The sequence below is a fragment of the Salvelinus namaycush genome, chromosome 22 (genome assembly GCF_016432855.1).
Source record: "Salvelinus namaycush isolate Seneca chromosome 22, SaNama_1.0, whole genome shotgun sequence".
Taxonomy (NCBI): domain Eukaryota; kingdom Metazoa; phylum Chordata; class Actinopteri; order Salmoniformes; family Salmonidae; genus Salvelinus; species Salvelinus namaycush.
Genome location: NC_052328.1, coordinates 14,955,005 through 15,227,353, shown reverse-complemented (window position 1 = coordinate 15,227,353; position 272,349 = coordinate 14,955,005). Strand labels below are relative to the sequence as shown.

The following is a 272,349-nucleotide window of genomic DNA, read 5'->3' as shown; positions in this document are numbered from 1 at the left end:
TATCATATAAACACACATAAGACAAGCAAAAATGTGTAGAATTGCAGAGAATGAGCTTTAAAACAGCTAAACAAATATTCCTGCCCTGTAAAAATGTGTAGAATTGCGGGAAATTAGCTTTAAAACCCCACAATTCTCACTCCGCCAACAAGAGGGGTGTGAACAGTTTGGGGTTGCATGGGTTGCGAGGTGGGGCTTCATTACTACACGATAAATGACAATATCCATCCGGAAATGTGTGTGACAGAACCTTCTCAAATAGTAACCGTTCTCTATAGGTTAGTCACTCACTGACCTTAGTCGGTGTTAAGATTATATGACACTTCTGCTTGTGGCCAGTAAGGCTGAGAATGACTACAACAACGTCCTGCTCACTCCTTTAGTAAAAAAAAAAGCGCCCCAACTTGAGAATTTGGACAAATGTCAAAAGAAAGAACAGCTAACTTAGTGCTTGCTGACTTTTACCTCAAATGACAGTGTGTGAATACCAGTGTTTGCACATGAGAATGCCTTTGTGTGTGTATCTGTCAGAGAAAGAGACTTTTAATCTCCATGTGCAGCTCTTTCTCAGCCAGCCTTCAGACTGCAGGGCCTTGAATGAAGCACACAGTACAGTGAACAACCAGAATATAATACACCCCGGGAGGCGCAGAGGGAGGGAGGACTATGAAAATATATATATAGTTTATATCCTCCCGCTGAAACTAACCCTGTTGGGTGAGGACAGTTTACACTATACACTGCAGTCTAAAGTATGGTCACGGTTACAGCTGGAGTGGCTGTTTCCACTTCATTGGGTTTGCTGGATTTGCAGGATTTCATTCCAGCTTAGCTCTAAACCTGATTTAACGAATCAGCCATTCATGGGCTGTGCTCAGAAGGATGAAATGTTCAGAACATTCCAGATAGAAATGAGGTGACACCATTACCTTTTCTCCAAAGGGTAATCCACACAGCATATTTCTATATAACCGCTTTGTAACCTTGCATCCTCCGTCCGTCCTGAATAAGCTCAAGGTCTTGAATGTAGATCAATGTTATGTGGAACCAGGCATTTTAGATCTGAGCTGGAACACATGTCTGCATAGTGCACACAGCTGTCAGGACTGCCCTTCTCTGCTCTAGTGGGTAATATACAGGGATTTTCCTGTTTTGGCTACTCTGATGAGATATTCTGTTGTGCTAATTCTGTTAGCGACCCATAGAGTGTGTCCAGTATATTACCTCTGCTCAGAGGCAAAACCATAGTGTGCCTACACTTTTAGAAAAAAAGGTGCTATCTAAAACCTAAAACGGTTCAGAAATGTTGTGAAATAGCACCGTTACAAATAGAAATCAAACTGGATGGACATCAGAAATAGAGGAAGGACTAAAAACAAGCCAAATATAACTATTGTAAAAGAGATTGTGTCTGTAAAATGTGTATAAGATGTATAAACTGAAGGTAGAAGCCTAAGTGTTATTGATTATTAGTTTACTCCAATTGGGGGAGGGGTGGTAGGGTTTGGGGAATAATACAGGTATGTTCTAAAAAAAAAAAAGTATATGTATGTATGTATATACAGTGGGGAGAACAAGTATTTGATACACTGCTGATTTTGCAGGTTTTCCTACTTACAAAGCATGTAGAGGCTCTCACAGACCGGCTCTCACAGACCTGTTAGTTTTTCTTTAAGAAGCCCTCCTGTTCTCCACTCATTACCTGTATTAACTGCACATGTTTGAACTCATTACCTGTATAAAAGACACCTGTCCACACACTCAATCAAACAGACTCCAACCTCTCCACATTGGCCAAGACCAGAGAGCTGTGTAAGGACATCAGGGACAAAATTGTAGACATGCACAAGGCTGGGATGGGCTACAGAACAATAGGTAAGCAGCTTGGTGAGAAGGCAACAACTGTTGGCGCAATTATTCGAAAATGGAAGAAGTTCAAGATGACGGTCAATCACCCTTGGTCTGGGGCTCCATGCAAGATCTCACCTCGTGGGGCATCAATGATCATGAGGAAGGTGAGGGATCAGCCCAGAACTACACGGCAGGACCTGGTCAATGACCTGAAGAGAGCTGGGACCACGGTCTCAAAGAAAACCATTAGTAACACACTACGCCATCATGGATTAAAATCCTGCAGCGCATGCAATGTCCCCCTGCTCAAGCCAGTGCATGTCCAGGCCCGTCTGAAGTTTGCCAATGACCATCTGGATGATCCAGAGGAGGAATGGGAGAAGATCATGTGGTCTGAGCTTTTTGGTCTAAACTCCACTCGCCGTGTTTGGAGGAAGAAGAAGGATGAGTACAACCCCAAGAACACCATCCCAACCGTGAAGCATGGAGGTGGAAACATCATTCTTTGGGGATGCTTTTCTGCAAAGGGGACAGGACGACTGCACCGTATTGAGGGGAGGATGGATGGGGCCATGTATCGCGAGATCTTGGCCAACAACCTCCTTCCCTCAGTAAGCGCATTGAAGATGGGTCGTGGCTGGATCTTCCAGCATGACAACGACCCGAAACACACAGCCAGGGCAACTAAGGAGTGGCTCCGTAAGAAGCATCTCAAGGTCCTGGAGTGGCCTAGCCAGTCTCCAGACCTGAACCCAATAGAAAATCTTTGGAGGGAGCTGAAAGTCCGTATTGCCCAGCGACAGCCCCGAAACCTGAAGGATCTGGAGAAGGTCTGTATGGAGGAGTGGGCCAAAATCCCTGCTGCAGTGTGTGCAAACCTGGTCAAGAACTACAGGAAATGTATGATCTCTGTAATTGCAAACTAAGGTTTCTGTACCAAATATTAAGTTCTGCTTTTCTGATGTATCAAATACTTATGTCATGCAATAAAATGCAAATTAATTACTTAAAAATCATACAATGTGATTTTCTGGATTTTTGTTTTAGATTCCGTCTCTCACAGTTGAAGTGTACCTATGATAAGAATTACAGACCTCTACATGCTTTGTAAGTAGGAAAACCTACAAAATCGGTAGTGTATCAAATACTTGTTCTCCCCACTGTATGTATGAATGTTTATGTATGCATATGTATATATATGGGTATGTACGTGTATGTATGTATGTATGTATGTATATATGTATGTATGTTTATGTATGCATATGTATATATATGGGTATGTACGTGTATGTATGTATGTATGTATGTATGTATGTATGTATGTATGTATGTATGTATGTATGTATGTATGTATGTATGTATGTATATGGATATATATATTTACCATAAAAGATATGGGGCATTGGAAATGATGCAGACAATTACATTGATGGAAGCAACAATCTTTCCACAATATTAAGCTGATCTACCCCTAAAAAAAAACATTTAAAAAACGCTTCTTCGGCTGTCCCCATAGGAGAACCCTTTGAAGAACACTTTTTGGTTCCAGGTAGAAAGAACCCTTTTGGGTTCCATGTAAAAACCCTTTATACAGAGGGTTCTACATGGAACCCAAAAAGAGTTCTATCTGGAACCAAAAAGTGTTCTCCTATGGGACAGGCGAAGAACCCTTTTGGAACCTTTTTTTTCTAAGGGTGTAGATACAGACCAAACCACATACGGCTAATTATGGTTGTATTCTGTGATCCTCTAAGTCCGTTTTAGTGAAGGGTTGTCATCATTATGGAGCTTTATTACGAATCAAATTTGGAGGGAACGATGGAAGGGATTCCTTGAAACAGATCATGTTCTGTTTTGATGGAAGGTTTGGAGGACTTTGCCTTGAACAGTTACATTAATCATCAATGTGCCATTATGGTAAACAGGGGAATAAGGGAAACCATGCACCCATTTCAGTCAGTTCATTGTTATTTCATTGTTCATATTACACATGGGGACACAGTCATTACTTTGCATGACACACTAACGGTCTGTCAGATGTAACGAAATGAAGAATGGGAGGGTGAGAAGTGTTTAGCATGCAGAGTTAATGCAACCTGATTCCATTATTGAAGCCCAGTGGAGATGCTCTCCTTCTATAACAGGCATTAGGCAAGTCCTCTGGCCTCACTGACACGGATGCATAATATTTACAGTATGATACCATGTGATCTGACTAGGTGAAAGTCTGGGCTCTAGTTATTATAGTTATATAATAAGCATTGGCCCTGATAATGGGGGCTATTCACTTTCATTTGGAGGGCTGGGTAACACCCCATGGACACCAATGGATGCAACCTGGAGGCTTCTTAATTAGGTGTGTGTGTGTCCTTCTATACAGACTGCAGTATCCATGCCAACCTGGAGATGCTGCAATCTCTACCCGAAGACCAGATAGCCTGTGCGGTCTCAAATCCTCTGCACACAGTTTTTTCAAAACTTTTCTGAGCGGAAATCGTAAAATTGGTTATTCCAAAACTTTGAATGTGATAATTCGTATTAGGTTTCAGATTTGGTCATCCGATATGACTTGTAAAGACCATTTTATAATTGAGATAACATTACAGAAATGCAAAAGCCCAGAATAAGACTGAGCAGGAAAGCCATGGCATGAAGGAATCTCCTGAAATCAACTCCCCTTCAGGGCCAAGTTTTTAAAAAGGTTTAATCTGGATAAGAATGATCCACATTCTGTAATCCCCTGTTTTGCCATAGGTTATGTTAAATTGACTGCTGTTTAGGTACAATATGTAGTCAATTGTTATATTGAGAAGTGTCAAATAAATAAATAAATCTACTTTCTTACAAGTGATAAGCAGGTTCTATTATTTTATTTTAGTTACCTTCATTCATGTAGTTTACTCATCTCTGTTTCATTGACAGTGTAGAATTAGTAACTTGACCAGTCCAGTAGATGGCAAGGATAGGCCTATTCAAAGCATTGAAAATACGGATTCTGTGATCTTGATATTGTGGTATCTGGATCAGTATGATCCTATACGATCCTTTTCTGAAAAACTGCAGTCAATCTAACGTAATGAACCTCCCCATCGTAGTAACACAGAAATGTAATCCCAACCTTTGAGTTTTGAAAACTACTTCATGAATAATAGGCTACCTTCAATAAATTGAAATGACTTTGTCAGAAAATAACATTGAACAGAACATTTCCAGGGCAGAATATTTATGTATCAAATGTATCTTTTGTAAATGATGTCTGAGTGTTGGAGTGTGCCCCTGGCTACATTTAAAAAAACAAGAAAATGGTGCAGTCTGCTTTGCCTAATATAAGGAATTTGAAATGATTTATACTTTTACTTTTGATACTTAAGTATATTTACAACCAAATACTTTTAGACTTTTACTCAAGTAGTATTTTACTGGGTGACTTACTTTTACTTGAGTAACTTTCTAGTAAGGTATCTATACTTTTACTCAAGTATGACAATTGGGTACTTTTTCCACCACCAAGGTGTGTGACTCTGAGAATCTGCTGGGAATTACCTTTTTTTCTATTGTCCTTTAAGAAAGAAAGAAAGAAAGACTTTAAGAAAATAAATTGTAGAAATGGGTGGGGTTTAGCCATAATTTGGACTTTGTGACACATGGGTTGTCAGAGGTTTGCTAAAGGTCATGACCTCTGTCATTATTCTAACTGTGAAAGCAGAATGACCTGAGTTGACTCCAAATGGGCATCTCTCCAATTTGAACTGAACTGACTTTGATTGTGCATGCCATGAAGGCTTTTATTTACTTTATTTATTTAATTGGGCTCCCGAGTGGCGCAGCAGTCTAAGGCACTGTATCTCAGAGCTAGAGGTGTCACTACAATCCCTGGTTCAAATCCAGGCTGTATCACATCCGGTTGTGATTGGGAGTCCCATAGGGCGGCGCACAATTGGCCCAGCTTCGCGGGGGTAGGCCGTCATTGTAAATAAGAATTTGTTCGGACTTGCCTATTTAAATAAAGGTTAAATTAAATTCTATGGCAGGGTTTATTCCATGACTGCATGCCAATATTCATTGGCTTCCGTTTCCTGCACTGATCTGAAAGAACTGGGTCATGCAAGTACTGTCTTATCTGTTTTAGGTGGGGGATATGGTTTGATATACATTGGGCAAACATTTTCTAATTCATATCTGTGCTTCACTTTATATTATAACGACATAATAATATCATAATAAAGTTGGATTTAACCAATTGAACCCTCATTGACACTTAATGACACATAAAACATTTATAAAAGGAAGTGATGATGATGGTTGGACCAGACAATAAATAAAGAAAACTGATTAGGTAGAGGAATAGCAGGGAAGACAATGCCAGGGTCGTCTGTAGGAGCACACTGAGACTCCATTGCCGACTAGTGATTTTGGCCCTACTGTGTGTTACATATTGTTACGGGAGCGATGCAGGAGATGAGAAGCAGGTACAGTGAGTGAAGGTTTATTAGCTGACGGACATGAAACGGAACAGGAACCGCGTCTGGACAGGAACACGTAACAAACACAATATGGAACAATGCAGACACAGGGAACACAAGGAACAGACAGATATACAGGGGGTAATCAACAAAGTGAAGGAGTCCAGGTGAGTCCAATGAGCACAGCTGCGCGTAATGTTGGTAACAGGTGTGTATGATGACGGGTAGCGTGTTGCTCCCGATCGCCAGGGAGGAGGAGCGGGAGTAGGCGTGACAGAGTGAATAAACTCCATCCAAGTTATTTATTTCCTCTAAATGTAACAGCCAGGCTCCTATTGCGAAACAGCAAAGGCTTCAATTGCAAAACAGAAATATATAAGAGCCTACTGCATGTGACAAATCTAGGTCACCGCCTTGTTCACAACAAGCTTATACCAGTTTTGCAAAGAAACATCAACACTGATCATCTCACATGATCTAACTTGGCACACACTCATTTATAAACCACCTTTTCTTCTCTTCAGCAGGTTTAGTCCTTTGCACGTATTTGTTGAGGCCACTGAAGTATATCATTCAAGTTGAGGCCCCTGGGCTATTCTTTGGGGAAGTGGGTGTCTTACAAGTTTTGGGGAGTGATCAACATGTTCTTTCATAATCTGTATTTAGTATAAATAGTTTCTCTGCAAGTGTTTCTCTCAGAGTGGATGCATCTGGAGTGAGCTGGTATAAAATACACACATTCAGCATAATGTAAGTAGAAATGATAGGTCTCATTGCTTTGATAAGGTTTGTTTGATTTGTGATGTGTTAAGTATTTAAAAGAAGAGAGATTTTTATAGAAATAGACATGTGTAATAACATCGTTTACAAACTGTCTTTTAAAGTATTACAATTTATTGCAAGAGTGATGTGTTCTTTAGGTTTTTAATGTGATGACACTGACTATTTGTGTGTACTTCAGGTTTTAATGTGATGACACTGACTATTTGTGTGTACTTCAGGGTTTATCTTGCTGTTTTGGTTGGCTTGCTGCTCATCTTGACTGCTGAAGCTAGAGTTGGGTAAGGAAGGTACACTTCTGCTATTTCCTCTCACATCAAAACCACACAACTCAGAAATCATACGCTGTTTATATATTGAACCAACGCTGGCCATGCGAAATCAAATGCTATTGTTCCTTATTGATTTGTTTTCCACTGACCCCTGTATAGGAACTCCTCTGAGTCTAGCTTCTGTACCGAAACAAAGGAATGTCTGCTCTACGATCTGGTTTGCAAGAATGATGATTATGAGGGGAGTCAATTGTAAGGCACAAATGAACGGCACATAGCAGCTAAAACTAAGTCAGGAGTTTGTTTCTCCACCTTTTGTTTTACACGTTTAGTTTTAGGTCAGGGTTGCAGATACAATACAATAGCATTTTCATCACAATAAAGTTGATCATAATGTTCCATACAATTGTGAAAACAAAAAATATACGTACCTGCATGCGTAAAAACAGGAGCTTCCCCCTACCCAGCTACCAAGCTTCCATCCACCCGACAACCCCAGCCCCAGAAACCAGGATTCCCACCCCTTCCCACCCACCGTGTCTAGAAACCAAAGTTGCTTGTCCACCGCCCCCCTTTACCCACCCTCACCCACTTGGCAGCTCCCGAACCCCCACACCCTCCACCCATGGACTGCCCCTTCCCCCGCACCCACAATGTCAATTGTGTCACCACATTGGGGAAAGAACAGCGAAACAGCACAGCAAGTAAGTGAAAGAAATTGGTTTTGGTTATGTTTTACTGGTAATGGGGACATACGTAAATGTCAACAAAATACATTTTTGGTCAGTGTGTGTGTGTGTGTGTGTGTGTGTGTGTGTGTGTGTGTGTGTGTGTGTGTGTGTGTGTGTGTGTGTGTGTGTGTGTGTGTGTGTGTGTGTGTGTGTGTGTGTTTCAACTATTTAACTGTAATAGAATGCTTAAAAGGTCGCTAAAATTGTAAATTACGGTTATCGGTATCGTTTATTTTGGACAAGGAAAATATTGGATATCGGTATCGGCCAAAAATAATTTAATAATAATAATAATAATAAATAAATAATACATAATTTAATAATTTTAAACTGGAAGAACTTGTCCCGATTGGTGTTTTTAAATCACTGATGAAGGATTTTGAGGCTGATTCCCTGACCTGTCAATGTTTTTAATTTGCTGTTTTTGATATTGTTATACTCTTGTGAATTCAATGGTTTTTACTAGATTACTTGTAGTTTTTCATGTTGTCTGTCTGTAATTTTTGTAATGACTTGGTGCTGCCTATCTTGGCCAGGATGCTCTTGAAAAAGAGATGTTAAATCTCAATGAGCCCTTCCTGGTTAAAAAAAATATAAAAATAAAAAATATTTTAAAAAAATAAAATAAAAAAAAATAAAATAAAAATACAAATAAATACAAATAAAAATAACATTAAAAATATAAAAAATGAACAAAAATGTGATATCGGTGCATCCCTAATCTCAACACATGTCATGTATTTTTTTAAAGACGGCTGGCTAACGATCTGGATGCCATTGTGATCTCCCTGTGCAGGTGTACTTTACAGACATGTCAGATATGAAAGTGTACGTGAGGAGCTACGGCGGATGGATGATGTCTTTGACAGCCAGCATTAAAACCTCGTAAGGATCCACCGCTTTTTTCAATTTCTGCCTAAAATGACATACCCAAATCTAACTGCTTGTAACTTAGGCCCTGAAGCAAGGATATGCATATTCTTGGTACCATTTGAAAGACTTTGAAGTTTGTGGAAATGTGAAAGGAACGTAGCGGAATATAACACAACAGATCTGGTAAAAGACAATACAAAGAAAAAAATCTACCGGTTTTTTGTATTTCTTTTGTACCATCATCTTTGAAATGCAAGAAAAAGGCCATAATGTATTATTCCAGCCCGGGTGGCAGCTGTGTATGTGCAAAGTTTTAGACCGATCCAATGAACCATTGAATTTCTATTTAAAAAAAATATCATTACCGCCCAAATGTGCCTAATTTGTTTATTGTTTATTATCAGCATCAGCCACATGTTCTACACATACTGAGACAGAGGGGCGCTGTTTCGCTCGCTCGGATGCTTTAAGTGAGATTGATGCCCGTCTTTCGGTTGGCGGGCTTCTCTGTCAAATATTTCAATATTTTATTTGGATGGGCAAGGAGGTACAGTAAGGCGGGCCAGGCCCCCAAGGCCCGAGCCATAACCCCGGCCCTGGGGTAGCCTACAGGAGCGCCTTTGAATGTTTGACAATCAGATGAAAACAGCATGACTGTTTGTGTTTATGCCACATTAAAAGGCATAAGCGGCGTGTCCATGAGCCTAGGACGAAGCTTTTGAATTGAATTAAATTGCCAAAATTATATAGCCTGATTAGTTTACTCCTGTCTATATAAAAATAAATAAAATAATTGAAGTAGGCTACTACACCAGAAAGTAGGATTTGGTCACGAAGGATCATAAGCTTTTTTAAAAAAAGCTGTGGATTGATTGTTTTAAATCGCATAGCCTACAGTCGGAATGGCCCGCAATTTGGGCAGCGCGTGCTGCAAATACCAAATAGAGAGTGTGAATATCCACTGTCTTTGTCATTGGGTTAGTGCCACTTCTGTTTGTTTTTGGACAATCATTTTTAGATGGAAGTCATATTTGATTTGTGTCTCCCCTTTTTGTACGCCAATTATATGGATCATACAAAATCGTTTTTATTGATCTGTTTGTCAGTGTCAGCAGAGTAGGCTACCCTGTAATTGTTTGTAGTATTATTAAAAAAATGCGCACGGGCACTTGGGTGTCCAGCAGTGGTAAGAAATTAAATCTACTTTCAGCCCAGATCACGTGACGCACCCAGCGTCACAGGTACTGTAAAAGATTGAAGGTAGCCTTTTCTCATTAAACTTAGCATTGTTTTTGAAACTGAAAATGTTCTAATAAATAAAACATTGCCTCTTCTCACAGGTAGGCTGCAGTAGATACTTCCCATTCACAAAATGCAATGACGCACGTAATGTATGTCTGCAGGCAATAATTGTGTATGCAAAGATGCATTAACAGTGATATGGCAAGATTGATATAATCCTGATTGAACAGAACTCAATGGGTCTTATTTTAGCTGTAAAAAAGCTTTGTGAATGTACAGTGCATTCGAAAAGTATTCAGACCCCTTGACTTTTTCCAGATTTTGTTACGTTACAGCCTTGTTCTACATTTATGAAATCGTTTTTTCCCCTCATCAATCTACACACAATACCCCATAATGACAAAGCAAAAACAGGTATTTAGACATCTTTGCACATTTACAAAAAAACACAGAAAAATTACATTTACATAGTAAATCAAATCAAATCAAATCAAATGTTATTCGTCACATACACATGGTTAGCAGATGTTAATGCGAGTGTAGCGAAATGCTTGTGCTTCTAGTTCCGACAATGCAGTAATAACCAACAAGTAATCTAACCTAACAATTCCACAACTACTACCTTATACACACAAGTGTAAAGGGATAAAGAATATGTACATAAAGATATATGAATGAGTGATGGCATAGGCAAGATGCAGTAGATGGTATAGAGTACAGTATATACATGTGAGATGAGTAATGTAGGGTATATAAACATAAAGTGGCATAGTTTAAAGTGGCTAGTGATACATGTATTACATAAAGATGGCAAGATGCAGTAGATGATATAGGGTACAGTATATACATATGAGATGAGTAATGTAGGGTATGTAAACATTATATTAAGTGGCATTGTTTAAAGTGGCTAGTGATACATTTTTACATAATTTCCATCAATTCCCATTATTAAAGTGGCTGGAGTTGAGTCAGTATGTTGGCAGCGGCCACTAAATGTTAGTGGTGGCTGTTTAACAGTTTGATGGCCTTGAGATAGAGGCTGTTTTTCAGTCTCTCGGTCCCTGCTTTGATGCACCTGTACTGACCTCGCCTTCTGGATGATAGCGGGGTGAACAGGCAGTGGCTCGGGTGGTTGTTGTCCTTGATGATCTTTTTGGTCTTCCTGTGACATCGGGTGGTGTAGGTGTCCTGGAGGGCAGGTAGTTTGCCCCCGGTGATGCGTTGTGCAGACCTCACTACCCTCTGGAGAGCCTTACGGTTGTGGGCAGAGCAGTTGCCGTACCAGGCGGTGATACAGCCCAACAGGATGCTCTCGATTGTGCATCTGTAGAAGTTTGTGAGTGCTTTTGGTGACAAGCCGAATTTCTTCAGCCTCCTGAGGTTGAAAAGGCGCTGCTGCGCCTTCTTCACAACGCTGTCTGTGTGGGTGGACCAATTCAGTTTGTCCATGATGTGTACACCGAGGAACTTAAAACTTTCCACCTTCTCCACTACTGTCCCGTCGATGTGGATAGAGGGGTGCTCCCTCTGCTGTTTCCTGAAGTCCACAATCATCTCCTTTGTTTTGTTGACGTTGAGTGTGAGGTTATTTTCCTGACACCACACTAGTATTCAGACCCTTTACTCAGTACTTTGTTGAAGCACCTTTGGCAGTGATTACAGCCCCAAGTATTCTTGGGTATGACGCTATAAGCTTGGCACACCTGTATTTGAGGAGTTTCTCCCATTCTTCTCTGCTCTGTCAGGTTGGATGGGGAGCATCGCTGCACAGCTATTTTCAGGTCTCTCCAGAGATGTTCAATTGGGTTCAAGTCCGGGCTTTGGTTGGGCCACTCAAGGACATTCAGAGACTTGTCCCGAAGCCACTCTTGCGTTGTCTTGACTGTGTGCTTAGGGTCGATGTTCTGTTGGAAGGTGAACCTTCACCCCAGACTGAGGTCCAGAGTATTGTGTGTAGATTGATGAGGGATTTAAAAAATAATAATACTGTTACATAACAAAAATGTGAAAAACGTCAAGGGGTCTGAATACTTTCCGAATGCACTGTTGCTCCATTCTACTGTATTTTATTTTTTCCCTCTTGTTTTATTTGTATTAATATTTTTAATTGCTGCATCATTGGGAAGGCCTCGTAAGCAAGCATTTCACGGTAACACCAATTCTATTTGGCTCATGTGACAAATAAAATTTGATTTGATTCATGTAGAACTGTGAGTGAGTACTTCATGGCTAAAAATGATACATGACCCTAAAGAAATCCTTTAGGGTCAGCTGGATGATAGAGAGGGCTGGGTTCCCAGGCAGAACTGCAATCTTCTTAAGAGAAGTTCTCCACAGCTGATCAGCCACTGTCTAAGTTGAGGCAAGGTGATAGTTGAGGCAAGGTGATAGTTGAGGCAAGGTGATAGTTGAGGCAAGGTGATAGTTGACGCAAGGTGATAGTTGAGGCAAGGTGATAGTTGAGGCAAGGTGATAGTTGAGGCAAGGTGATAGTTGAGGCAAGGTGATAGTTGAGGCAAGGTGATAGATGAGGCAGGGTGTTAGATGAAAAAAGTAGAACCGCACTCATGGTCCATCATTTTTATTTTCATTGTATTTTTCTGTAAATAGCCCTATAAATACAGGTAAAAGGGGAAAAATATATCGCCCATTGGCTTTTAAAAATGTGGAAAAGCAGGTTACTCTAGGGATACAGTATGTTCCCCTCTTCCAGTGAGGCTTTGGGCCAATAGAGATGTGGACCAACAGTTCTGGGGCTGGTGGGTCAGGACACAGTCAGCACCCCAGGTGGTGTTTGCATCAGGTGCCAGTCATGCTGAAGTCCACTGGGGTGGAGGGGGTCCCATTGAGAGGGAGGATCAGTACCACCTGATGATGCTGTTATTATATCATGATGCATGATGATGATGCTGTAAATAGTGCATGATGTGCAGCACTTGTTCTTTGATGTGGTATGACATGAGCTGACAATAGTTGTGGCTACACCTCTTTCTGACATCATAGCCTATAACAGAATACCCTATTACACCATATAATTAAATATATAATGGTAAGCACATCCTGTCTGTGACCACAACAACCAATAGCGTTGAAGCGTGAGGATCAACTTCTCCACTGTTTTGGTGCCCTGGCTACCACACTGTGAACAGTGTGAAGCGAACCCGTGCACATGCGCCGACACTGTGTGTGACCGTGTGAGAGAAAAGTGTTGCATCTCGCTCATCTCAATATCTGCAGTGCTGTTCGTGGCAACGTCATTTAGCTGAGTCCACCTTTTTAAAACATGTCTTAAGACCTCTCAAGACGTGATGGCTGGGTATGTTATACTTTTTTTCTTCTTCACTGTTTCTGTTTAATCGCCAACTCTTTATGGAATTGTTATGCCAAACTGTAGTGAATTCCCAATCCCAGTGGTGCTGTCCCTCTGTTATCACAATCCAGACCTCACGCAACCCATTCCCGACAGTGCCAGAGTGACAACAAAATAAAAAAAAAACAGTGACCTCTGTGACCAGGCCACTGATAGGTTGCTAAGGGGGCGGACACCTGACAGCACTTCTGCCTGCTCAGATCCGAGACTCCTCAGTCTCTCTCCAGGTGGACATGTGTGATGGTGTGCGTGGACAGAAGTGGGTGTGACTATTGTAACTTGTTGTGTACTTAAACTTGTTATTGGTTGTTGTTATTATGGCTAGTTGTCATGATGGTTTTGTTGTAAACATGCTCAGGAAGCATTCTCATATTCATACAGTCCTTGGATATAAGAGCAACGTCAACTTACCAACATTACGACCAGGAATACGACTTTCCCGAAGCGGATCCTCTGTTTGGACCACCACCCAGGACAATGGATCGGATCCCAGTAGGCGACCCAAAACAACGGCGCCGCAGAAGGGGCAGACGGAGCGGTCTTCTGGTCAGGCTCCGTAGACGGGCTCACCGCTCCCGAGTATACTACTCACCAATGTTCAGTCTCTTGACAACAAGGTCGACAAAATTCGAGCAAGGGTTACATGCCAGAGAGACATCAGAGATGTAACATTCTCTGTTTCACGGAAACATGGCTCACTCGGGATACGTTAGAGTCGGTACAGCCATCCGGTTTGTTCACGCATTGCGCCGACAGAAACAAACATCTCTCTGGTAAGAAGAAGGGCGGGGGTGTATGCCTTATGATTAACGAGTCGTGGTGTGATCATAACAACATACAGGAACTCAAGTCCTTTTGTTCACCTGACCTACAATTCCTTACAATCAAATGCCGACCACATTATCTACCAAGAGAATTCTCTTCGATTATAATCACAGCCGTGTATATCCCCCCCAAGCAGACACCTCAACGGCCCTGAAAGAACTTAATTGGACTTTGTGTAAACTGGAAACCACATATCCTGAGGCTGCATTTATTGTAGCTGGGGATTTTAACAAAGCTAATCTGAAAACAAGGCTCCCTAAATTTTATCAGCATGATTCGGTGATCGAGTTTATTAGCAAGTGCATCGGTTATGTTGTACCCACAGTGACTATTAAAACCTTCCCCAACCAGAAACCGTGGATTGATGGCAGCATTGGCGCAAAACTGAAAGCGCGAACCACTGCTTTTAATCATGGCAAGGCGACCGGAAACATGACCGAATACAAACAGTGTAGCTATTCTCTCCGCAAGGCAATCAAACAAGCTAAGTGTCAGTATAGAGACAAAGTAGACTCGCAATTCAACGGCTGAGACACGAGACGTATGTGGCATGGTCTACAGTCAATCATGGATTACAAAAAGAAAACCAGCCCCGTCACGGACAACGACGTCTTGCTCCCAGACAGACTAAACATCTTCTTTGCTCACTTTGAGGACAATACAGTGCCACTGACACGGCCCGCTACCAAAACCTGCGGGCTCTCCTTCACTGCAGCCAACGTGAGTAAAACATTTAAACGTGTTAACCCTCGCAAGGCTGCCGGTCCAGACGGCATCCCTAGCCGCGTCCTCAGAGCATGCGCAAACCAGCTGGCTGGTGTGTTTACGGACATATTCAATCAATCCCTGTCCCAGTCTGCTGTTCCCACATGCTTCAAGAGGGCCACCATTGTTCCTGATCCCAAGAAAGCTGAGGAACTGAGCTAAATGACTATCGCCCCGTAGCACTCACTTCTGTCATCATGAAGTGCTTTGAGAGACTAGTCAAGGATCATATCACCTCCACCCGACCTGACACCCTAGATCCACTCCAATTTGCTTACCGCCCCAATAGGTCCACAGACGATGCAATCGCAATCACACTGCACACTGCCCTAACCCATCTGGACAAGAGGAATACCTATAAAAGAATGCTGTTCATCGATTACAGCTCAGCATTTAACACCATAGTACCCTCCAAACTCGTCATTAAGCTCGAGACCCCGGGTCTCGACCCCGCCCTGTGCAACTGGGTCCTGGACTTTCTGACGGGTCGCCCCCAGATGGTGAGGGAATGAAACAACATCTCCACCCTGCTGACCCTCAACACTGGGGCCCTACAAGGGTGCGTTCTCAGCCCTCTCCTGTACTCCTTGTTCACCCATGACTGTGTGGCCATGCACGCATACAACTCAATCATCAAGTTTGCAGACGACACTACAGTGGTAGGCTTGATTACCAACAACGACAAGACGGCCAACAGGGAGGAGGTGAGGGCCCTCGGAGTGTGGTGTCAGGAAAATAACCTCACACTCAACGTCAACAAAACAAAGGAGATGATCGTGGACTTCAGAAAACAGCAGAGGGAGCAGCCCCCTATCCACATCGACGGGACAGTAGTGAAGAAGGTGGAAAGTTTTAAGTTCCTCGGTGTACACATCACGGACAAACTGAAATGGTCCACCCACAGAGACAGCGTGGTGAAGAAGGCGCAACAGCACCTCTTCAACCTCAGGAGGCTGAAGAAATTCAGCTTGTCACCAAAAACACTCAAACTTTTACAGATGCACAATTGAGAGCATCCTGTTGGGCTGTATCACCGCATGGTACGGCAACTGCTCCGCCCACAACTGTAAGACTCTCCAGAGGATAGTGAGGTCTGCACAACGCATCACCGGGGGCAAACTACTTGCTCTCCAGGACACCTACACCACCCGATGTCACAGGAAGGCCAAAAAGATCATCAAGGACAACAACCACCCGAGCCACTGCCTGTTCACTATCATCCAGAAGGCGAGGTCAGTACAGGCGCCTCAAAGCTGGGACCGAGAGACTGAAAAACAGCGTATATCTCAAGGCCATCAGACTGTTAAACAGCCATTGAGTGGCTGCTGCCAACATACTGACTCAAATCTCTAGCCACTTTAATAATTAAAAATTGGATGTAATAAATGTATCACTAGTCACTTTAAACAATGCCACTTTATATAATGTTTACATACCCTACATTACTCATCTCATATGTATATACTGTACTCTATACCATCTACTGCATCTTTCCTATGCAGCACGGCCATCGCTCATCCATACATTTATATGGACATATTCTTATTCATTACTTTAAACTTGTGTGTGTATAAGGTAGTTGTTGTGATCATTTGAATATTGTGAATATTTACACAGTGTTTGTGCATCTTTCAACTAGAAACTGACAGACCTCAGATTTAGTCCGCAGATTGTCTAACACTGTGTGTGTGTGTGTGTGTGTGTGTGTGTGTGTGTGTGTGTGTGTGTGTGTGTGTGTGTGTGTGTGTGTGTGTGTGTGTGTGTGTGTGTGTGTGTGTGTGTGTGTGTGTGTGTGTGTGTGTGTGTGTGTGTGAGAGAGAGAGAGACTGTGTATGACTGTGTGTGTTTTCAGTGCACTCTGCACCTTTCTGTCTAGATTTGACGCACTTTGTGTTTTTTGGAGCAGTGGACCAGGGGTAAGGACTCGGGCCTGTAGAATTATGAATCTGGCTTTTCCACCACAATGGCTGTGAGATGCATTAAACTTATGGAGTTGCTTATTTCTGTCTCGTGGTTTGCCTCCCTGCTCCACTCTGCTGATCCTATTCTAGAGACCAATAAGAGGTTCACACTTTGATTAAGATCCATGCTATTATGCAACCGGCAAAAACTGTAATGCACCTTGGAATATTGCTTAAATTTTAAAAACTGCTTTTGTTGGTGGACCCACGCTTTGATATGCAAGTATGTAATACATTAACAGAATAAAGGATTTGTATTGAGCTCTAAATTCAGACTCAATATCTGTGGCTTCCTGCACTCACACGCACACACACATACAAAGAAACAGACTTGGAGTGGTATAGCTGTCTCATCTGGGCCGCTGGCCATTTTTCTCATAATTAATTACATTACAGGGCTGCATATTTTACGACACGGCTTGTCAGCTGAAGCTGAAAATTAGGCAAGTGACTTCCCTATCATTATACTGTATTGTAAGATATATTTGTTTGTTTGTTATGGATTCAACAGGTATGTGTGTGTTTTAGTGCGATAACATAGACACAATCCTGTGTGTGAACAATACATGGGATGGAAAAACATGTTGCGCTAGCTGTTGCAGTGTAAAAGGTGACAGTTGTTGACATGGGATGTGTGTGTGAGTGTCTCTGGCCAGGTTCCTGGTCTGCAGCTATCAAGGAGGACAAACTTTCTCCCCAGGCAGGAGAAGAACTCACACTCAGTCCCTCTTCTTTCCTTCTCTCTTCTTTTGTGGGTTTTCTCTGCACTCCGTGGGGTCTGTTAATATTACAGAATTATTCATGCTGTAACCCTTGTCATCATCAAAGAGAGACTGCAAAAATTAAGAATGCAGGTGTGAATACTCTCCGTACTCTCCCATGTGTATTAACTCTCCCATCTGGTCTGGGACCCAAGGAATACCAAGCACACAATGCTTTGACCTCAGGGTCAAAGAGTTGTTATAATAAAATCACTTGGGAGCATGAACAGCAGGGTGCAGCGTTTTCCTTTTTGTTTTCCATGAATTCACCTACAACTCCAGCACCTACAAAACGTACCTGGATGTGCATATGTTCAGCTTTTAAACAGAAATAAAAGATCCCCGAAAATGTCCATACGCACAAAAAGCTGATTTCTCTCCATTTTTGTGCACAGAGTTGTTGACATCCCTGTTAGTGAGCATTTCTCCTTTGTCAAGATAACCCATCCACCTGACAGGTGTGGCATATCAAGAAGCTGATTAAACAGCATGATCATTACACAGGTACCACTTGTGCTAGGGACAATAAATGGCCACTCTAAAATGTGCTGTTTTGTCACACAACACAATGCCACAGATGTCTCATGTTTTAAGGGAGTTTGCTATTGGCATGCTGACTGCAGGAATATCCACCAGAGCTGTTGCCAGAAAATGTTGTGTTCATTTCTCTACCATAAGCCACCTCCAACGTCGTTTCAGAGAATTTGGCAGTACATCCAACAGGCCTCACAACCCAGACCCTGTGTAACCACATCACCCCAGGACCTCCACATCTGGCTTCTTCACATGCAGGATTGCCTGAGACCAGCCACCCGGACAGGTGATGAAACTGTGAGTTTGTTTGCATAACCAAAGAAGTTCTGCACAAACTGTCAGAAACCGTCTCAGGGACGCTCATCTACGTGTTCGTCGTCCTCATCAGGGTCTTGACCTGACAGCAGTTCGGCGTCGTAACTGACTTCAGTGAGCAAAGGCTCACCTTCAATGGCCACTTGCACGCTGGAGAAGTGTGCTCTTCATGGATGGTAGACAGCGTGTTTGGGATCATGTGGACAAGCAGTTTGCTGATGTCAACATTGTGAACAGAGTGCCCCATGATGGTGGTGGGGTTATGGTATGGACGGGCATAAGATACGGACAACGAACACAATTGCATTTTATTGATGGCAATTTTCATGCGCAGAGATTTTTATATATTTTTTTGATTTAACCTCTATTACTAGGCAAGTCAGTTTAGAACAAATTCTTATTTACAATACCCTGGCGAGATCTGGAGGCCCGTGTGCCATTCATCCGCCTGTAACGGTCCTGACCTGTTTTATGTTGTTTTTGTATGTGTTTAGGTCAGGGCATGTGTTTTGGGTGGGCAGTCTATGTTATCTGTTTCTATGTTGGTTTTGGTTGCCTGGTATGGCTCTTAATTAGAGGCAGGTGTTTTGCGTTCTCCTCTAATTAAGAGTCATATTTAGGTAGGGTGTTCTCACTGTTTGTTTGTGGGTGATTGTCTCCTGTGTCGTCGAATGTATGTACCATACGGGACTGTTTGGCTGTTCGTTTATTTTGATGTCGTCTGTTTCCTGTCCGTGAGTTTACGTTTAGTTATGTAAGTTTATGTTCAGGTTTCGTCAACGTCGTTTTCTTGTTTTGTAGATTTGAAAGTGTTTGTTTCGTGTTGCCGTCGTTTATAATAAAAAGATGGCTTATTTCCCGAATGCTGCATTTTGGTCTGATGATCCTTCTCTCCTCTCCTCGTCCGAGGATGAGGAGATCGACAGCCCTTACAGAATCACCCACCACGCTAAGACCAAGCGGCAAGGGAATGCTCAACAGAGCAACAAGGACTCCTGGACTTGGGAGGAGATCCTGGACGGTAGAGGACCTTGGGCTCAGCCAGGGGAATATCGCCGTCCCAAGGAGGAGTTGGAAGCAGCGAAGGCTGAGAGGCGCTGGTATGAGGAGGCAGCGCGACGACGCGGTTGGGAGCCCGTGAGTCAGACCCAAAAATTTCTTGGGGGGGGGCACACGAGGAGTGTGGCAAAGCCGGGTAGGATACCCGAGCCAACTCCCCGTGCTTACCGTGGAGGTAGAAGGCGTCGTACTGGTAAGACACCGTGTTATGCGGTAAAACGCACGGTGTCCCCAGTACGCGTGCTTAGCCCAGTGCGGGCTATTCCACCTTGCCGCACTGGGAGGGCTAGGTTGGGCATCGAGCCGGATGCCATGAAGCCGGCCCAACGTATCTGGCCTCCAGTACGTCTCCTCGGGCCGGCGTACATGGCACCAGCCTTACAGGTGGTGTCCCCGGTTCGCCTGCATAGCCCAGTGCGGGCTATTCCACCTCGCCGCACTGGCAGGGCTACGGGGACCATTCAACCTGGTAGGGTTGGGGAGGCTCGGTGCTCAAGAGCACGTGTCCTCCTTCACGGTCCGGTAGACCCGGTGCCACCTCCATGTACCGGTCCTCCGGTGGCAGCCCCCCGTACCAGGCTGTCTCTCCGGGTTCTCTCTCCAGCTGTTTCCTCCTCTCCAGCGCAGCCAGTGCCTAGACCACGCACCAGGCTGTCTCTCCTTCTCCTTCCTACAGAGCCGTCCTGCCATGACCAGCCAGAGCCGTCCTGCCATGACCAGCCAGAGCCGTCCTGCCATGACCAGCCAGAGCCGTCCTGCCATGACCAGCCAGAGCCGTCCTGCCATGACCAGCCAGAGCCGTCCTGCCATGACCAGCCAGAGCCGTCCAGCCAGGACCTGCCAGAGCCGTCCAGCCAGGACCTGCCAGAGCCGTCCAGCCAGGACCTGCCAGAGCCGTCCAGCCAGGACCTGCCAGAGCCGTCCAGCCGGGACCTGCCAGAGCCGTCCAGCCGGGACCTGCCAGAGCCGTCCAGCCGGGACCTGCCAGAGCCGTCCAGCCGGGACCTGCCAGAGCCGTCCAGCCGGGACCTGCCAGAGCCGTCCAGCCGGGACCTGCCAGAGCCGTCCAGCCGGGACCTGCCAGAGCCGTCCAGCCGGGACCTGCCAGAGTCCCTCAGCCGGGACCTGCCAGAGTCCCTCAGCCGGGACCTGCCAGAGTCCCTCAGCCGGGACCTGCCAGAGTCCCTCAGCCGGGACCTGCCAGAGTCCCTCAGCCGGGACCTGCCAGAGTCCCTCAGCCGGGACCTGCCAGAGTCCCTCAGCCGGGACCTGCCAGAGTCCCTCAGCCGGGACCTGCCAGAGTTCCTCAGCCGGGACCTGCCAGAGTCCCTCAGCCGGGATCTGCCCTTTGTCCCGGTGCTGCCCCTTGTCCCGGTGCTGCCCCTTGTCCCGGTGCTGCCCCTTATCCCGGTGCTGCCCCTTGTCCCGGTGCTGCCCCTTGTCCCGGTGCTGCCCCTTGTCCCGGTGCTGCCCCTTGTCCCGGTGCTGCCCCTTGTCCCGGTGCTGCCCCTTGTCCCGGTGCTACCCCTTGTCCCGGTGCTACCCCTTGTCCCGGTGCTGCCCCTTGTCCCGGTGCTGCCCCTTGTCCCGGTGCTGCCCCTTGTCCCGGTGCTGCCCCTTGTCCCGGTGCTGCCCCTTGTCCCGGTGCTGCCCCTTGTCCCGGTGCTGCCCCTTGTCCCGGTGCTGCCCCTTGTCCCGGTGCTGCCCCTTCTCCCGGTGCTGGCTGTTTATTTAGGGGATGTTAGTTTTAGGGTGGTCATTGGAAGGGGAAGACAGAAGCGGGGAGTGACTATGGTGGTGTGGGGACAGCGTCCAGAGCCGGAGCCACCACCGTGGTCAACTGCCCACCCAGACCCTCCCCTGGACTTTGTGCTGGTGCGCCCGGCGTTCGCACCTTGAGGGGGGGGTTCTGTAACGGTCCTGACCTGTTTTATGTTGTTTTTGTATGTGTTTAGGTCAGGGCATGTGTTTTGGGTGGGCAGTCTATGTTATCTGTTTCTATGTTGGTTTTGGTTGCCTGGTATGGCTCTTAATTAGAGGCAGGTGTTTTGCGTTCTCCTCTAATTAAGAGTCATATTTAGGTAGGGTGTTCTCACTGTTTGTTTGTGGGTGATTGTCTCCTGTGTCGTCGAATGTATGTACCATACGGGACTGTTTGGCTGTTCGTTTATTTTGATGTCGTCTGTTTCCTGTCCGTGAGTTTACGTTTAGTTATGTAAGTTTATGTTCAGGTTTCGTCAACGTCGTTTTCTTGTTTTGTAGATTTGAAAGTGTTTGTTTCGTGTTGCCGTCGTTTATAATAAAAAGATGGCTTATTTCCCGAATGCTGCATTTTGGTCTGATGATCCTTCTCTCCTCTCCTCGTCCGAGGATGAGGAGATCGACAGCCCTTACACCGCCACCATCACCTCATGTTTCAGCATGATAATGCATGGCCCCATGTCACAAGGATCTGTACACAATTCCTGAAAGCTAAAAATGTCCCCAGTTCTTACATGGCCTGCATAATAACCAGACATGTCACCCATTGAGCATGTTTGGGATGCTCTGGATCGATGTGTACGACAGCGTGTTCCAGTTCCAGTCAATATCCAGCAACTTCGAACAGCCATTGAAGAGGAGTGGGATAACATTCCACAGGCCACAATCAACAGCCTGATCAATTCTATACGAAGGAGATGTGTCGCACTGCATGAGGCAAATTGTGGTTACACCAGATACTGACTGTTTTTAAAAAATCCACACTCCTTTTTTAAGGTATGTGTGACCAAGAGATGCATATCTGTATTCCCAGTCATGTGAAATCCATATATTAGGGCCTAATGAATGTATTTCAATTGACCAATTTCCTTATATGAACTGTAACTCAGTACAATCTTTGAAATTGTTGCATATTGCCTTTATATTTTTGTCCAGTGTAAATTGGTCATCACTAGTTACCACATTCACAGTTATAAACAGATCAAATCTGATTTTAAACCTCACCTCACCTCAACCCTAACCTTAACCACACTGCTAACCTTATGACCAACCCTAACCTTCAATTAAGACCAAAAAAATAATTTTGGTTTTCATGAGTTTGTATGATATAACCAATTTGGACTTTGTGACTATGGTAACTATTGCCACAACCGTATTACATGTTAATATATTTGACTGTGAGTGAGACAATTACTGGACAAATGCAATGGCTTCTTTGGCACAAATGTGATAATGAAAGTGCCTTTTCAGTAATTTTGAAACCGACCCTCTGAGTACTGTGGAAAGCGTGATTCCAGAGCTGAACCCTGGCCCCCTGGTGGGGAGTGACAACTTGGAGCAAGGACATGGAGAAAAGAGCGATACATAAATATGTCAATTTAAAAATAAAAAAATGCTGTTGCGTGGCGGGCAAATGCTGTTGCGTGGCGGGCGCAAGAGCGTATGAAACGTCATCCTCTCTTGCGGTTGTCAAACTGTGTTTTATGCCGCTGTGTCTCACCGACTACACATATCAAGACCCATAACCTACGTAGACTGTAGTCAATTAACATTCATATCGATAATCGATAACTTTCCAGAACAGATTCCCACTGTGGAGCCAACAAGAGAAGTTATCATCACTTGGCCATATTGAAGTTTCATATTTGCCTCTAGTCGGACAGCTGTCGGATTTGTGTCAGGACTCCCAGCTTATTTCTCTTTCCCACTGTCCACCTACAATCCATCTTGGGTGGCCCGTCAGTCTTGTAGGGCGAAAGTGGAGCGATGAGCGACGCCATGCGCTCGGTTCCGAAGCGCATCTCGTGTCCGTTCCAGGACCCGAACTGCACGTGCATCGTGGAGACGCTCTCCTCCTGGAACGACACGGGGGTCAATGAGTCCTGGATGGTGGACCTGCCATCTGTTACCACCTCTGTAAGTGTTTGACCTGTTTATTATTCGATCCCAGGTTGAAGTAGCCTGATCATTCATGTAGGACCTGCGTTTGGTTTCATTGTGATTGTAAGAATTTGCTATGTTTGTAATGATAACTGATTGCTCTTCCTCATGTCAAAATATGTATTTCAATGACTGATGCAGCTATAATTTCTGAATGACATTGCCTTGTCTTGTTCAGAAATAATAAATAATTCAGATTGACATCCACAACAAAAGTAATAATGTGATAGGCAGATTGCAGAGAATCTGCTCAGCTAAAAAGTTCTCTCTTGACAGCTGTCCTGAAATGCATGAATAACCTTATTCTCTTGGGGCACATCTGAATGATCAAAAATGCTTATTCATTCACCCTGCAATACAGAGTGTTCTGTTCTACAGTGCAGATCTGACTTTAGAGAATAGAAAGTAAGAAAGATGTGCATTACATTTACAGTCATATAGTATGTGCATCAAACATCCACTGTACATCACAGCAACGATTCAGATGGACTCCCTTACTTCAGCCTATTGATTTGGCACCTACTTGCAAACCCTTTATTGATGGCCCATTTCAATGCTCCTGGCTTTTGCATTTACTCACTGTTTGTGGGTTAAAATGTATTTATTAAAGAATTAGGAGCAAAGGGGTACCTTTTAAAGGGTAACAAATTGGTTAACGCTCCATTCCGATTGTGCTGTTCAACTGAAGCCACTTTAAGATGCTGGTTATTGGTTATTTGCGACTGAGTGACTACCTTCATCTCTCTCTCTCTCTCTCTCTCTCTCTCTCTCTCTCTCTCTCTCTCTCTCTCTCTCTCTCTCTCTCTCTCTCTCAATTCAATTCAATTCAATTCAAGGGCTTAATTGGCATGGGAAACATATGTTAACATTGCCAAAGCAAGTGAAGTAGATAATAAACAAAAGTGAAATAAACATAAAAAATGAACAATAAACATTACACTCACAGAAGTTCAAAAAGAATAAAGACATTTCAAATGTCATATTATGTATATATACAGTGTTGTAACGATGTGCAAATAGTTAAAGTACAAAAGGAAAAATAAATACACGTAAATATGGGTTGTATTTACAATGGTGTTTGTTCTTTATTGTTTGCCCTTTTCTTGTAGCAACAGGTCACAAATCTTGCTGCTGTGATGGTACACTGTGGTATTTCACCCAGTAGATATGGGAGTTTAACAAAATTGGGTTTGTTTTTGAATTCTGTGTGGATCTGTGTAATCTGAGGGAAATATGTGTCTCTAAAATATGGTCATACATTTGGCAGGAGGTTAGGAAGTGCAGCTCAGTTTCCACCTCATTTTGTGGGCAGTGTGCACATAGCCTGTCTTCTCTTGAGAGCCAGGTCTGCCTACGGCGGCCTTTCTCAATAGCAAGGCTATGCTCACTGATTCTGTACATAGTCAAAGCTTTCCTAAAGTCTGGGCCAGTCACAGTGGTCAGGTATTCTGCCACTGTGTACTCTCTCTTTAGGGCCAAATAGCATTCTAGTTTGCTCTGTTTTTTTGTTCATTCTTTCCAATGTGTCAAGTAAATATATTTTAGTTTTCTCTTGATTTGGTTTGGTTTAATTGTGTTGCTGTCCTGGGGCTCTATGGGGTCTGTTTGTGTTTGTGAACAGAGCCAGCTTGCTTAGGGGACTCTTCTCCATGCTCATCTCTCTGTAGGTGATGGCTTTGTTATGGAAGGTTTGGGAATCGCTTCCTTTTAGGTGGTTGTAGAATTTAATGGCTCTTTTCTGGATTTTGATCATTAGCGGGTATTGGCCTAATTCTGCTCTGCATGCATTATTTGGTGTTTTACGGTGTAAAAGGAGGATCTTTTTTGCAGAATTCTGCATGCAGAGCCTCAATTTGGTGTTTGTCCCATTTTGTGAATTCTTGGTTGATGAGCTCTCTCTGTCTCTCTCTGTGTGCCTGTCCCTCTCTCTGTGTCTGTCTCTGTGTGCCTGTCCCTCTCTCTCTGTCTCTCTCTGTGTGCCTGTCCCTCTCTCTGTGTCTTTCTCGCTCTGCATGTGTGTGTTTATGTCTGTCATACTTATTTTAGTGGTATTTAAGGTAAATGTCTAGCTTACATTCTCACCTGTCTTACTAAATGGTCTTACAGAATGTTACCCACAGTGTAAATACTAATGCTGTTTTTTTTTTAACCAAAGAGACAATGAGGTGCAGAGCCCTTTCAGTGGGTAAATATCACCTGCCACCTTTGATGAAATATCAAGTACATTCTGATGGCATTTCCATGTTGTTAGTCTGTCCCAGTCCCTGAGATGACACAGCTGTGAATGATTGCAATCAGAAAAAGGTTGCCTGAGCATCACAATTAGACAGCACAACTTCCGTCAGAACCGTCCTGTCAGATGGCTGACTCATTTTAGCCGCCCCCTCCAGATTTCCCTCCGACACGCAATATTTCATTTGGGTTATTGTTATCTTAGTTCAACATACATAACTCCATAAAATCCACTCTAAATATTATAAAAATGCAGATTCCTGCATTTCCAGATTTTGTTTGTTTGTGTGTTCATTCTGGGGTTTATGGTTTTGATTTTGGGCACACACTCAAACCGCCGCCGTCCCCTTTCCAGAGATATCTCTCCTTGGCATGCACAGGCAGGTGCTGAGTTGCTCGGGCATTACTATACATGATTGGGTTTTGCATAGAAAGTGCACTTCATTGATGTTGTGGAACAATAGCAGGACTCACTCATCGAAAAACAGGCTTCTGGTAAACAGTTGTGGCAAATCTTTGGCAAATTTTCCGCAAGTTCATATTTTCACATGCAAATTTGTTTTGTGGCAAACTGTTGCAGCAAATTTGCTGCGACTTGTGAACTTCTGGCAAACAATTCTGGGAAACTTGTGGCGAACATTGTACTGTTTGCTGCAAATTATATCGGCTTGTTGGTTACTTTGTGTATTAACAACATTGAAATGTCGTATCTATGTAAACCAAATCACATATAACTTTAAATGAACTTGCTTCTCACAAAGAAAAGTAAACTAAACATATTAAAAGTACTAAATATACTAAACAACGTGTATTAAATGTCTTATAAGTAAGATAAAAATAAATCCAATTCAACTTCAAATCATCAGCATGCTAATGACGAAAAGAGCAAATCCTGAATATTTCCCAAATAAATAGTTTATTTCATATTTTTATGTAGCTTCAACATTTAACATCAAATCAAAATGTATTGGTCAAAGATTTGCAGATTTTATTGCAGGTGCAGCAATATGCTTATGTTTGTAGCTCCAACAGTGCAGTCATATATAGAAACAATACAATAACCAATTTATGACCATTTTTATTTTAAAGAAATACCAGAACAAGCAATATCAGAACCAGTAATGTCAGACTCCGGAATATATATATGGTGCCAGCGATGCACATTTGTGTGGGAACCTGAAAGCCTATCACATCTTAGCCTTAGAACGTAGTCTGTGGTAGTCATTCAGTAGGGGATACACTGAGTGTATGAAACATCATTACTCTTTCCATGACATAGACTGACCAGGTAAAAGCTGTGATCCCCCTTATTGATGTAACTTGTTAAATCCACTTCAATCAGTGTAGATTAAGGGGACGAGAAAGGTTAAATAAGGAGGTGTAAGCCTTAAGACAATTGAGACAATGGATTGTGTATATGTGCCATTCAAGAATGGTCCACCACCCAAAACACATCCAGCCAACTTGCCACAACTGTGGGAAACATTGGAGTCAACACGGGCCAGCATCCCAGTGGAATGCGTTGGAACCAAAAATCTCAAATTTGGACTCATCAGACCAAAGGACAGATTTCAACTGCTCTAATGTCCATTGCTTGTGTTTCTTGGCCCAAGCAAGTCTTTTTTTCTTATTAGTGTCCTTTAGTAGTGGTTTCTTTGCAGCAATTCGACCATGAAGGCCTGATTCATGCAGTCTCCTCTAAACAGTTCATGTTGAGATGTGTCTGTTACTTGAACTCTGTGAAGCATTTATTTGGGCTGCAATTTCTGAGGCTGGTAACTCTAATGAACTTATCCTCTGAAGCAGATGTAACTCTGGGTCTTCCTTTCCTGTGGCGGTCCTCATGAGAACCAGTCTCATCATATTGCTTGATGGTTTTTGCGACGGCACTTGAAGAAACTTTAAAAGGTCTTGAAATGTTCCGCATTGACTGACCTTCATGTCTTCAAGTAATGATGGACTGTCATTTCTCTTTGCTTATTTGAGCTGTTCTTGCCATAATATAGACTTGATATTTACCAAATAGGGCTATCTTTTGTATACCACGACTACCTTGTCACAACACAAGTGATTGGCTCAAACGCATTAAGAAGGAAAGAAATTCCACAAATTAACTTTTAACAAGGCACACCTGTTAATTGAAATGCATTCCAGGTGACGACCTCATGAAGCTGATTGAGAGAATGCCAAGAGTGTGCAAAGCTGTCATCAAGGCAAAGGGTGGCTACTTTGAAGAATCTCAAATATATAATATATTTGGATTTGTTTAACACTTTTTTGGTTACTACATGATTCCATATCAAATGAAATCAAATTGTAGTTGTCACATGAGTCGAATACAACATGTGTAGACCTTAAAGTGAAATGCTTACTTACAACCCCTTAACCAACAATGCAGTTTTAAGAAAAATAAGTGTTAAGAAAGTATTTACTAAAATAAACTGAAGTGAAAAATAAGAAAATAGAAAAATAATAAATAATTAAAGAGCAACAATAAAAAATAGTAGCGAGGCTATATACAGGGGGTACCAGTACAGTCAATGTGCAGGGGCACTGGTTAGTCGAGGTAATTGAGGTAATATGTACATGTAGGTAGAGGTAAAGTGACTATACAAAGATAATAAACAGAGAGTAGCAGCAGCGTAAAAATGGGGGTGGGGGTCAATGCAAATTGTACGGGTAGCTATTTGATTAGCTGTTCAGGAGATTTATGGCTTTGGGGTAGAAGCTGTTAAGAAGCCTTTTGGATCTAGACTTGGCGCTTCGGTACCGCTTGCTTGCTATGCGGTAGCTGAGAGAACAGTCTATGACTAGGGTGGCTGGAGTATTTGGCAATTTTTATGGCCTTCCTCTGACACCGCCTGGTATAGTGGTCCTGGATGGCAGGAAGCTTGGCCCCAGTGATGTACTGGGCCGTACGCACTACCCTCTGTAGTGTCTTGCGGTCGGAGGCCGAGCAGTTGCCATACCAGGCGGTGATGCAACCAGTCAGGATGGTGCAGCTGGATAACTTTTTGAGGATCTGAGGACCCATGCCAAATCTGTTCAGTCTCCTGAGGGGGAATAGGTATTGCCGTGCCCTCTTCATGACTATCTTGATTTGTTTGGACCATGCTAGTTCGTTGGTGATGTGGACACCAAGGAACTAGAAGCTCTCAACCTGCTCCACTACAGCCCCGTCGATGAGAATGGGGACGTGTTCGGCCCTCCTTTTCCTGTAGTCCACAATCATCTCCTTTGTCTTGATCACGTTGAGGGAGAGGTTGTTATCCTGGCACCACACTGCCAGGTCTCTGACCTCGTCCCTATAGTCTGTCTCGACGTTGTTCGTGATCAGGCCTAACACTGTTGTGTCGTCGACAAACTTAATGATGACGTTGGAGTCATGCCTGGCCATGCAGTCATGAGTGAACAGGGAGTACAGCAAGGGACTGAGCACACACCCCTGAGGGGCCCCTGTGTTGAGGATCAGCGTGGCAGATGTGTTGTTACCTACCCTTACCACCTGGGGGCGGCCTGTCAGAAAGTCCAGGATCCAGTTGAAGAGGGATGTGTTTTGTCCAAAGGTGTCACGCCCTGACCATAGTTTGCTTTGTATGTTTCTATGTTTTGTTTGGTCAGGGTGTGATCTGAGTGGGCATTCTATGTTGTATGTCTAGTTTGTCTATTTCTATGTGTTTGGCATGATATGGTCCTCAATCAGAGGCAGGTGTTAGTCGTTGTCTCTGATTGGGAACCATATTTAGGTAGCCTGTTTTGTATTGTGGGTTGTGGGTGATTGTTCCTGTTTCTGTGTCTTTTTGTATGTCACCATACGGGACTGTTGCGTTTTCGTTCGTTTGTCCATTTATTGTTTTGTTCTTTGTTTTCAAGTTTTCTAATTAAAATGGATAATCATCACGCTGCATTTTGGTCCTCCGATCCTTCTTACTACTCCTCCTCAGATGAGGAGGACGACGATCGTGACAAAAGGTCCTTAGCTTAGTGCTGATCTTTGAGGGCACTATGGTGTTGAACACTAAGCTGTAGTCAATGAATAGCATTCTCACATAGGTGTTCCTTTTCCTTTTCCAGGTGGGAAAGGGCAGTGCGGAGTGCAATAGAGATTGCGTCATCTGTGGATCTGTTGGGGCGGTATGCAAATTGGAGTGGGTCTAGGGTTTCTGGGATAATGGTGTTGATATGAGCCTTTCAAAGCACTTCATGGCTATAGACATGTCTGGTAGGCTTGTGTCACTGGGCAGCTCGTGGCTGTGCTTCCCTTTGTAGTCCGTAATAGTTAGCAAGCCCTGTCACATCCGACGAGCATCGGAGCCCGTGTAGTACGATTCAATCTTAGTCCTGTATTGACACTTTGCCTGTTTGATGGTTCGTCGGAGGGCATAGCGGGATTTCAAATCAAATCAAATTGTATTGGTCACATACACATGGTTAGCAGATGTTAATGCGAGTGTAGCGAAATGCTTGTGCTTCTAGTTCCGACCGTGCATTAATATCTAACAAGTAATCTAACAATTTCACAACAACTACCTTATACACACAAGTTTCAAGTAATGAATAAGAATATGTATGCCGAACGGCATAGGCAAGATGCAGTAGATGGTATAGAGTACAGTATATACATATAAGATGAGTAATGTAGGGTATGTAAATGTGTTCAATCTTGAATGTGTTCAATCTTGGTTTCATCAGACCAGAGAATCTTCTTTCTCATGATCAGAGTCCTTTAGGTGCCTTTTGGCAAACTCCAAGCCGACTGTCATGTGCCTTTTACTGAGGAGTGGCTTCCGTCTGGCAACTCTACCATAAAGGCCTGATTGGTGGAGTGCTGCAAAGATTGTTGTCTTTCTGGAAGCTTCTCCCATCTCCACAGAGGAACTCTGGAGCAGAGGAACTCTCTCCGTTCTCAGCCTGTCTGCTCCTCCCCCCTCTTCTCCTAGCAGAGCAGGCAGGCCTGTTGCCCTACAGACTCCAGACTCCACACAGACACAGCATGTACACAGGCTGCTTTGGCGCCAGTGCTGTTCTTCCTTCAGACAAGTGGGGCCTATGATTTCTTTATCCAGCCCTGGTTCCAGAGTAAAGCTTGGAAGATCCTCTGGTTTTAGTGTCGAAGTGGGTAATTCAATCAGCTACCTTGGGTGTGAATTGGATAGGTACTTGACTGGTGAGACTATGGCTCTGAAAGTTTTAACAAAGAAAACCCAAAAATGCAATTCCTACAGTATCTCGGACCTCAAAATATCTTGATAGTGACACCTAAAGACTCTGGCAGGTGCGCTAGTTCAATGTCACTTTGATTATGGCTGCACATCATAGTTCACCAGCAGGCCCAAACATCAAAAGAATAAGCTACATGCCAGCCAAAACAAGCTGGTGAGAATTGTACTTAAACTCCCCCCTCTTACTCATTTTAAGCAGCTAGGCTGGCTCTCTGTAGAGAAAAATGTAATATTAATTAACTCTGTCTGGTCCACAGAATATTTACTGACTCATCCCCCAGGTACATTTAAAAAAAATCCCTAATATTAGAGATGTCCACCAATGCAACACCATGGCCAGAGACTCTGATATTGCCGGTTTTAAATTTAAGAGTCTATCTGGTAAGAACACCTTTTTATACTAGCGCTGTGGAGTGGAACAGACTACCACAGCAACTCAAAGATATGCCAACCATAACTTAATTTAAAAAGAATGTCAAAAGCTGGCTAATGATCAAGGAATAGAACAAATGTTTAATCTCTGCATCTACTGTATGTAGTGTATCTGTGTATCTATGTAATTTTGTAATGTTTTTACACCATGGAATTTAGGGACCACAATATAAATGTCTCTGACTTTTTTGTGATATCCCTGTCACGTTTTAAAAATGTATGTACTGTGAGTATGTTTGTTTTTTTAAATGGCAAATAAAATCAATCCATCAAAACTTGTTTTCCATTTTCCAACAGATTTTTCTTCTCCCCTGACTGGTCTTCAACGGTTACTGGTCTTGGAACTCATATGATCACCAGAAACGGCTTCTGGTAAACTGTTTGCCACTACTGGCAATACATATTGTTGCCACAGATTCAATTAGAATCTTGAGAGAATTGTTTGCCACAAAAAAACCTATGGCGAACTGTTTGCCACTAGTGGCAATACATATTATTGTGCCTAAGGTTTGTTGCAGATTTACCACTAGTGGAAAAACCTTTGCAAACGTCGGGCAACATTTTTGTAGGACACTATTTAGTTTGCAGAAAATTTGCCACAAACTTGGGGAAGTTTGCCGTAACAAATATTTTTTTTGTAAGGGAACTGTCAGTTTGTGATAAGATGTGCTCATGGGAAATGTACCCATCCCTCTTTATTTCTGAAGGAAATCAGGCACTGAATGCAGGAGGTGATGATTTGTGCAATAAAAAGACATGACATGTATATTAATAGACTGAAATACTATCCTTACACCCCATAGGCACTTGACAGGACTGATTTTTTGTGGCACTTCTGCATCTGTAGTCAGACATAATGATATCGCCGGAGGCTGGTGAAAAATGGGTTAGTGGCACTCGAGAATCACCGTGTCTATTGTGTCTCATTCATATAAACATGAATAAAAAAATATGAATCCACTAACACTTGTTCCAGAGGGACTAGGGTTGTTGATTCATAAAACAGGCCTTCCAGAGATTAAAACTAGAATCCTTGGTAGCTACAAACATTTTTTGACTTATTAATTAATGACAGTGGCGACCCACATTTTTAGCTAAAAATGTTGCAGGGCTTCCTGTTTTCAGGTTATTTTGGCATTGATACATTTCACATATCAGTTTGCAAACAATGTAAAAAAATATATGTACCATTGAGTTAATGAAGCCACATACAAACATGGTCTCTTTTTTGTTTTCTTGAGTAAGGCAGCTCCAAAATGCAGGTGTTTCAGCCTACTGTAGCTCAGTGCTTTCTGTGGTGGTGGGGCATCCAGCGGAAAATACAGAGTGTGCGCCATGATTGGCTCAGTGTTCTTTCACTCATGGGGACACTATGTCACCGCCAAGTCTAAGGGTAGAGCAAAACAATTCCAGCCCCTTGGGTGCTGCCATAGAGTTACATTAGAAGTGCCCATCCAAGAAGGCTCAAGGTCATTGGCCACAGATAAAATTACGTCAAATCACGTTATATCAACAGTAGCTTTGATTGGACTGATCATGTCAACATCAAACTTTCAAAATCTTAGCTAGCAGCCATCATCATGAATCAAGTTGACAATCTACTGGCAAATCCTTTTTAATCCTTGTCATCCTTTTTAATCCTTGTCATATGAAGAGAAATAATAAAGAGAAATTATAGATAAAATGTATCGGTGCTCATCGGCCATTAGACATAAACATTACACAACAAGTTGGAAATCGCAATTGTATCAACGAGTGGTTTGGAAGGAATCAGTGGCTAACTGCAAGCACTGCAAAGCAATCATTAGCCTACTATTCAGTGGAGTGGCTATGTGGTCCCAAGTCTAGGATTAATGGTGTCTTTTCCAATCTTAAAATGATAAACATTCAACATTGGCCATTCTGTTAATGAAGGATGATTTGCTCAAAACAACTGTTAACTCGGAACTGCAAAATCTGACTAGTGAGATCAAGACAACTGGTAACTAGGGAAAAAAGTAGCTACGACTGGGAAAATACGTTTTGAACGGTCATCCAATTCGGAATTGTAAATCTGGAACTTGGGCCTCTTTCTAGAGCTACAATCTGAAGATCACTGATGTCATCATGAATCGACCTTGTTTTTTTCCGAGTTCCCAGTTGTCTTGAAAACACCATAAATCCAGAGAATGACAGACTTTGATGACAAAGTTTGATGACCAAATTTGCCCACTGTCACGTCCTGACCATAGTTCTTATGTGTTTTGCTTGTTTTAGTGTTGGTCAGGACGTGAGCTGGGTGGGCATTCTATGTTGTGTGTCTAGTTTGTCTGTTTCTGTGTTCGGCCTAATATGGTTCTCAATCAGAGGCAGCTGTCAATCGTTGTCCCTGATTGAGAATCATATATAGGTGGCTTGTTTTGTGTTGGGGATTTGTGGGTGGTTGTTTCCTGTCTCTGTGTTTTCTCTGCACCAGATAGGGCTGTTTCGGTTTGCCACGTTTGTTATTTTGTAGTATTTTTTAAGTGTTCACAGTATTCGTCTTGTTAATTAAACATGTTGAACACGAGCTACGCTGCGTCTTGGTCCGATCCCTGTTACACTCTCTCTTCTCGTGAAGAGAGGGAAGGCTGCCGTTACACCCACGAAGGACCTTCCTGTTCAAGTGAGCACAGCACAACAAGGTGAGTCCAAAAATGTATTGTATGCTGCTGCATAAATTATGTAATATGCCAGGGAGATATGTACTCTATACTGTAGCTAAGAAAGTAATACTAAATGCATGTTGTGTAGTAAGCTGTTAGTAGCCCATGTGCCTCACCCTAATAATACATTTTGCCTACTGTTCTGACTTGGTGGTGCACATGTAGCCTATAACCTGCTTTAGAGAAATGTAATAATCAAATATTCTAAGAGCTTTCATTGTCTGCTTATATGCCCCCTTTATTTATCATACGGTTCTGACTTGGTGTACAGGGAGAACACTGTAAGAAAGGTCCATGTTCTGAATTCTGTCGCTGTAGGCTACATTTCAAATAGTTATATTGACTATGTCCGTCCTAGCTCGCTAATTAATGTCTTAATCGAAATTACGGATTACCTCTTATCCGCTTGTCGTTCCCTTATGGCATAGTTTGTACATCTCAATTGTCAGCAGAAACCACATTTGTTTAAGCAAGTCAGCCATATCAGCTATGTTTTTTTTAAAGGCAGTAAATGAGGCTGAATGAACTGTTTCACTGCCAGACAAAGCTCCGCTGATAGCCAGGTGTAACAGTGGTAAGGTGTTGGGACTGCTGTTGGGGCTCTGCTGTTGAGACAGCTTTGTGTGGGCCCTAACAGTTTGTGGGCACCGTTTGTCACCGTTATAGTGTAATTAATCTATTGTTTAGTGTTGTGTTGTGTAGTGGCTTTGCTGGCATACATCCCCAATTCTTTTGTTTTTGCCCAACCAAGATGTACATGCTAAAATCACCACTGATTAATGATATACACTGAGTGTACAAAACATTTAGAAATTGGATTGTGTATGTGTGCCATTCAGATGGTGAATGGGCAAGACAAAAGATTTTAGTGCCTTTGAACGGGATATTGTAGTAGGTGTCAGGCGCACCAGTTTGTGCAATGTTGCTGGGTTTTTCACGCTCACACTTTCCCATGTGTATCAAGAATGGTCCACCACCCAAAGGACATCCAGCCAAATTGACACAACTGTGGAAAGCATTGGAGTCAAAATGGGTCAGCATCCCTGTGGATGTCCATGCCCCCGACAAATCGAGGCTGTTCTGAGGGCAAACATTGACTTTGTTTGTAAACAAAGTCAATGTAAACAAACACTGTATAGCCTCAAAACATGGTTAAAACTATCATTTTGATGTCATAGATGGTCAGACCTTGCATACATAGCTCTCGCTTTGAATTTGAGAGTAATTACAGACCCATCCTTCAGCTTTTTACCAAAATACAGGCGGGGTGACTGCTTTGGTATTGTTTCAATTCAATTCCAGCTTTAATTAAGCCAGTTTAATGCCAACCTCTGGGATGCCATATCCCAATCCTCTTAGTCACCTTGTGTCGAACAGTACTGCATTATAATGACACAGCTGAAGCTGCAGGGTGCGCACGGCCTCCTGAGATTGGCTGATGGTCACTGACCTCCAGATTACTGACATGTGGCCTTTCCTCAAACCTTGCTCTCTTAATACTTGATACCATCTCTATTTTAAAAGTTGACAGGTAATAACTGTACCAGAGTTGATCACTGGACTGTAAAATGGACTCATTAACGTTCATGATCACTAATGATGAGGAAATCGCTTGGCTGATTGAAGAATATCACTGTGGCTGCTTCTTTGAATCGAAAGCCCTTAATATCTTTCTATATGAGTCTCACGTGCCTTCTTCACACTCTAAATACTCAATTAGTAAATGAATTGATTTTCAAGGTCAAAGTCATGTTTGAATTGTTTTAAACTTTAACCTTTAACCTCTGTTTTAGTAATTCATTTAACCATGACGCAAAACCACACCCAGTTTTGAAAGACCATGATGACATGAGGAGCGCTCCAAATAACGGCCTTAAATCCCCATATCAACAGATCTTCCCACGGAGGAGGCATTGTGACTGGGTTCAGCACATGAGTAAGTCTGATGCTGGGGTGTTGTCTTTACACGCAGGTGATGGATGAGCGGCTCGCCTGTCTGAATCGATTCTCCCCCACTGAGCTGTAGACACACGACAGACAAACAAACACACCCAGCTAACCCAGCCAGAGGCCTTCAGCATGATCGAGAGAAAAATGAGAGAAATTCAGAAAATAATCTCCCCAAGTTTACCATCAATCGTTATATTATGCTTCGAATTTAGGCTTGGAGAGTGAGAGATAAATTCAGAAAACAGGATAGAAAGTTCACTAGAGTCATGGTTGTCTCATCCTCAGCCATGTGTACCCTGTAATACTATAAACCTGGCAAGCAAAGTCAGGCTCTCACTCACTGAGATTCTTATTTCTACCCCACCATAACCATTTCAAATGGTGGTTTTCCAATTCAAATATCCAGATTAGAAGCTTGGAGGTCCATTGAGAAAATAGATTGTGAAGAACCACAGACACACTGTTTCCACAAAGTATCCTCGTCCTATAATAGGTGATAAGCCTGTCAGTCTGTGTGCCGTACATTCTCAGCATGAAAGGTTATGTGTGTTAGCATACACAGTGCTTTTGGAAAGGATTCAGAGCCCTTCACTTTTCCACGTTTTGTTACGTTAAAGCCTTATTCTAAAATTGATGAAATATGTTTTCTTCTCATCAATCTACACTCAATACCCCATAATGACAAAGTGAAAATAGGTTTTTAGAATGTTTTACAAATTTATTAAAGATATAAACAGAAATACCTTATTTACATAAGTATTCAGACCATTTGCTATGAGACTCGAAATAGACCTCCGATGCATCCTGTTTCCATTGATCATCCTTGAGATGTTTCTACAACTTCATTGGAGTCTAGCTGTGGTAAATTAAATCGATTGGATATGATTTGGAAAGGCACATATAAGGTCCCACAGTTGACAGTATATGTCAGAGTGAAAACCAAGCCATGAGGTTGAAGGACTTGTCCGTAGTGCTCAGAGACAGGATTGTGTTGAGGCACAGATCTGGGGAAGAACACAGTGGCCTCCATCATTCTTAAATGGAAGAAGTTTGGAACCACCAAGACTCTTCCTAGAGCTGGATGCCCGGCCAAACTGAGCAATCGTGGGGAGAAGGGCCTTGGTCAGGGAGGTGACCAAGAACCCGATGGTCACTCTGACAGAGCTCCAGAGGTCCTCTGTGGCGATGGGAGGACCTTCCAGAAGGACAACCATCTCTGCAGCATTCCACCAATCAGGCCTTTATGGTAGAGTGGCCGTGCTTGGAGCACGCTCGGCACCATCCCTACGGTGAAGCATGGGGGTGGCAGCATCATGCTGTGGGGATGATTTTCAGCGGCAGGGACTGGGAGACTAGTCAGGATCGAGGGAAAGATGATCGGAGCAAAGTATAGAGAGATCCTTGATGAAAACCTTCTCCAGAGCGCTCAGGACCCCAGACTTGACAGCCAAGACAACGCAGGAGTGGCTTCAGGACAAGTCTCTGAATTTCCTTGAGTGGCCCAGCCAGAGCCTGGACTTGAACCCGATCGAACATCTCTGGAGAGTCCTGAAAATAGCTGTGCAGCGACGCTCCTCATCCAACCTGACAGAGCTTGAGAGAATCTGCAGAGAAGAATGGGAGAAACTTCCCAAATACATGAGTGCCAAGCTTGTAGCGTTATAACCAAGATGACTCGAGGCTGTAATCGCTACCAAAGTACATAATACATAAACCTGTTTTTGCTTTGTCATTATGGGATATTGTGTGTAGATTGATGAGGGGGAAAACTATTTAATCAATTTCCCTATCTCAGCAGTGTAACGGTCGTCGTATGAAGAAGGTGTGGACCAAAGCGCAGCGTGGTACGTGTTCATGTTATATTTATTTAAACTGAACACAAAACAAAATAACAAAGAGAATGAACGAAAACGAAACAGTCCTGTCAGGTGCAGAAACACAAAACAGAAAACAACTACCCACAAAGCATCGGTGGGGAAAAGATACCTAAGTATGGTTCTCAATCAGAGACAACGATAGACAGCTGCCTCTGATTGAGAACCACACCCGGCCAAACACACAGAAATAGAAATCATAGAAAAAGGAACATAGAATGCCCACCCAAATCACACCCTGACCAAACCAAAATAGAGACATAAAAAGCTCTCTACGGTCAGGGCGTGACAAGCAGACTCTGTCAATCCTCTGACGTTGGCTCTCTGCCCTCGTATCATATGTGCTCTGTAACTGAAAGCAAATCAGCTATATTAGTAATATCAAATAAAGTGTCCCTTAGCGTCTTAACAATGTGCAAACTCATTTGCCTGAAATCCTCAGTGTGTGAAGGGAATATTAGAGCAGCCTGATATGATATCGCTATTCAGTTTGTTATTCTCTCCTTTTCTAATTTGCAAGAGATTTAGCCTCAACAATAAATTCCCGGGTGCCGATGGGAGGGTATGTACTGTATGGATTGATCACTGTGTTCCTTTTCACTCGCCTCACAGAAATTGAAGCGTTGTGAAAAAATGCACCCCAGAAGGACAACAATATGCTGACAATATCAAGCACAGGCTCTTCCAAAAGGAGTAGGAATGTTTCAGATTAGTGAGTTGGATGACTAGCGTACTGTTAGCATGACTGGCCAACACGGCGGTATCTCTTAACAGAGAGTCACAGTCCCAATCTCACTGGCCAGGGAGAGGGCCAGGAAAAAGTGTCCACAGATAACTGAAATAGTGACGCTCCAGCAGTAGTCTTCTGATTGTCTTGATTTACTTATTTTTTATGTGCCTCTTATATTAAGTTGATAAAAATCCTACTAATGCTGTGCGGATTGCATCTCAGTGGGACTGCATCACGGTGGCTGTGTAATAATGGTGTGATAACTGTGTATTAACTGTGGGTTAGACTGTCTAAGGGGATAGGGCCACTGGTTGTCAGGCAAAAGTCAAAGGGAAAACAATTGCTGCCTTGGTAGATGGATAGAGTAGTGTTTGCAACAGACGATGTATTGTTCTGGAAATAGACAAGACAAACATCTTCTTAACCATCTGTAGCCTACACACAATACTGGGTAAATACGTCATACAGAGGAAATACAACATAGGTGATCTACAGTGTTGACGTTAGAAACTTCTTGACATTCTCTTGGTCATTGCAAAATCTCTCACTTTTTATTTGCATTGATAATAATTAGGCCTGCAGAAAAACAAGAAGAGAAATGGAATAGAGAATTGTCGCCATACCTCCCACATGGCGCAGTGGTCTAGGGCACTGCATCGCAGTGCTAGCTGCGCCACCAGAGTCTCTGGGTTCGCGCTCAGGCTGGGCTGGGTTCGTGCCCAGGCTCTGTCGCAGCCGGCCGCAACCGGGAGGTCCGTGGGGCGACGCACAATTGTCATAGCGTCGTCCGGGTTAGGGAGGGTTTGGCCGGTAGGGATATCCTTGTCTCAGTATGTAAAAAAATAAAAAATAAATAAAATGTATGCACTCTACTGTAAGTCGCTCTGGATAAGAGCGTCTGCTAAATGACTAATGTAAATGTACATGATTCTTAGCTGACTACTGAAGCATGACTACTGAAGCATGACTACTGTAGCATGACTACTGTAGCATGTCCTCAGACAAATAAAGATATTGCTCCTTTTGGATGTCAGCTTCATATATGGATTCATATGAGCTCATATTTGTCAAATAAAATCTAATTGTATTGGTCACATTTACGTGTTTAGCAGATGTTATTGCAGGTGTAGCGAAATGCTTCTGTTTCTAGCTCCAACAGTGCAGTAATATCTAACAAGCAACATCTAACAATTTAACAACAATTACATTTAATTTAACCTTTATTTAACAATACACACCATACACACAAATCTAAAGTAAAGGAATTAAGAATATATAAATATATGGACGAGCAATGTAAGAGTGGCATGTACTAAGATACAGTAGAATAGAATACAGTATATACATATGCGATGACTAATGCAAAATATATAAACATTATTAAAGTGACTAGTGTTCCGTTATTAAAGTGGCCACTGATTTCAAGTCTATGTATATAGTGCAGCAGCCTCTAATGTGCTAGTGTTGGCTATTTAACAGTCTGATGGCCTTGAGATAAAAGCTGTTTTTCAGTCTTTCAGTCCCGGCTTTGATGCACCTGTACTGATCTCACCTTCTGGATGTTAGCGGGGTGAACAGGCAGTGACTCAGGTGGTTGTTGTCCTTGATGATCTTTTTGGCCTTCCTGTGACATCAGGTCTGGAGTTTATTTAAATTCCTTCCATCTTCAGAAGAACATTGGAATTCACGGTTGGAGGAAGAGGAGTTGAGGGAAGATTGAACAGTTATTCAACACTCTGTTTCCTGTCTGGTGGCCTTGAAAACACAGTCTCCCACTGACTCTCACATGCCTCTCTCACTTATTACCACCCACCACGCCACTGATCGCTGGCCCTGCTCCTAATTAATGCCGAATTAAATTAATTAAGCTAATGTGCCAAGATGGCAGGACTTCAGTAGCTTTAAAGCTATCAATTAATGCAAATGGTATTCAGATATTGTTGGCAAGTTTTGGAATGTAGCATTAGAGTCAGAACTGGTTTGGTTCAATTAGATGAGTATCATTAATCCCCTCAGGGATTATTATTATGGTGAGAGATCATAAGAGCACAATTATATCCTCCACAAGCAGACAGAAAAAGACATAACGTTACCTTAGATCTGACAGTTAGACTGTAAAGGCGCGATAAAGGATGAAACAGGAATGATTAAGTCCATGATGTAATTGATGTTGCATGAGAATTGATTAAACTGTGGAGAGACAATGACCCAAATACTGTATACCCCGATGTATTTAGTATATCTCGAGGTGCAGTATGATGGTGCAATCTGTCGCTCCCAAAGAGAGGGTTGACTGCCTTTAGCACGCACACACACGCACGCACATCACAAATACACACACAAACACGCGCAGGCACACAGACGCACAGACACACACACCACAAAAAGCGAGTGAGGCAGCAGTGTAGTCTGCTCTCATGTGGGAAGCTATCACAGCTGCCTCCTCACTAATGAAAAGAGAACAAGCACTGCATCTGCCATCAGACAGCGACGACTCTCAGGGAGAGAGGCCAGGGAAAAGAGGATCTCTATGGCATTATCATTTGCTTTTTAATAAGCAAACCTATTCAGAAATTATACAACTCAACAACATGGTGTCAGGAAGGAACTCTCAGTAGTCAGTCATCCAGATCTCAGTTGGTCTTTAGTGTCACTATGTCAGAAGTCCCTCTCCTGGGCTACAGAGTGAGCTCCAAAAGTATTGGGACAATGACAAAAAAAATGTTTTTCACTGTGGATGCTACAATGATTATGAATAGTCCTGAATTAATTGTGAATAATGATGAGTGACAAAGTTAGAGATGCACAAATATCATACCAGAAGAGGACTGGCCACCCCTTAGAGTCTGGTTCCTCTCTAGGTTTCTTCCTAGGTTTCTGCCTTTCTGTGGAGTTTTTCCTAGCCACCGTGCTTCTACATCTGCATTGCTTGCTGTTTGGGGTTTTAGGCTGTGTTTCTATATAGCACTTTGTGACATCTGCTGATGTAAAAATGGCTTTATAAATAAATTTGATTGAATTGATTGATACCCCCAAGACATGTTAACATCTCACCATTACAATAACAGGGGAGGTTAGCATTTTTTTTAAATTATGGTAGCATCCACATTAATGAAGACGTGTTAAGAAACATATTCTATTTTGATTTTCAATAAAAGAGACTCCAACATGTCAGAATACATTATTTACCATTCATTTCTATTGGGCACAAAGGTATCTGAAATACAACCAAAACAAACACATTTGTAGAGTCACAAGCTTGATATAGTCATTGCCTGCTTTAAATATGGGCCCAAACACTTAACATTTTACTACTTTAATATACATAAGTGAATTTGTCCCAATACTTTCTGTCACCTAAAGTGTTTCTAAACGGTTCACCCAATATGGACGAAAATACCCTCAAATGAAAGCTGACGGTGGCACTTTAACCTCAGTCATTGTATCATTTCAAATCTAAAGTGCTGGAGTATAGAGCCAAAACAACCAAAACATTGTCACTGTCCCAATACTTAGAAACTCATGGATGTACTGTAGTAAGCAAGCCACATGTCATATCTGAAGCATGTTCATTAGCCAGAATGTAAAAAGATATTTTGCAATTTCCACTGTGATCCTTTGAACACTTCCCAATCGATATGCTCATTTGAATGCTGTACACTTTTTGTTCGGAAATGCCAGCCCTGTTTTGGGGATAATGACCAGTGCTCTGATCTCTTTGCAACCCATTAGCACCAGATTTTATTGTGCTGTGTATTGGTACCTAATGGTCTAATAGCTGACCTGCATGCATACCAAAATATGGGCAGAGAGATTTAAAAAAAAATGTATAGCAGAGAAAGCAAAGCTAGAAACAGTTGCCTTTTCAAAAACCATGTTGGGTATTATCTTCAATGTTTTTTTCAAGCTTGATGTATCTTTGCTTATTTGTTATTTGAAAGGGCAAAGCTTTTAAGAGAATTACCTTTTTGTTCATCCACTCTTGTGATCCAGCACCTTTGATAATATTCGGACTACTACCCACATTGATTTAACCTCATGGCTGGCCCAAACACATTTTTGTTGAATCAAGGTGTCTTCTATAGAAAAAGATTTCAAACAAATGTGCAGCCAGAGACAAAGTTAATATCATAAGAGTCATCTATCACATAGAATAATATGAATGATGGAAACTGTTCCAGCTAAATGAAATAAAAGGAAATAGAGAAATAAAGTAGTTGCCAGATGTGTATTGTTCCAAATATTTCCCTTTTATATTGAGATACCGCAGGTGATATGTCTGAAGTTGTGCAATTGGATTGTTATAAAGTATCTTATTGGCTACCCACGTCTCATCCAATACCATGGTCATAATGGGGAAAAAAGTCTTAATACCCCATAGTAATCGCTCCAGGTAAAATCATTCCAGTGGACTTCTCCAAGGTATCAATGGATCAAATAGATGGTGTGATAGTGACAGAATAAGATTGACTGCCATAAAAGTTGAGATCTTCAGCTTAACATTGGCCCAGAGAGTTGGACGTGGAACCCATTGTTTTCTTTGAAAGTTGTCAGTTACCTGGAGAAGCCCAAACTATCCCAGACATACAGTGCCTTTAGAAAGTATTCAGACCCTTTGACTTTTTCCACATTTTGTTACGTTACAGCCTTATTCTATAATTCATTTTTTAAATAATTCCCCTCATCAATCTGCACGCAAAACCCCATAATGATAAAGCAGAAACTGTTTTTTTAGACATTGTTCTTAATTTATAAAAAATCTAAACTGAAATATCACATTTACATAAGTATTCAGACCCTTTACTCAGTACTTTGTTGAAGCATTTGGTAGCGACTACAGCATTGAGTCTTCTTGGGTATGACGCTACGAGCCTGGTACATCTGTATCTTGGGAGTTTCTCCCCTTCTTCCTGCAGATCCCCTCGAGCTCTGTCAGGTTGGATGGGGAGTGTTGCAGCACAGCTATTTTCAGGTCTCTCCAGTGATGTTTGATCGGATTCAGGTCCGGGATCTGGCTGGGCCACTCAAGGACATGCAGAGACTTGTTCCAAAGTCACTCCTACGTTGTCTTGGCTGTGTGCTTAGGGTCGTTGTCCTGTTGGAAGGTGTACCTTCGCCCCAGTCTGAGGTGCTGAACGCTCTGGAGCAGGTTTTCATTAAGGATCTTTCTGTACTTTGCTCTGTTCATCTTTGCCTCAATTCTTACTAGCCTCCCAGTCCCTGCTGCTGAAAATCATACCCACAGCATGATGCTGCCACCCCCATGCTTCACCATAGGGATGGTGCCAGGTTTCCTCCAGACGTGACGCTAGGCATTCAGGCCAAAGAGTTCAATCTTGGTTTCATCAGACCAGAGAATCTTGTTTCTTATGGTCTGAGAGTCTTTAGGTGGCTTTTGGCAAACTCCAAGTGGGCTGTCATGTGCCTTTTACTGAGGAGTGGCTTCTGTCTGGCCACTCTACCATGAAGGCCTGATTGGTGAAGTGCTACAGAGATGGATGTCCTTCTGGAAGGTTCTCTTATTTCCTCAGAGGAACTCTAGAGCTCTGTCAGAGTGACCATGGGGTTCTTGGTCACCTCCCTGACCAAGGCCCTTCCTCCCCGATTGCTCAGTTTGGCCGGGCAGCCAGCTCTAGGAAGAGTCTTGGTGGTTCCAAACTTTTTCCATTTAAGAATGATGGAGGCCACTGTGTTCTTAGGGACCTTCAATGCTGCAGAAATGTTTTGGTACCCTTCCCCAGATCTGTGCCTCGGCACAATCCTGTCTCGGAGCTCTACGGAAAAATGGCTTGGTTATTGCTCTGACATGCACTGTCAACTGTGGGTCCTTATATAGGTGTGTGCCGTTCCAAATCATGTCCAATCAATTGAATTTATCAAAGGTGGACTCAAATTGTAGAAGTGTCTCAAGGATCATCAATGGAAACAGGATGCGCCTGAACTAAATTTCGAGTTTCATAGCAATGGGTCTGAATACTTATGTAAATAAGGTATTTCTGTTTTTGTTTTTTAATACATTTGCAAACATTTCTAAAAACCTTTATTCGCTTTGTCATTATTGGGAATTGTGTGTAGATTTCTGAGGATGTTGTTTAATTTAATCCACTTTAGAATAAGGCTGTAACGTAACAAAATGTGGAAAAAGTAATGGAGTCTGAATACTTTCCAAAGGCACTGTATATAGACTAGAACAGTCCTCACCAACATTTTCCTAGTCGAGATCACTGTCAGAGTCAAAATACAAGCTGAACGAAGGTAACTGAGGTAACTGAACTAAATGACTATTGCCCCGTAGCACTTACTTCTGTCATCATAAAGTGGTTTGAGAGGGTATTTAAGGATCATGTCACCTCCACCTTAACCAACACCCACTACAATTTGCATACCACCCCAGCAGATCCACCAATGATGCAATCGCCATCGCACTGCACACTGCCCTATCCCATCTGGACAACAGGAATACTGACACTACATGACCAAAAGTACATGGACACCTGCTCGTCGAACATCTCATTCCAAAATCATGGCATTAATATGGAGTTGGTCCCCGTTTGCTGCTAAACTGTAACAGCCTCCACTCTTCTGGGAAGGCTTTCCACTAGATGTTGGAACATTGCTGCGGCGACTTGCTTCCATTCAGCCACAAGATCATTAGTGAGGTCGGGCACTGATGTTGGGCGATTAGGCCTGGCTCGCAGTCAGCATTCCTATTCATCCCAAAGGTGTTCGAGGGGGTTGAGGTTAGGGCTCTGTGCATTCCAGTCAAATTCTTCCACACCGATCTCGAGAAACTATTTCTATATGGACCTCGCTTTGTGCACGGGGAATTGTCATGCTGGAAGGGCCTTCCCCAAACTGTTGCCACAAAGTTGGAAGCACAATCGTCTAGAATGTCATTGTATGCTGTAGCGTTAAGATTTCCCTTCACTGGAACTAAGGGGCCTAGCCCGAACCATAAAAAACAGCCTCAGACCATTATTCCTCCTCCACCAAACTTTACAGTTGGCACTATGCATTGGGGCAGGTAGCATTCTCTTGGCATCCGCCGAACCCAGATTCGTCCATCGGACTGCCAGATGGTGAAGCGTGATTCATCACTCCAGAGAACGTGTTTCCACTGCTCCAAACGCTTGGCATTGCACATGGTGATCTTAGGCTTGTGTGCAGCTGCTTCACCATGGAAACTCATTTCATGAAGCTCCCAACGAACAGTTCTTGTGCTGACGTTGCTTCCATAGGCAGTTTGGAACTCGGGTAGTGAGTGTTACAACTGAGGACAAAGATTTTTACTCGCTACACGCTTCAGCACTCGGCAGTCCTGTTCTGTGAGCTTGTGTGGCCCACCACTTCGCGGCTGAGCCGCTGTTGCTCCTAGAGGTTTCCACTTCACAATAACAACACTTACAGTTGACCGGGGAAGCTATAACAGGGCAGAAACTGAAATGAGTGGTTGGAAAGGTGACATCCTATGACAGTGCCACGTTGAAAGTCACTGAGCTCTTCAGTAAGGTCATTCTACTGCCAATGTTTGTCTACGGAGATTGCATGGCTGTGTGCTCGATTTTATACACCTCTCAGCAACGGGTGTGGCTGAAATAGCCGAATCCACAAATTTGAAGGGGTGTCAAAATACTATTGTATATACAGTACCAGTCAAAAGTTTGGACACATAACCCCTTGAAATGAGTGTTTCTTTATTTTTAAAATGTTCTACATTGTAGAATAATAGTGAATGAAATAACAAATATGGAATCATGTTGTAACCAAAAAGTGTTAAGTAAAATATATTTTAGATTCTTCAAAGTAGCCACCCTTTGCCTTGATGACACTCTTGGCATGCTCTCACCCAGCTTCACCTGGAATGCTTTTCCAACGGTCTTGAGGACATCCCACATATGCTGAGCACTTGTTGGCTGCTTTTCATTCACTCTGCGGTCCAACTCATGCCAAACCATCTCAATTGGGTTGAGGTCAGGTGATTGTGGAGGTCAGGTTATCTGATGCAGCACTCCATCACTCTCCTTCTTAGTCAAATAGCCCTTACACAGCCTGGAGGTGTGTTGGGTCATTGTCCTGTTGAAAAACAATTGATAGTCCCACTAAGCGCAAACCAGATGGGATGGCGTATCACTGCAGAATACTGAGGTAGCCATGCTGGTTAAGTGTGCCTTGAATTCTAAATAAATCACAGACCGTGTCACCAGCAAAGCACCGCCACACCATCACACCTCCTTCTCCTTCATGCTTCACGTGGGAACCACACATGCAGAGAGCATCGTTTATCTACTCTGCGTCTCACAAAGACACTGCGGTTGGAACCAAAAACCTCAAATTTGGACTCATCAGGCCAAAGGACAGATTTCCACCAGTCTAATCACGCAGTTGATGTTGAGATGTGTCTGTTACATGAACTCTGAAGCATTTATTTGGGCTTTCTGAGGCTGGTATCTCTAATGAACTTATCCTCTGTAGCAAAGGTAACTCTGGGTCTTCCTTTCCTGTGGCGATCCTCATGAGACAGTTTCATCATAGCGCTTGATAGTTTTTCCGACTGCACTTGAAGAAACTTCCAAAGTTCTTGAAATGTTTTGGATGACTGAACTTCATGTCTTAAAGTAATGATGGACTGTCGTTTCTCTTTGCTTATTTGAGCTGTTCTTGCCATAATACGGACTTGGTCTTTTACCAAATAGGGCTATCTTCTGTATACCACCCCTTCCACTACTGATTGGCTCAAACGCATTAAGAAGGAAAGAAATTCCACAAATTACCTTATAATAAGGCACACCTGTTAATTGAAATGCATTCCAGGTGACTACCTCATGAAGCTGGTTGAGAGAATGACAAGAGTATGCAGAGCTGCCATCAAGGCAACGGGTGGCTACTTTGAAGAATCTCAAATATAAAATATATTTTGATTTGTTTAACACTTTTTTGGTACCTACATGATTCCATATGTGTTATTTCATAGTTTTGATGTCTTCATTATATTCTACAATTTAGAAAATAGTAAAAAATAAAGATAAACCCTAGAATGAGTAGGTGTGTCCAAACTTTTGACTGGTACTGTATATATATTAGTGATTCGCGGGTTTACCCATAACCCGCAGTCCCCGCGGTTATATCCACCCGGCAGACGGGTCTAGGGTCATTAAATATTGTGTGGCTGAGGAGCGGGTGAAATAGTGCGTAATAGAAACAATAACTTTTAAAAAAATCCATAAATGTATAATTCTTGTCGAAATTATATAGGCTAGAATTAGGTTTTTCTTTCATTATATTAGGCTATCTGGTATTTGTACACGAGCCTAAGCTTCAGGATTTAACTGTACGGGTGCCAAATAGCCTACACAGCCAATCGACAAATAATGCTTTTGGGAATGGGCAGAAAAAGTTAATGTCAATACATGGAGGCAAAAAGGGCATTGTCAAAGTGTATTTCCATAAACAAAAGCTGTGAAAGGAGAATTGAAAATAAAGATAAGGGAGGGGCTGAAAAGTAATGTTTGGAAAAGATTTGTTGAAGTGGTAAAAGAGGATGACAGCACTGCCGGCTATGTTATGTTTGATGATAATGAGGCGCTATACAAATTCGACAGTCACAAAACGGGAATTCAAATATACCTATGGCATGTCAAGGGAACTGTAGCCTACTGTTTAGACGGGTTAAATGGAAAGTGAAATCTGGACACTGACTGTAGGTCTATAACCACTCCCATAGCCTTAATAATAACTCCTGCAGAATAAGGCATTTCTTGCAATAAAATGATACACCAGATGTAGGCATTTGGACTCCACAGGAGTGGAGAAATATTATTTATTTATTTCTGCATCTTGAGAGAATTCGATGCTCAGTCAGATACCATCTGTAGAGGTGCTGTCTTCATCGTGAAAGCTGATAGTATTTTAACCACAACATATGCGTCGAAGCCGAACTGAAATCTTATCACAAACACTTTGGGTAATTTTCACAGCTTTCTTTTTCCTTACAACAATTGTATTTTCTCCCCAGTCCCTAAACGACTGGGTACACTACCGATGTCAACTAGATTGGAGCATTAATTCTGTCGATCTTTTACATTATTCTGGTGATCAAGGGTATATTTACTCTTCTAGGGCAACACATAATGACAAAAGAGAAACTACATGTATCTAATTATAGACAAGTTGAGTAACAAATAGCCTACCAAAATGTCGAACATTGCAAGCAGAAACATATCTAAATCAGACCAAAAAAATATCCTCCAACCCCTGTCAAAAAAAATCATTCTGCAGTCTTTGACTGTGCATAGCCTATGGCGTATTTTCTATGTTTTCGGGTTAGGGTTGGGTGCAGGCGGATGGGTTATTAGCAATTGCGGGCTGGAACGGGTGAACAAACAGCTGACCGGCACACCACTAAAATACTGTACATATTTATTTATATTCTTGACTCTGACATTGCTCATTCTTTTAATTTTGGGGATTTGTGTGTATTGTTTTGTATTGTTAGGTATTATGCACTGTTGGAGCTAGAAACAATTCTCTGCTGGATGCGAGAGATCAAGTGCGTCTACAATGTATCAAATCAAATCAAATGGTATTTGTCACATGCGCCGATATACAACAGATGTAGTAGACCTTACAGTGAAATGTAAGGTAACCGCTAACCAACAATGCAGTAATTTATTTTATTTTAAATACCTTAAATAAAATAAGAATAAGAAATAAAAGCAACAAATAATTAAAGAGCAGCAGTAAAATAACAATAGTGAGTCTATATACAGGGGGTACAGTTACAGAGTCAAGGTAATTGAGGTAATATGTAGGCCTACATGAGTTAGAGTTATTAAAGTGACTATGAATAGATAATAACAGAGAGTAACAGCAGTGTAAAAGAGGGGGGTCAATGCAAATAGTCTGGGTAGCCATTTGATTAGATGTTCAGGAGTCTTATGGTTTTGGGGTAGAAGCTGTTTAGAAGCTTCTTGGACCTAGACTTGCCATGCGGTAGCAGAGAGAACAGTCTATGACTAGGGTGGCTGGAATCTATGACAATTGTTAAGGCCTTCCTCTGACACCACCTGGTATAGAGGTCCTGGATGGCAGGAAGCTTGGCCCCAGTGATGTACTGGGCTGTACGCACTACCCTCTGTAGTGCCTTGCCGTCGGAGGCCGAGCAGTTGCCATACCAGGCAGTGATGCAACCAGTCAGGATGCTCTCGATGGTGCAGCTGTAGAACCTTTTGAGGATCTGAGGACCCATGACAAATCTTTTCAGTCTCCTGAGGAGGAATAGGTTTTGTCGTGCCCTCTTCACGACTGTCTTGGTGTGCTTGGATCATGTTAGTTTGTTGGGGATGTGGACACCAAGGAACTTGACGCTCTCAACCGGCTCCCTTACTGCCCCGTCGATGAGATTGGGGGCGTGCTCGGTCCTCCTTTTTCTGTAGTCCACAATCATCTCCAATCATCGGGGGCCCCTTAGTGGCTGGGGCCCCTAAGCAACCGCTTATGTCGCTTATGCCTGGGGCCGGCCCTGGTTAGCATGCTCTACAGTCAGTAACAACTATGCTGTGGGCTCTTGGAAGCTGCTGTAGACACAGTGATCTAAGCTATCCGATTGGCCAGTGGTATGCACCTATCTGATTGGCCAGCAATATGCCTACAGGTGAACCTGATTTAGCTCTCTGGGCCTGCCGGTAGGAGAAGTTTGTATCTTTAGACAAATAAAATGGTTCAAAATGTGAACACTTCATCTACCCGGCATGCAGGGCAGCTGAATCAAGTGCACCTATCGTATTATTGGCGAATAGGCTACTAAATATAAATATTTATAAAAATAAACAGCCTGATTGGCTGAGACAATATTCAAATTCAGATGCCCTGCCAGGTCCTGCCATGGCTTCACCCCTGCCAATGTCTGTGTTTGCAACACAAGAAATTGTCAGACATAAGTTGCCAGTCTGTATCTCAAAATTCAATATTGTTGCTTTGCCCTCCCAAGTCCACTACCATGGATGCATTCACAACACTGCCAACAGACAGAAAACATTCCCCATCATTGAATAGAATAGAATGCCATTCAATGTTCTGTGAATAATGTGAAGCACTGGATTGTACACCTCTGTACACTTCAGGATTGTACATTTCTTGTCCAGTAGGGCTGTTATAAACACTGAATGTACAAAACAGGAACACTTTCCTAATATTGAGTTGCACCCCCTTTTGCCCAAAAATTAGTCGGGGCAAGGACTCTACAAGGTGTCGAAATGTTGAATCCAATGCTTCCCACAGTTGTGTCAAGTTGGCTGGATGTCCTTTGGGTGGTGGAACATTCTTGATACACATGGGAAACTGTTGAGTGTGAAAACCCAGCAGCGTTGCTCTTCTTGACGCAAACCGGTGCGTCTGGCACCTACTACATTACCCCGTTCAAAGGCACTTAAATATTTTTTTCTTGCCCATTCACCCTCTAAATGGCACACATACACAATCAATGTCTCTATTGTCTCAAGTCTTAAAAATCCTTCTTTAACCTGTCTTCATTCGACTCTATGTAAACTGGAAACCACATATCCTGAGGCTGCATTTATTGTAGCTGGGGATTTTAACAAAGCTAATCTGAAAACAAGGCTCCCTAAATTCTATCAGCATATCGATTGCGCAACCCGGGCTGGCAAAACCCTGGATCATTGTTATTCCAGCTCCCGCGACGCATATAAGGCCCTCCCCCGCCGTCCTTTCGTTAAAGCTTACCACGACTCCATTTTGTTGCTCCCAGCCTATAGACAGAAACTAAAACAGGAAGCACCCGCGCTCAGGTCTGTTCAACGCTGGCCCGACCAATCGGATTCCACGCTTCAAGATTGCTTCGATCACGTGGACTGGGATATGTTCCGCATCCTCGGAGTGTGGTGTCAGGAAAATAACATCACACTCAATGTCAACAAAACAAAGGAGATGATCGTGGACTTCAGGAAACAGCAGAGGGAGCAGCCCCCTATCCACATCGACGGGGCAGTAGTGGAGAGGGTGGAAAGTTTTAAGTTCCTCGGCGTACACATCACGAACAAACTGAAATGGTCCACCCACACAGACAGCATGGTGAAGAAGGTGCAATAGCGCCTCTTCAACCTCAGGAGGCTGAAGAAATTTGGCTTGTCACCGAAAACACTCACAAACTTTTACAGATGCACATCCTGTCGGGCTGTATCACCGCCTGGTACGGCAACTGCTCTGCCCACAACCGTAAGGCTCTCCAGATGGTAGTGATGTCTGCACAACGCATCACCGGGGGCAAACTACCTGCCCTCCAAGACACCTACACCACCCGATGTCACAGGAAGGCCAAAAAGATCATCAACGACAACAACCACCCGAGCCACTGCCTGTTCACCCCGCTATCATCCAGAAGACGAGGTCAGTACAGGTGCATCAAAGCGGGGACCGAGAGACTGAAAAACAGCTTCTATCTCAAGACCATCAGACTGTTAAACAGCCATCACTAAAATTGAGTGGCTGCTGCCAACATACTGACTCAACTCTAGCCACTTTAATAAGGGAAAAATGTATGTGATAAATGTATCACTAGCCACTTTAAACAATGCCACTTTATATAATGTTTACATACCCTACATTACTCATCTCATATGTATATACTGTACTCTATACCATCTACTGCATCTTGCCATCTTGATGTAATAAATGTATCACTAGCCACTTTAATAAGGGAAAAATATGTGATAAATGTATCACTAGCCACTTTAAACAATGCCACTTTATATAATGTTTACATAACCTACATTACTCATCTCATATGTATATACTATACTCTATACCATCTACTGCATCTTGCCTATGCCGTTCGGCCATCACTCATTCATATATTTTTATGTACATATTCTTATTCATTCCTTTACACTTGTAGTGTAAATAAGGTAGTTGTTGTGAAATTGTTCGGTTAGATTACTTAGATACTACTGCACAGTCGGAACTAGAAGCACAAGCATTTCGCTACTCTCGCATTAACATCTGCTAACCATGTGTATGTGACAAATACATTTTGATTTGATTTGATTTGTGTCCCCCCCTTCATCTACACTGATTGAATTGGACATCAATATGGGATCATAGCTTTCACCTGGATTCACCTGGTCAGTCTATGTCATGATGTGTACACTCAGTGTATACAGCGTGGTCATCTAGGTGAGAGTCATTCACGGCAGGCCTTTTTAGAACACTGGGAAAGAAGAGAACCTATTTTCAGATGTCTAGTGGAGATTGTTCCTATTGACTCTTGTTAGCTCCCAGAGATACTGCTGTACGTGATCTTGAGGTGCACAGGCAACCCAGGTTCAATGTCTGTGTTCGGTAACTATTGTGTAGGGTCTCCTACAGCTCAATAAGTCCTCGATGTGAAAAGTTCAGACTTTGAGAATCCCTAAGTCACGCCTTACAACCTTTGTCCGGTAAACTGTAGAAAAGATGTCCACGGGACCCATAATGGCCGTAGAATGATATGACAGACAAGGTGAGGTGGAACAATTAAAACAGATCTCAGATAATAGCTTCTTGACAAGGGCTTTTGGGTGATCTTAGAAGTTTGAACATGTATTTTCTCTCTGCTCTTATTGAGGAAGTTGGGATTTTACCCTATGAGAAAAATATATATAGAAAAATGTAAATCATTAACTCATTCCACAACAATCCAACGATGAAAAGGGGATGCTGAGAACTGGCGCCAAAAGCCCGTAGGACACAGTCATAAGCCACTGTTAACAACTTGATCAATTTACTGGGAGCAAAGGTACAACTGTGAAACAGATGAAACTGACATTTCTCTTCCCACCATGTTTCATTTTCATGCACATGCAAATTATATATATATAACATTCAGGAGATGATCCCATTTCATTACAATTCACAGGATGGATGCATTCATATTCACATCATAATAAAAGAGGGAGAGTTTCTTTCATTTTTTTTTTATCTAGACGATGGCCCTAGTGCAAGCTAGGTTTCCGCTCTTGCCATTTTAAATTAGCGGTTAACTTCGTTTTGGGCAGTCAGTGACATTAATTCATCAACTAGGCTTCAGGGGAAAATAAAAACCAGCAGGACTGTGACTGTAGACAACTGGATTTAGACCATATGATGCTGTTTCCAACCTTTTCCTTTCTCTAACAGGCTGGAAACAGATAGAAAGATGAAGTGATTATCCAACCTTAAAACACTAAGCACACGAACTCTGCTAATAATCATCTGGAGTCGCACATTTAAATGAACTTCTCTGAGCTTCAATATGAATGAAGACCCATTTGCAACCAAAGGCTTGAAGCCAGTTTCCCCATTAACTCACACCGGTTAAAATCAACACACAAACATCAGACTTTGTTTTTGAATCCCTCTCCATCTGTCATATTGTTCTGGAGTCTCTCCGGAATGTATTTAATGAAGAGAGCATTTGTTTGAGTTAGTAACTCAGGGCACGCAGGGCCAATTCCCTGCTCGACTGCTCTGAAGCCGCCGCAGGAGAACACAAAACAGGGATAAGCGTCCCCACCAACAAAGGCGTGATGGAATAAATAAGACCAGGCGAAATCTCCCTCTGTCATTTAAAATCTCAGTAATTTCAGACTGAGTGGAATGTACATATGGTTCTCACACTACCCCTGCTACAACTCAACTCTCCGTGAAGCAAAAGAGGTATGGACTGTAGGTGCGAGAAAGGATGACAAAAGGCAGAATTGACCGCTTACTAGGATTTATTTCCTTACACGGTAATATGGGGAAAAGGGGCTGGAGGAATCAAAGCAAAGAAAGTAAATATCAAAGCTCCCCCTCTCCTATCTAACCTGCCTACCCACTACTTACCTAACTTAACACGACCTGGTGCCCTAACCAAAATACAAGGGGGTGGTCCGCCCAGGTCTTACCTAGTGTGCCTAGACAGTGAATATACTACGGGTATATGTATGCCCGCGGGCCTCTTACCTAAGCACTCCCTAGGTGCCTTCCCCTTCCTCCCTGGGAACAAATGAAACAGAATATTAAACAATCCACTTCACCACAAAACTGAGAACTAACTCAGGCCACTAAAGAATCTCTGACAAAGCACAAACACACCAAAGCTGCTGCTACCAACAACAACAACTAACATAATACATATTTACAATCAACATGCTATACCACTCAGCCATCAACCGTCTCTCTCAGCACTGATCTAAGCCTGCCTATCTCTCTCGCTGAACAGAACACTGGCTTTTATAGCTTCAGGTGGCAATGGTAATTAGAAACAGCTGTATCTTGACGAAGGGGCGGGGTCAGCTCTCCAATTATCAATTGGGGCCGATCAATCAGCTGCCTGGGGAGAACTTCAGGAAGCCATCTCCTGAAACACACACACTCAAATACAAACTACAACACAGAAACTGGGGAACGTAACACTACCTCACTCTAACATAGTCTAACAGAGATAGCTAAAGCAGGTTTAGTGAAGGTAAGAACATGGTGAAATACAATGATGGGGAGGAAGAGGAGGAGAAGGCGGAGAAGTAGGAGAATGAGCAGATGGAGGACAATTATGAGGAGGAAATGGAGGAGGTAAAAGAAGTGGAAGAAAAAAAAAAGAAGAGGACAATTGTGAGGAGGCTGAGGAGAAAAAGGAGAGGGCAATTATGAGGACAATGATGGTGATAATGGCACCCACTCTCACTGCACCCACACAAATACACCCAGACAAATAGTCCAAGGCCAATATCTCTGTAGACAAAGACCTTGAATTCCTCTGATAACTTCAGAAAAAAAACAGACCTGTCTGTGATGCATCCCCTAGATCACATATGTCAGAGTCAAGGCCCGCGGGCCACATCCGGCCCGCGAGAAGGTTTTTTACGGCCCCTGGGATGATCTTGATTTATTATTAGAACCGGCCCGCAGACCGCAGCAAGCCGGCAGCCCGCAGATCTTTTACACGCACCAATACTACATTTCCCACAATGCAACGGTGACGCACCGAGCAGTAGGCTGCTTCATTTCAATATTTATTGGCACAGCAGTCGTCAGCATCACAGTAAAATTAACTTTCAGATACCCATCAAAAATGGCAAAACGGAAGGTGGACACTGAGAACCGGGGGTTTCAAACAAGGTGGGAGTCGGAGTATATGTTCACGGAGGTAGCTGGAAAACCTGTGTGTCTTCTGTGTGGAGAAAGTGTGGCGGTACTGAAAGAGTATAATCTGAGACGACATTATGAAACGAAACACGCGGACAAAAACAAGAATATGGACATGGAACAAAGGCTACAAAAGGCAGAGGAATTAAAACGAGGCCTCAAATCTCGACAGGCTCTGTTCAAAAAAGCCAAATCACAAGGCCAGGCTGCTGTCAAGGCCAGTTTTATTTTGGCAGAAGAGATCGCTAAATCAGCCCGGCCATTTACGGAGGGGGATTTCATCAAAAACTGCATGATTAAAGTTTGTGACGAAGTTTGCCCAGAAAAAAGGCAACTCTTTTTAAATGTGAGTCTGAGCAGAAACACCATTGCCGTAGGTTTTCAGTAGGTTCAATTAGGTTCACTAGACTATATGCGTCATTTAAAAATTTTTCAATGAACATTCGAACAGTCCGGCCCTCGGCTTGTAGCTAAATTTTTTATTTGGCCCTCCGTCCATTTGACTTTGACACCCCTGCCCTAGATGGAAGTGTTTGACAGCACTAGGAGGATGGTGTGAATGGGCTTAGACTAAAGCACACACTACAGAACAAACAGGAAGAAGAGTCAAAGGTGCTACATCATACAGACAGGGTGAATAATGGAAAAGATATGTCCTGGACAGAATAGCAGCATATCATATGTCAGGGGTGATAAGGGAGATACAGTGCCTTCGGAAAGTATTCAGACCCCTTGACTTTTTCCACATTTTGTTACGTTACAGCCTTATTCTACAATTGTTTAAATAAAAAAAAATAAGTCTAGAAAGAGACCCGAGTTCCCATTTTACAATTCCGAGTTGGATGACCATTCAAAACGTATTTTCCCAGTCGGAGCTCGTTTTTTTGCAGAGTTCCCAGTTGTCTTGAACTCACTGAAGTCAAATTTCACAGTTCCGAGTTAACAGTTGTTTTGAGCGCGGCACAAATCATGTTTCATTGACATCATGGCCAATGTTGAATGTTTATAAATTTAGGCTTGGAAAAGACACCTTTAATCTCAGACTTGGGACCACACAGCCACTCCACTGAATAGTAGGCTAGTGATTGCTTTGCAATACTTGCAGTTAGACACCGGTTCCTTCCAAACCATTCATTGTTGAATTTGCGATTTCCAACTTGTTGTGTAATGTTTATGTCCAATGGCCGATGAGCCCCGATACGTTTTTTTCTATAATTTCTCTTCGTTATTTCTCTTCATATGACAAGGATTAAAAAGGATTTGCTAGTAGATTGTCGACTTGATTCATGATGATAACTGCTAGCTAAGATTTTGAAAGTAAGATGTTGACATGATCAGTCCAATCAAAGCTACTGTCGATATAACGTGACGTAATTTTATCTGTGGCCAATGACCTTGAGCCTTCTTGGATGAGCACTTCTAATGTAACTCTATGGCAGCACCCACGGGGCTTGAATTTCCAAGCTCTACTCTTAGACATGGCGGTGACGTAGTGTCCCCATGTGTTACAAAACACTGAGCCAATCACGGAGCAACTAGAGAACAGTACCAACCCCTATGCTCTGTATTTTTCTCTGGCTACCCCACCACCACAGAGGTCACTGAGCTAGGCTGAAACACCTGCTTTTTGGAGCTGTCTTACTCAAGAAAGCGGCTTTATTAACTCAATTATATATATATTTTTTTAACATTATTTGCAAACTGATATGTGAAGTGTATTAATGCCAAATCACATGCAATTTAAAAAACAATGTTGGGCTCAAAACATGTGGGGCTCTTCCCCACCTGCCCTGAATGACGGATCGTCGCTGTGCTGTGGGGATGTTTTTCAGCGGCAGGGATTGGGAGCCTAGTCAGGATCGAGGCAAAGATGAATGGAGCAAAGTATAGAGAGGTCCTTGATAAAACCTGCTCCAGAGTGCTCAGCATCTCAGACTGGGGAAAAGGTTCACCTTCCAACAGGACAACGAATGTCCTTGAGTGGCCCAGCCAGAGCCCAGACTTGAACCCAATCGAATATCTCTGGAGAGACCTGACAATAGCTGTGCAGTGACGCTCCCCATCCAACCTGACAGAGCTTGAGAGGATCTGTAGAGAAGAATGGGAGAAACTCCCCAAATTCAGGTGTGCCAAGCTTGTAGCGTCATACCTAAGAAGACTCGAAGCTGTAACTGCTGCCAAAGTTGCTTCAACAAAGGATTGAGTAAAGGGTCTGAATACTATGTAAATATGATATTTCAGTTTTTATTTGTAAGAAATTACACAATTTTTGAAAAACCTGTTTTTCCTTTGTCATTATGGGGTATTGTGTGTAGATTGATGATGGATTTGTTTTTTAAATCAGTTTTTGAATACCGCTTTAACCTAACTACATTTGGAAAAAGTCAAGGGGTCTGAATAGTTCCCAAAAGCACTGTAGGCTACAATATGCCCTATTGTTATGTGTATTAGCATATTTTTGTAATTTATGTTTCCAATGTGATGGTGTTTAACCCTTTTCTGACTTTCATTTATCTGCATGTCCAGCACTTGTTTTTCCCCATGTTCTTTTCAGGACAACCATTTCTACAAGTTAAACATCAAACTGTTTGACATAAACAGTTGCAATCATGAGTTTTATTGACAAATGTCGATAAAAAAATAAGGTCAGCGAAAGTAAAAACCATCAACAGATTTTTGCCTACGCCACTGGTCATTGGTCCCTGTGTTTTCTCAGAGACAGTCACCAGCAGAGTATTGATTGCTTATATTGAGCCCCCCGTTTATTATGGTGTGTTGAATACCCATGCTTGTATCATAACAAACCAATGTGTACATTATGTTCATTGAAATAATAATTATAGAGAAAATATACAATTAGTTTAACAGAACAGTTGATCACTTTATGTCCAATCAACCAGCTCATGAACTTGATCATTGAATCAGCGAAACATGAACTTAATGAATTGATCCTATGAAAAAGATTGGCTTGATTCATAACTTGATATCGAATCCCAGAGCTGACAAGGTAAAAATCTGTCGTTCTGCCCCTGAACAAGGCAGTTAACGCACTGTTCCCCGGTAGGGCCGTCATTGTAAATAAGAATTTGTTCTTAAACCTCTAACGAGTCACAAACCCGGATCCGGGATCCCCCCCATCAAAAAAGCTGACTAGCATAGCCTAGCCTAAAGCCACAGGGATATCATATAATAAAATGTTCATGAAATCACAAGTCCAAGACACCAAATGAAAGATACACATCTTGTGAATCCAGCCATCATTTCTGATTTTTAAAATGTTTTACAGGGAAGACACAATATGTATTTCTATTAGCTAACCACCATAGCAAAAGACACAACTTTTTTTCCCCACCATTTTTTTCCTGCATAGGTAGCTATCACAAATTCGACCAAATAAAGATATAAATAGTCACTAACCAAGAAACAACTTCATCAGATGACAGTCTGATAACATATTTATTGTATAGCATATGTTTTGTTCGAAAAATGTGCATATTTCAGGTATAAATCATAGTTTTACATTGCAGCCACCATCACAACTCTCACCAAAGCAACTAGAATAACTACAGAGAGCAACGTGAATTACCTAAATACTCATCATAAAACATTTATGAAAAATACACAGCGTACAGCAAATGAAAGACAAAGATCTTGTGAATCCAGCCAATATTTCAGATTCTTTAAGTGTTTTACAGCGAAAACACAATTTAGCATTATATTAGCTTACTACAATAGCCAACCACACAGCAGCATTGATTCATGCACGTTAGCGATAGCGAATAAACCACCAAAAGATATAAAAATTTTCACTAACCTTCTCAAAACGTCATCAGATGACAGTCCTATAACATCATATTACACAATACATATATTGTTTGTTCGAAAATGTGCATATTTAGCGGCACAAATCGTGGTTATACAATGAGAATAGTAGCCAAGCTGCCAACAATATGTCGGGAGAAATCTTGGGAGAGGCACCTAATCTAATCAATAACTAATCATAAACTTGACTAACAAATACAGGTTGGACAGCAAATGAAAGATACATTAGTTCTTAATGCAACCGCTGTGTTAAATTTTTAAAATTAACGTTACTACGACATACAGCGTGCGTTAAAGCGAGACCGCACCGAAATTAATGGCGGAATAGTACTTTTACATTTTTCAACAGAACAACGAATTAACATCATAAATAGTTCTTACTTTTTGATGAGCTTCCATCAGAATCTTGTGCAAGTGGTCCTTTGTCCAGAATCATTGTTGCTCGGTTGTAGATTGACGTCTTCAACTTAGGAATTAGCAGCAAACATTAGCTATGTGGCCCAGACGTGTCCAACTCTTCATAACGCAGCACAAAGAAATATCAGAAAATCGCAATATACTGATATAAACTGATATAACTCGGTTTAAAATAACTACATTATGATGTCTTTAACACCTATATCGAATAAAATCAGAGCCGGATATATCTAAGGCCTATAACGAGAGCTTTTCAGAATGCCATCCTGAGGTCTGTCTTGCGCCATGACGAACGTTGAAAAGAGTGCACCCCACGTTCCAAGACCCTTTATATGGCCTCAGATCTGCCTAGCAACACCATTCCAATTATCACTGCTTACTGACATCTAGGGGAAATCGTATGCAGTGCATGTCGACTCATAGATTACATGCAAATTAATAAACTGACCCTGGAACAGAGTGCCCGATTTCAGATTTCTCACTTCCTGACAGGAAGTTAGCTGCAACTTGAGTTCTGTTTTACTCACAGATATAATTCAATTGGTTTTAGAAACTAGAGAGTGTTTTCTATCCAATAGTAATAATAATATGCATATTGTACGAGCAAGAATTGAGTACGAGGCAGTTTAATTTGGGAACAAATTTTTACAAAGTGAAAACAGCGCCCCCATATTGACGTGCCTAGTTAAATAAAGGTTAAAGAAGGTTAAGGTTAAAGAAATAACATTTTTAAAAATATCCTCCATGTGGCTTCTGATGGTCTTTCGGTAAAATTAACGTTTAAGTAGACTCATGCAAATCTCAAATGAGGATTCTGCTCTCAGTCCAGTCATGTGTTGAATGTGTACAGCTTCACCCCAGTTGTTTGGCCCTCTGGGATCACATTTCCTGGGTACATCCTATCCTAATGACTATCAAATAGGCTCATGCAAGTGTGCAGGCCAGCATTTTACAATTGCTCTATCCTGCATAAGGATTCCGGGGGCAGGTTTCAAGAACAAAAATAAGAAACTAAATCCTTGTTTTAAAATAATTCAAACCAGAGGAGAAACAAGTTTACTGGTTAGATTATTTTTGAAAAGCCAACATGAATCAAAGGATTAAGAATTAGAATGAGACAGGATGCATTGCTTGATCCTTCACAAAGGACTTGATTTAAAAACCAATTATTTGTGAAAGATACTTTTGTAACATGTAGAAGTCAGTTTGAAGAGAGATTTGTAACATATTGCACAAATTGGATTCTTAACATATCACACGAATTGCAAAATTCATATATCATACAAATTGCTAAATTCGTAACATATCACAGGAAATGGATGACTAAAAGAGGGACGGTTTTGGCTCGTGAGCACCACTTTCAAAACTACTGGCTGAAATTATACAAAAAGTTTGAGGGTGCGTCTTTGTGCTGATAAGAGTTTGTGGATTGGAATGATGACCGAAGTTGTTTCTGTAATTATTCAGGTCTAAAGAGTTGCCATATTTATGAGTAGGTTTCCCTCCTGCACATTTCCATATAGACAGCCTTTCCCCAATGGACAGTAATAACTGTATTGCAATACTGTACAGTAATTTGCAAACATTGCTGAGAAATATATGTCTGCCTATTACTTACAACCTACCAGAATTTTAGGGTATGCTATGAATTTCTCTTCCTACATTAACAAGTGGATACGGTTAATTAATCACAATTTAGTAATGCCAACTGAGGCTGTTGCACAGGTTCCTGTTTAAATGCAGTTATTTTGGTTTACCTGTAGGTGGCCATGGTGCACGAGGCCCCTCGTCACCCCTTCCCCACTGCGGATGTACCTGACCACGCCCATTACACTATAGGGGCCGTCATCCTGGCTATCGGCATCACCGGCATGGTGGGCAACTTCCTGGTTATCTATGCCTTCAGCAGGTAAGGGACAGTTGCTCCCTATGGTAGTGTAACTCTCCACCTTAGAAGAGCAGGTAATCTGATCAGTTAAAATGTGATTGGAGTTTCTTGCAGCAAGAATATGTACAGTTAATGCTGAGGTTTATCTCGTCTCACTATCCCTCCACCTGTCACACGTGGCTCTGTAGTCTCAGTTGTTTATCAGTGTGTCTCAGTTGATCAGCATCGTGAGTGGAGAGATCAGGCTATTCATCCTCCCTCCTGAGCCCAAACATGATGTACTGTAACTAGCGTCCATGCCGTGCTTCACTTTCAATGAGTGAGGTGCCATTTCTCTCCCACTATGATGACTCATTCTGAATATAGACAGGCATACACACACACACACAATCATATGCAGATATAAGTGGTACGTGTTGGACAAATTGATGGCACAAGCTCTATTCATAGCTAAATAGTTGTCGACAATAATAAATCCTTCACCATAAAAAGAGGGGAACTACTGTACCCAATTACAGAACAATAACCATTTGATTACACTGAGCTACCATTTGGGGGAATGTTACAGAATTATGGTGGTGTTTAAGTGTGTGTATCAAATTGAATCCCTGTGCTGTATGTGTTGTGTTCAACAGGAGCAGGTCACTGAGGACTCCAGCCAACATGTTCATCATTAACCTGGCCATCACTGACTTCATGATGTGCCTCACACAGGCACCCATCTTCTTCACCACCTCCATGCACAGGAGATGGATCTTCGGAGAGAAAGGTACTCAACACCCATCTCCGAACACGTCTGAGGCCAATATTTTCCACTCAGACCCCCCCCCCCCCCCCCCCCAAAAAAACAATCAATGACTTCAAACCAAAAAACATAGAAAATAGCATAGAATTGTGTGGACAAATTCAGTCTTTGAATTGCGTCCGTTTCCTATAATTGACTGGAAAGAGATGGAATGAAGGAATTGACTCAGACTGAGCTCTGAGCAGAGCTTGTGTCTTACAAGGTTAATACATTGGACAGAAAAGGCAGGGGATTATAAAGAGGGAGAAGTCTATGAAAAGAATGTGTTTATTTATTACCATAGTCATGGAATTAAAGAACATATGAATGGAAAACTCTCAATGAGATGTTGCCTAGAGATATAGAGAAAGACTACTTACTTCTGCAAACATCTCACACAACATCACTACACTCTTAGAAAAAAGGGTTCCAATAGGGTTTTTCAGCTGTCCCCATAGGAGAATCCTTTTTGGTTCCATGTAGAACCCTTTTTGGTTTCACGTAGGAACTTGCAACCCAAAACGGATCTACCTGGTACTGAAAAGGGTTCTTCAAAGGGTAATCCTATGGGGACAGCCGGAAGAACCCTTCTAGGTTTTAGATAGCACCTTTTTTCCAAAGAGTGTACAATAGCTGTGGGAGAAAGAAGAAGCCTTAACTGGCACAGCTGCTTTATTCTCATTCTGTATTATAAACAGCAAGTGCTAGAATATCTCATTTTTGTTTATGAGCATGGAAGATAGTTTTTGTCTCATTGAATTACAGACCTTTTGACATCATGAGGAATTATATTGAACCCATTCCATTTTTATAAGTCATAGCGATCTTCAGATCATGTATCCCTAACAACCCCAACCCCACCTACCCTCCTACCTTATTGTTGTCGTCCAAATTAACTGGAGAAAAAAAAGAAACTGGAAATTGTGTTCAAGTGTATTTCCTGTGTCCTGGTGGGCAGCACTCATATACAACTCAATACCTGCAATTTAGGTGATTACAGATGGCTCAAGCTTGATATCGGAAATCATTGTGCCAAATCTGCTTCTTCATTGATATATTCAAGAATATTAATATCTTTATCCATTTTTGCTCAGTTGAAATAGCCAGAACCGGAGCTGTACTGTGTATTCCCAGTTCTGCCATTGGTAAACCCAATTTACTCCAGTAAGTTAAGGTGTCAAATCTTCCCTGGCATCACCCACCATTGAGGGTGTGTAACAGCCTTAGGCTACTGCCATACCACGCTAACACAAGGTATTACCCCAGGCAAGACATCACCCCTGGAGTGTGTGGTTTGTATTAACACAGCTATGGAGTGGTCTATCAGGACATATATACAAACAGTATGTTGCACAATATCTATATTTTGCGAGACATTGAGGTTTTGATTGAGGTACAGTACCAGTCAAAAGTTTGGACACACCTACTCATTCAAGGGTTTTCCTATATTTTTTACTATTTTCTACATTGTAGAATAATAGTGAAGACATCAAAAACGATGAAATAACACACATGGAATCATGTAGTAACCAAAAAAAGTGTTAACAAATCAAAATATATTTTAGATTTTAGATTCTTCAAAGTAGCCACCCTTTGCCTTGATGACAGCTTTGCACACTCTTGGCATTCTCTCAACCAGCTTCATGAGGAATGCTTTTCCAACAGTCTTAAAGGAGTTTGCACATATGCTGAGCACTTGTTGGCTGCTTTTCCTTCACTCTGCGGTCCAACTCATCCCAAACCATCTCAATTGGGTTTAGGTCGGGTGATTTTGGAGGCCAGGTCATCTGATGGAGCACTCCATCACTCTCCTTCTTGGTCAAATAGCCCTTACACAGCCTGGAGGTGTGTTGGGTCATTGTTCTGTTGAAAAACAAATGATAGTCACACTAAGTGCAAACCAGATGGGACGGCGTATCTCTGCAGAATGCTGTGGTAGCCATGCTGGTTAAGTGTGCCTTGAATTCTAAATAAATCAGACAGAGTCACCAGCAAAGCTCCCCTACACATCACACCTCCTCCTCCGTGCTTCACGGTGGGAACCACACATGCAGAGATCAGCCATTTACCTACTCTGCATCTCACAAGGACACTGCGGTTGGAACCAAAACCCCAAAATTTGGTCTCATCAGACCAAAGGACAGATTTCCACCGGTCTAATGTCCATTGCTCGTGTTTCTTGGCCCAAGCAAGTCTCTTTTTCTTAGTGCCCTTTAGTAGGGGTTGCGTTGCAACAATTTGACCATGAAGGCCCGATTCACACGGTCTCCTCTGAACAGTTTATTTATTTGGTCTGCAATTTCTGAGGCTGATTACTTTAAGGAACTTATCCTCTGCAGCAGATGTAGCTCTGGGTCTTCCTTTCCTGTGGCGGTCCTCATGAGAGCCAGTTTCATCATAGCACTTGATGGTTTTTGCGACTGCACTTGAAGAAACTTTCAAACTTCTTGAAATGTTCCGAATTGATTGACCAAGGCAAAGGGTGGCTACTTTGAAGCATCTCAAATATAACTGTCACGTTCGTTAGAATAACTGGACCAAAGCGCAGCGTGATCTGGGTTCCACATCTTTTTATTTCTCGGTGAAAGTCAGAGCAAAACAAAAACAATACATCTCAAAATACATCTCAAAACGAAACGTGAAGCTAACAATAGTGCTAATAGGCAACTATCCATAGTCAAGATCCCACAAAGCACAAAGGGGAAATGGCTGCCTAAATATGATCCCCAATCAGAGACAACGACAAACAGCTGCCTCTGATTGGGAACCATACCTGGCCAACATAGAAACATAATCCCCTAGATGACCCACCTTAGTCACACCCGACTTAACCAACATAGAGAATAAAAAGCTCTCTATGGTCAGGGCGTGCCAATAACTTACATTTTGATTTGTTTCACACTTGTTTTGGTTACTACATGATTCCATATGTGTTATTTAAAAGTTTTGATGTCTTCACTATTATTCTACAATTTAGAAAATAATACAAATAAAGAAAAACCCTAGAATGAGTACTGTAGGTGTGTCCAAACTTTGGACTGGTACGGTATATGTTCCGGTCCCTGCAGAGTGGAGGTGGATGGGTGTCACATCAGGGTGAGTGTTGGGTGTGAATCTGAGATGGGGTCAGTCAGTATTACCCCCTGCTTGGCCCACTCTCTCTGCAGGCTGGCCCTCTGTTTGACCTGGTTCTCTGCTGATCATTATCCAGGCTATGGAGTGACTATCACCCACAGGGGGCATTACAACACACCAATCGACATATCTCTTTCTCTCTCTCTCTTTCTTGCTCACCCTTTCTGTTTCCTTCTGGAGTTTTTAATACTTTTCTCTCAGTAATTAACAGTACTCTGACTCTCTATCATTTTATGTTTCTTTCCTATTCCCACCTTTTATCTCAGTAGTTAACTGTACTCTCTCCGTCTCTGTGTCTTCTAGGCTGTGAGCTGTATGCATTCTGCGGGGCTCTATTTGGGATCTGCTCTATGATCACTCTGATGGTGATAGCAGTGGACCGCTACTTTGTGATCACGCGTCCGTTGGCCTCCATTGGGGTGCTCTCCAAGAAACGAGCACTGCTCATCCTCATGGCTGCCTGGGCCTACTCACTGGGGTGGAGCCTGCCCCCTTTCTTCAGCTGGAGTAAGTTCACACATACATGATCATCACACACGCGCGCATGCGCACATACACACATACACACATTTGGGATGAGATTTAGTATGCCAGGGCTGTATACACTGTACGGAAGAGTCGTGGTTGTGTCAGTATATGCATGTATATGCAAGAGCTCAAAAGACAGCAAGATAGAAAGACAGCGAGACGAGTGCTCCCTCTGGCTCTGTGTTCTCTCTTTGAACTCCAGTTAGCAGTAGCTTAGTTTAGGAATGAGGATTTAGGCATTGGATCAGGTGTTCTGAGCTGCCTGAGATCTTTCAGTGATAAGGAATTAAATTAAACTAGTGGGCGAACTGGTTGGAATGGGCCCCTCATAAGCCTCACATGGGACTTACAGTATACTGTCCTCAGAATTACTCACACCCCATCATTGTGTGTATCTCTGGCAAATAACAAATGTATCCAGCCCGATTCTGTCCAGCACGTTAATGGGTGATATGCTGGAAAGGACCTTGGGGTGACACTAACTCAGACAATGTGGAGGGTGGAGGGGGTTTGGGGAGAGGGATAGGAGGTCATGGACTGGCTACCCCTTGCAGCAGTCTGGGGCTGGGCTCTGCATGCAGGCGTGCCACCCCAGACATGGTTCCGCAACACGCATGTCCTATCTGACAACACAAAGGGCGTCTGTCTCCTTAAACCCATCTGACGTCCCCATCTTTGCCCCGTCTCCGCAGATTACCACATAATTTCACACCCTCTGGGGAAAAAACATTAATAACATGAAAGCAAAACAAAACTGCGCCGTTATACACTTTGAGGCTTTGATCGTCCAGAGCATTTAGTTCATCAGGAGTGCTCCCCTGATCCAAGCTTTGGTTTTCTTGTGTCTTCCTATTGATGTTCTTATTGAATGTTGATGTTCCTATTGAATGTTCTTAGCTTTCCCTGACTGCTTGTTTTACCATAGCAGGGCTTCAATGGATGATGCATGACAAACAACTTGTAGATGACTTTGAAGTGGTGTTGAAGAAAGAGCATTGTCTCTCTCCTTATATTTTCCCCTTTTCCCCCTCTCTATCCCACTCTCTCTCCTTTCTCTATCCCCTTGTCTCTCCTTCCATTTTCCTCTCCCCTCTCCCTTACCCCCTACCCCTCTCCCTCCCTCCTTTCTCTATCCCCTTGTCTCTCCTTCCCTTTTCCTCTCCCCTCTCCCTCCCTCCTTTCTCTATCCGCTTGTCTCTCCTTCCCCTTTCCTCTCCCCTCTCCCTTACCCCCCTCCCTCCTTTCTCTATCCCCTTGTCTCTCATTTCCCTTTCCTCTCCCTCCCTCCCTACCCCTCTTCCTCCCTCCCCAAGGTGCCTATGTTCCAGAGGGTCTGTTGACCTCCTGTACATGGGACTATGTGACCTTTACCCCGTCAGTGCGTGCCTACACCATGCTGCTCTTCACCTTTGTCTTCTTCATCCCCCTGATCGTCATCATGTACTGCTACTTCTTCATCTTCAGAGCCATACGTACAACGAACAAGTGAGTGGATTTGATACCAGAGAGCTGGTCTAGAGATGTCACTGGAAGTGTCAAATTAAGTTACTGCATTGGATTCTCTGAAGCATTTCTAATTTCTCGCATTGGAAAAAAAAATCTGTGTATGTGTCATAGGGCTGTAACCAAGATCAACGGCACTGGGAGTACCAGAGACTCCATTAGGAGTTTCAATCGGCTGAAGAATGAGTGGAAGATGGCTAAGATCGCTCTTATTGTCATCCTCCTCTACGTCATCTCTTGGTCCCCCTACTCCGCTGTTGCCCTGACCGCATTTGCAGGGTGAGTGGTTTTGATATACTATACTACCCTATATAGACACAATACACACCCACTTCTAAAAGCATTGCCGCAGCCACAACATTCATACCTTGACCATTCAGGTACAATATATATTGTGTAATTCTAACTTCAAGCCTAACAGCCTTCTCTCTCTGCCCTTTTCATGTGCCCTGTAGGTATACAGATTTTCTGACCCCCTACATGAACTCAGTGCCTGCTGTGATCGCCAAGGCTTCAGCCATTCACAACCCCATCATCTATGCCATCACCCACCCCAAGTACAGGTACTGTAGTCTTGCTGCCATCCCAAGTACAGGTACTGTAGTCTTGCTGCCACCCCAAGTACAGGTACTGTAGTCTTGCTGCCACCCCAAGTACAGGTACTGTAGTCTTGCTGCCACCCCAAGTACAGGTACTGTAGTCTTGCTGCCATCCCAAGTACAGGTACTGTAGTCTTGCTGCCACACCAAGTACAGGTACTGTAGTCTTGCTGCCACACCAAGTACAGGTACTGTAGTCTTGCTGCCATCCCAAGTACAGGTACTGTAGTCTTGCTGCCACCCCAAGTACAGGTACTGTAGTCTTGCTGCCACCCCAAGTACAGGTACTGTAGTCTTGCTGCCACACCAAGTACAGGTACTGTAGTCTTGCTGCCACACCAAGTACAGGTACTGTAGTCTTGCTGCCACACCAAGTACAGGTACTGTAGTCTTGCTGCCACCCCAAGTACAGGTACTGTAGTCTTGCTGCCACACCAAGTACAGGTACTGTAGTCTTGCTGCCATCCCAAGTACAGGTACTGTAGTCTTGCTGCCACACCAAGTACAGGTACTGTAGTCTTGCTGCCACACCAAGTACAGGTACTGTAGTCTTGCTGCCACACCAAGTACAGGTACTGTAGTCTTGCTGCCACACCAAGTACAGGTACTGTAGTCTTGCTGCCACCCCAAGTACAGGTAATGTAGTCTTGCTGCCATCCCAAGTACAGGTACTGTAGTCTTGCTGCCACCCCAAGTACAGGTACTGTAGTCTTGCTGCCACACCAAGTACAGGTACTGTAGTCTTGCTGCCATCCCAAGTACAGGTACTGTAGTCTTGCTGCCACCCCAAGTACAGGTACTGTAGTCTTGCTGCCATCCCAATTACAGGTACTGTAGTCTTGCTGCCACACCAAGTACAGGTACTGTAGTCTTGCTGCCATCCCAAGTACAGGTACTGTAGTCTTGCTGCCATCCCAAGTACAGGTACTGTAGTCTTGCTGCCACACCAAGTACAGGTACTGTAGTCTTGCTGCCATCCCAAGTACAGGTACTGTAGTCTTGCTGCCATCCCAAGTACAGGTACTGTAGTCTTGCTGCCATCCCAAGTACAGGTACTGTAGTCTTGCTGCCATCCCAAGTACAGGTACTGTAGTCTTGCTGCCATCCCAAGTACAGGTACTGTAGTCTTGCTGCCACACCAAGTACAGGTACTGTAGTCTTGCTGCCATCCCAAGTACAGGTACTGTAGTCTTGCTGCCATCCCAAGTACAGGTACTGTAGTCTTGCTGCCATCCCAAGTACAGGTACTGTAGTCTTGCTGCCATCCCAAGTACAGGTACTGTAGTCTTGCTGCCATCCCAAGTACAGGTACTGTAGTCTTGCTGCCATCCCAAGTACAGGTACTGTAGTCTTGCTGCCACCCCAAGTACAGGTACTGTAGTCTTGCTGCCATCCCAAGTACAGGTACTGTAGTCTTGCTGCCACCCCAAGTACAGGTACTGTAGTCTTGCTGCCATCCCAAGTACAGGTACTGTAGTCTTGCTGCCATCCCAAGTACAGGTACTGTAGTCTTGCTGCCATCCCAAGTACAGGTACTGTAGTCTTGCTGCCACCCCAAGTACAGGTACTGTAGTCTTGCTGCCACCCCAAGTACAGGTACTGTAGTCTTGCTGCCACACCAAGTACAGGTACTGTAGTCTTGCTGCCACACCAAGTACAGGTACTGTAGTCTTGCTGCCACACCAAGTACAGGTACTGTAGTCTTGCTGCCACCCCAAGTACAGGTACTGTAGTCTTGCTGCCACACCAAGTACAGGTACTGTAGTCTTGCTGCCACACCAAGTACAGGTACTGTAGTCTTGCTGCCACACCAAGTACAGGTACTGTAGTCTTGCTGCCATCCCAAGTACAGGTACTGTAGTCTTGCTGCCATCCCAAGTACAGGTACTGTAGTCTTGCTGCCACCCCAAGTACAGGTACTGTAGTCTTGCTGCCACCCCAAGTACAAGTACTGTAGTCTTGCTGCCACCCCAAGTACAGGTACTGTAGTCTTGCTGCCACCCCAAGTACAGGTACTGTAGTCTTGCTGCCACCCCAAGTACAGGTACTGTAGTCTTGCTGCCACCCCAAGTACAGGTACTGTAGTCTTGCTGCCATCCCAAGTACAGGTACTGTAGTCTTGCTGCCATCCCAAGTACAGGTACTGTAGTCTTGCTGCCACCCCAAGTACAGGTACTGTAGTCTTGCTGCCACCCCAAGTACAGGTACTGTAGTCTTGCTGCCACCCCAAGTACAGGTACTGTAGTCTTGCTGCCACACCAAGTACAGGTACTGTAGTCTTGCTGCCACCCCAAGTACAGGTACTGTAGTCTTGCTGCCACCCCAAGTACAGGTACTGTAGTCTTGCTGCCACACCAAGTACAGGTACTGTAGTCTTGCTGCCACACCAAGTACAGGTACTGTAGTCTTGCTGCCACCCCAAGTACAGGTACTGTAGTCTTGCTGCCACACCAAGTACAGGTACTGTAGTCTTGCTGCCACCCCAAGTACAGGGGGTGGCCACAAAATAAAATAATGGTTTCTATTGTTGCATTATGGGTCAAATCTGCTTACGCAACCCAACCCCATTTGGAAATTCCGCTAAGCAACAAAGTCAAAGGGCTATTCTGTTGTTGTTTTTAATTTCACTAATCTGATACTAGCCAAGTGAACCATTCCATTCCATCTCATAGGAATCGATCAAATCTGAGAGACAGGAAGGGTATAGCCCCCGTCAGCTAGCGATCAGACTAATGTTGTCACGATACCAGAATGTTTACTTTGATACCGATACCAGGTTTAGTATCACGGTACTCGATACTAAAACAATACCACAGCAAAAAAAAAAAAAAGAGGAGAGGACATATTTTATTTAATCTGTTCTTAGTTCCAAACAATTCTTACATCAGGAGATCACTTTTGAGGTCTGGGAAAAATCTAAGAAATGTTGATATTTGGGTGTAGTTACCCTTTCATTCAAAGTACTCATGCACCTAGTTAGCACTGTTGTTTGGTTAGCGGTGATTCTGTTGCGTACGAGTTGGAGTTTGCAGAAGAAATGCACACGGGATTGCAACAAATAATCATAATTCAGGGCCTCCCGGGTGGCGCAGTGGTCTAGGGCACTGCATCGCAGTGCTAACTGCGCCACCAGAGTCTCTGGGTTCGCGCCCAGGCTCTGTCGCAGCCGGCCGCGACCGGGAGGTCCGTGGGGCGACGCACAATTGGGCTAGCGTCGTCCGGGTTAGGGTGGGTTTGGCCGGTAGGGATATCCTTGTCTCATCGCGCTCCAGCGACTCCTGTGGCGGGCCGGGCGCAGTGCGCGCTAACCAAGGGGGCCAGGTGCACGGTGTTTCCTCCGACACATTGGTGCGGCTGGCTTCCGGGTTGGAGGCGCGCTGTGTTAAAGAAGCAGTGCGGCTTGGTTGGGTTGTGCTTCGGAGGACGCATGGCTTTCGACCTTCGTCTCTCCCGAGCCCGTACGGGAGTTGTAGCGATGAGACAAGATAGTAATTACTAGCGATTGGTTACCACGAAAATTGGGGAGAAAAGGGGATAAAATTTAAAAAAAAAAAAAAAAAAAAAAAAAAAAACATAATTCTGCCCAGTAGGCATACTGTACAGTAGGTTACTTTGTACTTGGCTAGAATCTGCAGTTGAAACAATAACAAAACGTTCACCCGCCTTCCCACTGGACACAGACGTCATTTAAACATCTAGTTTTGATTTACATTTGGTTGAGTTGTTGTCAACTCACGTGAAATCAATGTGAAAAACTGTCCTCATGTCATTGGATTTACTGTAGGTTAAAAGTTGGTTTGAAGAAAATGGTCAGTTCCCTTACTTTAATGACTTTTTGCAAATCCAATCAGTTTTCCACGTTGATTCAACGGCATCACATGTTTTGGTTGAAATGACGTGGAAACAACGTTGATGCAACCAGATTTTGTTTTGGTAAAAAGCTGTGGGATGGGCCTGGAGAAATGTAACTCTCAAATTCACAGACAGAGCTATGGATGCAAGGACTGAACATCCATGATATCAAAATTATAGTTGTAATCATGTTTTGTGGCTAAACAGTGTTTGCTTACATTTTGGGTATATAACACTAATTTATTAGTCCAAAAATGGATGTAGCAACCAAGGATTCTAGCTTTAACTTTTAATTGAGAATATCAGGAATCAAGGTAAGACACAGGTGCAGACTGTGTGAAGTAACACTATTTATTGTAACCACAGGGGTAGGCAAACGACAGGTCAAGGGTCGATAAGCCAGAGCAGAGGCCAAGGTACAGGACGGCAGGCTCAGGGTCAGGTCAGGCAGAGGTCGGTAATCCAGAGGTGAAGCAAAGGTACAGGACGGCAGGCAGGCTCAGGGTCAGGTCAGGCAGAGGTCGGTAATCCAGAGGTGAAGCAAAGGTACAGGACGGCAGGCAGGCTCAGGGTCAGGTCAGGCAGAGGTCGGTAATCCAGAGGTGAAGCAAAGGTACAGGACGGCAGGCAGGCTCAGGGTCAGAGACAGGCAGAGGTCGGTAATCCAGAGGTGAAGCAAAGGTACAGGACGGCAGGCAGGCTCAGGGTCAGGTCAGGCAGAGGTCGGTAATCCAGAGGTGAAGCAAAGGTACAGGACGGCAGGCAGGCTCAGGGTCAGAGACAGGCAGTGGTCAGGCGGGCACGTACAGGATAGGCAAAGGTCAAAAACCAGGATGAGAAAAAGAGAGACTAGGGTAAAACAGGAGCTGAGACAAAAAGCTGGTAGGCTTGAACTAACAAGACGGACTGGCAACAGACAGACAGAAAACACAGGTATAAATACACAGGGGATAATGGGGAAGATGGGTGACACCTGGAGGGGGGTGGAGACAAGCACAAGGACAGGTGAAACAGATCAGGGCGTGACAGAGAAGGTTTTTGAAAAAGCCTTTCCATCTACCTGAAGACTTACCTGAAGGTTATCATTAGCATCGCTAACGGCTACACAAAACGGTAGAAATATGCGCACTGCACACATACAGACTTCAGAAAGTTGCAAGGGAACACGAATCACTGATGCATTCTGGTCATGTCTTATGACCCAACTTGGTCCGCTTTATTAAATGACGTGCAGCTTTTTAAAGCTTTCATAAAGCCTGCATAAACACTACATAAATGTGTTACAAATCATCTAGAACCGTATGTCATACGTTTATAAAGGGTTCATAAATATGGCATAACTGTGTGGCAACCACCAATGTCAAATGTGACATAACCCACTATGTCAAATATGACATAAACCTGTGCTTTATAAAGGGTGGCATGAGCACCACTTAAAAAAAGCCTTATAGATCATGTTAAATTGAGGCTTCACAAAGCAGGATAGTGGGTTTGATTCCCGGGACCACCCCATATGTAAACATTTATTCACGAATCGCTGTAAGTCACTTTGTATAAAAGCGTCTGCTAAATTGTATATATTACATTACTCTTAAAACATTTCTAGGATGGCCGAAATTCTTTCCCTCTTAGGTGCATTGTCAATATTGGACATAACCTCAACTTTCCCCAAAATGCTGTGCTGCAGGATGACTCACACTCTAAAGTGCAGTCATGCACAGCAAAAAACCTTAGTGAGGCCTTTTAAAAACCATTCACATTTTTTGCTTACTTCAGTTTTTTTCCCAAATTCCATTTTCTCAGTTTTGTTTTCCAGGTTTCGATTTCCCCCATTTTTTTCAGGTTTTCCCCAATTATTTTCAAACTTTTTTAGTAGAAAAACAACAACATTTGACTCTGTGTTCACAACAATGCTTGAACCACATCGGGGATTACTTTTGAGGTCTGTGAAAAATCTACGAAACTTACAATACCAGTCAAAAGTTTGGATGTACCTACTCATTCAACAGTTTTTCTTTATTTGTATTATTTTCTACATTGTAGAATAATGGTGAAGACATCAACACTATGAAATAACAAATATGGAATCATATAGTTACCAAAAAAGTGTTAAAATAATCCAAATATATTTTTGATTCTTCCAAGTAGCCACCCTTTGCCTTGATGACAGCTTTGCACACTCTTGGCATTCTCTCGACCAGCTTCATGAGGAATGCTTTTCCAACAGTCTTGAAGGAGTTCCCACATATGCTGAGCACTTGTTGGCTGCTTTTCCTTCACTCTGCGGTCCAACTCATCCCAAACCATCTCAATTGGGTTGAGGTCGGGTGATTGTGGAGGCCAGGTCATCTGATGGAGCACTCCATCACTCTCCTTCTTGGTCAAATAGCCCTTACACAGCCTGGAGGTGTTTTGGGTCATTGTCCTGTTGAAAAACAAATGATAGTCCCACTAAGCGCAAACCAGATGGGATGGCGTATCCCTGCAGAATGCTGTGGTAGCCATGCTGGTTAAGTGTGCCTTGAATTCTAAATAAATCACTGAGTGTCACCAGCAAAGTACCCCCACACCATCATACCTCCTCCTCCATGCTTCACGGTGGGAACCACACATGCAGAGATCTTCTGTTTATCTACTCTGCGTCTCTCAAAGACACGGTGGTTGGAACCACAAATCTCAAATTTGGACTCATCAGACCAAAGGACAGATTTCCACTGGTCTAATGTCCATTGCTTGTGTTTCTTGGCCCAAGCAAGTCTCTTCTTCTTAGTGGTGTCCTTTAGTAGTGGTTTCTTTGCAGCAATTCGACCATGAAGACCTGATTCATGCAGTCTCCTCTGAACAGTTGATGTTGAGATGTGTCTGTTACTTGAACTCTGTGAAGCATGTATTTGGGCTGCAGTCTGAGGTGCAGTTAACGCTAATTAACTTATCCTCTGCAGCAGAGGTAACTCTAAGTCTTTCTTTCATCATAGCGCTTCGTGGTTTTTGTGACTGCACTTGAAGAAACGTCCAAAGTTCTTGAAATGTTCCGGATTGACTGACCTTCATATCTTAAAGTAATGATGGACTGTCGTTTCTCCTTGCTTATTTGAGCTGTCCGTGCCATAATATGGACTTGGTCTTTTACCAAATAGGGCTATCTTCTGTATACCAACCCTACCTTGTCACAACACAACTGATTGGTTCAAACACATTAAGAATAAATAAATTCCACAAATTAACTTTTAACAAGGCACATCTGTTAATTGAAATGCCTTCCAGGTGACTACCTTATGAAACTGGTTGAGAGAATGAAGGAAAAGCAGCCAACAAGTGCTCAGCATGTGTGGGAACTCCTTCAAGACTGTTGGAAAAGGATTCCAGGTGAAGCTGACAGAGAATTCAAAGAGTGTGAAAAGCTGTCATCAAGGCAACGCGTGGCTACTGTACTTTGAAGAATCTAAAATATATTTTGATTTGTTCAACACTTTTCTGCCAGCTCAGGCTACACTATTCACATTCCTGTGTAATCAAATAAAAATGCCCCGAATACAACAGGTATTCCTTACCGTGAAATGCTTACTTACAAGCCCTTAAACAACGGTGCAGTTAAAAAAATAAAGTTAAGGGGCTTGATTACAACCTGTTACAATGGTGCCAACGTCGTCCCCCAGGCTATTGCACACACAACACATAGAAGCCTGGGATATCAACTATTCAAAGTTGGCCTACAGTAGGTGGGAGTGACCATAGAATTCTAAAGGAGTGACCTTACTGAGTAAAGAATGTCATCGTCACTAGTTAACACAGCAAAAAAGTCCTAATTATGGCAAAAATGTGACTTTAAAGCTAATCCTAACTAATGAAGGCCAAGTTTGATGCATTGGTCCACCAGGCCTTCAGCACATTTGGGCGGAAGTGTCTTGGAACGAGATTAGGTGTAATGTGACTACCATGACTTCACTTTAGAGCGTATTCCAATCCTTCGACCCAACATGTCACCCTTTAAAAGCACGTTTAGATCATATTCGACATAGTGGGTGTCGTGGACATTCTTACACAGGGATACTCGAAGTCAATCTTAAATGAATCATCCTTTATTTGTCAGCACGCTGGAAAGGTTCCAACCAACTAAATGCACCAATATACACATGTCAATCAGGAGCTCTGCCAAGGCAGACCCAGCAGTTGTCTTTTATACGGCTATACACAGACAAGTTATATTTGCATGATTTACTGTAATTACTTATTAATTACCGTTTTAATCATTACCGACCAATACTGGTTCGTAACATGTCACAGACCAATACTCCACGAGGCTTCTCCTCTCTAACCTGAGACCTTGAAACTGAGATATCTTTTGTTCTCGTTCTCGAAACAAGGTCCAGGTGTACTGCCAAATTGCAGCTACTGATAGTGAGGATTCGCTCAGTCAGCCACTTGCATGAACACAGACATTGGTTTATAGAACAGCACATGAATAGAACACAGAAATTAGTTATCAGAAAAGCACAAAATGGGTTATGTCACATTTGACATTGGTGGTTATGTCACACAGTTATGCCACATTTATGAACCCTTTTTAAAGCATGACATACGGTTATAGATACTTATGTAGTGCTTATGAAGGCTTGATGAGGCCTTTATAAGCTGAACGTCATTTAAATCAGAACCATAAACTTAATACATTTTCAAATAAATTCAAACCATTAAGTTGATTTCAAAATCTGAGACACATTTGGTAGAAGATCCGAAAGTAACAAATTATAATACTGGACCGTTTTTCATGTTCTAGTATTTAAAAACTACCATTGTTTTCATTCACCGTGCAACTCTAGATCAGACTAAACTTTCCTCTACAATCACTCATTAACCTGGATGTTAATACAACTGGACATTATTTTATTCTCACCACACAGGAAGGATGCCAAGGGTTAATGAACTGTATAGGGCACCTAGATTGTTTCCTCTGACATGATACATCAGGCCAAGTCCCTGCCATGTTCTGTCCCATCAGACTGCCTATGGTGTAGCCTTGTACTGTATGGTACTTTGCCTTTCTGTCTTATGCTAGAGGAAATATATCAGTTAGCTTCTGGACCTACATCTCCTAAATTTGCCCCCTGCACTCTCGGTCTTCAGGATGGCCATAGCCAAGTACATCCCATGCCTGGGGTTTTTGCTGTGTGTACGTAGACGCGACCTGCGATCCACTAACAGCAGCTTCGTGTCCACCCGACGATCCACTGTCACCAGCCAGACCTCCGACATCGGCGACCGCTTACACCGCACCAGCACTGTCAAGTCCCACCTCTCTTCCGCCTCCGACAGCGAATCGGTATAAATAAATATGTCCTGATATAAAATCATGAGATGGGTGTGTGTGTGTGCCTGCGTGCATGTGCATGTACCTGTGTGTGTCTGTCTGACGTTTATGTAATGGTTCCATCCCCCCAGGGCTGGACAGATACGGAGGCTGACCTCTCCAGTATGGGCTCCTGGCCGGCTAGCCGCCAGGTGTCCTGTGATATCAGTAAGGACACAGCCGAGCTCCCACACTTCAAGCCCTCCAGCTCCAAGTCCAAGATGAAGAGCCACGACTCTGGCATCTTTGAGAAGGTAACTAACACATCCAGGCAAGGTCAGGTCAAGCCTGCTCCCTGTCCTCTTTCACATGTGTGACAATGTACCGAATGTGTGGAGGATATTTTGGGCTCTAGAGGCAGAACAGTGTGAATGCGTGTCTAACACAGTAAAGGTCAATAAGTAAGCCAATTTAGGGTTTAAAAAAAAATCCCGCTTGCACTTATGTGCTCATCTCCCAACATCAATACACATTAATGCCACCAATGGTACCTAACATTCAGTGCCTCTACTTGAGAAGCACCTAATCAAACAGTAACACACTTGCTGTACTGTAATGCAACAAGATTCGTAGGAGAATTAGGCAAGAACTAAGTACATATTTCCATCATAAAGGATTCTTCTGTGTAGTCCGCCACAAATCTATTAAACCAACTTTTGGCCTGGAAAGCACCCCTGGATTTGTGTCAGCCAATCACATGGCTCCTAAATTAATCTGGCACATTGTTACAGACAGGATGGTAAGATGAATCCACAGCAGAGGGGTCACTCCAGGGAGGAAGCTTTAGGAGGGCTTTGCTGTACCATAGACGTCTAATCCAATTTTGACATTTTTGAAACGTGTTCATCTTTACGGCGTCTTTCAGTGTTACTATTTAAAATGTGATGTCACCTGCTAAAGCAATGTTTTATTAACTGATTTATTAACTGCCCCCATGAGAACACAAGCTAGCTCTATGGAGCATAGTACTTGTAGAGGCAATCTGTATCGAAGGATAAGAATCTATTTTTAAAATGTATGAGCAATCGTATAGGGGTCAGCAGACATATTTCTGTAAAGCGGATATATAGAGATAGCTGATGGGTGTTATCAGGGTTCATTACAAATAAAAATGGTCTTTTCAATGTGTCTTAAATCTCTTTGCAACATATTGTGATACAATTATAATCTTTATTGAGAGGTTAGATTTCACTGTTAATTAAATGTCCCCCTTTGCACTCTAAAAAGAAAAGGTTCCTGGAGTATCCTTTAGGGGTTCTTTAAATTGAAACTGTGGGGGAACCCCTATTAGCTCTTCAAAGAACCCTTGAAAAAAGGTTATTTGAGGAACCTTGTGGGGGAACCCCTATAAGTTCTTTGAAAAAAACATTCTCATAGGTTATAATGGTTCCTCTAAGAATCTTTTGGGGTTAATTTTTTTTACTCCCTGTCCACCCTCCCCCATTATACAAAAATATTTTAATAATAATGACAATAGTGATTTAAATAATTCATTGTTAATTTAGTGGCACCACAAATGTGAATGAACAATTACACAACAATTTACCAAACAAAACACATAAGAAACATTGCAACATTTCTGCAGACATGTCAGAACATAATAAATAATACATTTACTTTGTATAGTACTTTTCACTCTCATGGTGAAAATATAAAATACAATAAAAACAACATACATTAAAAATGAATTATGGTAAACTAACAAGATTGTAGATGCTTGATGCTAAATACAGATTGGATTTTTTTGCTTTAGTGTGTGTGTGTGTGTGTCCAACAACCACTTGCCAAACAACCACTTATTTATGTTAGTAAGTTTGCCATCTTTATGACCAGCCCTGGTAACTTTACCCCAACTTCTCTTATACCCAGAACACCGCAACTTAAGAACATAAATGTTTTTCTGACATTTTGGGGAAATTTAACTGAAAATAAAAAAATATGGCCCTAACAGAGCCCCAAGTCCCATAGAGACGTCCTCTAGGGCGTGGATGTTCTCCCCTCAAAGGTCAGCGTGATTTGACTCATGGTGAAATGGATTAATACACATACAATTAACAAAGAACATTACAAATGTTCAGCTGTAGTTTTATATAAGCATGCACACTTATGTTTATGAAGAAACAGATTATTTGTGCATAGACATACCTTGTCACGGACAAGGCCACTCGGGTCCTCATTGAAGCGTTAGGGCAAGAGCAGGATCGCTGCTGGGGTCTCGAGTCCTGGGGAAAAGTAAAGTAAAGCAATGATCTTACTACATTTGCAAAAAAAAAAAAATGTGTGTTACAATTCTATTACAAAAGACATATTTTGTATGTACTATGTACTGTATAGGCTACATTAGAGAAAGGGAAGGAATAAGAGCAATTTCCTCTTCTGTATTGTCCTTCAGGGCCTGTCGAAATAGCAGGATGATGTCCTCACCCATGCCTCGCCTCTCTACCTCTGCTATTATTTTGCCACTAGCCTTGCGGAGTCCTTGAATTATCTTTTTGTCTATATCCATTCCATGGACTTGATTCCTTTCTGAGATGATCTGAAAAGATAATTTGCAAATATTGTATTTCTGGAGGTTTAACTTGATTCACATAGACTTAAAAAATAGCAAATGTGTAACCTAACTAACAAAAGTGAGAGTTTGATTCATATTCATGATCCAATGAGCATATTTTGACAATTATATGACTGTTACTTACTTGGTTCAAAAGTGGTGTAGCAGACAGGCCCCCAAGTAGCTCTACATCATGCGTGCCATTAGTCACCTATGACACAAATACACATATGTACAGGTAAAGGTCTTGATTTTTAAATTATGTTCCCACTTCATTGGATAGTCGCATATACTGTATGGTCCATATATACTCAAACTATTACCTGCAACTTTGTTGACAAGCAAACACTTGCTGGAACTAAGGTTAGGTTTAGGGGTAAGGTTAGCCATAAACCTTGGCTGCCTTTGATTCTGGGCCTGCATTCCCATCAGAACTCATTTTCTGTGTGAACTTAACTGATGATTGCAACCTCTTATTTGCAGACGAGAGGTTGCCTTTTTTTTAACTTCTTTTTTAATCATCCCATGCCATGAATTGAGATTGAGTTATTAGTAATGACCACACATTACTGTGAAAAGTGTACAAAAATGTAATAAAAATATCACTCACATATCCTTGTCCTGTACAGTCCCTTAGAAATGGGTACTTGGCCACCAATGATATCCAGATGTCGGTATATTGTCTGCTTGTAGGGCACCTTCGAAAAGTGTAAATCAATGTAGTGTTCCATTACAGCGTAACACATCCTATGACTACACACAAATCAAATGAAATCGTATTGGTCACGTACACATATTTAGCAGATGTCATTGCGGGTTTAGTGAAATGTTTGTGTTCCTAGCTCCAACAGTGCAGTAATATCTAAACCAACACACACGCACACACACAGAATCTCACACGATGTGCCAATTTATAAACTTACCAGGTATATGTGCACATGAAACCAACTAAAACCTGGATGATTTGTCTCCTCCACTTGGACCAATCAGTGGGAAAGTTGGAACTCTTCACTCTGTTGGTTGAGTTTACACTGCAGCGCTGTGGGGAACTCAGGAAGGGTGAATATTGTGGGCCACAGTTTTGTGTTGGTTGGTGGATGCTGTTTATTGGTTGGTTGTTGGCTGGAAGCAAATTGTGGTGGGTTGGTCTTTTTGGAGTGGTACTGTGATTCCTAAGCATGTGTTCTTTGACTGCTCCCAGCATTGTCTCATCTGGCGTCTTTTGGCATGTGTCTGTGCAATGTTTTCGTAGTCACAGATGACATGTGCAATTCTCTTGAAGTACTGATGTTTGGCTTCAAAGCACATACACGACAGATGGATAAGTGGTCCTTATGCCATCAGCAGTCGGGAGTAATGGTTCGGAAAGTGCATCTTGAGTGTTTGCTTGTTTGGGAAGACTTCTTGAAAAAGCATGAAATTCCATTATTTTCTCTTCCAGGTATGGTGCCCAAGACCTTTTGATAGTAGGTGCCATGATTATGTCCCCAATTTATCTCAGTAACAGGCACACTTCCCATGCATCACCGCTGGCTATTTGCCACCCAATCATTAGCATTTCTCAGATGCCCATTCTTCCTCAGGACGCGCTCGGATAGTGGTGTTTGTCTGGATGATCTGTCATAGTTGCCATTCGGTTAGTCATCAATCTCGTCATTTAGCAGAGCCACAGTGATTTGTTTCGTCTTCACAAGCTCGTGTAACACCATCCTCAGTAGAGCAGGTATGATGCCCTCAAGGAAGTCATGCATCACATCAAGGGGAATAAATACATAAAGGGTAAAGGTGCATATGTCATCTCAGATGTAACACGGACTTCTGACACCATAGACTCTGGCATTTTCTGGGTTCTTGGACTGCCTGCAGGTGGTAGCTGTAATTTGTTGAGTCGCGCATGGTGAGCTCTCGTCCTTGGTTGCTGTCCAAAAGCCGCAGGGCCAGACGGATTACCAGGACGTGTATTCCGAGCATGCGCTGACCAACTGGCAAGTGTCTTCACTGACATTTTCAACCTTTCCCTGTCTGAGTCTGTAATACCAACATGTTTCAAGCAGACCACCATAGTCCCTGTGCCCAAGAACACTAAGGTAACCTGCCTAAATGACTAGGGGCAAAGGTCCCATAGAGCGGCGCACAATTGGCCCAGCGTCGTCCGGGTTAGGGGAGGGTTTGGCCGATGTAGGCCGTCATTGTAAATAAGAATTTGTTCTTAACTGACTTTCCTCCACTATACTGCTCTGCACAGTCACAGTAACACAATACTTCTCTCTGATCTTCAACATAAACAGGCAGAGGTTTCTCATAAGGCCTCTAACTAGGTCTTCAGTTTTGAAGTCCATGGACTCAATAACATTAGTTGCAGGTGCCCACACGAGATCAGAGTTATCATCATTCACATTTTCCTTAATGTAGTCAGGCACAGGGATTACAGAACCATTAGGCCTATTTGTCAGCAAATTATTGTGTTTTTTGTAGATATGTGTCCTATATGAAGCAAAGCATTTGCATGAAAACATGTAACCTCCAAGTCCACATGATAACAGGAACCCTTGATACAGACCAATGTGGCGAATCCGTTTTATGATTCCCCAAAACATGCTTGTTGCATATTGGGCAGTTAGCAGGCATTTTGACTGGTGTTGACTGATAGGTAGCCTAGCATTTAAAGCATTCAAATTGTCCAGCCGACAAGGTGAAAAAATCTGTAATTTGGTCCTTGAGCATAGCAGTTATAACACCCCCACAACAAGAGCTACCTGGTAGTTGGGTTAAAAGCAGAAGTCAAGTTTTGGTTGGACCTAGCATGCAAATGATTATTTAATTTTAAAAGAAATGTAAAACCTTGGAAAGGAGAGGTGTAGTCCAACTGATTTTGCTGAAGCCACTGGCAGATATCCTCCACTGACCATCCAAATACTTCAGAATCTCTGAAAATAAACAACAGAATCAGGTTTCATGCCGGAGTCCAGTTAGGCTATGCAAAGGCACGACATACCCTGTCCCGGAATACCCATGAAATTACCCAAAGCCAACTCACCAAAGACACTTTGTTGTTCCATTTGAATGCCATGTGTATGCTAATAGATTTCAGTTTGTATTGACTGCCATGTAGGTTAAATTCACACTTCAAATGCAGCTAGGGCAGAATATTGTGTTTTGGATTCTGAAGGGCATGCATCTATGAAGAGTTGTTTTAGTCAGTAGTGTAACGACCCTGGGTTTATAAGCGCGGAAATCGACTCTGCCGCTTGAGTATGCTTTTGCGGCACAGTCGATAGCGCGCCGGACCTCGGGCTAGGAGGTCGAGGGTTCGAGACCTGCTCCCTGCTGTTTCATTACACTGGTGTCGGAAGTGATCGGACCTCGCATCCACGACAGTGCGTGTGCTTGGCCGGTGAGCGCGTTCCTGTAAGACGTAAAGTCGCAAGCTAGCGCGAGGACGCGCTCTTTGAAAGGAGGGAGTAGTGTAACGACCCTGGGTTTATAAGCGCGGAAATCGACTCTGCCGCTTGAGCATGCTTTTGCGGCACAGTTGATAGCGCGCCGGACTTCGGGCTAGAAGGTCGAGGGTTCGAGACCTGCTCCCTGCCTGTTTCATTACAGTATATTAATAACATTATGCATTTGAATCCCATATATAGCTACCATCTAAGCTATTAATTTCCCTCCACAAGGGGGAATACATGTAACGTTTCCAAAATGGTTTAGTATTGTACATGTAATGTTATGATGGTATTTAATGCTGTAGCAGGCAATATAAAGAGGAATCCCTCCATTGCCAGATTCAGTTCGTCGTGATAGCTCACCGTTAGTTAGCTAGTTAAAGTCAACGAAGCTAGCTAGTTCATTCTCACAAAAGTGAGAACTGCTCTAGATTGGAAACTTACGTTAACGAGTGTAAAGCCATGCTGGCTTTATGGAAACTATATACAAGATATGGGGCAGAATATTGTTCAGTAAATAATACAAACCTAGTTCTGCCTAGTTAGGACATAACGTTAACTAACGTTAGCTAGCTAACTACTGTAGCTCATACAACGATCAAACCCGGCTTTCTAACGTGTACGTTAATTAGTCTGAACTAAAGTAGCTAGTTAACGTTATGGAAGCTATTCACAGAAGACCACAATTAATATTATATACGAAGACAATTATTTCGATACATATTCAGAGCCAAACATCAACCCGACTTATCTTTTTAACTGTTGTCCCATTCAGACTTGGCACGAGCGTTTTCAGTTGTAATTGCCAAGTTCCCCGGAAGAACCGCTGGGTTTCCTCAATGAACACCACCTAAGAAGTTCTTTGAATAACCTTTTGGGGCTGTTTTTCATTGCCAAGAACCCTAAGGTTCTTCGAGGATCTTTGAAGTATTCCAGTTGAACCCCTAATTTTTAGAGTGGTGTATTTGCCTTTGTTCACTCTGAAAAGCGAATAAACTTTAGCTGGCTTTCATCTGGATTGGAGCCATAGTATAACATTATTCAGTGGTTTGACCCCCCAAAGCATTAGATAAATGAGAACAGTGGACCTCCTATTGATTCTAGATCAATATTTGGGTCAGATAGGATAGCATGCCTGATAGTCTCTGAACAAATCTACGGTACTATGGACACCAAGTGCTAATGAGCAGCAGTAGTTCTGGTACTTGGGTTATTTGTAACTGGTTATTTGGATCATAAATATACAGTGTATTCTGAAAGTATTCAGACCCGTTGACTTTATCCACATTTTGTTACGCTACAGCCTTATTCAAAAATGTATTCAATTGTTGTTATTCCTCATCAATCTACACACAATACCCCATAATGACAAAGCAAAAACAGATTTGAAATTTTTGCAAATAAATTAAAAATTAAATATCACATTTACATAAGTATTCAGACCCTTGACTCAGTACTTTGCGATTACAGCCTCAAGTCTTATTGGGTATGACGCTACAAGCTTGGCACACCTGTACTTGAGGAGTTTCACCCATTCTTCCTGCAGATCCTCTCAAGCTCTGTCAGGTTGGATGGGGAGCATCGCTGCACAGCTATTTTCAGGTCTCTCCAGAGATGTTAGATCGGGTTCAAGTCAAGGCTCTGGCTGGACCAGTCAAGGACGTTCAGAAACTTGTCCCGAAGCCACTCCTGCGTTGTCTTGGCTGTTTGCTTAGGGTCGTTGTCCTGTTGGAAGGTGAACCTTTGCCCCAGTCTGAGGTCCTGAGTGCTCTGGAGCAGGTTTTCATCAAGGATCTCTCTGTACTTTGCTCCGTTCATCGCTCTCTCTCGATCCTGACTAGTCTCCCAGTCCCTGCCGCTGAAAAACATCCCAACAGCATGATGCTGCCTCCACCATGCTTTACCGTAGAAATGGTGCCAGGTTTCCTCCAGATGTGACTCTAGACATTCAGGCCAAAGAGTTCAATCTTGGTTCCATCAGACCAGAGAATATTGAGTCCTTTAGGTGCCTTTTGGCAAACTCCAAGCGGGCTGTCATGTGCCTTTTACTGAGGAGTGGCTTCCGTCTGGCCACTCTACCATAAAGGCCTGATTGGTGGAGTGCTGCACAGATGGTTGTCCTTCTGGAAGGTTCTCCAATCTCCACAGAGGAACTCTGGAGCTCTGTCAGAGTGACCATCGTGTTCTTGGTCACCTCCCTGACAAGGTCCTTCTCCCCCGATTGCTCAGTTTGGCCGGGCAACCAGCTCTAGGAAGAGTCTTGGTGGTTCCAAACTTCTTACATTTAAGAATGGAGGCCACTGTGTTTTTGGGGACCTTCAATGCTTCAGAAATGTTTTGGTACCTTTCCCCAGAACTGTGCCTTGACCCAATCCTGTCTCTGAGCTCTACGGACAATTCCTTCAACCTCATGGCTTGGTTTTTGGTCTGACATGCACTGTCAACTGTGAAACCTTATATAGACAGTTGTGTGCCTTTCCAAATCATGTCCAATCAATTGGTTCCAATCCAGTTGTAGAAACATCTTAAGGATGATCAATGGGAACAGGATGCACCTGAGCTCAATTTTGAGTCTCATAGCAAAGGGTCTGAATACTTATGTAAATAAGGTATGTTTTTTATTTTTAATACATTTGCAAAAATGTCTAAACCTGTTTTCGCTTTGTCATTATGGGGTATTGTATGTAGATTGATGAAGACTTTATTTAATACATTTTAGTATAAGGCTGTAACATAAACAAAATGTGGAAAAAGTCAACGGGTCTGAATACTTTCTTAAAGCACTGTAGAATTGCTTGAAAATCAGAGACAGCTGTCCATCAACGATTCCAAACCAAATTTACTGAGCTTGAGCAATTTTGACAAAACAATGGATACAGTATATGTTGCCGTAAAAGTTGTGCCAAGTTTGTATAATCTTATTCAAAATGATTCACATTAACTCTGGGGTGTGAAGACATCTTCATTTTTTTATAATTTGGAAAATATGTTCTTTGAAAATGTGGAGTAGGTTGTATAGGTCTGTAGGGAAAAAAATCTAATTGAATCAATTTAATTTAGATTACATTTTAACCCAGCAAAATGTGAAGACTGTGCAAGGGGTGTGTAACCTCACTATGGACTGTAACACTGACTTTTCAAGCCTGATTGTTGTCAATATTCGCCCATTCAAGATCAAATATTTTATGAAGGCTTAAAGTTATTCGGGCCGCGACCGGGAGGTCCATGGGGTGACGCACAATTGGCCTAGCGTCGTCCGGGTTAGGGAGGGTTTGGCCGGTAGGGATATCCTTGTCTCATCGCGCACTAGCGACTCCTGTGGCGGGCCGGGCGCAGTGCACGCTGACCAGGTCGGTAGGTGTACTGTGTTTCCTCCGACACATTGGTGCGGTTGGCTTCCGGGTTGGATGCGCGCTGTGTTAAGAAGCAGTGCGGCTTGGTTGGGTTGTGTTTCGGAGGACGCATGGCTCTCGACCTTCGTCTCTCCCGAGCCCGTACGGGAGTTGTAGCGATGAGACAAGATAGTAACTACTAACAATTGGATACCACGAAATTGGGGAGAAAAAGGGGGTAAAAAAAATAATAAAATGTTCTTCGGGATCGGTGTCCTTTCCACGGGACGGTTGAGCTAACGTAGGCTAATGCGATTAGCATGAGATTGTAAGTAACAAGAACATTTCCCAGAACATAGACATATCTAATATTGGTAAAAAGCTTAAGTTCTTGTTAATCTAACTGCACTGTCCAATTTACAGTAGCTATTACAGTGAAAGAATACCGTGCTATTGTGTTTGAGGAGAGTGCACAATTTTTAACATAGTGATTAATAAACAAATTAGGCATATTTGGGCAGTCTTGATACAACATTTTGAACAGAAATGCAATGGTTCATTGGATCAGTCTAAAACTTTGCACAGGCACTGCTGCCATCTAGTGGTCAAACGTATATTGCACCTGGGCTGGAATAATACATTATGGCCTTTCTCTTGCATTTCAAAGATGATGGTACAAAAAAAATACAAAAGAACGGTTGGTTTTTTCTTTGTATTATCTTTTACCAGATCTATTGTGTTTTATTCTCCTACATTCCTTTCACATTTCCACAAACTTCAAAGTGTTTCCTTTCAAATGGTACCAAGAATATGCATATCCTTGCTTCAGGGCCTGAGCTACAGGCAGTTAGATTTGAGTATGTGATTTCAGGCGAAAATTTTAAAAAAAAGAGGGCGGATCCTTAAGACCCTTAATTGTTATGCGTCTCCTCTTAATATAAGGAGTGACCAATCCCTACAATTATTAGAACGTCTTTACTTACATGTGACCCAACAAATGTGTTTTGTGTGACTGGAATTGAATTTCACATTGAAATGACTCAGGGTTGTCACTTATTATAATAGCAGGAACCAACCTCTACATCATGTATTTTGTATCTTCCAGAGCTCTTATGACGTTGACAACATCTCCATGACAGGCGTGGGCCACAGTGACCATGGCTTCCCTCCAAGTGTAAGTACCCATAATTAGTGTCAGTTAATTCCTCTTGTTGCTGTATCGTCTAGTGTGGCTTGCCATTAGCTACCTCCAATAAAAAACAAAGCAGCACTGGTGACCTATTTAACCTTTGCTCAGTCTGAAATATAACACAACATGTTTTCCCCTGTTTTCTACCCTCTTGATCCCATCTACGTAATATGGATCCCAGTTTCCCATATGGAGAAGGCTCTATAGCAGGGATCATCAACTAGATTCAGCCACGGGCAGATTTTTTCTTGAGTAGATGGCCAGGTTCCCGGAATATAATTACAAATAATTTGTAGACTGCAAGAAGCCCAGATATAATATTTGACTAAAACGTAACAATGTCAAACCTTGCTTACAATTGTGAACGATCACATATCTCTCGTTCATGCGTGGAAATAGTTTGGAACAGATTTTCAAAATAAAAATAATTTGGAGCTGAGTTGCTGGTGTTTTAACAGTCTTTTATGTCCAACAATAAAAAATAATAAAAATCACCTGCGGGACAAATTCGGGGAACCTTTCTCTATGGTCTCTGCCTTAGCCAAATATGACTGATGTGAATGCGTTCCTGTGCAGTCTGGCAGGTATTGGCCATGAGCAGACAGCAGGCATGCAGATGGCACAGAACAAGTGGCCTTGATAAATCACTGCAGTTTAATCTTAATAAATGTCGCAGCAGACTAACAAGGTTTATGAATGAGAGACACAATTAACTGTCCTGCGATATGCCTGGTGGCAGGCTATGCCAACGGGGGAGAAATATTGCCACTTTCCCTTTCATTTGTAGTCAGTGCTGATAATGTCAGGGTAGGAACGGCAGTGGCTGATTATATTGACACTGATCTGTAGAGACAAAGGAAAATAAATCTAATCGTCTAGTTCAGGGATGGGCAACTCCCTTTTGTACGCCCGCAGATCAATTTCCAAAGACAAAAATATATATATATATTATTTTTTGTGGTTACTCAGTCTGGCCTCAACTTACTGTATAGTAAAATACACAAGGTTTGGTTGTGCATCAGCAGTTTCTCTTGTTATGTCAGTCACTGACAGTCACTCAATTGGCCCATGCCAGCTAAAATGTTTTAGATTGGTAAATTAGTCTAGCGCCCTGCCAGGGGTTGGAACCAAAATCATTTCCCAATCGTTTTGTTCTGAACAGAGCCATACATTTTTTTCGTTCCACTGTTCTGACGAGCAAAATAAAGTTCTGAACTGGTTCGAACCCCAAAAAAGTACCAGTTTATATCATTCCTTTTTAAACCTTTGAAATCTATGGAGGAATGTCTTTGAACTTACAAGAGTTGGCTTAGAGTTGGACCATAGCTTACGTTAGCTAGCTGGCTAACAAGTTTGTGTGTGCAGAGCGGCACCACAATTAAAAACACATCTTACCTTTTTGTAGTTAATAAATCCAAACCAAATTGGTTCTGACCACATGTGGCTATTGATATGGGTATGCAGACCCACAAGCCACCGCGGCCCCCCAATTTTTTTGTGGCCCCCACCGCCATTAAAGTTGACCATCCCAGGTCTAGATAGTCTTGTATCCTTCAAGGACTGTCTTTTAGTGAAAATAACGTAAAACCATAAATCCAGTCTTTGTCTTAAATTGAAATGTTGCATAGCTAGATAATTGGGTGTGAAAATCAATCATGTAGCATTTGATGTTCGCTGTTTCTCATCTCACCTTCTGTTTGACATCGATAGGCAGGTGATTCGTCAGAAGGCACCATAACTAGAGGAATGATTGGCCGGATCCCCAGCATCGCCATCACCTCTGAGACCAGCCCCTTCTTACCTGTCCCCATGGTTCCAGTACTAGGCCAGCCAGTGGCAGTGTAGACGTAGGGTCTGTAACTAAGGGGCCACGGGAGAGTGTCCAGCAGGGGATAACACTTCCCTCTAACAGTGATGGCTCTACACCACCACTCATCTGATCACAACCACCCAGTTTTATGTACAGTACTTTATTTATAGTAAATGCCAGGGTCTGTACTCAACATGCAACTTTTCTAAAAGTCAAGTTAACCCCCATGTGAATGCTGTATGTTCTTTATTAAAACGTTTTTGTTTTGTTGCTTTGTTAATGTGCTAGCAGACAAAGTACAGAATTGCAGTTTGGCATCTACTGTAAGCAAATGGGATAGGTTGTGTTGTCTGCTAAACTTTCACCAGGTCATCTGAGTGAGCTACAATCATACAAGAAGCCCAGCCATTTCAAATCCCTTTCAAACATTTCCCCTAGCTCAGGTCCCCTCCTCTTAGATCTGCAAGAGGAAGATGGCTGAAACAGATGATATAGAACTGTTATGTGTAGTAATGCATTTGTGACTGAAACAGGCAGCACTGATCTGAGCTGGAGATGGCCATCTGAGTGATCTACACTATATATACAAAAGTATGTGGACACCCCTTCAAATTAATGGATTCGTCTATTTCAGCCACACCCATTGCTGACAGGCGTATAAAATCAAGGACACAGCCATGCAATTCCATAGGCAAACATTAGCAGTAGAATGGCCTTACAAACTGCCTCTGGAAGCAACGTCAGAACAAGAACTGTCGGGAGCTTCATGAAATGGGTTTCCATGGCCGAGCAGGAGAACAAAAGCCTAAGATCACCATGCTCAATGCCAAGCGTCGGCTGGAGTGGTGTAAAGCTCGCAACCATTGGACTCTGGAGCAGTGGAAACACGTTCTTTGGAGTGATGAATCACACTTCACCACCTGGCAGTCCAACGGACGAATCTGGGTTTGGCGAATGCCAGGAGAACACTTCCTATCCAAATGCCTAGGGTCAACTGTAAAGTATGGTGGAGGAGGAATAATGGTCTGGGGCTGTTTTTCATGGTTCGGGCCCCTTAGTTCCAGATAAGGGAAATCTTAACTCTACAGCAAAGAATGATAATTCTGCGCTTACAATTTTGTGGCAACAGTTTGGGGAAGGCCCTTCCTGTTTCAGCATGACAATGCCCCTGTGCACAAAGCGAGGTCCATACAGAAATGGTTCGTCAAGATGTGTGTGGAAGAACACTGACCTCAACCCCATCAAACACCTTTGGGATGAATTGGAACGCCGACTGCGAGCCAGGCCTAATCACCCAACATCAGTGCCCGACCTCACTAATGCTTGTGGCTGAATGGAAGCAAGTCCCCGCAGCAATGTTCCAACATCTAGTGGAAAGCCTTCCCAGAAGAGTGGAGGCTGTTATAGCAACAAAGGGGGACCAACTACATACTAATGCCCATGATTTTGGAATGAGATGTTCAACGAGCAGGGGTCCACATACTTTTGGTCATGTAGAGCATCTTCGCTGGGAGAAATATCAGGCTGTTTAGGATATTGACTGAAGTCCTTATTGTGGATCCAGGCTGTAGTCAATTCAGATTCCGTCACACAGCCGTGGGCCTTGAGAAAGAGAGACTTAAATGTAATTGGCCATTAGAATGTGTAAGACGCTGAATTTGATAGAACCTGCATTGTAATACAGTATTCGGTTGCTGTATTTATGCAGTATAGATTCAATCCGTATTGCAGAAGATTCACGTTATGGCGCGATTGAAATTTAAAGGCAATGTTCCCGCGTTCAGCTCAATCGGAAATGACCTTTACATTTGAACCTGGATCTGGATCGAATCCAGCCCTCTTTCGTTCTTTTTTTAAATCACAGAACGGTTTTAGCTATTCTAGATGCATCCAGTTTACAGAATAATAAGTGGTTGGTCCATAGGCAGTAGCTTAGTTGGTAAACAAAGACACTGTGTAAACATTGTCTATGGCAGATTTGAATTCCAGCATCAAATCAAATTTTATTGGTCACATACACATGGTTAGCAGATGTTATTACGAGTGTAGCGAAATGCTTATGCTTCTAGATTCACCAGAGCAGCAATACCTAACAGGTAATATCTAACAATTCCACAACAAAACCTAATACACACAATCTAGTAAAGGAATGGGGTGAGAATATATAAATATATATGGATGAGCAGTGACAGAGTGGCTAAGGTGCAATAGATAGTGTAGGATACAGTATATACACATATGAGATGAGTAATGTGAGATATGTAAACATTCTTAAAGTGGTATTATTAAAGTGACTAGTGTTCCATTTATTAAAGTGGCCAATGATATCAAGTCTAAGTAGGCAGCCGCCTCTCTGTGCTAGTGATGGCTGTTCAACAATCTGATGGCCTTGAGATAGAAGCTGTTTTTCAATCTCTTGGTCCCAGCTTTGATGCACATGTACTGACCTCGCCTTCTGGATGGAAGCGGGGTGAACAGGCAGTGGCTCGGGTGGTTATTGTCCTTGATTATCTTTTTTTGCCTTCCTGTGACATTGGGTGTTGTAGGTGTTCTGGAGGGCAGGTAGTTTGCCCCCGGTGATGCGTTGTGCAGACCGCACCACCCTCTGGAGAGCCCTGTGGTTGTGGGCGGTGCAGTTGCCGTACCAGGCGGTGATACAGCCTGACAGGATTCTCTCAATTGTGCACATGTAAAAGTTCGTGAGGGTTTTCGGTGACAAGCCACATTTCTACAGCCTCCTGAGGTGAATTTCATCAGTTTCCAGTAGCATGTATTCATGGAATAGAAAATTACTTTAATAGAAAATTATTGAAGTAAAAGTGAAAGTCACCCAGTAAAATACTACTTGAGTAAAAGTCTAAAAGTATTTGGTTTTAAATATATTTAAGTATCAAAATTAAATGTAATTAATAAAATGTACTTAAGTATCAAAAGTAAAAGTATAAATCATTTCAAATTCCTTATATTAAGCAAACCAGATGTTCTAATTTACAGATAGCCAGGGGCACACTCCAACACTCAGACATAATTTACAAACAAAGCATTTGTGTTTAGTGAATCTGCCAGACAAGGTAGTAGGGATGACCAGGGATGTTCTCTTGATAAGTTTGTTGTACCATTTTCCTTGTCCTGCTAAACATTCCAAATGTAACTTTTGGGTGTCAGGGAAAATGTATGGAGTAAAAAGTACATTATTTTCTTTAGGAATGGAGTGAAGTAAAAGTTGTCAAAAATAAAAAATGGTAAAGTACAGATAACAAAATAAAACGACTTAAGTAGTACTTTAAAGTATTTCTACTAAAGTACTTTACACCACTGCTTAATATACTGAAAATATTTCCACACCAAGATAAATACCATAAGTATTTATTTTTATGTCCCATGGGGGTCTTTCTGATTTGTAATTCACGGGAGAATCAGTATCCGACAATTCATTGTGGCGCTAAATGCTCTAATGGCATCAGGGTTAATGATAACTCCACTCTTGTGAAATCATCCAATAATGTTATGATCTGCAGAAGCTATGTTTTTTTTAAGTACATACTGTATATTTAAGTATTTTTTTTAACAGTTCTGATTCGCTTCTGTATATTTGTGTTGTACTGCTTATATTTTGTGATTCAAGCTTTTGGAAGTAACTGTAAAGTGCATTGTACAGTACAGTTCTATGAGGAGTGTTGTAGAATGTGAATTCAATGTTCCCTGTGTTTGTATGGGTGGCAAAAAGGAACATTATTGTTGATTGTACCTCAGCTGTTATATAGCCTTCCCTAAATTGGGTCTATAGTGAGTTTCAATACAGAGCATCACTATAATATATATGTGACTATAATGATATTATAGGGTATGAAATACTGCATCATACTCTATAATAGGTCTGAAGATCAGAAACATTAAATATTGAGTAAAGTGCAACAAGTTGTTTTGTTGTCTAATTTGGAAAGTTAGAATACAACACATAAAATAACCTCACCCCAGTGTTTGCAATTTATCTACCTGTATGAGTAGACCAACTACACTTTTACAAAGCTGTCTCATTGCAGTACAGGATGTGTCTCACTGAGCCTTGTCCCTAGGAAGTGGAAAACACACTTCCTGTTGACTGATACATCAGAGTAAATTGACCATAAATTGCCCCTTGGCAATTGCATTGGCACTCAATCATGAAGACTGCCTGTTTGTCAGATCATGCTTGGTTATTATATCTTACTGGCAACTCAGTGGGTAGTGTCATCCATATAATGTTTTGGGAAAGGGAAACTGTGGGCCAATCGAGAATCGTCCCCTAAAACCTAAGCACTTGTGGAGATCTGAGAGGATTTGTTTTGGTGAAACTTCCACCTAGCCTATCAGAGGGCAAGGTGGTGATTCCAAAAGCATTCCTAACAATGAAAGGTAACTTTATTATCTGCTCCTCTCTCAGAGGAGAAAGTGTTCCTAAAATGGATTCATTTGCCGAATGTTTTCAAAATAAATGTTATTCAGTCTTATCAAATGCTAAGTTGTAATCTATTTTGTTGTTCTGTAGTATAATAGTGTTTAAATTAAATACAGGTGTTTAATTAATTTGTTTATGCATATTTGTATAATTGAGAGACATCCATCTTACAGAAAAGGACTATATGGTTGGAAATATGAAAAAGGATTTACTGAAAAAGTGTTACTTAAAGTATGTCCAATCAGTGTTATTGTTATTTATTTTTGTAAATAAATATATTACTCAATGTATCCTCTACCTTGTGATGCTTCAGTATTTTTAAAGAATTGTCCAAACAAGAGGCAAATAAAAGATAGTAAAAGATCCAAAATGAGAGAGAGCTTAGGTCCACGTCGACATCATAATTACTATGATTGCAACTGTAAAATAGTTATCTAGTCTACACTTAGTCTACTAACACAGTACAGTATGTGGTTGTTGTAATTTATTCACCATTAGAGGTTTCTGCAGTCTCTTTCTGTCCATTCTCCTGGCGCTCCTACAGCAGCCATGCTCCCTGTCAGCCGTCATTACCGCATTGATTTCTCTCCCTGGGGGTCCGGCATGGAACGCTGTTCTCAGGAGGCTGCTGTTTTCACAAACACACCCATACTGACGCGCACACACCCATACTGACGCGCACACACCCATACTGACGCGCACACACCCATACTGACGCGCACACACCCATACTGACGCGCACACACCCATACTGACGCGCACACACATGCACACACACACCTTCCCTTAAAACCTCTGATCTCCTGAGCCAGGTAAGGGGCAATCACTGGTGGGTGGACCTTATGAAACAGCAGATTTATGGCCCCAGTAGTCAGAAAGTGAATTTAGGAATGAAGAATTATGGATGCTTTGTTATCCACTTTGTTCTCATTAGATTCCCCCTGAGCCCAAAGTATATGGCCATTGGCCACTAGCAGAATTGATCCGCCCTCCTCTGGTAGGAGGTTGAACTGCAAAACACCTATAGGATCAATACTTGGAGTCATAATGTACTTGTAGGCCACTTTAGTAGGCTTCAAAGAGAGAGCTATGCAGGTTCTTTTTACAGTACTCCCTCCTGAGATTTCCTGTCACTTATCTTTGATGACAAAAGCAGTGGGTCTGTATACCCTTAAGTGGGAGAACTGATAAACATGGTTTTTTCAACTTCTATGTGTTTGAAAAGAATGTATGACCTTATGGGCTCCATACATGCGTATGATACAATTAGCTTCCATTGCACTTGACATTGGCATCCTAAACCTTCTCATGTTTCTAATTGAACATTGACCATGTAAGAAAGAACGTGTTGACGTCAGATACTATCTCCTGGCAAATAATGGAAGCTGTTTAACCAACAGCAGTTTTCACCGACATCATTAAGAAAATATATAAGCATAGCTGGATCCAACTATGAAGACGTTACGCAAACATGAAACATGCAATCATGAGTTCTCATCCATATTGACTTAAGACTACCTGGACAGATCAGTTGATACAAACCACTCATATCATCAGACATGCACTGTAACATGCTATTCTGCACATCTAACTCTACTGAATACGCAAAAAAATAATGTATTTCAACAGGTCTGCTCCATTGGGGATTTGGTATTGCTTGCTTACTGCATCCCTAGTCATGTCCCAGATAACGGATTCACACATTACAGAACATGGGATGGGAACACGTCTAAGGAACTGCATCTCAGTGCAAGAGGCGTCATTACAGACCCTGGTTCGATTCCAGGCTGTATCACAACCTGCCATGATTGGAAGTCCCATAGGGCGGCGCACAATTGGCCCAGCGTCGCCGGGGTAGGCCGTCATTGTAAATAAGAATTTGTTTTTAATTAACTGACTTGCCTAGTTAAATAAAAGGTGAAATGTAAAACATATATTTTTTTAAATATAGAGATTGCGTAAGGGCTGAACCTGTCAATCAACTGTCCATTTATATGCAAGAATGGGATGGCCCATAATATAACACACCATTTGACAAATAATATATGTAAATCCGGCTGCAATTGGATGTTCTTTTATACAAAAGTAATCATTTCCACATTCATGTGGCATGCTCAGTAATAAGTGGTTATGCCCATAGGCCTAGAAGAACAAGAAAACGACAGCTACTCCAGGATAGCTCCAACTACTACACATGAAGAATGATCGACAAGAACATTATACAGTGTCCAAAGGTCTTGAAGTCCATGCCTCAACTGACAAACTACACATTCTCTGTACACTACCTTTGTGTTTCATCATAATGGTTTTGCAATTTCAGGTGAAATCTCTGTGCACTATCTTTGATGACAGGAAATAAACAACTCATATATAGAGGCTGTTAGTCACCGAACAGACAGATTGTTCTGAGAAACAAATTGTTGTTTTCCTGTCTGTGGCCTTTTGCTATTTCATACACTCTTTACGCTTTTTTAGGTGTTTTGAAAAGTCAGACAGTATGTCCTCCAGACAGCCTAAATTATATATTTATCTGTGCCACACCAAAGTCACCCGTGGTCTGTTATTTACAGTTTAATGACAGCAATGGAATCAGAAAGACGGATAAATATAGTGTGAAATGACTTTTTCTGCTTCGTAAATTGCTGCGGTTGTTGTAAGCCATCTAGCCCCAAAATTGTGACTATCACATTATCACACCGACTTGGTTGTAAAAACTTCAGGGTCTATTTGGAAATTTTACAGAGCTCTGGGGCTGTTCATGCAAACCCAAAACAAGGTCCATATGAAAGGGACAGAGGCTAAAATACCAGGTAAACATGCATCATGTGATGGGGATTATATAATTGTACTAGCACTTGGGATATTTTTGCACTGGTGTACCGCTACTGTAATTATACAGTACCAGTCAAGTTGACACACCTACTCATTCAAGGAATATTCTTTATTTTTTACTATTTTCTACCATTGTAGAATAGCAGTGAAGACATCACAACCATGAAATAACACATATGGTAGTAACCAAAAAAAGTGTTAATCAAAATATATTTTAGATACTTCAAAGTAGCCACACTTTGCCTTGATGACAGCTTTGCACACTCTTAGTATTCTCTAAACCAACTTCACCTGGAAGGCTTTTCCCACATATGCTGAGCACTTGTTGGCTGCTTTTTCTTCACTCTGCAGTCCAACTCATCTCAAACCATCTCAAGTGGGTTGAGGTCAAATGATTGTGGAGGCCAGGTCATCTGACACAGCACTCCATCACTCTCCTTCTTGGTCAAATAGCCCTTACACAGCCTGGAGGTGTTTTGGGTCATTGTCTTGTTGAAAAACAAATGATAGTCTCACAAAACGCAAAACAGATGAGATGGCATATCACTGCAAATGCTGTGGTAGCCATGCTGTTTAAGTGTGCATAAATAAATCAGACAGTGTCACCAGCAAAGCACCCCCACACCATCATACCTCCTCCTCCATGCTTCATGGTGGGACCCACACATGTGGAAATTATTCATTCACCTAATCTGTGTCTCACAAAGACATGGCAGTTGGAACCAAAAATCTCAAATTTGGACTCATCAGACCAAAGTATTTTACCAAATGGCTTGGTATTTTACCAAATGGCTTGGTATTTTACCAAATGGCTTGGTATTTTACCAAATGGCTATCTTCTGTAAACCATCCCAACAACTGATTGGCTCAAATGCATTAAGAAGGAAATAAATTCCACAAGGCACACCTGGCACACCTGTTAATCGAAATGCATTCCAGGTGACTACCTCATGAAGCTGGTTAAGATAATGCCAAGAGTGTGCAAAGCTGTCATCAAGGCAAAGGGTGGCTACTTTGAAGAATCTCAAATATATTTTGATTTGTTTAACGCTTTTTTGGTTACTACATGATTCCATGTGTTATTTCATAGTTTTGATGTCTTCACAATTGTTCTACAATGTAGAAAATAGTAAAAATAATGAAAAACTCTTGAATGAGTAGGTGTGTCTAAACTTTTGACTGGTACTGTATATGTAGCAAAGCACTGCATTTACACCCTCACTCTCCATAAGGTAGGAAAAATAAATGTATAATGATTTTCCTTACCTATGAAATTCACAACTTTGAAGAACCATGGCATTCCTTTTCCTTCTCCATTCGGATTCCCCCCACAGAGAGGGTGTGTGTGCTCAGAGCTCAGGGCCTGGGAGGCAGGTGAGGAGATGACATGAAGGAGAGGAGTCCCCTGGACACATCCTTCCCTCACTGATCCCAGGCCTGCTGTGACTGACACCTATGTGCTATGCTGGTATTTCTGAGTCTATGAACTATACACCAGCTAAGAATCAATGCAGGAAAACATTCTGACATGATCTTCTCTCATTGTCTCGCCTGGAACAAAATATGCCATTTTCAGCATATTTGTCACATATAATATTCATCAAATTGACAGTCATCTCTCTTGTAATGAGGTGAATAAATGCTATTTAATCTACCTGCCTACTGTGCATTTGTGACACCAAAACATGCATACAGCGAATCTGCAGTGTTATGATTGGCAGTTTAGGCCTAGTCAGCTTACAGGTGTGAAATTGTTACATATATATATATCGTTCCTGTTTTGGTGCTTCAACATGTAACTCTGAGATGGCCTGTAGATAGATAAAGGACGACTGTCGCTTTAATAATTCCACTTGAATGAAAATCCACCGTTAACAACAGCCACGGTTCAGATAATGCTGTCCCGGGTAACATAGCTGCAACACAAGACTGGAAGGAAAGGAGAACTGCAAAAACAACGGCAGGTAGTAACGTTAAAGCCGTCAGCTTGTTTAGAGCGCTTACCGTGAGCCCTGAACTGAATGCAATTTAAAGCAGTTGTAGTTCTTTACAATAATCCTTGTTGGTCGCCATTGGATGCAACAGGCTCACTGTACGGTCGGGACCTCGTGTTTGTTTGTCACAACAGCTATAAAGCTGCACTTGCACCGGCTTTGCATGCAAGACCTTGAACGCAACACCCCCATTCAATCAACAATTCCATTAATTTATGCCTGTTATGCTGGATCTCATCAAGGAATTCGTTTGCATAATGACACTATCAGGTGTGGGACCGTGCTAGCGTTGCCTCTAACAATTGGAGCTTTCAAGACAACTGGGAACTCGGAAACGAACGAGGTCAAATCACGATGTCAGTGATCTTTAGGTCGGAAATTCAGACGTTTAAATAAAAATCCCTGAGTTTCCAACAAAATAATCTTAGTTGTATGACCATTGAAAACAAATTTCCCCAGTAGGAGCTCGTTTTTTTCCTGATGTCCCAGTTGTCTTTAACACACTGAAGTCGGAGATTTCCGAGTTCCCAGTTATTTTGAATACACCATTTCAGTGTAGGACGAATTGTGCTTGGGGTGGTCAGTTAGTGGGCGGGGTTGACTTAATGTCGCATGCTTCCCAGTCGAAACAGTTTGTGCTTATTACGTTTTTGTTCAGCAAGGTTTCTTTTTCCGGCTGTTTGCGCCCCTTCGCCAGTGATTGGTCAACAGTAGTCTACTACTCCTAGTAGGAATGGGAAATAGGCACGGAATTCTTCAATTAGGTGTTTGTTGGCATTCAGTAAGAGATTCGTTTTCATGAACATTTTGTTTACTTATGATATACTACACATCTTAGTTAGATGTAAAATGTAATGACTAAGACCTTGGCAAAAATTGTAATTAATTACAGATTCTTGATTTATTTTGACTATTTTAAGGACGCATTTCTGACTGTTGTTGCTATGGTGGCTCAATAAGAACATACAACAGTAATTTAGCAATTTTTCCCCCCCTAGATTTTCAAGCAAAGGTCTTTAGGGAGTAAGTGAGGCACATAACAGACATTCACATTGCCTAGCCTAGTTCTGCTAGGAGCAAACCAAACCTAATATGCTTGCACGTTTTAAGCCTGTCACATGCTTCTAAGTCTAAACAGTTTGTGCATATATTATGAAGACATTTTGTGACGTATTTGTTTCTTGAGGTAAGTCGAAGTTCGGTAGCCGATGTCTACGCTCCCTTCGTCAGTGTTTGGTCAACAGTAGTGGTGGGAACTATGGACGCGATTCTTCAATTCAGTGTTGGCTGTCGTTCAACGAGAGTGCACTACCAGTTTTATTGCAAATGTTTCACTTGAGAGGTATTGCACCAAACATCTTTGCTCAACGTAAAATTGCGTGGCCAAGACCTACTCGGCAAAAATGTCAAAATTAATTACAGATTTCTATGCTGTTGCTACGGTGGCTCAGGAGGGGCAAACAAGTGTAATATTGCCGCTTTTTTTGTTTGTTTTGTTTTTCAAGCTAAGGTCTTTAGGGAGTTTGCGAGCACAGATGTTCACTTCGCCTAGTCGAACCTATGTATGTGGATGCCTTCAACTGTGCGCAGCTCTCGAGTCTCGACATCACTAGCCATTGTTTTTGAGGAGTAGCACAGTAGCCTAGTTATTCCAAATGTTTAGAAAATATGTTGCCCAATAGATATTTTTATATATATATATATAAAAAAAAATATTACCAGTTACAGGTCTAAGTTTTATTATTGTATTTATTTTTTAAAGTTCTCTACAAAATGTGTTTTGTGCAAGCAAAGCCTGTGCTTGTTCACACTCAAATCCCTATGTAGCCTAGAGGTCATCATAGCCTTACATGTTCTGAATTTTCAGCATGTTTGAATGGGCTCATTAGTAGGCCATTTCCATTTATAACATTTTGTGAATATGCCTTTTGATATGTTTAACTCACTTTTTTTCTTCAATAATATTTCTAGTCAATATAGGCATTATATTGGCAGTTACCGTTGTTAATCAAATGATATTCTTCATTGATAATCTACGAGATGTTTCCAACTATAGACAGACAGAAAGTCTGTCTTTGCAGACAGAAATGGAGCATAACTATAGTAATAACTTGTGATTCTGAGGGGCCTGGATTGTGCACATTATTGTTGAATTTCAGTCCAAGGAGGCATGTAGGTAGATAGACCACAGCATTTGCCAGTGTTTTCCAATGCCCATTTTCAAAGCATTCCGCTCAAGGCTCTCTCCCAGAGAAAGTGAGCACAACCCCTGAATGTCCTTTGAGTGGTGAACCATTCTTGATACACAAGGGAAACTGTTGAGTGTGAAAAACCCAGCAGCGTTGCAGTTCTTGACACACTCAAACCGGTGCGCCTAGCACCTACTACCCTACCCATTCAAACGCACTCAAACCTTTTGTCTTGCCCATTCACACTCTGAAGTGCACACATACACAATCCATGTCTCAAGGCTTATAAATCCTTCTTTAACCTGCTTCCTCTCCTTCATATACACTGATTTTAACAGGTGACATCATTAAGGGACCATAGCATTCACCTGGTCAGTCTATGTCATAGAAAGAGCAGGTGTTCCTAATGTTTTCTATCATATCCTGAGCATAAAGTCCAGGTAAGAGAGGTTTTCTAGCCTAGCTAACAATATACTTATTATGCTGAGAGGTCTCTTATTAGCTTAGCTAAGTACAATAGCCCAGGTTGTATTTTTTTGTTTTAAGTAACAGACGTAGTACTCACGTGATGGATGCTTCACAAAAAGGCTTTGCAGTTTGCTCTGAATATACTAATAGCAATAATAGCAAGTTTCAGGTTTTAATGGTGTGTTTTATGGTTTTAGTGTCTGTCAAAGACAAAATTACCTTTGCCTAAACATCAGGTGCTCTAACTTTCAGAGACCCGCAGCTGATGAGACTATAGCTCTGAGCTTGTTTGACTTGGCAGGAATTGGACCACTGGTACTAGGTCTGCACTGGCCCTCTCAGGAGAGTGAGTTCCAGGGAGGGCACCCAATACACTAGGATTAAACCTCCTCCCTTTTTGTGTTTGTCCTGGATGGTGGGTCAGCCTGGCAGTATGTGTGTGTGGTTTGGGTTCCTGGGGAGATACGGTGAGAGTGGGTTTAATAACACAATAGCATGTGCAGACTCACAGTCGGATCCCTCCTTTTGATCCTACATTAAGTCATGGCTATTCAAAGGACTTATAGACATGCCCCATCACAATATACTGTAACCCCATCACACCATGGTTGGCTCTACTGCTGAGGACAGCGGTGAGCTACAAATAAACACTCAAGCACACACAGAGAGAGAGAAACAATGTCTCTTAGGGATAACTCTTCTGAAAGGTCACTCTAAATTAGATGTGTTAGATCACTGATGGGCAACTTTGATGTGGTTGGGGGCCACAAAAAAATATAAACCCCATCATGAGGGGCCGCAGTAGCTCACAGGCCTGCATACCCACACATGCAGCTTTTTGGGCAAAACATTGACAGCGGAGAGAAATGTAAGTTTTAGAGTTAATTTCTTCAATTCTACACATTTTGTCATGGGACGGAGAGAAATGTTTGCAGTTTTTAATATGATATCTGAGTGAGAATGACTAACTGATTTAAAGAAGCAATAAAACTGGCCTTCTTTAGACTAGTTGAGTATCTGGAGCATCAGCATTTGTTACAGGCTCAAAATGTCCAGAAACAAACCACAAATGCTGATGCTCCAGATACTCAACTAGTCTAAAGAAGGTCAGTTTTATTGCTTCTTTAATTAGCACAACAGTTTTCAGCTGTGCTAACATAATTGCAAAAGGGTTTTCTAATGATCAATTAGCCTTTTAAAATGATAAACTTGGATCAGCTAATACAACGTGCCATTGGAACACAGGAGTGAAGGTTGCTGATAATGGGCCTCTGTACGCCTATGTAGATAATTCATTAAAAATCCGCTGTTTCCAGCTACAATAGTCATTTACAACATTAAAAATGTCTACACTGTATTTCTAATCAATTTTATGTTATTTTAATGGGAAAAAAATATTGCTTTTCTTTCTAAAACAAGGACATTTCTAAGTGACCCCACACTTTTGAACGGTAGTGAATATATAGTATTTTTGGGGGTAACTCAGTCGGGGTCTCAACTTATTGAGAGTTAGAATAGTAGAATACACAAGGTGCAAAGTGATCCCAAACTTTTGAACGGTAATGTATGTATGTATGTGTGTGTATATATAGAATATCACTCAAAGGTATGAGGACTCCCCTTCAAATTAGTGGATTCGTCTATTTCAGCCACACCCGTTGCTGACAGGTGTTTAAAATCGAGCCCACGGGGCAGGCCACCAGTTGCCCATCCCTGTATTAGATGATGCTGCACTGTAGTTCACATCATATCAGAGGTTGGACTCTCACTTATCCCAGCCAGACTCCCAGGAGAGTCATTCAATGGAGTGAATGACTGCCAAACATAACCAAAGGTTTCTTTCACCATCTTCACTCTTTCCAACATATTCCTCCATTGACAATGAGAGCTAAACTTAGTGTATGTGACATCTCTTTAGGAGGGTGTCAACCAAATTAGGCTGGGTTTCAGAGCAGCGAGCGAGCCTTAATTATTATCTCTTGTCCTGTGTTGTGTCACTACACAGCCCCTGTGACACACTACACTACATTGCCTGCCTGCCTGTATCAGAACACTGCTCTTATCGTGGCAGGGCATGGCCACATGATCTGGCTTGTTCTTTTCTCAGAACTACACTACCTAGATCTTCTTTGGGTTCTGAATATACAGTACCAGTCAAAAGTTTGGACACCCCTACTCATTCAAGGGCCTTTCTTTGTTTTTACTGTTCTACATTGTAGAATAATAGTGAAGACATCAAAACTATAAAATAACACATGGAATCATGTAGTTACCAAAAAAGTGTTAAACAAATCAAAATATATTTTAGATTCTTCAAAGTAGCCACCCTTTGCCTTGATGACAGCTTTGCACACGCTTGGTATTCTCTAAACCAGCTTCACCTGGAATGCTTTTCCCACATATGCTGAGCACTTGTTGGCTGCTTTTCCTTCACTCTGCAATCCAACTCATCCTAAACCATCTCAATTGGGTTGAGGTCGGGCGATTGTGGAGGCCAGGTCATCTGATGCAGCACTCCATCACTCTCTTTCTTGGTCAAATAGCCCTTACACAGCCTGGAGGTGTGTTGGGTCATTGTCCTGTTGAAAAACAAATGATAGTCCCACTAAGCGCAAACCAGATGAGATGGCGTATCGCTGCAGAATGTTGTGGTAGCCATGCTGGTTGTGTGCCTTGAATTCTAAATAAATCGCTGACAATGTCACCAGCAAAGCACCATCACACCGTCCTCCATGCTTCACGGTGGGAACCACACATGCGGAGATCATTCTTTCACCTACTCTGCGTCTCACAAAGACACGGCGGTGGGAACCAAAAATCTCTAATTTGGACTCATCAGACCAAAGGACAAATTTGCACTGGTCTAATGTCCATTGTTTGGGTTTTTTGGCCCAAGCAAGTGTCTTCTTCTTATTGGTGTCCTTTAGTAGTGGTTTCTTTGCAGCAATTTGACCATGAACACCTGATTTCACAGTATCCTCTAAACAGTTGATGTTGAGATGTGTCTGTTACTTGAACTCTGTGAAGGATTTATTTGGGCTGCAATTTCTAAGGCTGGTATCCTCTGCAGCAGAGGTAACTCTGGGTCTTCCTTTCCTGTGGCGTTCCTCATGAGAATCAGTTTCATCATAGCGCTTGATGGTTTTTGCAACTGCGCTTGAACAAACGTTCAAAGTTCTTGAAATTTTCCGCATTGACTGACCTTCATGTCTTAAGGTAATGATGGCCTGTCATTTCTCTTTGCTTATTTGAGCTGTTCTTGCTATAAAATGGTATTTTACCAAATAATGCTATGTTCTGTATACCTCCCCTACCTTGTCACAACTGATTGGCTCAAACACATTAAGCAGGAAAGAAATTCCACAAATTAACTTTTAACAAGGCACAACTGTTAATTGAAATCCATTCCAGGTGACTACCTCATGAAGTTGGTTGAGAGAATGCCAAGAGTGTGCAAAGCTGTTATCAAGGCAAAGGGTGTGTACTTTGAAGAATCTCAAATATATACAATATATTTTGATTTGCTTAACACTTTTTTTGGTTACTACATGATTCCATATGTGCTCATAGTTTATGTCTTCTACAATGTAGAAAATAGTAAAAACAATGAAAAACCCTTGAATGAGTTGGTGTGTCCAGACTTTTGACTGGTACTGTATGGTGTACCAAAAAGTGTATTTTTGCCAAAATGCCAAATTTAATGGACTCAGATGGTGGTCAGTTTTTAACCAGTTGCTCAACTGTTGAGAATCTAAACTGGGGTAGATTTTGTGGAAGTGGAACACATGGAGAAATCAAACGGGATCAAACCTTAGCTTTGACTTAACGATCAAGACTACGTCTTTCGCAATCTGTGTACTGTTACTGTAATATTAATGAGATGTTTCCTGAAACCACCCACAGTGTGAGGTGTTAAGGAGACACGGTTTTGGGAAGACCCTAGTCTGGAGTTTAGGCTATATTAGCCCCGTGAAACATGGCAGGCCTGGCGTGCTGGGTGTTCCCTTACATGCCATATAAGGGACCCCCCCCTCCCACTGCCACTGTGCTATTGCTTTCTGTAGAGTGGTGACTATTCTTAGGCTGTCACTTCAGCTCTTCTAAACAGGCAAGACCTCTCTTCCTCTGGCTCTCTACTCTCTTTTGTCTCTCTTTCTCTCATTATTTAAAAAGGGTTGGGCGTGAATTACATATTTGTCTGTGGCTGTACTGGGTTGGTTTTTAATTTGCTGTGCTCCCAGTCTCATTTGACATTTCGGGGAGATATTGTATCTTTTTTTGTCCTCACCTGTACTTTTATTTTTTTTACACCTTTTTTTCTGCTTTCAGAGGCTACTTGGCTCCTGCCACACCCCCTCTACCTCCATTTTTGGACACCACTTTGTGGGAAGATTAAACAACACAAGCAATCAAAGCCTTTGGAAGAATGAGTAGCTACAATATTTCTCTGAGTGGGCCGGCCCCATGGGGCTTCCGATTGCAGGGAGGCAAGGACTTCAACATGCCCCTGACCATCTCCAGGGTAAGAGCTTGATTCATCCAACTCAGAGTACATATAACCATACTTTGTACACACACACACATGAAGATATTTATACATCCCATAGCCCATGTGTCTTTTGACCAATGAGATGATCCTTTGTCCTGCATTAAGCTTGAATCTCAATGTTGTGGTTTATTTGACGGTCAGTGCTTGACGCAGTCACCCAACCCTTGTATGACGTCAAATATTGTATTACCGCTACGGTACTAGTACAGTACTTGTAGGTATGTTAAACATGGTGGTCCTTTTTGGGAAGTTTGGTTGATTTGATAGATTGTTTGGGATGCAGTGTTATTATAGTAGTTTCAATACTTTTGTCTCATTGGTTGGTAACATTGTGTGGTGTTGACAATCCAGTGCTAAAGCTTGGCCTTTGCTGAAGTCTGAGAATATGCTTTGTTGTGTTTTACCTTTTACTGTAGTAGTATGTTCACCTTACACATTGTAAAGCCCTAAAGGCCATGCATAAAATGATGGTGAAACTCTGCAATGTGAACATATAAACCCGAAATTGGTGGATGGTGAGGATGTAGGCCTACTTGTGTATTTTCAGTCTGGAATCATGGCATGGCGTATATAGTTACTTCAGTTGCTACTCCAGGTGTGGTTATGCCTTTTTGAGTGTTGCGTTTGTGCTTTCACGACCCAATATGTGGATTCATTGCCCTTTCTTCTTAAACACTGAACCGATTTTTCGCCCTGTAATTTTGAGGTTTCGAGGTGTATTTCCCCACTTTGTTTTAGCACCGCAAGTAAGAGGTGTTGTGGCCTGAATATCACAAGTTATTGTCCGGGAAGAACAAATCCATTTTCTATGAATATCAATGCCATTCAAATAGATATTTGTAGAAGAGATATTTCTTAGAAGAAATGAGGAAACACGCTGGAATAATAGGAGTCTGGTATGTATGCTCTGGTGTGTGTTCCTGAAGCATATGTGTTCATAACGGGTGCATCTTTGGATATATGTGCATAACTCACTTGTAGATTACCTTGACAGTATGTTAGGACTGGTACCTGTAAATGTTAGTGCGTGTGTGTGCGTGCACGGATGGGTCCTTTTCTATTTCTAGGCCCCAGGTGAGGAAAGTCTCTCCACTCAGTTGTGTGACTGGCTGGCATTGGAGGAACCTGAGGTTGGAGAAAATAGAGGCATATAATTAGACCCAGGGGTGTCAAACAGTGGCAGTTGGATATGCTCCACATTGAAAGGATTAAATGGCATTCCGTCACCCATCCACATATACATTGTGGCCACAGAACAATGTTCACTGGACAGGCTCTCCATTTGTCCCTCTACGGTGATGAAGACTCTCTGTCATGGACTGGTTTTCAGCACCCACACCACAGAATAGAAATGATGCACAGCCAGATGCCGTGCCTGTCAAAGTAATGTCTCTGTCTTGCTAGTGAGGTTTATTCTGCACATCAGAGAGGCAGAAGTTGGCAAGGAGAATGCAGCTATTTCCAAATCAACCTATTGCCCCGTCTCCTTACTTGATCTGAAAGGATTGGAGAAGTGTAAGCCACACAGTAAAAAGTCCACCTACTGTAGCATTTCAAAGGGCAAAGTAGTATAGCTATTACTATTGTTAATACAGTCCTTTCAGATCTACAGGAAGTGCATAGGGATAGGGGCAAGGGGTCCATTTGGAATTGGGGCATACATGTAGACTCAGCATGCACTAACTTTTGATTTCAGTGAGCCTTTAGAACTGGTTGTTGAATACCTTACTGTACAGTCTTGTATAGAGTATGCCTGCAAGCTGGGTTCTCCAGTCTGCAGCACAGGAGCACAAGGCCCAGTCACTCAGCACTCTGACAGGTGGAGAGGAACTTCCGCCTGCTTAGAGCCGCTGCTCCCGCCTATAAATAGTTCCTGTCCCACCGGTGGAATGCTGTTTGTTTGGGTGGTCCATGACGGCTGTCTTTTTTTTTTCCATAGCCAGGTGTGACAGAGAGAGAGAATGTGTGTTGTGTTGTAGCCTACATACTTTGCGCACACTGTATGATAGAGAGGGAAGTTAAGAGGGTGGGGGGGTTGGGTTGTTAAATTTCTGATGACCAAGCTGCTGCTTGTGTCACTCACATGTGACGGCCTGGACTGCACAACCTCAGCCCTGTACACACATACTGCACAGCTACTGTGGTGGTTCCAATTACCCATGTCATGTTACAGTATGTCCGTGATATAGCTGGCTACATAAGATCTAGCACTGTGAGACAGATCCCCAGGGGCGAGGTCTGGTTGGATGGATTATGGCTGTAAAAAGACGTGTTGTGTTATAAGGTGCTTTGTGTGCGGTACATCTCAAGCGACTTAAAACATGAAAGAAATTCAAATCTGCTGCTAAATCTGAAACATTATTATAACAGTATAGCTATAAAGGTTGAGTAAACTTCCATTATGCAGGCACAAGTAACATTACATTTTTGAGGCTGGAGATTATTCTTCCTATTTGTCTGCATGCTTTACTGTATGTTACGCTGGGTTTATCAGGGTTAGAATAGTTAAAGGGATTTTCGAGTACTTTCGTATACTTTTTAGCCAGTAGTTCTGAAAGTAGCGCTCACGAGCCAAAAGTGGTCCCCGAAAATTGCGTACTACGTCGCATATGTGCAGACACAGTGCATTTAGAAAGTATATATATTTTAAAATTTAACTAGGCAAGTCAGTTAAGAACAAATTCTTATTTACACTGACGGCCTAGGAACAATGACGGCCTACGACAGATTTTTACCTTGTCAGCTCGGGGATTCGATCTAGCAACATTTCGGTTACTGGCCCAACGCTCTAACCACTAGGCTACCTGTCGCCCCGGTAAGTCAGTTAAGTATTCAGACACCTTGACTTATTCCACATTTTGTTATGTTATTCTAAAATATATATATTTTTTTAAAGATCCACAAGAACACAGTGGCCTCCATCATTCTTAAATGAAATAAGTAGGAACTTATTAAGACTCTTCCTAGAGCTGGCCACCCGGCCAAAGTAAGCAATCTGGGGAGAAGGGCCTTGGTCAGGGAGGTGACCAAGAAACCGATGGTTAGTCTGACAGAGCTCCAGAGTTCCTCGGTGAAGATGGGAGGACCTTCCAGAAGGACAACCATCTTTGCAGAACTCCACCAATCAGGCCTTTATGGTTGTGGCCAGAGGGAATCCGCTCCTCAGTAAAAGGCACATGACAGCCCGCTTAGAGTTTGCCAAATAGCCCCTAAAGACACTCAGGCCATGAGAAACAAGATTCTCTGGTCTGATGAAACCAAGATTAAACTCTTTGGCATGAATGCCAAGCGTCACATCTGGAGGAAACCTACAGTGAAGCATAGTGGTGGCAGTATCATGCTGTGGGGATGTTTTTCAGTGGCAGAGACTGGGAGACTAGTCAGGACCGAGGGAAAGATGAACAGAGCGAAGAACAGAGATCCTTGATGAAAACCTGCTCCAGAGCGCTTAGGACCTCAGACTGGGGCAAAATTTCACCTTTCAACGGGACAACGACCCTAAGCACACAGCCAAGACAATGCAGGAGTGGTTTCGGGACAAGTCTCTGAATGTCCTTGAGTGGCCCAGCCAAAGCCCGGACATGGCAGTGATGCTCCCCATCCAACCTGACAGAGCTTGAAAGGATCTGCAGAGAATAATGGGAGAAACTCCCCAAATACAGGTGTTCTAAGCTTGTAGCATCATACCCAAGAAGACTCGAGGCTGCTTCAACAAAGTACTGAGTAAAGGGTATGAATACTTATGTAAATGTGATATTTCAGTTTATTGAAAAAAATTCTAAACCTGTTTTTGCTTTGTCATTATGGGGTATTGTGTAGATTGATGAGTAAAACAACAATTTAATCAATTTTAGAATATGGCTGTAACATAACAAAATGCGGAAAAAGTCAAGTGGTCTGAATACTTTCCGAATGCAATGTATGTGCACCACATCATTGCTCTCTCTCTTCTATGGATGAATCATGTGCATCTTGCTAGCTGTCACTCATATGGCAAGGGACTGAAGCTCATTGGTTGAACTGGAATGGCTAGGGGGCTGGCCCACGTGGGGGGAAAATGTAGGGAAAATGGCGCAGCAGAGCATCCAGAAAAACAGTTGCTTTCAAACTAGGGGTTTTGTGGCTAGTTGAGGGAAGACAGTAATTGTGCTCAAAGATGATGGATGTATGAACTACATATTGACACATCAACCCAAAGCGGGAGGTTTGAAAAATACTTAGTAGTCGCGAATGTTCTGGAGCATGTCTTAAACGCTAGGTCTGGCTTTGGGTATACTGCAACAGGTTAAGAGCTCTAACTTTATACAAAATGGTTCAATGACCTGGTTCAATGACCTCTCTTCCAAAATGCGCTAATGCATTACATTTAAAAAATATATTTTTATTCATGTACATGTATGTGTGGGCTTGTGTAAGATATATGAATTAGATACCATCACCTTTGCCAGTGAAATGTCATTTCAATTCTTGGCTTAAGTTTAAAGCATTTGAGCTCAGTCTGTTGCCTAAGATACCATGTACAGCAATGGAACAAATCAACTCCGGTGGTTTGGTTCATGTGAAATGTTTACAATTCATTGATACCCCTGGAATTGTAGATATCTACATTAGATAATTGCCCCAGTCTCGTAGAGGCGATAACAACCGTGTAGACCAGGGTTTTTTAACTCTGTTTGCCCCAGGGGCCGCATTCGTTCTTCATTGAGGTTCCTTGCCATCAACATTTGCAAAAAATTGTCCTCTATCTATTGTTTTTGGAATTTTTAATGCTCTCTGACTGTCTAATGATTATTAGTAAGCCGGACCGTCAAGAAACTGTATGAATGTAGGTCCATTATCATTTCTACACAGTTTTAAATTAAAAAATAAATAATAATAATTACTCAAACCACCCGCGGGCCGGATTGGAGCGCCCGGACCGTAAGTTTGACACCCCTGGTGTAGAGGTGAAAACAGGAGTGATGCTAAAGCAGATACCATATGGGAAGCACGAACTTGAAACCCTGCTATAATATCAAGCAGCAGACCGTGATAAATACCTCACTGTGAGGTTGGGATGAAAATAAACCTCGTTGGAAGAGAGGCCTTTCAAAAATATTTCCGCAGTTTTCAAGTGGGGCACTGTGAGGTTGGGATGAAAATAAACCTCGTTGGAAGAGAGGCCTTTCAAAAATATTTCCACAGTTTTCAAGTGGGGCACTTAATTTGTCCACATTCCATAGTCCGTCCTGGCTGGCTTGCATGTGACATGGCTTCTTTGTGTGACAAAAATCAGCTGCTGTCTCTGTCGTCCTCAAGAGAACAACTCATCAAATCAGACTTTATTTGTCACATGCGCCGAATACAACAAGTGTAGACCTTACCGTGAAGTGGGGGTACTGGTACTGAGTCAGTGTGCGGGGGTACAGGTTAGTTGAGGTAATTTGTACATGTAGGTGGGAGTGAATTGACTATGCATAGATAATAAACAGCGAGGAGCAGCAGTGTTCAAAACAAATAGAGGGGGAGTCAATGTAAATAGTCCGGTGGCCATTTGATTAATTGTTCAGCCGTCTTATGGCTTGGGTGTAGAAGCTGTTGAGGAGCCTTTTGGTCCTAGACTTGGCGCTCCAGTACCGCTTGCCGTGCGGTAGCAGAGAGAACAGTCTATGACTTGGGTGACTGGAGTCTCTGACAATTTTATGGGCTTTCCTCTGACACCGCCTATTATATAGGTCCTGGATGACAGGAAGCTTGGCCCCAGTGATCTACTGGGCCGTACGCACTACCCTCTGTAGCGCCTTATGGTCAGATACTGAGCAGTTGCCATACCAGGCGGTGATGCAACCGGTCAGGATGCTCTCGATGGTGCAACTGTAGAACTTTTTCAGGATCTGGGGACCCATGCCAAATCTTTTCAGTCTCCTGAGGGGGGAAAAGGTTTTGTCGTGCCCTCTTCACGACTGTCTTGGCGTGTTTGGACCATGATAGTTCGTTGGTGATGTGGACACCAAGGAACTTGTAACTCTCGACCCGCTCCACTACAGCCCCGTCGATCTTAATGAGGGCCTGTTCAGCCCGCCTTTTACGGTAGTTCCTCGAATGTGAGTCACCATTTTATTGGATTATAAATTCCCCATATTTATGAGGGAGCACTGTGACATTTCCTTTTAATATTGGACTGCTATAAAAAACTAATGTGGCCTTCATAAGATGTCTGAGAGAAATGTCAGCAAGGAGATCCATTAACTCAGAATACGAAATGTGTACATAGCAAACCTCTGGGGTGCAGTAAGGAGAATAGCACTGAATTGGAAAAGGGGCATACCTAGTTAGTTGTATAATTGAAATGTGTCTTCCGCATTTAACCCAACCCCTGAATCAGAGAGGTGCGGGGGGCTGTCTTAATTGACATCCACGTCATCGGCGCCCGGGGAACAGTGGGTTAACTGCCTTGCTCAGGGGCAGAACGACAGATTTTTACCTTGTCAGCTCTGGGATTCGATCCTGCAACCTTTCGGTTACTGGCCCAACGCTCCTACCCGCGCTATTGAGTGCCACATGCAGGATTGCTGGTTGTGATATGATCCTTTCTATTCTGCGTTGCCTGTTAGGACACCTTGGCTCGCAACAATTCATGTTATCAAGAAGTTTTATGGGACTCATGAAAGTGATTAAAACAAAATGTAATTTATTTGAGCTTCTTCAACTGTCCTCCAATATAGCCTCAGAAGATCACGTTTTACAACAGGCTTTAATCTGATCTGTAATAATCCTTTATGGAAATTCTGTTTGCAGTTTGTGGCCTCAGCTGTGTCATGCTGCTATTAAAATGTGTCTCTTCTCCTCCCCTGGGCAGTGGCCTAAGTTGTTGAGTTTCGAGTGTCTTCTCACCTTCCGCAATAGTATTTGTTTCAATTGAGGGAGGGCTGGTTATCCAACACAGAAGGGCTCATGTGACAGTTTTAGTCAAAGCTTCTTGGCTATAGTATGTTGCGGTAAAGTGGTCATTGCTTACGGCCTTTAGTCTGGCTGTGAGATTTGATATTGACAGATGAACACAAATCCCCTTGAGTGGATGCGGGTGATTATGTTCTTTCTGTTTGAGTGTCGGCCCAAGATCGAGGGCAAATGGGGCCATGCTTTCAAACTTTAGAGTCATTGCCTCTCATACACTGATCCTCATGTTGGGTATGTGACCCTGTCTGTGACGAGATGGATTTGAAGAGCTGATTCGTTCATTCAAATCAGTAGATACTGTGCACCATCCATCCATCACTAAACACGTCTAATTACCTTAACGTAGGCTAAATGCAACCTTGTGTGAAGGTGAAGTACATCATGTTTATAGTGCTATTCTACTTGATATTGCCTGTCTGTTTTACCCTTGGATCGCTGAGTTGTAAACCTTGTAGAGCGTCGGCCTTGTAGAGTTGACATAAATCAGTATCATACACTAGACTTAAATACTGTACCTGTCTTAGAACCAGCAGACAAGGCACACCCTCTAATCTCCATCTGGTGTACATTAGATAAATGTCAAACTTCTCCCCTTGCCCCAGGATTTAACTAGGTCTGCTTGATGCAGTTTGTACCCTTTCAATTTACTGTGCGGTCTGAATTCCCCCACTTCTCCGAATCCATACGGAATTAAGGGGGTTTATGTATAGTTTTATGGGCCGTATCTTTCTCCCCAGTTAAATCGTTTTATGGGCCGTATCTTCCTCCCCAGTTAAATTCCCTCTTCCTATCAATCAAGCTCACTGCAACTCTAAACAAGATGTAACCCTCCCCCCACAGTAGCAGACTGAAGATTGAGGTCCTGAGCAGTCAGTAGGCTGCTGACTCAGTCTGATAAGGTGTCTGTGATGTTAGCCCTGGTCTCACAGGCCTCTGCATTCCAGCACCCCCCCTCCAGGCCTGTGGTACGAGAGCCAGTGACTGGGGCTGCTGACAGGCAAGGCTGTTTTTAGCAAGCCACTGAAGGTCAGCGCTGCTCGGCAGATTGTGAGGGCTATATATACCAGCAGGGCCCACCTCCACACCTTCAGGGGTCAGGGGACCGGGTTGGGACTTAGAGCCTGGGGTTCCCAGTAACTCAGCCTCTCTTAGTCTCTTTGTCCATTGGTGTCAACGGTTGGTGAATGTCTCCTGGAGCCTGTGATGGCTGTGTTCTCATGGTGTTTAATTGCTGTTACTGAGAGGTAATTTGGACTGTTGACCTGTGAAGAATCATTAAGGTTTTCCCAAGGCAGACTAGGACTGCTGGGTAGAGCAGGGGTGTGGGGGATAGGATATCGGGTCACCCTGATTCTTTTTGAGCTTGCTAGCAGAAACTAACCCAAAACTCAAGCTTTGGTCTTCAAGTATGTGGCTTGTAAAATTACACATATTTTGGACAAATTAAACACTTCTTCTGTGTAAATTTGGTGTAGACCTTATTTTCCCCTGAAATGAATACCATACTAGCAAAAGACCTTCTGGGTTTTTAAGTGTTTACCTCTTATAAACCTGTTTTTAATTTATTTAAAAGCATTGGGTGTACATTTCGAAACTTCAGAATGATCTTGTGAAAGAGCAGTTTGAATTAATACGTATTGAATAAATGTGTAGGGGAAATATAGATGAATCAAATCAGAAGTTCTGTATACTGTGTCATGATAAGTGGACAAACCCATAATGAACAAAATATGAATCAAACCATGATCTGATGAAGCGATTCCATCATGGCAGTGGCAGGCCAGTGAAACTGTGATACAAGAGTGTGGGGCCTCATTTCAGCATATCAATACTGTAGCTCTTTGGCTGGCAATCACTCTTTCTTTAGTTAGCTACTGTATTTCTGACTCTTTGCTGATTTCCCTCTTTCTTTCTCTATAGTTTTTCCCTTTTGCCTTTATCTCTTTCAAGTCAAAGGGCTTTATTGGCATGGGAAACATATGTTATAGATAATAAACAAAAGTGAAATAAAAAATGAACAGTAAACACTCATAAACATTCCAAAGGAATAGAGACATATCAAATGTCATTATGGCTATATATTTCTCCTTTCGAGCTCTCTCTCTCTCTGTGCCCCCACCTTCCCTCATGGTCTTTGCCTGGCCCATAGAACAGGCCAGTCCTTTGTGTGTTGTGAGTGCACAGGAGATTTGAGCAGGCATGTCAGCCAGCCATTCACCCAGATATCAATAGACCAGAGTCGGGGTGGAGGGTTAGTACAGGTTTTGTGAGCCAGTTGGTAATCCACTCCTCACCCTCTCTCACGCCCTTTGTTTTTCCTGGTTGCCCCAACATTTCCTCTTGTTATTTGCTTGGTGGCTCCAGTGAGAAACAAAAGTTTCAATGAACTTGGATTTTGTAGCTTATTTAGTCAGCGGTTGGGGGGGGGTTCTACTCATTTATTGATGGAGAAAGTTTTCCATTTTAGTCATCATTGGGGGAAAGATTGTCTAAAAACTGAGCAACACCTGTTGCATGTTTTACTCCAGTAGCAATGTAATCACTGTGTTATCTCATTTCCTGCATTATTACAGCGTGACCCTGATGGTCAACTTGACTGTAAGATGGAGAGGGTCACTAGTAGAGGGTGACCGATTATGATTTTTTATTTAATTTAAATGTATTTATTTATTTGTAATAATGACAATTACAACAATACTGAATGAACACTTATTTTAACATAATATAATTCATCAATAAAAATCTATTTAGCCTCAAATAAATAATGAAACATGTTCAATTTGGTTTAAATAATGCAAAAACAAAGTGTTGAAAAAGAAAGTAAAAGTGCAATGTAAAAAAAGCTAACGTTTAAGTTCCTTGCTCAGAACATGAGAACATATGAAAGCTGGTGGTTCCTTAACATGAGACTTCAATATTCCAAGGTTTTAGGTTTTAGGTTGTAGTTAATATAGTATTTATAGGACTATTTCTCTCTATACCATTTGTATTCCATATACCTTTGACTATTGGATGTTCTTATAGGCACTTTAGTATTGCCAGTGTAACAGTATAGCTTCCGTCCCTCTCCTCGCTCCTCCCTGGGCTCGAACCAGCAACACAACGACAAAAGCCACCATCGAAGCAGCGTTACCCATGCAGAGCAAGGGGAACAACTACTCCAAGTCTCAGAGCGAGTGACGTTTGAAACCCTATTAGTGCGCACCCCGCTAACTAGCTAGCCATTTCACATCGGTTACACCAGCCTAATCTCAGGAGTTGATAGGCTTGAAGTCATAAACAGCACAATGCTTGAAGCACAGTGAAGAGCTGCTGGCAAAATGCACGAAAGTGCTGTTTGAATGAATGCTTACGAGTCTGCTGCTGCCTACCATCGCTCAGTCAGACTGCTCTATCAAATATCAAATCATAGACTTAATTATATCATAACACACAGAAATACGAGCCTTTGGTCATTAATATGGTCGAATCCGGAAACTATCATTTCGAAAACAAAATGTTTATTATTATCGCATATACCCTGACTCTGCGTGCAATGAACGCAAGAGAAGTGACACAATTTCACCTGGTTAATATTGCCTGCTAACCTGGATTTTTTTTTCGCTAAATATGCAGGTTTAAAAATATATACTTCTGTGTATTGATTTTAAGAACGACATGATGTTTATGGTTAGGTACATGTTGGAGCAAGACAGTCCTTTTTCCGCGAATGCGCACCGCATCGATTACATGCAACGCAGGACATGCTAGATAACTACACATGGTTGATGATATTACTAGTTTAACTAGTGATTATGATTGATTGAATGAAAGTTTTTTATAAGATAAGTTTAATGCTAGCTAGCAACTTACCTTGGCTTCTTACTGCATTCGCGTAACAGGCAGGCTCCGTGTGGAGTGCAATGAGAGGCAGGTGGTTAGAGCGTGGGACTAGTTAACTGTAAGGTTGCAAGATTGAATCCCAGAGCTGACAAGGTAAAAATATGTCGTTCTGCCCCTGAACAAGGCAGTTAACCCACCGTTCCTAGGCCGTCATTGAAAATAAGAGCGTGTTCTTAACCTCTAATTCCTCCCAAACCCGGATCCGGGAGCACCCCCATCAGTAAAAAAAGCTGACTAGCATAGCCTAGCATAGCGTCACAAGTAAATACTAGCATCTAAATATCATTAAATCACAAGTCCAAGACACCAGATGAAAGATACACATCTTGTGAATCCAGCCATCATTTCTGATTTTTAAAATGTTTTACAGGGAAGACACAATATGTAAATCTATTAGCTAACCACGTTAGCAAAAGACACCACTTTTTTTACTCCACCAGTTTTTTACTCCATCAGTAGCTATCACAAATTCGACCAAATAAAGATATAAATAGCCACTAACCAAGAAACAACTTCATCAGATGACAGTCTGATAACATATTTATTGTATAGCATATGTTTTGTTAGAAAAATGTGCATATTTCAGGTATAAATCATAGTTTACCATTGCAGCCACCATCACAACTCTCACCAAAGCGACTAGAATAACTACAGAGACCATCGTGTATTACCTAATTACTCATCATAAAACATTTCTTAAAAATACACAGCGTACAGCAAATGAAACACACAGATCTTGTGAATCCAGCCAATATTTCAGATTTTTTAAGTGTTTTACAGCGAAAACACAATATAGCGTTATATTAGCTTACCACAATAGCAAACATCACAACAGCATTGATTCAAGCCAAAAATAGCGATAACGTATAAACCACCAAAATATATAAAATTTTTCACTAACCTTCTCAGAATTCTTCAGATGACAGTCCTATAACATCATATTACACAATGCATATAGAGTTTGTTCGAAAATGTGCATATTTAGCGGCACAAATCGTGGTTATACAATGAGAAAAGTTGCCAAGCTGCCCAGAAAATGTCGGGAGAAATCTTTGGAGAGGCACCTATTCTAATCAATAAATAATCATAAACTTGACTAAAAAATACAGGTTGGACAGCAAATGAAAGACAAATTAGTTCTTAATGCAATCGCTGTGTTAGATTTTTAAAATGAACGTTACTGCGCAATACAGCGTGCGCTAAAGCGAGACCGCACCAAAATTCATGGCGGAATTATTATTTGACATTTGTCAACATAAGTACGAATTAACAGCATAAAGACTGCTTACTATTTGCTGAGCTTCCATCAGAATCTTGGGCAAGGTGTCCTTTCTCCAGAACAATCGTCTTTTGGTTGAAAGATGTCCTCTTGTCCTGTCGAAATAGCCGCTAACATTAGCTATGTGCCGGTAAGGTGTCCAACTGGTGATAGCGCGTCACAAAGAAATCCCAGAAAATCGCAATAAACTGCTATAAGTCGGTTTAAATTAACTACCTTATGATGTCTTTAACAACTATAACGAATAAAAACATGACCGGAGATATAGAACTGCTAAAACGAAAGCTTTGCAGGACGCCATTGTGATGTCCCTGCTGCGCCAGGCGCCCCGTTGAAAAGAACGGTACTTCCGTTCCACGGTCTTATATAGGGCCCCAGATGGTGCAATCCACTCCATTCAAATTCTCACCGCTTACTGACATCTAGAGGAAGGTGTATGCAGTGCATGTAGCCCCATAGCTTACATGGGGACTTATAAACTGACCCCAGAACAGGGACCTCGATTTCAGAAATCTCACTTCCTGACAGGAAATGTGCTGCAGAATGAGTTCTGTTTCACTCAGATAAATAATTCAAACGGTTTTAGAAACTAGAGAGTGTTTTCTATCCAATAGTAATAATAATATGCATATTGTACGAGCAAGAATTGAGTACGAGGCAGTTTAATTTGGGAACGAATTTTTACAAAGTCGAAATGGCGCCCCCCTAGTGTCAAGAGGTTTTAACTGACTTGCCTAGTTAAATAAAGGTGTAAAAAAATCGGCCAAATCGGTGTCCAAAAATACCGATTTACGATTGTTATGAAAACTTGAAATCGGCCCTAATTAATCGGCCATTCCGATTTAATCGGTCGACCTCTAGTCACTAGTAACTCTTTGATCAAACTATCTTGTCCTCTATGGCACCAATTGTAATAGAGTTGACTTGACTGACCAGTGGAGCACAAACACCATTGTAAATACAACGTATATTTATCAATCAAATGCATTTATAAAGCCCTTTTTACATCAGCCGATGTCACAAAGTGCTGTACAGAAACCCAGCCTAAAACCCCAAACAGCAAGCAATGCAGGTGTAGAAGCACGGTGGCTAGGAAAAACTCCCTAGAAAGGCCAGAACCTAGGAAGAAACCTAGAGAGGAACCAGGCTCTGAGGGGTGGCCACTCCTCTTCTGGCTGTGCCGGGTGAAGATTATAACAGAACATGGCCAAAATGTTCAAACGTTCATAGATGACCAGCAGGGTCAGATAATAATAATCACAATGGTTGTAGAGGGTGCAACAGGTCAGCACCTCAGGAGTCAATGTCAGTTGGCTTTTCATAGCCGATCGAGACAGCAGGTGCGGTAGGGAGAGTCCCCTTTTTGGGACGGCATGGAAGAGCACATTTTTCTGTTTATTTATTTTCCCTTTCATACTTCAGCTATTTTCACATTGTTACAACACTTGACATAGCAAATAATATAAGAGTTGAAATGTCTATATTCTTAAAAAAAAATTGTGAGTGTAATGTTTACTGTATTTATTTCCCTTGTTTATTTCCCTTTTTGTTTGTCTATTCCACTTGCCTTGACAATGTAAACATATGTTTCCAATTCCAATAAAGCCTTTTAAATTGAATAGAGAGGGGGGGGGGGGGGGAGAGCAGCTGTCTCTTACAAATGATCTGGCCAACATCCAATGACTCAGACAGTGGGGTCACAATGGACAGGGAGGGTGTGCTTTGATCCTGCCAGTCTCTTTCGGTTTCTCGGTCTGTCCCTATAGAAGTGGTGAGGGTAAGACCCTCAGACTATTGATACATTTTCAGACATTCACTGAGTACAGTTTGATTTATTCATCGATGATGATAATAATAAATATTTAGAGGGGCTTGATCAGATTTTGTTTGGGGGGAGGAACTATTTTAGTTAAAGCATTGTGGCGTTTTAGTCTCTTTTTCAAATTATTATTTTAATCACAACCTTTTATATAGCAAAGCATAAATTATATTAATAAGCTCCTGTCAATTGTCCTGGACCCTGTCATAAACGATGACTGTCATCATTCTTTTCCCTCAATATTAATGTGAGAAGCAGCACGGACACATTGTCTAGGAGCTGACCATGATCAACAAACACTTTATTTAGGGACAGGAGTTTATGACAAACCACTCTGTGATCCCGCAGTGGTTTTGACAGTAGAATAGAAAGTCCGTTTTAACAATTGAGTGTGGGGCAATCAATAGCCATTAATGGACTGTACACCAGGAATGTCATTATTTCCTCTGTCCACAGAGGAGATTGTCATCGGTTATAGTCCCTGTCCCAATGGTCAGTTTCCTCTGCGGTACTCAGGACTCCCCACTAAATACAGCAGCAGGCTCCGTGTTTTCCACAAGTACATAGACTAGCCAGCCAAATAGAAAAAGTAGCCAGCCATGCGCCCCCCCCCACGAGCATCATGTTCTCTCCCTCAGTGCAAAGAAATGTAACTGCAACCAGAGATCTATAGGCTAGGCCTATATAATGACGAGATGCTTATGTCTCTGCACTAACAATGGGAGTCGTTGTCCCAAAGGCGGGAAGGCAAGCGACAAGTTTAGTTCCAAAATGAGCCCATAGAAATGCATTGGGCTTATTTTGGCAAGAGTGAAGTCACTCGCCTTGCCTTTTCCCAGGGATGGAGGAAGAAATCATAGGCCTCTGGCTGGCTACTCTGGTGGCTACTCAATCTGTTCTTGAATTCAAACAAACAATAGCCCAGGCCAATGAAGCTACACACAGATCGTACAATATTAGGAGGCAATATAAATATATATACACAGATCTTACAATATTAGGAGGCTATATATATATCAGTTGAAGTCGGAAGTTTACATACACTTAGGTTGGAGTCATTAAAACTCGTTTTTCAACCACCACACATTTCTTGTTAACAAACTATAGTTTTGGCATGTCGGTTAGGACATCTACTTTGTGCATGACACAAGTAATTTTTCCAACAATTGTTTACAGACAGATTAATTCAATTATAATTCACTGTATCACAATTACAGCGGGTCAGAAGTTTACATACACCAAGGTGACTGTGCCCTTAAACAGCTTGGAAAATTCCAGAAAATTATGGCATGGCTTTAGAAGCTTCTGATAGGCTAATTGACATCATTTGAGTCAATTGGAGGTGTACCTGTGGATGTTTTTCAAGGCCTACCTTCAAACTCAGGGCCTCTTTGCTTGACATCATGGGAAAATCAAAAGAAATCAGCCAAGACTTCAGAAAAAACATTGTAGAACTCCACAAGTCTGGTTCATCCTTGGGAGCAATTTTCAAGCGCCTGAAGGTACCATGTTCATCTGTACAAACAATAGTATGCAAGTATAAACACCATGGGACCATGCAGCCGTCATACCGCTCAGGAAGGAGACGCGTTCTGTCTACTAGAGATGAACGTACTTTGGTGGCCAAAAAGTGCAAATCAATCCCAGAACATCAGCAAAGGAACTTGTGAAGATGCTGGAGGAAACAGGTACACAATTATCTATATATACACAGTAAAACGAGTCCTATATCGATATAACCTGAAAGGCTGCTCGGCAAGGAAGAAGCCACTGCTCCAAAACCGCCAGACTACGGTTTGCAACTGCACATGGGGACAAAGATCGTACTTTTTGGAGAAATGTCCTCCAAATGGACAATGACCCCAAGCATTTTGTCGCACTGCTTTGCTTTATCTTGGCCAGGTCGCAGTTGTAAATGAGAACTTGTTCTCAACTGGCCTACCTGGTTAAATAAAGGTGAAATAAATAATAATAATAGCTATTTAAAATCATGTTAAACACCATCTCATCTCTGTACCCCACAGATACAATTATCTGTAAGGTCTCTCAGTCAAGCAGTGAATTTCAAACACAGATTTAACCACAAAGACCAGGGAGGTAGATGGGTCGGAAAAAAAAGCAGACATTGAAAATCCCTTTAAGCATAATGAAGTTACTAATTACACTTTGGATGGTGTATCAATACACTCAGTCACTACAAAGATTCAGGCCTCCTTCCTAACTCAGTAGCCGGAGAGGGAGGAAACCGCTCAGGGATTTCACTATGTGGCCAATGGTGACTTTAAAACAGTTAGAGTTTATTGGCTGTTTATAGATTTATTTTTTAGGATGGATCAACAACATTGTAGTTGCCCTGAAATACTAACCTAAATGACAGCGTAAAGAGGAAGCCTGAACAGAAATAAAAATATTGTGGAAAATAAATTGTTATCCCGAATACAAAGCGTTGTGTTTGGGGCAAATCTAACACAACACATCATTGAGTACCACTCTTCATATTTTCAAGCATGGTGGTGGCTGCATCATGTTATGGGTATGCTTGTCATCGATAAGGACTAGGGAGTTTTTTAGGATGAAAAGAAACGGAATATAACTAAGCACAGGCATAATCCTAGAGGAAAACCTGGTTTAGTCTGCTTTCCAACAGACACTGGGAGGCAAATTCACCTTTCAGAAGGACAATAACCTAAAACACACAAGGTCAAATATACACTCGAGTTGCGTACCAAGACGACAACATTGAATGTTCCAGAGTGGCCTAGTTACAGTTTTGACTTAAATCGGCTTCAGAATATATGGCAAGACTTGAAAATGGCTGTCTAGCAATGATCAACAACCTACTTCAAAAAATATATAATGTGTAAATATTGTACAATCCAGGTGTGCAAAGCTCTTAGACATACCAAGAAAGACTCACGCTGCCAAAGGTGATTCTAACATGAATTGACCCCGGGGGTTGAATACTTATGTAATCAAGATATATTAGTGTTTTAATTTTTTATACATTTTTTTTACATATGTTAGAATTTTTCTTCCACTTTGACATTAGAGTATTTTGTGTAGATCGTTGACAGAAAAGGACAATTAAATACATTTTAATCCAACCTTGTAACACGACAATGTGAAAAAAAATCAAGGGTTGTGAATACTTTCTGAAGGCCCTGAGATGTTTTCCAACACCGGTTAGTTCCAGTTCCCTGTTGGTGTGTGTTTAAATGAGCTCTTCACAGTGGTCTCACCAGCTAGTTGCAGGCTGTCTTGCACATGCCTAGTGATAACTGAGCTCCCCAGGGAGATACAGACAGGGACCCATTAATCTTTTCACTCAGAGAGAGATGGATAGGGATGGATGGAGGGAGGGAAGGAGAGAGTGATGAGGAGAGGGAGAGAAAGAGGGAGAGCGGGGTGTGAGAAAGGGAGCGAGATAACGGGATAGAGAGGAGTAAGAAGAAGGGAATTAAAGAGGGAAAAGGAGGGTGAGAGTGGAAGAGATAGCGAGAGAGGGATATATGTGAAGGCAACAAACCGAGATGGCTGGTGGAGCTTGATACCAGCCTCAGACAGCCTTCTGCACCGCTGTGGGACAGTCTGTTTTTTACTGGAATGAGGTGTAGGCCAATGTTAATTAGTTTCATTCATAGAACTGTGAGGAGTAACAGGAAGAAGGGGGGAGGGGGGTGCTCCTCCTGAGGATACTCGTCTATGACTAAAAGTAAAGAAATGCTACTGCTTTTCAAAACCACGGATTTGTTGTGCATCACTTCAGCTTGACTCACATGTGAGGGAATGGCTGCTTGGCTGGGTGGGTTGTCGGGATGGGGGGGTGCTTGTTTCCCGAAATGCACAGCTGAAAACCCTCCCTGGATGTAACTGATTAGTGGAGAAATTTCAACAACACACTCAAACGGGTCTGCAACAGTGTGTGATTACTCAATTGTTTGTATTTTTGGTAAACAGCTGAGGGATGGGGCGGGAGAAATGTAACCACTCTCGAACTCAGAGACAGTTATGAGAGATTCTTAAAAACTTCTATGGCTATATATCATTAATTTAACAGTCCATAAATGGTTGTAGCAATCACAGATACTAAACCACTTAATGCTAAAGTTTACTTTGATTTTGAAATCTTATTTGCACTTCTCTGAAGTCCATGCCCATTCACTTCTCTATTTTCTGTGCTCATTTGCACTTCTATCTTCTCTGTGAAGTCAGTGCCCATTCATCTTGGCTTCTGAGTGGCGCAGCGGTCTAAGGCACTGCATCTCAGTGGTGTCACTACAGTCCCTGGTTCGAATCCAGGCTGAATCACATCCGGCCGTGATTGGGAGTCCCATAGGGCGGTGCACAATTGGCCCAGGGTCGTCCGGGTTTGGCCGGGGTAGTCCGTCATTATAAATAAGATTTGTTCTTAACTGACTTGCCTAGTTAAATAAAGGTTCAATAAAATAAATCAATAAAAATCTCATTCTAATGATCACTTAGGCCTAAATTAATCAAGTGTGTCTCTGTCTACAGCCGACTCATTCTCTTCACTCTGATGAAAGTGCATGCAGACCCTATTGTTGCAATGCTATTCCATGTTCTTTTAACAGTAATAATGAATAAGCCACCCTGACTTTCACTTTCCACTCAAGGGATTTAGTCAGTTAGATTTTTCTATGCTTTATGAGGGCTCTCTCACGTCTCTTCTTTGGAAATTATGGAAATTATTGCGGGAATATGAAAAGTGAGTAAGTAAGAAATGTCAGGCAGTTTGAACAGGAAGCAGCCAATTACTGTGTACTACTCCTGGGAGTAAAAGATGGGGATAAAGACCATGAGATTAGGTGAGGTAAGGGTTTTTATCAGGAGGGATATTTTGGGGTGAGGGTGGTTTTATAAATGAGGGCAGATGGTGTCAAAACTGGAGGGTTAAAATAAAAAATAAAAAACCCTGCCTCTGATAAACCAGCTAATGAGTGGCCTGGAAGCCTCCCCATCCGTTCTCCCCTAGTTTCATCATTAAATGGTGGAAATTACAGATAGTTTCCAGTGTACCAATAATCCTGGGCACTTAATTAGATGTTTCCTGATTAGCTTTATCGGAGGCATGAATCGCCTCACGCACATTGGTGACTACGGTAACGCTTTATTTAGATAGTCTGTAGAGCATCTACAGATGGAGTATCATTAACATTTCAACTAACTATACTACATAACCAAAAGTATGTGGATACCTGCTCGTAGAACATCTCATTCCAAAATCATGGGCATTAATATGGAGTTAGTCCCCGCTTTGCTGCTATAACAGTCTCCACTCTTCTGGGAAGGCTTTCCACTAGATGTTGAAACATTGCTGCGGGGGCAGATTCGTCTGTCGGACTGCCAGATGGTGAAGCGTGATTCATCACTCCAGAGAACGCGTTCCCACTGCTCCAGAGTCCAATGGCGGTGAGCTTTACACCACTCCAGCCGAGCGCATGGTGATCTTAGGCTTGTGTGCGGCTGCTTGGCCACGGAAACCCATTTCATGAAGCTCCCGACAAACAATTATTGTGCTGACGTTGCTTCCAGAGGCAGTTTGGAACTTGTGTGGCCTACCACTTTGCGGCTGAGCCGTTGTTGCTGTGGCTGGGTGGTAGTCTAGCGGTTAAGAGGTTGGGCCAGTAAACAAAAGGTTGCTGGTTCAAATCCTGAAGCTGACTAGATGAAATCTGCCTATGTGCCCTTGAGCAAGGTACTTAACCCTAATTGCTCTGGATAAGAGCATCTGCTAAATGATTAAAATCAGTTTTTTTTAAATGCTCAGAGACGTTTCCAATTCCCAATAACATCACTTACAGTTGACCGGGTCTAGCAGGGCAGAAATTTGATGAACTGACTTGTTGGAAAGGTGGCATCCTATGACGATGCCACGTTGAAAATCACTGAGCTCTTCAGTAAGGCCATTTGACTGCCAATGTTTGTCTATGGAGATTGCATGGCTGTGTGCTTTTATACACCTGTCAGCAACGGGTGTGGCTGAAATAGCCGAGTCCACTAATTTCAAGGTATGTCCACATACTTTTGTATATATAGTGTATCTGCTAACCCGAACCTTAACCCTTATCCTAACCCTAAACGTAACCCTTATTCTAAACCTAACCTTAGCAAGCAGTTGCTTATCAACAGATAGTTTGGTGATAGTATGACCATCTATTGAGCATCTACAGATGGACTTTCTGGACTATCCAAATAAAGTGTGACCGTGATTACTGATGAACTGATCGTCCAAGTTCAGTCTTCTACATCCATATTGAGATAATGTAATAATCACAGAATGTTCCGCATGTTAGGTTATGTAGTCAGCTGTCAAGGATTAGAGATGGAGGCCTGCCTGTACACTTGTGTCCTCCTATTGTGTCCAGTGTAAACAGGTTGTCGGGCTCCACCTGGCTGTGATTGGGAGGAGGCTTTGCACCTCTGAGAGACTTAAGCCGAGCCCTACGTGACGGCAGCTCACTCATAACACCATTGATCGATTCCATTCCCATTTCATTGACCTAAGATATTTACTTCTCTGCTGTGATTAAGTGATAGTAAATAAGGCATACTTTTATGACTGTTGAATACCAACTATCAATCACTTACATCATGTATTTTCAGGTAGAGAAAGTCCTGCAATGCAACGGATTTTATCCCTCTCGTGCGTTCTCTCTCATTCAACGAGCTCTTAGTGTCTGCTCCACACAGACCGAAACCGTGCAAGTAAGCAGGCGGACAATGGATTATGGTCATTGTAGTTAATCACCACATTTTCTGCACTAAACTATGTAGAATATTGGCCTGTTGGAAACTACAACTCCCTACTAAACTTCAAAGTTCGGGGTTGATCTAATTTCTCTCTATAGAAACTGACCATCAAGCTCACAGAAAAAAACAGAACAAAATGTTATTATAATAATTGAACCGATGTCTGTCAATTAGCTGTTTTTTGTATTTTATTTTTTATGTTTAGACATTTTGGTTAATCGCTTAGCACTAGTGTCCATTGACAAAGCACATTATGATTGAGGTTGACCTATGTGTGTGCTGACCGTCCACAGATCACCCCAGGGAGTAAGGCACAGCAGGGCAACCTGATCCAGGGTGACATCATCATGGCCATCGACGGGGTCAGCACTGAAGGCATGACCCACCTGGAGGCCCAGAACAAGATCAAGTCTGCCAGCTTCAACCTGGCCCTCACCATGCAGAAGTACGTAACACACACACACACACACACACACACACACACACACACACACACACACACACACACACACACACACACACACACACACACACACACACACACACACACACACACACACACACTCCTCTTCTCTCTGAGGGCCAACTCTTATAGTGGCATAATTGATGATCAGACAGATATTAGGTGTCATTTTAAACACGCACAGGGAGACAGAGTGGGCTGCCTCAAATCTTTTAGAGGTAGAGATGTGGCCTTTCTGTCATCTGAGGATTGAGGAGAGAGGGAATGTATGGAGGGAGGGAATATAAATAATTATATAATAAATAACCTGTTGTCTTGGCTAAAACTAGAGAACCAAAGATGGCTTTGGTATACTTTTGTCATGGGATATACATTAATACGATTTCCTCTGACACAGTGTGTTCCCCATAGAAATAACCAGAACTCAGTACATTTTTTAAAATCAATGTTACTATAGGAAAAAGCTAATCAGTGTAACAATATTATTAGCATGCAGCATCGGTTTTTGGACCATGCTTGAATTGATTAGTTTGGAACAAATGCTTGTGTACAGACCCATATCTCACAGCCAAACCTAAGTATTTTACCCATCTACCAATAGATGCCCTTCTTTGCGAGGCATTGGAAAACCTCCCTGGTCTTTGTGGTTGAATATATGTTTGAAATTCACTGCTCAACTCAACCTTACAATTATCTGCATGTGTGGAGTACAGAGATGAAGTAGTCATTCAAAAATCATGTTAAACACTTATTGCATACAGGGTGAGTCCATGCAATTTATTATGTGACTTGTTGAGATCTTTAGGCTTGCCATAACAAAGGAGTTGACTGAAGACATTTCAGCTTTTACATTTACATTTACATTTAAGTCATTTAGCAGACGCTCTTATCCAGAGCGACTTACATTTTGAATGAATTTGTAAAATAATTCGAAAAACTTTATTCCACTTCGACATTATGTTGTATTGTGTGTAGGCCAATGACAATCTTTTTATTTTTTTACATTTTCAATTCAGGCTGTAACAACAACAAAATGTGAACAAGTCAAGGGGTGTGAATTATTTCTGAAGGCACTGTATGTGTTGTAGTTGTTTTCAGTTTAAACTGAAAACGTTTTTACCATCCTGAGAAATTCTTACCTTTTTGGGGAGTGGTGGCAATAATTTAGCAGAGAAGGCCCGTCGCTGCTAAATGAATATACAGTTGAAGTCGGAAGTTTACATACACTTAGGTTGGAGTCATTAAAACTTGTTTTTCAATCACTCCACAAATGTCTTGTTAACAAACTATAGTTTTGGCAAGTCGGTTAGGACATCTACATTGTGCATGACACAAGTAATTTTTCCAACAATTGTTTACAGACAGATTATTTCATTTATAATTCACTGTATCATAATTCCAGCGGGTAAGAAGTTTACATATACTAAGTTGACTGTGACTTTAAACAGCTTGGAAAATTCCAGAAAATGATGTCATTTAGAAGCTTCTGATAGGCTAATTGACATAATTTGAGTCAGTTGTAGGTGTACCTGTGGATGTATTTCAAGGCTTACCTTCAAACTTAGTGCCTCTTTGCTTGACATCCTGGGAAAATCAAAAGAAATCAGCCAAGACCTCATAAAGACAATTTGTAGACCTCCACAAGTCTGGTTCATCCTTGGGAGCAATTTCCAAACGCCTGAAGGTACCACGTTCATCTGTACAAACAATAGTACGCAAGTATAAACATCATGGGACCACGCAGCCGTCATACCGCTCAGGAAGAAGACGCGTTCTGTCTCCTAGAGATGAACGTACTTTGGTGCGAAAAGTGCCAATCAAACCCAGAACATCAGCAAAGGTCCTTGTGAAGATGCTGGAGGAAACAGGTACAAATGTATCTATATCCACAGTAAAACGAGTCCTATATCAACATAACCTGAAAGGCTGCTCAGCAAGGAAGAAGCCACTGCTCCAAAACCGCCAGACTACGGTTTGCAACTGCACATGTGGACAAAGATCGTACTTTTTGGAGAAATGTCCTCTGGTCTGATGAAACAAAAATAGAACTGTTTGGCCATAATGACCCTCGTTATGTTTGGAGGAAAAAGGGGGACGCTTGCAAGCCGAAGAACACCATCCCAACCGTGAAGCACAGGGGTGGCAGCATCATGTTGTTGTTGGGAATGTGATGAAAGAAATAAAAGCTGAAAGAAATCATTCTCTTTACTATTATTCTGACATTTCACATTCTTAAAATAAAGTGGTGATCCTAACTGACCTAAGACAGGGAATTTTTACTTGGATTAAATGTCAGGAATTGTGAAAAACTGAGCTTAAATGTATTTGGCTAAGGTGTATGTAAACTTCCGACTTCAACTGTAGGTGAAACCATGCGTCCTTAATAGTGTCCCATGTCGTCTTTTCATTAATTTGATTGAAAAGATTCACCCCCTGCCGTTTAAACTACGGCAAACACAGTGGATGCCTTCAATTACTTACACATGCACACACACATGACTTCCAAGGTTGCAGAGACCAGATAAAGTGCTAATGAAAAAAGCACCGCAATATAGCTATAGTGCATGTGTGATATGAATGCTTCCTATATCAAACAATCAGCCAATTACATCCTAATGATAGACTGCTGAATGTCTAGGGTGAGATGTTAGCACTGGCGGACTTGCCATTAGGCAGAAGAGACAATTGCCTCAGGCCTCACATCATCAAGGGGATAGAGGTGCCGCCAGGCTGTGCTCAAGGCATAATACATAAAAAATCCCCATCAAAATCTGAGATATCTGCACGGGCTGCGTCTCAATCCGCCGATATCGGCCTTCTGCATCTGCGGTGGAAGGTGGCAGAGCTACAGAGGGGTTTGTCAGACCAGGAGACATCTCAAAAATCTGTCTTCTCACTAAAACGTCTGTAGCGTCCGAACGCTAAGAAGCCGGTACCGAGCTGAAATATTTCTAGAAGTGAATAGCGCATTTCCATGTTCAAGGTATACAGGTAATTCCACGGTAAAATAAGCTTTCTTATATCACTCAGATATAGGACTGATACTTCAAAACATACTTCCTTTTGATAAACATCTTGACTATCTGTTATTCATTGTGTTTCTTTGGGCTAATAGCAGTAAGGCCAAATTCAATGTTTCAACATAATTTTTTTAAATATGATTTTTTATACATACAGGGGTCCTACAATTCTAAATCAAATAGCTAAATTATCCTTGGTATGACCATCTTAAAACAATTCCCAATGCTAGCTTAGTCACGTCACTGTCACGCCTCCCTTGGAAGTCTAAAGAATTTTGTATTGCAAAAACGGTTAAAAATGGTCCGCTGGCTCCCAGCGGCAAGATTTTGATTGGATGCTACATTTCAAGAACCTTCCTACCACATGCCCGTTGGTGCTACGTGTTATGTTTGTCACTGTTTTCAGACAGGGAATGACACATTTTGCAGAGAGTTGTTCCGTATGCTAGTTTGCACCATTGCAGAAAATGGACGAAAACCTTAATTGTGTTTTGTCAGAAGTGTGCTCTATACACAATTGGCATACATCAACATATTTTGATGGGGTTTTAATCTGCGATTTCCCGGCCATCCTCACCATAGACTGTAAAAAGAATCGTCACGCACTGTTGCACCTATGAAACTAATCTAGTGAGCACTATTGGTGCTCCGCCCAAGCAAGGCATTTGATTGGTTTGACGTGTAGTGAGGTGTCACTGATTTACACTGGGACCCACCCATTCTTTAGCTATTTTTCTGCCATGAACTAGGCAAGCCTAGTTCTCGACATGGCTAGCTTCGTAGGAACCCAGCCTCGGGCCCTTAGACTCTAGGGGGATACCATACGCATTTCTGTAGTGAAAAGACCGGTGCTGCTGATAATACTGCCATCTTCATCGAGGCAGAGGACATATAGCCCATGTATCTGATGTTGTCTGGCCAAAAAGAGTATGGCATGTCATACCTTTTTATTTTTTGTCTAAACAGCATCAGATACATGGGCTTCGTATAGTAAGACAGAGGGGCGCTGTTTCGCTGCCTCGGAAGCTTGCGCGGTTGAGGTAGTTTCATCCACTTGCGAATTGAACGAAAGTTGGCGGGAATACACGTGCACTAATCGGATGCTGGAATTATTTTGGATAAACGTGTGAAGGTAGTGATTTGTTTGACAATCAGATGAAAACATCATGAGTGGTTGTGTTCATGGCACATTTACAGTTAAATTACGTCTCCACTATTAAAAAACATTTAAAAAATCACAAAGGAGTGGCGGGGAGGGTAAGGTTGGCACTCTCTGGTTAATCATTATTGATGGGCCAGTTCCTCTAACTCTAGCACCTTTTTCACTTTCTATCACTTTATTATCATTTGAATAACTTCCCTCACTCTGACAGACTAATCAAAATGGATTCTATAAAGGCAACAGCCTTCGTCACTGCAGTGAATGGGTCGCTGAAATGAAGACTATGGTGGGGTCCAGGATGACATTTTCTTTCAACCTACCATCTCATAACTGTTTATTTTTATTTTGAACTCTGGTATTGATTGTGGACCTGTTTGTTGTGTTTGAGGGCTCTCTAAGTCTGCTGGCAGTGTTGTTGTTACATAAACCTCTGAAGGCTAAATCCCTTAATGCACCCCTACATAAAACCAGATAGTGTCTGTCCTTTAGAGATCCTATTAAATTACATGTTATTCTTATTCCTAATCCGATTGGCCTGTCCTTTGTCAGAGGGGGGCAGTGAAAAGGTCAAGGCACTTTCTCTGTTTCATCTCCAAGTCAATTAGCAAAGTGACAGGCTATGGTATTTATCATGACAGATGGGTATTACATTGGACACTCTCCCTCTTACCGGACTGTAACCCTTAGGGAGACGTTTGCGTAGCCTAACTATCTCGTGGCTCTTTGGTAGCTGTTTGTACTGCTTTTACACTGTCTTTTAACTGGTTGAACAACTAACTCACTCAGGTCAGGGGTTAAAGCATGCTAGGTCTCAGTTTTGAATCTCCACTGACTCTACCTCTACTTTATTTTGGGAGATTTGTGTTTGTTCACCTCAGACCAGAGGTACCTGATAGTTTGTTTTCCATTTGGACACTCAGAGGAGCCACAAATGGCCTGCACTCTGCTTTGGAACTTGACATTTTACTTAAGTCACTCCCAGCCATCTCTGTACTGTGGCAGATGTCAAGAGTCTGAGTCGGGCTGCTCTCCGTAACAGTGTTTTAAACTCGCCGCCAATTCGGTTTGTCTCATTACAAATGTCAAAGGAATGTGGTGATTCCTTGTTTTGATGGGTTGATTGCATCGCTCCTGTGAATACATGTACAATACATCTCTCCTGTGAATACATGTACAGTACATCTCTCCTGTGAATACATGTACAGTACATCTCTCCTGTGAATACATGTACAGTACATCTTTAAGAGGAGGTTGTTTCCATTTCAGGGGGGGCGGGTGAGTAGGGTCCTAGGTGTCCCTCCAACCTCCTCACATTTGCACCTGCTCCTCAACTTCAACCCCACCCGCCCATACTCTGCCCACGCCGGCTTGCACAGCTGAGACCCACCACAACCACCCCAACCTCCCTCCCCTCATCTCCTGTGGTTCCGCAGGCTGCTTTTCATCATCCGTCGGATTGTTGTAAAACGGGGAGGAAAGGCTGGCATAGGCTGGATCGATGAAGTGCTTGTCCTCCCCCTGGTTGATTGATTCAAGGAGGCACTCTGCCGTGCCTTTCCAGAGCTTGTCATCGTCTCTCCTCTTCCTCAATTTTTCTTCTCTGTTTTCCCAAGAAACCCTTTTCCTCTTGTTTAGTCTTTTGCCGAAAAAAAACAACTGTCAGAGAGAGCTTGTTTTTAAAAAATGGGTTGAAAACAAACTCTCACCACCAGACAGAGAAGAATCCCGCTTGGATAAGAGGAGGGTGTTGTGGATGGATCTGACCTCTGCTTGTATAATGTGTGGAGATGTGAGAGCAGTGCAAAAACAGGGGAGGCATGCCAGGTTCACTGTGTCTACCACCATATGGAAGGAACCTGCACCAGATAGTCCTTTAATCCTCAAATGATGGGTTCCTCAAAACGACCTTAATCTTCTCATACTGATGTGTGCAATTCCAATAAATCTACTCCCGAAATCAATCAAGAGAGGTTTACCTGCGGTTCAGTCAGTCGTAGAAAAGGGAGCTTAAAAAGGAGCCGCTTCACCCCCTCTGCTCGGTTTGCGTACTGTGGTCAACCCCCTGTCTTTAACATTCTTCAGGTCAGCGGGGCACTGCTGTTCCACAGTGCCTTGCGGTTCAGTGCTGCCATGTGTTGAGGTGATGGTGTGTGAGACTGAAGTAATGCCTTAAGGAAGGTCACTCGTAACGACGTCAACCAAATAAACAATGTGTCAGTATTTCTATATGGGCTATTGGGGCTTTTATTTCCAACACCACAAGAACAGCGTATTAGTGTGTAGCAGGCCGACAGAGGGCAAAAGGCCAGAGAATTCTTTCAAAAAACGGCATTGAATTCTGCCTACCTGCAGTGCCCTACGATGCAAATGGATTACGTCAGTGTCATTTTTTTCTGCAGCTCAGAAATCCTTATTTAGCATTCATGTAATATCTCACCAGCCACTTTAATTTAACACAGTTAAAGGCTACTTCGGTTTGTCCATAAATATATATATAATATATATATTTATAATAATTTTTTTATTTAACCTTTATTTAACTACGCAAGTCAGTTAAGAACAAATTCTTATTTACAATGACGGCCTACCCCAGCCAAACCCAGACAAAGCTAGGCCAATTGTGCACCGCCCTATGAGACTCCCAATCATGTCCGGTTGTGATACAGCCTGGATTCGAACCAGGATGTCTATAGTGACGCCTCTAGCACTGAGATGCTGTGCCTTAGACCGCTGCGCCACTGATTCTACCTTTAGAAGCCAGACATGTCTATCTTTATACACTGAACAGAAATAAATGCAACATGTAAGGTATTGGTCCCATGTTTCATGAGCTGAAATAAAAGATCCCAGAAATGTTCCATGTGCAAAAAAAGCATATTTCTCAAAGATTGTGCACAAATTTGTTTACATCTGTTAGTGAGCATTTCTCCTTTTCCAAGATATTCCATCCACCTGACAGGTGTGGCATATCAAGAAGCTGATTTAAACAGCATGATCACTACACAGGTGCACCTTGTGCTGGTGGAAAAAAATAAGGCACATCTCAAATGTGCAGTTTTGTCACATAACACAATGCAACAGATGTCTCAAGTTTTGAGGAAGCGTGCAATTAGCATGCTGACTGCAGGAATTTCCACCAGAGCTGTTGGCAGAACATGTAATGTTCATTTCTCTACCATAAGCCACCTCCAACATCGTTTTAGAGGATTTGGCAGTACGTCCAACCGGCCTCACAGCTGCAGACCACGTGTATGACGTTGTGTGGGTGAGCGGTTTGCTGATGTCAATGTTGTGAACAGAGTGACACCTGGTGGCGGTGGGGTTATGGTATGGGCAGGCATAAGCTACGGACAACGAACACAATTGCATTTTATCGATGGCAATTTCAATGCACAAAAATACCGTGACGAGATCCTGAGGCCCATTGTGAAACCCATTTTACCTGTGACCAACAGATACATATCTGTATTCCCAGTCATGTGAAATCCATAGATGAGGGTTGCATGTTGTATTTATATTTCTGTTCAGTATAAATAACCACTATTTGGATAACCACTGTACGCCGCAGAAGAACACAATGCAGACATTTAACAGCCGTCTACAATGAAGACTTAAAACATTGGACACTTACAATATGCACCACTTAACTAATTTAGTTGAAGTTATGAAACCTAGTCTTCAACTGTCATATAACACTGTGTGTTATGTGTCATCTGTATGCATTGTGCTGGAATGTCAATAAGAAAATAAATGAATGTGTCCTTCAAGATGCATTAGGGGCCTGATAAGTGCAGAAGGCAAGCACTCCCAAGTCTTGACTCACTCAAAACATAAAGTACCCACGTACTGTTTACTTTCCATTTCACTTGTGTATCTGAACTTGACCAACAGTGTTAAAACCGAACGCTCTGAACCCATGAGCCTGAGCATACTCTTATACCACCTCTATAGATCTAGGTCAGGGTCTGCAACGAGTACGGTACGCTCCAAAAGGGGTTTTCGGCTGTCCACATAGGAGAACCCTTTTTGGTTCCAAGTCGAACCATTTTTGGTTCAAGGTTGGGTTGAAGATGGGAAGGGGAAGACAATGAAGTAATTCCATTCGGAAGTGTTAGAAAATAAACAAATTCATGGAACCAACTCCATTGATATCCTTCTAGCGCTCTTGCTAATTAGCAATGCTGGTCCCATGAATTGCAAAGAGTTATGGAATATTCGAATCCTCTTGTCTTAACCTAAATATTTTGAACCTAGGTTCAATGTAGAACCCTTTTGAGTATCATGTACAGTACTCTCTCTGGAATGGATTCTACATGGAACCCAAAATGGTTCTACCTGGAACCAAAAGGGTTCTACCTGAAACCAAAAAGGGTTCTCCTATGGGGACAGCCGAAGAACCCTTTTAGGTTAGTGTAGACAAACAACATGGGGGATCAATCTCTGAAGTATTCTGTAAACATTCACATTATTCTCTGACTTAGACTCCACCTCATTGTTGGTTCAAGTAAACATTGGCGGTGCGAACAATATGGTGGATTGACTCTTGCACTTGCTGAGCTTGGAGAATATACCTTTTCTCATCTAAAATTGTATGGAATTTACTTTATTCTGGCTCTGGAATCTATGTTATGTCCTTGTTGATATGGCTCACCACCACTTATGATAAGGAGGGTACACCGTTTGTATCTGAGTGGTCTGTGAAGTTTTCAGGTTGAGCCTAGCTCTCTGTGGGCCTGTCTCTGTGACCTTTGACCTTTTTGTTCCTTGTGTCCAAATAGTAATGGGCTTGTTGGACACTGGTCTTTCTCCGGTAGACTTTTCCTCTCTCGATCTCTCTCATAAACCATGAAAAAGCTTTCAGTGCAGAACACCTTTCTGACAGCCACTTGTTATACAAGTAGTAGAATTCCAAGTCACACTCTAATAACTGTAATATTTCGAATGTATCTGTTTTTTGTTTTGCTACAGGTCAAAGCGCCCATTTCCACTTTCCACATCCACCCAAAGAATGGATTCTCCCATGCAACAGATCCCTCACCAGAAGGTAAGCATGACCGCAGCCAGCAACACTCTGTTCAGTCTCACTCCCCAACGTATTCAGCACACCGAATGCTACGTTTTCATGCTTCCCTAGTTGTAGAATTTGTTGCCCGCACTTATAAATAAAAGATACACACACACACACACACACACACTCTTCAGTCACACTCATATGGGATGGAAGTGGTTTGAGGACTTTCAGTGAAACCACTGCCTCCTTCCAGATCAGAGGCGTCAGAGTAGGGAGCTCCAGGAGGCGCCATGCAAAGTTTCTCCATTAGGGGTGTAAGGAGCCATAGAGTCAGCACAGCACATCCAGCTCTGAGGTCTGTAAGAACAGCCCTGGGCCGTGCTGGGCTGATCCACTCAGAATTTCACACTCTGTGTGGAGCCGTGTGCTCATGCACTGTCTATGTTAAGTCTCTCACTGCCCTCTACTGGTGATACTGGGGACAATGCAGCACCCACCCCGCCTTCCAAGTTTAAGTTCAAATAACTATATTTTTGAGTTTCATAGAGTACCTTTTGCGTTGTTCTCTCTGACCACGCCTCTATCTGTCTTCCCCCTTATCCACCTCGCCCACGTCTCTTCCCTCCCGAAGGCTCAAACTACCAAAATAAATGGCGGCCTCTCGGCCTGCAATTCCTCCTCCGTGTCACTAGAGGCGTCTGGCGAGAAAAACTCCTACTCGGGGTCGCCCACCAAGAGGCAAACTCCAAGCCCTGGGGGCAAGACGACCCCCACAAAGAAGGCACAGTATAACACTCCTATTGGGCTGTACTCAGCTGAGACCCTGCAAGAGATGGCTCAGCTCCAGGAGAGCCACAGAGGAAAGGGCTCTGCAGCAGGCCTCTCAGTGGGGTATGTAACCAAGTGGAACAGGCGGTAGTAACAGCAGCACCAGCCAGGGGTGGCCAGGCCTGGTGAACCCCATAGTGAAGAGGAGGGAGTGGGGTAGAAGCGCCGGGTGGAAGTTGCCTATAGGCTCAGGTGTAGGATTAGCCAGCCCTCTCCAAAGCCTAACCTTAAACATTCAGAGAGAACCCCCCCCCCCCCCCCTCAAAACTTACCATAGATCAGTGTCTATGGCCAACTTCACCCTACTCCAAGGGGCTTCACCCTACTCCACCCAGTCCCTGCTGCTCTGCTGACCGGCCCTCGTGGGGCAGAAGGATAGAAAGCCTCAGAACATTCAGATTTAGCTGTGTATTCTTATCCCGAGCTGGGCTCTAGACAGCCTGGTGACCCTAATGGGTTCTAGTGATTTAGGTTCCCCCAGAGGGGAATGTGCAGGGCAGGCAGCACAGTCCCTGTAAAGGCCCCTAGCTCAGGCTGTGGCCCTTCTCCAGGTAATACGAAGAGCCCCCGGGAGATTAGGTGTCCCCTCTGCCAAAATATGAACATGTGACGTCCCAGGCAAGCCTTCCAGTGCTTGTGTATATGAAGCGCTAACTATTGCTTTAAACCTAACCATTGCTTTAAACGTGGCCAGGATGGACGAAGTGACTGCACAGTGGAATGGAGATTTTAGTATGTGTCTGATGTGTCAGTTAAGCGCTAATAGCAGAACTTCTTTAATGTGAGAAAGTTGAATCGCTAAAAGAGGTGAATCGCTAAATGCAGTGTTTGCTATATCAGTCTTTGTGATGAACACAGTGGACTAGCATTCCCCTAGTGTTATCTAAAACAGAAAGCAGTCGCGTGACCTAATTAAAAGACCTCACACACATCTGAGGCATGGGGTTCCCACAATAATTGCGGAGTGCTATAAGACACCGTGACGATGGTTCAGGGCCAGCACCTGTTCTTGTCGTCTCTTTAAAAGGCCATGGAATGGCTGAGGTTCAGGTTCCTCTCTGCTCCGCTCTGCTCCCATCTCTAAACATACAGAACCCCAATATATCTGCCTCTGTCTCATCTGACCCTCTCTCGTCACCTCTCTCCCTTTATTTAGTTCTTTATCTCGCTTTCTACCCTCATCTACAAAACATACAGTACAAAGTTATCTCTCTCTTGTCTGTTGCACTCTCTCTCCCATGTTCTTTATCACTTCATACCACTGCTCGGACGTAAAAATAGTATTTTAGCTCCATGTTATAGATTTTAAGAGCCTGCAATGCCATGGCTGCATGTCAGTGATGGACAAGCCTCAGTAATGATCAGAATCAAGAATGAATGGCAACAAAGGTCAAAACATATTCACTGATGGCTTTCATTGTTGCATTGTGTGATTCTCAGTATTCACCTTCACCGTCTTCTATCTATCTTTTCTCCTTTCCTATTCTCTTATCTCTGACGTACCTTGCGACTTGCCTTTCACGCCAAATAAGCGACCTCGGCGGAGGCGGGTGGTGGAGTGTAATTGCGTTGTTAATCACTGTCTCTTTCTCTCTCTCTCTCCTCTGCCGCCGCCTCAGGTTATTTCCAACACTCCTGCCAAGTTAGTACCCTACCCTGCATGTGGCGTAGCAGCGTTCGCCCCCAAAACGATTCCGTGGTTCAGCTGCATGGTGTAGTGTGTCATGTTAATGTTATTGTGTCAGTCTCTTTGGTGTGAAGTGGATGTGGATTGTCTTGGCTTGTTGTGTAGTGATTATGCCTTTTGAGACAGATGAGCAGTTCTAGGATTGGTAATGATAATGCTAGTTTTGGTTTGGTCTGTAATGGTTGTCAAAGTCCCAGAGAAAAGGGAGCGAACATCTAATAAATCTTAACCTGTCATAAAACAAATTTGCTTGTGATCATTAACTTGAAAACCCCTCGCAGACGAGATCCCTGTTCATTAATAGTGGTTTTGGGATATTTTGTATGAGAGAATAAAGGTCATTTTCTGACGTTATGCTAAATTCTCCCATGAGCCATCAGCCATGTACATACAATATGGCATTTAGGTGGAGAGTGTGGACGTGTGAAGTATTTGCTTGTGTAATTGACTTTTATTGGACAGGTGGCTAATATGATGTAAAGAAAACAACTGTCATTTGCAGATCATTTTGAAACTGTGCATTGCTGGCGTTGATCAACTGTGTTTATTTGTGGGATTTGAATGGTTCAATAAGTTAGCCTTTATGTTTTTGTAACTTAGATGACAGTGCATGTTTATATTAACACATCCATTTGCTCTTTATCTTGATCAGTTTACTTGTGGGACAGTTGTAGAACATCATGTGAGCCTGTAGGCTCCCACATACCTGGGAGGGCTGACCTGTATCTGGAGGGAAACCTGAGTGTGTGTGTGCAGATATGTAAGCTGTGCTGTGCCTGCTCTACTGGGGGATATACAGAGCATGTTTGCTGTGTAACATACAGCTCCTCGATGGCTCTTTATCCGCCTTTCTCTTCAAAACCCCACACTGTTGTAGTAGCAGATCTCTATGGGGGGAATTCTGACCTGAGATAAGCACGAGTAAATGGAACTTAATTCCCTTTTTATGCACTTTTCTCTCTACGCGTATTCTGACTTTGACGGGGGGGGGGGGGGGGTCAGAGGTTGAATTAAATTAATTCAGAGCGCGCAACGTGGCCACACCTGCAGAGCACGTTACGTAGGTGAATAAGGTAAGGCTGTATACCAAGTACTGAGAAGTGCATAGAAAAGGCATGAATTTCCCCAGTCTTAATTGTCCCCTTTTGTGCGTTAGCCAACTCCTTTGTTGTGCCATCCGTTGTTGTGTGCCATACATGTTGATGTTCCGCATGGCATTATACACAACAGAGGAGTTGGCTAGAGCACAAACTGATCTGCTAACAGGCTATTACACTGTTTCACTTCACATCTCACACCATTACTCCTTCCACTGCCACCCTCACTTTCTTTCACTTTTCACTTTTCCCTCTTTACTTCTTTTCCTCTTCACCCTAATCATCACTATCCTGCTAACTTCCTCCAACCCTCTACCGCTCCACGACAGCAACGAGTATGTGCCCAACTTCAACCCCATTGCGCTGAAGGACTCTGCCCTGTCCACCCACAAGCCCATCGAGGTGAAGGGTCCTGGGGGCAAGGCCACCATAATCCATGCCCAGTACAACACCCCCATTAGCATGTACTCCCAGGATGCCATCATGGACGCCATCGCTGGACAGTCCAAGGGCCACGAGGCCGGGTAAGACCCTCCCTTCCTCTGCACTCCTTCCCTCACGTTCCTTCTCTTTCTACCTTTCCCTCAACCTGCATGACCTAAGTAGTACTCTTCCTTTCCTCTCCTTGGCTGTGCTGAACTAGCTTAGCACTGCAGTGTAGTGTAGCCACGCTGTGCTGGAGAAGCTAAAGCCGCGGACTTACTTCATAAGGATGTCTTTTCAGGGCCTGATGATCTAGGATTGTTACCATCCTTTAAAATATTTCTACAGGACTGTATATCCGAAGTGTATTTTTTATGTGTCAAGAAGGAACATACAACTCGGATTGTTTCAAGTAGGTAGCAGTGAGATCTGTTTGTTTAAGGGTGGTGTGTGTGGTGTGTTACTATTTGTATTGCCTGGAGGGGTTTGGTTTGGTGCTCTAAGGCACAGATGTAGATTTGTATTTTTTTTTACAAAGGCATAGACGGTTTGGTTGTTTAGCAACAAAACCGACACGTGCGCAAATATGGGGCAAAACAGACAGGTTTGGCTTAGATTCTTGACATGTAAGCTACAGTTGAAGTCGGTAGTTTACAAACACTTAGGTTGGAGTCATTAAAACTCGTTTTTCAACCACTCCACACATTTCTTGTTAACAAAGTTTTGGCAAGTCGGTTAGGACATCTATTTTTTGCATGACACAAGTAATTTTTCCAACAATTGTTTACAGACAGATTATTTCACTTATAATTCACTGTATCACAATTCCAGTGGGTCAGAAGTTTACATACACTGAGTTGACTGTGCCTTTAAACAGCTTGGAAAATTCCAGAAAATTATGCTTCTGATAGGATAATTGACATCATTTGAGTCAATTGGAGATGTACCTGTGGATATATTTCAAGGCCTACCTTCAAACTCAGTGCCTCTTTGCTTGACATCATGGGAAAATCAAAAAATAAATAAATTGTAGACCTCCACAAGTCTGGTTCATCCATGGGAGCAATTTCCAAACGCCTGAAGGTTCCATGTTCATCTGTACAAACAAGAGTACGCAAGTATAAACACCATGGGACCACGCAGCCGTCATACCGCTCAGGAAGGATTCTGAGACGCATTCTGTCTCCTAGAGATTAACGTACTTTGGTGCGAAAAGTGCAAATCAATCCCAGAACAACAGCAAAGGACCTTGTGAAGATGCTGGAGGAAACAGGTACAACATTATCTATATCCACAGTAAAACGAGTCCTATATCGACATAACCTGAAAGGCCACTCACTACGGTTTGCAACTGCACATGGAGACAAAGACCGTACTTTTTGGAGAAATGTCCTCTGGTCTGATGAAACAAAAATAGAACTGTTTGGCCATAATGACCATCGTTATGTTTGGAGGAAAAAGGGGGAGGCTTGCAAGCCGAAGAACACCATCCCAACCGTGAAGCACGGGGTGGCAGCATCATGTTGTGGGGGTGCTTTGCTGCAGGAGGGACTGGTGCCCTGCACAAAATAGATGGCATCTTGAGGAAGGAAAATTGTGTATATTTTGAAGCAACATCTCAAGACATCAGTCAGGAAGTTAATGCTTGGTCGCAAATGGGTCTTCCAAATGGACAATGACCCCAAGCATACTTCCAAAGTTGTGGCAAAATGGCTTAAGGACAACAAAGTCAAGGTATTGGAGTGCCCATCACAAAGCCCTGACCTCAATCCCATAGAAAATTTGTGGGCAGAACTGAAAAAGCGTGTGCGAGCAAGGAAGCCTACAAACCTGACTCCGTTACACCAGCTCTGTCAGGAGGAATGGGCCAAAATTCACCCAACTTATTGTGGGAAGCTTGTGGAAGGTCAAACATTTCAGGTAGCCTAAGTTAAACAATTTAAAGGCAATGATACACTCAATTAGTTTTCGGTATGTTAACTTCGGACCCACTGGGAATGTGATGAAAGAAATAAAAGCTGAAATAAATCATTCTTTCTACTATTATTCTGACATTTCACATTCTTAAAATAAAGTGGTGATCCTAACTGACCTAGGGAATTTTTACTAGGATTAAATGTCAGGAATTGTGAAAAACTGAGTTTAAATGGATTTGGCTAAGGTGTATGTAAACTGCTGACTTCAACTGTATATTTATGTTTATTGAAAAAATATATACAGTACCAGTCAAAAGTTTAGACACACCTACTCATTCAAGGGTTTTTTATTTATTCTTACAATTGTCTACATTGTAGAATAATAGTGAATAGATCAAAACTATGAAATAACACATGGAATCATGTAGTAACCAAAAAAGTGTTAAACAAATCTAAATATATTTTCAAGTAGCCATCCTTTGCCTTGATGACAGCTTTGCACACTCTTGGCATTCTCTCAACCAGCTTCATGAGGAATGCTTTTCAACAGTATTGAAGGAGTTCCCACATATGCTGAGCCCTTGTTGGCTGCTTTTCCTTCACTCTGTGGTCCAACTCATCCCAAACCATCTAAAATGGGTTGAGGTCGGGTGATTGTGGAGGCCAGGTCATCTGATGCGGCACTCCATCACTCTCCTTCTTGGTCAAATAGCCCTTACACAGCCTGGAGGTGTGTTGGGTCATTGTCCTGTTGAAAAACAAATGATAGTCCTACTAAGTGCAAACCAGATAGGATGGTGTATCACTGCAGAATCCTTTGGTAGCCATGCTGGGTAAGTGTGCCTTGAATTCTAAATAAATCAGAGTGTCACCAGCAAAGCACCATCACACCTCCTCCTTCATGCTTCACGGTAGGAACCACACATGCGGAGATAATCCGTTCGCTTACTCTGCGTCTCACAAAGACACAGCAGAATTAACTCTGGGTCTTCCTTTCCTGTGGCGGTCCTCTTGAGAGCCATAGCGCTTGATGGTTTTTGCGACTGCACTTGAAAACTTCAAGGTTCTTGAAGTTTTCCACATTGATTGACCTTCATGTCTTAAAATAATGATGGACTGTCATTTCTCTTTCCTTATTTGAGCTGTTCTTGCCATAATATGGACTTGGTCTTTTACCAAATAGGGCTGTCTTCTGTAAACCACCCCTACCTTGTCACAACACAACTGATTGGCTCAAACACATTAAGAAGGAACGAAATTCCACAAATTAACTTTTAACAAGGTAAACCTGTTAATGCATTCCAGGTGACTACCTCATGAAGCTGGTTGAGATAATGCCAAGAGTGTGCAAAGCTGTCATCAAGGCAAAGGGTTGCTATTTGAAGAATCTCAAATATAAAATCTATTTTGATTTGTTTAACAATTTTTTGGTTACTACATGATTCTATATGTGTTATTTCATAGTTTTGATGTCTTCTACCATGTAGAAAATAGTACAAATAAAGAAAAATACTTGAATGAGTAGGTGTCTCCAAACTTTTGACTGGTACTGTACATTTGCGCAATGAGCATTTGTTGTCTCTCAAATTCATTGTTACAGTTGTTGGTTAGCTAGCTACCGATTTAAAAAAATAAAAAATAAAAAATAAATAATAATAATATATATTTTTTTATTTTTTTGCAATATTAGCATTGGCATGAAATCAGTCAACACCTCAAAACAAGACATGGTATCAAGATCAAGTTGAAACGAGCCACTTACGATTCCCCACATTGCAGTTTCTTGTCATTATGGGTAGCTATCTGGCCATCCAGAATCACAACAATATGCTGACTTCTGCCCCATGAAAGTGCGCACATAGTTTTCGTGAAGTTATCAGCTAACCAATCTATATTCCTTGTTACAAATGCAGGTCACCTGTTGCAATATTCAAGTGTATTTGTTAGATTCCATCCATTCTATGAATGTCTTCATGCTGCTCACCTTCAAGCATAAAGCCACCCAATCACCATTAGTCACCAAGCCTTCGCTGATCTTTTTGCATTTTAGTGATTTAGCAGACGCTCTTATCCAGAGCAACTAGGATTAAGTGCCTTGCTCAAGGGCACATCTGCATATTTTTCACCAAGTCTGCTCTGGGATTCGAATCAGCGGCATTTAGGTTACTGGCCCAACCCTCTTAACCGCTAGGCTACCTGCCACCCTTTTACATACCCTCACCCTCACCCACACTCATAATTGCCTTTCAAATACCTGAAGATCCCAGTACAGACATCCCAGTACAAAATCTATAGTTTAATGAAAGGGACTGTAAACTCTTGATTTGTATCAATGTATGTAAATATATAGACACACATGCTTCATGTAAACAGAGAACTTTCTTTAGAAATTGATAACCAGACAAATTGTTTTGTTCATATGTGGAGAAAAGGGAAATTTCTCTTGGTCAGTTTAACGAAAGCTGAGGGTCTCACTCTATGCCTTCCGCTACGGGGCCCATATCTAATCCTCCCTCTTTCACTTCCTCGGTTCCTCCTCAACAAACCCAATCACCGCACTGTCCATCCATCCCACCCACCATGCCATGCTGCTTCCCCCCCACCCCTCTCCATCCATCCATCCATTGCCCCACCTCGCCCCGCCCCACCCCTTCCCTGCCGAACAGAGAGGAAGTCCCAGCCGGCTCCCCCTTGGCGTAAGTAGACCGCTCTGTGACAACCTACGAAGCACAGCCTGTGTGCTGTCTCCTCCCTCCTTACGTCCGTTCCCCTCACTGCTAACCCACTACATCCTCACTCTGAATGGAGATTTTGTTACCCATGGCAATTTTCTACATGCCACCAATTGGCGTAGTTTGTGGGTTGATGGAATGATGTCTAGAATTGCCGGATGTTGCCTCTGCACCGTAATGCAATGATGACGTCATAGTTTGATGGGAGTCGATTGCAGAGCAGCTGTTTGTCGAGGACATCACTATAAGTATGGTGTTTTGATATTCAGGGATTGTGGGTCTTTATCAATGACTGATTACTAACAAACAATTTTTCATTCCGTTGGAAAATTGTGCTGAAATTGTATTGTGATTGAAATGCATGGAAAACAGCCATGGATTAGACGTTTTCATGGCAAACAAAAATTTTGTTTTTAGAAAAACAGAGTGTGTTGCAAACCGATATTGCTCAACAGGTCACAGAATCATAATTTTGTTCTTTTGGCATTTTTTAAAAATTTATATTTTTGTCTTGGTATAGCAAACCGTTTCTTAGACGGAGTCCACTGCCCTGCTGGCTACACAGGGATTATTTATGTTTCAAGGTTCTCTGTAAAATAGGTTTCATTGTCAGCTGCGACGTTATCACAGGTCAGTAATCTCTTGTATTACAAAAGAACTGCATGATTTATATGGATATAAAAAGGAAATTAACGGAGGATGAACACATTAAGTGCTGGCCTCAATACTCTGAACCTCCCAATCAGTAATGTGCAACTGACCAGCACTAGCTATGCCATATACCAGGAACTATACTAGTTAATAATGACACTAAACTGAATGTTCTGAGCTCTTTCCTCCTGCTAGAGGTACAGTATGTGTGTTTTTATTGTATGAAATTAGATTTCTGAAATATGCTGTAGAGAAAAGATGCCACAGGGTCCGTTATGTAGCCATAGTGCTTTGCGTGCAAGCTTCTGCAAATAGGAAACTATTAGACAGCTTTTTACCATTTTATCACAGGTTTGCTGCTTTTTAATGTCCAGTTTTTAGCTCCTCTCTTGCAGCTCCCCTTATGCAAGACCGAGCCTGTTTTTTACATCTCAAATTAAAAGTGAAGAGGGAGCCTTTGAAATAGATCCTCTCCCAATTCTCCTAAATGCTCCTTAGTCATCTAAGTAGGCTACAAAGGTTAGTTATAGTACTTTATATGTATACACTCAGACATACCCCAATAATAAAAAAATCACCACCAGACTGCAGTTTTTAACACTGGGATCAGAATCCGAATTACACCCCACATTTCCTATTCGCCCTGATTGCTGTCAGGCTATGGTGGGCATGAATTAGTGCCAGTGTGACGAGCCAGTTCTCTCTCTGTGGTTCCAGTTCGCTCCCAGTAAAAGACGCTCAGGTAGACAGTGCCTCCCCAGTTTATCAGGCTGTGATCAAGACTGCAGACAGGGACATGGAGTTGAATGACTGGGCCCGCAGCTCCTCCCAGGTGCAGTCCAAGTCCTTCCGCCTCCTCGCCCACATCACGGGAACGGAGTTCAGTGAGTAGTGCTGCTTTTCTATTTCTATTCTTGTTTAATTTAGTTTAGTCTACCCCTCTTATCCTGCCAAACACTCAGTTACTGATGGTTCTTCTCTCTCTCTCTCTCTCCCTCTCCCTTTAGTGCAAGACCCAGACGTGGAACATCTGAGGAAATCAAGGTAGGCAGCTAGCAGCAGCGACCGGTGGCCTAGCAAAAAGGCTGTAGTTGGTTATTGCCCCAGATGAGCCCAGAGCAGAGTTTCTGCTGTTAGCTAGTGGTCAAGGGTCACTGAGTCACTCAGCCCTACCACAGGGCCCAGCTCCACACCACTCTCTGTGGTGAGCTTGAAGGTTAGAGTGTGAGTCATGTCCTGCTGAGCCAACCGTGAGAATAGTATGAGGTGTATCGACGCTGCAGTGCCCCTCACATGGATTACGGATAGCCCTCATGATGAGCAGTCTGTTAGACTCCTCCAGCTGAAATGCCACGGAACGTGTTGCTGCCACACACATAGAGCAGAAATATAACTTTTTGTTTCTTCATGAGGGATTTCTCAAGCCTGGGATTATTCCCTGATACAGTATGGTGCAGGACATCATAGATCCACCCAGTGGGGTTGTGTTGATTTGTGTTTGTTGAGGATGTGGGAGCCCCCAGTGCACTCTGACCCTCACAGGACTCAGGCAGGGGAGTGGAGGCCACAGTCCCTAACCTGTCTCTCATCCCCCCCTTTTCTTCCTTTCTCTCTCTTCCCCCCATTTTCCTTTCTCTCTTTCCTCATGCCACAGGGAAAAGTTTGACACAGAATTTAAAGGTCCACGTTTTGCCAAATTGAAAAATTGGCACAATGGCCTGTCTGCTCAAATCCTTAACCTGCCAGAAAAAGCCCTGGTTTAAAATATGTGTCAGACCGAACGTAACTGTAGCAGCCAGAGAAATGCAGAGCAGGTAAAACAGTTGGACTGTGAGTGAGGAGAAGGTCAGGCTAAAGATACTGGAATGTGAGTTAGTGGAAAGAGGGTTGTTCAATACTTGTTGATCACATGTTGTAATGAAGGTTTTAGCCCAATGTCATATTCTCCCCTTATTTTGGCTATTTAAGTTGATGCTAGCTTTCTAAAGTAATTGCAGCTGTATAAGAAAGTTGTATTGTCTTTCAACTGTAAATTATCACTATTTGAGTTTGACATTGTGATAAGTATGAATAAAAACAATACCACTAAATTAAACATTTTCCTTTAGTTGCTTTCATATCAGATTGTTACTCTGAAAAGAGAAGAGATTATGTTTTGATGTAGCAGTTTTTACAGGCTTTAAATGGAAGTTATGGAGGAAATAGTTGCCTACCTTTAAAGCATAGCAACCTAACACCCTCTTAGAGACAAACAATTATACATATGAGTCATCACAAACTTCAGTTGTTTTTTAAAACTTTCACAGGAACCATTTCACCAAGGAACCATTAAATAGAACTTAAACGAGATCTCAGGGTGCAGTTAAGGATAAACAATTCCCCCATATCAGCAAATGTCGTATTGAATCTCAAGATGAATCACTCACAGATGAAACATGGCGTGTTTGTTTCCTTATCCCCGGGCTCTGACTCATTGGAATGTGTGGAGAGCAGCAAACCCTTGCAGCCTATGAGAAAGTGAGGAATTTGAGAATTTCACAGAGAGGATGAATGGCATAAAGTAAATGAAGGATAATTAGGAGTGCTGCCTGCATTGTGCAATGCACTGATCTTTACAAATATGAAAAGGATAGGTTCCTATCTGGCTCATGGCCAGATGGCCACGTGATTACGAGTATGACTTCAATCAGAAGGAAAATGATTGGATTCCATATTGACCATGAGTTTGCTTTCGACTTCAATGAGAGAAGTTCATCCATTTTCTTTGACGGTATCTTTCAATTTCATCATTGGTAATTGAAATGGCTTGAATAGCTGTTTTCTTTTCAGCTACCAAGGGCAGGGCTATTCACTATTTAAGCAAGTTGGTCAAGGATTTTTTTCACAGAAGCTCCTTATAAAGGCCTTGTGCTCCTCTGTCCTCTCATTTGTGTTTCAATTACTTTGGCATTCGAGCTGTTCTATAAACAACTTGACCTACAAAGAAACGGAGAGATTTGATATAAAGCAGGAGGCTTTGGAATACCTTTTCCATACATAATACCAACCTACTGTATATTGCATCATGTCAAGTGTTTTGTAAGATATCTATTACAAATACAATCTCAAAGCGATTGTACAATGTTATCCCGAAAAGTTCTTTAGAAACACTGTCAAAATAAACCAAGCTAATTAGCATATGACTCGCAGAGGATGAACTGACGTGCTTCATTGGTACACCTTTAGAAAACAGGGCTTTGTTCTTCTCCACACATGCCATTTAGTCTGTTCCCCAGGGCCATTTCTGTGTAATTATTGTACTGAACTCAACCATCATTAGCTCTAGTATAATCATGCCATCAATTGTTAGCAATTGTTGATCCTCTTGATATTACGTAGAAGCAGTATTACATCAATGGTCTGTCCGTGAGGCAAGAGTCTCTGTAGCTGCTACTATAAGGAGGGGAGATGTGGCTGAAGTTAGGGACTATCATATCAGGATTCAAGCACAGCCGTCAGACAACACCCTGTTGGGTTTCGTTCCGTCCTCCTGCATAAGAAAGGCGAACAGGAAGTCAAAAATGTGAGTAGTGAGAGTCGGCGAGGCGATGTTTGAAGGTGTTGAAAGCCCTTTGAAATGTAACTCTGCTTGTCTGGTTGTAACATAGGGGAACTGGTGTTACTTAGCTCTGCTGTGGGCTGATGAGTGGATTATTACTGGCCGTTTGTAACTGTTGGAAATCTCTGCTAACTGCCTCTTCCCTGACTGGACATGCTCCTTGGCATCATTCCCCCTCCCCCTTCTTCTTCGCCTCCCCTGAGAGATATTTCCACCTGCATGCAATGCATGCTGGGTAGACAGTGTGTTTGCACTGGAGTGCCTCTGGGTGGCTGACCCCCTCGCCCTTCATCACGCCTCCTCTTCCTGCTCTATCATACTCAGGCCTCAGTCTCCGCCCCACATACAAGATCTCATTCTCCACTTCAGTTCCATTCAGTATTCTGCTCCTCCTATCCCTCACTCCCTCTTTTTTTTTTTTCATCACAGATTCTAGAATTGACACACCAGACATTCCAAAACATCAGGACCGGCGTCATTGCTTCGCATCAAGTTTCGGCACATCACTCCATAGCTATCTCATCCCAACCTCAACTCCAAATTAGTGGAAAGTAATTTGGTGTGTGTGCTCAGTTCCCGGCAGGATTTGTGTTTTTGCAGTTTGTGACTTCTTGGGACCTAGGGCTCATTTTAGGGACCTAGGGCTCATTTTAGGGACCTAGGGCTCATGTGACTTCCTATTTTCTTAATGATTATTTTTGAAAATTATAATGTTTTCAAAAGCCTCAAGGACCCAACTGGTTGTCTCAGTATTATAGAGGAGCTTGTGGCAGTAGGCGATAAGAAGTTATGTTGTAGGTTTAATTCATGGGTCTAATGACAGTTTTGGCAATCAAGAAGGTAGAGTTAATGTAGACCTACTGTACGTCCCGTTTGAGAATCAGGTAAAGGGCACAGAAGGTGAGGGGTACCTGTGGACAGCTATGTGTTTATGTCTGTCTTCATGTTGTGTGTCTGAATCATTGTGTTTCCTTGTCTTAGTCTTGCCTGTATCGCCTGTCTGTCAGTGTCTTCCTCATCTACGACAGCTCTCCAGTAACCCATCCATCCCCCTCCCTCAACCCCCTCCCACGAATCCTAACCTCCATGGTTAAAGCTCACTACTGCTTTGATGTACAGTAGACAGCTGAACATGGTAAAATTACATACCTGTTGTCTCTAAACCACCTAGTACTAGACCCGTTGCCCCTGCCTTGACTATCTGTAATCTCAATTCTCATCCTCCTAATTGCCTGTAAGAGCATGCACCGGTCTCTCTCTCCCCTTTGCTAAAGACTCCCCTGCCCTTGCACTTGCCTGCCCACCTCACCAGTATTATGCAAACACACGCCAGTGTTTGCCTACCTACCGCGGAGTGGTCTCTCTCTCCCAGAGAATGAGGAGCAGAGTGAAATGGTAGGCGAGGTGTCAGGCTGCCTGCCCATGGAGCTGCCTTACTAACCCAGCTGCTTTAGTGGGAGAGATCACAATTTCCCTATGTTGACAGTTGTGCCAAGCAGATGTTACCAGTGGGGGGCGCTATACATTTGCTACTCTTTAAAACTATCAAGTTAGTGTCCTCAAGTTTTTCCCTTCCACAGTGAGAAATTAAATGGCGTCATTTAGTTTACAGATCAAGTATTTAAAATTCCAAACTGTTTATAGATCATTGGCAGATGAAAGAGTTGTGCATGTATGCAATCTTCTATTTTGAACATCTCAGTCAGGTGTGGCCTCTTTCTAGTTCTATCTAGTTCCCCTTGTGTTGTTAATCTGAGGCACCAGATTTTGACTTCAGCCTTCAAAGCACACTATCCTTAATCTGCCCCTAATTTGAAACAGTCATTCCCTCGGAAACATCTGGAAATACATCCCAGCAATTCAGCCAATGCAATCTATTAATCCTGCACGAAGAGGGTAAATGTATTTTGAAGGCCAGTGTCCTCTGTGTGTACCTAATGACCTGCACAGAATGCCCATTTATGTAAACCCCTTGTTGTGAGGCAAGTCTGCCTGTGTGTGTGTCTGTGTGTGTCTGTGTACATGGCTGTCTGCGTTCAAATAGAGATCCAGTAGTATTGAAGTTAGATGTCTGTACCTATGCCAGATGAGTTAATGTAACTTATACCCAAGGATGGCCAGTTGAAACACAATTGAGAGGGGTTTCCTACACTCCCATCCGCTAAAAGTTACTTTGTTGAGGTCTCTCTAGAGCAGGGCTCTTCAACCCAGTAGCTAGAGAGCTCCCCTCCTGTAGGTTTTCAATCCAACTCCTGTTGTAACAAACCTGATTCAGCTTATCAACCAGCTAATAATTAAAATCAGGTGTTCTAGATTATAATAGTTTATCCTAGTAATAGGTTTCATTGGTTGGATTCAGAAGTAATTGAAGATAGTGGCTTTTGTATCTGTGTGACTGTGGCCTGTCCTGTCCTTGTACCCAGCCTCAAATGCACTTCCTCTGTTAACTGTCACTCAAACTGAGAGCATCTACCACCTGTCTATCTGTGCTGATCCTCCCACCTCCCTTGCCGACACACCAACACTCCACTCCTCGCTCCACACATCTAGCTGTGAGACACACCATAGACAGACCCATTATCACCACAACCTAGGAGCACTGCTAACCTCCAAAGTTCACCACAGAAAGTGATGAAGGGTTAAATGACCGCCTGAGACCACTGTTTCCTGGTCAGATTGATGTCCAGGAGAGGAGGTCAGGGTGCTGAAAGTGAGTAGGGGTCAGCCATCGGTCTACCACCACCAGGCCTGTTGCTGCTAGATGCCTGCCACCCTCTCTGTCCCCCAGCCTGCACCAGCCTGGGCAGCTCCCCCTGGGCATTGCATTCGTTCCGTTCTCTCCAGTCCTCAAACCCACCTTCTCCCGCAGTCATTCACTCAATGTTTTGGCCTCATGTCAAAGTCAGCTGTGTTTAAATGTGAAGATCTGGGGAGCCTCCACTGTTCGTTTTCACTCATGTTTAAAAGTAAATTCACAAATGTTCTGTAGCGTACACTCATTGATTATGCCATGCTCACTGAGTGTGTTCATTTTTCTCTCCTTTTTGCTGTTGTTGGTATATACTCTGTTTAATCCTTTTCCCCAGCAGAGTTTATGGCTGAAACTCTCCCAACATCTTATATTGTCTCTGATTATATTATATTAGTATGATACACTATACAGTTCCAAATCAATATGTAATGCACTGTGTTAATGACGTAAGGACTGTGTATATCAAGCATATAGTGAGGTGGTGCCCTCTTGCCCTGGACATGGTTGATGAAGCGTTCGTCTTGACGCAGTTATTTAATCATTCCCCATTATGCTCAATCGATTCCTGCAGTAGCAGCTAGGCAGCTTTCCATTAAGAGTGAAATACAACCAGGTATCACCCCACTCACCCCTGCCAGTCTCTGTGCTTTCTCCAGTGACTCATCTAAAATCGATAGTTCAAATGTCCGTTTTTATCTTATTATGAGCAGATTGTGAGTTTTTTTTTCTGCAGAGGGTTTTTTCCTCACCTCTGGCACTAAATCCTGATATTGAAAGATAAGACTTGTGAATAATTGTCATTGATTTCATTTTCTACTCTTTCTCCATTTGTTCCTTGATGGACATCCTTGCTTTGGGCTGAGCAATATCAAGGCTTTTGGTTTTGCATGTGATTGAGGCCATATAACCTTACAGGTGTATTTGTGCTGACATTAACCCTCTAGTTCATATACACACAGCCCTACATATGGATTTCAGCCCCAGACTGCTGATGGTTTTCTCTCAATGCAATTTAACCTCTTATGCAGTAGCCCTGTTGAGCATGCTCCAGTTTCCACCAGCCCCACACATGTCGCTCTCCCTGCTAGCGCTGCTTCGCCCAATCAGGCAGCTTCGCCTACTGCTGCTTACCAGTCTCCAGAGCCCGCCCCCGTAGCCCCTGAACCCACCCCTGAGAGGTAATTCTGTGTGGGTTGAACATTTTTGCCTGTTGTGGTTTTATTGTCCTCCGCCAACTGGGTGCTCTTCCTTTTATTTGGTGTGTAGCTATATTTGTGTGTGTACCTTCGTTGAGGGGGACTGTTTTGTTCTGATGTTTTCCCCTTTGTCATCTGTTTCGTGATTGATTGAACATAGATTGAAATGTGTGTTTTTGTTTTCATGTTCCAGCTAAACCGGTAAAAGGTTTCATGAGCAGTATGTGTGTAAGTGGCTAGGGCTTTGGGTTTAGTACATTCACAAGGGAGAGTGTCCATATTCAGTGTCCAAGGTAAGTCAAACAGTCTGATGTTGTGATCACCTGGACTGTGTGGAACCTGTGAGGAGAGAGACACTGGGAAGACCTGACCTCCCATGTCTGTGAGCAGTGTGAGAACAGAGAGCCTCAATGCAGTGGAGTACTGTAGTCATACAGAGCGAGTCTTCAAAACCCATCATCCTTTAACCCGTAACGCCCTCATCATAACCATCCATCCTAATCCTGTTTTTTTATTTGACCAGCCTTAACACAACATATATGCCCTGGGCCTGTGCAAGCTGTTTCTTCTGTGGTTGGTCATCACTGCCATACCCCCCCCCCCCCCCCCCCCCATAGCAAGTAGACGGTACTGTCAAATCTAGAGAGAATTCACAAAGTGATTACAGTCATTATGTCACACAAAGAATTCCCATAATTCCCTTTCCTAGTTCCCCCAAAGCACGACCCACCTCTCCTGCTCCTTTCCCTGCAGTACCTTCTGGGGGAAACTACCACCTGATGCACGCATCCTCCCATATCTCGTCTGCTCTGACTACACCGTCTAGGTACAGTCACTCAATCACTCCCCCTGTCCCAGTTTCTACCTTTTTATGTCAGTCGGGATAGATGGCACCCTCCCAGTATCGAATAGACCAACGTGTCTGGCGGGCTGTGTGGATTTGGTTGAGATAGGAGGTGCAGAAGCTAGTACATAGTTGCTATTTTATGGGTGGCAGAGAAGAGGTTTGTGAGGAATATGGATTGAGTTGGACTTCGGAGAGTTTTATTTTCTTAGGCTGAAATAGTGGATGTAAGAGTATACAGGGTGTAAAGTGTTACAAGAATAAAAGTGAAGATTTATTTTGGTCACACTTTATTTGGGTAGTCCCCAATATATGATATCTAGATGCTCAAACTATCAACTGCAAATCAGTCTATATGCAACAGCTTGCTAGTGTTAGCATATAACTTATTTTGGACATAATTACATGGGACAGATATTGCATCTTGGTGAAATACCCAAGATCACTCCCTTGAACCATCAATGGGGGGTGTCCCAGATTACTTTCTTGGACTTCTGGATTTGGTTTTTGGACCATTCAGAGCCATGTTTATACACATTCTTTGGACCCTCACAGATAACCATGTTTTGGCCTTCACAGCAGACGAATGGTAGTTTGTCAGTAGGATTTCTAATGTTTAAAACTTTTTGTGTCCTGTCTAGGGGACCAAGAAAGGCCATAGGTATTGACATTGGACAAATAGAATGTTGACAGGCAATTGAACATACAGTACCAGTCAAAAGTTTGGACACACCTACTCATTCAAGGGTTTTTCTTTATTTTTACTATTTTCTACATTGTAGAATAATAGTGAAGACATAAACTACGAAATAACACATGGAATCATGTAGTAACCAAAAAAGTGTTAAACAAATCAAAATAAATGTTATTTGACATTCTTCAAAGTAGCCACCCTTTGCCTTGATGACAGCTTTGCACACTCTTGGCATTCTCTCAACCCGCTTCATGAGGTAGTCACCTGGAATGCATTTCAATTAACAGGTGTGCCTTGTTAAAGTTAATTTGTGGAATTTCTTTCCTGCTTAATGCGTTTGAGCCAATCAGTTGGGTAGGGGTGGTATAAAGAAGATTGCCCTATTTAGTAAAAGACCAAGTCCATATTATGTCAAGAACAGCTCAAATAAGCAAAGCGAAATGACAGTCCATCATTACTTTAAGACATAAAGGTCACTCAATGTGGAAAATTTCAAGAACTTTGAATGTTTTTTCAAGCACAGTTGCAAAAACCATCAAGTGCTATGATGAAACTGGCTCTCATAAGCACCACCACAGGAAAGAAAGACCCAGAGTTACCTCTGCTGCAGAGGATAAGTTCATCAGAGTTACAGTTGAAGTCGGAAGTTTACATACACTTAGGTTGGAGTCATTAAAACTCATTTTTCAACCACTCCACAAATGTCTTGTTAAACTATAGTTTTGGCAAGTCGGTTAGAACATCTACTTTGTGCATGACACAAGTAATTTTTCCAACAATTGTTTACAGACATATTATTTAGCTTATAATTCACTGTATCACAATTCCAATGGGTCAGAAGTTTACATACACTAAGTTGACTGTGCCTTTAAACAGCTTGGAAAATTCCAGGAAATTATGTCATGGCTTTAGAAGCTTCTGATAGGCTAATTGACATCATTTGAGTCAATTGGAGGTGTACCTGTGGATGTTTTTCAAGGCCTACCTTCAAACTCAGGGCCTCTTTGCTTGACATCATGGGAAAATCAAAAGAAATCAGCCAAGACCTCAGAAAGACAATTGTAGACCTCCACAAGTCTGGTTCATCCTTGGGAGCAATTTCCAAACGCCTGAAGGTACCACGTTCATCTGTACAAACAATAGTACGCAAGTATAAACACCATGGGACCACACAGCTGTCATTCCGCTCAGGAAGGAGACGCATCCTGTCTCCTAGAGATGAACGTACTTTGGTGCGATAAGTGCAAATCATTCCCAGAACAACAGCAAAGGTCCCTGTGAAGATGCTGGAGGAAACGGGTACAAAATTATCTGTATCCACAGTAGAACGAGTCCTATATCTACAGATAGCTCTTGATAAGTGCATGAATAGGACCATTTTCCTGTCCTGCTCAGCATTTTAAATGTAACAAGTACTTTTTGGTGTCAAGGAAAATGTATGGAGTAAAAAGTACATTATTTTCTTTAGGAATGTAGTGAAGTAAAAGTAAGTTGTCAAAAATAAAAATAGTAAAGTACAGATACCCCAAAAAACAACTTAAGTAGTATTTTTATCAAGGCACAAGGTGAGACCCAAATGCAGACACAGGAGGCAGAATGGTCATGCAGGCGGGTACAAAGTCCAGAAACAGGCACGGGTCAAAACCAGGGGGGGCTAGAAAAAGGAGAATGCAAAAAGCAGGAGAATGGGGAAAAAACACTGGTTGACTTGGAAACATACAAGATGAACTGGCACATAAAGACAGGAAACACAGGGATAAATACACTGGGGAAAATAAGTGACACCTGGAGGGGGTGGAGACAATAACAGGAACAGGTGAAACAGATCAGGGCATGAAACTTGAAAGTATTTTTACACAAGTACTTTACACCACTGGTTTGAAGTGAATTTATCTCGCCTGCATGTTAGTGTGTTTGTGAGAAGTGGGTCCTCTGGCTCACCTTAAAGATTCCTGATAATGATGTCATTGATTTCTCTTTAATGTAGATTGGATGTGTTAACTAATGTTGCAAGGCGTGTTGGCCTTTGCAATGGAGCCAGTTGTGGTGGTTGTGTGCAGAGTGTAGAATATGAGTGGTTTTGTGCGTGTAAGCGTATGTGTGTGTGCAGAATCATATATGGTTTCCTTGATTGATGGTGATGAATACAAATATGGTATATAGGAGCAGAGCTGTGTATCAATTTCATTTGGTTTGGCAGTGTTAGGATCTTGGATTTTCAGAACCTGTTTCATTTGTCTCTCTAGGACATACATTTTTTCTTTGTGTGAATGTGTGCTCGCACAAAGGTATTACTATGAAACCAAGTTCACCTATACCTCAAAGGGACTGCTGATTGGGTGCTACCCTCTTCAAAAGCTACACAGCTGACTATGTGGTCAAACTAGCAGTTAGTATGAAACAGGTGCGATCTGATAATGTTACAATTTGTGAAAAATCGGATGATTCTTGATTTACACCCCATCTTAGAGTAAACTGGAGAAAAGTTAGATGGAATAATCTGCAAATTAAATATTTAAAAACTGGATGCCATTATCGGTAATAAACGTCTTGCATCTTGCAGGTATAGGTGTACTTGGCCTTAATCCAAAAAACTGTGTTTGACCCCAGACCCTTTTCTGTTGTGTTATAGCTACAGTCTGCAACAGTCTGCCTCAGTCTCCAGGTACTTCTGTGGGGAACCTTATCCACATGGCACTGCTCATAGAACATCTGGATAGTGTGCTTCCTTCCCTTATTGTCAACTTCACCTTTGAAATAACACACACTTATTCCCCTCCCTCTATTTTTTAACTCGAAGGATGATAATCATGCTTTGACAGTGTTCATTTAACCTGCGTTTTAACCTTCCCCTTTCTTACAAATGTATCAACCTGTTTCTCTCCTCAAATGAAATCGGTTGGCGGCTCTGTGAATCTCTCACTGCTATAAACGAGGCTCTCTGTTCTAACACTGTCTCTCTGATACCAGGCTGTCTTTCTTTCTCTCTCTCTCTCTCTGTGGGTCTCTGCTATATTAAACTCCCACTAACCTTTACGTTAAACGTGTCTGGGGAAGTGGAGGAGATCCAGGTAAGACCCAAAACATATGTGGACACAGTCAGGAAGGAGATAGGTGGCTGTTCAGCATACTAGGTTTTATTGTGAGGCATATTCATGTTAAAGGGATATGTCGGGATTTTGGCAGGGTCAGATAAACCCGTGGATATGATTTTTATGTCTCTGCATCCAGTATGAAGGAAGTTAGAGGTAGTTTTGCGAACCAATGCTAACTAGCGCAATGACTTCGAGCCAATGCTAGTAAGCAATTGGGCTAGCGCTAGTTAGCAACTTCTTTCAAACTACATGCAGATGGTATCCATGAGTTCATCTGACTCTGGGGAAGTAGATACAGGGCCTCATTGCCAAGATCCTGAAGTATCCCTTTAACAGTATCCTTATGAGTAACTGGTACTTGTAGTACAGTTTCCCAATTTAGATAGTTTATATAATATTTCAATGACAGTTCAGAAAGCTTCTGAAGTAATACGACTGATATGTTTGAATCTAGGTGGTGATGATGTCACTCAGCTTCTTGTTTATCCTTCTGCAGCCTATATGGCCAGGCTCCCCCCATGCAAAAAGCCCCTCCCATGTACCAGGGGCAATCCATGTACCAGGGGCTTTGTATGCAGAAGGGACCTCCCATGCAGCAGGGACCTTCCATGTACCAGGGGCCTGCTATGCAGCAGGGACCTCCCATGTACCAAGGGCCTCCAATGCAGCAGGGACCACCCATGTACCAGGGGCCCCCCATGCACCAGGCCCCGCCTATGCAGCGACATCCCATGCAGCAGCCTCCTCCCATGCAGCAAAGCTCCATCCAGATCCCTGTGGGCCCTCCTCCACCCAAGGTGGTCAGCACAGCCTGCATTGTGCCAGGTAGTTACAGCAGGTGGCGCTGTGTGGCCGTTTGTTTGTGTTAATAATATGGTAAGTATGGATAGTGTTGACCTAACCGGGTGTCTCTTTGGGTCATATCTCCAGCCCCTGTTCCAACCCCAGCCACAGCCCCGGCCGCCCCTGAACCCCCCTCCAGCAGGCCACCCTGGATCACGGACAACTCTTTTGCCAACAAGTTTGACCCCAGCAAGAGCACCAGCACCAGCATGAAAGTGCCTGCTCTACCTCAGAGTGCCCCACCAGCACCGGCCTACATCCCAAACCCTGGCTCCGCCCACGCCCCTCCCTCTGCCCCAAGCCCTGCCTATAATCCCAGCCCCGCCCCCTACAACCCCGCCCCTGCCCCCTTCCCTCCCATTGCCCGGGGCGTAGCCCAAAGGGCGGAGCGCTTTGCTGCCAACAGCAGCAGAGCACCCCACTGTGGCGCTTGCAACAACATGATCCGGTAACAACAACGATACACCGTCAGTGGAAACACAGCCACTCAAACAGAAACACAGTGTTTGGCTTCAGAAATGGTCGTTGTCACCACCTTTGTCCTCATTCGCTATCTGTCGTTACAGGGGACCCTTCCTGGTGGCCTTGGGTCGCTCCTGGCACCCAGAAGAGTTCAACTGTCACTACTGCCACACATCGCTGGCAGACTGCAGCTTTGTGGAGGAGCAGAACGCAGTGTACTGTGAGAACTGCTACGGAGAGTTCTTTGCCCCCACCTGTGCACGCTGCAACACCAAGATCATGGGGGTGAGATGTCAGATACAAACACACAGACATGTACGACACACACAAAGGCGCTTTGTTTAGCCTATGCAGCATATACCCACAAATGCACCCAGACAATAACCTTTTGTCCCTGTGCAGGAGGTGATGCATGCTCTGCGGCAGACATGGCACACCACCTGCTTTGTGTGTGCTGCCTGTGGCAAGGCCTTTGGAAACAGCCTATTCCACATGGAGGACGGGGAGCCTTACTGCGAGAAAGGTACTTTACGTAAATGGAATGGCACATAACGAAAAGCCACAGGTGTTAAATGTTTCCTTTAGAGCCCAAACCAGCTTCTGCTGACATTTTTGCCATAATGTACTCTGTGAAAAACAGCTTCTGCAACTGAACTACATTTGAATTCTACACATAAAGACACATTTTTTATGCATGTAACTTTGTTACCATTTGCACCATTTGCTAGTGTTTTCAGTCTATCCTCTCTCTTTCAGATTACATTTCACTCTTCAGCACCAAATGCCATGGCTGTGACTTCCCAGTAGAAGCTGGAGACAAGTTCATTGAAGCACTGGGTCATACCTGGCACGATACCTGCTTTGTCTGTGCGGTAAGAATGACTACACAGCTGTACATGTTCCTGATGTATAAAACTGTTATAACTAAGATCTCTGGGAATGTACCAAAAATGGCTGATTTGTGAGATTCACAATTCTGTTTGTCTCCCACAGGTGTGCCATGTGAACCTGGAGGGCCAGCCCTTCTACTCCAAGAAGGACAAGCCCCTGTGCAAGAAGCACGCTCACGCCATCAATGTGTAAATTCTCCATCTGCAGCCTTATGGGGTGGTGGGCAGGTACTTACGTATCTATGCCCAAGCCTTGGCAATGAGCCCTGTAGAGGGGGCATTGATCCCAGTGTAAATTATGAAAAACACAAGGTGAAGATGATAGCGACAAGATTGACCGTCAGTCGTGACAAAATATTAGTTAGGTTTGTATTTATTAATTTCACTGACAAATGAATTCTAATGTATATTTTATATCAGAGAATTCTTATGTAAACCCTTTGCTATTCCACTGAGTTCCTAGAGGGCCTCAATCCAGGGAGGTTGGAGCTACGGCCGACAGACACATGCAGACTGAGTGGAGTAGCAGGGTTCTTCAGTAAATAAGATGCCTTATTTCACAGCAACACTGTGTGCTTTGTTTTGAATGTAAAACCCCAAATAGCAAACCACAAATAGCTTGCAGTGATGTAGTAAGATCGTTGTAGGATTGTATACACTAGATTCAACATGATAATGCCTCACACTGTGAACTGATACAGTATATCATGACACATTTAGGCCTACTAATACTGTTGGATTTCACAGAGCTATTATTATACATTATAGTTTAGTAAGTGATATTTATTGCAACTTTGACAGTTATATTATTTATTTACATAGAATAAAATGAAAGCATAACATCCATGGATGTTTATATTGCTGATAAAGCAAAAAAGTTATATTGCCTTTTGTTGACAGCTGCATCATACAGAGAGGTTCATAGTATTATATGAAGTACTTCACTCAAACTTTTTCATCCTGGATTCATTTGATATCCAGTCAAAAAACAATACAAAGATGGCAATATGTTACATTATGATACAGTAGTAACATACAACTTTAGGGATACAGGTAGAAGATGAGGAAACTTATATTTATGGGGTAGGGAAGTTAGGATTTTTGGAATGTGTCTCATAAACGTGGAAATCAAGGAAGTACCCTGGATCTTTTTACAGCATGTAAGAGAGGCAAGCACTGGCTTGGGGTCTTAAAAATACATTTTACACAGCAAATGTCTATGCATCTCTGTATGAAGCGCTACAATTAAACAAGAATTTATAGGAAATATCTGTCAAGGCCAAAAACAGCCATTCACAATAATTTCACTCTCACTAGCACACACCTTAAAGGTCAGTTGTGACCTTGTGCTTGTGTACAGATGCTTTACTTTGAGTTTATTTTATACACCTGTGTATTTTCTGTGTTTGTGTATGTATGCATGCAAGAGTTTGTACATGATTGTCAGTGCATGTCTACTGAGGCAACATCAGTATTAGTTACTGTATGTATTTGTGCCACTAGAGTAGCAAGGTTTATTGTGATTTGACATAACTCTGAGAACACTAGACTAAGTACTTTTGATATGCGTATGTATGTAGATCAACGAGTAAGGAAAGCATAGTCAGTGACAGTTCAGAATAAACCTTACATGGTACCATTGAGGGAAATGAAGGAAGACTTGAATTGTTGCTAAATAGTTGTTTAAGCGACTCGTTTTTTTGAAAGTTCAGCATGTTGAAACTAGTTATATAGTTTCCAACCACTAGAGTGCAACAGAGTGTTGAAACCATGCTGGCTACTTGGTATGCCTCACACGCTAGTCACTATTTATACATAGTACACTCACTGTATGTTCCCGTGGTCCCCACCCCAGCAAACACTACAAAGCCATTTGTCACCCCTGTACACTGATCATACGCAACAGCTCAATGTCAATATTTTTTACAGACCCCATGTGTCAGCCATGTACTGTATTGACACTTCCTCCATAATCAGATACATAATCTATATTGTGAATTTTGCCAAGAGGAAGAGGACATAATGCTTAATCAAGATGTGTAGAACTGAAAGTTGATGTTAACATGATGACAAAATGGCTGTGCATCCCATTTAAGGCCATTTTTAGGCAATACTATTTTGTGTTACCTGGTATCTGAAGGACCTTGTCATCAGCCCAAACTGTCAATATACAGTACCAGTGAAAAGTTTGGACACACCTACTCATTCAAGGGTTTTTCTTTATTTTTACTATTTTCTACATTGTAGAATAATAGTGAAGACATCACAACTATGAATTAACACAGTTGGAATCATGTAGTAACCAAAACAGTGTTAAACAAATCAAAATATATTTTAGATTTTAGATTCTTCAAAGTAGCCACCCTTTGCCTTGATGACAGCTTTGCACACTCTTGGCGTTATATCAACCAACTTCATGAGGAATGCTTATCCAACAGTCTTGAAGGAGTTCCCACATATGCGGAGCACTTGTTGGCTGCTTTTCCTTAACTCTGCGGTCCAACTCATCCCAAACCATCTCAATTGGGTTGAGGTCGGGTGATTGTGGGGGCCAGGTCATCAGATGCAGCACTCCATCACTCTCCTTCTTGGTCAAATAGCCCTTACACAGCCTGGAGGTGTGTTTTGGGTCATTGTCCTAAAGAAAAACAAAATGATAGTCCCACTAAGCGCAAACCAGATGGGATGGTGTATCGCTGCAGAATGCTGTGGTAGCCATGCTGGTTAAGTGTGCCTTTAATTCTAAATAAATAACAGACAGTGTCACCAGCAAACCACCGCTACACCCTCACACCTCCTCCTCCATGCTTCACGGTGGGAACCACACATGCGGAGATCCATTCACCTACTCTGTGTCTCCCAAAAACACAAAAATCTCAAATTTGGACTCATCAGACCATAGGACAGATTTCCACCGGTCTAATGTCCATTGCTCGTGTTTCTTGGCCCAGTCTCCTCTGAACAGTTGATGTTGAGATGTGTCTGTTACTTGACCTCAGTGAAGCATTTATTTGGGCTGCAATTTCTGAGGCTGGTAACTCTAATGAACTTATCCTCTGCAGCAGAGGTAACTCTGGGTCTTCCTTTCCCGTTGGGGTCCTTGTGAGATTCAGTTTCCTCATACCGCTTGATGGTTTTTGCGATTGCACTTGAAGAAAGTTCTTCTATAATATGGACTTGGTATTTTACCAAATAGGGCTATCTTCTGTATACCACCCCTACCTTGTCACAACAGAACTGATTGGCTCAAACGCATTAAGAAGGAAAGAAATTCCACAAATTAACTTTTAACAAGGCACACCTGTTAATTGAAATGCATTCCAGGTGACTACCTCATGAAGCTGGTTGAGATAATGCCAAGAGTGTGCAAAGTTGTCATCAAGGCAAAGGGTAGCTACTTTGAAGAATCTCAAATATAAAATATATTTTGATTTGTTTAACACTTTTGGTTACTACATGATTACATGTGCTTTTTCATCATTTTGATGTCTTCACTGTTATTATAAACTGGGTGGTTTGAGCCCTGAATGCTGATTGGCTGACATCCGTGGTATATCAGACTGTATACCACACACCCTCGTGCCATATTGCTTAATTCTGCAATTTAGAAAATAGTAAAAAAAAATAAAGAAAAACCCTTGAATGAGTAGGTGTGTCCAAACTTTTGACTGGTACTGTATGTGGGTCCAATGCTCACTTCTGTAGTCAACATTGGCAATAACACTATAAAACAATAGTGTATCACATATATTACAGTTTTATATAATTTCACAGTCCATTCCCAAATATGACCATAATTTCTCTCTGCTGTCAGTCATTCATTCCATTTAGGTAAGAGGTCTCTCTGGTGCATCTCTGCCCTCTGTATAGAGACATAAGTATCCTCATCATTCTCTTCACTCTCAATTCTTCCATCCCTCCTGGCTAGTTCTCCCTAAACAATCTACATGACACACATGTTACTTTGCTATGACACTGAATTAAGACGACCCCTTTTAATGTCAGTTTTAGTTTGCTGAGTGGTCTTTCTGATTTTGGTTCACACGTTATTTCTGTATTGCTGTATATTAAACACTTGTAAGGCTGCAAGATTATATATTTATATCCAGTGTGTAAAAGGGATTGCTTTTTCTTCCATGTTCTGTGTTGATGGGGGAAAGTATTTTTCTAGAGTAGTATTTTTCTTAAAATAGACATACTTGGAATGAGATAACAACCACTTAAATATGATAATTTATTTACTTATTTAAACATTAATTTGTTTTTGAAGCACTAACTGAAATATGGCCTTGATCTTTGAGTAGTTGTATGATTTTATTTTTGGGGGCTGGACTGTGTTGGAGGAATAGGATTGTTGTCATTTTTCTGTTGTATATTATCAATAGCACATGACCTTGCTTCATCTCTTGCTGCATTTGTACTTAGAACCCTATCGTCTTTATAAACAAGGTATTTTTATGTGGAACATTGATGTATTTGGAGTGTAAAACCCCATATTTCAAATGTATCGCCATGCCTGGCCTGCGATAACACTAACTATGCATCAAAATAGGAAAATGTTTTATGCATTGCTTTTAGTGAACTGCATCTGACTGCTATCAGAACAGAATTACATGGAGAAAGGATATACCTTGAAGATTTTAGATTTGAACAGTAGTCTACTGTGACATACTATATATAATTGAATGAGATGAATCTGTGCGTGTGTGTATCAATCTTGGGAAGGAAATGGGCTTGATTTCCTCTCTATCGAGATCTTCCTGAATGGACTGTGTTAGAGGGATGGCCTTAATTTATGCATGCTGTGTATTGAATACCATGATCTTAATGTCCTGTATATTGTTCAGTAAAGACTACCAATCACAATTTTTGGTTTTACAACCACACGTTTGCCTGTATTACGGGAGTCAATGTTGAAAGGCTGCTGGTATCTCTAGATCTCTAGGACAGGTTGAATCTTTGAAATTTGTCAATAAACATTTTATTTCACAGCGGGAATGTCTTTCACCTTGATTTATTGTTCCACCTCATCTCCCTTATTCTTCATCTCCTATCCTCCTCATCACTATCCTTTCCACCCTTTAGTTCTTAATCTCCTTTATTCATGTTCTTGAATCCCTCATCTCCTCACTCACCCTTTCCACCTTGTTCTCCTTTTTCACCCTCTCTTTACTTCTCCAGTTTCTAATACCTCTCCAGCCCATTGCCTCCTCCCTCTTCCACGCCACCCTTCTTCTCCGACATATGTCTCATACTCTCCAGACTGTTCTATTTGTGAGTAGACTACTGCATGCATGTGCCGAATTTGATGTCAGAGAAATACGAATACGGTAGATCTGTCCATTTACGCCAGGGGGCGTTAGAAGTAATTGGGACATACTTGAATTATCCATAGAAATACTCCCACCGCGACCCGCTCCCCCTCAAATGGTTGAGCACTCGCTGCAGTGATTGGAAGGTTTTGGTCTGGAATTATCTCGTCTCGCGCAGGACTGGGTATGTGCGCTTGATCAAATGACATAGTCGGAGCCTGAAACATAGCAAGGAGAGCTGGGCCGAAGTAAAACAGAATTTTTGGAAAATATACACAACATTTTGCAACTTCAATACGAAATATATAGATATAAGGGAGTAAACCCCCTGAACCAAAAGGATTGGCCACATCTGCTGGAGAAAAAGGTGAGGTGGGATTACATCTAGGCTACATCATAAACCTATGAATTCTGCTTTGACTTTGTGGAAAAAGTTTGTTTTAGCTTCTGAAAAATAACAGAACGTAGCTGAAGAAAAGTTGTCTTCATTATAAAAGTTGCTGTAGTTATATTTTTGTTAGACTATGTTGGCAGTGTTTTGAATGTAGCCACTTGTTTGCCAGAGTTTACTATAAGTGAACTAGATTGTCGGCGCTAGCTCGCTAACGTTAGCTTAGCCACTTAGCCAAATAAATGTAAATAGCTAGCTAACTAGTTTTCTAGTAACGTTACTTCAACTAGCAAACCTAACACTGAACTTTGATATTTACATAATTGGTTATCCAGAGTATTATGTTTATTTTTTGCCTCCAGTTTAAGTCGTTTTATAAATGAATTCACTCGCTACACAATGAAAGTTGTCTTGCTAGTTAGCACAGAGCGGTGCTAGCCAGCAACAATTATTGTACTTACTGCGCTTCCGGAGACATTGCAACAATGTGTTACAAATTTGACTGAGTGAATGTCAGGTTGGAACCATTTGTGTCAAATTATGATATTAATTAAGTCTTTTTCCCTTCCTGCGGAGGTTGACTACGTTTAGTTAATAGTCAACTTTGTTGACAAGTAACGTTAGACAATATCTTTGAATTTACTAACTTTTCAAGCCTAACGTTCCTAAATATATTGATTATACATTGCTAACAGTAACTTTAGCTGTTCACCGATAAAAACGGTCAGTTGTCTCAAAGTAGGCAAATTCATTGTTCTGTCGTTGTGAGTGTGTTTTGTAGTAAGTGTTGACGGTCCAGAGGACTGAAGAAGGCATAATATTACCACCTCAAGTACTGGTAAAAATAATCATCCAAGTGGGCATTAATGATGCTTATTTATAGGTGTTACACACAGGATATTTTTTTTGCATTTCAGAACATGCCTGTTGCTAATAGTGGAATGATAGTGTTTCACACTATTACTAACCCCCCAGTGTTGATTGGCCGTGATATTTGCCTATTGATTTCTTCCGCTAGGGGGCATCTGTCAAAATGGGAAAGCTGTTCTGACTTTGGCTGTGTTATTTAGTGGAAATTGCTCTGTCATTTCCTGGTTGTTAATTCTACACTGTTTGCTCAATTTCAGTGTGAGAAAACAAGCACTGAATAGTGTAGCTAATCATTGTACCAACTAAAATATATATATATATATAAAATATCAAGCGGGAGTTGAGCCTCTTTTACTTTGGGATTTGGTCCAACAGCTTACAAACACCTGTAAAAACAAATGTTTAATTGAAAATATATTTTACAGTGATTTTTATATGGTACAATAATTCCTTACACTAATCCTATGTGTAGCGCTATTTAAATAATGAGACTTCACATCAGCTCTCAATTTGCTAGCTATAAGCACACACGTAGTTTGAATGAAGTGGTTTTGGGATAGGCGATCAAATTTTATTTGTCACATGCGCCGAATACAACAGGTTGTAACCTTACCTTGAAATGCTTACTTACAAGCCCTTAACCAACAATGCAGTTCAGTAAATAGTTAAGAAAATATTTATAAAGTAAAAAATAAAATACAAAAATTAGAAATATATATCTTTATCCAGTAATCTATGGCTTCTGGTTGGGATATGTATGTATGGTTACTGTGGGGACGATGTCGTTGATGCACTTATTAATGAAGCCGATGACTGAGGTGGTATACTCCTCAATGGCATTAGATGAATCCCGGAACATATTCCAGTCTGTGCTAGCAAAACAGTCCTGTAGCATCTGCGTCATTGACCGAGACACTGGTACTTCCTGCTTTAGTTTTTGCGTGTAAGCAGGAATCAGGAGGATAGAATTATGGGGGTCTAGAGTTATTATTTTTTTCTCCTTAGGTTGCACATGTGACATGCTGGTAGAAATGGTAAAGGTAAAACTGATTTTAAGTTTGGCTGCATTAGTCCCAGGCTACTAAGAGCGTCATTTCTGGATAAGCATTTTCTTGTTTGCTTATGGCCTTACACAGCTCGTTGAGCGCGGTCTTAGTGCCAGCGTTGGTTTGTGGTGGTAAATAAATGGCTACGAATAATATAGATGAGAACTCTCTTGGTAGATGGTGTGGTCAACAGTTTATCATGAGGTACTCTACCTCAAGCAAGCAATACCTCGAGACTTCTTTAATATTAGACATTGCGCACCAGCTGTTATTGGCAAATAGACACACATCCCCGCCTCTCGTCTTACCAGACGTAACTGCTCTGTCCTGCCGATTCACGGAAACCCCAGCCAGTTCTAGATTATTCGCGTCGTCGTTCAGCCACGGCGTGTTGAAACATAAGATATTACAGTTTTGAATGTCTCGTTGGTAGGATAGACTTGATCGTAGATCATCCGGTTTATTTTCCAGTGATTGCACGTTGGCCGGACGGATGGTAGTGGCGGTTTACCCACTCGCCGACGAATTCTCAGAAGGCACCCCGACCTCCGCCCGCTGTATTTCCGTCTTCACGCGAATGACACTGATTTGGGCCTGGTCTCGGGAAAGCAGTATATCCCGCGTAGGACTCATTAAAAAAAATCTTTGTCCAGTTCGATGTGAGTAATTGTTGTTCTGATGTCCAGAAGCTCTTTTTGGTCATAAGAGATTGTAGCAGCAACATTATGTACAAAATAAGTTACAAACATTGCGGAAAAAAACACACAAAATAGCACAGTTGGTTAAGAACCCGTAAAACGGTGCCAGGTCAATGGTTGAATTCCCTGTGGACTATCATCATTGCTCATCATAAATTGTTCTATCATCAACATGTAATGTGATAAAGTCCTCAGTGATGATGAAAGTATTAATTCATGTTTTTGGTCCCTTGCTAGTTCATTTGTCTGGATGTGGTATGTGGCCTAAATTGAAATTACAGTTGTATGGCACAATATTTAAACTGATGTTGTAGGCCTCAATTATACACACCACATTCAATCAGCAAACCTTGTTAGTGATTGTGTGAAAGTATTGGGTTGTTAGTGAGACACCTTCAAATCTGGCAATACACACACTCCAAACACTCATATACACACACTACCTCAGTAGCAAGAGGTCTGCTTTTCACAGGGAAAATACTCAGTGTCTCCTCTCTCTCATGGGAGAGTCGGATCTGAATGGAACATTTTTGGCCATGCTTTTCTCATCTGTACAAAGTGAAAAGCTGGTTTTAATTTGAGCCTGGAGTGGGATGGCACTTCATTGTGCTACCCACAATCCAATGCTGAAGGCAACCTTGGAGTGAAAGGGGTCCGGAACGTAGGGAGGTCAAAAACCAGATGGAAGCCCTGACTGTGAAACTGTCTACTTTAAGGGTCCTGGAGGAGAGGCATGGGGTAGGAGAAGTAGATTTATAAAGGGGAGGAAAAATAAATTAAATCTAAAGTCTAACATTATACATATGCCAGACAGCTGTACATTCTACGGCTTATCCGGAGCTCTCCATTACTGAAATAACACAGGCCAGTAGTTGGGGAGGGAGACTAGGTGAGGATGAAGAGGTAGAGGAAGAATGGCTAATAAACTCATGGTGAGGATTGTTCCAGGTATTCAAATCATAAGCACTTGACAAGAAATGTCAATATTTAGACATAGCTGAATGTCTTCATAGTTCATATAGACCTAAGCCTAGTGTCTCTAGCAGTAATTGTGTACCCAGTATCTTGATCTGACACAGTGACTATAGCAGGAGTCTAGCCCTGCTCTGGAGCTGAGGGTGATTCATTAGCCAGAGCTCTGTTACTGCCCAGATTCTGGAGTGAACGTAATGGAGTTTAGACAGAAATGGGAATGGATTCAGTAACTGGTACATAATTCAGATATGATTTATATGCACATGATGTACAGATCAGAGGTTTGCTCTTTATCAGGAGGATATAGCTAGATGGAAGTATCATATTTTTGATAGAATGATTATCACGTATGGGCCATTTGTTTTGTCTCCCATGCTCCTGCTCGACAGCTGCCATTGCAGTTGAACTTTGAAATGGGCATAGCCTACATGTCGGAAATCAAAATATGCTTATGAATGTACTCATTAAATATCCTACATTGTTTTCATCAAGTCCATTCTTAGTATGTGGTGTGTGTATTGATAAGACTATTTATTTCCTAGAAATACAGTTTCAGTACTAAAGTCTTAACATAAACCAGAACTTGCCTGCTCTTGCTTGCTTTTAGTGCAGGGGAAGAGGGAAGCAAAACATTCTCGTGCTTATATATTTTCTCAAGCACTTTAAATCCACAATGCTTGTTTTTCTAACCTCCCTTTCTGTTTAAGAATGTCTTTCCCCCTGCCTTGCTTCTGTTGTCCTGCAGCCCTCTCTCCCCTCTCTGAGAGCGTTTCCAATCTGAGGCAGAGTGAGGGATCAGATTGCTCGGGGAGTCTCAAAGGCTTTCTGGCGAGGTGGCAGTGGGAAGGTGGTGGAGATGAAGGCGGGGAGGGATGGAGGGGGTAGCGCACTGATCAAGTTTCACATCCCAACGCCTTCCTCTTTCTGCTGCGCCTCCCCCAGCCAACCCCCCTCTCCTTCCCATAATCCCCCTCCCCATCCCCTCAGCCTGGAGACAGAGTGGCTGAGATGGTGGAAGAAAACATGCAATCCTACTCTCTCTCCATACATCCACCTCAGACTCCAGCAGCCTCTCTGGAGCATAGAGAAGCAGATAAATAACGACTAAATCTAACCCATCACAATTAGAATGTACACAGAGAGCTGTTTCAGCCAGAGAACGATGGAGTTTAGGAGTGCTCTAGGCTAGGGCGGTATCCAGATTGTCATACCTTCATACCGACCTTGTGCCATACTGGGATATTTGGTAATACCAACACTGAATACAAGGGGCGCTATTTTCAAACTCCACTGAGCATTTGTAATCCTAAGGTTAGCAATGCTAACAAGTACAACAAGTTAAATCCCATAGAGAATGCTAACTAGTGCATTGCGAACATTCTATACAGTCTCTGACCTAAACTATTTTCCAGACAGACATCCCAGCTCAAAGTTATACAAGTAACTAAAAAATGCTACACAGTTTGCTGCACGCACAAAATAAATATTAGAATCCAGGAGGGGATTCGCTGCTGTTACCGGCAAGCAAAGCTTGACTATGGAAGAAGCTAACCACTTAGCTAGATAGCGAACTAGCTACTAAATTATCAAACCAAATGTAGAACTGCAGAGAATTTAGCACATTTTAGACAGTTAACTTAATAGTTATAAGATGTCTTGCTGGCAAACATTTAATTGTGAATTCCAGTCTGTAACTAGATCACCTGGCGCGTGCCGCACAACATTGAGTGACTCAAGGCTCTGGTCTCTCTTCATTGTGTGCTTGTAAATAAACACCACGTGCCTGGGTACTACCGGTAAGCTTCATAATGAAAAATGATCTGACAGGTGAAAGCTACACATATTCAAATGTATTAAACTTTGAATAAATAGTTTATATTCCATTGAAAAAACACCCCGTCGCTCTTTCCAAATACCCCTATATACGGTATACTGCCTACGTCTGCTCTGCTCCCCGTAGGCTGTATAAACCTGTAGCAATTCCCGCTGGCTTTTGGAAATATGCTGGACATTTCATACTCTTGACATTTTATCCATTTGCATTCTGTACACTTTGTTTTCTTGTGACAAAGATTTATTTACATATGTAACAATTCAACATAAGGCTGGGTGATATAACCAAAATATTAGGCTATATCACTTAAAATCTGATATGGCGTTATTTTATGTTTCTGAATAATATAAGTTCTAAATACGTTTTATGAGTAGTGCATGACCCTAGGATGGCAACAAATTAATTCTACGTGGTTTTAATTTTTGTTTTATACTCAACCAAACGAGGACAACTGACTGCAATCATGTTTACAGCCAACCTTTTTTATGCGAATAAAGTACATGTCGGATAAAAAAAATTAATGACAGGCTTGATGGAAACTGAAAATATTTTGGTAAACTTTCCAAATGTTGACAAAACAAAATACGCTAGTCAAGGTGATCTTTTTGTGTCGGTAAAATGAATTATGCGAGAAATGTCTGTGGAACTGCTTCTATGCGCAAATATTGATATAATAACCATCATATCGAAGTGGTCCTCCCATTATGACTTGCTGGGAAAGCATGCAGTTTATTAAGCTACAGATGAAATAAGTTATGAACTTCACAGGGTGGTGAAAGTGCAAAGTGCAAGGGGATGAGCTTGATGCTCCTTTCCAAAAAATATCTAGTCTTATTCTGGTGATAATCAATACTTGGCTGCCGTTTGGAAAAATAGAAATCTCATTTTTGGCCATATAATCTCATGTAGGCTATACGTGCACTCCAGCCAGCAGCTCACAGCCAGCACAGAGCGCACGTGCGCTATATAAAGCAATCATTTTTTGGTGCAAACCATCAGTAGAGTTAAATGCAATAGAAACCCATTTAATAACTTGTTTTTTTTTTGGTACATGGGAATTGAACTGCAAAACTATTTTGATGTGCACTACGGCATCACGCACAGCCTTTTATCGGCAACACGTCAGTTGGTGGAAACATCTCTGGTGGGAAAATGTGCGTTTTAGGTTTTATGCAGATTTTAGAATATTCACATGAGAATATGTCGCCAATTGGATGGAAACCTAGCTAGTGAAGTAATCCAATTTCTATTTTTTTTTTGTATTGTATCAACATTGTAGGCAGTATCGTAAAAATCCATACCTGATTGTGGATCCGTACCGGTATACCTTAAACAACGATATCACCCAGCCCTAATTCAACATATTGCCTGTAAAGGAATAGCCCATTTTGTTTTTCCAATATATATACACACAGTGTGCGAGAAGCCATTTATCGAGTTTTCAGATGTTTACATCTTCTCTGCACTTGTTGAATAGTGATTGACTTTGAAGGCTTCAGGTGTGCAAACGTTTGTCTTCCATCCATTTCGATTCAACACCCTTTCATTGACATGCAGTGAAGAGGTTAGTGGCATGGTATAGGTTTGTTCTACACAATTGGTTTAAGAATGACTGGCCTTGATGATATTTACCATGCAAGCTTCAGTTGTCCTTTAATGGTATTGATCTTTAAATACACTGAGCCATCCGAGTGAATAATTTAGAAGAGCTCACGCTAATATGAACAGAGGGAGGGGCAGAGATTGTGTGGATGGTAACTGAAATGATTTTGTATCTTTTAATGGATAAAGTGGAAAAGGCCAGGGAGTTTGTTTACGTAGTTTTATATTGGGAAATCCCTTATTTGTAAACAAAGAAAATGTTATTATTTTGAGCAATGTGATTTATAAAAACAAGCATTGTATGATGGAGACCTTAATGCTTCTGTGAAAGAATGCTGTTTTTGTGTGTTAAATGTTGAAGGCATTCCTGGAGAATTCACATGCTGGAAGATTCAGAAAACTAGAGGGGTGTTTTCTGAATCTTTTTATTGTCTTGTTTTGTCTTTGTAAAGAAGAAAAGTTGATAAACAGTTAATGCCTATGATATGATGCAGTTTTTCCTGTGTTGCACTTTCTTTTTCAAACTGTGCCATGATTGTAAATACTGGATTACCCAGATAAAGGAAAGGAGATCAAGTTTATAGTGTTCATCATTCTTTCTCTTGGAGGGTTTGCATTTTATTTTTGGGTAATCCTTTTGCCTGAGTTGTGTGATTTAATCTTTTGAAGTTAGTATGGCTCCCTTTCCTAACCCCTGTAAAATAACCCTGTCATCCGTTTCCCACCTGGATTTGACCATACTTTTGCAGAATGGCTTTTTTAGTGAGTCTTCCATCCTTTAGAGCATGGGTTTACGATGTGGGTACCAACGGGCCTTTCTCTCGTTTCTGGGTTGGGACATCTGTTTTGGGGGAAATCTGGGAAATCTTATGTCCGGTCTAAGGCAAATGGTCTTTTTGCAATAGGGATGGTGCAAACCAAGAGAAAGTCCTGTTGTAGCGTACCTCGGTTGAGAATAAAATATGTTAGGGCTGTGACAGTAATCGAATAAAACGGAAAGGGGATACCTAGTCAGTTACACAACTGAAATGTGTCTTCCGCATTTAACCCAACCCCTCTGAATCAGAGAGGGGAACAGTGGGTTAACTGCCTTGCTCAGGGGCAGAAAGACAGATTTTTACCTTGTCAGCTCGGGGATTCGATCGGTTACTGGCCCAACGCTCTGACCACTAGAATAATCGGGTAACTGCCGGTTATGGATGAAGACAATTGTGAAAATAAAATAACTGTCAAAACCGTTTTTAAATAGGCCTACATTAATTTTTGGATTGTTAAAAAAAATACTATTTTCATATAGATAAACTATACCTAATAGGGGGACTGTTTATTTAAAAAATATATATACACTGCTCAAAAAAATAAAGGGAACACTTAAACAACACAATGTAACTCCAAGTCAATCACACTTCTGTGAAATCAAACTGTCCACTTAGGAAGCAACACTGATTGACAATAAATTTCACATGCTGTTGTGCAAATGGAATAGACAAAAGGTGGAAATTATAGGCAATTAGCCAGACACCCCCAATAAAGGAGTGATTCTGCAGGTGGTGACCACAGACCACTTCTCAGTTCCTATGCTTCCTGGCTGATGTTTTGGTCACTTTTGAATGCTGGCGGTGCTCTCACTCTAGTGGTAGCACGAGACGGAGTCTACAACCCACACAAGTGGCTCAGGTAGTGCAGCTCATCCAGGATGGCACATCAATGCGAGCTGTGGCAAGAAGGTTTGCTGTGTCTGTCAGCGTAGTGTCCAGAGCATGGAGGCGCTACCAGGAGACAGGCCAGTACATCAGGAGACGTGGAGGAGGCCGTAGGAGGGCAACAACCCAGCAGCAGGACCGCTACCTCCACCTTTGAGCAGGAGGAGCACTGCCAGAGCCCTGCAAAAGGAACTCCAGCAGGCCACAAATGTGCATGTGTCAGCATATGGTCTCACAAGGGCTCTGAGGATCTCATCTCGGTACCTAATGGCAGTCAGGCTACCTCTGGCGAGCACATGGAGGGCTGTGCGGCCCCACAAAGAAATTCCACCCCACACCATGACTGACCCACCGCCAAACCGGTCATGCTGGAGGATGTTGCAGGCAGCAGAACGTTCTCCACGGCGTCTCCAGACTCTGTCACGTCTGTCACATGTGCTCATGTGCTCAGTGTGAACCTGCTTTCATCTGTGAAGAGCACAGGGTGCCAGTGGCGAATTTGCCAATATTGGTGTTCTCTGGCAAATGCCAAACGTCCTGCACGGTGTTTGGCTGTAAGCACAACCCCCACCTGTGGACGTCGGGCCCTCATACCACCCTCATGGAGTCTGTTTCTGACCGTTTGAGCAGACACATGCACATTTGTGGCCTGCTGGAGGTCATTTTGCAGGGCTCTGGCAGTGCTCCTCCTGCTCAAAGGTGGAGGTAGCGGTCCTGCTGCTGGGTTGTTGCCCTCCTACGGCCTCCTCCACGTCTCCTGATGTACTGGCCTGTCTCCTGGTAGCGCCTCCATGCTCTGGACACTACGCTGACAGACACAGCAAACCTTCTTGCCACAGCTCGCATTGATGTGCCATCCTGGATGAGCTGCACTACCTGAGCCACTTGTGTGGGTTGTAGACTCCGTCTCATGCTACCACTAGAGTGAGAGCACCGCCAGCATTCAAAAGTGACCAAAACATCAGCCAGGAAGCATAGGAACTGAGAAGTGGTCTGTGGTCACCACCTGCAGAATCACTCCTTTATTGGGGGTGTCTTGCTAAATGCCTATAATTTCCACCTTTTGTCTATTCCATTTGCACAACAGCATGTGAAATTTATTGTCAATCAGTGTTGCTTCCTAAGTGGACAGTTTGATTTCACAGAAGTGTGATTGACTTGGAGTTACATTGTGTTGTTTAAGTGTTCCCTTTATTTTTTTAAGCAGTGTATATACTGTGGGGCAAAAAAGTATTTAGTCAGCCACCAATTGTGCATGTTCTCCCACTTAAAAAGATGAGAGAGGCCTGTAATTTTCATCATAGGTACACTTCAACTATGACAGACAAAATGAGGGAAAAACATCCAGAAAATCACATTGTAGGATTTTTAATGAATTTATTTGCAAATTATGGTTGAAAATATGTATTTGGTCACCTACAAACAAGCAAGATTTCTGGCTCTCACAGACCTGTAACTTCTTCTTTAAGAGGCTCCTCTGTCCTCCACTCGTTACCTGTATTAATGGCACCTGTTTGAACTTGTTATCAGTATAAAAGACACCTGTCCACAACCTCAAACAGTCACACTCCAAACTCCACTATGGCCAAGACCAAAGAGCTGTCAAAGGACACCAGAAACAAAATTGTAGACATGCACCAGGCTGGGAAGACTAAATCTGCAATAGGTAAGCAGCTTGGTTTGAAGAAATCAACTGTGGGAGCAATTATTAGGAAATGGAAGACATACAAGACCACTGATAATCTCCCTCGATCTGGGGCTCCACGCAAGATCTCACCCCGTGGGGTCAAAATGATCACAAGAACGGTGAGCAAAAATCCCAGAACCACACGGGGGGACCTAGTGAATGACCTGCAGAGAGCTGGGACCAAAGTAACAAAGCCTACCATCAGTAACACACTACGCCGCCAGGGACTCAAATCCTGCAGTGCCAGACGTGTCCCCCTGCTTAAGCCAGTACATGTCCAGGCCCGTCTGAAGTTTGCTAGAGAGCATTTGGATGATCCAGAAGAAGATTGGGAGAATGTCATATGGTCAGATGAAACCAAAATATAACTTTTTGGTAAAAACTCAACTCGTCGTGTTTGGAGGACAAAGAATGCTGAGTTGCATCCAAAGAACACCATACCTACTGTGAAGCATGGGGGTGGAAACATCATGCTTTGGGGCTGTTTTTCTGCAAAGGGACCAGGACGACTGATCCGTGTAAAGGAAAGAATGAATGGGGCCATGTATCGTGAGATTTTGAGTGAAAACCTCCTTCCATCAGCAAGGGCATTGAAGATGAAACGTGGCTGGGTCTTTCAGCATGACAATGATCCCAAACACACCGCCCGGGCAATGAAGGAGTGGCTTCGTAAGAAGCATTTCAAGGTCCTGGAGTGGCCTAGCCAGTCTCCAGATCTCAACCCCATAGAAAATCTTTGGAGGGAGTTGAAAGTCTGTGTTGCCCAGCAACAGCCCCAAAACATCACTGCTCTAGAGGAGATCTGCATGGAGGAATGGGCCAAAATACCAGGAACAGTGTGTGAAAACCTTGTGAAGACTTACAGAAAACGTTTGACCTCTGTCATTGCCAACAAAGGGTATATAACAAAGTATTGAGAAACTTTTGTTATTGACCAAATACTTATTTTCCACCATAATTTGCAATTAAATTCATTAAAAAAAAAATATTAATTCACTACAATGTGATTTTCTGGATTTTATTTTCTCATTTTGTCTGTCATAGTTGAAGTGTACCTATGATGAAAATTACAGGCCTCTCATCTTTTTAAGTGGGAGAACTTGCACATTTGGTGGCTGACTAAATACTTTTTTGCCCCACTGTATATAATTTCACCTTTTTAAAACAGGCAATTTACTGCTAATTCCTGTCATTTGGTTACATTAATTTCTGTTAATGCATGTATTAATTAGTAATTTACTGTCCTCATTTTTGGAGAGGAAATGCTGTTTGCAGAGTTCACAACCTGCAACACTTGTGAGAAACACATTTTGGTTTATTTCATACCATTTACACGCTTCATGTGAGCAATGAACATGTGTCTGGTTTCTCTGTCCTGTTAATGCTGATGGAGCCTGCGTGCTCACGCTGAGCACGCATAAGTACCTGACCTGCTTCTCGTAAATGTCAAATGTAGGGAAGTGCCCATTTGGCTTTTTAATTTAATTTTTAATTTAATTTTATTGTCTTAACTCACCACCACTAATAAGCTGAGCTTCTCAGTAATTTTGTCTTCACCTCACACAGTAATTCAACAAAGATGGATATATATATTTTTACATCCATTCAAATTTATTATGGCTCCTCACACTATTTGAAAAATCTTTCCAGCGCTCTCCCCCTTGGTAATGGGCGTTGCTGATAAATAGGCTATGGACATGTTGCGTGTATCTTAATGATTGTCAATTTCCTCTTTATACTATAGCATAGCTGTCCCCTTCATACTTTCCTTGTCAATTCTAGGCTTGGGTGGTATACTGGGGTATTTGGAAATAGCCACAGGATAGTTTTTCAATACATTGCAGCTATTTTGAAAGTAAATGCCTGAAGTCAACTTGTGCAATACATTAGGAGATTAAGCAGGTCTCATTCTTCATTTCACCTGTCACAATATGAAGCTTACTGCTACACCAAGAAAAGTAACTACACATCAGTCAGATAGCTGAATGCTCGTTCGTGAATGTTCATCCAAGTGGAATGAGTGGAAGTGCAACTGAAGCACGAAATTTGTCTGATGCTGAGCAGAAATGACAATAAGAAGCATTTTAGATCTACAAGATGTTTATTTTGTGTTTTAGCTTTCTGCTGTGTTTGAGAAGGCAACGCCCTTAGGATGAGTTCTCTGCCACTGCTGTCTTGGTTTCCTTGTGTTTTTTTTCTCCTTTGTTCTCGGCCCGTCTGCTCCTCCCCCTCGTCAAGCAGCGCAGGCAGGCAGGCCTGTTGCCCTAGCGACTCCAGACTCCACACAGACACAGCGTGTACACATGCTGCTCCAGAGCAGAACTGTTCTTCCTTCAGACAAGCATGCGTCAACTTTGTTCATTTGCGCAATGTCTCTCGTTCACAATCGCTTGTAAAAGGCCAAACTCACCAAAATGTTTAACTTTATGAGCTGGATTGCCTGTTTTTGCAATTTGTTTATTTTCATTTGTGTTCATTAACATATTTATCTAGCAGCCTCCAGGGACATTTGCTATTACTACAGCTAATTTTGTTAGCATTCTGATAATAGACGTCCAACAGGCTTTTTTGTGGGGGGGTTTGGCGTCCCTTGTGTACTAAGCCGGTAATACGCTAAATCCTAAGGTAGGCCTCGGTTTTTCTGGAGGTGAAAGAAACGCACACCTGTTTAGGTGAGGTGCTGGCTAGCGGAGTAGAACGCTTGACAAAGAAGAGCCGCACACTCTAGGAGCTCAGATGCAGTAAGGTTTTTAAATATTTAAGGAAAGGATAATAAATATTTGCTCTTCTCTGACATGCGCTGGTGGCTTTGATTGACGTGTGTGTGTGTGTGTGTGAATTCGCTCATTCTCTCTATAGGCCTATTTGTCCATTCAGAAAGTTTCCTAAAGTACCCTGACTGGACTCCATCTCTTTAAGAAGAATCAAATGCTCCTCTCATGATGTAATCTTGTAAACGGTCTATTTTCAGTAGCTTAGGCTACGTTCTTTCTCTCATTACGGCGTCCTCTCTTTAAAGAACATATGCCAATGCAATTGCCACCGAATAACGTCAGCAGCAGGGTTTGTGACGTTATACAAATATTTCAGGGAAAGATAGCCTAACAAGAAGATGAAAAATCTTCCTCCCACTGCTGCTGGCCTTCGCAGATTCTGCTGTTATGATCCTAATAGGCTACAATAGGGGTCGGCAACCTTTTCCATTTGGAGTGCCAATTTCTTACTGCTTCTACCGATCTGCTTGCCAGTTATGATTTTTATATGCACATTTTCGAGGAATAGTTTAATTTATAATAGGAAGACTATCTCAAAATCATTATGTGGTTAATCGAAATTGTAAAAGTAATGCATATTGTCTACTATATAAAAAATAGCCTACTTAAAGCCAACAAATAAAAACATTGCAGCCTGCAGGTGGAAAATATCCTGGTTTTTAAAATATATGTAGTATAAATCACATTGGGTACGGATGGCCTGTCTGCAAGGACCTTGAAACGTTCTATTAACTTGGGTCAGGCCTGAACCTCATGCTAGCAAACTTGCAACATTGTATAAAATATATTTCCGCCAGTGAGCTCCAGACAGACAGTGCTGTAGGCTATTTGCGCAAGGGTAAGATGTAATCAGGTAGGCCTATTTGATGACGTTTCCACCGGATCAGAGCATAACCCCTAAACCCCCCCGACCTTTCACTCTGAGTGGTTATCGAAAGACAGCTAGAAAGATGATCAAATGGGCTACGTTGAGGAACTATTGTCATTCTCAATGGATGTAAAAACAGACTAGGGTCTGCCCTAGATCCAACTATGTTGGTAATTCGTGTCATGTCTGACTACTGCAGTAGGTTACTGCCATGTGCTAGCTAACAGCCATGTGTCCATGTGCTAGCTAACAGCAACAAGCACAGACGAGCTAAATGTGAAAGCATCCAGCAGATATCAGCTTCTCATTAGCTAGCTAATGTTAGCTTTATTATAGTTATAAAGCATTGCTGACTGTTTAATGTTTTGAAATAACATATTTATTTGATACATTATATACATAGACTTGGCAAGCTCTTTGGCGAGTAGAAAAATTGCCGTAAAAACAGAAGACCTGACTTTTTTTTTTTTTTTTTTCGGTTAATTACTTTTGATGCACCCATTGCAAAGATTTGTATAACTTGCTCCTTGTTCGATCTGTGCCTGTAGTCTACAGCAGCTGCCATTACTACAGCAGTGAAAAACCGGAGCCAGTAATTCCCAGAAAATCCCCAACAACTTGACCCCCCCCTCCCCTCCCCCAACGGGCCTACTGCCAAGTCAAATATTTTGATTAGTTGAATCAGTGTTACTGCTTGGCTGGAACAAAAGCATGCACCCACGCTAGCCTCTTCTTTCTTTGTTCTTATTATTGTTTCTTTGTTCTACCCCTATTTGATAAAGTTTAAATGCACACAAGTATTTTAATTGCTATGTCATGAACCACTGCAGTACATAACCTAGGCCCTTGTTTTATAAGATTTAGGATAGGCTGGCAAGTGTTTTTCTTAAATGGATTAAGTAAGTTTACAATAGGCCAGCATTTTCACAGCTTCATTTTCAAATGACAGCCGGCTGTCATTCGTTTTTCCGTTTGACCTGTTTGGCTGTGTGCCATCCATTAATATTTGCCATGCTATTCATCAGGTAGTAGCCTAGTCCATGTTAACTGGTATGCTCACAACTATGAGAATAATTTAATGTTGGGAGCATTATTAAGATAAGAGCAGTGGTATCCTTTTTGCATAAATTATATTTTCTTCACCTGAGCAATAATGGATGGTAACCTACATACATTTTTTATTTAAAACAAAAAACTTTATTAACTAGGCAAGTAAGTTAAGAATTTGTTCTTATTTACAATGATGGCCAAACGCTAACCCGGACGATGCAGGGCCATATGGCACTCCCAATCACGGCCGGTTGTGATACACCCTGGAATCGAACCAGGGTCTGTAGTGACGCCTCGGGCACTGAGATGCAGTGCCTTAAACTGCTGCGCCACTTGGGAGCCCAATGCAGTGGGAAGACGACTCCAAGACTCATCTCCACTCCAATCAGAATACCTCAGTCTTAAAATATGACACATTAAGTTGGATAAAAACGGATAAAGGAGCAAGAAAATGTAGGCTAGTTCAAAACGCTTAGGACGTGGGCCAAAAACGAAAAACGTGTAGTTGCTCAATCCCTGTCGAGGGAGATGTTTTTTTTGTGTATGACCGTAAAACATTCTTATGATGACTATAACATTTGTTGGCACCTTAAATTCTTGCACATTTTCTCATAAGTATATTTCAACACTGTCTGCTCAGGCAAATATGCCGAACTACTAAACTTGGAACCAATCAGAACTCCGGCAGGGCTTGTTCAAACTGCAGTAGGATGGTTCTCCTCACAGGTGAGTGAATAGCACTTGGTTGATCTCTGGGAGCAGGACACTGGAGAGCTGAAGAGCTCATGTGAGACAAAAGTGAGGGACAAGAATTAATAAAAAATAAATCAGCACAGCAAAGGAATGTAGTTTGGCAGCTAGAAAATGAACATCCTGCCAGTCTGAGGCAGGGTACTCTTCAATCATCCTACTCCAACTATTAACAGGGATAATGCGCCATTTCTTATTTGTCAGTATGGATGAATTTAGTGGTCCTGCCTTGATTACTTGGAATAAACTGCTAGCTGTGCCGGAATGACATGGTATCTAGTCATAAAGCTATTTGCTCCAGCTAGCTAGCAACAGATCTACTTGTTAACTCAGCAAATGTATTATTAAAAGCCAAACAGCAGATGTAAGATATAGGTTAGAGCTTCATGAAAAGGTATCTAGTTGACAGTAGGCTGTTTTTCCTGTAAGGAGGCATTCGGACTGGAGTTGCTGAGTGCGAAGGGGGAAATCTGGTGTTGGCACTTGTGAGGGTAGCACAAGGCCCGTGCACATTCCCACAGAACGGGCCCTGTGAACGGACTGAAGCCCCTCCCCCTCTATGGTCTTTAATTTCAATTAGCTATGGCTGATCGTTCACTTTGATGGCATTAGTCGCTCCTCCAAGCCTCGACACATTTCCCTCTGCTCTCGTGCCACTCTGTTAGTTTTGCTAAAGCCGACGGAATTAACTTCAGCGATGGAATCGCCAAATGCTTGCCTTCCACTTCCTTTTTCAAGCCTATGTCACATACACAAGCTCACACATATCAGCCCAGTAATGTTTCTTTTCCTTTTTTGTTGACTTTAGTTTTTTCAGTGCCGCAGGGATCTTCTCTGTGCTCTTTTGGGCCGCGGTGTTCTCTCATGGTTGACATAGTTCTCTTCCAAAAACTGGTTACACAACTCCCGTCAGAGAGTAAAGTTGAACACCTCACTGACACCTGGTGTTGTAACTTTATTATGCAAAATCCTCACAAGGCACTCGAGGCTTTTCCCTTTTCACAACCGATATCGAATTAGAGTGGTCTGTTCATCCACCTTCAGTCTGTTTTGCGGATCACAGTATGCGATAGGCTAACTCTCCAACTTAAAACATGAGCCCATTTGTCTGACCGCTTTGAAACTTGAGTAGAACTACAAGAAGTCTAGTACTTTCATTCTCTCTTTTAACACGCTTCCTTTATTTCTCTCTGCATTGTTGCTTTTACTCAAAATATATCTCCCCGAAGCCATGCCCCTGTACTGTGACAGCTCGCAACCTCAGAATATATTCCTGCTTGCTCTCAGGACTTTATAATTAGCCAGCGCAGTTAGTTGCCAATTATTGGCTGCACCCTTGAGTGACCTTGGCCTGTTGAGTAGACACTCTGAGGCAGTATTGTAAACAGATGAGCACAGCTGATCTCCCTCTACTGCCTTTCACTGTCATGAACGTGCTCACTGTGTGTGTTCATATATTTTCTTCGATTTGTTTTGTATTTGCTCATAGTAACCACTCTAGCACTTTTAAATGGCTATTTTCTTGTCATTCAGCCTAAAAATAGTTGGTGCATGGAATGCCTACTGCAGTTATGTCCTTTTACAAGGTCACTGACTTGGCTATAAGGCCCTCAAATGCCTTTACACCAGCAGAAAAGTTTCCCACTTGCAGGAATTAAGATTTATTTTTGATGTAGTGCATTTGTTTTCCCTGCAAAAGAGTTTGTCGCTGAATGTGAACTCACTTTGATGTCTCTGGCTAATATATAGTCCATGAGCCAGGGGGGTCGTCGGTCGGGCTCACTTGGGCTGACGATGTCTCACAGGGATTTTCTTGAAGGCCTATGTTAGTGATGAGCAGGTTAATTTATAACCCGCAGTTCCTGCGGTTATATCTACGGGGCAGGTGGGTTTAGGGTCATTAAATATTGTGTGGGGTTGAATAAAGGTTTCATTCTTGTGTAGTTTATATCTATAGGCTATATAGAGGTTTTCTTTCATTATTTTAGGCTTTCTGGCGTTTGTGTGTAAGCTTGAGGGCCTAACTGTACTCGTACCAAATAGCTTACACGCCAATCTCTTTTGGAAATGGGCAGAAAAAGTTAGCGTAGACCCACGGAGGCAAGAAGGACAATGTCGAACTTTATTTCATTAAGAGAATGACTACGAAATGGAGAGTTGAACATAAAGGGAGGGCCCAAAAATGATTTGGTGATGTGGTAAAAGAGGATGATAGCAGTGTTATGTTATGTGCGATTGTGAGGCGCTATACAAATTCCACAGTCACAAGATGGGGACTTCAAGGGAACTGGAACCTGCTGTTTAGATCGGTTAAATGGAAACTGAAATCTAGGCACTGACTGTAGGTCTATAACCACTCCCATAGCCTTAATAATAACTCCTGTGCATATGTGGATCCTGTGATGGCCCTGTATCTACAAATCTTTTTAAAACCCTGTTCTAGCTCTGAGTGTCAAATGTGGTGCCTTTATCACCAAAGTTACAATCCAAAAACTGCCCCACCACATGGAATTCTATGACTAAGCTTCCAACATTCTAACGTCAATGGCACAATGTGGGTTATTTTTAAACAAGAGTTGTAGCTGGTGTGCTTTCAGTGACATTTCCAGATCCACTTGTCAAATGTTAAAATGTATCGGGGGTTTCCTTTTTCTAAGCAACTTATACAGATAATTCTGGTACTTTAGGTCATGTAGTGCATGTGGACACCTGTTTGTCGAACATCTCATTCCAAAATCATGGGCATTAATAAAGAGTTGGTCACCCCTTTGCAGCTATAACAGCCTCCACTCTTCTGGGAAGGCTTTCCACTAGATGTTGGAACATTGCTGCAGGGACTTGCTTCCATTCAGCCACGAGCATTAGTGAGGTCGGGCACTGATGTTGGTGCATTAGGCCTGGCTCGTAGTCGGTGTTCCAATTCATCAGTGTTTGATGAGGTTGAGGTCAGGGCTCTGTGCAGGCCAGTCAAGTTCTACTTGAACTACGGGGCCTAACCCGAACCGTGAAAAACAGCCCCAAACCATTATTCCTCCTCCACCAAACTTTACAGTTAGCACTATGCATTGGGGAAGGTAGCGTTCTCCTGGCATTCGCCAAACCCAGATTCGTTCCGTCGGACTGCCAGATGGTGAAGCGTGATTCACCGCTTCAGAGGACGCTTGTCCAATGGCGGGGAACTTTACACCACTCCAGCCGACGCTTGGCATTGCGCATGGTGCGCTTAGGCTTGTGTGTGGCTGCTCGGCCATGGAAACCCATTTAATTGAAAGACAATTTTTACATGCTTCAGCACTCGGCGGACCTGTTCTTGAGCTTGTGTGGCCTACCACTTCCCGGCTGAGCGTTGTTGCTCCTAGATGTTTCCACTTCACAACAGCACTCCCAGTTGACCGGGGCAGCTCTAGCAGGGCAGAAATTTGACAAACTGACTTGTTGGAAAGGTAACATCCTATGGCGGTGCCTCGTTGAAAGTCGCGGCGCTCTTCAGTAAGGTCGGTGTACTGCTGATGTTTGTCTATGGAGATTGCATGGCTCTGTGCTCAATTTTATGAACCTGTCAGCAACGGGTGTGGATGAAAAAGCCAAATCCACTAATTTCAAGGGGTGTCCACATACTTTTGTAAATATGAGTTATGTACGCTAGAGGTCAAGGTTCTGTTGACTTGAACATTCCAAAAATGTGTCTGATAGCTGTGAATCTAAGCTTTCCAATAATATATTATTGATGTGAGCAATAGCTTGTTGTATACTGAACCGTATGGGATGGATGGAGGGATGAAAAAGAGTAGCGCAGAGAATGCTACCATGGAAAATGTGTGATAGCACTACATCAAACTCTCGGGACAAAACAATTACTTAGACATCGTTGGCCCAAGTGAGCCCGATGGCCCAAATTTGGGGATCTGGCTCATGGACTAAAAGGCCCTTTGAGTCACAAGGAGCTCTCCAATGTGGAAGAATAGCCCCTGTGTTGGTGCTGAGAGCAGTGCCTGGCTCTCAGGCTGCTGGGCCACATCCAGACCATGCTGCTCCACTTATCTCCCTGCCACAGCAGGAGCTTTTGGCCCGCAGTTGCCCACTCAAAGGAGGCTTTATGGGTACACCATGGACAACCTCCTCTCCCACCCCCTGGAATAGCACATCCCTCGGGTCTAAAAATCAGATGTTTGTGTGTCCAAATCTGCTGTTGGGGTATCTGTGCTGAAATGTCTAAAACTGAGCTAAATGAGGATTCCCTGGTATTGTACAGGGAAGTGACTGACACTCTTTGCCCCTAGTATTTTTTCAGGCTCATGTAGGCAAGGCCTGAAGCTGTTTTGAAAGACTAAACCTAAAGATCCACTATGAAGAAATCCCTCTGCCATTTCCTGGTTGCTAAAATTCTTGTAGTTTGCCTAATTTCAGTTGTGACAACAATCAAGTAGTGTAGAGAATCATTGTACCATCTAAACCGCTGGGAAATATATTTTCCATAACCAAAAATATTGTATTTTCAGCTGTTTTAAAGCTGGTGTACAAAACCGAATGTAAAAGACACAAAAACAAAACTTGAAACCGCGAGGCATAGAAATAAGGCACATAGAACGGATCTACCGCTTGCTTCTTAGACTTGTTTTCACTAAGTGACAGATCTATAATGCAGATTTATAATGAATTTGGTTGGGTCGCCCAAAAAGTTACATATTTCATTTTTGTTATTATTAATCACACAAGTGAGTCAATGTATGAGTATCCAGCATTAATTTGTCAGACACAGAAATCACACTTTGATAAGCCCTCTATCTAAGAGCTTCAGCTCTTATATTCCTGTTTGAACCTGCCTTTGTCTCTCAGAGACGGTGATGCTGAATTGGCGGTAATTACACTCACACACACACACACATACACACACACACGCACACCGTTCCGGCTCTGCTAATGACTTTTAAAGTTGGAAGATGTTAGTTGTGGGCTGCAGTAATGTGTAATGTCTTTCCATCAGTGTAGGTCGTAGTGTACTGCGGCTGGGTCCCTGGGCTCTGGGCCCCGGTGACAGTCTGTCTGCAGCGCTGTGCCGCGGCTCCTGCCCCGTCATCTGATACCTCCGCACAGCTTAGGTTGCCCAGCAACCCACCCGGCCTGCTTTATTTGACTATAGGGTTTGTGCGCAAAATTTTAGGGCAGAAATAAAATGGATATGTTTGGCTAAATCAAAAGTTTTTATTTTCATGCAGACATATCAAGACTGGTGATATGCAGTCCTTCCCGAACTGTCGTTGACACACTTCGGTTCATTTACAACATCCCATTTGCTTGGTGCGTGACTAACTTGAGGCTCACACTCTCTCCTGCTCAGGTCTCCATGGTGCCATGCTGGATTTCTGTCTCAGCATCAATATGTTCTCTATCCCTATGGATCTGTATGACCCCCTGCACCAATGCTGGTCTCTCTACAAGCTTCCTCAACATGCCCCCGCACCATGGATCCCCCAGTGAGGTAAGGCTGCTCTCTCTGGCTGTTACAGTGAATCAGAGGGATCACTCCTGCTTTAGATTATACTTGTGATGATACATGTTCAACCCCATACGGTGTGTAATTTGTGCAAGATGTGTTGTGGTCACATGCTTGGTTGGTGAATGCATCTCTGTTTGGATTCCTTCTCCGAGCCTTTTTCTTTAACCTAACAAATGTTTGTTTCTCTGCGGAGGGCACCGGTGATTACCACACAACCTGATTATACCCCTCCCGCTCTGAGGAGATTAAACCCTGACCTCTCCCGGCAGACAGAGCTGGCCAATCAGCGGGTGGTTACCCGGCTCTTAATTGCAGGCACAGATTGGGTCATTGGAGCTGTCTGCTGATGTGATTAATAACTGGAGGAATAAGAGCAGGAAAGGACCTGATTGCACATGCTCCCAGAGGTTTACATATCTGAGTTTTCCATGGGTGGAGTGACTCCCGCCATGAGAGAACATCTAGAATGGGTTATTTTTGGGCGGGGGACATTTAAAAAAAAATATATATAAAAAGAGGTATCTCCTCGTCATTCAGTCACCATCTTAGTTCACAGTTTAAACATGTATAAAAGATGAGAAGACAATGAACTGATCGGTGGCTTATATGTTCTCTTTTGTTTTTGTTTGAGAAAAAAAAAAAACACTGACACTGAGTTTGCGCACTCCGCCGTCAGACCTTCAAACAGAGTCAGGGAGTCTACTCGAGCAAATTGCTACCATATGTTCACAGAGAATGTTGAACCCAATATATTTCACGTCCTCACTTTTAAACAGGACTAAAGGCGAGTTGGTGAGTTTCCCAATTTGTGCCGGTCTACTTTTGTGTCCAACTTTTTCTCCTGAATCATCACTCATAGACTGAAGAGTGGTGTGACTTTAAGAAAGCAACTGGGATCTTCTCTCCTTATAGAGGTTGTGGTTGAGGGTGACACAGGTCTAGTCTCTGGAAGGGGGGGGGGGGGGGGGGTCCTGTTGACAGGGATACAGTGAGGCTTGTTTCTTGCACTCCCACTGGACTGTTAATTACAGAAGTAGCCTAACTGTGACTCCTGGCTTATTGACGGAAGAAGCTAGCAGTTATCCTGACAGATTAGCCAGACTTGGCTCTGCAGTTGAGCCTTTCGGCCTTGCTCCATTGTTCTGGTATGTGTCAGCAGAGTTCCAATCCAGCACAGTTCTAGATGCATAAGAAAAAAGGAGGGGGGCATACAGGTAACTGCCCAAATACAGGAAACACTTGAGTAAATGAGGGACACACAGTATATTGAAACTTTGACTCCTTGCTGTCCCCAGTCCACCTGGCCTTGCTGCTGCTCCAGTTTCAACTGTTCTGCCTGCGGCTATGGAACCCTGACCTGTTCACCGGATGTGCTAAAAAAGCCAACTGACATTTACTCCTGAGGTGCTGACTTGCTGCACCCTCGTTAACTACTGTGATTATTATTATTTGACCATGCTGGTCATTTATGAACATTTGAACATCTTGGCCATGTTCTGTTATAATCTCCACCCGGCACAGCCAGAAGAGGACTGGCCACCCCTCATAGCCTGGTTCCTCTCTAGGTTTCTTCCTAGGTTTTGGCCTTTCTAGGGAGTTTTTCCTAGCCACCGTGCTTCTACACCTGCATTGCTTGCTGTTTTGGGGTTTTAGGCTGGGTTTCTGTACAGCACTTTGAGATATCAGCTGATGTACGAAGGACTATATAAATACATTTGATTTGAACACACAAGTATGGTTACTGGGTTAATTAAGCAATTTACATACCATCATGCCTAGGTTCATGTATAAAAGTTCCCAATTGCCCATTATTTGGCTACCATGGCGAGAAGAAGAGATCTGTTATTGGAACGAGGGGTCTCAAAGGAGCATAGGGGGTTTAAGAATCGTACCCTTTTTAAAAAAAAAAATCGCCTAAAATGACATACCCAAATCTAACTGCCTGTAGCTCAGGACATGCATATTCTTGATACCATTTGAAAGGAAACACTGAAGTTTGTGGAAATGTGAAATTAATGTAGGACAATATAACACATTAGATCTGGAAAAAGATAATGCAAACAAAAACATGTTTTATTTTTTATTATAATCTTTGAAATGCAAGAGAGAGGCCATAATATAATATTGCCGTTTAGGCGCTATTTCGATCTTGGCCACTAGATGGCAGCAGTGTATGGTGCAGTTTCAGACTGATCCAGTGAAGCATAGCAATACTGCACACATCGTCTGCCCAAATGTGCCGAATTGGTCAATTTTATATATTTTCAAGTACATAACTATAGAGAACATACAAAAATTATATGGTAATAAAACATTGAGTTTACACACTCCCAGGAAGGTCATACATGATGGAAAATTTGCTTCCCTACAGAAACGACACAAACCTTCACACATCTAGATGGCCGGGTGGGGTGGGTGTGGGGCCAGAAACAGCAGGGGTTCAAACTTTAGAACTCAGTTCCTACATTTGAATATAAAAATATATTTTATCAAACAAAACTATGCTACATTTTATCTCTGGGACCCTCAGGATGACAAATCAGAGCAAGATTCCTGAATTTAAGTACATCAGAGGTGAATGTATCAAACCAAGTGCCGTGATAAAAGTTTGTTGTGCACTCTCCTCAATAGCATGGTATTTTTGTCACTGTAATAGCTACTGTAAATTGGACAGCGCAGTTAGATTAACAAGAATGTAAGCTTTCTGCACATAAGACATGTCTATGTCCTGGAATGTTGATGTTACTTACGTCATTCTAGTCACATTAGTGCACGTTAGCAATGCCCAAATCGGACTTGTCGCGTGCATTGCAAAATAAATGTACACATGCATGTTATTCAGTCATTGCACCCACACTGCTCGCGCGCGCCAACGAATGTCTGCGTTGCCAGGCGCTAAAATATAAGTTGATTCTATTTGTGACGCAGAATGCGATGCAAGTCCTGCCTCTCCCATCTCCTCATTGGTTTTTAGAAATGTATACCCACGTGCCATCTTCTCATTGGTTTTTAGGAACATATACCCAGGTGGGTGATGGAAAGATGAACTGAGGTCGGTTGTGGTAATACACCTTCTATGAAAGTTAGTTTCCAATCGCCATATAAAGTCCAAAGAAGAAAAAGAAGCCTGGAAGGAGGAGAGATGACTAGAAACGATTCGGTTGAACGTTTTATGTGTGGATTAATTGTCGGAGTAGAGGACCTTGTGCATTTAAGGTAAAATAACAACTCAATGTTTATGTCCAGGGACAAATTAGCTAGCAACAGCAAGCTAGCTAGCTAGCAAAATAGGACAAATTAGCTACCAACTGCAAGCTAGCTAGCTAAATTGCCATAAATGTTTAATGCTTTTCAACCTGTCCCCAAATTAATCTAATCAAATTTTATCGGTCACATACACATGGTTAGCAGATGTTAATGCGAGTGTAGCGAAATGCTCGTGCTTCTAGTTCCGACCGTGCAGTAATATCTAACAAGTAATCTAACAATTTCACAACAACTACCTTATACACACAAATGTAAAGGAATGAATAAGAATATGTACATATAAATACATGGAAAAGCGATGGCCGTGCAGCATAGGCAAGATGCAGTAGATGGTATAGAGTACAGTATACATATGAGATGAGTAATGTAGGGTATGTAAACATTATATAAAGTGGCATTGTTTAAAGTGATGAGTGATACATTTATTACATCCAATTTTTTATTATTGAAGTGGCTAGAGATTTGAGTCAGTATGTTGGCAGCAGCCACTCAATGTTAGTGATGGCTGTTTAACAGTCTGATGGCCTTGAGATAGAAGCTGTTTTTCAGTCTCTCGGTCCCCGCTTTGATGCACCTGTACTGACCTCGCCTTCTGGATGATAGCGGGGTGAACAGGCAGTGGCTCGGGTGGTTGTTTTCCTTGATGATCTTTTTGGCCTTCCTGTGACATCGGGTGGTGTAGGTGTCCTGGAGGGCAGGTAGTTTGCCCCTGGTGATGTGTTGTGCAGACCTCACTACCCTCTGGAGAGCCTTACTGAAAGATTAGTGGAATCTGTGTGGGTAGCTGGACAGGTAGGATGACTGACAGTGAAGGTGAACAGGTGGTCACGTGTCAGGTGACAGAGGAATGGATGAGACTGAGGCAGGAATTCCTTTAACCATAAAGTGGTATATTTACTGAGTAGTCTGGCTGCATAACAAAGGAAACAAAAACATGTATCCAATCAAATTCATAATCACAAAGATCAAATCATAACAATCATTCATTATTAACAGAATTAGGGAATTCAACAATCCAGTTCATTAAGAAGTCAATAGTAATCACCCGTGAGTCATTTAGGCTCTTAACTATTTATCATAATCATGAAATAAATACAAACAGTGAATGGTCATTCAATCTATAATCCCCTTTAGTTTGATATCAAAGTCGATCAGTTGGCAAACAATGATGTTTCTCATTTCACCCTTTCAATTGTCTTCATGTGTACATGTAATTGATTTAATTACATATTAACCATATCGATTGCATAATTGGCCTATGAGGATCCGTATGGCCGCGATCATTGACAATTCACATTACACCATATGTTTGAAGCGTGCGCTCCAAGCCGCGCTCCGCGATAATAACTGATGGCCCACTCTCCCGATCGCAACAGATACTTCAGATGAAAGGTAACAGAGTCGGTGGACTTACGTGGATTCATGGACGCACAGAACTTCTCGAGCAGACGGAGTTAAGGAAGAGAAAGCAGCGAGATCAGGCGATGCCGTTTTCCTCCTTTATGTGGATGAGATCTGTCGGTCATTGCCACCTGACCTAATTAAAGCGCCCCTGGCCCAGCTGAGTAAGTGGCCATGAATTAAAGGTTTATTCCACCAACTCCATGGGCCTTTTCTACACTTACGGTTGTGGGCGGAGCAGTTGCCGTACCAGGCGGTGATACAGCCCGACAGGATGGTCTCGATTGTGCATCTGTAAAAGTTTAGTTTGAGTGTTTTTGGTGACAAGCTGAATTTCTTCAGCCTCCTGAGGTTGAAGAGGTGCTGTTGCGCCTTCTTCACCACACTGTCTGTGTGAGTGGACCATTTCAGTTTGTCTGTGATGTGTACGCCGAGGAACTTAACTTTCCACCTTCTCCACTACTGTCCCGTCGATGTGGATAGGGGGGTACTCCCTCTGCTGTTTCCTGAAGTCCACGATCATTTCCTTTGTTTTGTTGACGTTGAGTGTGAGGTTATTTTCCTGACACCACACTCCGAGGGCCCTCACCTCCTCCCTGTTGGCCGTCTCGTCGTTGTTGGTAATCAAGCCTACCACTGTAGTGTCGTCTGCAAACTTGATGATTGAGTTGTATGCGTGCATGGCCACACAGTCATGGGTGAACAGGGAGTACAGGAGAGGGCTGAGAACGCACCGTTGTGGGGCCCCAGTGTTGAACATCAGCGGGTGGAGATGTTATTTCCTACCCTCACCACCTGGGGGCGGCCCGTCAAGTCCAGGACCCAGTTGCACAGGGCGGGGTCGAGACCCAGGGTCTCAAGCTTAATGACGAGTTTGGAGGGTACTATAGTGTTAAATGCAGAGCTGTAATCGATGAACAGCATTCTTACATAGGTATTCCTCTTGTCCAGATGGGTTAGGGCAGTGTGATTGCGATTGCGTCATCTGTGGACCTATTGGGGTGGTAAGCAAATTGGAGTGGGTCTAGGGTGTCCGGTAGGGTGGAGTTGATATGATCCTTGACTAGTCTTTCAAAGCACTTCATAATGACGGAAGTGAGTGCTACGGGGCGATAGTCATTTAGCTCAGGTACCTTAGCTTTCTTGGGAACAGGAACAATGGTGGCCCTCTTGAAGCATGTGGGAACAGCAGACTGGGATAGGGATGGATTGAATATGTCCATAAACACACCAGCCAGTTGGTTTGCGCATGCTCTGAGGACGCGGCTAGGGATGCCGTCTGGGCCGGCAGCCTTGCGAGGGTTAACACGTTTAAATGTTTTACTCACGTTGGCTGCGGTGAAGGAGAGCCCGCAGGTTTTGGTAGCGTTCAGTGGCACTGTATTGTCCTCAAAGCACGGGCGTTTCCTGTTTTAGTTTCTGTCTATAGGCTGGGAGCAACAAAATGGAGTCGTGGTCAAATTTGCCAAAAGGAGGGCGAGGAAGGGCTTTGTATGCGTTGCGGAAGTTAGAGTAGGAATGATCCAGAGTGCTGCCAGCCCGGCTCGCGCATTCGATATGCTGATAAAATTTAAGGAGCCTTGTTTTCAGATTAGCTTTGTTAAAATCCCCAGCTACAATAAATGCAGCCTCAGGATATGTGGTTTCCAGTTTACATAGAGTCCAATGAAGTTCTTTCAGGGCCGTCGAGGTGCATGCTTGGGGGGGGGGGGGGGGTATACATGGCTGTGATTATAATCGAAGACAATTCTCTTGGTAGATAATGCGTTCGGCATTTGATTGTAAGGAATTCTAGGTCAGGTGAACAAAAGGACTTGAGTTCCTGTATGTTATGATCACACCACAACTCGTTAATCAAAAGGCATACACCGCCACCCTTCTTCTTACCAGAGAGATGTTTGTTTCTGTCGGTGCAATGCGTGAACAAACCGGGTGACTGTACCGACTCTAACGTATCCCGAGTGAGCCATGTTTCCGTGAAACAGAGAATGTTACAGTCTCTGTCTCTCTGGAAGGCAACCCTTGCTCGAATTTTGTCGACCTTGTTGTCAAGAGACTGGACATTGGTGAGTAGTATACTCGGGAGCGGTGAGCCCGTCTACGGAGCCTGACCAGAAGACCGCTCCGTCTGCCCCTTCTGCGGCGCCGTTGTTTTGGGTCGCCTACTGGGATCCGATCCATTGTCCTGGGTGGTGGTCCAAGCAGAGGATCTGCTTCGGGAAAGTCGTATTCCTGGTCGTAATGTTGATAAGTTGAAGTTGCTCTTATATCCAATAGTTCCTCCCGGCTGTATGTAATAAGACTTAAGATTTCCTGGGGTAACAGTTTAAGAAATAATACATAAAATTACAAAATACTGCATAGTTTCCTAAGAACGCGAAGCGACCATCTCTGTCGGCGCATTGTCACTGTTATAATTGGTTCAGAGTTTGTTTTGATATTTCAACCTGCGTGTCGTGATTGCGTTTGGTGTGGGGGGGACAAAATCAATTTGCGCACGATGGTGTCCGGTTTTGGTATGGTGTTATGGGAGATTCTGGAGCGGCACTTGAGACAGCATTTTCCATCAACAAAACACCAAATTATAGAATTTATTGCGCAATAATTTTGTCGCATCCCTCAAATAGAGTTCCAGACATTCATAGAATCTTTGCCAAAGAGCATTGAAGCTATTCCCGGTTGTGGTGGCCTAATGCACTATTAAGGCACTTTGTTGATGTTTCCTTTATTTTGGCAGTTACCTGAATGTACAGCTAACACACAAAATATTTACAACCTGGCAGCTATAGTCAAGGCTAGGTGTGTTTTTCTTCTGTTGTCTGGTTACATCTCTGAATGCCAAACCAGTCTAAGGATTAAGCCTATGTGTGGTCAGTTCAAACCACTGAACTGCTAGGCCTATACCCATTATTCCAAAATGTGTCATAATAAAATGCGGCACTTGCCCCTCATCTTCCCATCTTCAAGGTCAGTCGATAGACAACCGGAGAGATGCTGTCTGCCATACAGTAGCTACTAGCAGATTTGTGTTCCTGACTAGGGATGTTAATCGGTTAGCCGCCCAAAATGCATTTGACCGGTCATGCTTATCGGTCTCTAGGTTAATTTGCATATGTTAGTGGACCATTTAAAAGGGCCCGTGTGTATTTTCATTAGTCGTCATGTATCTTATCACACGCGCACAGAATACAGAGGCTAGTTTGAGGAGCAGAATGGCCTATCACCTGTCAGACAGCGCATGAGCAGCTGGTACTGGAGTGAAACCTGCTTTTGTAAGCCCAGTCATTGCGCAACAAATAACAATTCTAAATGCAACTGCGTGTTAAACTGTTTTGATGACCAAGATTAAAAAGAGCTATTTTTATTTTTCTCAACTCGTAATTAAAGCGCGTCTCCCATTCGCCATTGGAATGCATAGGCTATAGTCAACGGTAGGCACACTTTAAATGTGCGCTAGAGGCAGTGGAATTGTTTGAAACCTGAACGTTTGACTTTACTTCAAATAATGAGGAATGTCTTACCTTGCTTCAATTATTTTATGAAGACTTCCTCATGCCATTACGGTTGCATTTCTCTCCTGTTCTATTAGATTTCATATGAAAAAAGTGGTATATATTAGCAACCCGTCCTAGTCCCCCTCTTTCTACGTTTCTAATGGAGATTTTCATCTGTCACATGGAACCACTTGCATTAGGAGCACTGTTTAGAATGGTGGTTTCCCACCAATTGTATTTTGGCAAATGTTTGAAATTAGGTTTTATTAGTTGCTTCATTACAGCAGTTGCATATTCAGTAATAGGCCACAGTCTTTTGACTAAGATTATAGGCTTGCTATTGTTGCATGTTTTCATTAAGCTCTTAATGAAAAATGTCCGTTCCTTGCATGCATAGTTTTTTCTGTTGGTCACTTCATTTAACTGTTTGAAAAGATTTTGCTGTTTGTTGACCGGTTAATGAGGATTGGTTAGTCGGCAGCAAAATTGACCGAAATTTGCATCCCTAGTCCTGACAAAGCCTTATTTCAGACCATCCTCTGAGAGGGAGGATCTGTCAGTGAATCCCGAACTACCCCCTCGCACCTAACTCGCTCGGAGGGCCTTCCGTTGTCACATGTTGCTGACAACTCCAAGGGTGGCTTCCAGAGAGTGGCGTGGGGATCAATAAACCCATCAACTGCAGGACACACTTGTGACTTGAATGATGCAATTCATGTTCCAATTTTAAATGATATGAGTATGAAATTCTAATGAACCCACTGTTTTAAACCTTTTTTGGGTGGGGGGGGGGGGTATTTAATCTGTTACATGTGTCAAGTCTCGAAATCAGACAAACAGATGCATGTGGCTCCAAACATATCGCAGTTCGTGTTGGGGTAGCACTTTGCTCTGAAGCCTGCATCTGCACTGGCTAGGTCAAAGTGGCTATCGAGGGACTAATTAGCCTCTACACCATCAATCATTTTCACTCCCTCAGCTTTGGGACACTATAGCAAATGGCGGAGGCGTGCGTGAACGTGCAAATGGAGGGGCGAGGGGAAGGATGTGGTTTGGGATTCAGCCTGTGTCTCCTGGTGGGATGGTTTCTCTCAGGAGGATTGCAGTCCTGGAGCGCTGCCTGGCCCCAGCTCTTATCAGCACCCTGCCTCCCCTCCCTTGCTAGTGGAATGTGTGAGCAGGTAATGGAAAATAAACTGGCAGAAAATCTCAGCTCATGGAAATTTGAGTGATAGTGGGCACCTTGCCGGAGCAGAGCCTGTGTCAAAGGAAAATCAATTAAAGAATAGTGGTTTTGAATTGGCCTGCTTGACGTTTTATTTTTTTCTCTGCCTTCTTGAAGATGTACTCTGTTTCAACAAGGGCGCCAACACAGTTTAGATCAGAGGGTGTTCAGTAGAGTTCAGGTAGTATTATCAAAATCACAGGCAACCCAAAAATATTATGCCAAACAGTGCTGTAAAACGTCAGCTACCCTGTACTGTGTGGTTTGATCAGAGGGTAGTCTCTTCCATGGGTGTCCAATGCGTGTGGACTGTGGCGTGTGTGTGTAAGCATTAGAGGTCGACCGATTATGATTTTTCATCGCCGATACCGATTATTGGAGGACCAAAAAAAGCCGATACCGATTAATCGGCCAATTTTTTTAAATATTTTTTTAAATAATGACAATTACAACAATACTGAATGAACACTTATTTTAACTTAATATAATACATTAATAAAATCAATTTAGCCTCAAATAAATAATGAAACATGTTCAATTTGGTTTAAATAATGCAAAAACAAAGTGTTGGAAAAGAAAGTAAAAGTGCAATATGTGCCATGTAAGAAAGCTAACGTTTAAGTTCCTTGCTCATAACATGAGAACATATGAAAGCTGGCGGTTCCTTTTAACATGAGACTTCAATATTCCCAGGTAAGAAGTTTTAGGTTGTAGTTATTATAGGAATTATAGGACTATTTCTCTCTCTACGATTTTGTATTTCATATACCTTTGACTATTGGATGTTCTTATAGGCACTTTAGTATTGCCAGTGTAACAGTATAGCTTCCATCCCTCTCCTCGCCGCTACCTGGGCTCGAACCAGGAACACATCGACAACAGCCACCCTCGAAGCAGCGTTACCCATGCAGAGCAAGGGGAACAACTACTCCAAGTCTCAGAGTGAGTGACGTTTGAAACCCTATTAATGACTAGCTAGCCATTTCACATCGGTTACACCACCTAATCTCTGGAGTTGATAGGCTTGAAGTCATAAACAGCGCAATGCTTGAAGCATTGCGAAGAGCTGCTGGCAAAACGCACAAAAGTGCTGTTTGAATGAATGCTTACGAGCCTGCTGGTGCCTACCATCGCTCAGTCAGACTGCTCTATCAAATCATAGACTTAATTATAACATAATAACACACAGAAATACGAGCCTTAGGTCATTAATATGGTCGAATCCGGAAACTATCATTTCGAAAACAAAAAGTTTATTCTTTCAGTGAAATACGGAACCGTTCCATATTTTATCTAACGGGTGGCATCCATAAGTCTAAATATTCCTGTTACATTGCACAACCTTCAATGTTATGTCATAATTACGTAAAATTCTGGCAAATTAGTTCGCAATGAGCCAGGCGGCACAAACTGTTGCATGTACCCTGACTCTGCGTGCAATGAACGCAAGAGAAGTGACACAATTTCACCTGGTTAATATTGCCTGCTGACCTGGATTTATTTTAGCTAAATATGCAGGTTTAAAAATATATACTTCTGTGTATTGATTTTAAGAGAGGCATTGATGTTTATGGTTAGGTACACGTTGGAGCAACGACAGTCCTTTTTCGCGAATGCGAACCGCATCGATTATATGCAACGTAGGACACGCTAGATAAACTAGTAATATCATCAACTATGTGTAGTTATAACGAGTGATTATGATTGATTGATTGTTTTTTATAAGATAAGTTTAATGCTAGCTGGCAACTTACCTTGGCTTCTTACTGCATTCGCGTAACAGGCAGGCTCCTCGTGAGGCAGGTGGTTAGAGCGTTGGACTAGTTAACCGTAAGGTTGCAAGATTGAATCCCTGAGCTGACATGGTAAAAATGTGTCGTTCTGCCCCTGAACAAGGCAGTTAACCCACCGTTCCTAGGCCGTCATTGAAAATAAGAACGTGTTCTTTTTTTTTCTTTTTTTTTTTTTTTTTCTTTTTTTTTTAGGGTGTTTAGGGTGAACGTGTTCTTAACTGACTTGCCTAGTTAAATAAAGGCGTAAAAAAAAGGAATTACAAAAATCGGCAAATCGGCGTCCAAAAATACCAATTTCCGATTGTTATGAAAACTTGAAATCCGCCCTAATTAATCGGCCATTCCGATTAATCGGTCGACCTCTAGTAAGCATGCCTATTAGAGACTCAAGCCGTGGTTGCAGTAATTGACTGTGTCTGTGGAGGATAACCTCAGATCCTGGAAGGCCTGATCAGAGTCAGGAACACTGGCTCCGTTCACAAACCTTCCACTCCAGAGAGCGAGAGGAATCTATTCAACACCATATCTTCTCACCTCAGTGTTTACTTGTTTACAAAGTCATTTTTGTATAGTTTGTCTGTGAAAACCATTAGCATGTGTCGTTCCACAAAAAACACAAGGATTGACACCCACCATCACAGATTGTTTCTGTAGTTAGTAACAGATAAGATTAGCAGTGCTGAAACATTTTGTTTTAAATTGAATTTGATCTGAGAAATTACTCTAATTGATTTCACCCAAATTGACCATTTACATTTATGGGATTCAGATAGTAATCAACATCCGATTTGAACCAAACTTCTTCCTACCAATGAGTAAGACATGAGGAATCCCCCCCAAAATGGTTAAGATACCCACGGATCCCCACACCCCATGCCAATCCCATACCAAGAACCAGTATCAGTTCTCTTTGTTTAAGTTGTATGAAGCTGTGGCTTGGAGTATTGCTTCTCCATACTATGCAGTGTATTCTCTGTGAATCTGTTTTTTCCCCCTTTGAGAGAATTTGTCATTGAAGCTGCTTGCATTATTTACCATAAACTAGTGTGACAGTAACGTGTTGACCACTAGATGTCGCTGTTTCTGCTATACTGCCACAATCTTTTATACATGTTTCTTGTCTCTTGTGTTTATTGAGTAGATGTTTGCAAGTTTGGGTCAAAAACCAATAGATTTGTCTCATTGAAATAAATTGTGTGGTCATTCTAGAACTGGGATGATAAACCGAAAATTAGCAACCATACCGATAACTTATCGCAGGCATTTTGCTGATATCGTTCATTACAATAACTAGCTTATTTTAGAGAAATGTGAAGTTTTTAAATTAAATAAGTTTGCTAATATGGGTGCTTGTTAACTTCTACTTGCACACAATCCCGGATCCGGGAGCACCCCCATCAGTAAAAAAGCTGACTAGCATAGCCTAGCATAGCGTCACAAGTAAATACTAGCATCTAAATATCATTAAATCACAAGTCCAAGACACCAAATGAAAGATACACATCTTGTGAATCCAGCCATCATTTCTGATTTTTAAAATGTTTTACAGGGAAGACACAATATGTAAATCTATTAGCTAACCACGATAGCAAAAGACAACTTTTTTTTCCCACCATTTTTTTCCTGCATAGGTAGCTATCACAATTTCGACCAAATAAAGATATAAATAGCCACTAACCAAGAAACAACTTCATCAGATGACAGTCTGATAACATATTTATTGTATAGCATATGTTTTGTTCGAAAAATGTGCATATTTCAGGTATAAATCATAGTTTACCATTGCAGCCACCATCACAACTCTCACCAAAGCAACTAGAATAACTACAGAGAGCAACGTGAATTACCTAAATACTCATCATAAAACATTTATGAAAAATACACAGCGTACAGCAAATGAAAGACAAAGATCTTGTGAATCCAGCCAATATTTCAGATTCTTTAAGTGTTTTACAGCGAAAACACAATATAGCATTATATTAGCTTACTACAATAGCCAACCACACAACAGCATTGATTCAAGCCAACAATAGCGATAACGAATAAACCAGCAAAAGATATTAATTTTTTCACTAACCTTCTCAAACTTCTTCAGATGACAGTCCTATAACATCATATTACACAATACATATAGAGTTTGTTCGAAAATGTGCATATTTAGCGGCACAAATCGTGGTTATACAATGAGAATAGTAGCCAAGCTGCCAACAATATGTCGGGAGAAATCTTGGGAGAGGCACCTAATCTAATCAGTAACTAATCCTAAACTTGACAAAAAAATACAGGTTGGACAGCAAATGAAAGATACATTAGTTCTTAATGCAATCGCTGTGTTAGATTTTTAAAATTAACGTTACTACGACATACAGCGTGCGTTAAAGCGAGACCGCACCGAAATTAATGGCGGAATATGAGTTTTACATTTTTCAACAGAACAACGAATTAACATCATAAATAGTTCTTACTTTTTGATGAGCTCCCATCAGAATCTTGGGCAAGTTGTCCTTTTTCCAAAAGAATCGTTGCTCGGTTGTAGATTGTCGCCTTCAACTTTGGAATTAGCAGTAAACATTAGCCATGTGGGCCAGACGTGCCCAACTCCCTAGAATGCAGCACAAATAAATACCTGAAAATCGCAATATACTGATATAAACTGATATAACTCGGTTTAAAATAACAACATTATGATGTCTTTAACACCTATATCGAATAAAATCAGAGCCGGATATATCTAAGGGCTATAACGGGAGCTTTCTAGAACGCCATCCTGAGGTCTGTCTTGCGTCATGGCGAAGGGAAAAAAGAGGACACCACGTTGCCAGCCCATTTATAAGGCCTCAGATCTGCCTAGCAACTCCATTCCAATTCTCACTATTTGCTGACATCCAGGGGAAGGCGTATGCAGTGCGTCTCAACCAATAGAATACATGCAAATTAATAAACCGACCTCAGAACAGCCTGCAGATTTCAGATTTCTCACTTCCTCATAGGAAAATTGCTCCAACTTGAGTTCTGTTTTACTCACAGATATAATTCAAACGGTTTTAGAAACTAGAGTGTTTTCTATCCAATAGTAATAATAATATGCATATTGTACGAGCAAGAATTGAGTACGAGGCAGTTTAATTTGGGAACGAAATTATTACAAAGTGCAAACAGCACCCCCTATTGAGAAAAGGTTAATGGAGCAATTGATGGCTACAGGCATCAAACTAATAGTAATTTAAAGGATTTTCTTTTTTGCACATTAAAATTATAAATGTATTATGCTATTTATCATTATCGCATCAATTCAGGCAATTTATTGCGATACGGATGTTTGTCCATATCGCCCAGCTCTAGCTCATCCTCACAATTCAAGCCAGTCTTCTGTGAATGCAATTCATTTTGTCCTAATGGCAGAGAAAAAAGAAAAAGCCATGTCTCAGACTGGCCAATAAAAAGAAAAGATTAAGATGGGCAAAAGAATAGACACTGGACAGAGAGAGAGCTTTTACTTTGCAACTCTGCCTAGAAGGCCAGCATCCCGGAGTCGCCTCTTCACTGTTGACGTTGAGACTAGTGTTTTGCGGGTACTATTTAATAAAGCTGCCAGTTGAGGACTTGTGAGGCGCCTGTTTCTCAAACTAGACCCTCTAATGTACTTGTCCTCTTGCTCAGTTGTGTGTGGGGCCTCCCACTCCTCTTTCTATTCTGGTTAGAGCCAGTCTGCGCTGTTCTGTGAAGGGAGTAGTACACAGCGTATGAGATCTTCAGTTTCTTGGCAATTTCTCACATGGAATAGCCTTCATTTCTCAGAACAAAAATAGACTGATGAAGAAAGTCTTTGTTTCTGGCCATTTTGAGCCTGTAATCGAAGCCACAAATGCTGATGCTCCAGATACTCAACTAGTCTACCGAAGGCCAGTTTTATTGCTTCTTTAATCAGAACAACAGTTTTCAGCTGTGCTAACATAATTGCAAAAGGGTTTTCTAATGATCAATTAGCCTTTTAAAATGATCCACTTGGATTAGCTAACACAACGCGCCGTTGGAACACAGGAGTGATGGTTGCTGATAATGGGCCTTTGTACGCCTATGTAGATATTCCATAAAAATCTGCTGTTTCCAGCTACAATAGTCGTTTACAACATTAACAATGTCTACATTGTATTTCTGATCAATTTTATGTTATTTTAATGGACAAAAAAATGCTTTTATTTCAAAAACAAGGACATTTCTAAGTGACCCCAAAATGTGGAACATTAGTGTATAGGTTCAGAATGTGGTGTTGTCATGCCTAAGTTTGCTAATCTTGCCAATAGTTGTGATGAATGAGCCATCTGATCCAGTGAATGATGGAGCCGAGTTCTAAAAATTACAATCGTTATTTATAGGGCCCCCCCCCCGTGTATTTTTCCATATATACAGTGCATTCGGAAAGTATTCAGACCTTGACCTTTTCCAGATTTTGTTGCGTTTATAGCCATATTAAAAAATTTATGAAATATTTTTTCGACCTCATCAATCTACATACAATACTCCATAATGACAAAGCAAAAACAGTTTTTGATGTTTGCAAATTTATTACAAATTAAAAAGGTACCTTATTTACATAATTATTCAGACCCTTTGCTGTGAGACTTAAAATTGAGCTCGGGTGCATCCTGTTTCCATTGATCATCCTTGATGTTTCTACAACCTGATTGGAGTCCACCTGTGGTAAATTAAATTGATTGGACATGATTTGGAAAGGCACACACCTGTCTATATAAGGTCCCACAGTTGACATTGCATGTCAGAGCAAAAACCAAGCCATGAGGTTGAAGGAATTGTCCGTAGAGCTCCGAGACAGGATTGTGTCGAGGCACAAATCTGGGGAATGGTACCAACCAAAATTCTGCAGCATTGAAGGTCCCCAAGAACAAAGTGGCTTCCATCATTCTTCAATGGAAGAAGTTTGGAATCACCAAGACCCTTCCTAGAGACCTGAAAACTCCTGTGCAGAGATGCTCCCTATCCAACCTGACAGAGCCTGAAAGGATTTGCAGAGAAAAATGGGAGAAACACCCCAAATACAGGTGTACCAAGCTTGTACCGTTATAACCAAAAATAATCATCTTTAATCGCTTCCAAAGGTGCTTCAACAAAGTACTGAGTAAAGGGTCTGAAATACACTGCTCAAAAAAATAAAGGGAACACTTAAACAACACAATGTAACTCCAAGTCAATCACACTTCTGTGAAATCAAACTGTCCACTTAGGAAGCAACACTGATTGACAATAAATTTCACATGCTGTTGTGCAAATGGAATAGACAAAAGGTGGAAATTATAGGCAATTAGCAAGACACCCCCAAAAAAGGAGTGATTCTGCAGGTGGTGACCACAGACCACTTCTCAGTTCCTATGCTTCCTGGCTGATGTTTTGGTCACTTTTGAATGCTGGCGGTGCTCTCACTCTAGTGGTAGCATGAGACGGAGTCTACAACCCACACAAGTGGCTCAGGTAGTGCAGCTCATCCAGGATGGCACATCAATGCGAGCTGTGGCAAAAAGGTTTGCTGTGTCTGTCAGCGTAGTGTCCAGAGCATGGAGGCGCTACCAGGAGACAGGCCAGTACATCAGGAGACGTGGAGGAGGCCGTAGGAGGGCAACAACCCAGCAGCAGGACCGCTACCTCCGCCTTTGTGCAAGGAGGTGCACTGCCAGCACCCTGCACAATGACCTCCAGCAGGCCACAAATGTGCATGTGTCTGCTCAAACGGTCAGAAACAGACTCCATTAGGGTGGTATGAGGGCCCGACGTCCACAGGTGGGGGTTGTGCTTACAGCCCAACACCGTGCAGGACGTTTGGCATTTGCCAGAGAACACCAAGATTGGCAAATTCGCCACTGGCGCCCTGTGCTCTTCAGATGAAAGCAGGTTCACACTGAGCACATGAGCACATGTGACAGACGTGACAGAGTCTGGAGACGCCGTGGAGAACGTTCTGCTGCCTGCAACATCCTCCAGCATGACCGGTTTGGCGATGGGTCAGTCATGGTGTGGGGTGGCATTTCTTTGTGGGGCCGCACAGCCCTCCATGTGCTCGCCAGAGGTAGCCTGACTGCCAATAGGTACCGAGATGAGATCCTCAGACCCCTTGTGAGACCATATGCAGACACATGCACATTTGTGGCCTGCTGGAGGTCATTTTGCAGGGCTCTGGCAGTGCACCTCCTTGCACAAAGGCGGAGGTAGCGGTCCTGCTGCTGGGTTGTTGCCCTCCTACGGCCTCCTCCACGTCTCCTGATGTACTGGCCTGTCTCCTGGTAGCGCCTCCATGCTCTGGACACTACGCTGACAGACACAGCAAACCTTTTTGCCACAGCTCGCATTGATGTGCCATCCTGGATGAGCTGCACTACCTGAGCCACTTGTGTGGGTTGTAGACTCCGTCTCATGCTACCACTAGAGTGAGAGCACCGCCAGCATTCAAAAGTGACCAAAACATCAGCCAGGAAGCATAGGAACTGAGAAGTGGTCTGTGGTCACCACCTGCAGAATCACTCCTTTTTTGGGGGTGTCTTGCTAATTGCCTATAATTTCCACCTTTTGTCTATTCCATTTGCACAACAGCATGTGAAATGTATTGTCAATCAGTGTTGCTTCCTAAGTGGACAGTTTGATTTCACAGAAGTGTGATTGACTTGGAGTTACATTGTGTTGTTTAAGTGTTCCCTTTATTTTTTTGAGCAGTGTATTTATGTAAATGTGATATCAGTTTTTTTTCTTTTTTTTAATAAATGTACAAAAAAGTAATCTGTTTGCTTTGTCATTATGGGGTATTGTGTGTAGATTGATTTAAAAAAATATATGTTTAATCCATTTTAACGAATTGTAACGAAACAATGTGGGAAAAATCAAGGTCTGAATGCACTGTAGACACATGCTATAGTTTTAATCAACTATATTCCCTGAGCATATCTGATGCTTTTAAGCACATTGATTAAATAAGACGCACAAATGACTAGTGGGTGTACGACCAGCAATTGATTTGATTGTGCCGGGCTCAGACTTCCTGCGCTGTGTTAAAAGACAGCAAGTGACTGTGTGACTAGCATCCATTGTCTCTCTCCTCCCTGCTGCAGTGACCACCACAGAACATCAACAGTGTTTATCACGCTGAAGCTGCAACATAATTACAGCCATTCCTGACTGAAAAGTTCTGTTACCGAAATCCCTAATTTGTTTAGGATAAACATTACCTATTCCCTCAACCCTTGTTCTCCTTATGACACATGTATGCATCGCATGCACGTGACCAATAGGGCCTGACCTATAGCGTATCATAATCACATCAATAAATTGGTTATAACAAACTCCGAACACCATAACAGCAAAATGGATGCAGAGGGCGTGACAAACTCAAAACGGGGGAATGTTTACTGGTTGCTAATGAGGTAAAGGGGAAGTGAGATGTGTGGAATAAATGTGACTAGTTGTGGGAAATACTGGAGATCAAGAAAAATAAGTTAAGGAGCAAGCGCTGTGTGCATATTATGTGTACCAAACAGGTGCTGTTAAATTACAATATAATTTTTCTGACCGTTTGGAACAATGTAAACAACACTAAATACAATATAGGCGTACCAGAGAGTCTATTGTAAAAAAGCTGTGCAGATTTTTAAGCCTTTATTACAGCTAAGACTAACAACAGTCACACTCATGAATGCAATTTCCCGATATGAAACTGGTTAGGCCTATTTAAAACTAAATGCTTGATTACATTTCAAATCATGAATGACATGTATGCTGTGTGATGACATGAACGAATTAATGATTGATACAGTAGCCTAAACTTTTGACTGGTACTGTATATGGATGATTTATAAAGCCAGGCACATTTAACAGTTAGGCTGTTGATTATTAACCTAATTAAGTTGGTTTTCTCTCCTCATTTTTCTTAGACAATAAGACAAGGGCTGTTTTTCCACATCTCATTCTGCTGCTACCTCTGTCGCTTTGTTCTCAACACCAATATGCTGTTTAACTTGTAACATAACCATGTACAATTTCAGTAGCACATGACTTAGTGATGGACTGTGCATCCCCACGGCCTCCACAATGGATTAGTCCACTCAGATGGGTGTCTTGTACACCATGAAATATTTCTATTGCTCGGCTAAAGAAATCTCTGTCGACCAAACAATCGACCAGTCCTAATTTAGGTCAACCAGAAAATATGCCTCTGTTGATATCACATTTCACACATTATCCAGACGCTGACTGTTAGCACTTGGAGGTCTATTGCAGCTTCCCAAAAGGAATGGTGTTTAGGTGAGGCAGTTGAACCTGCAGCCATATTACTTCTACAGCAATGTGTGTTATAGCGCCGCCAAATGGCATTGCATGCAAGGGTGTGGCCTTTGGTACTTTACCTCTCTAACCTTTACAGGAATATGACTCTGAACAAAAACGTCAACACCTCCACCATTGGCATTCCTGTCTCTTCTGAGGATGTTGAAACCATGTATTGCCTACCACTGTATCATCAAAGGTATTTTCTAAGTGAGTTTCAGAGATAGTCAGTATATGAATGTTATCCATTACTAGCAAGTTATTGATTTCATGAACCTTGTTTCTTAGCCCACGTTAACATATGTAGCCTATTTTTAACACTTTTCTCAGATTCTTTGTTTGTATTGCTTTACTGGGTGGCTTATCAGAGGTAGACATGACAGTAATATTTATGTTTGTGCTGATAGTGCAGACTGAGCTGCACAAAGTGGACTTCCTACTAGGGCAATCCGCCTCAGTGCTAACAGTATAACTTGGGTTCATAAGGGGATATAGCGCCGCCAATTGGCATGGCATTGCATGAAAGGGTGTGGCCTTTGGTCTTTTACCATCATACAAGGTTGCACCTTCCTAGGCCTCACCATGTCATGTGAATTTGCATTTTAAGTTGGCCTTACGGAAGAAGAGGAATAATAATAATGAATGCCAACAAACACAATAGGGATTTATCATTTTTATTTAACTTTTATTTACTTTGGCAATGTATTGTGATTAGTGACATTTACTATTAAACCCAACGCAACCCAATACTATTACAATTGCAAAACGCTATAGTGACTTTTACCATTGAAGACCATTAGAGACCATAACATTGAAACATTTAGAACTGCTGTAGCCTAATGGTTTGCTTGTTTACCAGGAATGGTCTAACAGTAACTAATCTAGACATTTTTGAAAGGAATAAACCACACACAAAGGGGCCGTTTCTGCATACAGATTAAGTGCAAAAAAAAATATATATAATAAATAAAAGAGGACAAACTGATTTGCTTTAATTGAGGACTGGCTTGAATTGGTTTTCTACCCCAAGTATATGTGGGCGCTTATTCTTTGTAGGCACCTGATCTGAGCCATAAGGGAGACTAGGCATCTACCACCCCACTATGGTTCTGAAATCACCAACTAATTAACATGTGATTTTTGCAGATGAACTGTCGCTTTCCACTTTGGTCATGCAGTAGGCCTCGCAAAAGTGATTACTCGTTATGAAATTGTTAACTTTAACTTGTATATCTAAAAATGACCATGTATGCGGATTTTGTTTAATGCAAAGCTAACAAAACTATTGCTGATTATTCAGGTTCACAATCTAAATAAAATATATTGTAAGCTAGTGTTGTATGGTATACCGAAACGTCTGTACTTTTTCGATACTAGAACATAAACTGTTCGGTACTATCATTTTTTTATACCTCTGTCAAATGCATCTCACTGATCAAGACTGTATCAGCACAGCCGACCCCTTTATTATAGCGCTTACCGTACCTGCTCCACTTACTTATTGCTAGCCTGCACTGGGATTCTGGGCTGCATCATGTTAGCTCCCCTTCACTTGAATAATGCGACATGGCATGTAGAAGTGTTGAAACTGTTCATTACTGTTTGCAAAACAATGTCCGTACAAGTTAGAATACTTTTCAATACGAGAAGATACCGGTAGCTTCCAGCTTTGTAGGTTAGCTTTTCTTGCTAGCTGACAGCTAAAGCTAACATCAATTCACTACCGTTGTACTTTGTGATAATATGCAAGCCATAATGCAAATCTACTGATTTCAAGGCTGATAACCACCAAAAGCTTTTCATTCACTTACGTGATGAGTCAAAAGAGATTAGTGGAAGAAGGGGCAAGGTAGATATTCCTGGTAAAATATTTAACCACCTATAATTCACATTTTTTTTTTTTTTTATCTATTAGTATTAATTTCCAAAATTATTATTGACTTTGTAAGAGCTCTAAACAGTTGTCCACTAAAATAAATGCTCACCAGTACCCTAGTTTATTGAAAGACCCTTATGTTGTTAATCATTTGTTGGGTGCATAGATCTGTCCTGTTTCACACATGTACAAGTGCGTATTATACACATGTGAATTGGAAATGTGTTTTTTGCATATCCCAACTCCCCCTGAGACACCATTGGAGAGTGGGGTCACGGCCAGCGTCAGCCGCTGCTACAGATTTTTAATATTGTCGGCTCATGTATTCAAAGTGGCAACTTTTCGGTTACTGGCCAAACGCTCCAACCACTAGGCTACCTACCTCCCCAGGTTTGTAAGCGCTAGTGTGGCACCTAAAGAGTTGCAGCGAGCAGGATGGAGTAAACTATCGATGACCGTATCATCTACCTGTGCATCAAGACAGTTGCTTTGTGAGTAGGTGCTAACCATAGGATGTTAACCCATGTTCAAACTTAGCCATTGTTATATAAATGACGGTTGAAAAGTAACAGTGGCCAGGCCTTGGCCTCAAGTCAGAGCAGGTCCGCAGAGGCCATGGCCCAATGAGGCACGGGTGCCGGTCCGTGGAGATGTAAACAGAAAAGTCTGAGCCTTTTGGGTAAATGACTGGGGTAAGTCTTGGGTGGAAACTCAGCACTGGAGTATGGCTCAGGGAGTCAAGTGGAAAATGCAGAAGTCAAGGATGGGGAATGAGAAGAGGGTATGGGTTGGAGGCCGCAGCTCCGTGTGGACGGGTATTCTTATGCTAATCCACTCCCGGGATGAGGTGCAAAGCAGCCAAGCAAACAATGGCAGTGGAGCCAGAAAGTCTGCCCTGCAGTCTAGCAGGCCTTGAAAGGCATGTTGGTCGGGGCGCCGACACTGGGAGAAGGCTGCCTGCAGCACGGAGAGGGCTGCCTGCAAGGAGGGGCCCCAGGAGAGGCCATGGATCTGGGCCAAGGCAGGGAGAGAGAGACAGAGCGAGAGAGTGGGGGAGCAGGCTGGAAGGAGCGGGGTGAAAGGTAGAAAGGAGACAAATGACATACCACAACACTCTGTTCACTTTTTATAGGCAGCAGGGCTGCAGTGAAGAGCTCCTTCCAAGGCTGTGTGAGTCGTAGTGAGAGTGTTCGGTTGTACTTGTTTTTTTCATTTATACCCCTTTTTCCATAATACCCCCATTCACCAGGCCCTTATTGCTCAAGTCTACATTTTTACCCTCCACTAAAACAGCAAAGGCCAATATTCGATTTTTTTTGGAGTTGGAAATAAAGCATTGTAGTCAATCAGGAAGCTTTGTTTTTATTCAGACTGCAGCCTTCCAGAGCGGGAAATGCAGATGCATGAAGGTTGGTTATTGATGTCTGTCTTCTCTGCAGCCATCCAGAGAAGGAAGCAGCGAGGCGGTCTTCAGCACCAGGCTCATTTTACAGAGCTTTATTACTATATGGGTGTAGCAGCGTCAGTTTCTAAACCATATCTCAGTTAAAGAGTGTATTAATTAATATGCTGACCCGAAAGAGAAGAATTCTGAGATTAACGTTTGTAAAATAGGCCTATTAGTCGTATACATTTTGCGAGGGTTGGACATACCAAGATCATTCCCAACTCTGGCTCTACCATATGGCCATATGCAGCTTTAAGGGATTGTTCAGTCAATTCTAAATGTGTCAGAGGAATGAGTTACCATTTCAAATTCACCTCAGGTTAAACCGTTTTCTAGATGTGCTACCACTTGTCCTAAGAATATGCACCCTGCAGTCTTCTGAAACGATGCCAATTTCATTTCCATCATTGTTGTCTCTGACCTAATGGAGTGATTTTGACTCTTATCAGTTCACCTCAGTCTCCAGACGGGATTTAAAGACCTCTTTGGGAGCTTTTTTCTCAGTGTTTTCCTGTCTGTAGCCACTCCTTGGATTTCCAGCCCATTGAATTTCCTGGCATCCATTGAGTGGTGCGACCCAGAATTCCTTCCCTAGGGGGATGACCATGCATCAGTGGTTTGCTATAAGAGTGATTATTCTATACAGGTGGCACCACCGTTTTCGCATGACAATGCCCCCTTTCATTCTCTACATCTGAGGGAAGAGTGAGCAGTGATGCAATTTTCCAACTACCTATAGGCCTACATGTTTCAGTAGACCTCTTGGTAGAAGTTTTCCTTTAGGGCAGTGGTATAGGGGTGCCTGGAGAAGTGGGCATACTCACATTTTGCCCAAAATGTCCCAGACGTCCCGCCCGGCAAAGGAAAGGTGCACTGTGTGGATAAAGTTTGCAGGGTTTCACGTTCAAAATCACTTATAACATCTGATTTGTCCACAACAATGCTTAAACCATATCAGGAAACCCTTTTTGATGTCTGGGGGAAAATATAAATGTTTTTGGGAGGGGGTAGTTGCCCTTCAATTCAGTTGCCCACCAAGCAAGAGACGGTTTGGCTAGTGGTGTTTCTGTACTGTACAGCAATGTAGGCCTACTCGGGGGGGGGGGGGGGTGGGGGGGCAGAGTTTGCAAAACAAAATACCCTCCCGATTTTGATACAAATCATCATAAAATTTTGCCGGGTAAAATATAATATACGCCATTTAGCAGACTCTTTGATCCAAAGTGACTTAGTCATGCGCTCAACCATTTTACGTATGGGTGGCCCCGGGAATCGAACCATAATCCTGGCATTGCAAGTGCCGTGCTCTACTAACTGAGTCATACAGGACTACTACAGGTACATAGGGGTAGGCCTACGTTTTAGTCAACATTTAATTAGGAAGTTTTTTTTGGACAGCATTTAGAAATGTTCATTGAAACGGCCTGTGATGACTGAACTGCACATCAACGATTGAACTAAGACTTCAGACCAAACTTTTACAATACCTGGTTTGCATACTCATTTGTTGCCTTAGTTAGCTGGTAGATACCATAAGTTGAAACGTCTTTCCTACCGTACCGGCTACCGATGTGGTTTGAGAGCTGTGTGCTCTTGCTGCCATATATTCTGCTGAAACTAGTCTATATGTGCGGCTCGCGTGAATATACACTGCTCAAAAAAATAAAGGGAACACTTAAACAACACAATGTAACTCCAAGTCAATCACACTTCTGTGAAATCAAACTGTCCACTTAGGAAGCAACACTGATTGACAATAAATTGCACATGCTGTTGTGCAAATGGAATAGACAAAAGGTGGAAATTATAGGCAATTAGCAAGACACCCCCAATAAAGGAGTGATTCTGCAGGTGGTGACCACAGACCACTTCTCAGTTCCTATGCTTCCTGGCTGATGTTTTGGTCACTTTTGAATGCTGGCGGTGCTCTCACTCTAGTGGTAGCATGAGACGGAGTCTACAACCCACACAAGTGGCTCAGGTAGTGCAGCTCATCCAGGATGGCACATCAATGCGAGCTGTGGCAAGAAGGTTTGCTGTGTCTGTCAGCGTAGTGTCCAGAGCATGGAGGCGCTACCAGGAGACAGGCCAGTACATCAGGAGACGTGGAGGAGGCCGTAGGAGGGCAACAACCCAGCAGCAGGACCGCTACCTCCGCCTTTGTGCAAGGAGGTGCACTGCCAGCACCCTGCAAAATGACCTGCAGCAGGCCACAAATGTGCATGTGTCTGCTCAAACGGTCAGAAACAGACTCCATGAGGGTGGTATGAGGGCCCGACGTCCACAGGTGGGGGTTGTGCTTACAGCCCAACACCGTGCAGGACGTTTGGCATTTGCCAGAGAACACCAAGATTGGCAAATTCGCCACTGGCGCCCTGTGCTCTTCACAGATGAAAGCAGGTTCACACTGAGCACATGTGACAGACGTGACAGAGTCTGGAGACGCCGTGGAGAACGTTCTGCTGCCTGCAACATCCTCCAGCATGACCGGTTTGGCGGTGGGTCAGTCATGGTGTGGGGTGGCATTTCTTTGTGGGGCCGCACAGCCCTCCATGTGCTCGCCAGAGGTAGCCTGACTGCCATTAGGTACCGAGGTGAGATCCTCAGAGCCCTTGTGAGACCATATGCTGACACATGCACATTTGTGGCCTGCTGGAGGTCATTTTGGAGGGCTCTGGCAGTGCTCCTCCTGCTCAAAGGTGGAGGTAGCGGTCCTGCTGCTGGGTTGTTGCCCTCCTACGGCCTCCTCCACGTCTCCTGATGTACTGGCCTGTCTCCTGGTAGCGCCTCCATGCTCTGGACACTACGCTGACAGACACAGCAAACCTTCTTGCCACAGCTCGCATTGATGTGCCATCCTGGATGAGCTGCACTACCTGAGCCACTTGTGTGGGTTGTAGACTCCGTCTCATGCTACCACTAGAGTGAGAGCACCGCCAGCATTCAAAAGTGACCAAAACATCAGCCAGGAAGCATAGGAACTGAGAAGTGGTCTGTGGTCACCACCTGCAGAATCACTCCTTTTTTGGGGGTGTCTTGCTAATTGCCTATAATTTCCACCTTTTGTCTATTCCATTTGCACAACAGCATGTGAAATTTATTGTCAATCAGTGTTGCTTCCTAAGTGGACAGTTTGATTTTCACAGAAGTGTGATTGACTTGGAGTTACATTGTGTTGTTTAAGTGTTCCCTTTATTTTTTTGAGCAGTGTAGTTCACCTGCTTTGCGTTTGTGTCGGCTGCTTTGTGCATGATTTCGCCATTGTTCTAAATATTTGAGAAGTCGTATTCCTCCACTACACTACTTTGATACGCATCAGGGATTAAGAAGTGGGTATGCGCAATACCCACTGAAGAAGAAGAAAAGGTGTGTGTACGCCGTATCCACGCGTAAAGCCCCCACTACACCACTGCTTTAGGGTAAGGTACATTACCTGGATGGCCGCAACCAAGGTTTGAGAGTAAAATTAGTAATACCAGGTAAACATGTATGCGGTCTTAATTCTGCTTCACCACCATCAACCCAAACACAAGCGCTCCCACCCAGACGATGGGGGATTTATTTTGTAATGCTACAGTATATATATATATATATATATATATATATATATATGTGTGTTTTATAATCATTCAAATGAGGTGGATACGGTTATTTCAGCCACACCCGTTGCTGACAGGTGTATAGAATTGAGCACACAGCCATGCAATCTCCATAGACAAACATTGGCAGTAGAATGGCCTTACTGAAGAGCTCAGTGACTTTCAACGTGGCACCGTCGTAGGATGCTACCTTTCCAACAAGTCAGTTCGTCAAATTTCTGCTCAGCCGCGATGTGGTAGGCCACACAAGCTCACAGAACGGGACCACTGAGTGCTGTTGCTCGTAAAAAATAGTCTATCCTCTGTTGCAACATTCACTACAAGTTACAAACTGCCTCTGGAAGCAACATCAGCAGAAAAACTGTTCGTCGGGAGCTTCATGAAATGGGTTTCCATGGTTGAGCAGCTGCACACAAGCCTAAGATCACCATGCGCAATGCCAAGTGTCGGCTGGAGTGGTGTAAAGCTCACCGCCATTGGACTCTGGAGCAGTGGAAACGTGTTCTCTGGAGCGGTGAATCACGCGTCACCATCTGACAGTCCGACGGACGAATCTGGGTTTGCTGGATACCAGGATAATGCTACCTGCCTGAATACATAGTGCCAACTGTAAAGTTTGGTGGAGAAGGAATAATGGTCTGGGGCTGTTTTTCTTGGTTCGGGCTAGGCCCCTTACTTCCAGTGACAGAATCTTAACGCTATAGCATAAAATGCAATCTAGACGATTCTGTGCTTCCAACTTTGTGGCAACAGTTAGAATGCCCTTTCCTGTTTAAACATGACAATGCTCCCTTGCACAAAGCGAAGTCCATACAGAAATGATTTGTCAAGATCGGTGTGGAAGAACTTGACCGGCCTGCACAGAGCCCTGACCTCAACCCTATCGAACACCTTTGGAATGAATTGGTACGTCGGCTGTGAGCTTGGCCTAATTGCCAACATCAGTGCCCGACCTCACTAATGCGTGTGGCTGAATGGAAGCCAGTCCCCGCAGCAATGTTCCAACATCAAGTGGAAAGCCTTCCCAGAAGAGTGGAGGCTGTTATAGCAGCAAAGGGAGGACCAACTCCATATTAATGCCCATGATTTTGGAAAGATGTTCGACGAGCAGGTGTCCACAGACGGTTGGTCATGTAGCGTAGTCTGCTAGCTCTCTCTGACAAGTCATAAGAAGATCTTGCGGAGTCCTGGGCAATGTAGAGTTGGCGTTAGTACTCAGCAAAAAGTTACCTGACACCATCGCAGAGACTAGAGGATGACAATCTTCAGCCCAAGCCCACTTTTTTTGTACCTCAATGTTAGTCTCATTCTCCTTTTTGATTGTAGGTGTTTTTTTTAACAGTTGTTGCCTGTCTTAACTGTAGGCTATGCCCTTTTGTTGGTTACTTTACTAGTCAGTTTTCCTCTTTTTGTTGGCTTCTGTTAATCTCAGAGAAAAGCCAGCAGCTACGCTAGTATCTAGACTGTTTTTGAAGGGATAGTGTGTCTCCATGTCAATCAGCAACCCCAGCTGTTATGTTTGTGCCCTGTTCATCTCATGTTTAGGAAGGGAAGTGTATGTGTCAGGGGTGATGGACAGCTTCCTGCTTTTCCCCTGTGGGTACACTCACAATGGCTGCCAGTCCACCCATTATGCCAGAATTGACTCGAATGGGGGGGGACGCCCGTTCTATTCATTCTATGTTAGCACATGCAGTCAGGAGGAGAAAATATGCGTAAATAAATAATACATGCTATTCAAACGGTTATTACGTTGACCACGGTTATTACGGTGACCGCGGTCATTTGGCTGGCCAATTATCGTCATCTAAAGCTCCATGACAGTCACAGCCCTACTCACAACAGGCTTTTCCTCTGCGTGCCTCATCTTGCCTCCACCTGATAGGGATAGATCTAGGGATGTGACAAACGGACAATTTTGCTTAACGTATAAACTGCAAATTGTTTTTCTGGTTTTCCTTTTAAAAAGATAACAAAAAATCATTAAAATTCCACATGAATTCATAATGCAGAATAATGGTCCTATTATGCATGTATGATGCTAGAGCCAGGCAATGAAGTTGTATCTACCGCAGTCATATACCCTTTAAAGAGCCTTGGCTACAGCATGTTTGTTTGTCTGTAAAGGGTACACTACGGCTTTTGAAATGTCGACACGAAACCTTCTCTAGAGATGGTTTTGAAGCGCCACTGAAACAGGTATTTTACTTGTCTGTAAAGGAATGCTGCTTCTGAAGCGGGACTAACGTTCATCACTAGGCGACCGGAACCAGGGCTCGACATTAACTTCTAGAATGTTCAAAATTATGTGGCTTATTGAATGTATGTTTTGTAATGTCAGTTGAGTTAAACAAATCACAGCACTTATTTTAGCACACATTTTACTTCCTGCTCTGCTCGTAAAAAGTAGTCGGACAAGAATAATATACACTTAAGTTGTCCGAATGAACAAGTAAAAAAATATATATATATCACATCACTATCAAACAATTACTCCGATCAGAATTGGATCAGAGGTCAACATTGGAATAATATTCAAATCTATTTTTCATTTAGGCCTACATAAATCCTAAAGTCTACGTGGTAGGCATAGGCTACACCCTCGTCCAAACGATGCTGACGTGAGGCGCCAGAAAATGTAGCCACACTTTAATAAGACTTAATTACATAGATATAGGCTAAATGCCAGTCATGTTTGACAAATGGAATAAAGGATAATTAACTAACTTCTAAAAGCACAATTTGTTCAGCTCAAATGGTCATTGAAATGCTGAGGGAATTATCTTAAATGCTTAATATGCCATTGAAACCAGCCTTTTTGTCATGTTCTATTGGTTGTCAAATGAACTTTATTTTATTGTCCTGCAGCCAAAGGCAGAATCCTAGGCCTATTAGGAACTCATCCTAGTTGTTGTTAGATTCCCACTCTTTCTATGTTTTTGTAATTGAGATTATCATCTCTGTCACATGAAACCGCTCGCGGTGCGCTTTTGAGAATGGTGTTTTCCCACAAATTGCATTTTGCTATATACGTGCATAGGCCTATAATAGCTTACAGCCATGTGTGCATTGTTGAGCTTATAATATGATATAAGATATAAGACGTTATCAACATTTTAAGCTAAACCGTCTGATGTGTTGCATCAGCCTCGTTGCTTTCTGAACTGTCCCAGAGTCTGTTTTGAACCGTATACATTTTCTTTATTGTCTGAAGGACGACGGGACACCCTTAATTTTGAACCCTGGTTGGTAATTATTTTATAGCGACAATTATTTGGTTGTAATTGTAATGTTGCAATATTTTATAGGATAGCAAGGGTGGCCAACCATCCTCCAGGAAAGCCTTAAAGGGACAGTGTTGTATTTTTAGACAGGCTTGAATATGCAAGAAGCCAATAGGCAGGGTGTAGCCTACAGTTTTGTATGATTATCTATGGTATTTTGTAAAGTGGTTCCTTGCATCATACATTGATGTGAAAAATGTTTATTTTGGGGGGGGGGGGGGGGGGGGGACAAGTGACTTGAGTCCTACATGGCAAGCCCTGAAAACTGTCAATTAAATAATCTTGAGCTCCCTGCTGGCGGACCACTCTCCTAAAAATTACTTTTAAGTTTAAATACTGTGATTCAACAAGACATTTAGTACAAAACACACATCTTCCGATAGGTATTTTTTTGAACGTAGGAGACTTGATTAGTTGCCGTACTTCCGAGAACACAAACACTTGCATCTTTTATAGCGAGCTACCAAGGGACAGAGAGAGAGGGGAGGGGCACAGTGTAGTCAGGTCGGCCACCAGGCAGACAGTCGGAATCGTGAACTAGGCCTATCCATCGGTAATCAAAAGCTGTTTCTCGCAATGGAATGCCATATTTCTTGGCTTGCAATGTCTCGCAACTTCAGTAAAGCAGGGCCTGTCATCAAGAAGTAGTCTAGGATATTCTACACCCAACAGAACGAAGACTGAACACACACTTGCATCATTAGCGTAAAGAGAGAGCATTTTTTGTGGGGGGGACAAAACTGTTTTTCCGTTAGTGACTTTTCTTAACGTTAAGGATAAATAGTAGCAACTCCTCTCCCAGGGCTGAGATTGTTTGTATTATGTCTGCATTGCAATGTTGTTTTGTCATTTGGCTTAATGGAGATTGCGTATACATTTGATTAGACTACCACTTTGGTAAAGTTCTAACCTTGATTTGTCTCAGTATTGGTCTGCACACCGGTTTATGAAAGAAGTGTAAAACTCTTAGTCATTCGAAGAGATACAAACTGCTAGCTACAGTTGTCTTCCTGACCATCACCCCTTAACACACTTGTTCCCTTTCTCTCTCTCTCTCTCTCTCCATCTCTCCATCCCACCTAATCCCTCACACACACGGTGTGTCCTGCTGCTCTCCCTCTTTAAAGGTGCCTGGTTGGCTGTCTTGTCCCCCAGCCTTGAGGAGGCCTTCTTTGTTCCCTCATTACCCAGTCAGGGATGTGTGAAAAGTGGGGCACAGGTCGGGGCTCTTTGTCCCCCTCGGGCAAATCAAAAGTGACAGACACCGGCCGCTCCGCCACTAATTTGTCGTCCCCCCCTCGGAACGGCCACTTCTCAGGGCCGCTAATTGCAGTGAGACGCGCAGGGAACAGACACATCTCGTTATTAACGCTGGACGAGGCCAACACGGGTAATTGCGGAACATCCTTCAACAAATAATTTGGGCATGTTTAGCCATTCAAGAGTAGCGCCAGCCTGACCAGGGTCGCGGGGTCAAGCCGGCAAAGATGGACAACACACAAAATAATAGTAGGAGAATTAAAAAGGGGAGAATGGAGTGCAGTTTTGGCTTCTCAAGGGGTTCTCATCCGAGGCTGGTTGTCACCCCACATGTTCGTTAGCTATTAGAGCGACAGAGAGCCCTGCCTTGCCCCATTGGCTTTGTCCCTCTGATCACTAAAGTGTAAGGTTAGAAGTCAGCAGGGTCATATCAGCCTTATATCCTTCTCACCATTTATGCCGCGTTCAAGACAACTTGGAAACTCTGACATTTCTGACTTGGAAACTCGTTGAAGAAAGATGAGCTCAGTTTCCCACTTAAAAAGTATCAGAATCAACCAATAGGAAGCTCTCCGCAAAAAAACTTTTCCAAGTTTTAACTCGGAGGTTCCAAGTTTCCGTGTTGTCTTGAAAGCACCATTAGCCTCAAGCACCTCTTGCATCAGCCATGTAATGGAATCACATGTTCAAATGACAGAGGAAGCGTTCTGCTTCGTTAAAAGATAGTACAGCAGGGCACCTTTTTCCAAATACCTATTCCCAACCGATCATAAGTGGCTTTTCTGTCTGCTGTTTATGGCCGAAGGAGCTGATCTAATCGGTTGGGAAGCCACTGCTGCGTCATTTTGTTCTGTCAGAGTAACATCCTCTAGTGGAAAATCCATTTGTTAGTTGGGATGAGTGTTAAGGTGTCCGCAAGCTTCCCAGCAGAAACAGTTCGGAATAGTTTGTGCATATATTATGACGACATTTCGTGACGTTGTTTGTTTTGGACTTTGGTAAGGTTTTTTTTTTTTTTTTGTCACATTTTTTCATGAGGCAAGCCAAAGTCACTAGCCAAAGTCTACCTACGCCCCTTCGTCGGTGATTGGTCAACAGTAGGGATTCTTTAGTAAAGTCTTTGTGATCATTCAATGAGAGACGACTCGTTTTCATGCACATTTTGTCATTGAAAAATACTGCACCAAATACTGCATCTAACTAAGATCTCCTTGGCAAAAACATAAAAATTAATAACATTAGTTATTTTAGATTAATTTGGACTATTTTGAGGAAGTGTAGAGCGCATTAGGAAAGTATTCAGACCCCTTCACTTTTTCCACATTTTGTTTACATTACAGCCTTATTCTAAAATTGATAATTATATATATTTTTTCTCATCGTTCTACACACATTATCACAAAACAAAAACAATTTGTTTTTTTTGTGTGCACACAAACCCCCGTAAATATCACATTTACATAAGTATTCAGACCCTTTACTCAGCACCTTTTGGCAGTGATTACAGCCTCAAGTCTTCTTGGGTATGATGCTACAAGCTTGGCACACCTGTATTTGGGGAATTTCTCCCATTCTGCTCAGCAGATCCTCTCAAGCTCTGTTAGGTTGGATGGGGAGGGTCATTGCACAGCTATTTTTAGGTCTCTCCAGAGATGTTCGATCGGGTTCAAGTCCGGGCTTTGACTGGGCCCCTCAAGGACATTCATAGACTTGTCCCTAAGCCACTCCTGCGTTGTCTTGGCTGTGTGCTTAGGGTCATTGTCCTGTTGGAAGGTGAACTTTTGCCCCAGTCTGAGGTCCTGAGTGCTCTGGAGCAGGTTTTCATCAAGGATCTCTCTGTACCTTGCTCCGTTCATCTTTCCCTCGATCCTGACTAGTCTCTCTGTCCCTGCCGCTGAAAAACATCCCCACAGCATGATCCTGCCACCACCATGCTTCACCGTAGGGATGGTGCCAGGTTTCTTACAGACGTGGCACTTGGCATCCAGGCCAAATAGTTCCATTTTGGTTTCATCAGACCAGAGAATCTTGTTTCTCATGATCTGAGAGTCCTTTAGGGGCATTTTAGCAAACTCCAAGTGGGCTGTCATGTGCCTTTTTACTGAGGAGTGGCTTCTTTCTGGCCACTCTTCCATAAAGGTGTGATTTGGTGGAGTGCTGCAGAGATGGTTGTCTTTCTGGAAGGTTCTCCCATCTCCACAGAGGAACTGTGGCGCTCTGTCAGAGAGACCATCGGGTTTTTGGTCACCAACCTCACCAAGGCCCTTCTCCCCCTATTGCTCAGTTTGGCCGGGTGGCCAGCTCTAGGGAGAGTCTTGGTGGTTTCAAACTTCTTCTATTTAAGAATGATGGAGGCACTGTGTTCTTGGGGACTTTCAATGCTGCAGAAATGTTTTGGTACACTTCCCCAGATCTGTGCCTCGAGACAATCCTGTCTCGAAGCTCTACAGACAATTCCTTCGACCTCATGGCTTGGTTTTTGCCCTGACATGCGCTGTCAACTGTGGGACCTTATATAGACAGGTGTGCTCCTTTCCAAATCATGTCCAATCAATTGAATTTACCACAGGTGGACTCCAATCAAGTTGTAGAAACATCTCATGAATGATCAATGGAAACAGGATGCACCTGAGCTTAATTTCGAGTCTCATAGCAAAGGTTATGTATACTTATGTAAATAAGGTATTTCTGTTTTATTTGTAATACATTTGCAAAAATGTCTAAACCTGTTTTCGCTTTGTCATTATGGGGTATTTTGTGCAGATTGAGGATTTAAATTTATTTCATCAATTTTAGAAAAAGGCTGTGACATCAAAATGTGGAAAAAGTTAAGGGGTCTTGAATACTTTCCAAATGCATTGGCTGTGGCGTCTCAAAATGGACAAACCGTACTATTGACGCTTTTTTCTCATTTTTCGAGAATGCAAGCACACTCGTTCGGTCGGCTAAGCATCCAGCCGAACTGTAGCATACTGTCACCTTTACCCTCTTTTGATGCTGTCGCTCTTCTCAGGGCGATTTGAGAGGAGCAGTGATGCCCCCAGTGAACATTGTTGTCTTTATCCACCACAGTCTGGTATGTTTGCTCCCAATTTGTGCTAAATTGCTCAGCAAATCTGAAAACATGCAGCCGAGGGCTTACAAAGACAATAGGGGTTGACTGTCAGTGTCAACCCCGCTGGCCTCTCCAAACTTGATCACAACATTGCTGTGCAAGGGCCTGCCACTTTGCAATGACACATGCAAGGAAAATGCAGGTTGTAAAATGTGTCAAGTGTTCTAGAAGCTTTGTTTTATACTGTACTTCCTCTCTAACAATATTTCCCTTTTCTCTCTAATTTTCCAGGGTTTCCAACTGAGGTAGCCTGTGAGAAGAAAGATTTGAGTTTTGAGTTTTTGTCCCATCCTCCCTCACCCACTCGCCTCGCCCCCCCCCCCCCCCCCCGTACATATTCACCCGTACCTCCACTCCCCCAACGGGGGAAAACTATGCTCCTGTTCTCCCTGAGCTGAACCAGGAAGGGACAGGACGAGGCACACCATCAGAGCCCACAGGGGTGACCACCAGTGCCCAACAAGCTCCCACAGAGCGCAGTCCAGCCCAGTCAAGTCTCAACAAGTCACTGTGCCAAGATGACAGTGCTTCCCTTTTACATCGCTGCGGTGGGAGTCTGCATCCTACTGGTGATCAGAGCTGAAGGTATTCAAAGTAAGACTGGCTCCTCTGTTATTGTAGTCCTCTGTTGTTGTCACACTGCCCCCACCACCTCTCTTATTACTACGCACAACTGTCTGTGCCTCCCACTCTCTTTAGTTGGAGGATACTCTAATATGCTGTTTTTGATGGAAGGTTATAGGGTAACTGTGTGTTGGGGGAATTGCTCATAAATATTCATAGTTGTACCTGAATGAATTGTACCTGATCTAGGACTGTCCCAGACTAAAAAAAATCTTGGTTGACCAAGAGTCGTCTGTTCTTTTGACCAATTGATTAACCTTGTATTTTTCCATATATAGACACATCCTATGTATTTGAATCAAATCAACTGTATGTTCTGAGTTTGTCTGATGCTTCAAGCAAACTGTTTGATGAAATAATTAAGACACATAAATGACCACAGGGAGTCCGACCGCAATTGATTTGATTGTGCCGCCTGGCTCAGACTTACAGCGCCTGACCGTGACTAGCACCCGTTGTCTCCTTCCTCCCTGCAGCAGTGACTACCACAGAATGTCAGTGTGTATAGCTCTGTTCGTGTTGCTGAAGCTGCACCATAATTACAGACATTTCTAACTGAAAAGGTATCTTACAGAAATCCCTAATTTGTTTAGGAAAAACATTCCCTCACCCCTTGCTCTCTTTACATGACACATGTATGCTTCGCATGCACGTGAACAATAGGGCCTGACCTGTAGCATATCATAATCACATCAATAAATTGGTTATACAAACTCTGAACACTGTAACACATGTGACAGCAAAATAGATGCAGAGGACGTGAAAAACTCAAAACGGGGAATGTGTTTACTGGTTGCTCAGGAGGTAAAGGGGAAGTCAGATGTGTTGAATACATTTGGCTAGTTGTGGAAAATATTGGCGATAAAGGTAAAATAAGGTATGGAGCAAGCGCTATGTGCATATTATGTGTACCAAACAGGTGCTGTTAAATTATAATATATTTCTGACCGTTTGGAACAATGTAAACAACACTGAATAAATTATAAGCGTACTAGAGTATTTTCTTTTTATATATATGTTTTTTTTGGTAAGGTCTTTATTACATCAAAGACTAGAAAAGTCATTCATTTGTGAATGCAATTTCTGTAATGGAATGGTTTAGGCCTATTTATTTATGCTAATTATTTAATTGTCACTTAATTTTATTTTAAAACTAAAGCGCTTGATTGCATGTCACATCATTAATGACTAGTATGCTGTGTCATGACATGAACAAAAATGATTGATACAGTAGCCTATATAAGTATTGAAATTATAGGCCTAAGTAAGTTACGGTACTACGACAAAACTGGTTACGCTCTTAGGCCTACAGCTCGATGGTGGTTATACAAGGCTGCTATACTAACACGGAACCCAAACCGGCTGCGTGCGTGCGCCATCGTGCATGTATTTATTTTGTCCCCCTACACCAAACACGACCACAACACGCAGGTTAAAATATCAAAACAAACTCTGAACCAATTACATTAATTGGGACAGGTCGAAAAGCATTAAACATTTATGGCAATTTAGCTAGTTAGCTTGCACTTGCTAGCTAATTTGTCCTATTTAGCTAGCTTGCTGTTGCTAGTAAATTTGTCCAGGGATACAAACATTGAGTTGTGCATTTCAGGTAAAATAACAAGGTCCTCTACTCCGACAATTAATCCACACATAAAACGGTCAACCGAATTGTTTCTAGTCGTCTCTCCTCCTTCCAGGCTTTTTCGTCTTTGAACTTATATGGTGAATGGCATCTAAACTTTCATAGCATTACCACAACGACCGGCAACACAGTTCGTCTTTCAATCACCCACGTGGGTATAACCAATGAGATGGCACGTGGGTACCTGCTTCAATAAACCAATGAGGAGATGGGAGAGGCAGGACTTGCAGAGCGATCTGCGTCAGAAATAGAAAGGACTTCTATTTTAGCCCTTGGCAACGCAGACGCTCACGAGCAGTGTGGGTGCAATAATTGAATAACATAAATGTATACATTTATTTTGCAACGCTAGCGCTCGCAAAGCAAGCGGTGTAGTCAGGGTATAAGCCTACTAATTATGACATTACTTATTATCCATTTCGCAAGCATTTTGCTACACCCGCAATAACATCTGCTAAACACGTATGTGACGAATAAAATGTTATTTAATAAAATTTGATTGAATGATGATCATAATAACAACAATAAGGAGATTGAGGAAAGAAGGTTATTAGAAATAGAATTTGTATGACCATTTTGAAAATTTGTGAATAAAACAAAATAAATGATCACGTGTAAAGCCTTTAAAACAGCTGAATTTCGGAAATTGTTGCATGAGGATTGGTGCTCATGGAATCAGTAGGCTATCAACCAAGCAGCAACAGAAGCAGGATCTGTCTTATTTCTGTAGATATGCAGTGCCTCCAGAAAGTGTTCAAGACCTTGACTTTTTCCACATTTTGTTATGTTACAGCCTTACCCTAAAATGTATTTATTAAAAACAATATCCTCAGCATTCTACACACTAACTTAAATGACAAAGCGAAATCAGGTTTGCAAATATATTAAAAACAGGAATGCCTTATTTACGTAACTATTCAGACCCTTCGCTATGAGACTCGAGACCAAGAACCAGATGGTCACTCTGACAGAGCTCTAGACTTCCTCTGTGGAGATGGAAGAACCTTCCAGAAGGACAATCAGGCCTATATGGTAGAGTGGCCAGGTGGAACCCACTCCTCATTAAAAGGCACATGACAGCTCGATTGGAGTTTGTGAAAAGGCCCCTAAAGGACTCTGACCATGAGAAACAAGATTCTCTGATCTGATGAAACTAAGAATAAACTCTTTGGCCTGATTGCCAAACGTCACATCTGGAAGAAACCTGGCACCATCCCTACAGTGAAGCATGGTGGTGGCAGTATCATGCTGTGGCAATGTTTTTCAGCAGCAGGGACTGGATGACTTGTCAGAATCGAGAGAAAGATGAGTGGAGAAAAGTACAGAGATCCTTGATGAAAACCTGCTCCAGCGCGCTCAGGACCTCAGACTGGGGCGAAGGTTCACCTTCCAACAGGACAACGACCTTAAGCACACAGCCAAGACAACGCAGGAGTGGCTTCGGGATAAGTCTGAATGTCCTTGAGTGTCCCAGCCAGAGCCTGGACTTGAACCCGATCGAACATCTCTGGAGAGACCTGAAAATAGCTGTGCAGCAACGCTCCCCATCCAACCTGACAGAGCTTGAGAGGATCTGCAGAGAAGAATGGGAGAAACTCCCCAAATACAGGTGTGCCAAGTTTGTAGCATCATACCCAAGAAGACTTGATGCTGTAATCGCTGCCAAAGGTGCTTCAACAAAGTACTGAGTAAAGAGTCTCAATACTTATAAATGTCATTTCAGTATTTTATTTGTAATAAATTAGCAAATATTTCTAAACTGTTTTTGCCTTGTAATTATGGGATATTGTGTGTAGATTTGAGGGGTAAAAAAATCCATTTTAGAATAAGGCTGTAACGTAGCAATGTGGAAAAAGTCAAGGGGTCTGATTACTTTCCTAATGCAATGTGTATATATGGATGATTTTATAAATCCAGGCACATTTTAAGTTAGTCTATTGATTATAGACCTAATTAAGTTGGTTTCCTCTCGCCTCACTTTTCTTTTTGTCTCCTAACTCTGCTGCTGCCGCCGCTGCATTGTTCTCAACACCAAGATGCTGGTTAACTTTGTGCTATTATGCACAAAGTAACATGGCCTAGTAAAAGGCTCCAATTCAACAGCGCAATAATGTGTTTCAGAACCATGGACAGCGACCACTATCCAACTCGGGAGAAAGAGTCTTTGTTATAAAATAATACTATTTTTATTAGTGTTGCACTGTTGTTCCTGCGTAATATAACCACATGCAATTTCAGTAGCACATGTCTTAGAGTGATGGACTGTGCCATCCGAACGGCCTCCACAGTGGATCAGTCCACTCACAGGCGCCAATCAGACAGGTGTCTTGTACACCATGAATTTATTTATATATATTTTTTTGCTACTGCTTGACTAAAGAAATCTCAGACGATCAACAGCCTATCAACCAAACAATCAACCAGTCGACTAAATGTGGTCAGCCCTAACATGATACCAACACTTTCTCAGTAAAGCATACTAACCAGAAGCCCACTGGGAGGCTCTGATAATAAGATGATCTGCATCGCGAGCAAATACGGCTCTGAACCGTTGGCTTACAGCTGTAAGGCATCGAGTTCCTGACATCTATTACCACTTGCGGTCTAAGTTCGAATTCCCCATGGGGCGCAAAATTTTTTATATTTGGAACGTGGACTCACATTTATTGCGATATTGTTTTGGGAAGGAACATGCTATCATCACCTTGAAAATTACGATTAGGGGCTCAATTCAATCCAACCCGCATTGCAGTATTTACTCTGTAGCTCTTTTTCCAATTGTCAAATGAATTTACAGATTGGTCTTGGGTGCTGTATAAAAACCTACAATTACTACCAGGGCAACCCCTCTGAGGTATGCTTACGTTTCAGAATTAGAAGTGTGTGGGCACGTGACGAATATTGTAAATACATGATTTGAAAAATATATACTTTCAATTTGATCTCCATTACGAAGGGGGACACCAAGACAAAATAAGAAGTCAATAGCACTTTTGAAACACTCTATTGCATAAATTAGCATAAATAAGTTTAAGCAAGTGACCCACAGTCCCCCATCCCCTACTATGGAGAGATCAGTATTTTAAGCCATTATCATGGCTGTGACAGAATTCATTAGCTGGTGATGCAATGCCTTTTGAAATGCATGACCTAAGCTACCTAGTTACAGAATAGTAACAAAACCCCCATGTGGTCCTAACAGGATAATATGGCAATGACATTGATCTTTTGCATATATGCTAATTAGGGGACCAAACGCCATAGGTACAACTCAGTCCTTTCTCTCAATACCAAGTTTACCGTGATGTGCAGAAACACCCATTTCCCACTTGGGAAATGTCCTGATCTCAATGAGATTAGACCATGTTGAATATCATGTGATGTTCCGATGATATTGCCTCATTTTGCCTTGTGTCGTGAGATCATGCTATGTGAGTGAACGATGTATGGAAAAGACACTGAATACGCTCCGATCACAGCACAATTTAGTCACCAAGATCGTTTTATTCTATGTACCGGGCACACGCAGGCCTCAAGTATAACGCTGGTTTTACCCGGACATGTTTGATACCGGCAGGATATGGATCTTAATGTGCTGGGGCCTCATAAAAGGGCCTCCCTCTAGCTGCTCCTACTGTTGCTCTCATACTGCCTGCCCGGCGGGGCCTCCACAGTGAACCAACCAGCAGCCATAAAGCCAACCAGGGCCATAAAGACGGAGCTCTCAGGCTCGTAAAAGGTCACCTTTAACCAGCCAATGAGATGTGAAGGCAAATATCAGGATCTGATTACTCTAAAAGCAGAGCTTTTTAGCACTCCGTCACACACACACGCACACACAGGCTGATAAGAGGAAGGCATGGCCGGTCCAAGTCTTAGGGATGATTAAATCAGAGCACCGCTCTCTGAGACTGGTTGTGACCCTGTTTTGTTATCAAAGAGCCCATGCTATTGTTTTGATTAGTCTCCGTTAACTCTGGGTCTCCCATGTCTACCTTGTCCCAGGCATACTGTACAGTGAAACAGTGTCTCTGTACCCAGGCAGGGCCAGGTTTGCCTCTCTCCTTCCTTCCCGCCAGCAGCTCAGTCATTGATGGTCGTGACCCACCAGAGAACACCCCCCACCCTCTCACTACAGGAAGCTGTTGAAGTGATTGTTGGCACTCTGGGTTCCTTTTTTCACATGAACCATTTCCTCTATAATACTGTCAGTCGTTACAGGGCAAAAAATACTCCAAACATTCATTGTTCTCCGGAAATAATTCAATCCCACGAGAGAAGTTTTTCTGTCGCTTTTTCTTTCTTTTTTCTCCGCTGTGCTTGATGATTAGTGAGGGAGTGTGGGGCCTGGGCCTGGCATATGCCAAGCGTTATGGGGAGAGGGGGCAGGGACAGAGGTGCCCGCTGGGCAAGAAGCTGCCAGAGTGGCTGTATAAGGGGCTTGCTGTGCTATCTCATGAATGCTCTTTTCACACTCACTTTTTCTGCTCCTGAAGTGTCAACAAACCAATTAGAATTCCACTTTTGTCTCACCAAGGGGAAAAGGCGCATGTTTTTTTATTTGCTGTTGTTTTCCGTGTGTGAGGAGTTTTAATTAGCGTGAGGCTGTAGCAACTTGTCATCCAACAAATGTAAACGCCCGGAGTTTGCTAAATGTCATTGGATTGGAACCGGCACTTTGGTCAGATGACATGAAAATAGAGGTCTTTGACCACGCACACCAGTGTTGGGGGTCTGGTGTTGAAATGAGAACGCATAAGCAGAAAATAACCCCACACCTACTGTAAAATATGGTGGTGGCTCTGGTTTGCTGCTATTTCGTTTCCACTGGTCCTGGGGCCCTTAAGGTCAATGGCATAATGAACTTGACCCACTACCAGGACATTTTTAGCCAAAAACCTGGTTGCCTTTACTAGGAGGCTGAAACTTGGCCACAGGTGGATCTTCTAGCAAGACATTAACCTCAGGCACACATGAAATCCACAAAGAAATTGTTAATTGGCCACGAAATCGAAATTTTGCAATGGCCATCTGTCTCCAGACAAAACCCATTGAAACCTTGTTTGAATTGAAGAGGGCAGTCCATAAACAGACAGGTTTTTTATTTATCTATTTAACCCTTATTTAACTAGGCAAGTCAGTTAAGAGCAAATTATTATCTACAATGACTGCCTACATATCAAGGATCTGGAAGGATTCTGTATGGAGGAATGGTCTCAGATCCCTCCCAATGTGTTCTCCAACTCATAAAACATTTTAGAAAAAGGCTCTGCTGTTATTCTCATTGAAAACAGGGGTGCCAAACGTGGACCACTACCTTTTTTGAAAATGTTTTACAACTTGTTAAACAAAATATCTTTCTCTGAGCAATTGTATTAGTATAAATAATTTGCCTGTTTTTTTGGAGAATACAATATAGCTCAGTATTTGTTATTATTTATTGTATGCAGTAATTTTTGCTAATCTTTAACAAGGATGTATATAATTGTCAGCTAATACCTCCATACTTCTGTTTTTCTTGCCGACTCACCCACTTCAAGAGTTGTAATTTCAGGTAGCTTTCTCTCCCTGTCCAGATCCCCCCCAAGGTCAGAGAGGAAGGTTGATCGTCTCCGGGGTTTGTTGCTGTGAACGGATCTCTCTCTCTACCTTGCTCTCTCATTTTCTTCTCACTTGTTCTTCTCTCACACACACACACTCTCTTACTCACTTTCTCTCGCCTGAGACTTTAGGAGAGGGAAGGTTTCAGTGACTGTGTTTGTATGCAGATATATGACTCCCCTCACCTCCACAGTGTGTCCTGTTAGAAGAACAACCAGTTCAGAACACTGTTTATCTCGTGTCGCTGCACTCTTATGGCTGGCTCTGACAAAAACAGGCTCTGCTGCTGGCCCTTTAAGAGCACTGCATTCCATTGCCAGTAGATGGATTGGCTCGTTAGCGTTGGAGTGTGCTGGCCCTTTAAGAGTGCAACATGTGGCTGACTGGAGATGGAGAGGCTCATTACTGGGGGTGCTCTGCCAGACCTCAGACTCCGCCGTGACTGGCGGCAGAATTAAGCACACATGTGGAGGCAGAGAGAGCACCAGCAGCCATTTCCAGCCCCACTGACAGCCGCTGCTCTCCATCAATCACGGCCCCCAGCCAATCACAGGCCTCCTAGTAGAGGGGAAGAGAGGTACTCTGTGTCTTCACTAGCGAGGCCCAGCCAAATAGAAACAAAAAGGGCCTTGAGGCTCTTTGGGGGTTTGATGGTGAACTTTAAGTCTTGTATTGTCAACATGGCTTTCTCTGTAGACTCCAGTGGGAGAGAGACCTCAGAAGTCCTCGACGCTCCCAGTCACTGCAGTAAAAACGTGTCCCGAGTTTTATGTGCTTACTCAGGGACTATCAAAGAGGCTTTCATCACCTCATCAAAGCATCCGGGAGCCTCCTGAATCCCTTTCCCCATCCCTCAAACATGACTCAAACCAGTCGAGACCGAGCACAGCTCCCAGAGGGAGAGCGAAGGAGCGGAGAGAGAAGAAGTGTGGGAGGGAGAAAGAGAGCCATCTACCCTCAGCTCTCTGGTTTCTATTTGGGGCTTGGCCCGTTTGATCTGGTTCCAGTCTGCTGTGTGTTTATAAGTTTCCACACTGCCTCCCAACACTGCTTTGTGCCAATCTGACATTGCCAGGGGACAGCCCAGCTCAAACTGGGCCCTGGGCCATGCCACCACTTAAGTCTAGTTTATTAGTGCAACAATTTCAGATATTATTTTGATTAAATCTCCTGTGTGTAATATCAACGGCAAGAGGTCTAGACTATCTGCCTCCTTTTAGGAGCTTTATTTCTTTGGATCTGGTGTGTGTGTGTGTGTGTGTGTGACGCATGTAAAGAGACTTGAGTTTATTCCCCCCCAGGAGGATGTTGGTCTGAGTGTTTGGTTGGAACTCTGGAGTCCTGTAATCGGTGTGTTCTTTTCCTCTTCACTGATAGAAGGCGGACATCAAAAGCACCGGGTTTCACAGCTTCTGAGACCGGCTCTGCTATCTCACTGGAGAACAGCTCGGGCCTCTTTATTTTTTTTCAGGGTGTTGCCATCAGTTACGCCACCGATAACTCCTACCACCCTTGTTTGTACAACAGATTAGGGTTTGTTCTATGCCCCAAGGACCCCAGCTCAAGCATACGGCTATGATCTCACAACCCCCTGCCACAGTGATTTCTCTCTGCTCTGGTGATATGACCTTAGTGTTGACCACATTGAGGATTGTAGTGAGTCACTTTCCTGGTTGTCTATTCTGTACCCATAAAATATTACTGAAGAGTTCTGGTCTGCTTTGCTTTAGTTGTTGAAATGTAGAATATAGAGGCCTGAATGTTGCTTTTAATTTGATGCAGTTATTATGTTTTTACATAATAGCTTTTGACTCTAAAGGATCCCAAAACGAAGTTAAGACTGGCACACTTTTGTCTGCCACCCTATGGGGTTCCATCATTTGGGGTGGGGGGGATTCTATTGGCTGAAGTACAACACTAAAAGTGAAGCGTTCGTAGAAGTAGTGGTCCTGGTCGACTGTTAGGCTGTCTGACGTCAGTAAGCCGGTGAGTCTGTAAGTACATGATCAGCGTACAAATGAACTGTAAAAAAGGAACCGAAGCCCAACAGAAGCTCCTTTATCTCTCAGGCTCTCCTTTTAAATGGTCATTTACCAGTAAAATTACTCCGAGAATGCAGCCTGAATCTAGAACCACCAGGGCACTCGGTTGTAAAAGGAAAGAGAAAAGTTGAGGAAAACAAGAACGACAACCCTGAAGCCAGTAATGGGGTCTAGGGAAGGAATGTGGAGCTGGAGACAAGCAGCCGGGAGAGGGAAGAGAAAAAGAATGGGTGCCGTTCTGCTGCCGAGACGTTTCAAAGTGTAGGTTTGCAGGTGATTGGCCCTCTGCAGACATGTCTGAACTGGAGCAGGCTCGAGTCGCGTCATGCTCCAGAGGAAGTGCCGAAGCCGCGCCGAGCGCTGCACACAGACATCACTTTGTGCTTAATGCTCACGACTCACAGGAGCCCCACAGCCCAGGTCCACTCTCCTGAGGGGGGGGGCAGACTGGGAGGGGGAGGGGAAGAGAAAGGAGGGGCTAGGACGAGGTAGAAGTCAAGAAGAGAAGGATATGGAACAAGGAGGAACAACAAACAGGAGAAGCAAAAGGATTGTAAAAAAAGAAGCGGGCAAGAGGAGGACTGATAAGGAAAATGGGTCAGGGCATTGCAAGGGGAGAGGAAAAGAGATCAGGAGAAAGGGCATGAAAAGAGGTGGAGTACCAGACAGTAACGTGAGGATAGGAGTCACACAGTGAGCTCATACTCAACATTTTAATGCAGCATTAGGGACTTATATTAGTGTGCTGCTCTGTAAAATGTCCTCTTCCTGGCTTTGTATCCATGGTGCCATGTATCTAGTCTTAATGGCTCTGACTGGCTCCTTAAGATGTCAGTAGATTTGTTGCCGATGCCCCTTTTTAGGTGCGGTTAATACAGAGTCCTGGCAGTGCGCTCTCGGCTAGTTTAACCAGCTTAAACTGATTTTAGCAGTGAACATTTTCCGTGTACTAAACCTTGCCATTATAAAGAACCACAACATAATGGCCTTCATGAATATTAGGTTTTTCCTCCGTTAAAACCATGCCGTTGTTTTCAATTTCATATGTAACTGCAATCAGATTGACAACAGTGATAATGTTGCGAACAACAGATGTTGGCTTGGCCCGCCAGTATTCTGCTCTGCTTACGCTCATGCATGTGATGGCTCTAACTGGACACTAGCACAGAGTATAAATAGCCCCTGGCCATATATGGATCAGACTTATCACATGAGCACACAATTAGGAGCGGACCGCTCTCATATAAAAACAAATAGAGGGGGGGACAGCAGATAAATCAAACCCACCATAGGACAGTTGTGTTTACTATGAATATATAGCCTAGTATTTGACTACTGTAACTCTTCAAACCAGATGTTGTGTTAGGCGGCGGAATGAAAATGTTACACAATGTGTTTATGTTCTGTATTTCTGGCAACAGTGACGTGTGCAGTGAAAACCTGTGTTTTTGCGACGGCAGACAGTGTCTCCCAGATGGAGGGGGAAAATGATGGATTGTGACATTTTCACTGTCATTATAAAACTAAACCATCCCCCCCCCCCCCCCCCCCCCCCTCTCTCTCTCCCTCCGTCCATCCAGCTGGTCAGAATCCAGACCACATGCTCCACGGCACCGGGCACAAGCATGAGTCCAGGAAGCCCGGGGACGACACCACGGTGGCCCCAGAGGACGCCGCCCGCTTTCTGAGCTGCTACTGCTCGGGTTACTGTCCAGAGGACCACAAAAATAACACCTGCGAGTGAGTGACCAACCAAGGCCAAATTCTTAATTGATATGTTTGTTCCAACTCTGACTTTTGGGTCTGTGATGAATGTCAACGCTGACTTAACTCCTCGATCTCATTGCCTTTTGGTACACCAGAAGTACATTAATTTCCAATGGAACGATTCGTTTGCCTCGCTGCGTTGCAGTGCGTTCGTTCGTTGTGGTACATACGTTGGATTTATCGAACGTATGCGTCAAACTGTATGCGTAGATGGCTTGACAGAAATGGTAGCAGAAGGTGAATGTTGAACTTCTGTTGCATACATATACAGATGATGCTGCGTACCATTTTGCGCAATGACGCTGTCGGTGTGATCGAGGCGTAAGTGTGTTTGGGAACTGTACTCATTGAATGATTTTTTTTTTTATTGCAGGACGAATGGCCAATGTTTTGCCATCATAGAGGAGGATGAGAACGGAGAAGCTATTCTGACCTCTGGCTGCATGAAGTATGAAGGCTCACATTTTCAATGCAAGGTAAGTGTGTGTTGTGGTCTGTATGGAAGGGAGTAGGACTGTGACACAGGGGTGTCAATTATATGTTGTAACATGTTCTAGTATTGTTATTATATGTGTATATAGCTATTATTCATAGTTGAGTTATTGTTTGAATAACCCCTGTTGAATTGAGTGCCACAACAACAAAAAAACATGGTTTCATTTAATTATTTTCAGGATTCGCCCAGGGCTCAGACAAGGCGAACGATCGAATGCTGCGGGACGGACTTCTGTAATCGGGACCTGCAGCCCACGTTACCTCCCCCAATGGACACTGGTGAGGCTTAGGGCCAACTATGTTACTCTACTGCTGGTGTTCCTCTGTATAGTTACCCCAGAAGAGTATTCTGGTGCTGGTATGTCAGGGTCTGATACTTAATTTCATTTGGGGACTCGTGGTGTTTTGCAGGTTCCTACTTTGGCAGTGCCCACTGGCTGGCGTTCCTTATATCAATGACCGTATGCTGCTGCACTCTCATCTGCATCACAGTAGTCTGTTACTACAGGTAGGACTACTCCAGAGAAGAGCTGACACAAAGCGAGATTCCAACTTTCTTCCCATATGTATATGGGAATTGAGTCCTGGTTAACTTAACTTGTGGGAGAATATTAGTCGGTCAACATGTTGGTGTCAGTTAGCATTTCTATGAATACTTTCATGGGTTTAAGTTGGACTGTTTTCGACTGTTTGGGGATAAAGGCAGATTGTTGCTACGGTACTGCGTGTGACATTCATCTATTGTAGCTTTAGCATGTGTGCCCTGTACTGATCTGTATGTGTTCCTGTCAGGTACAAGTGGCAGACGGAGCGGCAGCAGTACCACCGGGACCTGGAGCAGGACGAGGCCTTCATCCCTGTGGGAGAGTCTCTCAAAGACCTCATCAACCAGTGTCAGTCTTCTGGCAGTGGCTCTGGGCTCCCCCTGCTGGTAAGGACCCCACACTGCACAGGGAGGGGCTTTGGAGCATGTGACCTGGGTGAAAAGCCTTTAGCTATGGTTATATAATAGGTGGCTCAAAATGTGACTTCTGCTTTCCAGGAAAGAGTAACAGCGGTTATGTGTGTGTCTTTGTCCATAGGTAGGTTATATTAGGTTAAGTGAATTTGTAAATTATAAACTAGATGGTTCGAGCCCTGAATGCTGATTGGCTGACAGCCGTATACCACGGGTATGACAGAACGTATTTTTACTGCTCTCATTACATTGGTAAGCAGCTTATAATAGCAATAAGGCACCTCTGGGGGTTTGTGATATATGGCCAATATACCATGGCTACGGGCTGTATCCAGACACTCCGCGTTGCGTCGTGCTAACAACAGCTCTTAGCCGTAGTATATTGGCCATATACCCTCGGGCCTTATTGCTTAATTATAACATCATGGGCCTTACGAAGCAAAACGTGCATATCTGGCTTGCAACCGCGAATACCGCCTTAAAGAATGAACAAATGGTAAAGGTTGTAGTAGGTATGATCTGTGGTAAGCTACTGTTGATCTGATATGAATGCTCAGTGCCTCTCTCCCTGATGTGTCTTGTAGGTGCAGCGCACCATTGCCAAGCAGATCCAGATGGTGCGTCAGATCGGCAAGGGGCGCTACGGCGAGGTGTGGCTGGGCCGCTGGCGGGGAGAGAAGGTGGCCGTCAAGGTGTTCTTCACCCGGGAGGAGGCCAGCTGGTTCAGAGAGACCGAGATCTACCAGACAGTCCTCATGAGGCACGAGAACATACTGGGTAAGTGCCGTTCCTACCACTCACATGTAGCAAAGACGACAGCTGTCTCTGCCTCCATCTAAGCCATATACTGCAGTTTTTTCTTTCTAAATTAGTCTCAATCTAAGTGCAATGTAGAGAGCCTTGATTGACTGTGATGTGATCTTAGGCCTACATTTGCCCTTGTACATACATGGCTGAGGTCAACAGTCATGTATCAGGGCAAGGCCTACATCTCACTGCAGCACTAAACACCCCTCACCTCTCTTCTCACGTCTGCAGGTTTCATAGCGGCAGACATCAAGGGTACCGGGGCCTTCACCCAGCTCTTCCTCATCACAGACTACCATGAGAACGGCTCCCTGTACGACTACCTGAGGTTCACCACGCTGGACACCCAGAGCCTGCTGCGACTGGCCTACTCCGCCGCCTGCGGCCTGTGCCACCTCCACACGGAGATCTACGGCACCCAGGGCAAGCCGGCCATCGCCCACCGAGACCTGAAGAGCAAGAACATCCTGATGAAGAAGAACGGCACCTGCTGCATCGCCGACCTGGGCCTGGCCGTCAAGTTCAACAGGTAGGATGCTGTTCAGCAATGGAGATTTTAATCAAGGTTCTATTTATTAGGCACCAAAATAAAGAAAACTGACAAATCGGGAGGGGGAGTAGCTAAGCTTGTCCAATGAGCAGCAATCGTTTTGTGTTACAAAACACTTTGCTACGGTGTGCCCTAATGTACACAACCCATGTTTTCACATATGGCCGTTCCTCTGAACAGTTCTGAACTGTTGTTTCTGGAGCGCCATTGACCATTTCCCTGTAGATTATTCTGAATCCCTGTTCTTGTCTTCAGTGATACCAACGAGGTAGACGTCCCACTGAGTACACGGGTGGGGACCCGGAGGTACATGGCCCCAGAGGTGCTGGCCGAGACCCTGAACAAGAACCACTTCCAGGCCTACATCATGGCTGATATATATAGCTACGGCCTCGTCATCTGGGAGATTGCCCGCCGCTGTATAACAGGAGGTACGGACACACATAGACGCTTACACACACACACACACATTATAGTTCTGAATCTACAGGCATACTGGCATTTGTGTACACGTGATACAGGCAATCCAGACCAGTCACTACGAAAACAGTAATGGGCTTAAGATTTCAACTGGTTATGAAAAGCACTACACTGATGGTATTGTTGAACCAGTGTTCTATTGCACACCGTTATCTCTCTCTCATCTCTCTCAGGTATAGTGGAGGATCACCAGCTGCCATACTATGAGATGGTACCGTCAGACCCGTCCTTTGAGGACATGCTGGAGGTGGTGTGTGTCAAAGGGCTGCGGCCCACCGTGTCCAACAGGTGGAACGGTGATGAGGTGAGTCTGAGAGTGGAGCTAGCCACGAATGTCAACACCTGCGTCACTGCGAGGACATGATTTATCAGGGGAATATTGTTTTGATTGCACGCAACCTTCAGAAAGAAAGTGAAGAGCGTATACTTGGCATTTGCCACAAAGGCGATTATCCAATTCTAGCAGTGTTAGAGAGAATGCATTTGTGTTTATTAGCGTAAGTAGTGCTTTTTCAGAGTGATATATATGCAAGCTTAGCAGCACTTTAAAAACAATGCATAAGCAGAAGGAAAAACAACTCCTAAAATGGTGTGTGTGTGTTTTCTCCAGTGTCTGAGAACCATGCTGAAGCTGATGTCTGAGTGCTGGGCCCACAACCCTGCCTCACGCCTTACCATCTTACGAGTCAAGAAGACCCTGGCCAAAATGGTGGAATCACAGGACATCAAAATGTGATATTTTACCCCTACGTACTCAACACAGCCCGATCGAGAGCCTGAACTCCCCAGTGTGTCCTAATGTCATGATACAGAATGTCACCTCTGTTCAGGAGGTGGGGGAGGAGAAACGGGGGGAGGGGGGGACCCTGTCACAGGGACTACTTGGACATTGAGCCTCAACCCTCATGAATCTCTATAACCACAATGGACAGACGCTGCTACAGAGGTGTTTTTTGACTAAAGAAAACAGTATAGGTTCACTCTCCCGCCTATTCCCTCCCTGGCCAGAGGAGTTCTTGGTTGTAGGAAGCAACGTACTGTGATTTGACGCTTTCTGTGAAAGCCAAAACATGACATGGTGTGAGGAGGGGGAAGGACATGTGTCTGCTCACATGTTGATGGACAAAGTCATATTATGTAGGAACCTTAGAACCAAGACACTGCCTTCGCAATCGTCACCTCCCGCCAATCATGTTCAATTTTTGCCTGTAAATGTTTTATGCCAATTTTTTTCCCCCTCTTCAGGACAGTCTTCTCCTGCCATATTGAAATATAACTCTTGACTCTTAAGTAGAGTAATTATGAAATAAGGTACTATAATTATGTGAATTTAAATGTAAATGTATATTGGATCGATAGATGCTGTGCCTACAAAAAAAGAACTATACTGCAATGGTATTCACGTCCAGTGGGCTTCAAATGCGACCTGCTTCAAGAGCTACGAGCAATCCAGACAACCAAGGACATTGTTAGGGGGGATACTCGACTTGCCTTAAATCAACAACTCACTGTGCTTCCTATAACAAACTTCAACTCAGTAACTTATCCTGTCACATTTGACATGAAAAGGACAACTGGGGAGAAAAATATTTGATGCATAATTCTATTCAGAAGGAAATGTGTAAATAGGAAGTCAATCTGTGTCCCGTCCTGTCTCTATGCTTACCCCTTCTTCGTATTTGTTCCTTTGTGTATATACGGTATGCCTTCTGGAAGAAATGTCCAGAACACTAAACGTTGAGTCTTGTTCATAGATATTAGAAGCTGAATTTCCTTCCAGCTCTTCTCTATTGCTTTTAATTCCATGTTGAGTTATAGATATTCTATGAGTGGCCAACTTTCATATTGCCAAACATCATGTGAGCTCGGCCATTGGACTGCAGTAATGAAGAAGTCCACGTTAGTTTGGAAAATATGCCATATTTTATTAACTTAAAGTACAAATATATAGCTTCCTCAATGCTATGGTAAATGACAGTTACTTGTGCTAAAAACATTTAGAGCTGTAATGCCAATGAAGTTTGTTGATCCATCAAGCTTCCTCAGGTGTGAGACAGAATTACAGCCAAGTAAAGTGAACTTGCAGTAGATTGCGACCCCGAAGTTCGACTGTTTCGAGACACATGCGAGTACAGTTGAAGTCGGCAGTTTACATACACCTAAGCCAAATCCATTTAAACTCAGTTTTTCACAATTCCTGACATTTAATCCTAGTAAAAATTCCCTGTCTTAGGTCAGTTAGGATCACCACTTTATTTTAAGAATGTGAAATGTCAGAATAATAGTAGAGAGAATTATTTATTTCAGCTTTTATTTCTTTCATCACATTCCCAGTGGGTCAGAAGTTTACATACACTCAATTAGTATTTGGTAGCATTGCCTTTAAATTGTTTAACTTGGGTCAAACGTTTCGGGTAGCCTTCCACAAGCTTCCCACAATAAGCTGGGTGAATTTTGGCCCATTCCTCCTGACAGAGCTGGTGTAACTGCGTCAGGTTTGTTGGCCTCCTTGCTCGCACACGCTTTTTCAGTTCTGCCCACAAATTTTTCAAGGGCTTTGTGATGGCCACTTCAATACCTTGACTTTGTTGTCCTTAAGCCATTTTGACACAACTTTGGAAGTATGCTTGGGGTCATTGTCCATTTGGAAGACCCATTTGTGACCAAGCTTTAACTTCCTGGCTGATGTCTTGATGTTGCGTCAATATATCAACATAATTTTCTTTCCTCATGATGCCATCTATTTTGTGAAGTGCACCAGTCCCTCCTGCAGCAAAGCACTCCCCCAACATGATGCTACCACCCCCGTGCTTCACGGTTGGGATGGTGTTCTTTGGCTTGCAAGCCTCCCCCTTTTCCCTCCAAACATAACGATGGTCATTATGGCCAAACAGTTCTATTTTTGTTTCATCAGACCAGAGGACATTTCTCAAAAGTCCGATCTTTGTCCCCATGTGCATTTGGAAACCGTAGTCTGGCTTTTTTATGGCGGTTTTAGAGCAGTGGCTTCTTCCTTGCTGAGCAGCCTTTCAGGTTATGTCGATATAGGACTTGTTTTACTGTGGATATAGATACTTTTGTACCTTCTGGTATTGATTTGCACTTTTCGCTCCAAAGTACGTTCATCTCTAGGAGGCAGAACGCATCTCCTTCCTGAGCAGTATGACGGCTGCGTGGTCCCATGGTGTTTATACCATTGTTTGTACAGATGAACATGGTACCTTCAGGCGTTTGGAAATTGCTCCCAAGGATGAGCCAGACTTGTGGAGGTCTACAATCTTTTTTCTGAGGTCTTGGCTGATTTCTTTTGATTTTCCCATGATGTCAAGCAAAGAGGCACTGAGTTTGAAGGTAGGCCTTGAAATACATCTACAGGTACACCTCCAATTGACCCAAATGATGCCAATTAGCCTATCAGAAGCTTCTAAAGCCATGACATTTTCTGGAATTTTCCAAATTGTTTAAAGGCACAGTGAACTTAGTGTATGTAAACTTCTGACCCACTGGAATTGTGATACAGTGAAATAATCTCTGTCAACAATTGTTGGGAAAATGACTTGTGTCATGCACAAAATAACCGACTTTCCAAAACTATAGTTTAACAAGAAATGTTTTGGAGTGATTGAAAAACGAGTTTTAATGACTCCAACCTAAGTGTATGTAAACTTCCGACTTCTACTGTATATACAAATCTGCAGGTTTCCTCAGTGCCGTTATCTGTGGGCCAGTGCAGAGGGTAGAGCCAGCCCATTGATTACCATTTACCACAAGAGGAACTGCATTTTAGATCTTTCAGTTTTCATACAGGACAGAAAAGGAGAAATATGAAGTGATAACTTAATGTCCCCTCATCTGAACCACTGTCCTTACCTCTTGACAGTCTGTTTGCCGGTGTGATGATGACGAGGAAGCCTGGTCACAGATTGTGCCCATGATAAATGATGGTTCAACCTCTTGCATAGGCTTTGTTTTGGCCAGTGTATTCTTAAAACGTTCTCTTTCAAGTCCCTGGTCCTATTGTGTCTGCTGTCTCTTCTATCTAATGTTGGCTTTTGCTTCACTTTTGTCCATACAAATGTGTAAAACAACATATGCTGCATAGCTTTAGCAGTGCTTGTGGGTTTGCGCTCATGATGTGTGCTTATGTTGGTTAAGTGTGCATGTCTGCTGAAATCCCATGCATCCTAGTGTGTGTGTGTCAGGACAGTTTCTCTGTGAATTAAGCTAACAGTACATGGTAGATATTTAAGAAAAATACTTCACACAAGCAGTAACTAGTGTTTTCCTGTCGTTTGTAACATGCAAGAAAACCAACTAGAATAATCTCTAATGTGTAAATCTTTAATGTGTTGTTGTACAGCATCTGGCCTTCATGAGTTTACCAAGGAAAGAAAACTATTCTGTATACAGCCTGTCCAATGTATCAATTTTTAAGTAAATAACCTTATTTTAGTACACAACTTTGGTCTGGTCTTGGGTTATTTACTTGTTTTTTGTTGATGAGGCTTAACCTAGTAAGGTGTCTAGCACGTCCGTCTGCTGGAGGAGAAACATACAGCATATTGATGTACTGTAATATAGAGTTCACCTCTTCACACAATCAATTCCTCTGTCCCTTCACTTGATTGATTTATGTTTACTGTAGTCTGTATGGAGCCAGTGTCTTGTAGAAAATGGTTTTTCTATACATGGGTCCTCATACATGTATAAGCAATGTTGCAGTCATAAAGCACTGAAGGCACACTATTATTGTAGCATGTGATATCTTAAAGAGCCCACCTTATATTCTGAGTCAGTGTTTTCTATAGAATAGGGTTTTATGGTCCAGAATGCTCATGCTCCCGTTTCCCTTATAACAGCCTACAATAACTTCAGGGAAGTTGTATTGCAACGCTTTTAAGTGGTATACTGTATGACAAAGGAAACATGTTTATACTCACTTAACCTTTTTATATACGCTCCTCCCAATATCAATGTAAGAGATTGAAACACGGGTGGCATAGCAGCTGTTAGTCTAGTGATTGATTTCGCTCAGTCCAACGTCTCTCCTCTGACTGCAGACCGGCCACAGCTCCCTCAGGTGGTGTGATGAAGGAGAAGCCCAGCGAAGATGTTGTCGTTAGGGTCATCAGTCACCAGAGTCCCTCCCAACAGTTCGAGGCGGAGCTCCTCTCCTTGCCGCAGCTGTAGGAGACACACACGGGTGACGGGGCCATACGATGCCATCTTGTCCTGATGCAGAGTGGCAGCCAGCTCCCCATTCTCTCTCCTCAGCCCAGATAGCGAGGGACCAGGTTCAAAGTTCAGTGTCAGCACGAAGAGGTAGACCCCTGCTAAAGGTGCTTGGAACATCCCAGTGTGAGTGGAGTACATCTGGCCGAGGTTTAGGGATGTGTCCTCCGACACCAGCAGGCTGTCACTTGGTCTGCTGCGCTGTATGCTTCTGGCCAGAAACATCAGGGGACTGTCCCTCAGCTTGGATAGAACTGAAAGAGAAGAGACAGGGAATTGTTAGCTGTTCTCTGCTATCTGTTCATATGAACCCTTGTCATAGACACTCACTATACTTATGCTTAGAAGCCTGAACTAAAAATTAAAGAAATCACCAGGGGGCAGTCTTGTGTTGTCTATTAGTGTTGCTGGTAATGTTGATACCCTCAGTCATGCTAAGCAGCTCCTTTTAACCCATTGCTAACACTTACTTGAGGGTCTTGCACTGTATAGATCTCCAAGGATCTTTCTTTGTTTAAAGTGCATTCTGGTCTTAGTGGAGGTTTAGAAAGAAATGTGGCCCAGCATGATAGAGGTACAGATAACTTCCAAAATAAAGGAAACACATTAACAAAGTGTCTTAATAGGGCATTGGGCCACCACGGCTGGGAACAGCTTCAATGCTCCTTGGCTTAGATTCTAAAAGTGTCTGGAACTCTATTGGAGGGATACGACACTACTTCCACGAGAAATTCCATCATTTGGTGTTTTGTTGATGGTGGTGGAAAACGCTGTTTCAGCCACCTCTGCAGAATCTCCCATAAGTGTTCCAATTGGGTTGGGATCTGGTGACTGACAAACACACACACACCCTATGCTCCTTTGAGACCCCTCTTTCGAAGTCTTTGCTAGAATCTCAATTGCATACTTCACACGTCCTCTCTCCTCTCCGCCTCCTCAAAACCCATTGGATGAGAGCGAGGTCCCTCCCCTCTGACCTTCTCTTCCAATGGGTTTTGAAAAGGAGGCAAGGAGAGGACGTGAGGATTATGCAGTAGAGAAAAGGCCACTGAGATTTAGCTACTGTAGCCAAAATAATGAGCAACTGGGCATTTTTAAACATGACCCTAAGTATGATGGGATGTTACTTACTTAACTCAGGAACCATACCTGTGTGGAAGCACCTGCTTTCAATATAATTTGTATCCCTCAAGTGTTTCCTTTATTTTGGCAGTTCCCTGTAGGTATGCGATTGTCTGTTTTAGTTTTTTTTATAGATTGATGCCTACCTGATGTATCCCTCCTGCTGCGAAGGTTAGCGCTCTCTCCAATATGATCTTTTATCCCCTCTTTCTTGTCCTTGCGCTTCCTCTGTCTCTTCCTTTCCTTCCTCTTCATCAGGGCCCACAGCTGGTCCAGGTCCAGGGTGCTCTCTGATTCGGCCAGCCCCTCTGAGTTACTGAAAACATTCTTAAAGAGCCGCAGATGATTCTCTAGACCCTTCCTCAGCCAGGCCACCTCCACCTGCATTTTGGCCTCCACACCACCAGAGGCGCTGTCTTTGGTGATGTTGCAGCTGGCAGGGCAAGGCCTGTACTCCAGCCTGTTGACCTTCTCCCCCAGCTCCTCCACTGCTTTCTCAAGGCTCAACAGGTCACTGTCCGAGTAGTCTTGCCGGTCCTCAGAGGCTGCTGAGTCCATGAGGTGGTCACTCCTCTGGTCTCCACTCCTTCTCTTCAGCCCGCGGGAGGCCAAGTCTACTAGCACGGAGGGCTCGTCTGAGGACGGGACTTCCTCTGCCCGGGCAGCCTCCAGCAAGGTGGTGAGGCTGAGGTTCTGGCCCCTGATCTGCTGCTGCATGTGCTGGAGCCTCTTCTGCAGCGCGGGGATGGAGTGAGCCTCCTGTTCGTGGAGGGGCCAGTCCATGAACCCCATCACCTCCTCCCCCAGGAGCATCTCTAGCACTTCAGTGTGGCGGATGGCGTCCTTCAACAAAGAGTAAAAGGAGCTGGAGAGGTGGCGCATCTCAGCCGCCAACCTTTTGTCGCTCTCCTGCAGGCTGAGCACGTCCCTGTGGCTGCCCAGGACTGAGGTCATCAGCTGAGTCAGGTTGTGTTGGAGAGTTCTGCTCTTTTCTTGCTCGAAGGCCAGGGAGGCCATGACGTCGTCCACAGAGGGACCCCAGTGCGCCGACTCAGCATCGGTACCTCCATCCAGGGCCAGCCGATTGTCGTTGGCCAGCTCGGTGACGTTGGTCAGGCCCTGCTCCAGGCGGGAGAAGGAGGCGGTGAATGCCTTGCAGTCACAGTCTCCGGCAGCGCTGACGTTCTGGTAGAATTGTGTGTACAGGTAGTCCATGTCAGTCTCCATCTCCTGCAGCTGCTCCGAGTGGATGGTCAGGTTGTTGGCCAGTTCATTGACGCGGTTCAGCACGGCTACTTTAGCCGCTTCCACCTCCAGGCCCGTCTCCATGAACTGGATCTGGCTGTTCCTCCCCGTCTGGGCAATGTTCTCCTCGAGGCCTCGGAAGCCCCTCTTCAGGTCCAGGACATTGTCATTGGCCATCTCTAGGTCTTCCACCAGGGCATTTACCCTCACTGTGTTGTTGACAACCTTGTTGTCCAGACGGGCGATAGCCTCCCACACTGCTGAGTCCTTTGGAGGCTGCTGGGCCTGACTGGGATCGACCTGGCTGGGTTCTCTCCTGGCCCCTGGGCTGGTCAGGTGCCTCTGGAGCACTTCACTCAGACGGTCCTGCTCCAGCTTCATGTCTGACAGGGTGGCATTCATGGACTGGAGATTAACCTACCCAGGAGCCATGAAAGACATGAAGAATGTTTTTCTCACTTAATGCCCATAATGTGCAAGTCTAAAAGTCTGTTACTAACACAGAAGTGAGGAACTAAATCTAAAAGTTTTTTATTATGAAATAGTTGCGTTACCATGCCATGAGATACATTAATGAGGATTTCGCTGACCTGTAACATCTTGTGGTTGCGTTTGATCTTGCCGTCAATGTCTGTCTTGAAGTTGGTGATGTTATAGTGCAGCATGGCATGCTGGGAGTGTAGCCTGTCTGCCATCTCAGCTCTCTGTCTCTCCAGTTCCCTCCTCACCTCCTTGGTGTCTTGGAAACCCTGCTCCAGCTTAGCCTCCAAGGCCTCGGGACCCTCTCCAGCCCCTGCTCCACGCTGGGCCTCCTCCTCTACCTCCCACTGAGAGTTCCGGAGCAGAGCCACATCCCGGGACAGACCCTCGACCTCCTGGGTTAGGTGCTCTAAGGTGCGGTTGAAGCCATCCAACATGGGCTGGAGCTGGGACATTAGCAGGGCCATCATGTGGAGCAGAGGGGGAGACTGGGAGTCTTGGTAGGGCAGTAGAGGGACAGCCTCCACCTCATCCCTGATTGGATCTGGGAGACAATCCAGGAAGTCAGAGCACAATATTTACTCGCATCAATCGGTTTAAAGCATCAGAACTAGACACATTTTCAGTTTTAGACATATCCACTTTGTAACTGTGCACAAGGCTGAGATGACACCTCAACAATTATACACACACACATATCAATGTGTATAGGAACAGAGCAAGGCTCCTTTTCAATACCTGTTAGAATGTATTCTCTTGTAAAGGCCATTCATATCAGTTGTGCCATTAGTTCTTTAGGAACAGTTATGAGAGCCTTTTGTCTCTCAAGAAATTTTCAACATGTGTTTGGTTTTATCCCCAAAAATTGTTTTCAAAGTCAAATGCCAAGTTGCCAAAAATAGGAATAATAACATTTTCAGACCTATATTTGGACATTTAATTTCCCTTATGTATTGGCCTTCCTGACTGAACCTCTTTGTTTACAAGAAAGCCCAATGATTTATTGTTGAATTGGTTTGTTTCATGGCAGTGTTTTTGCACCCCAGAGACGGCCCTAATGGACACAGTTCCTATTATAATGATACAGGCTCCAGGGATTTTCACATCTTCCTGGAAACTGTCTGTGTGAGTGTCTATGTCTGCCATTGAATTCCCCCACCCACATGTATTAATTACCAGACTGATTACTGCTGTGCAGCGAACATTGATGTAAGCTCGCGAGATCAGGCGACTTGCGAGGCTACACATGTATGCCCCCTGGGAGTAAGTCCCAGTTCTGACACTGTCACCCTGGTATCTGGACAGAGTCCAGACCCCCTAGCTGTTCTGCTTTAAAGTGTGATCTATGTGATCAGAGGGCCTTTCGTCATTTAGGGCTTGTTTTTCTAATAACATTGGAAAGATCCTCCATTAATTCAGGGAGAAAAACACTGTTCCCTCATGCTTTCCCACTAAGAGGTCAGATACAGTGAGGTCATACTGAGAGAGGAAATCAGGTCGCCCCCTACCATGAGAGTTTTACAAAGTTGGAAGAGGTTCTCTAAAAAAGAAATCCCACCGATCAAAAGAAGTAGGAAAGTAGTGTTTTCAAATAGATGTGCAGGCTGACCTCCTCCAGCTAGCCCCGTCACTCATTTCCCTGCTATGCTAAAGAGAAACTTTAACAATAACATGTAGGCCGATTGTCTTTAGTCTGAGTTGATGGAAGTCTGATCAGTAATTTATTCATCCAGACATTACGTCATGGCCTTAGCCTGTTGAGTCTTTCCCAAACAAGAAGAATATGTCACAGGAAGTGAGAATGTACCACGGCAGCAAAAACTATGGCACCCTTCACTGTGTGTGGCTGTAATATGAACCTCACGCTATATCACCATCCCACTGCGGATTACATCATCCACACACACAATGTAATGGGGGGTGGACATTTTTCCCAGAAAAAGAGAGGATTTCCTGAGAAGGAAGCTGTAATGAGTATAAAGGGGATAGGGTTGGGGGGGGGGGGGGGGGCGCTAAGCTAGAGGTGTCACTGCGGAGGGATGGAGTCGTGGAAATGCTCCCCATAGATGTACGTGTATTTTCCCTGGTCAAGCCTTCCCCCATTCAACTGTGGGTTTTTTACTGCACTAGTCTAAAGCCTGTCGATTCTCTCAGAGGATGTGAATGAGACAGGCAGTTGACCAGACAGTAGTGCATAAATAACAGCTGGAACTATTAACATGCCAGACAAATAGGACTATTTCACTGTCAGTTTTGTATTAACATTGTATTGACTTTTTTTGATTGACTATGAGATAGTGAGTGAGCAGGTGTGTCCAATATGTGTCTTTGCATGAGTGTCTCAGAGGTTAATACATGGGTTTAGGAGTGTTGATGATTACCCTGCCTCCTTTTCATGGCCCTGATTTTAGGGGTGTTGATGATTACCCTGCCTCCTTTTCATGGCCCTGATTTTAGGGGTGTTGATGATTACCCTGCCTCCTTTTCATGGCCCTGATTTTAGGGGTGATTACCCTGCCTCCTTTTCATGGCCCTGATTTTAGGGGTGATTACCCTGTCTCCTTTCCATGGCCCTGATTTACCTCCTAAAGCACAGTCACAAACCTGGCCTTGGTGGTCCTAACTATTTAACCAGGCATCCTAACTTTTTCCCACTGTGATTAACATGACGTTAGTACAGTACTGGTGATTCTAAGGTCACAACTTACCTCCATGGTTGAAATCCCGCTGGTGGTGGTTAGGGTTGTGGGGGGGGTCGTAGCCATGGTGAGGGATGTGCTCCTGGGCCTGTCGAGGGTATGAGGGGGACTCTCGGGACTCTGTGTGTTTGTTGTTGTTGTCAGCCTCTGAGGCATGGAGTTCGTACAGAGGATTCTCAGACACCTGGAAGTCATTCTGCTCCCTCTCAGCCTGGTGGGTGAGTCTAGACTGTGCACCTAGACCGACAGACAACAGACAGATCGATGGGATGTTAGGAGAGGCTTTCATTCAACACAGTGGCACAGAGTAGTAGCTGTGTCTCTCTCCCCTGACCATGAGAACCATAGCCTTGGGTTAGCTCTCTGTCCCCCACTTCTGACCCCACTTCAGCCAACCCTGTGTGTGTGCTTGATTAGTGTGTGTGTAACACAATAGCTATTCGACTCCAGTAGTGGTCAAGAATTATGAGACCTTTGCGGTTTAGGAAGCCCTCTCTGAGGGGCGTGGAGGGACTGAAAGTGGACCAGCCGATAACGGGGGACTTTACGTCTTTATTTTGGCCTAGAACTGGCCCAAAAGGGCAGAGGGTTATTTTTAGGTCCCTAGTTGTTTTTAGGTCACACCCCCTTTACAGCCTTGCTTGATGCCCTGAGAACGGTTCACACACCCTTTCCTCCCTCCCCTGGGAGATGAACTTCCCACGGCCTGCTATAGCTTTTACACAAATGCTCGTTCTCCTGGCGCACTAGCGTTTCCTCGGTTTGTTCAGTTTGTTTGAGGCAGAGAGGGCGGCACGGGGCGTTTGAGGGCCAGCTCACCCAGTCTACCCCCCCCAACATGTAAACAGACGGGTCAGATGAGTTGACCTACCTGTGTGGTGAGGCTCAGTGTCTCCGGAATGTGGTCGTCCTGCCACCGTAGGGTCTGCAGGGTCAGACACATGGCCGTCAGCCACTGAGGAATAGAGGGGGAGAGAGGGAAAGAGGAGCGCAGGGAGTGGATGTTACTTTTATTGGTTCCACCAGCTTTCGTAAACACATGACTTTCTCAGCCGGTGTCTCTCGCCGAGTTAAGGGCCATTTCACACATGGGAAATCTGTTCGAGATTTGTCGCTGAGCAAAATAACCGAAATCTTGCTCTTAGTAAAAAGAGTCAGAGCCAAACTCAAGTAATCCAGGAGAAAGTCTAGAGTAGGCCTGTGGAGACATATTGCACCATAAGGTTACTTCTTATGCCAAAATGCAATTACTAACACTCAACCGTGTTGATGCTCATTGACTTAGGGGCCGTGGCAGCCCTTCAGTCAGGGCAGGTGGGGCAGAGCCCCATATTTTTAGCAACCAAATAAATAAAAATTGGGGGGGCTTGCCTGTTTTGCATGTTATTTTGGCATTAATACATGTCACATATCCGTTTGAAAGCAATGTAAAAATATATTATCTCCTTCAGTTAATAAAGCTGCATACACACATGGTCTCTTTTTTGTTTTCTTGAGTAAGGCAGCTCCAAAATGTAGGTGTTTCAGCCTAGCTCAGTGCTTTCTGTGGTGGTGGTGGGGCAAGCCAGCAAAAAATAGGAGCATATCGCCGTGATTGGCTCAGTGTTCTGTCACTCATGGGGACACTACGTCATCGCCAAGGTTATGTCCTTATTAAGAGTAGACATCCAAAATTTCAGCCCTTTGGGTCCTGCCATAGAGTTATATTACAAGTGGCCTTCCAAGAAGGCTCCAGGTCATTGGTCACAGATAAAATTATGTCAAATCACATTACATGTACAGTAGCTTTGATTGGACTGATCATGTCAACATCTTACTTTCAAAGTCTTAGCTAGTAGTCATCATCATGAATCAAGTTGACAATCTACTGGCAAATCCTTTTTAATCCTTGTCATATGAAGAGAAATTATAGATAAAACATATCGGTGCTCATTGGCCATAAAGATTACACAACAGGTTGGAAATTACAAATTCAATAATGCGTCATTTGGAAGGAATCAGTGGCTAACTGCAAGCATTGCAAAGCAAACAGTAGCCTGCTATTCAATGGAGTAGCTGTGTTTATTTTTTTCCAGAGTTCCCACCATAAATCCAGAGAATGACAGACTTTGATGACAAAACCGCCACGGCACCTTCATGTTTAAGTGAGCACATCACAAGCCAAGGTGAGTCCAAAAATGTATTGTATGCTGCTGCATAAATTATGTAATATACAATGGAGATATGTATACTATAGCTAAGAAAGTAATACTAAGTGTATGTTGTGTAGTAAGCTGTTCGTTGCCCATGTGCCGCACCCTAATCATTTGGTGTATTTTCAACTCTTAATTTCGCCTAACGTTACTGTTCTGATTCGGTGGTGCTGCACATGTAGCCTATAACCTGTTTGAGAAATGTCATCTAATATTGAAAGAGGTTTCATTGTCTGCTTTTATGCCCCCTTTATTTATACCAACTGTTCTGACTTGGTGTACAGGGATAATACTGTAAGAGCAGCCCATGTTCTGCCTTCTGTCGCTGTACATTTCAAAAGTGCTGAACACATAGTTATATTGACTACGTCCGTCGTAGCTCGCTCATTAATGTCTTAATCGAAATTACAGAATGCCTCTTATCCGCTCATCTTTCCCTTATGCCATAGTTTGTACATCTCAATTGTCAGTAGAAACCACATTTGTTTAAGCAAGTCAGCCATATCAGCTATGTTTTTTAAAAGGCAGTAAACGAGGCTCAATTAACTGTTTCTCTGCCAGACAAGGCTCCTCTGATAACCAGGTGTAGCGGTGGTAAGGATTCACTCCATGGTGCTGAAAGAAAGCTCTGCTGTTGGGACAGCTTTATATAGGACCTAACAATTTGTGGGCACCACTTGTTGCCGTTATAGTGCAATTAATGTATTGTTTAGTGTTGTGTAGTGCCTTTTCTGGCATACATCTAAACATTATTTTTTTGGTTTGCCCCACCAAGATTTACATGCTAAAATCGCCACTACTAGGGGACCTAAAGTATACAGCATGTGTGTATCTCTGTTTCAGTACCTGTTTCCTCACAGTTCTCCCCTCCGTGTCCTGGGCAGCACCTCCACAACAGGGCTGTGAAGATCTTTTGCTTCTCTCTGTACACTGGCCGGGTAGAGAGCTTGTACCTAAACACAGAAAACAAGGTTACAACCACACGCACACATTGGATTTCGCCTGAAATTGAACTGATGGATCGTGTTGGAGATATTTGTGTTATTATTGTTATTATATGAAAATGCTGCATTGAGCAATGTGTGGGGAATTTGAGTGTGCATTGTCAATCTGTAATGTAATGCAGTGTGCTGTTAACATGTGGTTGAAGTTGACGTTTGAATGCACAGTGGGCTGAACTCACATGACAAGCTGGCAGTCAGGTGTGCCATTGGGACAGGGGCTCTGGGACTTAATGGTGTATTTTTCTGTGCCACAGGATTCAACAATGGATTCAATGCGGCGGTGCACGAATGCACACCAGTTTCTGGAAGAGGACACAAGCACACAGCGTCATTCCATCGATAGTGTGCAATATCTATGTGTAATGAAACAGGAAGCTGGGAGATAGTTGAGATAATCAGGTTGCCAGGGGTGAAGGTCCATCTTCCTCCTGGGCTTACAGCTCTCTCCGTCTTAACTGCTACTACTGTCTCACAGTTTGCTTGTTTGCAATTCTGTGGTTATCCTTCCTGTTTCTACAGGTCAGGGCTACAAACATAACATCCGCTCCAGAGAAGCACTGACCACTGGACTTTCCCATAACTTAACAGTTATAATGCATAGTGTTCATTTTCATTTATCTTGATTTATTGTTAACAGGGCCAAAAATAAAAATCCATGTGGCAGCATCTGCCTTTTCACTCAACCTTATTTGGGTGCTGTTAGACTCTTGAAGCACGTGTTGTTTGGGTGGCCTACATTTCAAAAGACGTTTCCCAAATATTTTTCAGTTTTACAGTTTTTGAGTTCTCTTATCGCTCCTAGTGCAGTCTCCCTCCTGACCCCTCCTGACCCCTATCTACCCCCCATTACTAATGGGCCTTTTACAGCCAGCTTCAGAGCCTTGGCATGGTGACTCACCCGCCTGGTTCCTCCCAAGGGTAGCGCTGAAAAAAGGATTCCCTGCTTACAACTCTGCCTTCTCAACACGTACATAGCGTCTAATGACCGGCCAAAGACATCTATGGGCTGGATTTCTTTTCAGGACCTTCACACCGCTGTCTGCATATCTAATCAGGGAAATGGTACTCCCTTTCATTTTCCAGCAGAATTGTTTGATTTCAATTAATTCCACAATTATTTATCTATCTCAGATAGTTTCTGGAGACTTATGCCGTCGTATTCCATTTGACCCCCATGACCTTCATTTGCTACAGTGGCTCTCCCCTTCTGACCCTGCCTAACCAGCACTGCACTGAGCTGTGCTAACCTGTTCCAGACCGACTGTCCAAACATCCCATTAGAGAAGATGAAGGATAGCCAGGGGTCAGTCTACATCACAGCAGGGGTCATCTCTCCACCGGCCCCTGACCCAGGTGAAACAGGTGTGGAGGGGGGATCGATTTCACCGCTTCTGGGTGGCCCTGTCTGAGACAAACCCCACTCCCCCTTGTCCCTCGCAATCAGGACACGACCAGACGTGAGGTCATCAACGAGGGAAAGAGTTGACTATAAACACCAGGCGAGCAGGCGCCCTGGGGCCCCTCGAACTGACGCGTGTGGTGGGGGAGCAGTTAGAGTGTGACACGTCAGATCTGGTGTTTAGTGTTTTTTCTGGCTCACCTTGCTGAATCTGTGACTCAGAGACCCCACGTGGATGGAAAGGCGAGGCGAAGTGAAGTGGCTGTTATGTTTTGCCAAACCACTCCCTTCCACTGTGGTCTGTAGCATTGTACGGCGGGGACGCCGGTCAAGGGTTAATTAACTATGCGTGTGTGTGTTTGACTGCGAGGTTTTCCTGAGTAGGACAAGCTCTATCTGACCCAGCTCAACCATTCAAGGTTAAGAATCACTTTTAGATGTAGCTATGTATGCATGTGCATTTCTCAGCCTTATCCCCCCTCTCTGTTCCTCAGTCATGGTACCAGGACCTTGTATTGGAAGATCCTCAACATGAGTGTGTCATTGGCTCTGTAATCTACCACCTCTGTGTCCAGGCCACACCAAACAAAGACCTTTGAAGTCTTCAGGGGTGCAGCTGCAGAGGAGTGGAGAGGATTAAACCAAAATACTCCCTCTGTTTCCAAGACAACAGGTGGTTAACAAGCAAGTGACCGCATCGTTGTGGCCCTGATATTGGAGTGTGGCCAAAGTCCTTCATGTATTGCACAGACACACGTACCGCCACGGCTCGTTTGAGAATTATTCTAGACTGCAGAGCCCGAGAATGTGTAGACCGGAGACATTTGACCTCTATTGATGAGGAGAACAAGAGGGTTCACCTTTTCCTCACTCTGATCCAAGCCTGTCTTTCTCTTGGCCAGGTTAGCTATAAATGCGTGGGCTCTGTAGGAGGGGAACTCATGCTGAATAAAGAGTTAGTGGGAGGGGTGTCACAACATAACCCAGCACTAATCGCATATTTCATAAACTGAGAGAACACGGTCTCTTGATCCCCCTCTAACAGTCTCCGGCTCTACCACAGTGTTCACCTCTACACAGACTAAACAGTGCCACAACAAACAAGCTCGTCTAATAAATGTTCAGTACATGAGGATCGCCGTAAGACAGCAAATACAAGGAGATTGTTTCCCTTCCGATGCCAAACAGATCAAATATTGAGCAATATCCTTGTTCAACAGGAATAAATGTAAACTCAGAGTGTGGAATGTTTGGTGAAATGACTGGAGGGTCACTGATACTTTGACTATTTACCCCCGTACAGTTTGTTTTGGCCTCTAGTGTGTCACAAACGGTGTTCTGCACTTTTGATAATTCACAATAGAACAATATTATGCCATTTTTACAATAAGGGAACATTGGTCTGGTGGCCGCTGCTCATTCTGCCATCCCAAGTGAAATGTGCACTCACTTTCTGGCAGAGAAAAAAGTGGATACTGGATTCTTACCAGCCCCCAGCAGTGGCAATGTGGTTCATAAAATTCTAGGAATTAGGTTTCTCATACACTGCTTGCTGAACAGTTGAACATTTTCATTGGAAATTCACATTTCTCAATGTGAATTCCAATTTGTCAATGTCCTCTTGACCTCTACGATACTTGCCCCTTCCACGCTCAACCCCACCGGCATGCAACTCGCTTGGCAGGTCTGCGTCAGATCTGCCCCATGTCACTTCCTCCTGGTCTGCTGTGACATCATGGAGGGCCTTCCCTGGGAGAGCACAATAGCTGTGTAATTACCTCCTGTAGGCCTACAGCTCCCATCTCTGGCTTCGACCAGGAAGGAAGTCTCTGACGCTCTCATACATCGCAACCTACTCCATCCTGGGACACTCCGCCACGCAGCATATCAACATACACAGACAACATACACACAACATACACACACTGGGGAAGATGTGAGAATCCCGAATCCTTTTCCCCAGTCACTTTCCACTGCAAATGCATTTGGCAAACCCTCACACAGCTTTGGTGGGGAGTTTCTCTATCATGGTGATATGATACTAGAGCTGTGTTCACACTGCGACACCGGCCTCTCCCACAGTCTAATCATTGAGGTCAGTGGGGTTGATTAGGCCTCTGACTGGGAGGAGAGCCGAGGTTGCCAAACAAGGTTAGTCAAGTTAGCTAAGAGGCTCTGTAGTCTTGTTCAAGGTTGAAGAGTCATGTCATGACGCTAAATCAGATTTTTTTTTTAATAGTACTAACAACACCAGATACTCCTTTTGCAAGATAAGGGAAGAACTAATATTAACAGAAGAGCTTTGTTTTTGGTTTCAAAGCCCAGATTCCTCTTTGCTTGTTGCTTATACAGTACAGCTGGCCTGGATAACACTGTCCCCTTTATGCTGCGCTGTGGCCGTTTTTTTTGTTGTTTTTTTTTAGTTCAAGAAAAGCCACATTGTGTCGGAGAGTGTTCAAAGTGTGGACCCTGACTGCTGCAGATGTTGATTCAGAAACAAAAGAGAAAATAACCAGATGATTATGGAGGCCCTGTTAGCCATTGAGTCGACATGGACTCTGAAACCCGACTGTAGACAAAAGGCCTTTGTGCCAATGCCACTGGAAGAGCGGCAAGGCCAAGAACACTGAGAATCAAAGCTGATTCCCTTAGGCCATATTTTATAACAGTGAGTCAGAGAGTGAGTGTAAAGTGAGCGAATAGCAGCAACAAGCAGAATTTGCCACACATCCATTCCAGACACAAAGCCATTCGTGCTGCGTTGGTGGTGGGTTGGAATGCTCTTTCCCGAGTGGTCCGGGACGGGCGGCTGAGAGATAGGAAGGGAGCGGATGGGACGGAGTTTCCGCTTTGGAACCTGGAGCTGGGAGATGTAATCAGCGGAGCCCAAGGCAGAGCCTCCCGCGAGGGGGGTAAGTACAGCCTCAGAACACTTCTACGGACCCCAGCCGGAGGGCCAGGCTTTAGACTTGAACATGTCTTGATTTCATTATTTTAGCTTTTCTTCCTATTATGTTGATTGTAATGATAGTGCGTAATGAAAGACATTTGTGAAGTATGATTGTCGTAAAAGGACAGTTAATTATGCAATGCCATTAGCGATGATACTACAGATGGTACATCCATCACACACTAGAGTGCTCTGTGTTGCATTTAAATATCTGGGCAGAATGAATTAAAACAGCTTAAGCAGTTAACTACTCCTCCGTCATACTTGCCTTGTTCATGGGTTCTTGTATTGAGTTGTTTAGCCTGTTGTCTGGGCCTGCTCCACTTTGCATCCACATAGTTCTGTTTGCTAGCTGCAATGTAGTAGTCCACAGGTCTACAGTACATTCCCTCCCTGTCTGTGGCCTTTCAGAGCTCCCGATGGCCCAAAGCCTCAGGTCAGCCGTGAGCCGTCCATCCCGACGCCCCTCGCATGTCCACATTTATCGCCCACCCCCTGGTTCTTACAAATGCATTGTGTGCAGAAGGAAACCTCCTCAGACCCAGCAGTGAAGCACAATGTTTGCACCACCGGAGGGAATTATCCTAGCACCGTAGCACACACACATCCGTATCACCTAGACCCTGAGCACTCTCTCAGGCAGTATACACACCAAAACAACCGGATCTGTTACACCCTGGGGATGAACACATGCCAATAACACTGTACTGAAAACCATTCAGCACTAAAATAAACTGAGATATCTGTTTGTCAGTGTTATTCATGTGCTAAAGGTACTCAGACACTGTTGGAGGACAAATATAAGTTTGTAACAACAAACAATTGACATTTTAAAAAGAAGAAGAAGAAGAAACACTTTTTCCTTTGCATAGTCAGTGCTCACTCTGACAAATTTCAGTTTGCAGAATGTTTAATTTATTTTTATTCTTAACAACCAATGTGTTTTCCCTTTACAGATTCCAAGGCCGAAGTGCATAGATTTTTAAACAATGAAGAGGAAGGACTCGCCTGAATACCTTCACATATTCAATCTAACCATGAACCTGGGTTGAATTCCGAGGTAGCAGAAGACAGTATACTTTTTCCATTGCAGAGTAAGAGCTCTTCACACCCTGACTGAATATACCTCTCTTCACAAGTTGAACCTCCCATTGACCCCCAGCCTCCTCTGCCACAAGAGCCTCCAATGAATATTGTCCATCAGAGATATCACAGGTCACAACCGCACACTCCCCGGCCCAAACCTGCACTCCATTACAGTAATTGGGGTGACACACAAGAAAAAGGTATTCTTTGAACAACATCGAAAAGTAAACGTTTAAGTGGCTGCTCTTAAGGAGGGCTAATCGCTGGCTGTTTGGGCTAGCTCCTCAGGGAGCACATTATCGGAGGATCAGACAATTTGGGGTGTAATGTATGTATCTGGGTTAGAATAATGACGGTGTCCAGTAACTGTCTGGAGCAAAGATCACGCTCTGCCAGCAGCTTGGGCTTCGAGCACAAAGTACAGGAAACCTATGGCTGTCTTATGGCTTTCTCTGCAATTAAGATGAATAACTATTGAGTAGGCTTGGGTAAGGAAAACAATGAGCCTAGTTATGACACACCCGGCCAGTGAAACCGTAGCAGTTTGTTTACGGACTCCTTCTGCTGAGGGCACATGTAAATGTTTGCTAAACCACTTTGCCTTTGTTTAGTTTCCCCCATGAGCACAAGCTTCGTGCCGATTGCAGAGAGGAAGATTGAAGAGATACCAAATGTTTCCACATAGGAGAGGTCGCAAAGAGTTGAATGTGCTGAGAGGGAGAAAGCCTGCAGGAAGACACCCCCTTTTGAAACCCAGCCCTCATAAAAGACATATTTCTAGGCATTTGTGTGCTACCCCAGGTTCTCAACCAGGGTAGTTGCTGCTATTACATACATGCTGGTAAACCAAACATGTAATGTTCTGTTTGATGTGCATGCTGAGAAAGTGCATGTGTGTGTTTGTAGATCCACAGGTGGTGTATTTTTCTACTCCTATAGATACTTGTCTGCACTGGCTTCCTATCAGCTGAGAAGTGGCTAGCTACTGTGAACAAACACTTACCCGGTGCGGGCTGGGTAGCTCCCTCCCTCTCCTGGTGGTGGTGCAGTCTCCTTGGGCAGCAGACCCAGGGGGTGTTGTCCAGAACCAGCCTGATGGGGTTGCCCATGTGGTCCGTGCCTTACGGGGTGGTGGGCAGAGCCAGGGATGTCAGGTCTGTGGCCATGGGGTCCATTCCTCAGGTGGGGGATGTCAAACTTCCCAGGTCCAGGGTGGACACCCACCCCCTGGGTATCCCAGCCTCCTCTCTCCACAGGCAAGCCTTGGTCCTCTTCCTCCACCTCAGGGTCTCTAGCCCTAACCTCACAGTGAGCCGTCACCATCAGCCCCAGCACCAGCAGCATCAGTTCCCCCACGGCTGTCATGTCTGCTTCCTTGTCTGGTCCTGATCTATCCAAATAGCTAGCTGCCAAAAGCATCTGAGGCCTCTCCGGGACTGCTATTTGTTTTAAAAGAGTTGGTTTTGGATATACCCCGCCCCATCTCCAAAAATCCTCCCCAGTCTGAGTCCCCTCCCCCTGTTCCCCTGACTCACATATACTCGCAGAACACATGCACTCACACCACCTCCCCTCCTTCTGAAGTTTTCAAAGCCCTCCAACAATCCTCGGAAATGAGCCTCCCACCCACCAGCCAGTTCCCTATGGAAAGGTCGCAGGCCCTGGAACAATGAGCGTGGCTGTGTCTCTCTCCCCTCTCTCAGGCCCACAGGCTGGAGGTGCTATTAGGATCCCCCCCACCACCACACACACAAGCACAAACGCAGCACACACGCACCAGCCGGGCCGGTGAGGAAGCAGCCCATTTCTCTTGGCAAGTTGGCAGGTCACTGGAATTCTAATGTTCTTATCACCTCGCCTCTGTCTCTCTTCCTCCGATTGGCATAGTGCAGGAAAAGGATGTTAGGGGAGAGAGCGAGGGATTGGACGTGTTTTTAAAGGAGTGTAAAGGGGTGTTACCCAGAGGATATAGTGAATCAGTCAAATGTATCTGCATGGGAGAGACTTCAGACCCCTCTGGTTATCTCTGTCTCTTTGCATCAGGATCACAAACTGGCCCATATGAGTAATCACCTATTAAATATTTAGTGGGATTCCCCATTTCACTGGCAGCAGTGTGAGAAAGAGGAGATGAATGACGTTATGACGATACGTTGTTTAGCTTAAGGATGAGTCAGTGTTTGAGTTGAAATTGTATCGCCATGGCGACAGATGTTCCAATAGTTGAGTGGTTATAGTGAAAGTCACCTACCATGGTAACACTTCTGTATAAGTCTCAGTGACAGTGTTATTGTCACATTAACTTTAGGAGTTGACTTGGAATGTGTGCTGTTACTGTGCTTATCTTCCCCAGTGCTTGGGACAGACTTGTTCGCTATAGTATCATTTACTGTGCTCCTAAACATGGATGGCCTTGTAACTCTTTAGTAGCAGCAGGACCTGGGGACATCTGAAGTGCCTCCCTTATATACAAGGAGAGACAGACCGTTGAAGCCCATTAAAATAGACAGACTACCATGATCATATACAGTAGAGTCACAGGCTGGGACATTGTAGGGTCTGCTGCCCTAGATTCTGACCGTTGAAAGGAAAACAAAAGAAAGGAAATGTTTTTCTTCTTCTCCATCAGAACTTAATCCTCTGAGTTGTGCTTTACTTGTTTGCTTCCAGATGTAGCTCTAGCAGTGGGGTCGCTCCCTGCGGGTGGTCTGTGTGATCGTGGACTTGATTTTGTGTTCTTGGCTGCAGCCGGAGCAGCGAGGGACCCCAGGGTAAATTATGAGCATAGAGATAAATGAGTGTTCACTGGATCATCAGCAGGTGGTGCTAGTTTTACACCTAGAAATCTGATGGGCCTTGTTTTGCCAGCTTCTATGGGCGGAGAGGTAACCTCAGCCGTTATGGCTAGCTGGGGCTGGGGATCAACATCCCACCAGGAGAGTGGTCCTCCTGGTCATTACTGATCTGTTATTTTATTAGAACTGCGTAACTGTATATGCAGCATTGTAGTTTATATACAGTGGTAGAAAAAGTACTCGTCATACTTGAGAAAAAGTAAAGATACCTTAGTAGAAAATTACTCAAGTAAAAGTGAGTCACCCAGTAAAATACTACTTGAGTAAAAGTCTAAAAGTTTTTGGTTTTAAATATATTTCAGTATCAAAAGTAAATGGAATTACTAATGTACTTAAGTATCAAAAGTAAAAGTATATACCATTTCAAATTCCTTATATTAAGCAAACCAGATGGCACAATTTTTTTTAAATGACGGATAGCCAGGGGCACACTCCAACACTCAGACATAATTTACAAAGAAAGCATTTGTGTTTAGTGAATCCGCCAGATAAGGTAGTAGGGATGACCAGGGATGTTCTCTTGATTAGTGTGTGAATTGGACCATTTTCCTGTCAAAATGTAACGAGTACTTTTAGGTGTCAGGGAAAATGTAAGGAGTAAAAAGTACATTATTTTCTTTAGGAATGTAGTGAAGTAAAAGTTGGCAAAAATATAAATAGTAAAGTACAGATACCAAAAAAAATGACTTAAGTAGTACTTTAATGTATTTTTAATTAAGTGCTTTATACCACTGTTTATATATACACTACCGTTCAAAAGTTTTGGGTCACTTAGAAATGCCCTTGTTTTTGAAAGAAAAGCACATTTTTTGTCCATTTTAAAATGATATCAAATTTATCGGAAATACAGTGTAGACATTGTTAATGTTGTAAATGACTATTGTAGCTGGAAATGGCTGATTTTTTAAAATGGAATATCTACATAGGCATACAGAGGCCCATTATCAGCAACCATCACTCCTGTGTTTCAATGGCACGTTGTGTTAGCTAATCCAAGTTTATCATTTTAAAAGGCTAATTGATCATTAGAAAACCCTTTTGAAATTATGTTAGCACAGCTGAAAACTGTTGTAATGATTAAAGAAGCAATAAAACTGGCCGCCTTTAGACTAGTTGAGTATCTGGAGCATCAGCATTTGTGAGTTCGATTACAGGCTCAAAATGGCCAGAAACAAAGAACTTTCTTCTGAAACTCGTCAGTCTATTCTTGTTCTGAGAAATGAAGGCTATTCCATGTGAGAAATTGCCAAGAAACTGAAGATCTCATACAACGCTGTGTACTTCTCCCTTCACAGAACAAAGCAAACTGTCTCTAACCAGAATAGAAAGAGGAGTGGGAGGCCCCGGTACACAACTGAGCAAGAGGACAAGTACATTAGTGTCTAGTTTGAGAAACAGATTCCTCACAAGTCCTCAACTGGCAGCCTCATTAAATAGTACCCGCAAAAACCAGTATCAACATCAACAGTGAAGAGGCGACTCCGGGATGCTGGCCTTCTAGGCAGAGTTGCACAGAAAAAGCCATATCTCATACTGGTCATTAAAAAGAAAACATTAAGATGGACAAAAGAACACAGACACTGGACAGAGGAAGATTGGAAAAAAGTGTTAGATTCGTCTGTCCATACGTTTGAGGTGTTCGGATCACAAAGAAGAACATTCGTGAGATGCAGAAAAAAGGAAAAAATGCTGGAGGAGTGCTTGACGCCATCTGTCAAGCATGGTGGAGGCAATGTGATGGTCTGGGGGTGCTTTGGTGGTGGTAAAGTGGGAGATTTGTACAGGGTAAAATGGATCTTGAAGAAGAAAGGCTATCACTCCATTTTGCAAAAAGAAATCTCTTCAAACTTCACTATGGCCAAGACCAAAGAGCTGTCAAAGGACACCAGAAACAAAATTGTAGACCTGCACCAGACTGGGAAGACTGAATCTGCAATAGGTAAGCAGCTTGGTTTGAAGAAATCAACTGTGGGAGCAATTATTAGGAAATGGAAGACATACAAGACCACTGATAATCTCCCTCGATCTGGGGCTCCACGCAAGATCTCACCCCGTGGGGTCAAAATGATCACAAGAACGGTGAGCAAAAATCCCAGAACCACACGGGGGGACCTAGTGAATGACCTGCAGAGAGCTGGGACCAAAGTAACAAAGCCTACCATCAGTAACACACTACGCCGCCAGGGACTCAAATCCTGCAGTGCCAGACGTGTCCCCCTGCTTAAGCCAGTACATGTCCAGGCCCGTCTGAAGTTTGCTAGAGAGCATTTGGATGATCCAGAAGAAGATTGGGAGAATGTCATATGGTCAGATGAAACCAAAATATAACTTTTTGGTAAAAACTCAACTCGTCGTGTTTGGAGGACAAAGAATGCTGAGTTGCATCCAAAGAACACCATACCTACTGTGAAGCATGGGGGTGGAAACATCATGCTTTGGGGCTGTTTTTCTGCAAAGGGACCAGGACGACTGATCCGTGTAAAGGAAAGAATGAATGGGGCCATGTATCGTGAGATTTTGAGTGAAAACCTCCTTCCATCAGCAAGGGCATTGAAGATGAAACGTGGCTGGGTCTTTCAGCATGACAATGATCCCAAACACACCGCCCGGGCAATGAAGGAGTGGCTTCGTAAGAAGCATTTCAAGGTCCTGGAGTGGCCTAGCCAGTCTCCAGATCTCAACCCCATAGAAAATCTTTGGAGGGAGTTGAAAGTCTGTGTTGCCCAGCAACAGCCCCAAAACATCACTGCTCTAGAGGAGATCTGCATGGAGGAATGGGCCAAAATACCAGGAACAGTGTGTGAAAACCTTGTGAAGACTTACAGAAAACGTTTGACCTCTGTCATTGCCAACAAAGGGTATATAACAAAGTATTGAGAAACTTTTGTTATTGACCAAATACTTATTTTCCACCATAATTTACAAATAAATTCATAAAAAATCCTACAATGTGATTTTCTGGATTTTTTGTTCTCATTTTGTCTGTCATAGTTGAAGTGTACCTATGATGAAAATTACAGGCCTCTCTCATCTTTTTAAGTGGGAGAACTTGCACAATTGGTGGCTAACTAAATACTTTTTTGCCCCACTGTATATGTATACGTATATATACACATACATATACGGGACCCAACTGCTTTCAAAACTCAAGTGGAATGCATACAACAGAAGTTCCCCATACTGTGCAAATGATGTATTGGCTTTAGGAGGGAGGGTGTATAGCTAATTGATTTACCCAGCAGGCCCAATGTATGAGTTTCCTCTTAAATCACAGAAATTGATGTCGCTTGGAGAAAAAACTGTGACTGAAGTTTAAAGTTGACATGGGAATAGAGCCTTTCCGGCCCGATGATGAATGTCCTAAATGTCGAAAGGTCAAGGAGAGCACAGGGCCATAGTTGAAGGGACAGGGAGGGAGGGGGGTTGGAGGGTTCTGTGGAGTTAGACCAAGCTCAACATCAAAGTTGGCAAAGCTGGACTCCAACACTGTCAATTTAGTGCTATGTTTTTGTTTTTCCAAAAGAGAAGCAGTGAGATTTGATTTTCCTTGAGAAATACGATGACGAAGGAAATAGGCAGCTTTTTTTTACTGTGGGACCCCGGTGGGGTCTGAGTACCTAAAGGAAAACATCAGTAACCTGGTACAGGCGATTCTTGAAATAACCCAAGGCTGTGACTCACCCAACAGTTTTCTAACAAAGCTGACGACAAGCTAAATGTCACGGGCCCATGTCCAACTTCCAAGATTTTTTGTAACAGGCATACTTTTGTTTCACACACACCCCACCCATACTGAAACTGAACATTCTGGGCCCCACATTAATTGGATAAAAGCATCCTCTTGCTGTTTGGATGAGGAGGCCATGTGAGGTACTGGACCATTATTGTCAAAGTACAAGGAAAGCCCTCTGATAAATGTGAAAAATTAGGAAACAACAGTCAAATGATGCACATGAGCAGTTTTCAAATAGAACTGTAGTCTTAAGACGCAACTAAAAGGGTTGGGGGGAGGAAATCGAATCAGAGAAATTGGTGAAAACCGTAATATCTCTTTGAGGGTATATTAGACTTCTGTTTCACAGGGAGTGCTGAATAATAGTCCTTTGGCCAATAGCCATATCAATATTAAAGTGGCGACATGACCCTTTCCATGTTGCTGTGAGGCACAGTGGGACGCCGTCAGCAGACTGTATTGGTGCCACGGCTGGCTGCTCTGAGGTAATATCTATTGCGTCTCGCGTCATAGATTTGTTTTATGGCCTCGTTACTCCTCCTGCCCGGCCCCCACTGTACGACTATACACGGGTGCATGATGGGACGGACTGCAGCGATGCACTGATCTGCAAGGTGTGGTGGCAGCAGGCTTTGCATCGTGGGTCTGTCTGGAACTAACTGGCAGCAGTCCCGCTATTTGGCACTTTATTTATCACTGTCCTGAATGGAGGCATTTGGTGGAACTGAGAATAGGGGGAGGATTATATCTGCCGATATCGCGCATCCGCATCTGCGGTTAAAGATGGCAGAGCTAGAGCGGTGTTTGTCAGACCAGGAGACATCCCGAAAATCAGTCTTCTCACACATACGTCTGTAGCGTCCGAAAGGTTGGCCTAGAAACTATGACCACTCTATTGAAGCTGAGACTCTCACAAACACTATGGTTTTCTCCGTTCTGTCGTCTGAAGACTCACCCAGTACCAGTACCTAAAATATGGCAGTGGGAGAAGACAAATAAAGGGGATAAATACATGTAAAATATATATATAGTTTCTTGATCTTTCTTATTTCGCTCAGATATAGGACAGACACTTCAGAACAAACTCCCTTTAGATTTCTTTGGGGACTGTTGTTCCATGTAGTGAATCTTTTATTCATTGCGTTTCTATTGGATAATAGCAGTAAGCACCCCGGCATACACAGGGCTTAGACTCTAGAGGGTTAACGGACATTAGGACACTTGGGTTGTCCTCTCCCACTGCCTGAAGAGGAGCAGAGAGTGGAGAATGATATGGAGAGACTTGAGTAACAGCTATGAAGTGGTTAGCCGATTACCACCACAATAATATTGCTCTATGGATTCTGGCACTTGGAGGTGGGGTTAAGAGACTATAGCTGACTCCATTAGTGTTGATATAACATTGGAGAATGGTGAGAGGGTCTGTTTAGGAGCCTGTGTAGTCATAAATCAAATCAAAGTTTATTTGTCACGTGTGCCGAATACAACAGGTGTAGTAGACCTTACAATGAAATGCTTACTTACAGGCTCTAACCAATAGTGCAAAAAAGGTATTAGGTGAACAATAGGTAAGTAAAGAAATAAAACAACAGTAAAAAGACAGGCTATATACAGTAGCGAGTCTACATACAGACACCGGTTAGTCAGGCTGATTTGAGGTAGTATGTACATGTATATATGGTTAAACTAACTATGCATATACGATGAACATAGAGTAGCAGTAGCGTAAAAGAGGGGTTGGGGGTGGTGGGACACAATGCAGATAGCCCGGTTAGCCAATGTGTGGGAGCACTGGTTGGTCGGCCCAATTGAGGTAGTACGTACATGAATGTATAGTTAAAGTGACTATGCATATATGATAAACAGAGAGTAGCAGCAGCGTAAAAAGAGGGGTTGGGGGGCACACAATGCAAATAGTCCGGGTAGCCATTTGATTACCTGTTCAGGAGTCTTATGGCTTGGGGGCAAAAACTGTTGAAGCATTTTTGTCCTAGACTTGGCACTCCGGTACCGCTTGCCATGCGATAGTAGAGAGAACAGTCTATGACTGGGGTCTTTGACAATTTTTAGGGCCTTCCTCTGACACCGCCTGGTGTAGAGGTCCTGGATGGCAGGCAGCTTAGCCCCAGTGATGTACTGGTCCGTACGCACTACCCTCTGTAGTGCCTTGCGGTCGGAGGCTGAGCAATTGCTGTACCAGGCAGTGACGCAACCAGTCAGGATGCTCTCGATGTTGCAGCTGTAGAACCTTTTGAGGATCTCAGGACCCATGCCAAATCTTTTTAGTTTCCTGAGGGGGAATAGGCTTTTCGTGCCCTCTTCACGACTGTCTTGGTGTGTTTGGACCATTCTAGTTTGTTGTTGATGTGGACACCAAGGAACTTGAAGTTCTCAACCTGCTCCACTACAGCCCCGTCGATGGGAATGGGGGCGTGCTCAGTCCTCCTTTTCCTGTAGTCCACAATCATCTCCTTAGTCTTGGTTAAGTTGAGGGATAGGTTGTTATTCTGGCACCACCCGGCCAGGTCTCTGACCTCCTCCCTATAGGCTGTCTCGTCGTTGTTTGTGATCAGACCTACCACTGTTGTGTCATCTGCAAACTTAATGATGGTGTTGGAGTCGTGCCCGGCCATGCAGTCATGGGTGAACAGGGAGTACAGGAGGGGACTGAGCGCACACCCCTGGGGAGCTCCAGTGTAAAGGGGTATGAGTCCCAATGGCATCAGCATTGATATCCTGCTGCCCCAACTGTTAATGTCTACTGCAAGATCATCATTTAACTGGATTAACACCATATTTTAATCACTCTTTCATTGATAGCCTTTGTTTTGTTGGACTTAAGGGACTGTGCAGTCTCCATGTGCAATACACTTGGCCCATAACAGTGTGTAGGCCTATGTACTTTAGTAAACCCTAGGTGAGGTCATCAGACAGTGGCATGCTTCAACCAACCACCATGTGTAATTTAGCACCCCCTTGCTAATCTGTCCTCTCTCGACATTTAATGAGGGGGAGGCCACGTGCATGGGTCCTATATTGATGACCCTCCATGTGCCTGTTTTGTTTTCATGACAACAGTGAAACAAAATACATCAACCCAACCCTAACCCGGACAGCAAACTTTTACAGGACTTTTAAACTACATGATTGACCCCCCATTCTTCGTCTTGGCAGTAACAAATTTACACAGCAGATGTGTTAGAAGCAAATGTTTTGTTATGCATCTTGGACACGTCAACAATAGGTTTTCAGGCAGCACTCCAGCAGTCATTCACCTTCAGGTTTTTGGATAAAGCAGTGGTCGTCACACTGATGTACTGTATCACAGCTCTATCCTCTCTCTCCTTTCTAAAGGGCAACCATTTTAACTTAATCAAATCCAATTGTGTTCGTCACATGCTTCGTAAACAACAGTTGTCGACTGACATTGAAATGCTTACTTTTGGACCCGTCCCAACAATGCAGAGAGAAATAATAGAAAAGTAAAACCTGTAATAATACATATGCAATGAGTAACACTCAGTGTATGCACACACTGTATAACCAGGAATAAAGTGACAGATAATAAACAGTAGCAGCAGCGTATGTGATGAGTCAAAAAAGTTAGTGCAAAAGGGGTCAATGCAGATAGCTAAATAGTTAACCAAATTGCTACCCAGACTAACTATTTAGAAGGCTTATGGCTTGGGGGTAGAAACTGTTCAGTGTACTGTTGGTTTCAGATTTGGTGCAACGATATCGCTTGCCTTGCGGTAGCAGAGAGAACACTCTTGGGTGGCTGGTGTCTTTGACATTTTATAGGCCCTTCCTCTGACACCGCCTGGTATAGAGGTCCTGGATGGAGGGGAGCTCGGCCCCAGTGATGTACTGGGCCGTATGCACTTCCCTCTGTAGCGCCTTGCGGTCGGATACCAAACAGTTGCCATACCAAGCGGTGATGCAGCCAGTCAAGATGCTCTCAATGGTACAGCTGTAGAACTTTGAGGATCTGAGGTCCCATGCCAAATCCTTTCACTCTTGAGGGGGAAGAGGTGTTATCGTACTCTCCTCACAACTGTGTTGCTGTGTGTGGACCATGATAGATCGATAGTGATATGAACACTGAGGAACTTGAAGTTCTGGACCCACTCCACTACACCACTGTCGATGTGAATGGAGGCGTGCTTGGCCCTCCATTTCCTGTAGTCCACAATCAGCCCCTTTGTTTTGCTGACGTTGAGGGACAGGTTGTTGACCTGGCACCACACTGCCAGGTCCCTGACCTCCTCCCTATAGGCTGTCTCATCGTCGTTGTTAATCAGGCCTACAACCGTTGTGTCATCAGAAAACTTAATGATAGAGTTGGAGTTGTGTGTGGCCATGCAGTCGTGGGTGAACAGGAAGTACAGGAGGGGACACATCTCTGAGGGGCCCCCGTGTTGGTCAGCATGGCGATGTGCCTACCCTTACCACCTGGGAGCGGCCCGTCAAGAAGTACAGGATCCAGTTGCAGAGGGAGGTGTTCAGTCCCAGGGTCCTTAGCTTAGTGATGAGCTTGGAGGGAACTATGGTATTGAACTCTGAGCTGTAGTCATTGAACAACATTCTACGATAGGTGTTCCTCTTATCCAGGAGGGAAAGGGCAGTGTGGAGTGCAGTAGAGATTGCGTCATCTGTGGATCTGTAGGGGAGGTATGGGGATTGGAGTGGGTCCAGTGTGTCTGGGATGATGGTGTTGATGTGAGCCATGACCAGCCTTTCAAAGCATTTCATGGCTACAGATGTGAGTGCTACAGGGTGATAATCATTTAGTCAGATTACCTGGGTAATTCTTGGGCACAGGGACTATGATGGTCTGTATGAAACATATAGGTATTACAGACTGCATCAGGGACAGGTTGAAAATGTCAGTGAAGACACTTGTCAGCTAGTCAGCGCATGCTCTGAATATGCATCCTGGTAATCCTTGTGAATGTTGACTTGTTTAAAGTTCTTACTCACATCGGTTATGGAGAGCGTGATCATACAGTCGTCCGGAACAGCTGGTGCTCTCAAGAATGGTTCGTAGCTTGCCTCGAAGCGAGCATAGAAGGCGTTTAGCTCATCTAGTGGGCTTGTGTCACTGGGCAGCTCGCGGCTGGCTTTTCCTTTATAATCCGTGATAGTTTGCAAGCCATGCCACATTCGATGAGCGTAGTAATGAGTGTAGTAAGATTCGATCTTAGTCTGTATTGCAGCTTTGCCTGTTTGATTGTTCGTCGGAGGGTGTAGCGTGATTTCTTATGAGTCCGGATTAGTGTCCTGCTCCTTGAAAGTTGCAGCTCTAGCCTTTAGCTCAATGCGGATGTTGCCTGTAATCCCCTAATTTCAAACCATGGCAGCTCACCAGGCCTAGTATTTGATGTTTTACATATTGTAGGCCTACCTCTGGAATATAATTAGTAGAGATTAGGACTGACCCCATTTAGTCGACTAGTCAATTGTTTATGGTTATATTACATAAGAACAACAGTGCACTACTAATAAAAATAACATTATTTTATAATAAATGCGCTTTCCCCCACGTTGTATAGCGGAAGCTGTCCACCTTTCTTAAACATCAGTGCGCTGTTGAATTGGCGCATTTTCCTAGACCATGTTGCTATGTGCATAACCAGCATATTGGTGTTGAGAACAATGCGGCAGAGGCAGCAGAACTTGCCTTAATTGACTAAGAAAAGTGAGGAGATAAACGACAACTTAATTAGATCTATAATCAATAACCTAACTGTTAAATGTGCCTGGCTTTATAAATCATCCATATAAACTCAGCAACAAAACAAAACGTCCTCTCACTGTCAACTGCGTTTATTTTGTGTAAATATTTGTATGAACATAACAAGATTCAACAACTGAGACATAAACTGAACAAGTTCCACAGACATGTGACTAAAATAAATGGAATAATGTGTCCCTGAACAAAGGGGGGGTCAAAATCAAAAGTAACAGTCAGTATCTGGTGTGGCCACCAGCTGCATTAAGTACTGAAGTGCATCTCCACCTGCACCTGATTTGCCATTTCTCCGGGAGATGTTACCCCACTCTTCCACCAAGGCACCTGCAAGTTCCCAGACATTTCTGGGGGGAATGGCCCTAGCCCTCACCCTCCGACCCTCCGTCCCAGACGTGCTCAATGGGATTGAGATCCGGGCTCTTCGCTGGCCATGGCAGAACACTGACATTCCTGTCTTGCAGGAAATCAAGCACAGAACGAGCAGTATGGCTGGTGGCATTGTCATGCTGGAGGGTCATGTCAGGATGAGCCTGCAGGAAGGGTACCACATGAGGGAGGAGGATGTCTTCCCTGTAACCCACAGCGTTGAGATTGCCTGCAATGACAACAAGCTCAGTCCGATGATGCTGTGACACACTGCCCCAGACCATGACGGACCCTCCACCTCCAAATCGATCCCGCTCCAGAGTACAGGCCTCGGTGTAATGCTTGTTCCTTTGACGATAAAAGCGAATCAGACCATCACCCCTGGTGAGACAAAACCGCGACTCATCAGTGAACAGCACTTTTTGCCAGTCCTGTCTGGTCCAGCGACGGTGTGTTTGTGCCCATAGGCAATGTTGTTGCCGGTGATGTCTGGTGAGGACCTGCCTTACAACAGGCCTACAAGTGCTCAGTCCAGCCTCTCTCAGCCTATTGCGGACAGTCTGAGCACTGATGGAAGGATTGTGTGTTCCTAGTGTAACTCGGGCAGTTGTTGTTGCCATCCTGTACCTGTCCCTCAGGTGTGATGTTCGGATGTACCGATCCTGTGCAGGTGTTACACGTGGTCTGCCACTGTGAGGACAATCAGCTGTCCGTCCTGTCTCCCTGTAGCGCTGTCTTAGGCGTCTCACAGTACGGACATTGCAATTTATTGCCCTGGCCACATCTGCAGTCCTTATGCCTCCTTGCAGCATGCCTAAGGCACATTCACGCAGATGTACAGGGACCCTGGGTATCTTTCTTTTGGTGTCTTTCATGTCGGATAAACAATTTAACAAATTTGGCTTTGTTATGCTGTAATAAAGGCTTTACAGTTGTTTTGTTAGAACAGCCTCTCTGGTATTACTTATAATTGATTTAGTGTTTACACTTCCAAATTGTCTGAAAAACAATATTTATAATAATAATATCCCTCCTTTTTCTTGAACTCCTTCTTATTGTTATTATTATTATTATGACCATCATTATGTCGTTATCATTAGTAGGCTTAGTATAGCAGCCTTGTATAACCACCATCAAGCTGTAGGCCAAAGAGCGCATCCTCTTAAGTCTTAATACCATAACTTACTTAGGCCTATATTTCAATCAATCATTCATTTGTTGATTTGAAATGCAATCAAGCATTTTCATTTGAAAATAAAATAATGCGACCCTTGAATAATTAGCGTAAGCAATAAATCTTTCCATTTTGGAAATTGCATTCACAAATGAATGCAACTGATTTTTAGTCGTTGCTGTAATAAAGGCTTTACATAAAATAAAATAAACATTACAACACACTCTGGTACGCTTTTAATTTATTTACAGTTGTTTACATTGTTCCAAACAGTCAGAAAAAGATTGTAATCTAACCTGTTTGGCACACATAATATGCAGGCAGAACTTGCTCCTTACCTTCTTTTTCTTGATCTCCAGTATTTTCCACAACTAGTCAAATTTATTCCACACATCCGTTTTCACCTTTACCTCCTGAGCAACCAGTAAATATTCCCCCGTTTCCAGTTTATTTTTCACATCCTCTGCCTCCATTTTGCCGTCACATGTTCGGAGTTTGTTATGACCAATTAGTTGATGTGATTATGGTATGCTACACAGTACCAGTCAAAAGTTTGGACATACCTACTCATTCCAGGTTTTTAAAAAAAAAATTTTTTTTTATACATTGTAGAATAATAGTGAAGACATCAAAACTGTGAAATAACACATGGAATCATGTAGTAACCAAAGAAGTGTTAAACAAATCCAAATATATTTTATATTTGAGTTCTTCAAAGTAGCCACCCTTTGCCTTGATGACAGCTTTGCACACACTTGGCATTCTCTCAACCAGCTTCACCTGGAATGCTTTTCCAACAGTCTTGAAGGAGTCCCCATATATGCTGAGCACTTGTTGGCTGCTTTTTCTTCACTCTGCGGTCCAACTCATCCCAAACCATCTCAATTGGATTGAGGTCAGGTGATTGTGGAAGCCAGGTCATCTGATGCAGCACTCCATCACTCTCCTTCTTGGTCAAGTAGCCCTTACACAGCCTGGAGGTGTGTTGGGTCATTGTCCTGTTGAAAAATAAATCATAGTCCCACTAAACGCAAACAAGATGGGATGGCGTTTCGCTGCAGAATGCTGTGGTAGCCATGCTGGTTAAATGTGCCTTGAATTCTAAATAAATCAGACAGTGTCAACAGCAAGGCACCATCACACCTCTTCCTCCATGCTTCACGGTGGGAACCACATATTCAGAGATCATTCGTTCGCCTACTCTGCGTCTCACAAATACACGGCGGTTGGAACCACAAATCTCAAATTTGGACTCATCAGACCAAAGGACAGATTTCCACCAGTCTACTGTCCATTGCTCGTGTTTCTTGGCCCAAACAAGTATTTTCTTCTTATTGGTGACCTTTAGTAGTGGTTTCTTTGCAACAATTTGACCATGAAGGCCTGATTCACGTAGTCTCCTCTGAACAGTTGATGTTGAGATGTCTGTTACTTGAACTCTGTGAAGCATGTATTTGGTCTGCAATTTATGAGGCTGGTAATCCTAATGAACTTATCCTCTGCAGTAGAGGTAACTCTGGGTCTTCCTTTCCTGTGGCGGTCCTCATGAGAGCCAGTTTCATGATAGCGCATGATGGTTTTTGCGACTGCACTTGAAGAAGCTTGAAGTAAAAATGTTCCTCATTGACTGACCTTCATGTCTTAAAGTAATAATGGACAGTCGTTTCTCTTTGCTTATTTGAGCTGTTCTTGACATAATATGGACTTGGTCATTAACCAAATAGGGCTATCTTCTGTATACCACCTCTACCTTGTCACAACACAACTGATTGGCTCTATTAATTGAAATGTATTCCAGGCAACTACCTCGTGAAGCTGGTTGAGTGAATGCCAAGAGTGTGCAAAGCTGTCATCAAGGCAAAGGGTGGGTACTTGGAAAAATCTAAAATATATTTTGATTTGTTTAACACTTTGTTGGTTACTACATGATTCCATAGGTGTTATTTCATAGTTTTGACAATGTACAACGTAGAAAATAGTAAAAAGAAAGAAAAACCCTTGAATGAGTACTGTAGGTGTCCAAACTTTTGACTGGTTCTGTAGGTCAGGCCCTATTGTTCAAGTGCATGCGATGCATACATGTGTCACATTAAGAGAGCAAGGGTTGAGGGAATAGGGAATGTTTTTCCTAAGCAAATTAGGGAATTCGGTAACAGAACTTTTCAGTCAGAAATGGCTCTAATTATGTTGCAGCTTCAATGCGATAAACACTGTTGAAGTTCT

The 272,349-nt window shown here is 43.0% G+C and overlaps 4 protein-coding genes across 6 annotated transcripts; 3 read left to right on the top strand and 1 right to left on the bottom strand.

Moving 5' to 3' along the window:
- Window positions 1-23,549: 23,549 nt before the first annotated feature.
- LOC120017912 (melanopsin-A-like) lies at window positions 23,550-90,239 on the top strand. The gene is made up of 10 exons (XM_038960869.1): window positions 23,550-23,699; window positions 62,007-62,152; window positions 62,767-62,900; window positions 66,354-66,557; window positions 67,892-68,063; window positions 68,196-68,360; window positions 68,537-68,644; window positions 77,657-77,852; window positions 77,972-78,133; window positions 90,105-90,239. The coding sequence occupies exons 1-10, from the start codon at window positions 23,550-23,552 to the stop codon at window positions 90,237-90,239; spliced, it is 1,572 nt and encodes a 523-aa protein (XP_038816797.1).
- A 16,221-nt stretch (window positions 90,240-106,460) lies between these two features.
- Window positions 106,461-162,112, top strand: LOC120017405 (LIM domain-binding protein 3-like). The gene is made up of 16 exons (XM_038960154.1): window positions 106,461-106,647; window positions 127,658-127,809; window positions 136,978-137,053; window positions 137,652-137,911; window positions 140,962-141,156; window positions 147,072-147,238; window positions 147,362-147,398; window positions 148,009-148,111; window positions 150,934-150,987; window positions 153,812-153,882; window positions 159,030-159,358; window positions 159,464-159,824; window positions 159,943-160,123; window positions 160,241-160,361; window positions 160,595-160,710; window positions 160,832-162,112. Exons 1-16 carry the CDS (start codon window positions 106,552-106,554, stop codon window positions 160,919-160,921), a joined length of 2,409 nt encoding a protein of 802 aa, XP_038816082.1. The 5' UTR covers window positions 106,461-106,551; the 3' UTR covers window positions 160,922-162,112.
- Window positions 162,113-166,173: 4,061 nt separating this feature from the next.
- Window positions 166,174-237,680, top strand: LOC120017601 (bone morphogenetic protein receptor type-1A-like). 2 transcript variants are annotated; one of them, XM_038960462.1, is made up of 13 exons: window positions 166,174-166,407; window positions 187,627-187,767; window positions 222,100-222,453; window positions 233,361-233,520; window positions 233,921-234,023; window positions 234,222-234,321; window positions 234,454-234,550; window positions 234,835-234,973; window positions 235,585-235,777; window positions 236,039-236,336; window positions 236,613-236,788; window positions 237,011-237,141; window positions 237,448-237,680. In XM_038960462.1, the coding sequence occupies exons 3-13, from the start codon at window positions 222,387-222,389 to the stop codon at window positions 237,571-237,573; spliced, it is 1,590 nt and encodes a 529-aa protein (XP_038816390.1). In that variant the 5' UTR covers window positions 166,174-166,407; window positions 187,627-187,767; window positions 222,100-222,386; the 3' UTR covers window positions 237,574-237,680. The 2 variants fall into 2 exon arrangements, with proteins under 2 accessions (XP_038816390.1, XP_038816389.1); XM_038960461.1 differs by having other exon boundaries at window positions 222,100-222,462.
- A 3,482-nt stretch (window positions 237,681-241,162) lies between these two features.
- On the bottom strand, window positions 241,163-257,649 carry LOC120017600 (multimerin-2-like). Of its 2 annotated transcripts, XM_038960459.1 has the most exons (8): window positions 257,250-257,649; window positions 250,991-251,113; window positions 250,654-250,760; window positions 248,487-248,570; window positions 247,625-247,852; window positions 245,027-245,460; window positions 243,338-244,853; window positions 241,163-242,323 (listed from the first exon to the last, which is right to left on the bottom strand). In XM_038960459.1, the coding sequence occupies exons 1-8, from the start codon at window positions 257,609-257,611 to the stop codon at window positions 241,914-241,916; spliced, it is 3,264 nt and encodes a 1,087-aa protein (XP_038816387.1). In that variant the 5' UTR covers window positions 257,612-257,649; the 3' UTR covers window positions 241,163-241,913. The 2 variants fall into 2 exon arrangements, with proteins under 2 accessions (XP_038816387.1, XP_038816388.1); XM_038960460.1 differs by lacking the exon at window positions 248,487-248,570.
- Between the last annotated feature and the right edge of the window lie 14,700 nt (window positions 257,650-272,349).

Coding starts and splice junctions, on each gene's coding strand:
- LOC120017912 (XM_038960869.1), top strand. CDS start 23,550: ATGAGCGACGCCATGCGCTCGGTTCCGAAGCGCATCTCGTGTCCGTTC. Junction 66,558..67,891: donor GCCCCCTTTCTTCAGCTGGA/GTAAGTTCACAC, acceptor TCCCTCCCCAAG/GTGCCTATGTTCCAGAGGGT. Junction 78,134..90,104: donor ACTCTGGCATCTTTGAGAAG/GTAACTAACACA, acceptor TGACATCGATAG/GCAGGTGATTCGTCAGAAGG.
- LOC120017405 (XM_038960154.1), top strand. CDS start 106,552: ATGAGTAGCTACAATATTTCTCTGAGTGGGCCGGCCCCATGGGGCTTC. Junction 153,883..159,029: donor CCTGAACCCACCCCTGAGAG/GTAATTCTGTGT, acceptor ATCCTTCTGCAG/CCTATATGGCCAGGCTCCCC. Junction 160,362..160,594: donor GGAGCCTTACTGCGAGAAAG/GTACTTTACGTA, acceptor TCTCTCTTTCAG/ATTACATTTCACTCTTCAGC.
- LOC120017601 (XM_038960461.1), top strand. CDS start 222,387: ATGACAGTGCTTCCCTTTTACATCGCTGCGGTGGGAGTCTGCATCCTA. Junction 233,521..233,920: donor CACAAAAATAACACCTGCGA/GTGAGTGACCAA, acceptor TTTTTATTGCAG/GACGAATGGCCAATGTTTTG. Junction 236,337..236,612: donor CTGGCCGTCAAGTTCAACAG/GTAGGATGCTGT, acceptor TCTTGTCTTCAG/TGATACCAACGAGGTAGACG.
- LOC120017600 (XM_038960459.1), bottom strand. CDS start 257,611: ATGACAGCCGTGGGGGAACTGATGCTGCTGGTGCTGGGGCTGATGGTG. Junction 250,761..250,990: donor CCTGACTGCCAGCTTGTCAT/GTGAGTTCAGCC, acceptor TTCTGTGTTTAG/GTACAAGCTCTCTACCCGGC. Junction 248,571..250,653: donor GGAGAACTGTGAGGAAACAG/GTACTGAAACAG, acceptor TCTATTCCTCAG/TGGCTGACGGCCATGTGTCT.